At 37.6% G+C, this 278,984-nt stretch overlaps 2 protein-coding genes across 2 annotated transcripts; both read right to left on the bottom strand.

Annotated features, from left to right (window-relative positions):
* Nucleotides 1-44,659: 44,659 nt before the first annotated feature.
* LOC150094535 (natural resistance-associated macrophage protein 2-like) lies at nt 44,660-214,415 on the bottom strand. Its single transcript, XM_090412089.1, has 15 exons — nt 214,338-214,415; nt 209,903-209,953; nt 207,802-207,911; nt 201,927-202,049; nt 198,718-198,944; nt 193,511-193,649; nt 193,128-193,283; nt 185,467-185,625; nt 166,911-166,958; nt 152,338-152,376; nt 134,845-134,964; nt 113,553-113,776; nt 91,095-91,254; nt 51,947-51,997; nt 44,660-44,776 (listed from the first exon to the last, which is right to left on the bottom strand). The coding sequence occupies exons 2-15, from the start codon at nt 209,946-209,948 to the stop codon at nt 44,660-44,662; spliced, it is 1,719 nt and encodes a 572-aa protein (XP_090268215.1). The 5' UTR covers nt 209,949-209,953; nt 214,338-214,415.
* Nucleotides 214,416-254,185: 39,770 nt separating this feature from the next.
* LOC150094534 (neuronal acetylcholine receptor subunit alpha-10-like) lies at nt 254,186-275,570 on the bottom strand. The gene is made up of 8 exons (XM_090412088.1): nt 275,524-275,570; nt 275,208-275,329; nt 271,588-271,733; nt 265,622-265,666; nt 264,133-264,242; nt 263,387-263,925; nt 258,211-258,407; nt 254,186-254,536 (listed from the first exon to the last, which is right to left on the bottom strand). Exons 1-8 carry the CDS (start codon nt 275,568-275,570, stop codon nt 254,186-254,188), a joined length of 1,557 nt encoding a protein of 518 aa, XP_090268214.1.
* Between the last annotated feature and the right edge of the window lie 3,414 nt (nt 275,571-278,984).

Here is a 278,984-nt window from a genome sequence, read left to right as displayed (position 1 = left end):
CAGGCAAACCGGACCCGTGAACATACGGGCCACTGTCATAAAAATACGGCAAGGAAGGCAACGGGAAACCACCTTGCGTCACTATCTCCCTAGTAATCAGCTGCAACCCTTTCAAAGAGAGAAAGCCAAAGGATCAGATCAGTCTTAGAACCTCCTTTATGCAAAGGAATTATTTTGCTTCCTTGAAACTCTACTAGAGCTGAGACTAAAATTAAACAGGCTAGTCAAAGGTTCTGCCAGTTTTCTTGCACATGATCGCAAAACCCTAGATGATATCCCATCTAATTCCCCAGCAGTATTTGCATTGAGATTCTGCAAGATCGTAAGGGCCTCCAATTCATCTACTTCTGTTCCTGCATTAGTGTCTATCACATAGGTTAAAGCAGTAACCTCACTTGGGTGATATACCCTTGCAAAGTGGTCATCAGTAATTCAACTATTTCATTCGTTTCTGTTTCCTCGTGACCATCATCACTCGTTAAGGTTAATCTTCCATAGTCATTCTTCCTCTTACTTGCCATATAAAGAAAGAACTCTTTAGGATTTCCTTTGGCCTACTTGGCTAGATTCTTCTCATAATCTGATTTTGCCTTTCTTGCAGAGCCTTGTGCTATTTAAGTTTCCATCAACAAACAATGATATCTCTGATCTGTCCTGTTTTACATAAACAGCAAACTGGATATAAATAGTGGCGGCTCAAATAAGCTCTATGGAACATCGCTAGTCAGAAGTTTGTACAAGACGCCATTCTAGGAGAAGAACCCATTTGCTCAAATGTATGTAATATGAGGTATCTCGGTAAATGCCTTGAAAACATCGTATAACTCTCTGTATCATGTGCAGTTATCAGTTTCTGTAATGATTTTGCCTGGTGCGAGGCAATGTGCACATCCCCCAAAAGGTTTGCTATACATTGTTGTATACTGACGCAATTTGAAGTGAAGTTCGATATCTTTTGAATGCAAGGGGCTTAATTGGGAAAAATGTTTCACAAGCAAAGTTTGGTTTAATTACGATTTGATAAGGAATTAAAACAAAAACACGACTGTTCGCATAATTTCTTGTCCAGTAATTCATATATTTGAGCTGTCCAATTTCATTCTGTAACGAAGCACGCACAACAAACTTTCTCAATCCATTTCACTCATTCTCCTTTTTCCAAGCTAAGAGTATAGCTATCAAGCTCTTGATAAGCATATTCTCAATTTCCAGGATAACTCCTTGTCTTCTCTCTCTCTCTCTCTCTCTCTCTCTTTTTCATCTTATTGGAACATTTCTTCAGCATGGAATAAATTTCTTCTAATGGAGTAAAACAGCATTGACTAAAGACTAAAATTAATATTTAATTCTTCCAATATTAAAAAAAATTAGCTAACGCGTTTTGTTCCCTTATAAGGAGCAGACGAGGCCTTTTACATACACCGATAGCCAATCAGAGATAGCTGTCCCATGTCTATCACTAATTATAGGCAACCACCAATGAAGACACCGACAAACAAATGCTGCTAACTCTTATTACCTAATCCTAACAGGGTATATTACTGCCTGAAATAATGTGGATTCTACGGTCGATTTTCATCAGTTTACAGGAAGAAAATGCCGAGTTTCCAGGAGAAAAAAGTCGCTCGCCTGTGCCAGAGATCGACTAACTCGGGAATAGGTCGAAAATAGGCTTAGAAAAACTTCCTCCAGTCGGCGACTAGACTTGAACTGAAGTCTAACTTCGAGCAGCCTACCATAAAGGATGCAAGCGTCATTTCACTGCGTTACACAGTCCTCTTCTTCCAATATAGCAGGATTTTTTCTCCCAGAAACTCGAGTTTTTCATCCCGCATACAGACAAATCGGCCCTTCAGAACATACGCAATTTACAGACAAAAAATACTAGTTGTGGTAGTGGTGGAGGTGGGTGGTAGATGGCGTTGATTGTAGTAGAGGTTCAGTGTAGTGGTTGAGACAGTTGTAGGTGTCCTCCTGCGATGAGTCTTCGGACTCCTTGGAGGTGTCATGAATAATAATAATAATAATAATAATAATAATAATAATATTACCTCAGTTACTGAGACAGCGTCAGGGAGTACAATAAGACTTGCAACACACACAGATATAAATGCAACACGTCCACCTGTTTTACTTGGTTTTGTGTTGCCTTTGTTTGTTTGTGTGTCTGTGATTCATTAAGGAGGACAATATGTACTCCCTGAAAATGCCTCATTGATAGACATAATATTGGAAGAATTAAATATTATGATATTTTTCATTCTTTCTGAGTGTGCTGTATTCTATTAAGCCTCTAACATCAATTTCTTATAGAACTTAAACCTTTACACACGGTCTATGGTCTATAAAATCCTTTATCGTAACTTATATGTTTCTACCATATTTCCCTCCAATCAAATAAACTGCAACTCACTAAAATTCTGTCCATCCTCCTATGGAATGTTGTGTAGAGAGGTAATATGTTTTGAATAGCTGACTATGAATCCTCTCCAAAACTTCGAACAGAACATTTACAAATTTACAATTTGTAAATGTTCTATATATTAGGGTTACCAAGTAATTTTATAAACTTGGTTATTTTACTCCTAATCCCAAGTAAGCAAACAGATAAGTTTGCACCTGAAACATAGTTCAAGTCTAAAGGTGGTGCAACACCAGGGCAACTCATTGTAAAGGTAGGTAAATCTCTGATCACTACTCTTAGTATTTTCCATAATGTAAAGCACATCTCACTAAGAGATGTATACTGCAATACATTATGGGTGGGGTCACCACCCAGACCGGTTTCAACCTTTTTTGAGGTCTCCTCAGTGAGTAGCTAGACCCTAAATACCCAGCCTTATCAACTTTACCTATTCAAGTTACTACAAGGTGTTTTTATTTTGAATTAGAATCTCTGGAGGAGATATAGATGTAAATAAGTCTTTTTACCTGCTGAATAATGTATATTAGGATTACCAAGTAATTTTATAAACTTGGTTATTTTACTCCTAATCCCAAATAAGCAAACATTTAAGTATGCGCCTGAACGTAGTTCAAGTCTAAAGGTGGTGCAACACCAGGGCAATGAGTGTTCAATATAACCCTCGTTATATTTGCATTATTTTTCAGCACATAGTAATGAATGTACCTCTCAGATACATTCATTACTATTATATATATATATGCTAGGGGTTTTCCCCCCCCCCCGACACCTACGGCGCCCAGCCCTCTCCCTGGTTCCGGACTGGTAGGCTGGTTCTCCTTCAATTCTGATGAATCGAATTTTGAAAACTCTAAAGGGAGGGTTCAGCCCGCTGGCGCCTACTGCGCCCCAAAACTCCTCGAGTTCCGGACTGGTAGGCCTGTTCTCCTTGAATTCTGATGACCCAAATTTTGAAGACTCGACACCCAGGGTAGCCTTGAGTTTCAAAATGTCTCAAATAACTTGACAAAAAACGTGACACAAAAAACGTTACAAAAAAGCTTATCATTTTATATTATAGAGTATATAATAGAGAGAGAGAGAGAGAGAGAGAGAGAGAAAGAGAGAACGATCACAGACATATTTAAGCACGAATTCACAATTTCAATTGCAACTGTTAATTAAGCACTTCATAGATTAATTGTATATGTATATAAACGATTATCAGCGTACCATTTTTTGGAGTGGTGGGAGTGTCTTCATTTTAGAATTAAAAGTACTGTATATAAAAATCATGGATTGCAATTTCTAGAAGACGAATAAGTTTCTGCTGAATTATCACCACATATACACTTTTTATCTAAAAACAAGGCGTAGAATCATAAATCAGACCACCCAAGATAAAAAAAAGAAAAGGTCCCTCCAGTCATCCTTCAAGATAAAGACAAATGGACCTCTGTCTCAAGATCCCTAGGAGAACAAAATATCAATTTTTCCTGGGAAAGAAATACTGAAGAGGGTGTAAAGATTCACCCTACCACTGTCACTGATTATCGCTTGATGACGAAAATGCTTGACAACTCTAAATTGCCCTTCCATACATTTGCGCTAGCTAGCGAGAAGAACTTAAAAGTAGTTCTAAGAGGAGTGGCTGAGGGTATCACAACTGATGAGCTCACAGCTGACCTCCTCAATCAAGGATTGACTCCAACCGAAGTGAGTAGAATGTTGAGGTCAGATAAAACACCAATGCCACTGGTGTTGGTCGAAATCTCCAACACACAAAAAAGCATCTATGAAGTTACGGACATTTGTAAACTTAAAATTACAACCGAACCTCTAAGGAAGAAGGCATCGGCAGGGCAGTGCCACAGATGCCAGAAGTTCGAGCATGCCAAAAAACTGTGCAGAGCTGCATATAGAAGCCTAAAATATAGTGAAGGTCACCAAATTAACTCCTGCACCAAACCCAGATCCACACCTGCTTGTTGTGCCAACTGCAGAGGGCCACATCCCTCTAATTACAAGAGTTGCCTTTTCCATCCAAAAAACCGTGGATCAACAAGAACTGACCACGTTCCTACAAGCAATGACACAACACACAACCAAGCAGTTCGCCCTCCAGATCATAATACCTCACATTCGACAACACAGGAAGGCACTCGACCCTCATCCATGTCCAAATCATATGCGGAAGCGGTAAGAACCCAGACTTTTTCATCACAAGAGCAAACAAGCTCTAATCTCACATCAGCTTTAACCTCGTCACTTGCAACAATGCTGCATGAATTCAGCAAAGCAAGCACCCCACCTTCCTCTAGAAAAAGATTCTACCTAGAAACCCAATCCATATTAACAGCTCTCTATAATGCTTAAAAAATTTAAATCAAATTTTCTCATGATAACAGAATTTTTGCAAGAATTTGCAAAAATATACAATCCTTGATCAGTGAATCCCACCTCAGACCATCAAACAATCCAAAACTAAGAGGCTATATTTTATACAGGACAGACAGACTTAACTCTAGTGGAGGCGGAACAGCTATTTTTATCAAAAATTATTTTAGCCACAACGCACTGACTAACCCCCAAACTCTAAACCTTGAGGTGACGGGTGTGGAGGTGCAAACTAATAACGCAGGCAAACTCAAAATATACGCAGCGTACAACCCCTCCCAGTATTCCACTATTGACAGCAGACTTAGACTCCATCCTCGGCTCCAGGATTCCATGATTATAGCAGGAGACCTAAACTCCAAACACACAGCTTGGTTCAGTTCGTCAATCAACTCTAAAGGCCGTACCTTATTCAACTATACGTTACTCAACTCATCAATAGTAGCTGGACCCACTGAGCCCACACACTACAGCCCATCAGGAAGTTCTGATGTATTAGACATAGTTATCCTCAGAAACATCAAATATCAGTACCAGATGGAGACAGTAGAAGAGCTTAACTCAGATCATAATCCCATCCTACTCAGGTTAGGACTTCAAGATCAGCTCTCTCCCCATCATTCTTTCATACCATGGGACAAGCTCTCTAAGGTTTTCTCGGTCCACATCGGTCCGTCCCCTGTCATTCGTAAAAAAGAAGGAATAGATCAAGCTGTAAACAATTTAACTAGGCAAATCAACTCAGCAATAGCATCAGTCACTCAAACCACTGTCTTCCGGCTCCTAACTGGATCCCAGAAGAGACAATGGACCTGATCAGGGCCAAAAATAAGCCAGAAAGCGATATCACAATACTAGAGCCCCGCAGGACAAAGCAACCTTAAACACTTTGAACAGACAGGTGCGAGAAGCCCTCCAGATCCACAGGAACTCTAAATGGGATCAACCCAGAAATCAACCCAGAAGATAACTCCATGTGGAAGTTTATAAAATCTCTTCACACCAAAAGACAACCACTTCCCCCTTTAAAGACCAATCTTGGAATTGCACACACACAGATGAAGAAAAAGTAGAAGCCCTAATTGACAATCTGGAAAATCAATGCAGCCCATCTTACTCAAATTTAAATGTCAATCTTATTCACAAAGTTCATCGTAAAGTTAGAAATGCACTAAGTCAGCCTAGGGATGATTCACAAACCATCACCCCCACATCACCAACAGAAATAATAAATATCATTTCCCATCTGAAGAATAAAAAGCCCCCGGCCATTACCAATAGAATAATAAAGCTACTCCCACGGAAAGCCATAATTCATCTAGTTAATATTACCAATTCCATTTTAAGATTCCAGTACTTTCCCACAGATTGGAAAATCGCGGACATTATGCCTCTGAAAAAGCCTGGCAATAACCCACAACTTCCCCAAAGCTACAGGCCCATCAGTCTTCTTTCCTGTCTTGGCAAAGTAACAGAAAAGGTCATCCTATCAAGACTGCAATCAGCAGTGGACCAACAGAAAATAATCCCAAATGAGCAATTTGGGTTTCGCAAAGCTCACAACACGGTGCAACAAATTCACCGACTAACAGAACATATCACTCATGGTTTTAACTGGCACCTTCACACTGCTGCTGTGTTTTTGGATGTTGCCAAGGCCTTTGATAAGGTCTGGCATCAAGGCCTTATCTTCACACTAATTGAAAACAATGTCCCAATTAAACTAGTGAAACTCATATATTCATATATCAATGAAAGAAACATGCAAGTAAAACTCAAAGTAATTGTTTCTTCAAGGCGCAAAATTCTGGCAGGAGTACCTTAAGGTTCTCTTCTGGCCTCAATACTTTTCACAACTTACATGGTAGATATTCCTCTCAATCCAAGAACAACTACTACAGCACTTTATGCCGACGACACCGCTCTTCTAGCTAGATCACTCAGCCCTCGGCTAGCAATCACTAGACTCCAAGGAAGTATCAATGAGCTAGCAAACTGGTTCACCAACTGGAGGAGTCAAGTGAACCCCCCTCAAAAGCTCAGCCATAATGTTTTCAAGAAGAAAAATCTGCAACAAAGAAGACATCCTGCTGTCTGGTCAAAAGATCCCATGGCAATCAGAGACCAAATATCTTGAGGTATTAATGGATAAGAAACTCCTTTTCAACAAACACATCAATCTCATTTGCTCCAAATCTTCCAAAGTCATAGCTAAGCTCTACCCATTGATCAACCGTAAGAACAAATTGAACCTACATAATAAATTGCTTCTTTACCGGATGGTAATACAGTCATTACCTATGCCTCACCAGCATGGAGTCACACTTCAAGATCAAACATTTCAAAATTACAGAGAATCCAAAATAAATGCCTTAGGATGATCCTGGATGCACCATGGTTCGTCAGAAATTCACAGATTCACCGAGAAACCGGCACTCCATACATCTCCACCCTTCTTCGTGATCTTGCAGAAAAATTCTTTGTGAAGTCAAGTTCACATTCAAACCAACTAATATTACAAGCTGTCAATTACAACGAGACTGATGACTGCAAACACAAAAGACCGAAGGCTATTCTTCTCTCAACCGATCACATCTAACACAACTGCCCTCAGAGGGCGAGCTTAATTGCTCACAAATCTCCCACTCCCAAACAACTCTCATTACAGATAAAGGGGAATATGAAAAGCACTTGTGCTTCACCCATCCTGTCAGTAATGTTATTGGTATTATTGGTAACTTTATTTCCTGTCCATAAAAGTAGAAACCCTCGTTTCTAAAACTGAAGCATGACGATCCATATAATGGCATTTTCAAAGGAAGGTAAACAAAAGCTTATATGTATCATAATGTATTATAATCTGATGATTTTCCAAACTAGCATTTGAAAATTCTGCAGTTACATCTCCAGTAAATGAAAGAAGTTTTGTTCTTTTGTACGGATTCGAAGAATAAAAGACAGCAAATTTAATACTACCATTAAATAATTTCATTACGAAGAAGAATCTGTTATCATAACATCGACTGTTTATTTACCAACACAGCCAAAATCGTAAAACATACAAAAATGCATATAGACTAGAATTACAGATACATAAGTTGCCGATTACTGCTATCATAACTAAAGATGAACACACTAATTAGAAAAATTGCACAATAACAAGAAACGTTTATTTTGTAATGGAAAAAGAAATGTATGAAAAATTAAATCATTTAACACTTTAGTTTTCTTGATTTTTGTCGATTCAAGTATAACATTAAGATTTTCACATTTCCGATCTCAATTTTTTAGTAGAGTGGATTACATTGTTTAATGCGTTTTGTGATTCAGTTAAATTTCTATTTGGATTCTGAATAATTTCACTCGCTACATTGATCCTGCATAAAAGATTATAAGTGAACACAAACATCCACAATCTTTAATTTTCAAAGCTAATGCTTTTGCTTCATATTTTGTATTATTGTCAATTTGAATATTAGCATAAATTTCAACAAAAGGATCTAAAACATCTCCATTTTAATTACAGACAGACATCTTTAAGTGCACGAACGCAACTGTTAATCACTTCGTAGATATATGAATGGGGATGTCAGCGGGACAGCGCTAATACACTCATTCATCTGCCTGCTCATCGCACTGATATCCCCATTTATCTGCTTATTAAACTAACAATGTTCTAATGTTCCTGAGAACTAACATTGTGCATGTTTTTTCTTAAGAACTTACATGTAAAATGCTGTTGTTGACTGGTAATAATACCACAGTCACCTGGTATTGCTGTACCTCTTTTCGCACGAGAGAGAGAGAGAGAGAAGAAAAAAAAAACTGATCTGCTCCCCTCCGATTTTGATACCTTAACTCATGGGTGACCAACAACAGGACCGCGGGCCGCATGCAGCTCGTAACGTGGTTTTGTGCGGCCCGAGGCATGATAAAAACTATATTAAATTATATGTATTATTAATTTAGCTATTGGTTTCGAGCGCAGATTTTCTGATTGATATACTAGTTATATTCATTATTTCTGATGACGGAAAAAATTTATATCCTCAACACGGAATCAAAATAGCTTTAAAAGATTGCTCAATTTATAAAATCTACTGCTTTTCTGTACGAGTTGTAGTAGTGGGAGTGGTAGATTTCTATGCGCTCCAGAGTAACGCATCATTGAAAGTCACTTGCTCTGCTCTGGTTACAGAAATATGTAATTACATTTAATTTAACAACTTATATTTAAATATCAGTCAAGTATTTTATATTGTTTTTCCAGTAGCAAAATGATTTAACAAATTATATATATATATATATATATTTGTGTGTGTGTGTGTGTGTGTGTGTGTGTGTGTGTGTGTGTGTGTTAAAGAGATACCAAGCTATTTTAAATATAAACCTGGTTTTAATCCATTTTCCAAGTAAGCAAAGAGACAAGTAAGTCAAGTTTGAAAGTCTGGGTGACTTAGATATGCGCAAACTTGACTTACTTGTCTGTTTGCTTACTTGGGAAATGGATTAAAACCAGGTTTATATTTAGAATAGCTTGGTATCTTTAATGTATATTATACCCAAGATAAAAAAACTTTCCATATATATATATGTGTGTGTGTGTGTTAAAGATACCAAGCTATTTTAAACCTGGTTTTAATCCTCGGATTAAAACCAGGTTTATTAAAATAGTTGGTATCTTTAACATATATTATACCCAAGGTGAAAAACTCTCTCTCTCTCTCTCTCTCTCTCTCTCTATATATATATATATATATATATATATATATATATATATAAAGACAGCGTGACAGCTGACAGTTCAGGGTTATTAAAAATGGAGCGCTACACGAAAGAACAACGCATTTTCATTGTTTAGCAATATTTTAAAAATAATGAAGGTTTGGCAGCTACAGTTCGCAATTTTCGTACAAAATACGGTTGTAATAGTGATTTAACTTCATCAACTGTGAAAAGATTAATTAAAAAATTCAAGGAAACTGGATCAATTAGTGATCTTATACACTCTGGCAGTCCTTCAACAAGTCGTTCAACAGAAAACATCGAAGCAGTTCGTGAAAGTGTTGCTCAGAGTCCAGGAACATCAATTCGGCACTGTGGTCTTGAATTGGGCATTTCGATAAGCTCTCTACAGCGTATTCTCACGAAAGATTTGCATCTTTATGCTTACAAAGTTTAATTGACTCAAGAACTGAAGCCTACTGACCACACACAGCGAAGAGAGTTCGTTGAATGGATTATGGAACAACAACAACTAGTGGAAGCTTATTTTTCGAACAAAATCATCTTCAGTGATGAGGCTCATTTTCATCTTGATGGCTTCGTTAATCGACAAAATTGTCGCATTTGGGGTTTTCAGAAAATCCACGAGTGATCGTTGAGAAACAAATGCATCCATAACGTGTCACTCATTGGTACGGATTTTTGGCTGGAGGCATCATCGGTCGATTCTTCTTCGAAAATGCGGCTGGTAAGGCAATAACAGTTAATGGTGCTCGCTATCGCGACGTGATAATCCAGTTTTTTGTGCCTAAATTGCAAGATATGGACGTGGACGACATGTGGTTTCAACAAGACGGTGCCACATGCTATGCAGCCCGAGAAACAATTCAATTTCTGCATGAGTCATTTCCTGGTCGTGTAATTTCCCGTTTTGGTGATCAGAATTGACCGCCCAGATCATGTGACTTAACAACGTTGGATTGGACTTTTTTCTTTTGGGTTTTTTGAAATCTAAGGTTTATGCCAACAAGCCCACGACCACCCACGCCTTGAAGGAGGAAATTGAGCGCTGTATCAACGAAATTCAGCCACATTTATTCAAAACGGTCATGGAAAATTTCGCAAAAGAATGCGTATGTGCCAGCAAAGCCGTGGAGGATATTTACCCGATATGCTATTATTATTAATATTTCAACGGTGTCTCCATGGAGTCAAAAGACTCATCGCGGGAGACCCGACATTGACACACTAACCATTATTTACACAATACCTGTCATACCTCTCCTTAAATTCATTCACAGTTGAAGCATTCACAACCAGTTCTGGCAAAGCATTCCACCCATTCACAACCCTCCAAGTAAAAAATCTAGTCCTAACACCCTTGTTAACCACACTCTTACACGATCTCCAGGGATGGCCCCTCATTCTCTCACATCCTGCATTGGTCTTAAGAATATCATCAGCATCAATACTGTAAAATCCCTTTAACAATTTAAATACCTCTATCATATCTCCTCTCCTACATCTATCAGATAGTTTTTGGAGCCCACAGATCATCAATCTATCCTCATAGGGAACATCCCACAGACCTGCAACAATCTTTGTAACCCGCCTCTGAATCCTCTCAACCACTTCCGCATCACCAAGAAATCCTGGCGACCAGATCTGTGCACAATAGTCCAAATGCGGCCTTATTAATGCCTTATAGAGTGGAATAATAACTTCCCTATCCCTGCTTGTTAGTGTGTTCCTCAACAACCATGTAATTTGATGTGATGTTTTGGCAATCTTAGCAATATGCCCTTTAAACTTAAGTTCTCTGTCCACAATAACTCCCAAGTCTCTTGTCTCATCAACTTCCTGCAGTTCAGTTCCGTTAATATAGTAAACAGCATGCGATGCCATCCTCCCGAAGTGCATCGCCTTACACTTAGCCATGTTGAACTGACAGCCATTTACCTCAGTCCATAGCGTCAGCCTATTTAAGTCATCCTGTAAAATATCCACATCATTTGAATTGATTATCGCTCTTCCCAATTTTGCACCATCAGCAAACAAATGGATATTTCCATTCAAGGTATTTCCAATATTATTGATGTACAAATTAAACAATAGAGGACTAAGAACTGAGTCCTGAGGTACACCACTAGTCACTTGCCTTTTCCTGGACTCAGCTCCTCCGTAAACCACTATTTGATATCTGTCCGCCAGCCATCCTTTAATCCAAATCACCATCATCGGATCCAAACCCATTTGCTCTAATTTATGTAACAGAGTTCCATGTGGAATCCTGTCAAAAGCCTTTGCAAAGTCAAGCAGTATCACTGAGTAAGGATTTCCTTTATCCAACTCTACTGTTACTTTATTATAGAACGTAAGCAAATTACTTAGGCAAGACCTACCTTTCACAAAACCATGTTGCCCCTTATAAAGTATCATATTGCTGTCCACCCAGTCCTGAATTCTAATTTTAACTAATTTCTCCAAAATCTTAACCACCACTCCAGATATATTGATTGGTCTATAATTTGTAACATCAGTCTTAGAGCCTCCCTTGTGCAATGGAACTATTTTCCCCTCTTTCCACTCTATTGGCACTTTACCAGAACTGAGGCTTAAATTAAACATCCTGGTTAGAGGAGTTGCTAATTCTCTTGCACATTCTCGTAACACATGGGCCGATATGCCATCTAACCCAATGGCAGTGTTAGCATTAAGGTTCTTTAATATATTATGCACCTCAATTTCATCTATCTCTATACTCTCATTAGTCAATGGCACATCTGACACTGCACTATCACTACGAAGATGGTACACTTTTGCGAAATGATCACTAAGCAACTCAACTATTTGATTAGCTTCAGTAATTTCCTTACCATCAACACTTTTTAAAGTAATCGTTCCATCGATATTCTTCCTTTTACTAGCCACATAGCGAAAGAACTCTTTAGGGTTTCTTTTGGATTCATCAGCTAGCTTCCTCTCATAATTAGTTTTGGCTTTCCTTACTATACAGGTTACTCTCTTTGCCTGTACCTTATATTGCTCATTGGAACGCTCATCACCTTTTTCTTTATGTCTTCCACAACCTTTTCTTTATCTGCAACTCTTGTTTAATAGTATTAGTCATCCATTTTACTCCTACTTGATTTCTCCTTTTGACTCTGGGAATACAGTCTGATACAACTTTCTTCAAATACTCCTTGAGAATCTCCCACGCACCATCAACATCTCTCCCCTTTAATTTCTCATGCCATAATACAGCTGAAAGCTGACTTCTCAGCTTGCCATAATCACCAGCCTTGTAATTCCACATATACCCATTCTTAATAGAATATTCAGTACGTCTTTCAATCTCCCAGGTCAAGACCACATGATCGCTTTCCCCAAGTGGAGACATTGTAACTAAATTATTATTAATATGTTCTCCGATGTTATGACCAGATCTAACACTCTAGAATTTCTTGTCCCTTCCATCACATGCTGTCTCAGGTAATTATCTCTTAACAATTGTATAAACTCCATTTCCTTTGTTCCTTGTGACCATTCCTTCCCCCAATCTATGTCCCCAAAGTTAAAATCCCCATAATAATTACTTGACCTTTACTAATTGTGCTAATTTGCCAATACATGCTATCTACATTCTCCCTTATTCCCCTTGGATTATAGCAACAACCAATTACATATTTCGCCTTGTTAATCTCTATCTCACACCAAACAGCCTCTAATGAACTGCCCTCTACATACCTGTCACAGTGAGGTACTTCTATCTTTTTTGGCTTTAATGTTTCGTCTATCATTAATAAAACCCCTCCCTCCATTCTGTCATCTCTGTCCTGCCTGAAAATACTGTACCCTTTACATTCAATCCCAATAACTATATCATTCTTAGTTAACCAAGTTTCGCTAATTCCTATAATTTTTGGCCATGTTGTACTAAGTAATGACAAAAATTCTTCACACTTATTCCATGCATAACCGTATGCTGTATACTTTATGAATCAATAAGAAATTACAATTTTTAATTAAAAACCTGTGCTTTCTATCAAAATTACTTCTTGCGTGAATTTTGGGACACCCTGTGTGTGTGTGTGTGTGTGTGTGTGTGTGTGTGTGTGTGTGTGTGTATATATATATATACACACACACAGAACGATCCCTGGCATATTTAATGTATGAATTCACAATTTCAAATGCAATTGTTAATTAAGCACTTCGTAGATTAAAATGTGATATTAACACTATCTCATGTGCAGCGCTCTGTAAATGCTGCTCTATAATCGTCCGAAAACGTTGACCCAAAGCGCCATGGCCATCTTCACCCACGTGGTTGCTAGCTGTAGGGAGTTAGTTGCTGTTCGTGCGCATTCGTTTATGTAAAGAAATCTAACTTTGTCCTCTCTTAATTAGTTGCCCACGACATCCAGCAATTGTACCGACGTTGTCTGCGTATGGCGGATACGATGTTCGGCTGCATTTTCCCTCCAGCGACGGTACCGTAACAGTAGCAAAAAATATGGAGTAATGATGTGTAGTGTTTGTGTGGCGATAGCAAACACGAAACGAATACCCAACTGATTTTTACTTCATTTCTGGTATGGTGGTTTTATTTATATCCTCTAGAGTGCTGCTTGTGTTTGTTAAGTGTTTTATTGATGGTATCGACGACTATACAACCGACAACATCGCATCGTGCATAATATATATTTAGTTCCGTCGCACATGCCCTTCTAGCACCGGTAATATTACGAAAGATACGGAGCTTCACTAACAGGTTTCATATGTGGTGACATCCAGCAAAAATGCTTCTTATTTGTGTTATAGCTGTTTTCTTTATATCCTACGTAAGTTCAGTTCCTCTGGTAAGGGAATGTCCATTTCAAAATCGGCGGGCGCAATTATTCCATTAGCGAGACGCTAGCCTTCTCTACGAATGATTCTGCTTTTGGATTTTGATGTGAACGGACGTATTTTTTTAGACTGAGCCTGATTACATTGCATACAAGGTTTCTCAGTAATCTCACATTGCACTGGCGCAGTTTGATTCCTATTGTCTCCCCCTCTGCATGAAACGTGCAAAAGGTCAAATGGCCAGCAGGCCCCACCCGCAATGAGGACCAGTGGTGGATTTAAGGTTTTATAGGGAGGTAGGTTTCCGAAGTGTGGCCAAGGGTGATACTGATACTCCTTTCCCCAATTAGTAGGTCGCAGCAAGACTAAATTTGCTAGTAGACCAACTCAGTCTATGGGAATTTTGCTGGCAGGCTTCAAACCCTGCGGGATTATATACTACTAGTAGTCCATCCAGGTCTACAGGATACTTTGCTGGCATGCCCCTAGCCCTGCGGGATTATTCGTACTGCTGTCACAATTTCTGCTGGCAGCAAATCACCACTTTGATATGGAAAACATCAAAGAGCAGATCCAGATCCTTAATAAGGAGCAGTCCCTAGAGGTACTGAAACTCATAATAGGCAAGCTCGAATCTGACTGGCCGGGTTTTATAAAACGGTACATTCACTCTAATGATCAGGATGAAGAGGAGAATGAGATTTCACAAGATGAACTAATTGCTGCTCTGTCACCAAAATCCCCCTGTCAAAACAACTCTCAGGGAGAGTATTCTAACAAAAGAAGAACTGCAGAGGACCAGATGGATGAAGACTCACCAACACCAGATGTCCCAAGGAACACCAAAAAGGTTCCACCTATTATACTAAGGGACAAGGACAAATGGACCACTGTCACATCAGTCATTAGGGAACATAAAATCTCATATCCCTGGGCTAAAAATCAAGATGAAGGAGTCAAAATCCAGCCAGCCTTAGTCACTGACTACAGTGACTACACTGACAATTAACAAAACTGATGGATAACAAAAGTCTTCCTTATCACACTTTTGCTTTACCCAGTGAAAAGAATCTCAAAGTAGTACTTCGCGGGGTAACCGAAGGTGTCACCTGTGAAGAAATCACTGCTGACTTCATGAGTCGGGGCCTAACACCAGTAAAAGTGAGCAGAATGCTCAGGTCAGATAAACGGCCGATGCCACTGGTACTCATAGAAATTGACAAGGCACAGAAAGAGATATATGAACTGACTGCGATCTGTGGCCTCAGAATTTCTACTGAGCCACTAAGGAAAAAGTCGTCAGCTGGGCAGTGCCATAGGTTCGGCCATACCCAAAAACTTTGCAAGGTAAATCACAGGTGTTCAAAATGTGGTGAGGGCCACCAGACCATCATGTGTGCCAAGCCAAGATCCACACCAGCTAAATGCACCAACTGTGGAGGACCTCACCCTGCCAACTACAAGGGATGCATTACACACCCAAATAATTGAGGGTTAGCAAAAACTACCCTTCCAACACATTTCAGAGATGCTCAAGACAGCTGTGAAGATTGCACCCCAGTCCAAATTATCTCCATCTTGACAACTCAGGAAAGGAAACAAATGCCCAAAAGTTATGCAGAAGCAGCATGAACAAAGACTGCTCCACCCCATGATCAAATTAGCTCAAATCTAACATCAGTATTAACTGTCTCACTAGCTACCATGTTACAAGAATTCAGCAGACCAAATCCTTCGCCATCCTCCACGAAAATATTCCTACAAGGTACCCACTCAATTCTGACAGCTCTCAATAAGAAAAAGAAAGACAATCCATCCCAACTCTCTCATGATCACTGCATGGAACGCCAATGGACTTAGTAACAAAATCCTAGAACTGCAAGAGTTCACCCACAGACACAATCCTGACATAATACTAGTAAATGAAACACATCTCAGACCAGCTAATAACTCCAACAAACAACTCCACAAACCAAGAACCTAGAGATAACAGACATTGAAGTTCATACCAACAATGCTGGCAATATCAAAATCTATGCTGTATATAATCCACCCAGCATTCCATTACTGGTATCTGACTTGGACACCATTCTCGGCTTCACAGAATCTATCATCATGGCCGGTGACTTTAATGCAAACATACAGCCTGGCATAGCTCCACAATCAACAACAAAGGTCGAACTCCCAACCGTTACTCAGCACAAAATTCTATTGTTGTAGCTGGACCCACAGAGCCCACCCATCACAGCTCAGCTGGAAGCTCAGATGTACTTGACATAGTCATCCTCAAAAACATCAGATACCAATATCAGCTGGAAACATTAAATGAACTTTCATCTGATCATAACCCTATTCTGCTTCAACTTGGTACACAAGAACAATTCTCCCCTCCCCACTCTGTCATTTCTTGGGACAAACTCTCCAGAATTCTCCCTGATCACATTGGCCCAGTCCCTGCTATTCACACTAAAGAGGAGATAGAATTTGCTGCAAACAACCTTACCAGTTCAAATCAAAAAAGCAATAAAGTCAGTTACCCAAACTACAGTCTTTCACCCTAGTGGTCGGATCCCCGAGGAAATCATGGATTTAATCAGACTGAAAAACAAAACCAGAAAGAGGTACCGTAACACAAGAGCCCTGTAAGATCAAACAAATTTGAAATAAATTAAACAGACAAGTCCGAGAAGCCCTCCAAAAACATCGAAACCAAGAATGGGAATCTAAGCTAACTAAATTAAACCCAGACGACAACTCCGTTTGGAAGTTCCTGAGAACCCTCTGCACTAAAAGGCAACTTTTACCCCCAATTCAGACCAAGAAGGGAATAGCCCATACTGACAAGGAAAAGGCAGAGGCTCTGGCAGACAGCTTGGAAACTCAATGCAATCCCTCTTATGAAAATTTGAACATCAATCTCATTACAAGATTCATCACTGAGTCAGGCTGGCGGTAACACAACAAAAGGATGACCTAGAACCAGTCACACCAACTTCTCCAACAGAAGTTATAAATATCATAACCCACCTGAACAATAATAAAGCTCCATGTTCAGATGGAATCACAAACAAAATAATCAAACTACTCCCCAGAAAAGCCATTGTACATCTAGTCAACATAATTAATGCCATCCTCAGACTCAAGTATTTTCCCTTAACATGGAAGTAGCGGATGTCACGCCAATCAAAAAGATTGGAAAAAAACACCCAGCTCCCTGAAAGCTACAGACCTATCAGCCTTCTGTTCAGCCTTGGAAAGATCGCAGAAAAAGTAATCCTTACAAGGCTTCAATCAGAATCGGCTAAACTAGGTATAATTCCGAATGAGCAATTTGGATTTAGAAAAAACCACACCACCGTTCAGCAGATCCACAGACTGATCGAATTCATCTCCGAAGGCTTGAACCGGAACCTTCGCACAGCTGCGGTCTCCTTAGATGCTGTGAAGACTTTTGATAAGGTGTGGCACCAGGGTCTTCTCTACAAGCTCATCACATTCAATATGCCTACTAATCTAGTTAAAATAATTCACTCATACCTGAAAGACAGATACATGCAAGTCAAAATAAATGAAACTGTGTCAACCAGACACAAGATCCTGGCAGGAGTGCTGCAGGGCTCACTCCTGGCCCCCTTGCTGTTTTCTATCTATATAGCTGATATCCCTCAAAACCCAAGCTCAACAATCACTGCATTATATGCAGATGATACTGCATTATTAGCAAGATCTCTCAGCCTCAAACTAGCTATCAAAAGACCCCAAAACAGTATTCGCACACTAGAGAAATGGTTGATGGACTGAAGGATCCAAGCAAACCCACAGAAGAGTTCAGCCATACTGTTCACTAGAAAGAAGCCCCAAATCAAGGAAGGTATACACTTACTAGGAGTTAAGATCCCACGGCAGAATACAGTCAAATATCTCGGCGTAATTCTCGACAAAAAAAATACAATTCACCAGCCATAAAAAACATAAGTTCAAAGACATCCCAAGTAATAGCACAGTTCTACCCCATGATCAACAGAAAAAGTAAACTGGATACTAAGAACAAACTACTCATATACAAGATGGTGATACGTCCAGTCATAACTTATGCATCTCCTACTTGGAGTCATACTTCGGAAACAAATATTCAAAAGCTGCAGAGAATACAAAACAAATGTCTAAGAATCAGTTTAGATGCCCCATGGTTTATCAGAAACTCCCAGATTCACAGAGAAGTCAACATTCCCTACATCAAATCCCTCCTTCACAACCTAGCTGAAAAGTTGTTCATCAAGACAATTAATCATCCGAACCCACTGATCAAGCAAGCTTCAGACTACAATGAAGCAGATTTCTGCAAATACAAAAGACCCAAGTCAATTCTATGCTCTGCTAAACACAGCTAATCTCACTGGCCTTTCAGGGCAAGCTCAATAATTTCTCCATCAAAGAACTTTCCTTTTCAGACAAAGGGGAATATGCAAAGCATTTATGCTTCACCCATCAAGTCAGTACCGTTATGCGTATCCTCCTCTACAGATCGGTGCGTCACTGTGATGTCTGCCTGCTGTAACATCCACTTCATCCCCCTTCCGGTGACGTCACTTCCGCTTGCGAACGAGGATGAGTCGCCTGCTAACACATCACGACATGCACAGCGGTCTCCCATAGACTTCAATGTTAAAAAACAGACCGTTGAAAAGGAAAGAGTGCCTTCTAAAAAATGGATTAATTCAAAAACTAAGGATTATCCATATTTCCAGTTGGTTGCACTGTGACATTCCACAGGTAAGGGATTGTGTGTCATGCAATTTTAAAATTTTCAAAGGAGAAATTTCTCCAAGTCATACCCCCCATTCAAGGCACAGTTCATGTTTGGAAAGGTGAGAAAGTCTGTGGAGTCAAATTCGGTAAATAGGGGGAATGATCACACCGATCAACTTCGAAGCCAGAAACTGTTTCACAAGCAATGCACAGTGCACGGGCACGTTGTCGTGTTTTGGAATCCAACACAATTGGTTGTCTTATTCCACAACAACCAATTGTTGTTGCAGAACAGTTCTTCCCTGACATGTCGAATACGTATGCATAAACATTGCTTTACTCCTGAATAATACTGACCGCTCATTGTAGTGCCTTCAGGAACAAATTTGTTGTAGATAATTGAAGCAGTGTCGCAAAAAACAGTGACCATTGTCGTGACATGATTTTTGCAACCCGACTTTCTTCTTCCAGGAGACCGTTCCAGGCCATTTCATTTCCAGATCAAACTGAAAACACCAACTTTCATCACTGGTGACAATTCTTTTCAACACAACTTAATCAGCTGCATGGATGAAATTCTGACATGCAACCCAGTGCTCTGTCTGTTCGTGTGTCAATGTGTACACAAACCTCGAACATATCTTTCTCTTGTGCAAATCTCTTTCTAAGATTTATCTGGCCATTTCCCTGCCGAGACCAAGCTGTACAGCGAGTAGCCTAGTAATTATTCGCCTGTCATGGGCAACAATTTCCCTAACTTTCACCACAGTTTCATTTGTCCTTGCAGATAACTGGTCATCCACAGTGTGGTTCATCCTTTCAGGGACTCCATCTCTTCTTTAAACATTGAAAACCAGTGGATCATCTGTGCAGGGCTTAGGTCATCACTGTAAACGCATTTTAGGTCTTGGTACACTTCCGGAGCAGTTTTTCCTAATTTACAGTAAAATTTTATCACAGCTCTTTGCTCCATCATGCAACTTTTGACACACTCCGATTTCAACAGTTGCCACAAGAAAACTGTTGCGTCCGTCACCCAACTCGAAAGTTTCAACTGCGATTACAATACACTCCAGTGGTCAAAACTATAAACATGTTTGTTATTTTTATTCAAAGGGCTTTCTTTTAAATTTCTTTTAAACAGTGGTCCTGGAACAGAACCCTGTGGTACTCCACTTGTCACCTTCCTTTTTTGAGACACTGTACCTTCACACACAACTCGCCGGCTCCTATTAGTCAACTGGCCTTGTAACCAGGCTACTAAATGACTATCTATCCCCATCCTGCCTTTGCTCTTGCTGGATAGTGGGCATCCATGTGTGGCTTTGTGGTGGGTGGGGAGCTCTGGCACCAAACTAAAAGCTGCTTGAGCATGAATCCTTCATCCTCAAATGTTTCAGGGACCCTAACAAAGTCCCAATCAAGTACTGATACCATATATACAGCATATGGAAACAGAAACAAAAGATATCGGATACTAACATAAATGCATCAACCTTTTTAATCATTCATGCAACAAGTGAAAAACGAATTGGGAAAATGTCACCCTTCTTTATTCAAAAAGGTTTAGAAGGACTGGCAGGACCTCCCAAAACTGTTAAGAAATTGTGTTCTGGTGATATCTTCGTGGAAACACTGTCAGCAACATTCCAAGAAGCTACTGAGAGCAACAACAATGGGCGGAATACAAATCGCAGTAACACCTCATAGAACACTCAATTCCAGTAGAGGAGTGATGTCAGAATGGGATCTCCTTGATGTTCCTGATGAGGAGATATGTTCAGAGCTTAAAGATCAAGGAGTGATGGGTATGAGGTGCATCCTGATATGTAGGAATGGTCACCTTGGTTCAACTAAGAACATCATCCTTACTTTTAATACACCTAGGCCTCCAACATCTGTAAAAGCAGGGTATCTCAGCTGTCCTGTTAGAACATACATCCCTAACCTGCTGAGATGCTTTAAATTTCAGAGATATGGACATGTCCAAACTGCCTGTCGTGGTTCTACTACCTGTGCTTGATGTGGTAGTAAAGAACATGATAACAAATCTTGCTGTGCAAAAAAAGCTAAATGTGTCAACTGTCAGGGAGATCATCCAGCTTACTCTCTTGCATGTCAGAAATGGAAAGATGAAAAAGAGATATGAAAAATTAAAACAGAACAAACATATCAGGATGCAAAAAAAAAGCTGGCCACCATTACACCTGATCTGAGATCCTCTTATGCTGAAAAAGTAACAATTAAAAAAGTGCCAACAGCAACTCAAACGTATGTCTGTTCCACCATATGATAATTTCACCATACCTGAACTTTATGATCGCAAGTGCTTCTCTGTTGAGAGCATTAATCACAAGACCCATGGCCTTACTCCAGAGAAAACTTCAAAAATGGTCCCAGTCGATAAAAACTCACCTATCAAAAAAATTATGGCAGAGCTATCACTCAAAGATAAGCCACCAGACACTCACACAGAAAAAATGGATATCTTGGTACCTACTGAAAGTAAACTAAACCTACCAACCGACCCTAACACATTTGATGTTTTGTACACTCTACCAGAGGAAGAGATGGCAACTGGCCGTCCATACTTCCCTAAAACAATGGATAAATATAAATCTGACAAAGGTAAGTCCTCACCCTCCCGAAAACCAGACAAGTCAATAAAATCAAAGACAATAGGAAAATTTTTACAATGGAACTGTTGTGGGATTTGCCAGAATACTGATGATATCAAGATGTCGTTGCAGAAACACAAACCTTTCTGTTTCTGTTTACGACCCTATGAGGACCGTACCTTTAGGAATTTCGCTGTCGTACGTAAGGACAGAACTGGAGGTGGTCCTGCTCATGGAGAAGTAGCTATCCTAGTGGGTAGTCATATTCCTTTCCACCATGTCCAGCTTAATACTACTCTGGAAGCAGTAGTAATTCGGCTCTCTGTGGGATTTCTTGTTACAGTATGTTCAATTTATTTACCACCGAGTGTCGAGTTAAATGAAATTGATCTTGACAATCTTATCTTGCAACTGCCTGAACCCATACTTTTGATGGGTGACCTTAATGGTCACAATACTCTGTGGGGTACTGCCAACACTAACAGACGAGGTCGAATCATTGAAAGAGTCCTTGATAATAATAACCTCTCCCTTTTAAATAATAAAGTTAATACTTTCTTTCGTATGCCTACCCGTTCATATTCTGCAATTGATCTTACAATCTGTTCCCTTTCCACTGCTCACGTGCGATGTTGAAGAGAACATATACGGAAGCGATCACTTCCCTGTTCTATGCACAATGTCCACCCACATGAATACTTATAGGGAAAATTGACCAAGCTGATTGGAATAGTTTTTCTCATCTTGCAAAATTTAATGCTGATACTATCAGTCAAATGCCTATCAATGAAGCGGTAAAGCATATAACAGAGTGCATTGTCCAGGCAGCAGCAGCCTCCATCCCGAAAACATCATCTCGGTTTCCATTCTATCCAAAGCCTTGGTGGAACCCAGAATGTCAGACAGACAAAAAAGTTCAACACAAAGCATGGGGCATATTTCGTAGATAACCCACCACATCAAACTTAATAGCTTTCAAGCATGCTCGAGGCCAAAGCACATTATGCGAGACGTCAGAGTCAAAAACAATCATGGATCCAATTTACTACACCAATTAATCAAATGTTGTATGGGATAAAATCCAGAAAATGAAAGGCAGATATAGTACACATTGTTTGTCTAACTTAGACCATAATGGAAGTGTTATTGCTGATCTCAAAGCTATTGCAGACACTTTGGGAGAAAACTTTTGCTAGAATCTCAGCAGCAGCTTCATATTCCCCTGAACTTTTAATACTGAAAGAGTAGCAAGAGAAACAAAGGATTAATTTTTCTACCAACATTCTTCAGCCATATAATCAGCCATTTGTTAAGGAGGAATTAAAAAGAGCTCTCCTACAATCTCACCCTAATGCAGTAGGGCCTGATGATATCCATTATGAAATGATAAAACATCTACCATCATCTTCTATGAATCTTCTTCTCTTATTATACAATAGAATACGTGCAGTGGAAGAGTTTCCAAATTCTTGGCATAAGTCAATTGTCATTGCTATCCCAAAACCAGGAAAAGATCCAACACAAGCAAATAATTATCGACCCATTGCTCTGACCAGCTGTCTTTGTAAGATACTAGAGAAAATGGTTAATGTCAGACTTCTCTGGTATTTAGAAAGCAACAGTCTTCTCTCCAGTACACAGTGTGGTTTCCATAGACATTGTTCAACTTTAGACCACTTGGTTCGTTTAGGAACTTGTATAAGAGATGCATTTCTGAAGCGAGAGCATCTCGTTTCAGTTTTCTTTGACATGGAAAAAAGCTTATGACACAGCCTGGAGATATGGCATATTAAAAGACTTCTATAACATAGGTCTCAAAGAACACCTCCATGTTTTTATTAAAAACTTTCTGTCCAGGTGAACTTTCCAAGGCAGAATAAGAAGTATGTTATAATAAATTTAGTTTAATCCTTTATCGAAGTGTGTGCAAACAAAGTTTGCACCTGAAAGTATCTTCAGGACTGGGGTAAAGTGGTACAACACCAGGAAACTCCTTGCAAAGATGGAGCAAGCTACCAACACTCCTCAGTATCTCCCATAATGCAAAACACATCTCCTTGCAGATATGTATAATGTTATGCATTAAAGGAAGGGCCACTACCCAGACTAGTTTCGACCTTTATTGAGGTCTCTTCAGTGGGAACCAGGCCCAAGTGGAGATACCAAGGCAGAAGCATTAGCAAGGTCATCTCCTCCTATAGGAGCTGCCAAACAGTGTGCCACCTTTTTATTAAATTACTCTGGATTTCGAGAAAGATGTTGAAAGTTTATTTTTCACTTGGTCAGACTATAATAAATTTAGTTTAATCCTTTATCCAAGTGTGTGTGCAAACAAAGTTTGCACCTGAAAACTCAGTATTTCCCATGGGAGATACTGAGATAGGAGTGTTGGCAGCTTGCTCCACCTTTGCAAGGAGTTGCCCGGTGTACCACTTTACCCCAGTCCTGAAGATACTTTCAGGCACAAACTTTGTTTGCACACACACTTGGATAAAGGATTAAACTAAATTTATTATAGTCTGACCAAGTGAAAAATAAACTTTCAACAAGAAGTATGTTATCTCGACCATATCATCAAGAACAGGGTGTTCCCCAAGGCTCTGTCTTAGGTGTGAACCCTTTTTGCTATTAAAATTAACTCAATCATTGAACAGCATCCTCCCACTGTGGACAACACTCTATATGTTGATGACTTCACAATTTACTGTCACTCACGTAACATGAAGGTAATTGAAAGACAACTTCAGCAAGCAATTGATCATGTCTCTTTGTGGGCTCTTAATAATGGGTTTAGGTTTTCAACAGAACAAAAGTGTCTGTGTACACTTCTGTCGAAAACACACTCATCACCCAGATCCTGAATTAAGAATGGGACATACTGTTATTCCAGTAACTACAGAAACCAAGTTATTGGGACTTCTTTGACAGAAAACTTACATTTCTAGCACACATTCGTCAACTAAGAGAAAAGTGCAAAAAAAACTTTGCACCTTCTTCGCACTCTATCCTCTACTGAATGGGGTGCTGATCGAGCTTCATTGCTCCATCTTTATCTTGCACTTATATGTTCAACGCTGGATTATGGGTCCCAAGTCTATGGTTCTGCAAGACAGAGCAGCCTACGATGGTTGAATTCCATCCATCATCAGGGTATATGGATAGCTACTGGTGCCTTTCACACATCACCTATTCAAAGTCTTTATGTTGAAGCAAATGAACCGGCTCTATCACTTCAACGGAAACAGTTATCTCTTAATTATGCCCTAAAAATAAAATCTCTCCCAGATTCATGGACTAGTATCTTCTCTCTGCATTGGAAAGCTCAATATCACACATGTCAAACTGCTATACATCCATTTGGTATGCGTGTTAAAGAAACTGTGCAAGCTGTTGGTATAAATGTTGACAACATTAGCTACACTAAACTCAACAGCATCCCTCCATGGCAGGTTTGCACACCATCCTGCAACCTCTCACTTTGTCAGCTACAGAAATCTTATACTCCATCATCCATCTACCTGCAATTGTTTAACGCACACGCTGATTACTTACCCATATATACTGATGGTTCAAGAACTAATACCTCTGTTGGCTGTGCTACTGTGTTTCCTGACATTATCTCAAATCAGATCCCACCAGACTGCAGTAATTATAGCAGAGTTACATGCCATTTAGCTTGCATTTGTGCATATAAAAGAAAACTGCTACCAAAAGTGTATAATTTACACAGACTCATTGAGCTCTTTACAGGCTATCTCCTATCTTCTCTCCTCTCCTATGTATAATCCACATTCAGTACTTTATGAGGTGCTACACCTGTTTCACAAAATGAAAATCCTTAATTTTGATGTTTAGTTCTGCTGGATTCCCAGCCACACGAGAATCATGGGAAATAAGGCTGCAGATGCAGCTGCTAAATCAGCTCATATCTTCTCCACATACTGTTTGACATATACAGACAGCATATAAGATCAAAGCTAATTGGTCAGTGGGAGTCAACATGGCAGGAAACATTGACAAACAAATTATATGACATTAAACCTGAAATTAAGGCATTCTAGTCAACGTACAAAGAGAAGGGAGGCGGTTGTTCTTGCTAGGCTTTGCATAGGTCACAGTCACCTTATGCATTCTTATTTACTGAGAGCTGATGACCCTCCCATATGTGAAAAATGCAATGCACATCTATTTATCATATTCTGGTAGTGGCAATACATTACACAAGAGAGAATGAAATTTTCACCTATCTAACCAAGCCATATACTCTCAGGGAAAGCTAGCAGACTCAGGCAGATTGCATGATGTTTTTAATTTTTTAGAAAGAATTAATTTGTACAGATATTTGACTGTAAATTTGTTTATATGCAACTACTGTATTGCTTAACTTAATTTTTATACATACATATTATTCATTAGTTTAAATTTTGACCAATTATGTATTACTGTAGGCCTTGATCTTGTATATTTGTGTCACCCTGTTGTATGTTAATACACAACATACAGTATATAATATTTGTTAATATGTAAATACCACAATGTTAAACTTAATTTTTATGCATATATGCTGTATAATAATTCCTTTCTAACTCTTTATGTATTAGTATAACATTTGTTGTAATCTTACTATATGTAGATACTGCTTTCCTTGACTTGTTTTGTATATGCATATACAAATAAATAGATAACCTGTACTGTTATCTATTTATGTACTGCTGAAACCTCTGCAGTAATTATGTTTATATGTAGATACTGCATTGTTTAACTTAAATTTTGTATATGTGTTACCGCTAAAGTGCAGAAATCAGTTATTCTGCAGATTAACTAGGGTGATCCGTTAACGTGCCGAAAATTGTTTCATTTCTCAAATTACCTAGATAATCTGCACATTACCTACTAGGCACTCGTTAAAGTGAAAATAAGATCTTTGCTGGAACAACAGCAATTAAAAAAACTATAATACAAAGAATCAAACAGTTTAAAATATTATTACAATTAAGGAAATGAATTTGCAAAACATATGATAAAATTATGTTTACTTATTAGTGCAATCTAAAGATTGGTGACACTTTGAATTACACATAGCAATTGGTTTTTGCGACAAGCACACCTATTTGTGGTACATTTAGATTTACAGTCACATTTTCTGAAACCCTACCCAGTACCAAGGGATTGTTTTATTGCTGTTTGACGTAAAGATATTTCTACAGCAGGGACATCTTCTTTCGACGACAAGACACTGGTGAAACCAAACTAAAAGTGGAGGGAGAGGGGGGAAGGAGTAGGGAAAGGAAATGAGAGATACAAACTTTTGAACTTTAATGATACGGAAGCCATTAATGTGCATATTACCTAGGTAAAATGTGGAAAACTCTCGATTCTGTACGTTTACGGAGCAAATCAGTTAATCTGCAGATCATCTAGGTAATGTGCACATTAACGGCTTTCGAGCTTTAGCGGTAACAGACGAGAAGGTTAGGATAGCATTAAATTATTATCTCAAAACATTTGTTTTCTCCTTTAAATATCAACATGAGTGATAATTAACATAAAAGTATCTGTACCAGATTACTGTACTTCTCCTTTGTCTAGCAAACCTGACAATATGTAGGTAAACTGAAAACATGACCATACTATAACAAGTCCATGCTAACTTTCAGAGAATCCTGCTGTGAGAATATAATAGAAAAAGGGAGTGATGATGATAGCAGGGAATTTGTGTGCCTTGCAATCATCAACAAAGAGAGCTGCAAGAGAGAAATAGTAGCAGTAGTTTTGAGACAGTATGAGGTAAAGGCTGATGAAAAGAGATATTTATCTGGATGTTGCTACAACCAGTGAATGTGAGGATAGTGATAAAGTTTAAGACTGACCAGTAATTTGAAGAGTTTAGTACTTCCTTTGTGAAATGAAGCAATTTTATCCTCCTTCTGTTCTCAAAAGAATGGAAAGAGGATAAAAATACTGCCATTTTACCACCATTCCCAAAATACAAGTATCTTGGGAATGGTGGTAAAAGAACTGGAAAAGTTGGTCAAAAAGAGAATTAGAGAATGTGTGGATAAGGAAATGATACTTTATGAGGGGCAGCATGGCTTTCTGAAGGGTCAGTTATGCCTTAGTAATCTAATAACTTTTTATAATAGAGTGAAAACTGAGTTGGATAAAGGGAATGACTACATAATAATACTGCTGAATTTTGCAAATGTGTTTGACAGGATACCACATAGAACTCTTAAGCAAATTGCAACAAATGGGTGATGGATGTGAAACTGGTAATATGGATAAAAGGGTGGCCAATAAAAGATACCAAAAAGTAGTATATGGAGGAGCAGAATTCAGGAGAAAAGTGACTAGTGGTATGCCACAGGGCTCTGTGTTTGGACCACTGCTGTTTAATTTGTACATAGATGATATAAGAAATAATTTGAAGGGAGATAATCAGTTGCTTGCTGAAGATGCAAAGTTGGGTAGAGTAATAGTAGTTAATCAAGGTGATATAGAGAGCTTGCAGGATGATTAAATAGACTGACAGTATGGGAAAAATATAATATAATAAAATATTTTTAATATAATTAAAAAGTAAAGTTATGCATTTTGGGATACAAAGATTACAAGCGGTGTATCACACTGAGGGAACTGCACTCCTGGAAATTGATGAAGCCAGAGATTTTTTTTGGGGGGGGATTAGTAGTAGTACATAGAGAGCTGAAATTTAGAGGGCATATTGCTAAAGTAGCCAGGTAGCTCACAGGATGACATGATTATTGAAGAATACACTAACAAGCAGAGATAAGGGAGTTATCATTCCACTTGATAAAGCCTTGATACAACCACATCTGGATTACTGTGCTCAGGTCTGGTCACTTGAGTTTCTCAGGGTGGAGTGGATACAGAGGTGAATGACCAAGATGGTGCGTTGTCTGTGGAACGCTCCTTATGAGGATTGACTGAGGGTTTGTGGATTGCAAAAGTTGGTTGATAAGCAAAAAAGGGGAAGGAGAGAAGACTAAGAGGTCATTCCTGGTTAGAGTTAAGTTAGGTTAGGTTAGAGTGTGGTTAGCAAGGGTGTGATGACTGAATGGAATGAGTTCCCTGAGTCAGCTGTGAGTGCTTTGTTAATGTTTTCAAGAAGAGGTATGATAGATTTTGTGTTGATAGTTTGGGTCTCCCACGATGAGTCATAGGACTCCATTGAGGTATCCTTGCAATAACACGTGATATGTCATTGGATCCTATCACATTATCAACACTTTACTTAACTCCCTCATAGACTCCTTCCTTCACCACCATTCCCCACTGTAACTCAGCTTTGCAGCATATTACACACATTAGGATGAAATATTTTAATGAGTTGTTCATTAAATACTTAAGCGACTCACTGTATTCGCTGCAGTCAACACCTTAGATTGCTCTTCATACTCCATTATGTGGGGTCTGAAAAGCAATCTAGGATTACTTTTCTAGACTGAAATCTCATTCACTCCTCCAGATTGAAGAGAAATATAGAAAGTGAATGAGTTTAAGGTGTGTTTTGACAGTGTCTCACATACAGCAGACCTACCAGGATGAGTCTCAGGACTTCATGGAGGTCCTGAATAATATCATTTTCAACTATAACAAAACATCTCATTAGACATAATATAAATATCTTAATTCATATGATGATGCCTCCCACCTTATGCTGCTTCCATAATACTCTCTTCCAGACTGTTTAATCTTGCCATTCTTTCACTTTATGTAACCATCTAACCTTTGGAATAGAGTGTTATCAGACATAGCTGCTGCTGCTGCTGTTGATTAGTTTTTGACCATGGCCCAAAATATCACTGATCTCCTTTGCACTTAACTCCTCATTCCATCCTACTGCTCCACACTCTTGTGCAGGGTGCATAATTCGCCTGCTTTGTAGTTTCACACATTGCCTTTCCTCAGAGAAGCTCTCGTGTCAGAAACAAGTGAATGCTGACAGAGAGAGAGATAGATAAGTGGCATGATTAAGGGAGAAAAGACAAGTGTCATGTGGAAATGGAATACAGTAATGACTGGATATATGAAGGTCAAGCAAGAGTAGAGAAAGAGGTACTAAGAGGAGATGTACCATATGAAAAATGAGTTACAAAGTGAAAGGAGAAATTAGGAGGCTGGAAAGGTTAACTGATGTGAAGCAAACAAGAGTAGGAGGGAGAGAGAGGAAAAATAGGAGAATACAGGGAATGTGAGATAGTGATGAGTAGTGTGAAATAACGTATGTGGAGAAAAGGAGGAAAAAATTATAGCAGACAGATAATGTTGCTAGATGGAGATGTGACTCGGGTGACCAATACAGATGACATAGTTGAGTTACTTAATGATTACTTTATTAGAGTGTTCCATCCTGGTACATCAGGCTATATTCCTAGAAGGATAATTGAGTGGCAAAACATTAGCAGTGAATGAAGAACGTATTTATTCTGAATGCCGAGTAAGCTAAATGATAATAAGGCATGTGGGAATGCATGGAATTTCACCAAGTATTTTAAGGGAATGTGCTGTGGAACTGACTGTGCCCTTAACTTGGCTGTTTAATGAAAGTCTTGCAATGTAACAGGTTTTTGAAGAGTGAAAGGAGGGTAAGCTGGTACCATTGCATAAAGGTTTTGGTGGTAAAATGGAGGTTGTAAACTATAGGCCTGTTTGTATTTCTTCTGTAGGTGCTAAGATACTGCAGAAATTGGTAAGAATTCATATACAGAATCAGGAAGATGAGGATAATAGTATTTATGCAGACTAGCATGATTTGTTAAAGGGTGTTGTAGTTTTAGTAATCTGGTTACCTTTACAATAGAGTAACAGTAGCAGTGGATGAGGTTAAGGTATGCCATGTCTTTTTTTTTTTTTGTGGTTTTTCAAAAGATATTTGACAGGGTGCTACATTACAAGTTGCTTTTTAAGTTATTATTATTACGGGCAACTCCAAGGAGTCCTTAGACTCATCGAGAGAGGCCCTAACATTATGCCAAGAACAACTATTCAACATTCACACAGTATCTATCATACTTCGCTTTGAACTCATTCACAGTCATGGCACCCACAACAGACTCTGGCAGCTTATTCCACTCAATCACCACTCTCCAAGTAAAAAACCTAGCTCTAACACCCTTGCTAACCACACTCTTGCCCAGTTTCCATGGATGACACCTAGTCCTCCCACCACCAGTCCTGTTCTCAAAAATATCTTCTGAATTAATCTTGTAGAAACCCTTCAGTAATTTGAATGTCTCAATCATATCATCCCTCTTCCTCCTATCAACCAATTTCTGCAACCCGCAAATCTTCAACCTGTTCTCATAAGGTTCATTCCATAGACCTGCTATCATCTTAGTCACTTGTCTCCGGATCCTCTCCACCTCCTCCCCATCAAGAAGAAACCATGGTGCCCAAATCTGGGCACAATAGTCTAGATAGGGGTTCTTATCAAGGCTCGATACAGAGGAACAATAACTTTCTTGTCTCTGCTTGTCAAAGTATTCTTCAGTAACCAAGTGATTTGATTAGCTGATTTAGCCACTTTTGCAATGTGTCCACTAAACTTCAACTCCCTATCCACCAACACTCCCAAATCCCTGGCCTCATCAATCTCCTGGAGTACAGTTCCACCAATGTGGTATACTACTACTAGTCTTTTCATCCCAAAATGCATAACCTTACATTTTGCCACATTAAATTGACATCCATTCTCCTTAGTCAAGTCCTCCAAACAATCCAAATCATCCTGCAAAATTTTGATATCCTGTGCATTCACTATTGCTCTACCCAACTTTGCATCATCAGCAAACAAATGAACAGTTCCTTTCAAATCCTTTCCTATATCGTTAATGAACAAATTAAACAGTAATGGTCCAAGAACAGAACCCTGCAGCACACCACTAGTCACAGGGTATCTTTTGGACTCTACTCCTGAACAAACTACTCTCTGATATCTCTCTTATCAACCATCCTCCAATCCATTTCACTAACCCTATATCTATCCCCATATGTTGCAGTTTACTGATTAGAATTCCATGTGGTATCCTGTCAAAGGCCTTAGCAAGGTCCAGCAGAATCACTGTAAACCCATTACCCTTATCCAGTTCAGTTGTCACTGTGTTATAAAACAAGAACAAGTTACTGAGGCATGATCTACCCTTCACAAAACCATTCTGTCCACCATACAGTATCCCATTTTCATCTATCCATTCCTGTATTTTCCTCTCGACTACTTTCTCCAAGACCTTGACAACGACTCCTGATATGCTGATCAGGTCGGTAATTTACAACAGCAGTCTTGGAACTTGCTTTATGCAGTGGAACTATTTCCTCCTCTTTCCATCCCCTCGGGACTAACCCAGACCCGAGACTCTAATTAAACAAAACGGTCAAGGGCACTGACAATTCTTTAGCCGCTTCACGTACGACACGAGCTGATATACCATCCAATCCCACAGATGTATTGACATCGAGGTTTTGTAATAGACTATTCACCTCCACTTCATTCACCACAATTCCTGTATAAGCTGTTGGTTCCTTCATTCCTGCAATATCACCACTGGATGATATACTCTTTCAAGGTGCTCACTCAGTAATTCCACTGTATCAACTGATTTGGTTACCTCCCTACCATCGGTATTCTTTAAAATCATTCTGCCGTATACATTTTTTCTTTTACTTGCAACATATTGAAAAAACTGTTTGGGATTCTCTTTAGCCTACATGGCTAATTTTCTTTTATAATCCGCTTTTGCTTTTTTACCACACTCGTTACTCTTCTGGCCTGCGCTTTATACCGTTCATGTACTTGCAGTCACCTTTGCCCTTAAATTCCCTCCACAGTTGTTTCTTTATTTGCAGCTCAAGTTTAATGGTGTCATTCATTCATTTAACCCCCACTTGATTTACTATTCAGATTCTAGGTATACAGTCAGCTGTCTACTACAAACACTCCTTAACCACCTTCCATGCACTATCAACATCCAGCCCTTTCAGTTTTACATGCCATGGCACTGAACCAAGATTCTCCTAAGCTTGTCATACTTACCGGCCTGGTAATTCCACATGAACCCTGTCTTAATTGAAAATTCCACACATTTAGCCACCTCCCAAGTCAAGACTCCATGATCACTCTCACCAATTGGTGGCAATGTGGTCATATGCATTACAGCCAAATTCTCGAATGCAATTACTAGATCACTGTCTGATCCCTAGTATTTTCCATTATATGCTGTCGCAGATAGTTATCCCTTAATAACTGCATAAAATCCAATTCTTCCTCCCATGTGTCCTCTCCTCCTTCCAATCAATGTTACCATAGTTGAAATCCCCCATAATAATTACCATCCTTCCACTCATTGCTTCTATTTGCTTGTGCATACTATCTCCAGCATCTATTCCATCACCTGGTCTATAGCAGCACCCAACTGCATATTTTGTTCTGCTAGTCACAATTTCACACCAAATAGCCTCAAATGTGCTCTTTTCTCTATCCTGCAGTTCTACTTCTATTCTCCTTGGCTGCAGTTCATCAGCTGTCATCAATAACACTCCTCCTCCCATTTTATTCTCTGTCCCTCCTGAACACACTACATCTCTCACATTCTATCCCATTAGCTATATCATCTTCTGTCATCCATGTTTCACTAATGCCAATAACCTGTGGCCTGGAAGAGCCAACCAAGTCCAAAAATTCTTCCTTCTCATTCTTAATACTCCTGGCATTAGTATACATGAAATGCAGAAGCCCATTAGTCCCACCCCTATCCTGATGCCTTATACTAACTATCCCATTCTGATTTATTGTCCTTTGTACTTGCTCGGGCATATTATACACATTCATAACCTCAGCTGCCTCCTTAAAGTCGGCATATCCATCCCCCCCCCCTTAATAAGTCTAGTTTCCCTGATTCTGCACATCGACTTTCACTTCGTTCAACAACACTTTTCCAGTCTCCGCACACCAAATCCATTCAGATGCAAACAATCCATCTTACGTAAATCCTTTCGCCCATCAAACTCGCTTCACACGTCCACAAACTCCACACCACTCCTCCTGCATAACCTGCGCATAGTCACTTGCAATTATGGACTTCCTTCTCAACTCTTCTCTGTCATACCGTGGCAACAGACTCACTATCTAAGTTGCAACGTATGGATTTGGATATCAGGTTAGTGGATTAGATTGGTGAATGGGTTTCTGATATATATCAGAAATTGATATCTATCAGATAGATATATATATACGTACACACAGAGTCCGTCAAAAAAATGTATACACACTAACAGATGTCATCTAATGACTTTCTTCGAAATTGGATCGAATTACAGTAGCAATGTGTAGTATGATGTTCTCTCAAAAGATGACATTACATGAATATTAGCATCTACACATAACCAGTAGGAGTCAAACAAAATGGCCAAGACACGATTGTTTCGTGTCTTGGTGGAACACAAGACCATTTTAAAGTGATATTTAAATTTGAGAACAGAGAATATTGTTGAAGTTCAATGACAATGGAGGCATGAGTTTGCAACACAACCTCCAACATGCCTGACAACTGCATGCATTCGTGATAAGTTCGAGTACTGTGTGTGTGATATGCAGAAGGGAAGATCTGGGAGGCCTTGCACAGCAAGAAGTTTTGCTTCCTCGGCTATGGTGTTGAAACAGTTTACATGCTCACAACAGAAGTCTACCACACAATATACATGTGAGACAGGAGTTAGCAGTGCAAGCATATGGCACATTCTTAAACAGGTAAATGGAAAGTTTACATCCCAAGATTATTACATGCAATGAACAAAGATGATCCTGATCAAAGAATGCAGTATTGTGAGTGGTTCAACACATGGTAGATGAAGAGTTAGGAAGATAGTTTGGTCTGATGAAGCACAATTTAAGCTTAATGGAACAGTTAATCAGCATAATTGTGTACTGGCTACAGAAAATCCAGGCGTTCACGTGGACAAGGCAGTCAATTTACCGGGACTCAATGTCTGGTGTGGATTGTCACCTAGGGGTTTAATAGTACCATTCTTCTTTGAAGGTACTGTTACTGGTCAAGTGTACCATAAAGTGCACGAATGGCAGTTTTCATGCACTTTATGGAATGATCAATTTCTCTTCCAACAAGATGGTGCACCGCCACACTACCACCGAGACATAAGAACTTACCCCGAGAGTTTGCAGGGACAATGGATAAGATGAAGAGGTGCAGTTGAGCCCCCCCCCCCCTCCATTCTCCTGATTTAACACCCTTGGACTTCTACCTATAGGGGACTCACTGGTAGAAGTCCAAGGATGTAGTTATTGTAGAAAACAAGCTATACTGGTGGCCCTTCACAAAGAAATTGAAACGGCATGTACAGCAATCCCACCGGACACTTTGGCTGATGTTGCTCAAGCAGTAGTTCGCCATAATAATAAATGTTTGGATGCTAATAGTAACCACTTTGAGCACCTCATGTAATTGTAGAAGTCAAAGGTAACTTGCATTCATCCCTTGGTGTCTGTATAAATTTAGTATTACAATTTTTATACAGGTTTTTCTTTTGCTGAAGTGTGTATAAATTTTTTTGATGGACTCTGTAGATATGGTGGAGCAGAGTCAGGAAGGCTACAAGTGGAATTTCACAGGCTTCAGTATGGGACCATTACTGTTCGTTCTTTATATCAATATTGGAAATGCTGTGAAGATTGGGAGGGTCATTAGTAATATTATTAGTATCTTGAAGTGAATGCAATTGTGCCAGCCTAGTTGACCAAGTGGTTAGTGTATTTGTTCTCCAGCCAAGAGACTATGAGTTTGAATACCAAAATGTTTGTGATTGTCCTACTAACTCGGTGCAGAAAGGGCATCTGCGACCTTACTGCTTCTTTTTTATTATTATTATTATTATTATGATTATGATTCAGGCCTCCATGGAGTCATAAGACTTATTGTGGAAGGTCCATTCTAAAAAAACAAAGTCTATCATACCACTCCTTGAACTCAGCGACTGTTTGTGCTCTTACCACTCTATTAGGTTCGACGGTTCAACCACCCTCCATGCAAAGAAACTACTCCTTGCCCTCTTGCTCACAACTTCCTTTCGTAACTTCCAGGGATGGCCCCTTGTCGTTGCTCCTTCCCTCTGTTACACCAAGCAAAATAATTCCCTAGTGTCAACCCTGTAACTACTTCTCAACAGTTTAAGTTTCAATCATATTACCTCTCTTCCTTCTTCTATCCATCAAACTCTGTAGTCCACATTCCCTCAACCTGTCTTCATAACTACCATTCTACACTCCTGATACCATTTTTGTTATCTGCCTCTGCACTCTTTCCACAGTTGATTTATCTTATTCAAATCCTGTGGACCAAATCTGAAAATAGTCCAAGTGTGGTCTGATCAGGACTTTATAGAATGGAATGACAACTCTTATCTCTGTAGGTCAGTGTCCTTCTCAGTATTGCAGGAATTCTCTGGATTACCTTCATCACCTTTGCAATATATTCCCTGAATTTCAGATTTCTATCACTCATCACCTCCAGATCCCTTGCCTCCCCTACCTCCTCCAACACAGTTCCTCTGACAGAGTATGCAGCCTCCCATCAATGTATCCCTAACTTCAAGACTTTACATTTAACTGCATTAAACTAATGTCCCCATTCATTTGTCCATCTGTCCAATTTATTCGAATGCTTTTGCAGGGCTACAAAACAGCACTATTACTAATAACCCTTCCCAGCTTCACATCATCTGCAAACTGAATATTCCTCTAAATCCACTTCATATCAATGACAATGTCATTGATATAAAGGTTAAACAACAGAGGTGACAGTACTGAGCCCCATGGGACTACACTTCTAACCTTCTGCCTCCTTGATATTGCCCCTCATACACAACTCTCTGACACCTATCAGATAGCTAATCTTGAATCCAATTCAATTGGATTCAGAATATGCCTTCCCTCATCAACTGCTCTTATCACTTTATTATAAAAAGCAATCATATTGCTAAAGCAAGGGCAACCCTTAACAAATCCATGTTGACTCTCACCGATAACATTACCCTCACTCCCCAAAGCTGTATATGATCCTGCACTAATTTCTCCAAGATTGTAACAACTACTGATGATACACAAACTGGTCTATAATTCAAGATGCCTCCAGTCTGCTACCACCCTGATGCAATGAGGGTATTTTACCCTCCTTCCACTCCTTGGGTACCTTTCCCTTGGCCAGACTTTCATTGAAAAGCCATTTTAATGAAACTGTCAGTTCTTTAGAATATTCTCTCAAAACCCATGTCGAAATTCCATCCAGTTCCACTGCTTTATTGACATCCAGAGTACTCAGTATTTGAAACACGCTCTCCTCTTGCACTTCAAACCAAACCTTGCCTGCCTTCTCCCTCTAGTATTAAAACTTATTTCTCCAGGATGAAATACCCCAATAAAGTGTTCATTGAACAACTCCACTATGTCCTTTGCATGAGTCACTCTATTCCCATTTTTATCCAACAATGTCATTCTTCCAATCATTTGTCCTCCTACTGGCCACATGGCTATAAAATACTTAGGATTCACTTTGCATTCATCATTTCCATTTGCTTGATTCTTCTTTCATGCTTCTCAACTCATTCCACCTCCTCTTTTAATGCATTTATCTCTTTATGTGCTACCTACTCTCAACTCACCATTCATCCTCCCAACTAAGACTGTCTTCAAAAACTTCACAATGATTCAAACTTTCCACAACAGAGGTGATACTGCTCTTATCTCTCTTTCTAGGTCGGTATTCTCCCTCCTCTGACAAAGCTGCCGAGGTCTGTTATACTAATCTCCAACTCAAAGTTCTTCCCATTTCCCGCTTATATGCACTTTACGATTACTCACCTGCCACATATCCAACTGCTGGGATGCATACATGCCAAAAGCACCACATACCACAAACTCCTGTAGTATGCAATGCAAAATGTTTTTCTGGCAGAAAGCCTCACTCCCAAAACCTGGTAAGATATGGGAATGATCATATGGCATCCATGGACGTTAAGTGTGAATTTTTTTGGAGGGGGGTAGGAATGATAAGTTCAGTGGACACATTGCAAAGGTTCTGAAAATATCGCAGAGAATTGCTGCAATATTGAGGAGAATAGTGACCACGAGAGATAAAAGGATTGTGCTCCCATTGTATAAAGTTTTGATCACACCATATCTGGATTTGTAAGTTGAAATCTGGTCACAGGGATAACAAAAATGATATTAAGTCTGTACAATGTTGATTATGAAGATAGACTGAGGGCATACAGATTGCAGAATTTGGTTGATAGAAGACAAAGGGAAGATCTGATTAAAACATTTAAGCTGGTTAAGGGTTATTATCATATTGACACTGATACAATTTTTCATATGGTAAATTGAGAAGAAACAAGGACAAGGAGTCATACTAAATGAAGTGATGAGTAAAAGAGTAAGTAGTAAGTGTTTTTACATGAAGAGTGGTAGGAGCATTGAATACACCGCCTGAGAGAGTAGTAAAAGTGCAAACAGTCGAATTTAAAGAGTGGTATCACAGACATTGTACTGACTAGAGTTGACCTCCCACAATGAGTCATGCGACTTCATGAAGGTCAAGAAAATAATAAGAAATCAATATTATGTTGTGGATATTATATGTTGTATAATGAAATCAGTAAAAACAAATAAAAATAATAAAAATTGGATAAAGAGGAAGTATTTCTTTTTCATAAATGTATATTTATTTACAACAAGAATTACATATAAAATTATATATACACAATATTTACAGATTTTTCAACAAAATATAGCTGAGACATGAAGTTTGCATGGTTCCCTCCTGTGCATCATATTTTAAGTTATCTGCCAATGATTCTGCTCTTGCAAAAGTAATCAGTAAAAAAAAAAAAAAAAAAAAAAAAAAAATGGAAACTCACATTTCATTTTCTAAGAATAAACCATATATAACTTGCTCAGCTCTAATGATCTATGCTACGCAAGGATATCTGTTCTGTTAAAAGGATCTTGAATCTTTGACATCAATAATGATGTACTCTATTATAAATTAGCATGATATAAAATTTTAACCAAAATAATTATTCTATATTAGAAAACGTTTTTTTTAAATATAAAGTTTTTTTTGTTTAATGAATATTGAGTGAGCGTGACAATGATGTGATTACCTGGGTGGTCACCAGGTAATCACCCCACCAGCAATGTGGGGACCTCTGTGAGAAAAGGGTACACATTGAACAACAAGGGTGGTGATTATGAAGAGCTCAGGAGACAGCTTGCATGTGTAGCATGGAATGACGAGTTAGCTAGAAAAGAGATCACTGCAACCTGGGGGATATTCAAGAACTATCTAGTAGCCAATGTATTCCAAGGGTGAGAAGGGATTAAATAAGGTAGGTGTGAAATGGATGAATGAAGAGATTAAACATGCGATACAGAAAAAAGGACATTATGGAGGCAGCATAAGAGAAGTGATAATAACCAATTCCATGAGGATTACAAAGATTAGACAAGGCAGGCGACTTAGTAAGGGTAGCAAAAGTGAGATATGAGCAGCAGTTAGCTAATGAAGCCAAAAAGAATCCTAGGAAGTTCTTTTGATATGTAGCCAGCAAAAAAAAAATGATTATGGAAGGATGACGTTGAGTGAAGAAAATGGTATAAGGATAGCTGTTGCGGAAGATATAGTGGAGATACTTAATGAGCAGTTCATAAAGGTCTTTCATTCTTGTGAATGTGACTTCATGAAGAGATTCAGGGCAATTGATGATGGGGAGGAGACACTGAATGTAAGTGAGCAAGAGGTGTATGGGGAGTTGAGCAAACTTCATGTTAATAAGGCTGTGAGACTTGATAATATATCACCATGTATTCTGAAGGAATGTGCCAGGAATTTACATCTGCCTTGAAATATTTTTTTAATATGCAGTGGGTCAAGTTCCTAAGAAACAAAAAGCAAACAATATTACGTAAAATTCTAGTAAAATTGCCAATGATAACATAAAATACTACTAATCTTTTCAGGAACTCTCGACAAGCCGACGATCATATCAGTGCGACACCTACCGATGGTTGAGAGTTAGAAAATTAGAAAGATTGAATGATAGAGAGAGAGAGAAAATGATAAACTATAGGAAACAGAACTGCTTTGTGCAGGGAGGTCTTGCATTCCTATACAAAGGACTGATGATACCTCAATAAAGGTCAAAACTGGTCTGGGGAAATGGCCATTACCATATTACATAGCATTACACACACATACCTGAAAAGATGTGTGTTTTGTATTATGGGATACTAAGGCAATTAATGCGAAGTCACTAACCACTATATTATTGAGAGAATGAATGAAACTGGAAATGGCGTGATGCAGGAATCGAAAGTGGAAAAAAATCAAAAGAATGAATGATAGCGAAAGTTGGATGCATACTAGACCGAAAGTATGGAAGCACAGAAGGATCAATGAGAGTGAAAGTGAGAAGAGGGGGTCGAGAGTTAGAAAATTAGAAAGATTGAATGATAGAGAGAATGTGATGCGAGAATCGGAAGTTGAATTGGATTTGATGAGGAAAGAGATGAAATAAATGCGAAATGAAATTAAGAAAATTTGAGTAAAAATTATTAAAACAAATCATGATGGCACGAAAGAGTTAACGAAAGATGAGCGTGTGGCGTTGTATGGCGACTTCATTATCAAAGGTGTGCTGGATGATAGGATGCATAAGGTATGTTTTCCAGACAGTAAAATGAGTAGAGTGATTGAGGTATTGGATATGAGGAGGGAGCAAGCAAAGGAGTTAATGGTTTTGATTGGTACAAATGATTTGACAGAGGACAAAGAGAGCGTCAGAATGGATATCAGGAGACTGCTTAAAAGGATAAAAGAGAATAGTGTGACAAGAAGGGTGGTCAGCGTGTTGCCTAGGTATGACTATGGTGAGATGAGGCAGAGAGCAAGAATTATGAATTATATGCTGGCTGAAATGTGTGAGGAGACGGGAGTGCAGTTTGTTAATGTGTGGAATGAGTTTGAGGGATGAAGTGAGCTGTATGGGAGTGATGTGCTGCATTTGAGTGGTTATGGTGTGAGTCGCTTGGAGAGACTGCTGCTGGAAGGTAGAAAAGTGAGTAGAGTGAGTGAGAATGAATCAGATCAAGCAGGAAGTGATGTGGAAGAGCAGGAGAGTATGACAGGAGAGATTGAAGAGGTAAATATGAATGGGGAAGTGAGTGGTATGAGTATAGAAAATGAGAGAATGGGTGTGCAAGAGGAGCAGGGAAACGGGGAGGCTCAGGGTGGACAGGGGTACACATCGTGAGAAAGGTGGATGCTCCAAGAGGAGGTGAGAGCATGTGTACAGAGGAAAGAAATGGGATGACCTGGGATCAAAAGGAAACAGTTGGTATTGAAAAGGGTTTTAAAATGAATAAGCAGAAAGGTAAATGGCCCCAGTCGAGCATGGAGAGATCACATTGAGTGGGTGGTATCAGTGGAACTAGCTGTAGATCCGGAAATGAGCTGTTGTGTTTGTATACAAATGCTAGAAGTATAAGAAACAAGGCAGATGAAATGGTTGCATTAATTGTGTCTGTTCACCAAAAGATTGTCGGAATAAGTGAGACATGGTTGGAAGAGGACGACATCCTGACAGGAATAGAGATGGAAGGGTATGATGTGTTTCGTGAGGATAGAAGAGGTAAAAAGGGAGGGTGATGGAAGCACAGATAAGGGGGCAGATAAACATCCAAGCATAGCATATGGTGGAGCAGAATACAGGAGAAGGTAAATAATATGTGATGTTCCACTGCTTAATTTGTATAAAGATATCTGGAGATAATATGAAGAAGAATAGACAGTTGTTTGCCAATGATGCTAAGCTGAGAAGGACAATAGTAAATACAGGTAATGCAGAGATCCTGTTTTACAGAAGATGAAGAATTTAAGCAGTGTAAGATTGTATGCTAAGTTTGTTAGGCAGTTGGTTGGAAGAGATCACAAGCTGTAATTACACTGATGGAACTAACTGCAGTGTAATTATGAGGCTAAGAATTTGAGAGTGAAGAAAAAACTGAAGTTCAGAGAGAAAAACAAAAGTTTTCTTTATGTCAAGAAAGAAAAGTTTTCTTTATGTCAAGAAAGAAAACTTTATTTCTTTATCCTCCTGTTCTACCTCTGTCTCCCTCCATTTAATGAAAATTTTCTTCCTTATTAACTTAGAACTTGACTTATTTTTGTCAACAATCATGCTACCAAAACAAGATTAGGATTTTTAGTGTGGTAGTTAATGTTTTTTAATATTAACTTCACACACAAGATCTCAAGACCTGTAACATGAATGACAGTGCTGTATGGACAAGTGGTTAGAGAAAATAAAGGAATCTGTTAATGTTTTTGTTAAAGAGTGGCGGGATCTATTTATTGGAGAAAACAGCATGGCAAAAATTGTTCCAATGGACAGAGGTACATGAAATGAAAGAAGATGAATTTATTTGGTGAGTTTGGAGCTAAACTACATCTGGATGTTGACAAAGGTGCATGTGTTTGTATGTGATTAAAGGAAAGTGGAGGAATGGTGATGGCCAGTTGCAAAGACAGAACATCTATGGAAAAGCAATTAGAGGGAGTCAGTGAGAGAGGAGTTCATTATTATTATTTTATCATGATCAGATCACCATGGAGTCAAAAGACTCGTTGTGGAAGGTCCCATGAAGAGTCTTTTGATGAGTTATGTGCTCATCACAGCTGTGCCTTAAATGCATTTACCATCTCTGCTCTCACATACTGAGTAATGGATTTCCATCACCCACAAATCTGCAAGGAAAAAATCTCCTCTTCACCCTTTTGCACATTCTCATTATTATTATTAGTATTCGTGACATCTCCAAGGAGTCCGAAGACTCATCGCAGGAGGACACCCACAGCTTCCAAGAATGATGGAAACTTTACCTGCTCCACCTCCTCTTAAATAAGCCACCACATGCATGCTTTGCAATCCACCCACTTTTTCTCACATTTTAAAACCTTTGCACCTTGCAACTGCCAAACCACTACACACATGAACTTGCCAAGTTTATTCAAATCCTCCTGTAAAGTCGCAACATCTACACTACTCCTCAATTTCTTCCCAATTTTACATCATCTGCAAACTTTTAAACCTTCCCAATATCATTAACGAAGTGAACCGCTCTCTTCTGCTTATCCTCTTTATTCCCCTTAAGAATATAAGCAAATGCTTATATTCTTAAGGGGCACCCCTGTATAGAAACAATGGCTTTTCTTGTGATTTATATGAAGATAAAACTAAAACATAAATGACATGCATTTAGACATAACTTAAAATTATAATATAAATGATGCATTTTCAGACATACCTTGGGGAAGATCTTTGTGTTCTTATCATGTTAACTTTACAGTTTTTGGAACATAATTCATAAACTAAGCTCATAAAGAAATCATAAATTATGAGAGGAATTGAACTTGTAAAAGAGTAGTATTTTACAAGAGAATTTAAAACCAAACTGCAGCATAAATTAGATTAAAAAACATGGAAAATTTTTTATCAGAAGAAAATACAGTAAATATTAAACATATATGGAAATTTTTTAAAAAAAAAACAAGGATACTGTAGTGACATAATGGGACGTTCATGAAAAATGAATAAACAGGCAAGTTCTATTATGTCACCACAGTATGTATTCCTCTGTTTTTTTATTTTTTGGTTCTTTGTTTTATATAATCTTTACTGTATTTCCTTCTGGTATAAATTTTCCATGTTTTTTAATCTAATTTATGCTACAGTTTAGTTTTAAATTCTCTTGTAATTTATTATTCTTTTACAAGTTCAGATCCACTTGTAATTTATTATTGCTTTATTATTATTATTACAATGGGGACACTCAAAATTAACCAGAATCTGAACTTGGTGCGCATGCATTTTCTAGTTACAGATGCTGCTGCTAGACATCATGAGTGTGCAGGTTGCTGTAACAGTCTGGCAAGTGGTGTCATCCTGTGTGAACCGTTTTGTTGTTCTGGCTGCTTTTTTTGCTAGTGCTAACAAGCAAGTTTGGATATTTTGTGATTGCTGACCACAAGGAATAGAGTGCATGTGAAATTTTGTTTTGTTTTGGATAAAACTGGAGCTGAAACTATTGTTATGCTTCGGCAAGCATTTAAGGATAATGTTTTAGGTAAAATGCAGTTTTACAAGTTTTAAAATTCTCTGGCACAAGTTTGTGCCAGAGAATTTTAACAGGAGATTTGCAAATGAAACTTGTCCACTAAATTTGTGCCTCGTTTGCTTACAAAGGATAAAAAATAAAATAAATAAATAAATAACATGTGAATGTTTCCTGTGATTTGAGGGAGCAAGTTCTTAATGACCAGAATTTTCTTTCAAAAGTTATGACCAGAGATGATTCTCTGGTCATAACATTCTCATGATCAACTATCAAGACAATGTTGATTTGTTTTTTTTGATGTGAATGGAATTGTAGAATTTGTTCCTCCTGGACAGACAGTAAACAAACAAACATTTATCTCAATGTTTTGAAAAGACTCATCAACTGAACCAGTCATATGAAGAAAAGACAGCATGTTTATCAAAACACAAATTAATGTTAAGATCTGGGATCCAAATCTTAAACAGGGATTTATGTTAAATAATTTAAAATGAAATTTTTCATTATAATAAAATTAAATTCTACAGACTATTTTGCTACTGAATATATTTAAATATAGTTTATATTTTCTATGATAAAGGTCCACAAGTGCAATTGCCTTTGAAAAGATAATATTTTGAAAGAATTTCAAAATTCATCTCTTGATGTAATTCCTAAGGAGATAAATTCTGCCACAAGCGATTTTAAATTTGTCTAATATGAATAAAAAATTCAGCTCCTAATCCTGAAATGTTCACCATCTTCTCTAATATGTTGAATATTCTCTGAGTTTGGATAAAAGTCATCAGCTGGTGCAACCTGTGGTAATGTCAGATATTTACCAATAACCTAAAAAATTCAAAGAGATTTATGACATTAGACATTACTGACAATAACCTGAATAACTATAAAAAATGTTACAGCAGACAAAAATTTACTGTCATGCCCCAATTAATACCAAGTATTACCATATAGGCGTGCTTAAGCAAACTTCAGGCTTCTCATGAAATTATATTCATATATGTTGCATTCAAGTTTGTACAAGGGATGACTTCACTATAAAGTTTTCGAAGTATGTGTTATATACAAATTCTTAAGGGACAATTATCTTAAGCTGTATGTAATATAGAGCATACAAAGATCAGGAATCTTATATCTGATCATAACAGGGGATGTTATTGTGAATGGTATGTCAAAACTTCCTCCATTGGTGAAATTGATAATGAGTAGCAATAATGTGGAACTACAATGCCAGTGATTATAAAAAGCTTAGAAGACAACTCAAAGCTATAGCATGGAATAAGGAGTTAGGTGGAAAGGAGATCCACGATGCTTGGCGGTGATCACGAGCTCTTTAACAGCAATGATATCCGAATGCATTCCACCAATGTATTCCTCCTCTTCTCTCATTCCCAAAACTCCTGGGAATGAGAGAAGAGGAGAGAACAGAAACAGTAAGAGAGAGGGAATGAGAGAGAGGTTTGGGAATGATAGAAGAGGAGAGAATAGAAGCAGTAGGAGAAAGGGAACGAGAGAGAGGTTTGGGAATGAGAGAAGAGGAGAGAATAGAAACAGTAGGAAAAAGGGAATGAGAGAGAGATGTAAGGGGAATGCTAGAAGAGGAAAGAATAGGAGCAGTAGAAGAGAGGGAATGAGAGAGAGGTATGGGAATGACAGAGAAAAGGAGAATGAAACAGTGAGAGAGAGAGAGAGGAAATGAGAAGCATGCAAGGGAGTACTCAAACCAAGGATAGAGATGCAGAACAGCAGGTAAGTAGGTGAACACAGAGAGAAAGGGTTAGAGGAGAGAGAGATGTAGGCGAGCAATCAAGGAACAGAGTGGTAAGAGTTGAGATGTATGGAGACTCGATCTGTGGCGTGCAATGTAGAATGCCAGGTATGTTTGCCTGGAGGGACAATAGAAAATGTGGCTATGGCAATTAAGAGGGGTGAAAGGATGGACGAAATGATTGTGATGGTGGGCAAGAATGACTTGAGAGGCAATGTAAATCAGGTGGCGAGAGATCTGAGATTCTTGCTTGAGGTTGTGCAAAAGAAAACGCAGAGAGGAAAGATTGTGTGTGTGTGTTGCCCAGGTATGATAGTGACTAGCTGAGCAGAAGAACAATAATATCGAATATCATAATAGCCGGAATGTGTCAGAAGAGAGGATTGGAATATGTGGATGCTTGGAGGGCATTTGAGGACAGAAGAGAACTGTATGCGAGAGATTGCTTGCATTTGAATGAGGAAGGATGAAGGCATCTGGAGAGACTGATGTTTTCTGAACGAATCAGTGTGTCAATGCAGGGAAACTAGAATTCCCAGGGTGGATGTTAGCAGGGGTGGACTCTTGTGGGAATGGGTGCTTGGGGGAAGGAGGAAATGACATCAGGTAACACAAGTCCAGTGGAGTCAACAGGGGACAATGATAAGTATAGAACCAGTGACATTTTTATGCTTTATACTAATGCAAAGAGTATCCAAAATAAAAGAGATAAATTGTTGGTGCTGATAGCATCAGCCTGGCCAAAGATTATTGGGATCTCTGAGACGTGGTTGACGGAGGATGATATAATAACAGGAATTGAAGTAGCAGGGTACAGCATTTTTCGGCAGGATAGGAAAGTAAAATGTGGTGGTAGAGCGAGTACTGCTTATGATAAAGGATGACTTATGTCCTCTAAAAGTGGAGGCTTTGGAAGGCAGTGACACTAATGCTTTTGAAAGCATATGATGTGAGACAGAAGTGGCCAAGATAGGATATTCAGTGGGGTGTTGCTATAAACCAGGGAGCACAGAGAGTGGGGAGAAGGAGATGTTCAGGCAGTTCAGCTTGTTGTAAAGTGCAAAGAGAATGATTGTTATGGGAGATTTTAACTCCAGCAGTATAAGCTGGGAAGAGGAAAATGCATGTAGTAATAAGGGAATGGAATTTCTAGAATTCTTGAAGGACAAATGATTTAGGCAACAATTAATAGAGGGAACAAGAGGCTCAAGAGTTTTGGATTTGGTGATAGCATCAGAAGAGCTGATAATAAGTGAGATGACTTCTCTCCTACCAGTTGGAGAGAGTGACCATGTGGTTCTGACTTGGAAGATGAATAGACATTCAGGTGTATCAAAGAAAAGAGAACGTATGTGGAATTATAAGGCAGGTGATTGATTATAATAGTCTTAGGTATCAACTTGGGGAAGTTCCATGGAGGGCAGAATTGGGAGGCCAGGATTTCATTAGTGCTTGGGAAGTTGTGAAAGGATATTTGTTAGCAGCAATAGTAAGCTGTATTCCACGAGTGAAGAGGACACGATTTGGTGTAAAGTGGATGACAAACAATATCAAACAAAAACTGCAGTTGAAAAAGAGATTTTCAAAGAGATATAAGGAGAGAGGTGGAGGGCAGATACACGAAAAATATAAGATGTAGGCCAGGATAGTAACCAGTATGGTGAGGAAGGCAAACCTGGAATATGAGAAGAGATTGGCACTAAGATCCAAAGAAAATCCTAGGGAATTTAGTTATGTGGCCAGTAGGAGGAGAAATGATTGTGGAAGAATCATATTATGGGATAAAAATAGGAATAGAGTGACTGATGCAGAGGATATAGTGAAGTTGTTCAATGAACACCTTATTGGAGTATTTCATCCTGGAGAAGAAGGTTTAATACTAAAGGGATAGGGAAGGTTCAGGATTTAGAGGTGCAGGAGGAGAGTGTGTTCCAAATACCGAGTTCTCTGGATACAGTAAAGCTGTGGGACTGGATGGTATTTCAGCATGGGTTTTGAGAGAACGTGATAAAGAACTGACAGCTCCGTTGACCAGGCTTTTCAATGAAAGTCTGGCTGTTGGAAAGGTACCCAAGGAATGGGAGGAAGGAAGATAAGATAGTGCCATTGCATAAGGGTGGCAGCAGAACTGGTAGTGTCTAATTATCAGCATGTTTGTGTGTCATCAGTAGTTGTTAAGGTCTTGGAGAAATTAGCGAAGGACTATATACAGCATTGGGCAGATGAGAGTAATGTTATCTGTGAGAATCAACATGGATTTGTTAAAGGGCGCTCTTGCTTTAGTAATATGAATGCCTTTTATAATAAAGTGACAAGAGCCGTTTATGAGGAAAAGGCATATACTGCTGTTTTTTTGGATTTTGCAAAGTCATTTGACAGGGCGCTTCACGATAAGCTGATATTTAAGTTGCAGTACATGGGTTTAAATGTCGGTTAGTCCAATGGCTTCAGGACTGGCTATCTGATAATTATCAGAGTGGTGTATGGTGGGGCAATGTCAAGGAAGCAGAGGGTTGCAAGTGGGGTTCCACAGGGCTTAGTAATGGAATCTGTATTGTTCAACCTTTATATCAATGACATTGTCAATGGATTGACAATGAGGATATTCAGTTGTTTGCAGATGATGTGAAGCAGTTGGGAAGGGTTATCAGTAATAGTGCAGATGTGGCAGCCTTACAAGAGGATTTGAATAAATTAGACAGATTGGCAAATGAATGGGGTGTATCGGTTTAATGCAGCAAAATATATAGTCGTGAAGTTTGGGATTCATCGATGGGAGGATGCATACTTGATTGAAGGAGCTATACTGGAGGAAATAGGTAGAAAAGAGATCTGGGGATGATGACTGATAGAAAACTATTATTCAGGGAACATATTGAAAAGGTGGTGAAGGTAACCCAGAGGATTGCTGCAATACTGAAAAGGACGCTGACCTGCAGAGAGAGAGAAGAGTTATCATTCCATTGTATGAGACCTTGACCAACCACATTTAGACTATTGTTCTCAAATTTGATCCCCAGGATTTGAAGGGAATAAAATGAATGAGCTGTGGAAAGGGTAAAGAGGCAGATAACAAAGATGGTTTCAGGACTGCACAATCTTAATTATGAGAATCGGCTGAGGCAATGTGGACTGCAGAGTTTGGTGGATAGAAGAAGGAGACGTGATATGAACGAGACGTTTAAACTGTTGAGAGGCATTTACAGGGTAGACAGTGGGGAGTTGTTCTGCTTGGTGGAAAGCCAGGAAGGAGCGATAACAAGGGACCATCCCTGGAAGTTGCAAAATGAAGCTATGAGCAAGAGGCTGAGGAGTGGTTTCTTTGGGTGGAGGGTGGTTGAACAATGCAATGCATTGCCTGAGAGAGTGGTTAGAGAAAGAAGAGTCAATGAGTGGTATGATAAACTACTTTGTATTCCTATGAACGACCTCCCACGATGAGTCTTTTGACCTCCATGGAGGCCTGAATAATAATAATAGTAATATTCTTCTGTGCTTTCTTAGTTACAAAAATTTGTTTAGAAAGTTTTTTGTTTTATTAAATAAAAATGGTGTTTTGTCCAGTGCACGTTTACTACTCACAGCTGGCAAAATCTACTCGCTACAGGCGAGTGGGCAGGAACATCTGTAAAGCCCAGATCATATATAATCCAGAAATTGTCTAAAACTATTATGACAGGCGACTCCAGGGAGTCCTTAGATTCATTGAGGGAGGCCCTAAACATCATGTCACACAACTATATGACATTCTCACAGTGTCTATCATACCTTGCCTTGAACTCACTCACCATCATAGCACCCACAACAGACTCTGGCAGCTTATTCCACTCATTTACCACTCTAAAAGTAAAGAACCCAGCTCTAACACCCCTGCTAACCACACTCTTGCCCAGCTTCCATAGGTGTCGCCTAGTTCTCCCACCACCAGTCCCGATCTCAAAAATATCCTCTGAATTTATCCTGTAGAAACCCTTTAGTAATTTTGAATGTCTCTATCATATCTCCCCTTTTCTGCCTATCAACTAATTTCTCCAACCCACAAATCTTCAACCTGTCCTCATATGGTTCATTCCATAGACCCGCTATCATCTTAGTCAATCTCCTCTGGATCCTCTCCACCTCCTCCCCATCAAGAAGGAACTGAGGTGACCAAATCTGATAACAAGGGGCCATCCCTGGAAGTTGCAAAATGAAGCTATGAGCAAGAGGCTGAGGAGTGGTTTCTTTGGGTGGAGGGTGGCCTTATCAAGGCTCGGTACAGAGGTACAATAACTTGCTTGTCTCTGCTCGTCAAGGTATTTTTCAACAACCAAGTGAGTTGATGAGCTGATTTAGCTACTTTTGCAATGTGCCCCCTAAACTTCATCTCCCTATCCACCAACACTCCCAAGTCCCTGGCCTCATCAATCTCCTGGAGTACAGTTCCACCAATGTGGTATACTGCTGCTAATCTTTTCACCCCAAAATGCATAACCTTACATTTTGTCACATTAAATTGACATCCATTCTCCTTAGCGCAGAACTCCAATCTATCCAAATCATCCTGCAAGATTTTCACATCTTCTGCATTTACTATCGCCCTACCCAACTTGGCATCAACAGCGAACAAATGAACTGTTCCACTTAGATCCTTCCCTATATCGTTAATGAACAAATTAAACAGCAGTGGTCCAAGAACAGAACCCTGCGGCACACCACTAGTCACAGGCCGTCTTTTGGACTCTACTCCTGAATAAACTACTCTTTGATATCTCTCCATCAACCACCCACCCACCTATCCATCTCACCAACCCTATATCCATTCCCATATGTTGTAGTTTACGGATTAGAATTCCATGTGGTATCCTGTCAAACGCCTTTGCCAGGTCCAGCAGTATCACTGTAAACCCATTACCCTTATCCAGTTCAGCCATCACCTTGTTATAAAACTTGAGCAAGTTACTGAGGCATGATCTACCCTTCACAAAGCCATGCTGTCCCGTGTACAGTATCTCATTTTCATCAATCCATTTCTGTATTTTTCCCTTGACTACTTACTCCAAGACCTTGACGACTCCTGATATGCTGATTGGTCGGTAATTTGCAACCGTAGTCTTCGATCCTCCTTTATGCAGTGAAACTATTTTCCCCTCTTTCCACACCTTCGGGACTAAACCACACCTGAGACTCAGATTAAACAACATTGTCAAGGGCATTGATAATTCCTTAGCCACTTCACGCAAGACCCGTGCCGGTATATACCATCCAATCCCACAGATGTATTCACATTAAGGTTCTGTAATAGACTATTCACCTGACTTTATTCATCACAATTCCCGTATAAACTAATAGTTCCTAAAATTATACTTATAATTAAACTATAATTCATCTTTAATGTATATGTTACCACTAAAGTGCAGAAATCAGTTATTCTGCAGATTAACTAGGGTGATCCATTAACATGCCGAAAATTGTTTCATTTCTCAAATTACCTAGGTAACCTGCAAATTACGTAGATAATCTGCACATTACCTACTAGGCACTCGTTAAAGTGATAATAAGATCTTTGCTGGAACAACAGCAATTAAAAAACTATAATACAAAGAATCAAACGGTTTAAAATATTATTACAATTAAGGAAATGAATTTGCAAAACATATGATAAAATTATGTTTACTTATTAGTGCAATCTAAAGATTGGTGACACTCTGAATTACATAGCAATTGGTTTTTGACAAGCACACCTATTTGTGGTACATTTAGATTTACAGTCACATTTTCTGAACCCCTTCCCAGTACCAAGGGATTGTTTTATTGCTGTTTGACATAAAGATATTTCTACAGCAGGGACATCTTCTTTCGATGACAAGACACTGGCAAAACCAAACTAAAAGTGGAGGGAGAGGGGAGAAGGAGTAGGGAAAGGAAACGAGAGATACAAACTTTTGAACTTTAACGATACAGAAGCCATTAATGTGCACATTACCTAGGAAAACTCTTGATTCCACACGTTAATGGAGCAAATCAGTTAATCTGCAGATTAGCTAGGTAATGTGCATTAACGGCTTTCGAGCTTTAGCGGTAACATATATAACCTGCAATTTCTTCAGACCTTTATTGTATCACTTTAAAAAAAATAAAATATATATATATTATGACAATAAAACTTACTTTCAACAAGCTCCCACTAATAACAAATCACTACTGAAAATGTAACTCATTAATCGAGAAAATTCAAAAGAAATACTTACTGGTACATCCTGAAGACTAGCCCATCCTAGAACAACCATGAAATTAAATGTCTGAAATAACAAAGCAAAAATAATTACCTTCATATACATTAAGAAAATAATATACCATGTGATATACAAAGTTTAAAGGCAATAATTTCTCTACTTTTAAATAGGATGTATTATTTATTTTTTGACAGTGAACCAGAAATTACCACTATATCTTCTTTTTAAAGCCTCTTTCTATCCACTGTCCATAGCTAAAGTCCACCGTCTTATGTAAAATTTTTGTAGATCATCCCTCCATCTCTTGGTGTTCTTTTTTTTCTCTTGGTATCCACTCTGTGCTTTTTAACTTCTTATTTTTATTTATTTATTTTTACCTTCATCTGTTAATATGACCTGCCCATCTCCATTTATATGCTTTGAAATACTTCACAATAACCCTCTCCAGTCATCTAATTCTCTATTTCTCCTCTTCCTTTTTGTTATGTGGAGCAGTGCTTCTCTCTCTCAAAGACTATGGGCCAATTGTAATTCATCTCCCCCCCCCCATTGCCATTTCTTACTTCCATAGGTAAACACCATGATAATGCATGTATTAAATATGCTTCCTTTTATAAACATACAGGTAAGTCTAACAGATAAAATTTATGCAGACAAAATACTTTTTTCTTCCCTAGTGTGATTCTATTTATTTCTTTATCTTGTTTTTTCTCTAAAGCTAACTAACTGTCCAAGATGAAAAAAAAGTCATCCACAATTTCAATAGGATGATTTGATGATTTTAGTTAAATTTAATCTGAATGCCATAAATTTTGTTTTAGTTATGTTAATCTTCAAACTTTTTTTTTCTTGCTTTCTTTGTCAAAGTCATTTGGCATTTTTTCAGATTATTTTTTGTTAACAGAACTACATCATCTGCAAAGCATAAATAATTTAGATTTCTTCCACTGATGTTAATTCCATAGTTTCAACATGATACATTCCAAAAGACTTCTATAGCAGAAAACAATTTGGGTGATACTGAATCTCCTTGCCTCACTCCTCTCTCAATGCTGAATTCCTTTCCCTGATGTTTTAATTTTATACTGGCTATTGAGTTCTGATTATATGTAGTGGCCATTACACACTCATGAGCCAAAACATTATGATCACCTGCACAGTGGCATGTTGGGTCTCATTTGGCTAAGATAACTGCTTGTATCCATCTTTGCATCGACTCCACTAGACCATGGAAGGTATCCTAAGGTATTCTGGACCAACCAGACAGAATAATGTCCCAGAGGTCAGCAACCAAGCAAGGCACTAGCTTTGACCAGTGAAGATCAGGAGGATTAGGCAGCCCAGGAGAGCACATGGTATGTTTGGATGTGCTCTTCAAACAATGTTTGCACAATACGAACCTTATGACATGGAGTGTGTCTAGCTAGAGAAGTCTATATTCACAGGCCACATCACCATGTAGGCAATATCTGGTCCAAAGCAATTCCCAAATAAGAACTGACAGTCAAGATGTGATCAATGGGGGATGAGAGGACCTGGTGATGCTCGTCAGAACAAATTCCCATACCAGGATACTACAATCACTGGCTTGTTTCAAGCTAATTATGCAGTCTGACTGGCCAGAAACACGGTGGATGGCCAACGGTTTGGCTCATAAATGTATCAACGAACCACTATGTACTTTTTATCAAATATCATGAAATTATGGCATATAGAAAACAAAGCAAAATGATGTCAGGAAGCAAAAAAGTACAGTTCACACAAACTAAGTTCAAAATACTGTGTGTGGCCAGCAGCAAACCACATTCACTGGGGGGTTTTAGTGGTTAATCTGAGTTTGAATCTTCTGAATTACAAGTTATTTTAATACTTAATTATAAAAAGGAATTTTATCTGGACCTCTCTTAATATTGACCTCTCCATGCAAAAAAAAAAAAAAAAAATGTTTCAACAGGAATTATAACATGTTGAGAGAGGAATTCCTGTCAATTTTGCTCTCAGTACTGATATTCTGTTCTCTTTTATCCGACAAGCTAGACAAATAGTGAATGAAGAACAGTGCATGCAAGTTTTTCTTTTTAAATTTCACTATTGTATTATCAGAAAATTATAAATTATTTCAGATAAATTTTCTACATTATAAATGAAAACTATAATTTTTCATAAAAACATATCAACTACATCAATGTGAAATAGCAAAAATAAGATAAAACTTGTATTCTCATATGCAGTGGAAGGAGAGTACTCTATTTGAAAAAAATAAATAAATAAAAAGTCCAAGTAAAAAGTGGAAAATAAGAAAGCTACACCTGCAAAGATAAAGCTTTTTGATTGGCTTTCATTACCACTAAAAGTCTTTCTCACCTTACTTTTTTAGCAATAGACCTCATTGGGGTCAAAAAACATTGTGAGAGGTCCCACTATCACACGAAGTTCAAATAGCAATCATATCTTAAATTATTATTATTATTATTACCCCAAGACCTCAGGGAGTCAAAGATTCATCTGGAAGGTCCTTTTATCTCACACACACACACACACACACACACACACACACACACACACACACACACACACACACACACACACACACACACACACACACACACACAGCTCATCATACCATGTCTTAAACACACTCAAACTCCTTGCAGACACCACACTCTCAGGCAAGGCATTCCAATTATTTACAACTCTGCATGAAAAAAAAATGCTTCTCACTCCCCTACTCACACCCTCTTTATACACAGATTTGGTCGACAGGTTTTCATGGTGATGAGGATATGTTGGAAAGGGTCCAGAGAAGATTTGAAGAGATGGTCAGTGGTCTTTGGAATGTGTAGTACAAGGAATAGGGGGAGTGATATGATTGAAACATATAAGCTAGTCAGGGGTTGTTATCAGGTTGAATGACATTTTCATAGAATGGGAAAGCGAGGGGGTAGAACAAGAGGCCATTCTTGGAAACTGTGTAAGGGTGTGAACAGAGGAGTGAGGAGGTTCTTTGCATGAAGAGTTGGTAAGTGGAATGCATTGCCTGATTGTGTTGTGAATGTCGATACACTGAATCAGTTTAAAGCGGTTCGGTGATCATTATGTGCAATAGTGTGTACCTCCCACGATGAGTCTCTGACTCCATGGAGGTCAGATAATAATAATAATAATACAGTTTCCAGGAATGACCTCTGGTTCTTCCCCGATCTCCCACTATTTTCTGTAGAACTTCTCCAGCATTAATCCTATAACAACACCTTACTAACTTGTAGGTCTCTATCATATCTCCCCTCTTCCTCCTGTCCACCAGACTCTGCAAATTGCATCTTCTCAATCTTTCCTCATACTCGGCATTCCAGAGGTTATAAATTACCTTAGTTTCTCTCCTCTGGAATGGTGACCAAATCTGGACACAATAGTCCATGTGTGGCTTAATCAAAGCCTTATACAATGGAACAAGAATTTCCCTACTTCTACAAGTAAGTGTCCTCCGCATCATTCCCAGAAGTCTTTGTGTTGTCTTCATAATTTTGGCTATGTGTACCCTAAATTTCATATCCTTATCCACTATCACCCCCAGATCTCTTATTTCCTCCATCTCCAACAATATATCCTCACCAAGCATAAATTCTGCATCCCATCTTTGTTTTCCAAATTTTAAAACCTTACATTTTGCAACATTGAACTCACATCCTCATTTCTGTGCCCAATCACACAATTTATTCAAGTCTTCTTGTAAGGCCACAACATCTTCTCTACTCTTCATGGTTCGTCCCAACTTTGCATCATCTGCAAACAACTGAATAACTCCATCCAAATCTTCACCTATATCATTAATATACAAGTTAAATGGCCCTAAAATAGACCCCTGAGGCACTCACCTATTGACTTTCCTTTTCCTATATCCAACCCCATTAATTTATTTTGACTATTAATTTATCATGAGGTAATCTATCAAAAGCCTTTGCAAAATCCAAGTATGTTACTGTGTATCCTTCTCCTCTGTCCAGTGGAGCACTCAGGATTTAATCTTGGAGGGATCTGAGTTGAGTAGATGATTTTAGAGTACACAATATGCATTGCATACGATCTATGACTGAGCATCTGCAACTATCGCTAATTCATAAATAGTAGAGAAATAGAAAACATGACACAACATAAATTAAAAAACTGAATTTTAATTAGTAAAAGATTTTTGGAAATTTTTCTAGTTTTTTTTTTCCTTTTTCTTTGGGGTGGTGCCAGGGCCTTTTGCCCCCCTCTGGGTGCTCCACTGCTTTTGTCCAAGGAAGCAGTCACATTATTGTAATAAGTAGATTATTAAATCATGACATCCCTTTAGCAAATCCATGCTGTCCATCAAAGATAATACCATTGTTGTCAATCCAATTCTGGATCCTAGTTCTCACAAGCTTCTCCAACAACTTAACCACAACATCTAACACACAGATAGGCCTATAGTTTGATGCTTGAGTTCGATCACCTCCTTTATGAAGTGGCACAATCTTGCCCTCCTTCCACTCCTTTGGAACTTGACCGAGTGCAAGACTCGTATTAAAAAAATATGTCAAGGCAGGTGTCAACTCCCTGGCACATTCCTTCAGAATATGTGTGATGTATTATCAAGTCCCACAGCCTTATTAACATCTAAATCCTTTCTTTTAAGCTTACACAGTGATCCGAATGCATTTTTGAAAATTATGGAGACAACTACCATGTTTGAATAAAAACTTTAATATAACTAAAATCTACATTCGACGTTTCGACCTTTATGTCAAGGTCATCTTCTGGAGCATACAACTATACGCAGAAAACAAGCTACACTACAATCAAACTGGTTTGTTAAAGACACTGACCAACCGCTATAACAATTGTTGGCCTGACCATATTAAACTAAAGTTTTTATTCAAACACAGTAGTTGTCTCCATAATTTTCAAAAATGCATTATTAACATCTAATTTGTTCAATTCCCCACACACCTCTTGCTCACTTACAGTCAATCTCTCCTCCCCATCATCAACTGCTCTCAATTTCTCCATGAAGTCACATTCACAAGACTGAAAGACCTTTATGAACTGTTCATTAAGTATCTCCACTACACATTCTGCAATAGCTGTCTTTATACCATTTTCCCCCAATCAATGTCATCCTTCCATAATCATTCTTTCTTTTGTTGGCTACATATCAAAAGAACTCCTTAGGATTCTTTTTGGCCTCATTAGCTAACTGCTGTTCATACCTCACTTTAGCTACCCCACCAACCAAGTTGGAGTTCTCATATGCTGTGCAAGGAGAGTACTCTATTGCTTAAGATATGATTTGAATTTTGGGTGATAGTGGGACCTCTCACAATGTCTTTTGAACCAATTAGGCCATTTTAGCACTCTTCATACTTTAAGGTTTGGTTTATTTTGGATTTACAGAAGCAACTCAGGCTAGGCCAGTGTCATTATTTCTGTCAACTGCATGTATTCTAATGGCAAGGCAGCCTGCTTTGTGGGATGAAAAACCTGAGTTTCTGAGAGGAAAACCCTGCAAACTCCATATGAGAATGGCTAACTTACTTCAGTTAAAAAACAGTTATCAGGACTTTTCAATGAGGACTTGATGAGGGTTAATATGTTGATAACCGAAAGTGTTGTAGCGAGAATGCCTTGAGGAGGATGATTGCTCTTCTGATAGAAAAGGATGGTGTAAAAGAGGAGGAAAATATGTTGAAGAAAAAGAGTTTTGAAAAAAGACAATGAGTGATCTGAGAAACTTAACAATCGACAGTAAGAAAGATGAAAGTGATGCACCTGTAATTTAAGTGAAAAAAAACAAAGCACAGTTAAAGGTAAAGTGGCAAGTGGAGTTGAATGTGAACAAGTGTGTGTATGGATGGCAACAAAACAGAGAGTGAATGAGAGTGAAAATGTGATGCAAGATTTGAAAGTTGAGTTGGTTAAGATGAGACAAGAGATGAAATGGATGCAGAATGAAGTTAAGAGAATTTGAGATACCTATGGAAGAGTGAAAATGATGAAAACAAATAATATTGGTATAAAAGAGGTAACAAAAGACCCGCAAGTGGTGTTGTATGGAGATTCAATTATTACAGGTGTGATCGATGAGAGGATGCACAAGGTTTGTTTTCTTGGAGGTAGAATGAGTATAATGACTGAGTCATTGGATATGAGAAGTAAGCAAGCAAAAGAATTGGTAGTTGTAATAGGGTACAAATGACTTGACTAGGAACAAAGAACACATAAGATTGGATATCAGGAGGTTGTTGAGATGGATAAAAGATAACAGTGTGATAGGAAAGGTAGTAAGTGCATTGTCCAGGTATGACAGTGGTGAGATGAGGTGGAGAACAAGGATTATGAATGATATGTTAGCAGAAATATGCGAGGAGAAAAAAGTGCAGTTTGTTAATGTGTGGAATGAGTTTGAAGGATGAAGTGAACTGTATAAGAGTGATGGATTGCATTTGAATGGGTTTGGTGTGAATCACTTGGAGAGACTGCTGCTGAAAGGTAGAGAAGTGAGTGCAGAGAATAAATCTGATCAAGTGGGAAGCGATGTGGAAGAATGGGAGAGTAACACAGGAGAGATCGAGGAGGCGGTTATGAACGAGAGAACAGGTGTGCAAGACAGAATTTGAAGTTGGATATGAAGAAGGTTCTAAGATGAATAAGGAGAAAAAGAAATGACTCAAGTTAAGCATGGAGAAGTCACATCAAATAAGTGGTATCAGTGGAACTAGCTTCTATGTTTGTATACAAATACTAGAAGTGTAAGAAACAAGCCAAATGAAATGATTACATTAATTGATTTGTTCACCCAAGAATTGTTGGAATAAGTGAGACATGGTTGGTTGAGGATGACATTCTGACAGGAAGAGATGGAAGAGTATGATGTGTTTAGTGAAGACAGAAAGAGTAAAAAGAGAAGGGGGGGTGCTATCGATGATAGAGAAACAGTTATGTCCATACAAGGTACAGATGCAACGGGGATATAGTGCCAGTGATTTTGAGGTAGTATGGTGTGAGACAGAAGTGAACAATATGAGATACTTAGTCATGTTGTTATAGACCTGGTAATGTAGATGGTAGTAACCATGAAATGTATAATCAAATTATCCAAGCAAATAACAAAAAGGTGATCATTATGGGCAATTTTAATTATAGCAATATAGACTGGGATGATGAGATAGCAACTGGAAGTAAAGAAAATGTTTTTTGAAAAGTTTTTTGGGTTTTTCAGACAGTATGTTCTCTGTTACAACTACCTCAGGCAGTATGTAACAGAGAACATACGAGGATTGAGGGTCTTGAATTTGATTATTTCATCAGAAGATGTAATTATAAATGAGGTGTCAAATCAACCTTCAGTTGATGAGAGTGATCATGAAGTGATTACCTGGGTGGGTGCCAGCAGTGTGAGGAAGGAGTATATATGGAACTACAAGACTGGTGATTATGAAGAGCTCAGGAGACAGCTTGCAGGTGTAGCATGGAATGAGGAGTTAGCTGGAAAAGAGATCAGTGCAGCTTGGAGACTATTCAAGAACTATCTAGTAGAAGATGTCTAAATGTATTCCAAGGATCAGAAGGTAGGTGTGAAATGGATGAATGAAGAGATTAAACAGGTGATACAGAGAAAAAAGGCATTATGGAAGTAGTATAAAAAAAGTGGTAATAACCAATTGCATGCAGATTATAAAGACCAGGCAAGGAGAGTGAACTGGTTGATAAGGGTTGCAAAAGCGAAGTGTGAGTAGCAGTTAGCTAATGAAGACAAAAAGAATCCTAGGGAGTTATTTCTTCATACAGCCAGCAAAAAAAAAAAAAAAAAAAAAAATGATTATGGAAGGATGACATTGGAAAAAAATGGTATAAGAACAACTGCTGCAGAAGATATAGTGGAGCTGCTTAATGAGCAGTTCATAAAGATCTTTTATTCTTGTGAATGGGACATCATGGAGAGTTTGAGAGCAGTTGATTATAAGGAGGAAAGGCTGACTTTAAGTGAGCAAGCGGCATATGGAGAATTCAGTCAACTTGATGTTGAAAAGGCTGTGGGACTTGATAATATATCACCACGTATTTTGAAGGAATGTGCCAGGGAGTTGGCATCTGCCTTGATATATTATTTTAATGAGCTTTGTGCTGGGTTGAGTTCCAAAGGAATGGAAGGAGGACAAGGTAGTGCTGCTTCATAAGAGAGGTGATAGAACTCAAGCACTAAATTATAGGTACATCTATGTGTGTCATATGTTGTGTTTAAAGTGTTGGAGATGCTGGTGAGAACTAGGATCCAGAATTGGGTTGACAATAATGTTATTATCTTTGATGGACAGCATGGATTTGCTAAAAGGGAAGTCACGTTTCAGTAATCTACGTACTTATTACAATAAGGCAGAATCGGAGCCTAGCTATCTGATAAGTATCAGCAAGTTGTGTATGGGGGGGGGGGACAATATACAGGAAGTCACTAGTGGTATGCCTCATGGACTGTTTTAGGGACTTTGCTGTTTAACCTGTATGTTAATGATATTGGTAAAGATTTGGATGGGAATATTTAGCTGTTTGCAGATGATGCAAAGTTGGAACAAATTATGAAGATTAGAGAAGATGTTGTGGCCTTACAAGAAGACTTGAATAAATTGTGTGATTGGGCACAGAAATGAGGATGCGAGTTCAATGTTGCAAAATGTAAGGTTTTAAAATTTGGAAAACAAAGATGGGATGCAGAATTTATGCTTGGTGAGGATATATTGTTGGAGATGGAGGAAATAAGAGATCTGGGGGTGATAGTGGATAAGGATCTGAAATTTAGGGGACACATTGCCAAAACTGTGAGGCCAATATAAAAATTCTGGGAATGATGCAGAGAACACTTACTTGAAGTAAGCAGATTCTTGTTCTATTGTATAACGCTCTGATTAGGTCATGGACTACTGTGCACAGATTTGGTTACCTGGTTTTCAAAAGTACGAAGAGATGTTGGAAAGGGTCCAGAGGTGAATGATCTCTATGAGGAAAAGTTGAGAAGATGCAAGTTGTTCCCAAAAAAGGACCAACTCTTCCTTTTACATTGCGCCAAATGCCTTCTCTAATGCCTCAAAAAATTTCCCCATTTCTTTCTTGGTAGAACCTTCTGTGGGACCATAAGCACAAATGTCTTGTTGTCCAGTTCCCCATTCGGATATTTGCTCACATTACTCCACTTGATATATTATTATATGACAACTCCAGGGAGTCCAAAGACTCATCGAGCGAGGGCTATTCTACAGGTCTATCTCCACCACTCAATCCACCAAAACTGCAACCACACCAACGCCATCTACCGTCCACCACTACCAGATCCACATTTATACTTTTGGAGGCCTGAGGTGCAACATCATTATGGGGCCTCAAAAATAAGCATTTTTTTAGTTTATTAAAAATAAAAGTCAACATTTCTATAACTCATTTTAATAACAGAATACAACATTGGTATACATATATTTGCATTTTAAAAAAAAGTATAAAAATAAATCAGTTCAAATTTAAATTAAAAAAATTAATAACTAAAAGTTTTTTTTCTTAAACATAAAGAGCCAATAGGCTTCATTTCGGCGATGTAACATTATTTTAAATTAAGGGGATATTAAATCCCACATTTTTCAAAACCGAATAAGAAACTCAAAGATCTCTCAAAGTTTACTATATTCGACATGAAACTCTTTGATTCCGATCTTTGAGTTTCTTATTCGGTTTTGAAACAATGTGGGTTTTTTTTTTCTGGCTTTGGTTTTAGGAAATATATCTATAATGTCATCATAATTAATCGATTTCATTATAACTGATTCAATGCATAATAACGACAGGTCACTTGTTTTCTTTTGGTGCAAGTTGCTTCTTAAATATTTTTTTATTCGTTTCAACACTGAAAATGAGCGTTCAGCACTTGCATTTGAAATAGGCATCGTCAAAAATATTTTTAAAATTGTTTCTACATTCGAAAAAGTAGACCTTAACCCATCGTTTATAAATTTGTACTTATTTTTAATTGAAGAATTTTCTTCCTTTGTTATTAATTAAAAATTGCTTAACTTCATTAGTAAATTTTTCTGGATCAATAGCAGTCCCATAAGTTTATAAAATTTTATTAATACTAGTCTTGATCTATATCTTTCTTCAAACAAATGTCAAAACATATCTAATATGTCGAAACAGCTTTTTGTTCTTTCATTAGTTTCCAAAATTAGCTTATCACAAATGACATTAAAAGCGTTCACAGCGAAATTTTCTTTCCCACATGATATAATCTCATTGTTAAATTATGAAACTTGGTCAGTCATTTTTTTTTTCCTTTTTTTAACTCTTTCCTTTTCATCTTTAAATTTTGTCTCATCTGTTAATAAATTCACTTCTTCATTTACATCAGCAAACCTATTTCTTATATCTAAAATAAAACCAACTAAAGACTAATAAATTATTAGCTAAAAATAAATCCATATTGGGATTGTGTAGAGATTTCCTAGTAGTATTTATTTGTTGTAAAATTTTGTCGCACACAACTGATAAAATTGCTGTTTCTGGTTTGTCAAAATGTTCAACCAATGATGAGCTCTCTAATTTAGAAATAGGTTTTTCATGGGGAGAAATGGATAGTTCAAGTTATGCCTCTTTAATTTGATTATGTCCATGTTTCAAATCCAATATAATGTCAGCTGTTGCGGACCACCTAGTTTCATTTAGTCTTTTAACTGTTAAAGATTTTTTTTTCTAAATGTTTAAGGAGTATACCCCATCTTCTTGTTGAAGATGAAAAGTAATTATATATATTTTGAATAAAACAAAAATATTGCACTGCTTCCGGACAACATTCCACGGCATAGTTACCAATTAAATTTAAGGAATGACTAGAGCACGGTATATAATGTGCAGAGGGACTATGTTTTTTCAGCCTAGTTTGTAAACCTGTACAGATACCTTTCATATTGGCAGCGTTATCATAGCTTTGCCCTCTGCACATTTTTATATCCAAAGTTAATTCTTATTTTTTAAGACTACCTCTCCTAAATATAAGGAATTATGTTGTGTAATACCGATGAACCTGATAAATGTTTCTCTAATGTCAGAAGTTGCGGCAACATACCTAAATATCATAGCTAGTTGGTCATTATGGGCAATGTCTGATGTTGAATCGAGTATTATTGCAAAATAAGCAGCTTCCTCAATTTCTGATATTAATATTTCTCTTGTTTTGTTTAGCTATTAACGCGATGAATTCATCACAAGTGTGGTAAGAAAGATAATTTGATCTGCCAGAAACACAGTTGGCGTACATTTTCATGTGATGTTTTAAAAAATCATCAAATTCACTTAAACAATGTAAACACGATAAATAATTTCCTCAAGAATCTGAAAAATATCATTTGTATTTCCATCTAAATGCTAGCCCTAGTTTACTCAGTAACTTAATGGTAACTATTATCCTTTTTAAAAACTCTCTCCAATAATTTATCTTCAGATTGTATTTGTTTGATCAATTCAGAATCAATTTGACTATTCACAGAACTTGATTTTCTTTTGCGATATGTGCACATCGCTTGTAATGCTCAGTAGAATGCTCGTGATTACATAAGGTTCGTGTTATATTTCCCCAGTCATTAAACCCTTCATCAAGCTAATATTTGACTTAGAAAGCAATTTACAAACAAAGCAGTAAATTGCTTTGCTAGTTTCCGAAAAAAAAAATTAGCCACTCTTGTTTCTCCCATCCGCCTTTTTACAGTAAAAATGTGATTCATTTACATTTCTGACATATATTCTATTGTGTTCTATGTATTCTTTTTTAAATTTTCGATTTTACCAACATTCTGAGGCATATTTATTAAAATATGCTCAATAAACTGTTCATTAATAGTACGTGGTGGCCGCACTGCTATATCGGTAGGATAAGAGATAGCTTGCTTGCTTGCTGGTAAGTTCAGACTCTGATTGAAAATTTTCTTCAGAATCCTCTTGATTTGTTTCATTTACTTCTTTCTCTCCTTCTATGTTTTCTACATCATTTTAATGTTCTTCATTTTCACTTTCATTTCCTCCTGATAATGATAATGATACAAATTTTGTTTTCATTCTGAGAAGTGTGAAGTACAACTTCGGTTCTACGAAATTGTTGATATTCAGAACGCAAGAAAGAAAAAATTGTCCCCTTTTGACTATTTAGCTATTTTTCATTTCCTATGAGACATTTTCTTTTACTAGCTCGGGATCCAAACTTTCTTGGCATCATTATGTGTATTAATCTATCAAAAGCGGAATAAATATTTATTAAATCCAAAATAAATAAGTAAATAAAATAAACAATTACATTAAAAGCTAAAAAATACAAAAATAGATACAGTAGTATCTTGGTTTTGTTAAAATAAACGAGTTACAGTAAAATAAGAATAATAAATTAATTGAAAAATATATTCTTACCGACTGCGACAACTACTTTAACCATATAATTAGATATATACACTTGTATACAGTATACTGCTTTACAAATACTTGCCAAATAGCTGTAACTAAACTATCAGTTTAATTAGTTATTTGGAATTTTCTTTACTGTTTTAAGCTATTTGACCCTTTTTGGTGCACAATTTATTTATTGTGTCTCTTCCCAAAAATAAAAACGAATTTCACATGTATACAATAAATAATATTAAAAAAACTCGGCAGTAAGGAATGATGGTGGATTCAGCAGCAGTCGCAAGTGGCGTAACGCCAATTCCTCTGCCATTTAAGAACTCAATTATTAGCAATATTATAAGGGACTTTGTGGCATGCAGTACTTGCGGCATGTATGTGTCTCGGGAATTACATATGTGGCTTGTTAAAGAGAGTGGAGAGCGTATGTGCGCAAAATGCAGGCAGCTGGAGGAAATAAGTACATTAGATATATCGATATCCGACTTTGTTGCTCCAGGAACGGGGAACGAATGTAGGAAGACAGGTAATGTGATAGGAGAGAAAGAGAAAATAATAGTTGATAGTGTGGAAGGTGTGAGTGACTGTGAAAGTTTAGGAGATGGTTTTGTTTGGGAGAGTGAATTTAGATTAAGAGTGACTGACCTGCAGAGGGAGATAGATGAGTTGAAAGAAGAGGTGGAATGTCTTGTGAATGAGAGCGGAAGTATGAAAGATAAGATTAGGAGAATGGAAGAGATAAATGCAAGGCGACTCAGAGTAGGAGAGAGAGAGAGAATTTAGGGAGTATGAGTGAGAGGTATGGGGATGCTAGAAGAGGAGAGAATGGAAACAGTAGAAGAGAGGGAATGAGAGAGAGGTATGGAAGTGCTAGAAGAGGAGAGAATGGAAACGGTAGGAGAGATGGAATGAGAGGGAGGTATGGGAATGCTAGAAGACGAGAGGATGGAAACAGTAGTAGGAGAGACAGAATGAGAGAGGGATATGGAAGTGCTAGAAGTGGAGAAAATGGAAACAGTAGGAGAGAGGGAATGAGAAAGATGTATGGGAGTGCTAGAAGAGGAGAGAATGGAAACAGTAGAAGAGAGAGGTATGGGAATGAAAGAAGAGGAGAGAATGGAAACAATAGGAGCGAGGGAATGGTAAGAGGTATAATGTATGGCGACTCAATGATCTGTGGTGTTCAAGATAGGATGCGTGAGGAGTGTTTGCCAGGAGGAACAATAGAAAGGGTGGCTATGGCAATTAAGAGAGGTGAAAGGGTGGATGAGATGATTGTGATGGTAGGAACAAATGACTTGAGTGGTAATGTAAGTCTGGCAGCGAGAGATATGAGATTTTTGCTTGAGACTGTACGGAAGAAGCAGTTTCCAGGAGGCAGAGGGTTACAAGTGGGGTCCCACAGGGACCAGTACTAGGACCTATATTGTTTAACCTATATATATCAATGACATAGCCAGTGGATTGCAGGGGGATATTCAGTTGTTTGCGGATGATGCAAAGCTGGGAAGGATTATTAGTAATAGTGCAGATGTGGTAGCCCTGCAAGAGGATTTAAATAAGCTAGATAGATGTAGATGGGCAAATGAATGGGGATATCAGTTTAATGCAGCAAAATGTAAGGTCTTGAGGTTTGGGAAACATCGATGGGATGCTGCATACTCTGTGGGAGGAGTTATACTGGAGGAAGTAGGGGAGACAAGAGAACTGGGGTTGATGATTGATAGAAACCTGAAGTTTAGGAGACATATTGCAAAGGTGGTGAAGGTAACACAGAGGATTGCTGCTATTATGAGAAGGACACTGACCTGCAGAGATAAGAATGTTATCATTCTGTTGTATAAGTCTCTGATCAGACCACACTTGGACTATTGTTTTCAGATTTGGTCCCCAGGATTTGAAGGGGATAAATTAACCGTGGAAAGGATACAAAGACGGATGACAAAGATGGTTTCAGGACTGTACAAGGATAGTTATGAGGACCGGCTGAGAGAATGTGGACTGCAGAGTTTGGTGGATAGAAGAAGGAGAGGTGATATGATTGAGACTTTTAAACTGTTGAGAGGTGGTTACAGGGTTGACACTGGGGAGTTCTTTCGCTTGGTTGAACAGCAGAAAGGAGTGATGACAAGAGGCCATCCCTGGAAGTTACGAAAGGAAACTGTGAACAAGAGGGTAAGGAGTGGTTTCTTTGTGTGGAGGGTGGTTGAGCCGTGGAATGCATTGCCTGATGGAGTGGTGGGAGCGAGAACGGTCAGTGAGTTTAAAGAGTGGTATGATGGACTTTGTGTTTCTCAGGGGGGGACCTCCCCTCGATGAGTCTTGACAGACTTTATCTCTTAGGAGGGACCTCCCTCAATGAGTCTTTTGACTCCTTGGAGGCCTGAATAATAATAATAATTATTAAACCAGCAACGTTGTAAGTCATTTTATATAAATAAATGACCAACTTATATCGATGGATTATAAATAATTATGCAACTTCTACGATACTTTATATTTAATATTACATTTTCGAAATAGTTTAAAATCTTAACGTGATTCTAAATACAGGTAACCCTCGTATAACGCTGTACTTATACAATGCGGTTTCGATATAACGTGGTCTATAAATTGTAGTAACCCTTGTTCAACGTGGTTTCGATAAAAACACGGTCTACAAATTATAGTAACTCTATCTTTTTATATATTTTTCACACCATGACTTAAAAATCAAATTTTGTCTTCGTTAAATTTGCGTTTAATAAACTTATACGTATCGCACATAAGTTATAAGTAGTGAATTTATATTAGAGGAAATACCCTTTACATTAATTGATTACCATATAAAGTGTTTATTGTTGAAAATTGTCTTCGTTTTCGGTCAGGAAAGCATATTAAAACTCATAATTGTGTTAATCTCAAGCTGAACATTTATTTTCTGGTGAATTACATACAATATATAATGCTTTTTTATGTAAAAATTTTATTTTTATAGCAATGGTCACTTAGAAGGCTTTTGCGATATGGTTGAAAACGAAATTAGTGAATTAAATGATGGGGAAATTGATTTAAATGTGGAGGAACTGGTGCAATTAATAGATGACGTCGAACCACATGGCGGGGAAAGTTATGCCAAAGATTCTGATTGTAATGAATTCATTAAAGAATTCAGTTTAAAGAAATTAGCAGAAGAATTGGACTTGGCAAGAAAGTTAGAAAGTTATTTTACAGATAATGATCCCTCAATGTAGAGCTCTGGAAAATTCACGAGACAATTGGATATTCATTGAGTTCATTGAGCTCCATATTATGAACTTAATAAAAAATTTGCAGCATAGTGGTAAGCAAGGTCTTATTACTGTGTTATGTCTTGTACTGCTCCTTTATTTATTATTCACTTATCTTATTTATTTTCAGCTCTTCCATTGCCGACAAATTTATACTCTTTAAGTCGACTGCTCCAGCCGGCAACTGAAGTCTGAGACACAATTTTAAGCTACGGAAAAGCAATATAGGATACGTGAATAATAAAATAATAAATAAAGGGGCAGTATAAGACATAACAATGGCGTGGTCAACAGGATGTGCTTAAAAATTTAATGTGCACAATAAGTTGGTCTCAATCTCAGAAACAGAACTAATTTAAGAATTGAAAGTATAGTAGTGAAATTTTGAGTTAAGAATAAAGTGTTAATCTAAGAGGGTAAGTATGTCCCTACCTAATATAACCGAGATGAGCGACACAGACTTTTTTAAAACCATGAACCCTAAACAAATATGTCCCAGATTCTCAGGGGAAGGTAATGATGATGTAGAATCTTTCTTCAGCTATATGGAAAGACTAAAAAGGATAGCAAATTGGAGTGATCTGCAACTCTTAACCTTAATACATAGTGGACTAGAGAGGAAAGCAAAGAAAGCGTTGCACTCCCACCAAACACTAAACAGAGCATTAACATTCAAAGACTTTAAGAATGCTTTAATATCAAAATTTAACAAAAGGCGAGGAATTGAGCAAACAATTAATAAATTTTTCAAATGCCTACAAAAAAAGGGGGAAAGGGTAACCATCTTCTTCAACAGATTAACCAAACTTGTCCACGATATAAAAACCTCCACACACAACAAAGAACACATTGAATGGCTCACCTTACAACAATTCAGAACAGGTATCTTGCCTGAATTGCAAGAGAGCATATACAAAAAGGGAATAAATAGCCTTGAAGAGTGCTACACAGCCGCCAATGAGAGAGAAGAAATAATAGCAACCATTGCCCAATCCTCTAAATACAGAGAAATGATAACAGTGGCAAGGAAGAAGCTTTTGAAAGTCAAAACACTAAGAATCATGAGACCATACACTACCAAATGCAGAGCATCAACACAACCGAGGCAAGCCTTGAGGGGAACCTCACCCTTGTCCAGGGTAACATAGAGAGAACACAATGTGAATTCCTCCTTGACACAGGGGCACACATATCTGTCATCCCACACAACCTCTACAAAAAGCTTGACATGTCCCATAACAAAACACTGATTCCCCTCCAAAAAACTCACAAATAATGGGAATAGCAAAAGTCAAGCTGCAATCCTCCACTAAATTGAGAGCAAAGTTATCTATCCCCTGCTTCCCTATTGATGTTACCCATGATGTAATAATCCTCCCAGAGATACCCGATGACACCAGTAATCAAGTCATTTTGGGACTGGACTTCCTAAAAATAAACCAGTTCGCATGCAACTTTGGGACCCAGTCAATATCTCTTTGTGGAAAGATCCACCACCCCAAAACCAACCCATGCAAAACGTCACACGAAAATAAGTCACTTGAGACAAATTTGATATCTGCTAGGGAATCTGAAGAGAAGCAGATCACTTGGAAGGAGAGGTTGATGAGCAGATCCATAAGTAATCATAGCTCTAATCAAAATATAGAAGAGATAAAACAATTTTTTGACACAGCATACAAATTGCACCCCGGGGTCTTCACTGAAGGAATAAGCACCCTTACCTGTACTAATGCCGTAGAGCACACTGTACAGATAACCTCGACCTCACCCGTACACAAAAAACAATATCCAACTCCCCTCAAACACACAAACAAATTAGAAAAGCTCATGGAAGAATATGAGAAGGCAGGTGTGATTGAAAAGTCAGTATCCCGTTGGAACAGCCCATTCATACTGGTCAAGAAAGCAAACGGTGACCTGAGATTTGTTCTTGATCTAAGATAAGTGAACAAAGTCACAAAACCCATTGATTTCCCAGTGTGTACTATAGAAGAGCTGCTGTTTGGCCTGGAAGGGGCAAGGGTCTTCTCAAAATTTGACCTGAATTCTAGGTACTACCAGATCCCCCTCAGGAAGGAAGACAGACAATATTTCACCTTCACCACGAGTGGCAAAAGTACCAACTTTGTCGACCTCCCCAAGGGGCCCGAAACTCGGCCATGAGCTTCCAGTGCCTCATGAATGGTGTACTGGTGGGACTTTTGGCAAAGGCGTTTTATGCTTCCAGGATGACCTGCTGGTATATTCCACCACCATGAAAGAGCATAAACGTACTAGCTAGATTGGACAAGGCCAGGTTATCGTTAAAATGCTTGAAATGCGAATTTTTCCTCGACAAGGTGGAATACCTCGGACACATGATAACCGGGGACGGGATAGCACTCTCATATAACAATGTGAATGCCATTCTGGATGTAAAAACCCCCACCACAATCAGGCAGGTTAGGCGGTATATGGGGATGGTAAACTTTAACCGAAAATTCATTCCCCAATGCTCCGAGATAATGAGGCCCATAGTAAATCTGACCAGGAAGGGAACCAAGTTTGCCTGGAAGATAGAACAGCAGGAAGCATTCCATGCATTGAACAAGGCACTGACTACTGCCCCTGTTCTCATTCACCCAAAACTAGGGGAACCTTCTATCTTGTGGCCGATGCATCCAAAGACACTATCGGTGCTGTGCTCGAACAAAAGGAACAGGATTCATTCAAACCTGTTGCGTTCATTAGCAGGAAACCATCCCCTTCAGAAAAAAATTACTCTGTCATTGGGAGGGAAGCTTTGGCCATCGTATACAGCCTCAGGAAGTTCCGTCACCTATTGTTAGGGCAAGACATTATCCTCGGATCCGACCACAAATCTCTGTCCTTCATGTCATCCATGAAAGATAAAAATCGGAGAATCGTGTGCTGGGCTTTGGAGATGCAGGAATTTAGAATGGAGGTCAGCTGCATACCCAGAAAGGCTAATGTAGTAGCCGATTACCTATCCCGGTCACTGACACCCCAGCCTGAGGAGAGTCATGACCACATCAATGGAACCACCCAACGGGTCTCGGTCATCCAGGAATCACAGAGAAGGGAAGCATCCGAGAAACGATGTCAGACCCGGGAAAAATTTGACATCATTCAGGCACAGAAGGCCGACCTGGTATGGAGACCTGTTTATAAGAAATTATTAAGTGAAAGAGGCAGGTACCAGGAAAAAGGAACTAGTGACAATATACTCATTGATAGTGACGGTCTCCTAATATCTAGACAAGGCATCACTGGGAGATGGAGAGGGAAGATAGTTGTGCCCGAAGCCATGATTCCTTGGGTACTGCACACATTCCATGAGACTAAATTAGCTGGGCACCAAGGAATACATAGAACTTTAAGGAGGGTGATGGACAGATACCTCTGGAAGGGAATGAGACGCAATGTGGAGGCATACGTCCTTTCTTGCAATCTCTGTCAGAGGAAATCCCCAATCACTGGTAAGACCCTATTCAGCCATTCCTGCTCCCCTCGCACCCTTTCCAGGCCGTGGCCATGGATATTGTGGGACCACTCCCCCACCACGTCAAAGGGGAACAGGTACATCCTAGTCGTCATAGACATGTTTTCCAGGTTCCCTGAGGCCGTGGCCATGAAGGATCAGACGGCCAAAACCGTAGCAAACATGCTGTTTGAAATGATTTTCTCAAGGTACAGAACACCTGAGACCCTACTATCTGATCAGGGCACCAACTTCACAGCTGAGGTGATCCTACAGCTGTGCAACTCATTAGGGATAAAAAAGATTTTTACCACACCATATCACCCCCAAGTGAATGGCATGTGTAAAAGGATGAACCGCACTCTGAAGCTCACCTTAGCAAAACCAGCAGAAGAACAGATATCTGAGTGGGGTGTTCGGTTACCTCACACCCTCTTCAATTGTAGAACTGCCCTTCACTCAGCCACCAGGGAAGTGCCTGCTGTAATACTGTACGGATTTGAGCCCCTCTTCCCAAATGACTTCAGAAGCTCCAGGGCAGAAACAGGCTTTCCTGACATAGACGAATACTTAAACAACCTCATAAGAGACAACGAGTTAGTGTATGATTCAGTAGCAGAAACCAGTGAAAGCAGCTCTCTCTGCGCAAGACTGTATGCGAACAAGCTCAGGAAAGCCAAGGACTTGAAGGAGGGAAGCTTGGTTCTAATGGATCAAAGTTTCAAAGGAAAGGGAAAAGGGGGAAAGTTCGGTAAGAGTGCAATTGGAGCATTTGAAATAATTGAGAAAATAACGCCTGTAACTTTTAGAGTCAAAGAAACCAGCCCTCGTGGTAAGATCACCATTGTGCATTCTGATTGTCTCAAGTTATACAAAACTAGGCCAGCAAGACTAGTCTGCTTTGGTGATTCCTTAGAGAGAGGCTTAGGAAATGCGAGAAGCAGGAAAGGCCAGAACAGACATAGACCCAGAGAAGGCTCCCATCCAAACTCATCCCACAACAAACCGCAATCAGAGGAAAACAGAAGCCACAAGGTAAGGGAGGAGGAATACCCTCAAGACGACTATCCCCCCCTTCTTTTTTAGACACAGGGAAGTCCCAGGCAATACCTACGAAAATGACATCAATCAGGGAGATCATGTTAGGTTAACTGAGCCCCGGGAACGCGGGAAAATACAAAACCCGGCACACAGATACATGTTAAGGAGCAGGCAAGGTGGACAACCCTTTCCCAGAGAAAGAAGGGGATGTTGTTAACAAAATTTTTCTGTAACTTCATTAAAGAAAAATTTTAGATAAAGGGGGGGGGGCTTTGTTGTGTCGGAAAAAGTGCCAACTCACTTTTTATGAGTCATCCTATTTCTGACCCAACATAAGGTAACGTTAAAAGCCATGGATATGGACATGCTTATGCCTCCAGAAGAAAATATGCATCTTGGTAACTCAGCTAAACATTTTTTTGTAGTTATTTAGCGAATTTTGACTAACCCATAATTTAAATAGATAATGTTTGTGGATTAATTAACAGAGGAAGATTATGTATAAATGCTGAAAGATGTATATAAGATGATATATGTATTGAGCCATGTCAAAAACACTTCAGAGCTGCGGTGACCAATCGGCCGCCGTTATGTGCATGATGTAGTCACCACCACGTTAGCTATATAGGTTTCGGTGCAGAATTTAATTGCTCCCTTATTTCTGTTCCTGGTTCCTGATCGAAGTGCTGGATAGCTGTGAAGCTTGCTGCCGTGCCCAGCAACATTTCCCGTTGCTGTACGTGCCACATCGACCATAGCCACAACTGAGGAATGCGGCCAGAGTTCCAGAAAAGGTCCGTTGGTTAGCCATGCCAATGTATAAATCAGCGAAGAGGTGAATCTCCTTCGAAAAGAATAGAAGTATGTCGCAGACACGTAAGACATATACGGTGAGGAAACCCAGAGGTCTAGTTAAGGAAGTCCCAATAGCTACCAGAAAAGCAATATAGGGATCGAGTGGTTTGCAGTCGTGGTCCCCCTTTCTTAATTGCTAATGGATTCCCCTACTAATTATGCATGGTCCGAAATTTAACAATCAATTCTCAGAACAATGACAGACTCATGAGGTTCAAATTAAAGAAATACATTTATTTTAGACAAATACATATATATATATACACACTTTAGTTAGAAATTTCAATTCTAAAGAGCCTGAACTCCCCTACCCCCTTTTTAAGTTAATGTATCCAAAAGGTTTACCCTAAAATTTTATACTATCAATCCCATACTCTTCTTTGTATAACTACGTTCAGGCTCAGTTAATTCTTACAGTGTACTCAGTTCCCATATATTGGAATAACACATACACATAGATACAGGGTGTTCGGGATAAATTTGACAGTTTCGTAAGGAAAAAGAAAATCTTCTTTGTATCTATTAAATTTAATGAATTGACAAAAAAACATTACAGGCAGAGTTAATTACAATACTATCAACAAGATTTACTCAAAATAACCACCATTAGCATCGATCACAGCTTCAATTCTGCTTCGGAACCTCGAACAAGCTGATGCTACAGTCTCCCTGGGAAGGGCCGCAAAAACTGTTTTAATTTTATCCATTAACTGGGCTTTTGTATTACTGGAAGTGCGATTGGTGTCTTTTTCAACTGCGCCCCATACAAAATAATTGATGGGGTTAAGGTCTGGGGAGTTTGGAGGCCAAACATTTGGACTGGTGAAGTCGTAGAAATTTTCAGACAACCATTTTTGACTTTTCCCAGAGGTGTGGCAAGGGGCCGAATCCTGCTGCCATACATACGGCCTACCATTGGCTACCCTTGTTATCCAGGGCTTGACTACAGTTAGCAACTCCACGAACAAAGCCCGAATTCCAATGCCAGGGTTCTTCAACACCTGTTCCTGCAGATTTGCGAGGAATTCTGCTGTACGAACGCAATCAGATCGTCTGCTAGGGATCTTTCTTCTTGCTACATCCTCGTAGTCACCATTGCAAGTCTCTAGTTCATGCCTGATTGTTTTTACTGTATTCAGGGAGCATTGGGCAGCAGTCGTAATATCCTTATTTTGATGGCGGGCACGAATCATCATGATACAAGTTATTCTCTTCCATGATTCAGGTGGGTTCCAGCTATCCATCCTTTCTGACATCTTGTATATGAATGAAGAAGGGTCCAAACTTTTAAATGAAGAGAAGTGTGTGTTAATACATGTAACTTACGGAAAAATATAATTAATTATAAATATGTCAAATTTATCCCGAACACCCTGTACATTCTACAGTCCTAGTGTGAAGCATATCAGATGTACTCCGTCTTGCAAAATTCTTATGTTCTGGCTTTATACCACGATAAAGCCAGAACATAAGAGAGAATATTGTCTCATGTGAATTTTGCAAGATGGAGTAGGTCTGATATGCTTCACACTAGGACTGTAGAATGTATCTATGTGTATGTGTTATTCCAATATATGGGAACTGAGTACTCTGTAAGAATTAACTGAGCCTGAACAAAGAAGAGTAGGAGATTAATAGTATAAAATTTTAGGGTAAACCTTTTGGATACATTAACTTAAAAAAGGGTGGGGGGAAGAGTTCAGGCTCTTTAGAATTGAAATTTCTAACTAAAGTGTGTATGTATATATATATATATATATATATATATACATATATTTGTCTAAAATAAATGTATTTCTTCAATTTGAACCTCATGAGTCTATCATTGTTCTGAGAATTGAGTTACCACTTGTTAAATTTCGGGCCATGCATAATTAGTAGGGGAATCCATTAGCAATTAAGAAAGGGGGACCATGACTGCAAACCACTCGAGCCCTATATTGCTTTTCTGGTAGCTATTGGGACTTCCTTAACTAGACTTCCAGGTTTCCTCACCGTATATGTCTTATGGCGTCTGCGACATACTTCTATTCTTTTCGAAGGAGATTCACCTCTTCACTGATTTATATGTTGGCATGGCTAACCAACGGTCCTTTTCTGGAACTCTGGCCGCATTCCTCAGTTGTGGCTTTGGTCGACACGGCAGGTACAGCAACGGGAAATGTTGCTGGGCACGGCGGCAAGCTTCACAGCTATCCAGTACTTCGATCAGAAACCAAGAACAGAAATAAGAGAGTGATTAAATTCTGTGCCAAAACCTATATAGCTAATGTAAGCGCCCTCTCTGGGTGACTACATCATGCACATAGCGGCGGCCAATTGGTCACCGCAGCTCCGAACTGTTTTTGACATGGCTCAATACATATATCATCTTATATACATCTTTCAGTAATTATACATAATCTTCCTCTGTTAATTAATCCACAAACATTATCTATTTAAATTATGGGTTAGTCAAAATTCACTTAATATCTACAAAAAAATGTTTAGACACAGTTCTGCATTACCAAGATGCATATTTTCTTCTGGAGGCATAAGTATGTCCATATCCATGGCTTTTAACATTACCTTATGTTGGGTCATAAGGTAACGTTAAAAGTTAACTCCCTGGTGGACACAGGAAGTTAAAGAGGAAGTGAAGGAAAAGAAGAAAGCATATCAAAAGTTCCTGGCAAATAAGTCAGCTTTTACTCTTACAGAATACAGAGACAAATGTAAGAAAGCTAAACAGCGTGTAAAACCAGCTAAACAAAAGTCATGGGAGGACTTTGGCAAGAATATAGAAAATAAATATCAAAAAGGTGGCAAAATATTCTGGAGGTTGTTGAAGAAACTTAGGAATGGAGGAAAGAGTGCTATAAAAGGAGTTAGAGATGATAAAGGTGATATGAAAATAGGAGAAAAAGATATCCTTGAAGTATGGAGTAATTACTTTGAAAAACTGCTAAATGAAACAAGCAGTGATGACAGCACAGTGATAAAAAACACTGACCAGGCATGCAGTCAGGAATACATATTAATACTTGAAGTAGAAAAAGCCATCAAAGGCTTGAAATGTGGAAAGGCAGCAGGAGTAGATGATATTCGACCAGAAATGCTGAAGTATGGTGGTATAAAAGTCTTACAGTGACTGCACTGTATAGTTCAGAATGCCTGGACAGGGGGATGAATTCCTGATGATTGGAGTAGAGCTCTCATAGTACCCATATATAAAAAGGGAAATAAAACTGAATGTGAGAATTACAGAGGTATTTCGCTACTGAGTGTTCCTGGCAAGATCTATGCAAGTATTCTTGAGAAACGGTTGAGAAGAATTGTGGAAGAAAAGCTTGGTGAAGAACAAGCTGGATTCAGGCCAAATAGAGGCTGTCAGGATCAGATTTTCACTTTCCGACAAATAGTCAAGAAAGCATGGGAATATAACAAAGATCTGTATTTAAGTTTTGTCGATTTGGAAAAGGCATATGACAAGGTGCCAAGAGAGAAGCTATTCAATACGCTGCAGTTATATGGTGTCAATGGGGCATTATATCAAGCAATACTTAGTCTTTATTTGAGCTGTAAGTCAGCAGTTAGAATTGAAGGAAGTACAGGAAGATGGTTTAATGTGAAATCTGGTGTGTGAGACAAGGATGTACATTATCCCCTCTGTTATTCATTATCTATATGGATCACATTATGAAGGAAAGTGGTATTAAACATGATATCAAAATTGGAGATGTTAATGTCAGCTCTTTGCTTTATGCAGATGATGTTATACTTTTAAATAAATCTGCTACAAGTTTTCAAGAGTCTCTGAATAAATTGAATAACTGTTGTAATAGATATGGTATGAAGGTGAGCATTAAAAAGACAAAGACACTGAAAATAGGTAGAATTAATAGACAACAGAATCAGCAAAGCTGGTATGGTGGGAAGTCAATTGAATAAATTCATATGGAATAAGAAAGAAATTAGTCGGAACACTAAATTAGCTGTATACAAGACAGTGTTCAAACCAGTTTTAACTTATGGATCTGAGAGCTGGGGGTCAGAAGTAAAACACTTGACTAGAGACTGCAGATATAAGAGTCCTGAGAAAGATTATAGGCATGAACAGATGGCATCAATGGCAATATCATATTAAAAATGATGATATTAGGAAAGAACTTGAGATTGTCAGCATCCAGGAATGTGTTAGCAGAGTTATCTCAGGTGGTATGGTCACTTAAATAGAATGGGAGAGGAAAGATTAGCAAAACAAGTGTTCTCTGCCAGGTTGGCAGGAAAATGACCCAGAGGAAGACCAAGATATAGGTGGATTGATACGGTACAAAAGTGCCTTAGATGATAGAAATATAAGATCTGATAATGTTGGAGTCTTGACAAGTAACAGACTGATTTGGAGGAAAATTGTAGATAGGAAGTTAGTAATGATGTAATTTTTTCATGTAGTACTGTCATATCCTGTACACCCCTTGAGGGTACATGGCAAGAATTTGATGATGATGATTATGTTGGGTCGGAAATAGGATGACTCATAAAAAGTGAGTTGGCACTTTTTCCGACACAACAACTGACTTCTTAATAACTAAACCAGCTGAATTATGCGATGAGAATTATACAAATGATGTCCAAGCAACTGATGATGACGTCCAGCCACTCGTAAATAAAGAACATCTAAGAAACGTTCGTTTTGAAGACTGTAATGACGATTAAAATAGGCACTCTATTTTATTTTTCCTAAAACATTTATGCATTATGTGCAATGAAGTTGACATACAATTTGTATTTTTATAAGTTTATACTATGTATTTTGTTTCATAGTTTATGTTTTCTTAACTGATATGAATTACCTGACTTAAATAAAAATTTTTTTTGTTGGATATGTCATTGTTGTTTATATAATTAAAAAAAAAATGATTTCTGAACATAACCCTACTTTTTCTATGTGATCTAAGTCTCACATAACGCGATTTATATAACACGGCATTTCTGTGAAACCTAACATCTGCGTTACGCGATGGTTACCTGTATATATATTATTTACACTTTTAAATATTATTATTATTAATAATATTATTCAGGTCTCCATGGAGTCAAAAGACTCATCGTGGGACGTCCTTCCTAAGAAACACAAAATCTATCAAGACTCATCGAGGGGAGGACCCCTCCCCCCAAGAAACACAAAGTCTATCATACCACTCATTGACCGTTCTTGCTCTCACCACTCTATGAGGCAATGCATTTCATTGTTCAACCACCCTCCATGCAAAGAAACCACTCCTCACCCTCTTGCTCACAGTTTCCTTTCGTAACTTCCAGGGATGGCCTCTTGTCATCACTCCTTCCGGCTGTTCAACCAAGCGAAAGAACTCCCCAGTGTCAACCCTGTAACCACCTCTCAACAGTTTAAAAGTCTCAATCACATCACCTCTCCTTCTATCCACCAAACTCTGCAGTCCACATTCCCTCAGCCGATCCTCATAACTAAGGACAAAAAAATGGGAATGGGACATTTAGAATAATGCATGAAGATAAGGGGTGGAACAAAGAGATCACTGAATTTCATGTATACTAATGACAGGAGAATTAGGAACAAGAAGGAAGAATTTTTGTCCTTGATTGGCTCTTCCTGGCCACAAGTTATTGGCATTAGTGAAACATGGCTCACGGAAGATGATATAGTTAGTGAGATAGAATGAGTAGGTTATAGTGTGTTTAGGAGGGGACAGAGAGAATAAAAGGGGGGGGTGTTATTGATGATAGCTGATGAACTGCAGCCAAGGAGAATTGAAGTTCTATCGCAGGATAGTGAAAAGAGCTCATTTGAGGCTATTTGGTATAAGAATGAGACTGGCAGAATAAAATATACAGTTGAGTGCTGCTATAGACCAGGTGATGGAATAGATGGTGGAGATAGTATGCATAAACAAATTGATGAAATGAGTGGAAGGAGGGTAATTATTATGGGGGATTTCAACTATGGTAACTGAGTGGAAGGAGGAGAGGACACATGTGAGGAAGGAAATAGATTTTATTCAATTATTAAGGGATAACTATCTGAGATAGAATGTAATTAAAAATACTAGGGGTGTGAGAGTGCTTGACCTGATAATAGCATCTCAGAATTTGAATGTAATGAATATAACCATATTGCCATCTATTGGTGAGAGAGTGATCATAAGGTCTTGACCTGGGATGTGGCTAAATATGTAGAATTTTCAATTAAGAGAGGGTATATGTGGAATTTACCGTGCTGGCAAGTATGACAAGCTTTGGAGATTGCTTGGATCAGTGCCTTGGCATGTACAACTTCAAGGGCTGGACGTCGATAGAGCATGGGAATTGGTCAAGGAGCATTTACAGGAAGTTATGGCTGATTGTATACCTAGGGTCCGAATAGTAAAACAAGTAGGGGTTAAATGGATGAATAACACCATTAAGCTTGAGCTGCAAAAAAAGAAACAACTGTGGAGGGAATTTAAAGAAAGGGGTGACTGGCAGGCAACGAACGGTATAAAGGGCAGGCCAGAAGGGTAACAAGTGTGGTAAAAAAAGCAAAAGCGGATTTTGAAAGGAAACTAGCTATGCAAGCTAAAGAGAATCCAAAGCAGTACTTTCAATATGCTGCAAGCAAGAAAAAAAACTGTACACGGCAAAATGATTTTAAGGAATGATGAGGGTAAGGAGGTCACTGAATCAGTCAATATAGTGGAGTTACTGAGCACGCACTTTGCAAAAGTATATCATCCAGGTGGAGACATTGAAAAAATGAAGGAACCATTAGTTTATACGGGAATTGTGATGAATGAAGTGTAGGTGAATAGTCCATTACAGAACCTTAATGTGAATACATCTGTAGGATTGGATGGTATACTGGCACGGGTCTTGTGTGAAGCGGCTAAAGAATTATCAGTGCCCTTGACCATGTTGTTTAATCTGAGTCTCGGGTGTGGTTTAGTCCCGAAGGTGTGGAAAGAGGGGGAAATAGTTCAACTGCAGAAAGGAGGTTCCAAGACTGCTGTTGTAAATTACTGACCGATTAGCATATCAGGAATCACTGTCAAGGTCTTGGAGAAAGTAGTCAAGGGAAAAATACAGGAATGGATTGATGAAAATGAGATACTGTACAGGAGACAGCATGGTTTTGTGAAGGGTAGATCATGCCTCAGTAACTTGCTCAAGTTTTATAACAAGGTGACGGCTGAACTGGATAAGGGTAATGGGTTTACAGTGATACTGCTGGACCTTGCAAAGGCGTTTGGCAGGATACCACAGGAATTCTAATCCGTAAACTACAACATATGGGAATGGATATAGGGTTGGTGAGATGGATAGGTGGGTGGTTGATGGAGAGATATCAAAGAGTAGTTTATTCAGGAGTGGAGTCCAAAAGACGGCCTATGACTAGTGGTGTGCCGCAGGGTTCTGTTCCAGGACCACTGCTATTTAATCTGTACATTAATGATATAGGGAAGGGTCTAAGTGGGACAGTTCATTTGTTTGCTGATGATGCAAAGTTGGGTAGGGCGATAGTGAATGCAGAAGATGTCAAAATCTTGGAGGATGACTTGGATAGATTGGAGTTCTGGGATAAGGAGAATGAATGTCAATTTAATGTGACAAAATGAAATGTAAGGTTATGCATTTTGGGGTGAAAAGATTAGCAGCAGTATACCACATTGGTGAAACTGTACTTCAGGAGATTGATGAGGCCAGGGACTTGGGAGTGTTGGTGGATAGGGAGATGAAGTTTAGGGGGCACATTGCAAAAGTAGCTAAATCAGCTCATCAACTCACTTGGTTATTGAAAAATACCTTGACGAGCAGAAACAAGCAAGTTATTGTACCTCTGTACCGAGCCTTGATAAGACCTCATCTCGACTACTGTGCCCAGATTTGGTCACCTAGGTTTCTTCTTGATGGGGAGGAGGTTGAAGAGGATCCAGAGGCAGAAACTAGGTGATAGGCAGAAAAGGGGATATATGATTAAAACATTCAAATTGCTAAAGAGATTCTATGGGATTAATTCAGAGAATATTTTTGAGATCAGGATGGTGGTGGGAGAACTAGGGGACACCTATGGAAGCTGGGCAAGAGTGTAGTTAGCAGGGGTGTTAGAGCTGGGTTCTTTACTTTTAGAGTGGTAAATGATTGGAATAAGCTACCAGAGTTTATTGTGGGTGCTATGACGGTGAGCAAGTTCTAGGCAGGGTATGATAGATACTGTGAGAATGTCGTATAGTTGTGTGGACGTAATGTTTAGGGCCTCCCTCGATGAGTCCAAGGTCTCCCTGGAGTCGCCGAAATAATAATAATAACAACAACTATCATTGTACAGTCCTGAAACCATTCTTTGTTATCCGGCTTTGTACCCTTTCCACAGTTAATTTATCCCCTTCAAATCCTGGGGAACAAATCTGAGAACAGTAGTCCAAGTGTGGTCTGATCAAGGTCTTATACAACAGAATGATAAATCTTTTATCTCTGCAGGTCAGTGTCATTCTCATTATTGCAGCAATCCTCTGTGCTACCATCACCAGCTTTGCAATATATCCCCTAAATTTCAGGTTTCTATCAGTCATGAATTCCAGATCTCTTTTATCACTACTTCCTCCAGTATAAATCCTCTTGCAGGCTGCTGCTATTACTAATAATCCTTCTCAGCTTTGCATCATCTGCAAACAACTGAACATCCCCCTGCAATCCACTGATAATGTCATTGATACAAAGGTTCATACCCAGCACTGAGTCCTGTGGGTCCCCACTTGTAACCCTCTGCTTCCTTGAAACTACCCCACCATACACAACTCTCTGATACCTATTGGACAGCCAATCCTGAATCCAGTTTACCAATCTGACATCCAGACCTATGTGCTGCAACTTAAATATTAGTTTATCATGTGGCACCCCGTCAAATGCCTTCACTAAGTCTAAGAAAATGGCAGTATATACCTTTCCCCCATCTAATGCTCTTGTAACTTTATCATAAAAGGCTAGCATATTGCTAAAACAATAGCGCCCCTTCACAAATCCATGTTGATTCTCACAGATAACATTACCCTCATCTGCCCAATGCTGTATACGGTCATTCACTAATTTCTCCAAGATCTTACTAACTACTGATGACACACAAACTGGTCTATAATTAGACACTTCCAGTCTGCTACCGCTCTTATGCAATGGTACTATCTTACCTTCCTTCCATTCCATGGGCACCTTTCCAGTAGCCAGACTTTCATTGAAAAGCTAGGTCAAAGGCACTGTCAGTTCCCTAGCACATTCTAGTCCCACAGCTTTACTGACATCCAGAATACTCAGTATTTGAAACACACTCTCTTCCTGTATCTCTAAACCTTGAACCTGCCCTATCTTTCTAGCATTAAAACTGACTCCTCGGATGAAATACTCCAACAAAGTGCTCATTGAATAATTCTACCAAGACCTCTGCATCAGTCACTCTATTCCCATTTTTATCCCACAATATCATTCTTCCACAGTCATTTCTCCTGCTACTGGCCACATATCTAAAAAATTCCCTAGGATTTTCTTTGGATCTTAGGGCTAATCTCCTCTCATATTCCAGTTTTGTCTTCCTTACCATACTAGTCACTCTTCTAGCCTGTGTCTTATACCCTTCATGCATCTTCTCTTCTCCTGTCTCTTTATATCTCTTCCATAGCCTCTTTTTCGCATGCAATTCCTGTTTAATATTGTTTGTCATCCACTTTATTCCAAATTGTGTCCTCTTCTTCACTCGTAGTATACAACTTACCATCGCTGCTAACAAATATTCTTTCATAATTTCCCACGCACTAATGATATCCCAGCCTTCTAATTCCTCCCTCCATGAAACTTCCCCAAGTTGACATCTTAGACTATAATAATCACCTGTCTTATAATTCCACATACGTTTCCATCTCTTTGAGACTCTTGCATGTCTATTCATTTTCCAAGTCAAAACCATATGGTCACTCTCTCCCCAACTGGTGGGAGAGATGTCATCTCAGTTATTACCAACTCTTTTGATGCTATAACCAAATCCCAAACTCTTGAACCTCTTGTTCCCTCTATTACATGTTGCCTAAGACATTTATCCTTCAAGAATTCTAGAAATTCCATTCCCTTATTGCTACATGCATCTTCCTCTCCCCAGTTTATACTACTGTAGTTAAAATCTCCCATAACAATCATTCTTCTTGCACTTGCCAAACTCAACTGTCTAAACATTTCCTGGTCCCCACTCTCTGTACTCCTGGGTCTGTAGCAATACCCCACTAAATATCCTGTCTTGCCCACCTCTACCTCACTCCATATGCTTTCAAAATCATTAGTGTCACTGCCTTCCAAAATCTCCACTCTTAGAGGACATAGGTTGTCACTTATCATAAGCAGTACTCCACCACCACGCTTTCCATTCCTATCCTGCCAAAAAATGCAGTACCCAGCAACTTCTATTCGTGTTATTATATTCTCTTCTGTCAACCACGTTTCAGTGATCCCAATAATATTTGGCCAGGCTGATGCTATCTGTGCCACCAATTCCTCTCCCTTATTCCGGATACTCCTGGCATTAGTATATAGCATATAAATGCCGTTGTTTCTATACCCAGCATTATCCCCTCTAGACTTCACCGAGCTCAGTGTTACCTGATGTCGTCCCCCTTCTCCAAAGTACCCATTCCCACAAGAGGCCACCCCTACTACCATCCTCCCTGAGACACACTGAATTTTTCAGAACAGCAATCTCTCCAGATGCCTACGTCCTTCCTCATTTAAATGTAAGGGGTCTCTTGCATACAATTCCTCTCTGTCCTCAAACACACTCCAAGCATCCACATATTCCAGTCCACTCTTATCACACATTCTAGCTATTATGTCATTCAATATTACCGCTCAGTTCGTCATTATCATACCTAGGCAACACACATACACACAATCTTTCCTCTCTGTGTCTTCTTTTGTACCACCTCAAGCAAGAATCTCATATCTCTCGCTGCCCTATTTACACCAACACTCAAGTCATTTGTTCCCACCCTCACAATCATCTCATCCACCCTTTCACCTCTCTTAACTGCCAAAGCCACCCTTTCTATCATTCCTCCTGGCAAACACTCCTCACACATCCTATCTTGAACACCACGGATCATTGAGTCCCCATACATTATACCTCTTACCATTCCCTCTCTCCTCTTCTTTCATTCCCATACCTCTCTCTCATTCCCTCTCTCCTACTGTTTTCATTTTCTCCTCTTCTAGCACTGCCATACCTCTCTCTCATTCCATCTCTCCTACTGTTTCCATTCTCTCCTCTTCTAGCATTCCCATACCACTCTCTCATTCCCTCTCTCCTACTGTTTCCATTTTCTCCTCTTCTAGCACTCCCATACCTCTCTCTCATTCCGTCTCTCCTACTGTTTCCATTCTCTCCTCTTCTAGCATTCCCATACCTCTCTCTCTCTCTCTCCTGTTTCCATATCCAATTCCATTCTCTCCTCTTTTATCATTCACAAATTTCTCTCCTCTCCTATCATTCCCAAAACTCTCTCCCCTACTCCGACTTGCCTTGCATTTATCTCTTCCATTCTTCTAATCTCGTCTTTCATATTTATCATACTTCTCCCAAGACATTCCACCTGCTCTTTCAGCTCCTCTATCTCCCTCTGCAGGTCAGTCACTCTAAATCGAAATTCACTCTCCCAAACAAAACCATCTAAACTTTCACAGTCACTCACGCCTTCTACACTATCAACTGTTATTTTCTCATTCACATATTTTTCTTCATTCTCTCCTAATCTTTCCTATTCTCTCTCCTATTCCATGTAATTGAGTCATAATTAATTTAAAGAAAGAGTAATTAAAATCTTTCTGTGAAAGATTTCAATTGCAATGTTGATTGTTGATTTTGAGAACATTGATTTTGTTTGACAAGCTTAGTTGACAAACATCATAGTTTCTACAAAAATTCTGAATACCGAAAAAATATTAAAAAGGTACGGTAATAATTGAGTATAGCAATAAAATTTTTTTTAAAAAAAAAAAAAAAAAGAATTTAAATGCAATCAAATTAAGCTTGCTAATCAAGGTAAAAATCAGAACTTCATTAAATGTAAAGTTCAGATATTCTCACTAAAAATAATACAACTATGCAGTAACATGCATAGTATGCCTCCCTGGTTGACAGAATGTTAACATAACTGCTTTCCAACCACCCAACTTTAGGTGAAAGGTGAATTTTATCACCTAGTGCGAGACCACTTTACTTACTGGAGGCCTGGGATTCACATAAAAAGCATATAATATATCTATATATAGGATTAATTCAGTTCCAAATTTATCGCACAATTATTAAGATTTATTCAACTCCAGCTTTGATTTTTTAAGTTGCAGTAATAAGCATAATAATTCCAGCTTTAGTTAAAACATAGAGGCAATAAATAGTACCGATAACTTACTATGCTCGCTAACATCCACTTTTTTACTTGACATTTTACCCTAAAATAACTAGAATCTTGATGCACAAAAAAACGAACCGAAAAATCAATTTAATTTATAAATAATAATAAACTTGAAAATCAAATTCTCTGTTTATGTGATATAGAAACTGCTCTTACCCAACTAATTAATACAAATAGCAGCAGCACACAAAAAACCTCTGTTGTCTCAGGAATGTGTTTCAAAATGATCGCAAGTTCAATACTCAGCAATCTGTTCTTTACTAACAGGATTCTGGAAAATCACAGGGCGAAATATTCTTAAGAACATTATGGATTAAACTGACCATATATTTAATCTCTGGATTAAACTGCTAAGTCACTCAGTGGTTGGTCAACACAAGTCAAACATTTACTAAGAGAAAATTTCCAGAGAAGGAGATTGGAATTTAGTAATATTGATAAGAACAATAATCTAAAACTCCACGTAGTCCAGAAGCAAAAACCATCTGCGTCAAAATGAAACTAGTTTAATTAAGTAAAAACATAAAAATACAACCAATTTATTAAATATATCTTTATAGAGTTCACAATTAAAAGGACTCTAATAATAAGGTTTAGATGGAATATCAGCTTGGGTGTTGCGTAATTGTGCAAATAAATTGTCAACCCCCTCTTACTTGGATATTTAACTTAAGTTTGAACTCTGGTATGGTCCCTAGGGAGTGGAAGTTAGGCAAAGTGGTTCCTTTGCATAAGGGTAGCTCTAACACTGTGGTAGTTAATTACAGACCAATCACCATCTCATGAGTAGTGGTAAAAGTATTGGAAAAGTTGATTAAAAACAAAATTCAAGAATGGGTGGATCAGGATATGATACTCTATAGAGGCTAACATGGTTTTGTTAAAGGTAGATCCTGCCTTAGCAATCTATTAACTTTTCATAATAGAATGACATCTAGGTTGCACAAAGGAACTGGTACACAGTGGTACATCTGGATTTTGCTAAGGCTTTTGACAGGATACCCCATGGAACACTGTTATGCAAATTGGAGCAGATGGGAATGGATACTAAATTGGTGATATGGATAGGAGAATGGCTCAGGGAGAGATACCAGAAGGTGGTGTATGGAGGAGCCAAGTCCAGGATGAGGCAGGTGACCAGTGGTGTGCCTCAAGGCTCTGTGCTTGGGCCATTGTTGTTTAATTTGTATATAAATGATATAGGAAATGGCTTAAAGGGAGATATTCAGTGTCAAGTCATGCATTTTGGGATTAAAAGATTATCAACTGTGTACTACATTGATGGAAAAATACTCTAAGAGATTGATGAGGCTAGGGACTTAGGGGTGTTGGTAGATAGGGAGATGAAGTTCAGGGGACACATTGCTAAGGTGTCCAAGATTGCACATAGGATTACTTGGTTGTTGAGGAACACACTGACATCCAGAGATAAAGTGGTTTTTATTCCCCTTTATAAAGCATTGATACTTCAACATTTGGATTACTGTGCTCACGTCTGGTCACCTGGATTCCTTGGAGATGAGGAGGCTGTGGAGAGAGTTCAGAGAAGAGTGACCAAGTTGGTGAGTGATGTAAAAAATTCTCCCTACATTGATAGATTAAGAGCTTGTGGATTGCAGAGGTTGGTTGATAGGCAGAGAAGAGGGGATATGATATAAACATTTAAATTACTGCAATGTTTATAGGATTGATGCAAGGGAAATGTTTCAGCTGTGTGATAGTGATGGAAGAACAAGAGGTCATCCCTGGAAATTAAAGAAAAGTGTGGTTAACAAGGGTGTCAAGAACAAGGTTTGTTGCCTGGAGGGTGGTGAATGAGTGGAATTCATTGCCTGACTTAGTTGTGAGCTCTTCGTCTGTAAATGAATTTAAGAAAAGATATGACAGATATTGTTTTGCTAGTTTGGGTCTCCTGCAATGAGTCTACTGACTCCATGGAGATACCCGTAATAATAATAATAGTAGATTTCTACACGTGTCTCATCTTGTTTTGATATTATCAAAATTATCAAGTTATTCTGAAGCATTATGAATTTTGCTATTTTATTATTATGCTGCTAATATTTCTTCAAATGCGGCACTTTTTACAACAAAACTGGCTAAGTTATGTTGAAAGTTATATATGTTCGCAAATATACTCAAAATCCCTTTGACCTAATAAAAAGGTAGAATGAATTCATCAACATTCTATCTGTTAAAATGCAATTACCCCCCCCTCCCTGCCGTTAATGGATTATTGTCTTTATGTGTACTGCATTACTTGGAATTTCCTTTACTGTCCTAAGAAATTTGACACTTTTTTGCTGCACAATTTATTTATTGTCTCTCTAATCAAAATGTTTGCATTTGGAAATATTATGTCGAATATTTATATTTTTTAAATAACATTTATTGAAATAAATATGACATTTTGCTTTCTTTCTTTCATTGCAAATTAAAATTATATGAGTCACATATTTCAATATTAGGAACGATTTTTTTTCAATGAACACCAAATGATGTCAAACTGTCTTTGTCTTTTGTTTAAAACTGCAACAGTACAATTACGTTGGAAAAAAAAGAAAGTGCACATATGTTATCTAGCAGTATTTTATTTTGTGTGTGTGTGTGTGGTGATAATTTTGGGAGGGAGGGGGTTAGCCATTCAAGGGGAATTAATTCTGGTATGAAAATTTTGGAAATAAAATTTCATTTCGTTTTGAAAGATAAACTGTAGGGTAAATATCGTACGTCAAAACTGCGGCATAATATCGAAATTAGATGAAAATATGTACATAAGAGTTGACTTCATAACTGCCATTTATTTCGATTTGTAGTGAGTGATTAGGTGGAAACCAAGAAAGTTGAAATGCAAAAACCTACAGATTACGTTATAAAAATTATGCATTACATGATATGATTCAAGATTTATGTATGATTCTCTATAAAGCAAAAGTGCGAACCTTCATGCAATCTGTGAACTAACCTTCGAACTAAGATTATGAATAAAAAAGAAAACTTAATATGAAACAGATGGAGGCTGTATTCATTTTTAGATTCGGATTTTCATGAATTTATAAAATAATTGTTTGACAAAAATAATTATCTTCAATCAAGTTCTGGGAGAATTTTAAGATGTATTGGCGATTAAAATAATTAGCAAAAAAATTGATAGTGACATTGATCTTCCAAAGTGATACAATATGAAGTGAAGAAAGTATGAAAGGATTTCTTATTTTGTGCTGGCATTAAAAACTATAATTATATAATTACAAACAAGCAGAAAAAAAATGAATATAATTCGTAGGTATTTAGTCTGATATAACTTCGATTCTGGTTATCGAGCCAATGGCAAGCAACTGCGTTTCTTGCTGTAGGCAACTGAACGTAGCTACTACATACGTCGGGTAATCTAGTTAAGTGTTCTTTTCAATGCAAAGGATTATTGTCCCTCCCTTCTAATGGACATAATGGTCAAACTGCACTTCTTATCCATATTCTTTCAACAGATGGACAGAATATTATCCAGGTTTGCTGGATGTGTATATACGTCCGGCAAAGAAATGGTACGCTTGCATACATGGATTATATGGAATACAGGAGTTCCTGTTTGTTTCATATTCTAAGGAAAGAACAATGTATTTCAAATGGAAGTGGGAGGCCTCACAAAATTTTCAGCGGCCTCTAGTTTTTATTGTATGAATTTAATATTTAAAAATAAGTATTTTATTTTGCAACTATAACTATGCTGTTTTTTTTATTGTTCTTTGTGAGGAGTAAGGTTTTAAAATCTGGCCCCCATAGAGAGTGAGGCCCCCAGCTTGTGCCTCATGGTAAATGTGGTCCTGACCACTACCACCACTAGTATATTACAGACAATCACAAACATCCATGCCCATTTCAGGATTTAAACCCACAGCCTTTCGGCTGGAGAGCAGATAAACTAATCAATCATCCAACCAGGCTGACGTATATGGTCTGCCATTTAAGATTATCCTGATATTTAATGTTTAATGCTGTAGCTACTCCCTATTTTTCCTGATTGTCATTGCCAGAATATAACATTTTGTATGTGTCTCTTAGTAAAATCTCACCTATTTTTGTCTTTATTTCAGTCATACCTATTATGTCGAACTGGTATTTATCCAATTCTTCTGCTAGTTCCATTTGTTTTCTGTTGATGCTTCTTATACTGATAGTACCAATCTTGAAGTGTTTAAGCCAATAAGAAGACAATTTGGTTAGCTAAATTCCAAATTGCCAGCCCATCCTCATTCATTCACTATCCAGGTAGATACCTAACAAGGTGCACCAAGAGAAAGTGACGATTATAGATTAGGTCAGGAGGCCCTGGTCAGTTCTTCCCATTCCTTAAAAGGCTACGTACAGGTGTCCTCTCAGTTATACAGCTTTGACCCTTATGCACTCCTACAAAAAATATTAGGAATAATAATTTTGAAAAATTACTAAAATAGGAATTTTCTCAAAAAAAAAGAAAAAAAAAGTAGGAGATGTGTAGATCCCAGTTGCTTCTTCTGCATGAACTTCAAATTTGGTTTTGTCAAGCAATAAACAAATCAGTACCATATTTTCTTATGATTTGGAAGAAATAATAAACATACCACTGACAAGCAGCAACAGCAGCATATTCCAAATAGTCTTTTCATTATCGCAATGAGATAATTAATTTTGAAGAGTTACAGGTAACTTTAGCACTCATAGGAACAAAAAATAATAATCTGTCATAGCAGAAAATTTCTAATTTCTATAGTAAATTTCTGTTTAGAATGGCATTGTTGTTATGGGACAAGAGTTTTTTTTTTTTTTTTGTGAATGAGTTCATTATATGATATTTCTTATTCAGAGTTCATTGTACGTGTTATGCATTCAAAGACCAACACCTTGCTTTAAAAATGCCATGTTTGGGTTCTAGAGGAAAAAGTTTCTGAGGTATATAAAACAGTCTACCTGCAGTATTAATAATATTGTACCATAAGTTAAGATTCTTTTTTTTGGGGGGGGGGGGCATTTGCATAAAAACTCTTTTTAAAAATTTTCAGAGCAAAGAGGCTAGAGAACAAGGCATTCTGAGTAAAGCTATAATAACAAGGGAGTAAAGAGCCAATTCTTTGTATGGTACAACAGTAGAATGAACTGCAGGACTGATGGAGTACATCTGAGATAAATGAAGTTAAGAGACATTATTCAAACTCACAGAAGGAACGTTTTTTTGTATTTATTTATATAAAGATGGAAACTTTACTCTAGAGACAAAACATGGAACAGTTCCCATCTAATAATAATAACTGATATCTATAGAAAGAGCATGTGGAATGTATTAGAGTGCTTATTTGTAGCCCATTGCATTTAAAACACTTAACTTTAATCCTTTTTTTTTTTTTTTTTTTTTTTTTTAATTTGGAGCTTTTTGTCAAATAAAATTTTGAAGTCCACAAACAAAAAATAAATTAGTAGTCATTATAATCCATGTACAAGAAAACAATGTTATTAAATCACCATTAAACATCCTTATATAAGCTTTGCATTAACAAAAGAAAAAAAAACAAACTTTTTTTTTATTTTGTTTATGCAAAGCTTATATAATGCAAAGTGTCAATAAATATTAAAAAATATTATTAAGGACTTACCAAATAAGTAACAAATAAAGAATAGAAGATGAAAAAGAGACTCAGAGCAAGATATACAGCCCAGTGTTGAGGAAGTGAATGCTCAGTGAAGTTCTGGACAAAGTATAAATTTAAGCCAATGATGCTGATCGACAAAACTACCGCAAATATATTTCCTGCTCTGGAATAAACAAAATCAATTAAATTTTATTTTATATGAACTTTAATTTTAAAAAATATTATTTTTTCATGATTCTCCTATATTTACTAATCAATATAGAATAGAATGCTTACTGTGTTTAGCAGCATCTCTAAGTTTTGAATGACATTCTAACACCTCTAAATGTGACATCATTGTATATATACCAAATGTTGATATTCCAAGGAATTGGACATCATTCACACACTGCTACTCTTAGAAGATTCTTCCTTAAGCTCATGCACTAAATTAACCCATAACAATATTTTAACTCTTATTAAATTAATAATTTCTACAAATTTTTCTTTTTAATAATGACATGTATATTCCAACATTTGAATTCCCAATGGGCCAAAATATCAGTAGCGAGTTAGCTGAACTATTTTTGGTGCTTATGGAATCTAGCATATTAAACCTTTCCCTATCTCCTGTCATTGTTTTTTATGGTTGATATGCGGACAATGTCTTATATATCTTTTCTAGAAAACTCACTCAATTATTTCAGCAACAAACTTAAATCAGAATATAAATCTATACAGTTAACTTTACTTTCATCAGATCCAATGATCACATGATAAGCTGATATTTAGTTGTAGAACATAGGTTTAGATGTTCAGGTTATTCAACTGGATTCAGGATTGGCTCTGATATGTATCAGAGAAGATAAAAAAGTATGGCGGGGCAATATCAAAGGCAAGAGGTTACAAGTTGGGTCCCACGGGGTTCAGTACTGTCACCTGTATTGTTTAACCTTTATATCAATGACAATGTCAGTGGATTGCAGGGAATATTCAGTTGTTTGCAGATGATGAAGCTAGGAAGGATCATTAGTAATAGTGCAGATGTGTCAGCCCTGCAAGAGGATTTGAATAAACTGGAGAGATGGACAAATGAATGGGGGAGGCTTCGATTTAATGCAGCAAAATGTAAGGTTTTGAAGTTTGGGATACATCAATAGGAAGCAGCTGTACTGGAGGAAGTAGGGCAATTAAGAGATCCGGGGGTGATGATTGATAGAAACCTGAAATTCAGAGAACATATTACAAAGGTGGTGAAGGTGGTAACTCAGGGGACTGCTGCAATATTGAGAAGGATGCTGACCTGCAGAGATAAAAGAGTTGTATTCCATCACTATGCATCGCTCCTTAACACGTGAAAGATTCATTTATCATTAGAGCTGCAGATGCACAGTGACATCTAGTGAGAAATGGTTATACAGCACGCCCTGCATTTGCAATGCATCAACTGTATATACACATTTTCTGAATTCTCCTTTCAGCTATTTTGACATCATCAGCTTCAGAAATCTTACTGTCATCAGGGCCAGCACTACCATTTCGGCAAACTATGCAACCGCATAGGGCACAAGCCATGAAGGGGGTGCAAAACTTCAAGCTATGCTTTATTCATACTAAAATATCAAAATTAAATAGTGATATATGATTTAATTATCGATTATTTTTCCTTATCCCTCACACATAACACTATTTTACTATTTAATTCTTGGTTCTTGTTTGTTCCTTACCTAAATGATTTGAACTTACCGCTATTTAAAATTCAGTTAAATAGATAAATAAATTTAAAATGTTAACATTTTAAAATATTAAACTTCAGTATTTTATAACTTTTTTTCTGTAAATGAATTATAACAGAGAATTTTCAAATTAATTAAAAATGAATATAAAAAAAGCCCTATTTTAACCTGAAAGACAATTTTATTTTGTTTAATGCCAATTAGAAACATTTTAATTTATAAAATAAGGGGCACACTTGTGAAATAAGGGGTGCACTTGTAAACTCTGCCTAGGGTGCAAAATAACTTGGCACCGACAGTGACTGTCATCACTATTTTGAAGAACAGTGGGAGTATATACAGTTACACTGTTCTCAGTGTAACTGCATATACTTAGGAAACAATAATTATCAACACAATAATTGTAAGGATGACAAACGATATCAAACAGGAACTTTGCTACACAAAGAATATAAGACACATGCCAGGAGAGTGACCAGAATGGTGAGGAAGGCAAAACTGGAATACGAGAAGAGATTGGCACTAAGACCCAAAGAAAATCCTAGGGAATTTTTTAGCTATGTGGCCAGTAGGCAAAGAAACGATTGTGGAAGAATGACATTGTGGGATAAAAATGGGAATAGAGTGACTGATGCAGAGGACATAGTGGAGTTGTTCAATGAGCACTTTATTGGATTATTTCATCCTGGAGGAGGTTTTAACACTAGAGGAATATTGCAGGTTCAGGGTTTAGAGGTGCAAGAGGAAAGTGTGTTCCAAATACTGAGTACTCTGGATACTAGTAAAGCTTTTGGACTGGATGGTATTTCACCATGGGTTTTGAGAGAATGTGCTAAAGAAATGACAGCTCCATTGACCTGGCTTTTCAATAAAAGTCTGGCTGTGGGAAAGGTACCCAGGGAATGAAAGGAAGGTAAGATAGTTCCACTGCATAAGGGGAGTAGTAGACTGGAAGCATCTAATTATAGGCCAGTTTGTGTGTCATCAATGCTCTTGCTTTAGTAATATGATTGTCTTTTATAATAAAGTGACAAGAGCAGTTGATGAGGGAAAGGCATATACTGACATTTTTTTGGATTTTGCAAAGGTATTTGATAGGGTACCACATGATAAGCTGATATTTAAGTTGCAGCACATGGGTTTAAATGTTGGGTTACAAATGGATTCAGGATTGGCTCACTGATAGGTATCAGAGAGTTGTGTATGGTGGGGCAATATCAAGGAAGCAGAAGGTTACAAACAGGGTTCCACAGGGATCTTACTGATCCCTGTGGAACTTATTGTTCAACCTTTATATCAATGATATTGTCAATGGATTGCAAGGGGAAATTCAGTTGTTTGCGGATGATGTGAAGCTTGGAAGGGTTATCAGTAACAGTGCAGATGTAGCAGCCCTGCAAAAGGATTTGAATAAACTAGACAGATGGGCAAATGAATGGGGGTAATTGTCTATTCAATGCAGCAAAATGTAAAGTCTCGAGATTTGGAATCCACTGATGGGAGGATGCATACTCGATTGGAGGAGATGTACTGGAGGAGGTAGGGGAGACGAGATCTGGGGGTGGTGATTGATAGAAAACTAAAATTCAGGAAGCATATTGCAAAAGGTGGTGAGGGTAACTCAGAGGATTGCTGCAATAGTGAGAAGAATGCTGACCTATGGAGATAAAAGAGTTATCATTCCATTGCATAAGGCCCTGATCGGGTCACACTTAGGCTATTGTTCTCAAATTTAGTCCCCCGGATTTGAAGGGGATAAATTAACTGTGGAAAGGGTACAGGTACACAGGTGAATAACAAAGATAGTTTCAGGACTATACAATATGAGTTATATGGATCAACTGAGGGAATACGGACTGCAGAGTTTGGTAGATAAAAGGAGAGGTGATATGATCGAGACTTTTAAACTGTTGAGAGGCAGTCACACGGTAGACATTGGAGAGTTCTTTCACTTGGCGGAACAGCGAGAAGGAGCAATGACAAGGGGCCATCCCTGGAAGTTATGAAAAGAGGCTGTGTACAAGAGGGTGAGAAGTGGTTTCTTTGCATGGAGGGTGGTTGAACCTTGGAATGCATTGTCTGAGAGAACGGTTAGAACAGGAATGGTCAATGGGTTCAAGGAGTGGTATGATAAACTGTGTTTCCTAAAAACGACCTCCCATGATGAGTCTTTTGACTCCATGGAGGCCTGGATAATAATAATAATTATATAAAGCCCTGATCAGAGAACTAATGCTCTCAAATTTGGTCCCCAGGATTAGAAGGGATAAATTAACTATGGAAAGATACAGATACAGATAACAAAGATGGTTTTGAGGACTATATATAATGTTAGTTATGAGGATCAACTGAGGGAATGTGGATTGCAGAGTTTGGTAGATAGAAGGAGAGGTGATATGATTGATACTTTTAAACTGTTTAGAGGTAGTTACAGGGTTGATACTGGGAGGTTCTTTTGCTTGGTGGAACATAGGAAAGGAGCGAGGGCAAGGGCCATCCCTGGAAGTTATGAAAGGAAGCTGTGAGTAAGAGGGTGAGGAGTGGTTTCTTTGCATGGAGGGTGGTTGAACCATGGAATGTATTGCCTGATAAAGTGGTGAGAGCACAAATGGTCAGTGAGTTCAAAGAGTGGTATGATTGACTGTTTCCTAGGAAGGACCTCCCACGATGAAGCTTTTGATTCCATGAAAGCCTGAATCATAATAATATAGAAACAAAAATATTCCATAAACCATTCCACACACACAATCAGGAATTACTTTAGCTGGGAAGGGATATAAGTAATAGTGCAGATCTGGTAGTAAGAGGATTTGAATAAGCTAGACAGATGGGCAAATGAATGGGGGGTGTTGGTTTAATGCAGCTAAATGTAAGGTCTTGAGGTTTGGGACACATCAATGGGATGCTGCATACTCTATTGGAGGAGCTATACTGGAGGAAGTAGGGGGAAGGCAAGAGATCTGGGGTTGATGAGTGACAGAAACCTGAAATTCAGGGGACATTGCAAAGGTGGTGAAGGTAACACAGAGGACTGCTGCAATAATGAGAAGAATGTATCATTCCGTTGTATAAGACCCTGATCAGACCACACTTCGACTATTGTTCTCAGATTTGGTCCCCAGGATTTGAAGGGGATAAATTAACTGTGGAAAGGGTACAAAGGCAGATAACAAAGACGGTTTCAGGACTGTACAATGTTAGCCAGCAAAGGTTGGTCGATTGGTAGAAACTTGCTTAATTTTTTGCTGAGCCATTAGTAGCAGAGGCTCTACCAATCGACCAATGGAAAGAGTTCAATTGTTCGATGCTGTTGGCACACTCTCCCTCGATGAGTCCTTGGACTCCCAGGAGGTGTCACATAATAATAATAATAATAGTTATGAGGATTGGCTGAGGGAATGTGGACTGCAGAGTTTGGTGAATAGAAGTAGGAGAGGTGATATGATTGAGACTTTTAAACTGTTGAGAGATGGTTACAGGATTGACACTGGGGAGTTCTTTCATTTGGTTGAACAGTGGGATGGAGCAATGACAAGAGCCCATCCCTGGAGGTTGCGAAAGGCGGCTGTGAGCAAGAGGGTGAGGAGTGGTTTCTTTGCATTGAGGGTGGTTTAACTGTGGAATGCATTGCCTGAGAGAGCGGTTAGAACAAGAATGGTCAATGGGTTCAAGGAGTGGTATGATAAACTTTGTGTTTCCTAGGAGGGACCTCCCATGATGAGTCTTGATAGACTTGTTTCCTAGGAAGGATCTCCCGCGATGAGTCTTTTGACTCCTTGGAGGCTTAAATAATAATAATAATAATAATAATAAATACTTGCACTTCAATTCTTACCATTATACTCCATAAAAAACTGTCCTTGCACAGTTCATCAACACATAAATTCTCGCCCAACAATAGATATCTTAATAAGAAAATTAAAAAATTAACACAAATTTTCAAAAACCAAGGATATCCAACAACTGATAAATTATTATTATTATTATTATTCATGTCTCCATGGAGTCAAAAGACTCGTCGTGGGAGGTCCTTCCTAAGAAACACAAAGTCTATCATACCACTCCTTAAACTCATTGAGCGTTCTCGCTCTCACCACACCATCAGGCAATGCATTCCATGGTTCAACCCCCCCCCTCCATGCAAAGAAACCACTCTGCACCCTCTTGCTCTCACAGTTTCCTTTCGTAACTTCCAGGGATGGCCTCTTGTCATCACTCCTTCCCACTGTTCAACCAAGCAAAAGAACTCCCCAGTTCTTTTGCTTGGTTGAGTAACAGTATAAACGTATAAACAGTATAAAAAGTCTAAATCATGACTAACAGTATAAAAATCTCAATCATATCTCTCCTCCTTCTATCCAGCAAACTCTGCAGTCCACATTCCCTCAGTCGATCCTCATAACTATCATTGTACAGTCCTGAAACCATCTTTGTTATCTGCCTTTGTACCCTTTCCACAGTTAATTTATCCCCTTCAAATCCTGGGGACCAAATCTGAGAATAATAGTCCAAGTGTGGTCTGATCAGGGTCATATACAACAGAATGATAACTGTTTTATCTCCGCAGATCAGCGTCCTTCTCATTATTGCTGCAATTCTCTGTGTTACCTTCACCACCTTTGTAACATGTCCCCTAAATTTCAGGTTTCTATCAATCATCAACCCTAGAAATAAATTTAGTTTAATCCTTCATCCAAGTGCAAGCAAACAAAGCTTGCGCCTAAAGCCCCTCTAGGACTGAGAAATATGCAAACTTAACAGCCAGAATTTTGTTAACCACTCCACCCATCAAAGAAAATTTTCCTTTACATGAAATAGCTAAATTACTCTGTATTCAGAATATACATAAAGCTTTTAATTATATTTTTAAACATATGGACTACAAATTAGTTTTCGCTACTAGTTGCAAACTGGCTACTACCCTTTATACATATATAGAAACATTTGAACACAATGTGGTATATAGATTCTCTTGCCAACTGGATTGTGATGTTATACAAGCTCTACCATTAATCTCTATGGTTATGCCTGCAACAACACTTTCAAGATTGTAATATTCTTATTCCTGATCACCTAAACAGTAATAAAAATAAAAACAAGAATAAAAGCCAAAATACAAAAATAAAACGCTATTAATGTTAAACAGATATTGCAATCCATGTTCGAATAAACCTCCCACCTTTCTCCACCTCAGACTGAGAAAAACACCATCCTAGACTTTCAAAACAACAAAGCTAAAGATTGCACAAACCATAGTCATAAAAACTAATAACTAGTAACATCCTTTGCCCCTTATGTTATTTCAGAAAATTAGATGCTTCACAGTAGCCTATTTTAGTGAAATCCTCCACCATCAAAATTCATACATATATTGAAACATTTGAACACATTTCAACACAAAGAGATTCTATTTGAACACAAATAGATTCTCTTGCCAACTGGATTGTGATGTTATACAAGCTCTACTTTATTCACTTTATTTCCTCAGGAGAACACTCTTCATAATTCTAAATACAAAACCATGTTGAAATGGCTCAACATGGTTTTGTCCTAATTATGAGATGTCATTCTTATTTATTCATTTTTTTCTGGTATTTTAAATTATTTCTTTGCATGTTGTTAACTTTTACATTTTTTATAGTATCATGTTTTTTCTTTTCTAACAAAATGGTCATTCAGTTTCTTTGTAAGTCTTTAAGATATTTTATCTATGTATGGTCTCAGTTAAATTATCAGGTTTCTGAAAATAAAGTGTTGCACTTCATCCTAAATATAATTTCAAGGTATATTTTTCATGCTATATTATGTATTGTTGATTTAATGCAAATTTGTGCATTTTAATAATCATTTTAATCACTAAATCACAGGTCTAAGCAAGAGTTCAAAACTCAGACATACTCCTAAACATGACATGCATACCATTTTATATTGATGAGCATTAATATTTATTTAAAACATTTTACCATATTTTAGTCCAGAAGACATTTAGATAAAACATGCAGCATATTTCAGGTATTCTGAAGAACTTATTAAATTAAAAATAAATAAATAAATAAAACACTATGTACATAATAGAAAGCATTAACCGTCTGCACTTCTTATTTATTTCAGTGATAAGATCAGCAGATAAAAAGTAACCAGTGCAATTAGTGAGTCTAGTTACACAGTAATGTTAAAATATTTTAGAGTGCAACCAGAGTACCATTCACCCACAGCAAATGAATATGAATACAAAAAACAGATTATTAGTTGATGCTTTAACATTTGAAGTAAGTGATTCAAGTGAAACTAACTATTTAAATTATGTATTCATTTGTTGATATAACAAAGTGCAAGGGTTAAAGTAATATTTTTAGATATCTATTGAAAGACTTTATAAATAAAATACAAAAGATAATGTCACAAAAACATTGCAAAAAATTTATATATAAGTGAATGATTATCTTTCAGAATATCTATGGGATCATGACATTCATAATACCAATTCTTCTACAGAAAGTACAAAATCAATTATACAATTTTTTAAACTCATAATGACTATACTCTCACTATCTTCACAGGCATCGCATTTTCTACAACTCCTGAAAAGCTTCAATGTTTCAGTCATATCACTTCTTCATCTTATGTCTACCAATTTCTGTATATTATGTATATATGTTGCAAAGTGTAAGGTTTTGAGATTTGGTAAGCAACAACGGGATGTCAAGTATACACTTGGTGGGGAAACTTTAACGGAAGTAGAAGAGATGATAGATCTAGGAGTAAGTGCAGACAAGAACCTAAAATTCAGGGGCCACATTGCAAGCACAAGTTGTGAAGATGTCACATCAGATGGCAACGATGCAGAGGACCCTGACATGCAGAAATAGAGAGGTTATGATACCATTGTATAAGACCTTGGTTAGGCTTCATATGGATTATTGTGCACAGATTTGGTCTCCTGGTTTTCATGGTGATGAGGATAAGTTGGAAAGGATCCAGAGAAGATTTACAAAAGTGGTCAATGGTCTTTGGAATGTGGAATATGAGGACAGATTAAGAGAATGTAAGTTGCAGAGACTTGTGAATAGGAAGAAGTGGGGGGATATGATTGAGACATATGTTAGTCAGGGGTTGTGATCGGGTTGACATGGAAGAGATTACTCATAGAATGGGAGTAGAACAAGAGGCCATTGCTGGAAACTGTATATAAGGAGGGTGTGAACAGAGGAGTGAGGAGAGGCTCTTGTATGGAGAGTGGGTGGTGAGTGGAATGTATTGCTTGAGTGCATTGTGGGTGTAAACAATCGAATCAGTTTAAGGCACGGTTAGATGAGCATTGTGTGCAATAGTGTGTAATTCCCATGATGAGTCTTTCACTCCATGGAGGTCAAATGTTGATAATAATAATTATTATTATTATATACAGCAATCTATACTCCACATGACTGTATGAATTAATCCCAGACACCTGTCCAACATCCAAAACCAGCAACCAACACCCATAGATGACACATCCTCTTATGACTTTAGGCCTCTAGTCTAACACTTATTGGTTTTCATGTTTTTGTGTGTGGTATTACAATTCTTATAATGTATCCCAGAAGATGTCCCTATAACAGAAATGAAATACTGTAACTATTAAACTTGAATTCAATTAGGAGGGTGGTCTGAAAAGTTCTCAGCTGTGATCATAGATGGCAATACCAGATTTTTGTTTTCTAAGTTGGTACATCTGTCGTAAACATCCATGTGAAATTGCAAGTCATTTTATCAAGTAGTTTGTTTTATACAGCTGTCTGAAACAAAAGTGTTGTCTGTATCCCTTGAAATGGGTAAAATTGAGTATCATGCAGTTATAAAATTCTTTGTAAAAGAATTGCACGATATGTGCAATTGCTCAAGTGTACAATACGTATTGGATGACCGGCAGGTCAAAATGTGTGAATTTGCTGAGACTATAGGCATTTCAAAAGAATGTGTAGGATATATTTTGCATGAAGAATTGCAAACGAAAAAGCTTTGCGCAAGATGGGTACCCCGCTTGCTCACAGCAGATCAAAAATGCACTCACATGAAAATCTCTGAACAGTGCTTGGAGCATTTTAACAAGAATAAAACTGATTTTGTGCATCAATTTATTACTATGGATGAGACCTGGATTCACCATTACACACCAGAATCCAAACAGCAGTCAAAATAGTGGACAGAAGCCAGCTGTTCAGTGCCAAAGAAGACAAAGTCAGTTCCATCAGCAGGAAATGTTATGGCATTGGTGTTGTGAGATGCTAAAGGCGTTTTCTTTATTAATTATCTTGAAAAGGGTAAAACAATAACCGGGGAATATTATTCTGATCTTTTAACCAAACTAGACAAAAAAAATTCGTGAGTAAAGACCTGGTTTGCAGAATTAAAAAATCATCTTTAATCACAACAATTTACCTGCCCACAAAGGTGTTTTGGCAATGGGAAAATTAAGGGATCTGCACTATGAGTTGTTGGAACATCCACCCTATTCCCCAGATTTGGCTCCCTCTGGCTTCTATCTCCTCCCAAAACAAACTCTTCCTTGCTGGTCAGCGTTTTTCTTCGAATCAAGAGGTGATTGCAGCTGTAGAGGAGTATTTTGCAGATCTTACTAAGAACCACTATAGGGACAGGATAATTATTTATTATTATTATTATTATTATTAAACAAGACCTCATGGAGTCAAAGACTCATCTAGGAGGTCCTTTTATCTCACACACATCTCATCATACCGGGTCTTAAACACATTCAAACTCCCTGCAGACACCACACTCTCAGGCAAGGCATTCCAATCATTCACAACTCTGCACGAAAAAAACCTGCTTCTCACTCCCCTACTCACACCCTCTTTATACAGTTTCCAGGGATGACCTCTGGTTCTCCCCTGTTCTCCCACTATTCTCTGTAGAACTTCTCCACCATTGATCCTATAACAACCCCTTACCAACTTGTAGGTCTCTAGCATATCTCCACTCTTCCTTCTCTCCACTAGACTCGGCAAATTACATCTTTTCAATCTTTCCTCATACTCGACATTCCAGAGGTCAGAAACTACCTTAGTCAGTCGCCTTTGGACCCTTTCCAACATCTCTTCATCCTTCTGAAAACCAGGCGACCAAATCTGGGCACAATAGTCCATCTGTGGCCTAATCAAAGCCTTATACAATGGAACAAGAATCTCCCTACTTCTACACGTCAGTGTCCTCCTCATCATTCCCAGAAGTCTTTGTGTTGTCTTCACAATTTTGGCGATGTGTCCCCTAAATTTTAGATCCTTATCCACTATCACTCCCAGATCTCTTAATTCCTCTATTTCCAACAATATATTCTCACCAAGCATAAATTCTGCATCCCATCTTTGTTTTCCAAATTTTAAAACCTTACATTTTGCAACATTGAACTCACATCCCCATTTGCTTGCCCAATCACTCAATTTATTCAAGTCTTCTTGCAAGGCCACAACATCTTCACTACTCTTTATGGTTCGTCCCAACTTTGCATCATCTGCAAACAACTGAATATCTCCATCCAAATCTTCGCCAATATCATTAATATACAAGTTAAATAGTAATGGCCCTAAAACAGATCCCTGAGGCACTCCACTAGTGACTTTCCTTTTCCTGGATATTGCACCCCCATACACAACTTGTTGATACCTATCAGATAGCCAGTCTCCAATCCAATGCACTAATCTAATATCCAACCCCACCTGCTCTAGTTTGACTGTCAACTTATCATGAGGTACTCTAACAAAAGCTTTTGCGAAATCCAAGTATATTACTGTGTATCCTTCTCCTCTGTCCAAGGAAGTAGTCACTTTATTGTAATAAGTAAGTAGATTACTAAAACACGACCTCCCTTTAGCAAATCCATGCTGTCCATCAAAGATTATACCATTGTGGTCAACCCAACTCTGGATCCTAGTTCTCAAAAGCTTCTCCAACAACTTAACCACAACACCTGACACACAGATAGGCCTATAGTTTGATGCTTGAGTTCGATCACCTCCTTTATGAAGTGGCACAATCTTGCCCTCCTTCCACTCTTTAGGGACTTGACCAAGTGCAAGACTCTTATTAAAAAAATATGTCAAGGTAGGTGTCAACTCTCTGGCACATTCCTTCAGAATACGAGGTGATATATTATCAATTCCCACAGCCTTATTTACATCTAGTTTACTCAACTCCCCAAACACCTCTTGCTCACTTACAGTCAGTCTCTCCTCCCCATCATCAAGTGCTCTTAATCTCTCCATGAAGTCACATTCACAAGAATGAAAGATCTTTATGAACTGCTCATTAAGTATCTCCACCACACATTCTGCAACAGCTGTCTTTATACCATTTCCTTCAATCAATGTCATCCTTCCATAATCATTCTTTCTTTTGCTGGCTACATATCGAAAGAACTCCCTAGGATTCTTTTTAGCTTCATTAGCTAACTGCTGTTCATACCTCTCTTTAGCTACTCTCACCAACCAAGTCACCCTCCTTGCCTGGTCTTTGTAGACCTCATGAAATTGGTTACTTCCACTTCTCTTATGCTGCCTCCACAATGCCCTTTTTCTCTGTATTGCATGCTTAATCTCTTTATTCATCCATCTCACACCTACCTTATTTAACCTTCTCACCCGTGGTATACATTTAGACATTGCATCCACTAAATATTTTTTGAAAATCCCCCAAGCTGCATTGATCTCTTTTCCAGCTAATTCCTCATTCCATGCTACACCTGCAAGCTGTCTCCTGAGCTCTTCATAATCATCCCCCCTTGTAGTTCCACATATACCCTTTTTTCACAGGGGTCCTTGCACTGCTGGCAACCACCCAAGTAATCACCTCATGGTCACTTTCACCAATTGGTGGATGATTTGATACCTCATTGATAATTACATCCTCCGATGAGATGACCAAATCCAAGACCCTTAATCCTCTTGTGCCCTCTGTTACATACTGTCTGAGGTAGTTATCCCTCAAAAACTCAAGAAACTCATTTTCTTTAATTCCAGTTGCTATCTCTTCATTCCAGTCTATATTGCCATAATTAAAATCACCCATAATGATCACCCTTTTCTTATTTGCTTGGCTTATTTGACTATACATTTCACTATCACCACCATCCACATTACCAGGTCTATAACAACATCCCACCAAGTACTTGATTCTATTCACCTCTATCTCACACCATACTGCCTCAAAACCACAGGCCCCATTTCCCTCTTGCATCTCTACCTTGTATGGACATAACTCTTTCTCTATCATCAATAGCACTCCCCCTCCCTTTTTACCCCTTCTATCCTCACGAAACACATCATACCTTTCCATCTCTATTCCTGTCAGGATGTCATCCTCATTTAACCATGTCTCACTTATTCCGACAATCTCTGGGTGCACAGACGCAATTAGTGCAACCATTTCATCTGCCTTGTTTCTTATACTTCTAGCATTGGTATACAAACACAACAACTCATTTCTGGATCTACAGCTAGTTCCACTAATACCACTCACTCGATGTGATCTCTCCATGCTGGACTGGGGCCATTTCCCTTTCTGCTTCTTCATTTTAGAACCCTTTGCAATTCCATCTGTTTCCTTTTGATCCCTGATCATCCCATTACTTTCCTGCCTACACATGCTCTCACCTCCTCTTGGAGCATCCACCTTTCTCACGCTGTGTATCCCTGTCCACCCTGAGCCTCCCCATTTCCCTGCTCCTCTTGCACATCCATTCTCTCATTTTCTATACTCATACCACTCACTTCCCCATTCATTTCCACTCCTTCAATCTCTCCTGTCTTACTCTCCTGCTCTTCCACATCACTCCCCTCTCGATCTGATTCATTCTCTCTATTCACTTCTCCACTTTCCAGCAGCAGTCTCTCCAAGCGACTCACACCATAACCACTCAAATGCAGTCCATCGTTCCCATACAGCACACTTCGTCCCTCAAACTCATTCCACACATTAACAAACTGTACTCCCATCTCCTCACACATTTCAGCCAGAATATCATTCATAATCCTTGCTCTCCGCCTCATTTCACCACAATCATACCTAGGCAACACACTGACCACCCTTCCTGTCTTGCGATTTCTGCATCACGCCATTTCTACTTTCATTCGTTCTCTCAATTTCGTTTCTTTCCGCCTCACTTTCGTCCCTTTTAACATCCGTTACGGTTGTCAAATCGCTCTTTTTCTTTTTTCCTGATTTTTTAACATTTTTATCTTTCCAAGCACCTTTATCTTTCCAAGCAGTCTCCTGACATTCATTTTGACATGCTCTTCGTTCTCTCTCAAATCATTTGTACCAATTAATACAATTAACTCTTTTGCTCGTTCCCGCCTCATATTCAATGCCTCAATCACTCTACTCATTTTACCGCCTGGAAAACATACCTTGTGCATTTTATCCTCTAGCACACCTTTAATAATGGAGTCGCCATACAACGCCACTCGCTCATCTTTTGTTAACTCTTTCATGCCATCATGATTTATTTTAATAGTTTTGACCTGAATTCTCTTAATTTCATTCCGCATCCATTTCATTTCTTGCTTCATCCAATCCAATTCACCTTCCGAACCTCGCGACACATTCACTCTATCATTAAATCTTTCTAACTTTCTAACTCTCGACCCCCTCTTCTCACTTTCCCTCTCATTCATCCTTCTTTGTTTCCGTACTTTCGGTCCAACATACGTCCAACTTTCACTATCATTCTTCTCACTTTCAATCTCACATATCTTTCTTTGTTTCCGTACTTTCGGACTAACATGCGTCCAACTTTCGCTATCATTCTTCTCACTTTTACTGTCATTCATCTTTCTTTGGTTCAGTACTTTCGTTCCAACATGCGTCCAACTTTCGCCATCAGTCATTCTTTTTTCGCTATCATTCATTCTTTCGATTTTTTTTACTTGCGATTTCTGCATCATGCCATTTCTACTTTCATTCGTTCTCTCAATTTCGTTTCTTTCCGCCTCACTTTCATCCCTTTTAACATCCGTTACGGTTGTCAAATCGCTCTTTTTCTTTTTTCCTGATTTTTTAACATTTTTTCGCCTGTCTTTCTCACCATCCTTCTCTTTCAAACGTGCACTCGCGACACAATCGGTACTAGCACTTTCTGTCATCGACTTCATATTCGCATTCATCAATTCCTCATTCAGGTCACATTTCGCACACACCCTTCTTCCATCCGCACTAAACATCCACAAATCATTTATGTAATCGAAGGAATACATATAACAGACCTCACATTTAACGAACCGACTGAAATCCAAATTAAAATCATGGAATGACAATGCCGCCACCATTTTTTTTTTTTTTTTTTTTTTTTTAATGGTGCTGGAGCATCACTGGAATAAATGTATTAGTCTTAAGGGAGATTATGTCAAAGAATAAAAATAATTTTGAAATTATGAATTCGTTTTTTCATTGTTAGGCCAAGAACTTTTCAGACAACTCTCTTATTTCCATGTGCTGTATTCATTCTATTAAAGCTAATTACAAGGCCCATGAAAAATTATTATTAGTAGTATTAATATTAGAACCTCCAAGAAGTCAATCAACTCATGTTTCTGCACTCACCACACTCAGGCAATGCATTCCATTTATCAACCACTCTCCATGCAAAGAACCTGTTCCTCACTCCCTAGATCTTCCAGGGATGACCTCTTGTTCTATTCTTATTTCCCTCTATTTCAAGAAAAATATCCTCCACATGAATCATGTAATAGCCCTCACTAACATCTCAATCATATACATCTCTTAATATTCATAAGGTTCTGTAAAATTACATTCCTCAATCTGTCTTCATATCTAGAATTCCATTGATCTGACAATGATTTAAGTAATTTTTCCTGGACCCTTCTAAGATATTTTCATCCACTTGAAAACCAGAAGACCAGATATGTGCACAATAGCCCATATGTTGCCTTATCAACCTTACACATAGAAACCATAACCTTTTTCTTTCCACATGTCAAAGTTTTCCTCATCATTGCCATAATCTTATGACATTCTTACAATTTTAGCAATGTGACTCCTAAATTTCAAGCATCTGTCCACGATTGCTAATCTCTCATCTCTTCCACCTGCTTCAAAATTTCCCCATTAATTGTATACTCTGCATCTGAACCTTGTCGACCAAATTTCAAGACCTTACACTTTGTAACATGAACTAGTAGCTGTTCTCACATAGTCTATTGTGATCTTTCTGCAAGGCCCTATCTACTTTGATCCTACACGTCTTCCCAATTTTAAATCAATAGTAAAGAACTGCATATCTCCAGATAAGCTTGTCTCAATATCATTAACATGCAAGTAAAACAAAAATAGACCCATGTAATGCTCCACTAGTAACTTTCCTCATTTGGGATACAACTCTCCCAATACATAACATTCTAATACCTATCTGACACTCAATCAGCTATCCAATTTACAAGTCTCTTATTCAGTCATATCTGTTTCAATTCAGTTACCAGCAATATGGCAATCTGTCAAAAGCTTTGAAAAGTCCAAGTATACCACCATGTATGCATTGCTCTTATCCAGTGAGGTCTTCACCCCACTGGATAAGAGTATTTAAGCAGATTGCTAAAGAGGAACTCTTTAACAGATCCATGCTGACCAACACAGAGAATACTGCTATTATCAACCCAAATCTGAATCTCCTATTTCTCGCAACCTCTTGAACACATTAACCATAGCTCCCAGACACGGCCTAAAATTTGCAGTGTTATTCCCCCCCAAGTATATCCCCCCACCCCCTTTGTGAAGTAGAATGATTTTGATCCACTTTCCACTCCCATTAAGAAATTACTCTGTATCAAGAGTGCCATTAATTCCTTCCCTGGAGCATTCCTTGAAGATAAGTGATGATCTGTTGTCAAGTCCTACTTCTTTATTAACATGAAGTTTACTTAACCCCCCCCCCCCAACATACCTCCTGATCACTCACTATTAATCCTTTCACACCATACCTTCTACGATCAAAGTTTCTAACAATGTCACACTTATGAGGATGCAATACTCTGATAAAATGCTCACTAAATACCTCAACTATATCCTCTGCAGGTTGCCAATCTACCAATGTCATCCACTAACATCATCCACCCACAGTTTTTTCTTTCTTTCTTCTATCTGATATTATTAAAAGAACTAAGTATGATTTTTCTTTGCTTGATTGGCTAATTAATATTCATACTGCACTTTTGCAAAAATTTTGGGAGAGAAACCTGGAGAAGATGTTTTGAGCCAAATAGTAGGTTGTTAAGATATTTTCACTTTAAGACAAACAGTTGAGAAATCGTGGAAATATAACAAGGATTTGTATTTAAGTTTTGTATATCTGGAAAAGGCATATGACAAAGTGCCAAGGGAAAAGTACTATAATTATAAAGTGTAAATGGGACATTATGTTGAGCTGTACATAGTCCATATCCAAATTGTAAGTTAGCAGTTAGAGTTGAAAGAAGTATAGGAAGATGGTTTGATTTGAAATCAGGTGTGGGAAAACGGATCACACTATCTTCACTGTTATTCATCATCTATATATATCACATTATGATGGAAAGTGGCATTAGACCTGATATCAAAACTGGAATATTAATTTCATTTCTTTACTTTATGCAGATGAAATTATTAAAAAAAAATTAGACCTCCTTGGAATAAGACTCATTGCAGGAGATACACACTATCACACACGAAGCTCATCAAAGTTTGCCTTGACCTGATTCAATTAGTCTGCATTAACAACACACTCAGACAATGCATTCCATTCACCAACCACTTTCCATGAAAAGAATCTGCTCCTCACTACTCTTTGCTCACACCTTCCTTATACCATTTCCAGGGATGGCCTCTTATTCTACCTCTTGCTCTGATGTTAACCTAGTAACAACCCTGAACTTATGTCTCAATCATATCTCCTCTCCTCCTCCTATTCACAAGGCAAATTACATTCCTTCAATCTATCTTAATATCCCACATTCCAAGACCAATTACCACCTTTGTGAATCTTCTCTGAACACTTTCTAGCATATCCTTGTCAGCTTGAAAACCAGATAATCAAATCTGAGCACAATAATCCAAACTAGGCTTGACTGAAGCCTTATACAATGGAACCATAACCTCTTTATTTCTGCATGTGAAGGTACTCTGAATCATTGCTATTATCAGATGTCATGATTTCAAAACTTGTGCAATGTGGTTCTTGAACTTCAGGTCCTTTTCCACCACCATTTCCAAATCTGTCTTCTTCTCTACCTCCTTCAGAGTCTCCCCATCAAGTGTATACTTTGCATCCCATCTTTGCTTATCAAATTTCAGAACCCCATACTTTGCAATACTGAACTGACAATTCCACTTACTTGCCAATTCACAGAATCAATTCAAGTGCTCCTGTAAGGCAACAACACCTGCTTAACTCCACATTGTTTTCCAATTTTGCATCATCTGTAAACAGTTGCATATCACCAGTTAAATCCATCCCCATATCATTAATAGACAAACTGAACAACAATAACTCCAGTACAGACCTCTGCTGCAAATCCCAAGTGCCTTTCCTCTTTTGGGATACTGCAACTCCATCTACAACTTTCTGATACCTATTTGACAGCCAGTCACTGATCCAAGTCTGTTACCCAATCCCATCCATTTGAATTTATTGAACAGTTTGTGTGATAGCCTATCAAAAGCTTTTGCAAAATCTGTATACACAGCTACTTGTCCAATATGTTCAACACTTGTTATAGTTGGTAAAATGCGATCTCCCTTTACAAACTCATGCTGACAATTATAGAGAATATTGGTGCTATCAACCCATTTCTTATCCTAGTGCTCACTGATCTCTCCGATACCTTGACCACAATTCCAGATATACAGACTGGCCTGTAATTTGTAACCACTTTTATACAGTGAACAATTTTACCTTCTCTCCACTCCCTTGGGACCTATGTTGTTATACGACTTTCATTAAATAGGTATGCAAATGTTACTGCCTACTTCCTGGAATATTCCCTTAAGATATGTTGTGATATGTATCAAATCCTATTGCCTTATTAACATCAAGCTTATTTAATTCCTCATATACCTCCTACTCATTCACAATTAATCTATCTTAATTAAATATTTTCAACTCTATGTGTTGATTATTCAGAATGTATAACATACAGTTCTCTTAATAAACATTATATGGGAGACTTCAACTATGGGGATATAGAATGGAAGGAGAAAAGGGAGCACATGGAAAGGTTAAAATGGAATTTATACAGTTACTAAGAAATAATTATTAGAAACAGCATGCATGGAGGGGTCAGGAATTTGAGAGTGTTGGATGTGGTATTAGCGTCAGAACATATATCTGCAACTACAGTGAAAATTCTACCTCCAATCAGAGAAAGTGACCATGCAGTTCTGCAAGTGACCATGGGAGGTTGTTTCACATGTGGAATTCTCAGTCAAGAAAGGATTTATGTGAAACTTCAAAGATGATGATTATGACAAACTTAGGTGGTGGCTTAGAGCAATGCCATGAAATAAACCAGGTAGAGAATAGATGGAAAATAGCTAATAGATGCAAAAAAAAAAAAGCAACCTTATAGAGAGAATATAAACAATGCAAAGTGCAGGCAAGAAGAGTGACTAGAATGGTAAGGAAGGTTAAATCAGATCATAAGAGAAAATAAACAGGCCAAAGTAAATCCAAAAGAGTTTTCTGCTACTATATAATAAGTACCAGAAAGAATGATGAAGGAAGGATAACTTTACTCAGTGTCAATGGTAAAAAAAGTGACAAAAGCAGTATAAATATGAAGTATACTGCTTTTATATATATATATATATATATATATATATATATATATAAAAGTGAAAACAAGGGTGTTAAGTTTATCGAAATATCAGTACCAGGAGATAGTCGGATTGATGACAAAGAAAATGAAAAAATTACCAAGTATCACGATTTGCAAGTCGAAGTTGAACAAATCTGGCAAAAGAAAATGAAAGTTGTTCCCATAATAATAGTTGCTTTAGGCACCATCCCTAAAACATTGAAAAAACATCTAGAAGCACTTGAGTTAGATGGATTAAAAATTGGGCAGCTGTAAAAGGCCGCTTTGTTCGACACAGCATTCATTTTCAGAAAGTATTTCCACGACTCATAGGCCCTTGAGTAGGGCTCGAATTAGTGGAATATAATCAGCCTTTTACTTAAGACTGAGGAAGCAAATCAAACTTTGATGAATATTATATATAAGCAGTATACATCAGGAGGTGAGCTACTAAGCGATCGCTTTACAAGGGTGTATCATCTAAACATGTGATGATAGAGCTTGATGTAAGAACTGAGGTGCTCAACATGCAGAAAAATATCAATGTGAAAACAGAAATGGGAATTGATGTTATATAAGTGCATGTACCACAAGAATGTGCAAGAGAACTGGCAACACCGCTGATGGAGTTGTTTAAGTCTCAGTTCTGGAAAGTTTCCAAGGGTATGTGACTCCAAGACAGAAGTAGCAAATTACAGACCAATTAGTATCTCAAGAGTGGTGGTTAAAGTATTGGAAACAATCATTAAAGGTAAAATAAGAATATGGAATGTGGAATAAGAATATGATACTTAATGGGGCAGCATGGTTTTATAAAAAAAAATAGGTCCTGCTTCAGTAATTTATTTGCAGAGAGTGGCTTTTGGATAAAGGAAATTGTTACATCATGATACTGCTGGACTTTGCAAAATACTGAATGGAAAACTATTACATGAGTTGTAGCAAACTGGAATGGATATAAGGCTGGTGGCATGGATAGGAGAGTGGCTGACAGAGAGACATCAGAGGTTAGTTGAAGGTGGAATGGAATCAAGGCAAACAAAGTTCAGGTTTGCTGATAATGCAAAACTTAGGATGACAACAGTTAATAAACAGATGTAGAAATATCTTACAAGATAATTTAAATAAATTGGCAGTATGAACAAAGGACAATGGTCATCAGTAAGGTAATGGAGGAAAAGATTACGTACTTTGTATCATGTTGATGGTACCAGACTGCAGGAAATTGATAAGGCCAGTAATCTGGAGGGTGACGGACAGATTTGAATTTCAGAGGACATATGGCAACAGCTCAAAGAATTACTCTGATGTTGAAGAACACGCTGATAAGTAATGATAAGAAGGTTATTATATCTCTTTAAAACGCTATAATTTGGCCACATCTTGACTACTGTTGCAGAGATCTGGTTACCTGGATTTCTTGGGGATCAGGAGGAGGTAGAGATAATTCAGAGACGAGTGACCAAGCTGGTGACAGGTCCATGGAATGCTTCCTATGAGGGTGGATGAAAGCTATATGGACTGCAATGTTTAGTTAACAGTGAGAAAAAGAGATGTGATGGAAGCTCCTGATGTGCACCTCATCAGGGATTTGATGATGTAAAGAAGAATTACAATAGAAACAGTAACAGTTACCAAGGAGAGTTTTATAAAATATGAATGCATAACAGTAGAGGAAGAGTCTCCGTAGCTCAGCCGATATAGACTGATCTTTATCGACTCAGGTCTTTCCGACCCTTTGGTCGGAAAGACTTGAGTTCGATTCCTGTCAGTGACATGAGTAAGTAACCTTTATGAAAGATGAGTTAGCCAGTCTCATACTGAGGTAGGGGGTTTTTTCACCTGGAAACTCTGATTTTTCATCCCCCAGAACAGGCAAACTGGCCCTATGAACATCCCCTAAAGGCTACAGTCAAAGATTACGTATTACTGACTGCAGTCTTTAGGGGATGCAGAAGAGGAGTGATGAACTGGCTGCATTAATTCATCGTAAGTTTCCTCATTGGGGGGAGACTCAACCCGTCCTAGGACGGATGAGAAGGATAGGATGGAGGACAGTAGAGGAAAGAATGGCAAAACCCTCTGGAAGTTACATAACAGCATGTTTAGCAAGAATCTGAAATCTTTATTTAGAGAGTGAGAAATGAGTGGAGTAAGTTACCAGAGGTAGTTGCAAGTGTAATGTCAGTGAATGTACTTAAAGAGAGATAAGATAGGTGGTGTTTTAATATGGTTAGTATCTTTTTTTCAAGTAATTCACTACAAGTAGTTTATATCAACTTTGAATAATTAGCCAAGTCTACGAGTCAAAATTTTTATTCAAAAAAGTGATCGTTTCTCTGACAAGTTTCACTGTCTGTATGACTGACAGCATCTTCAGGAAGATGCTTAATACAAAATACTCAAATGTTTCCAAAAGCCATTATTTCTCTAGATTGAAAAATACTGGGTTGATAGTTTCAATCACATGTATCATTAGGCAAATTGTGCAGTCTATACACTGTTGTGTAATCTCTGTATGTAACTGATGGCATAAGAGATGTTACAAACACTAATTAATGACATCCAGATGTCATGAAGTATAAATCTTTGGTTTTATTTAGTGTGAGCAAATGACCCCAGAAGACTCCATGAACAATCTGACGAAAGTGTTCTAAGTAGAAGAAGCTTGCCAATCTACTGTGTGATTAGTATTGACTCCAATGATAAGCAACTAACAAAGATCACTAGATAACAATGTGTTTGACAATATATATATATATATATATATATATATATATATATATATATATATATATATATATATATATCCCAGTACATACTTCACAGTATCAATTAGGTACCATTAAAATATCATAACAAATTTTCTATATATATACAAAATAACAAAACTGATGTTTATTTACTTCTTACTCCGGAACTCTCCCATAACACCAGCTGCTGCAGTAAATGTTATTGTCGGAATGAGAGCAAATGGAAGCTGCAAACTCATGAGAGCATTCAACAAATCATTCATACCAGTTAATGCTGTTGCATTCTTATAAACAGCTATGAATAAGGTTGGACAAATGGCAATTGAACGAGTAAGAAGAACTCTCTTCCACCTAGCCCACTTAAGTTTCAGAAAACCCTAAAAAAGAAAACAAGACATGTATGCAGAATAAAATGCAGGTATATTAAATGAAAAAATAAATGCGGTAATTATTATTATTATTATTATTATTCAGGCCTCCAAGGAGTCAAAAGACTCATCGAGGGAGGTCCTTTCTAAGACATAAAGTCTGTCAAGACTCATCGAGGGGAGGTCCCCCCCTGAGAAACACAAAGTTTATCATACCACTCCTTAAACCCACTGACCGTTCTCGCTCCCACCACTCCATCAGGCAATGCATTCCACGGCTCAACCACCCTCCACACAAAGAAACCACTCCTTACCCTCTTGCTCACAGTTTCCTTTCGTAACTTCCAGGGATGGCCTCTTGTCATCACTCCTTCCCGCTGATCAACCAAGCGAAAGAACTCCCCAGTGTCAACCCTGTAACCACCTCTCAACAGTTTAAAAGTCTCAATCATATCACCTTTCCTTCTATCCGCCGAACTCTGCAGTCCACATTCTCTCAGCCGATCCTCATAACTATCCTTGTACAGTCCTGAAACCATCTTTGTCATCCCTCTTTGTATCCTTTCCACAGTTAATTTATCCCCTTCAAATCCTGGGGACCAAATCTGAGAACAATAGTCCAAGTGTGGTCTGATCAGAGACTTATACAACGGAATGATAACCCTCTTATCTCTGCAGGTCAGTGTCCTTCTCATAATAGCAGCAATCCTCTGTGTTACTTTCACCACCTTTGCAATATGTCCCCTAAACTTCAGGTTTCTATCAATCATCAACCCCAGATCTCTTGTCTCCCCTACTTCCTCCAGTATAACTCCTCCCATAGAGTATGCAGCATCCCATCGATGTTTCCCAAACCTCAAGACCTTACATTTTGCTGCATTAAACTGACACCCCCATTCATTTGCCCATCTATGTAGCTTATTTAAATCCTCTTGCAGGGCTACCACATCTGCACTATTACTAATAATCCTTCCAAGCTTCGCATCATCTGCAAACAACTGAATATCCCCCTGCAATCCACTGGCTATGTCATTGATATAAAGGTTAAACAATATAGGTCCTAGTACTGAGCCCTGTGGGACCCCACTTGTAACCCTCTGCCTCCTGGAAACTGCTCCACCATACACAACTCTCTGATACCTATCAGACAGCCAATCCTGAATCCAGTTGACCAATCTGACATCCAGACCCATGTGCTGCAACTTAAATATCAGCTTATCATGTGGCACCCTGTCAAATGCCTTCGCCAAGTCTAAGAAAATTGCAGTATATGCCTTTCCCTCATCTAATGCTCTTGTAACTTTATTATAAAAGGCTAGCATATTGCTAAAACAAGAGCGTCCTTTCACAAATCCATGTTGATTCTCACAGATAACATTACCCTCATCTGCCCAATGCTGTACACGGTCCCTCACTACTTTCTCCAAGATCTTAACTACTGATGACACACAGACTGGCCTATAATTAGACACTTCCAGTCTGTTACCACCCTTATGCAATGGCACTATCTTACCTTCCTTCCATTCCCTGGGCACCTTTGCCAAAGCCAGACTTTCATTGAAAAGCCACGTTAAAGGTACTGTCAATTCCCTAGCACATTCTCTCAAAACTCGTGGCGAAATACCATCCAGTCCCACAGCTTTACTGACATCCAGAGTACTCAGTATCTGAAACACACTCTCCTCCTGTACCTCCAGACCTCGTACCAGTCCTATCCCTCTAGCATTAAAACTGACTCCTCTAGGATGAAATACTCCAATAAAGTGTTCATTGAACAATTCCACTATGTCCTCTGCATCAGTCACTCTATTCCCATTTTTATCCCACAATATCATTCTTCCACAGTCATTTCTCCTCCTACTGGCCACATAGCTAAAAAATTCCCTAGGATTTTCTTTGGATCTTAGGGCCAATCTCCTCTCATATTCCAGTTTCGCTTTCCTTACCACACAAGTTACTCTTCTGGCCTGTGTCTTATATTCCTCATGCATCTCTTCACCTGTCTCCTTATATCTCTTCCATAGCCTCTTTTTCGCATGCAATTCCTGTTTAATATTGTTTGTCATCCACTTTACTCCAAATTGCGCCCTCTTCTTCACTCGTGGTATACAACTTACCATTGCTAATAACAAATATTCTTTCACAATTTCCCACGCACTGGTGATATCCCTGCCTTCCAATTCCTCCCTCCATGAAACTTCCCGAAGTTGACGTCTAAGACTATTATAATCACCTGCCTTATAATTCCACATAAGTTCCCGTCTCTTTGATACTCCTGCATGTCTATTCATTTTCCAAGTCAAAACCATATGGTCACTCTCTCCAACTGGTGGGAGAGACGTCAACTCAGTTATTATCAACTCTTCTGATGCTATAACCAAATCCAAAATTTTTGAACCTCTTGTTCCCTCTGTTACATGTTGCCTAAGACATTTGTCCCTCAAGAATTCTAGAAATTCCATTCCCCTATTGTTACATGCATCTTCCTCTCTCCAATTTATACTACTGAAGTTAAAATCTCCCATAACAATCATTCTTCTTGCACTTGCCAAACTGAGCTGTCTAAACATCTCCTGGTCCCCATCCTCTGTGCTCCTGGGTCTGTAGCAACACCCCACCAAATATCCTGTCCTGCCTACCTCCACCTCACACCATACGCTCTCAAAATCATTTGTCTCACTACCTTCCAAATTCTCCACTCTTAGAGGACATAGGTCATTACTTATCATAAGCAGCACCCCACCACCACGCTTTCCCCTCCTATCCTGGCGAAAAATGCTATACCCAGCGACTTCTATTTCTGTTTTTATATCCCCTTCTGTCAACCACGTCTCAGTGATCGCAATAATTTTTGGCCAGGCTGATGCTATCTGCGCCACCAATTCCTCTCCCTTATTCCGGATACTCCTGGCATTAGTATACAGCATATAAATGCCATTGTTTCTATACCCAGCATTATCCCTTCTAGACTCCACTGGGCTCAGTCTTACCTGACATTGTCTCCCTTCTCCCAAGTATCCATTCCCACAAGAGGCCACCCCTGCTATCATCCTCCCTGGGACACACTGACTCGTTCAGAACAGCAATCTCTCCAGATGCCTACATCCTTCCTCATTCAAATGTAAACGGTCTCTTGCAAACAACTCCTCTCTTTCCTCAAACGCACTCCAAGCATCCACATATACCAGTCCTCTCTTGTCACACATTCTCGCTATTATGCCATTCAATATCACCGCTCTTCTGCTCAGCTCATCATTATCATACCTAGGCAACACGCACACTATTTTTCCTCTCTCTGTCTTCTTCCGTACAGTCTCAAGCAAAAATCTCATATCTCTCGCTGCCCGACTTACATTACCACTCAAGTCATTCGTTCCTACCATCACAATCATCTCATCCAGCCTTTCACTTCTCTTAATTGCCATAGCCACCCTTTCTATTGTTCCTCCTGGCAAACACTCCTCACGCATCCTATCCTGAACACCACGGATCATTGAGTCACCATACATTATACCTCTTACCATTCCATCGCTCCTATTGTTTCCATTCTCTCCTCTTCTTTCATTCCCATACCTCTCTCTTCTACTGTTTCCATTCTCTCCTCTTCTAGCACTCCCATACATCTCTCTCATTCCCTCTCTCCTACTGTTTCCATTTTCTCCACTTCTAGCACTTCCATATCCCTCTCTCATTCTGTCTCTCCTACTACTGTTTCCATCCGCTCGTCTTCTAGCATTCCCATACCTCTCTCTCATTCCATCTCTCCTACCGTTTCCATTCTCTCCTCTTCTAGCACTTCCATATCTCTCTCTCATTCCGTCTCTCCTACTGTTTCCATCCTCTCGTCTGCTAGCATTCCCATACCTCTCTCTCATTCCCTCTCTTCTACTGTTTCCAATCTCTCCTCTTCTAGCACCCCCATACCTCTCACTTATACTCCTTAAATTCTCTCTCTCTCCTACTCTGATTCGCCTTGCATTCATCTCTTCCATTCTCCTAATCTTATCTTTCATACTTCTGCTCTCATTCACTAGACATTCCACCTCCGCTTTCAACTCATCTATCTCCCTCTGCAGGTCAGTCACTCTTAATCTAAATTCACTCTCCCAAACAAAACCATCTCCTAAACTTCCACAGTCACTCACACCTTCCACACTATCAACCATTATTTTCTCATTCTCTCCTATCATACTACTTGTCTTCCTACATTCATTCTCCGTTCCTGGAGCAACAAAGTCGGATATCGATATATCTAATGTACTTATTTCCTCCAACTGCCTGCATTTTGCGCACATACGCTCTCCACTCTCTTTAACAAACCACATATGTAATTCCTTAGAAGCATACATGCCGCAAGTACTGCATGCCACAAAGTCCCTTATGATATTGTTAATAATTGAGTTCTTAAATGGCAGAGGACTTGGCGTTATGCCACTTGCGACTGCTGCTGAATCCACCATCATTCCTTACTGCCGAGTAGCGTAATCCTTAATAATTATTCAATTAATAAATAAGAGGGGGAAAAAAGTACAAACATCAGAACATTTAAGTACTAATATAATTAAATAAAATGAAATATAACTAAATACAGTAACTTAGCTTCGTTTTGTCTTCCGCCGTTACGCGTTCGATTCTGACGGTACCAACATATATTATATCGCGACAGCAACTAACTTCCGAAAAACAACCACTGAAGTACACTCGTATTCAGAGAAACAATTCAGCACTCAAAAACGTAGAAAAACGGGGAAAAAAACGGACTATTCACCGATTAAAAATCACTTTCTTCTGCACAGCTCAAATTCACCGCCACGTGCTACAGCGACGCTAGCGCCTGCCATAAAAAGAAATGCTTGCCATGCCTTCCCTTATAATTGCCTGTATTCCTGCAATCCTACCCCCACCTAATTAAACACTAGATTAAATCTAAAATGGGAGCAAAGAAAAATTATTAATTTTTCTTTGCTCCTATTCTCACTAAATGTTATAGTGAGAATAACAGCAAATAGAAGAAAGTCAGTCATGAGGTCATTCAAAAGATCATTCATGTCATTTAATGCAGCTTCATTCCAGCCAGAGTGTACAAGAATGGCAAGAGCATGAATAATTAAGATATTCATATGGTAGATATGTTGCTGGTTGAATAAGATCTTCTGTAATGAGCTGTTGACTCAATAAAGGTTTGTTAATAAAATTTGACACAAGATGAAAAGGTACATGCAAATTAAATATTTGTATAACTAGAGCAAATGTTTCACTGAGTGAGTTAACTTTCTTATACATCTAAATTTGACTCCTATAATCAACCCACCACTGTAATAATTAATAACAAACCACCATGGAGTAACCAGACTCATTGCACTGAACCTTTAAACTCATTTATATCCTAACATTCACAACATACTCTGGCAATACATTTAATTCCTTCTCCTTCTGTAAAAAACCTTCACACCTTTGCACAATTTCCAAGAATATCCTCTTGCTCTCTCCCATTCTCATCATCTATTGCATATACTCCATTCTATATTAATCCTGCAAAATCTCACCAAATTAAACACCTCTATCCTTATTATCATCAAATACCTCTAGGAAGGAAAGCCATAGATCATCCACACCAGCTGTCATACTTTCTTAGAAACTAAGACACACTAGAGGAACTCACACTCACAACAGACAAATGATTCCATTCATTCACTACTCTGTGAAAGAAAAATCTAGCTCTCACCCTTTAACTACACACAAACTCAACTTCCATGGATGTCTCCTCAGGCTCTCTCTCTCTCCACGTTCCATATAATGAAAAATTCCAATCAGTATTCCTATAACACCCTTTCAGAAATTTATCAACTGATATCATCTTTGTAAAACTTTTTTGCATCCTCTCTATAGCTTTTTCATACCCTCATAACCTAGAAATGTACACAGTAATCCAAGCAAGGTTATTTCAAGGCCTCATAATAATGCAAAATGACTTGCTTATCCTTACATGTTAATGTTTGTTTCAGCATCTCAATTATCCTGAGTTGGGTTCACAAATAAACTGACTGTTTAACTTGAACTTCTTTCCACAAAACTCCAAGATTCCTAACTGCATAATTTTCTCCATGAATAATCTCACATTTTGCATAATAATGCAAAATGACTTGCTTATCCTTACATGTTAATGTTTGAGGGATAACTACCTCAGACAGTATGTAACAGAGGGCACAAGAGGATTAAGGGTCTTGGATTTGGTCATCTCATCGGAGGATGTAATTATCAATGAGGTATCAAATCATCCACCAATCGGTGAAAGTGACCATGAGGTGATTACTTGGGTGGTTGCCAGCAGTGCAAGGACCCCAGTGAAAAAAGGGTATATGTGGAACTACAAGGGGGGTGATTATGAAGAGCTCAGGAGACAGCTTGCAGGTGTAGCATGGAATGAGGAATTAGCTGGAAAAGAGATCAATGCAGCTTGGAGGATTTTCAAAAAATATTTAGTGGATGCAATGTCTAAATGTATACCACGGGTGAGAAGGTTAAATAAGTTAGGTGTGAGATGGATGAATAAAGAGATTAAGCATGCAATACAGAGAAAAAGGGCATTATGGAGGCAGCATAAGAGAAGTGAAAATAACCAATTTCATGAGGTCTACAAAGACCAGGCAAAGGAGGGTGACTTGGTTGGTGAGAGTAGCTAAAGAGAGGTATGAACAGCAGTTAGCTAATGAAGCCAAAAAGAATCCTAGGGAGTTCTTTCGATATGTAGCCAGCAAAAGAAAGAATGATTATGGAAGGATGACATTGATTGGAGGAAATGGTATAAAGACAGCTGTTGCAGAATGTGTGGGGGAGATACTTAATGAACAGTTCATAAAGATCTTTCAATCTTGTGAATGTGACTTCATGGAGAGATTAAGAGCAGTTGATGATGGGGAGGAGAGACTGACTGTAAGTGAGGAAGAGGTGTCTGGGGAATTGAGTAAACTAGATGTAAATAAGGCTGTGGGACTTGATGATATATCACCGCGTATTCTGAAGGAATGTGCCAGAGAGTTGACACCTGCCTTGACATATTTTTTTAATACGAGTCTTGCACTTGGTCAAGTCCCTAAAGAGTGGAAGGGGGGCAAGATTGTGCCACTTCATAAAGGAGGTGATCGAACTCAAGCATCAAACTATAGGCCTATCTGTGTGTCAGGTGTTGTGGTTAAGTTGTTGGAGAAGCTTGTGAGAACTAGGATCCAGAGTTGGGTTGACAACAATGGTATAATCTTTGATGGACAGCATGGATTTGCTAAAGGGAGGTCGTGTTTTAGTAATCTACTTACTTATTACAATAAAGTGACTGCTTCCTTGGACAGAGGAGAAGGATACACAGTAATATATTTGGATTTTGCAAAAGCTTTTGATAGAACACCTCATGATAAGTTGACAGTCAAACTAGAGCAGATGGGGTTGGATATTAGATTAGTGCATTGGATTGGAGACTGGCTATCTGATAGGCATCAACAAGTTGTGTACGGGGGTGCAATATCCAGGAAAAGGAAAGTCACTAGTGGAGTGCCTCAGGGATCTGTTTTAGGGCCATTACTATTTAACTTGTATATTAATGATATTGGCAAAGATTTGGATGGAGATATTCAGTTGTTTGCAGATGATGCAAAGTTGGGACGAACCATAAAGAGTAGTGAAGATGTTGTGGTCTTGCAAGAAGACTTGAATAAATTGAGTGATTGGGCAAGCAAATGGGGATGTGAGTTCAATGTTGCAAAATGTAAGGTTTTAAAATTTGGAAAACAAAGATGGGATGCAGAATTTATGCTTGGTAAGAATATATTGTTGGAAGTAGAGGAAATAAGAGATCTGGGAGTGATAGTGGATAAGGATCTAAAATTTAGGGGACACATCGCCAAAATTGTGAAGACAACACAAAGGTTTCTGGGAATGAGGCAGAGGACACTGACGTGTAGAAGTAGGGAGATTCTTGTTCCATTGTATAAGGCTTTGATTAGGCCACACATGGACTATTGTGCCCAGATTTGGTCACCGGGTTTTCAGAAGGATGAAGAGATGTTGGAAAGGGTCCAAAGGCGACTGACTAAGGTAGTTTCTGACCTCTGGAATGTCGAGTATGAGGAAAGATTGAGAAGATGTAATTTGCAGAGTCTGGTGGACAGGAGGAAGAGGGGAGATATGATAGAGACCTACAAGTTGGTAAGGGGTTGTTATAGGATCAATGGTGGAGAAGTTCTACAGAGAATAGTGGGAGATCAGGGGAGAACCAGAGGTCATGCCTGGAAACTGTATAAAGAGGGTGTGAGTAGGGGAGTGAGAGGCAGGTTTTTTTCGTGCAGAGTTGTGAATGATTGGAATGCCTTGCCTGAGAGTGTGGTGTCTGCAAGGAGTTTGAATGTGTTTAAGACCCGGTATGATGAGATGTGTATGAGATAAAAGGACCTCCTAGATGAGTCTTTGACTCCATGAGGTCTTGTTTAATAATAATAATAATAATAATAATCTCACCAATATAATATGCCAGTGGAAATCTTATCATGCCCAAGTACAACAGTTTTACTAACATTTGTCAATATCCAGCCTATTCAAGTCATTCTGCAAGTGCTGCAGATCAGTAGAATCCCTGATTGCCCTGTCATTCTTTGCATCATCAACAAACAACTGAACTTCTTCCATCAGGTCCTTCCAAATACCATTTATGTAAAGACTGAATAACAATAGTCTAAGGGCTGATCAACTCAGTACACCACTGCTCATGTTAAATCTAGCAGATTTAACCTGACACACTCCACATATACCACTTTCTGATGCCTGTCTATCAACCATCTACTTATTGAAGTCAAGAATTTATATTCTGAACCCATACTCACCAGTTTATGCAAGCCTTTCATTTGGTATCCTCAAGAGCAGGAGATGTTTAGGCAGGTGAGCTTGACAAGAGCAAAAAGAATGATTGTTATGGAGGATTTTAACTACAGTAAAAACTGGGAAGAGGAAACTACATGTAGTAAGTAGGGGAATGGAATTTCTGAAATTATTGAGGGACAACTGTCTTAGGCAGCATGTAGTAGAAAGAACACGAGGTTTAAGAGAAAGATTTGGTCATAGCATCAGAAGATCTGATTATAACTGAATTGGCATCTCTGCCTCTGGTTGTAGAGAGTGACCATGTAGCTTTGATTTGGAAGATGAACAGACATGCAGGAGTATCAAAGAGAAAGGAATGTATGTGGAATTATAAGGCAGGTGATTATAATAATCTTAGAAATCAGCTTGGGGAAGTTCCATGGATGAAGTAATTGGAAGGGCAAGATATCAGTGCTTGGGAACTGATGAAGGAATATTTATTAGCAGCAATCGCAAGTTGTATACTGTAAGTGAGAAAAGAACACAATCTGGTGTAAAGTGAATGACAAACAATATCAAATGGGAACTGCAGGTAAAAAAAAAAAGAGGTCACGAACAACTCGTTCCAGGAGAGTGACTAGTATGGTAAGGGTGGCAAAACTGCAACATGAGATTGGCCCTGAGATCCAAAGAAAATTCTAAGGAATTCTTTTGTTATGTGACCAATAGGATGAGGAAAAATTGTGGAAGAATGACAGTGTTGGATAAAAGGAATAGAGTGACTGATGCAAGGGACATAGTAGAGTTGTTCAATGAATGCTTTATTGGGGTATTTCATTCTGGAGAATAGGTTTTAATACTAGAGGAATGAGAGAAGGTTCAAGGTTTAGAAGTGCAAGAAGAATGTTTCAATATTGAGTACTTTGGATTTCAATAAAGCAATTGGACTGGATGGGATTGTGCCATGGGTTTTGAGAGAATGTGCTAGAGAAATGACAGCTTCATTTACCTGGCTTTTTAATGAGTCTGCCAGAGAAAAGGCTGCCAAGGAGTGGAAGGAGGGGTAAGATAGTGACATTAAGTAAGGGTGGTAATAGAATGGAAGTGTCAAACTATAGACCAGTTTGTATTTCATCAGTAGTTTTTAAGATGTTGGAGAAATTAATGATGGATCATTTACAAATCCATGCTGAGCATATTAGCATGGATTTGTTAAGGAAAGATCTCATTTTAGTAATCTGATTGCCTTTTATAATGAAGTGACAAGAGCAGTTGATGAGGGAAAGGCATATTCTGGCATTTTATTCTGCCAACTTATTAGGTTGCAGTATATGGGTTTGGATATCAGGTTAGTGAATTGGATGTCTGATAGGCATAAGAGTTGCCTATAAGAAAGGGGTATCAAGGAAGGTTACAAATGTAGTCCCAAATGGCTAAGTACTGGGACCTGTATTGTTCAATTTTTATATCAATGACATTGTCAATGCATTGCCGATGATGTGAAGATGAGAAGGGTTATTAGCAATAGTGTAGATGTCGTAGCCCTTCAAGAGGATTTGAATAAACTGGACAGATAGGGAAATGAATTGGATAAGTTTTAATTTCCCTAAACGTGAAGTCTTGAAGTTTATGATATATCAATGGGAGTATGCATACTCTGTTGAAGGAACTGTACTTGAGGAAGAGGGGGGGATGCAAGCAAGGGATCTTGGGGTGATGATTGACTCATCACCTGAAATTCAAGGAGCATATTGCAAAAGGTGGGGAAAGTAACCCAGAGGATTGCTGCAATACTGAGAAGGATGCTGACCAGCAGAGATAAAGGAGTTATCATTCCACTATATAAAGACCTGATCAGACCACACCTGGACTATTATGATCAAATATGGTCTCAAAGATTTGAAGGGGATAAAAATTAACCTTGGAAAGAGTGCAGAGGCAGATAACAAAGATGATATCAGGATTGTAATTGTTAAATGTTATGAGGATAGACTGAGAGAATGTGGACCACAAAGTTTGGTAGATTGAAGGTAAAATGATATGACTGAGACATTTAAAATGTTGAGAGGTAGTTATGGGGTTGACAATGGAAAGTTCCTTCATCTGATGAAACAGGGGGAAAATAGCGAGCATAATGGACCATTCCTGGAAGTTATGGAAGGAAGTCTTGAGCAAGAGGATGAGTAGTAGTTGAAACTGGAATGCAATGCTTGATATAATGGTGAGAGCAATGAGAGCACTATATCAAGTGGTGAGAGCACCAGATTTCTAATCATAATAATAATCATCATATCAAACGGCTTGGTAAAATCTAACAGTATTATTGTGTATCCATTCCCTTTATCTAATGTTATTAAACATGAGCAAATTGCTCAGGCATGCCTCTCTTTATTAAACTCCTGCTGTTCTACATATGGAAATGGATTGACATATAAGTTATTCTTTATTAAATTAAATTGAATCTTTATTGAATTAAAGATACCAAGAAGTTATATTCTTGATTTCATCCTTTATCCAAGTGTAAGCAAACAAAGTTTGCACGTGAAGTCCTTTCACGACTGGGATACTTGTATATAGAGGCTAATGACTTCACATCAACTGCTTTAGTATCCTGTAATGCAATGCACATTCCTTACATATGTATAATGTTATGCATTATAGGAGTGGCCACTACCCAGATATTTCAACATCTATTTCTAATCCAGAGTATTTTAGTAATAAGGTGTGACACCTTTTCACTACTTATATATGAAAATATGAGTTCTGCATTGCTTCAACCTTAGTATCACTTCTGGGTCTGGTTCCCAACTCAATAAAGGTCAAAACCAGTATGGATAGTAGCCCACCATAATGCATAGCATTATACATGTCTGATGATTCATGGTGGGGGTTCGGTGTGGTGGTTGAGACGGTTGTGGGTGTCCTCCCGTGATGAGTCTTCGGACTCCTTGGAGGTGTCACAAATAATAAATAATAATAATAAGGATATGTGCATTGCATTATATGATACTAAGACAATTGATATGAAATCATTAACCTCTATACACAAGTAGCCCAGTTAATATTCCATCTGTCTCTATTGCCAAATTCTTATCCAGGCTATGCAACAGCTCTAGAACCTCTTTCTCATGCCTGTATCTCTTCATCCAATGCTGTGCACTATAATGAATATATCAGGTTGACAGATCTTAGCAAAGTAAATACTCATTATCTGAACAATGGTATCTGCTTCTGACACGAGTATACTGCCTGCATTTAGTAAATTTATTCTTCCAGATTCATTTCTTATTTTACTTATAGCATAACAACAAATTTCATTTCTTTTCATACTCTAACTTTGCTGGCATGCTCTTTATATATTTTGTAACTCCTCATCTTTATTCTCATGATATTCCTTCCACATCACCTTTTTATAGATTTCTTGCTTAATAAGGTTGCACATCCATTTCACTCACACCCTATTTACTCTTTGAATTCTAAAGATGCATTCAGATATTGCATTATTTAATGCATCTTTTTCAAAGCTTCTTATGCACTGCTGATAGATCCCTCCCATTCAGTAACTGATCAGTTTTATAGTTTAGCATGTAACCTTTCCTAAGTGGATCATACACGTACTGTGCTACTTCTCAGGTCAGCATGGAATGATCACTGTCACCAAATGATGTCAAAACAGTTGCTTCCTTAACTGAGACTTTTTTATCTAACACTCTTGGGCCTTGAGCTGCTTCATTCACATGCTGCTTGAGAAAGTTGTCTCGCAGCAGCTCAGTAAATGTTCTTTCATTCTTATCATGAGTTTTCTCTGCCATCTAATTAATGTTCAGACAATTTAAGTCACCCACAATGATTACTTGTTTAGTGTCAATCAGGGTAATTTGAGGTTGCATTTCATCATCCCCAGCATGTAGCAACACCTTACCAAATATTTCATTCTATTAAATTCTGCACCAGTTAGTTTCAAACTCACTGTTACATAGACATTTATACTATTATTGCTTTCATGAGTTTCTACCTTAATGAAACTCAGATCATCTGATATCATTAGTAATATCCCCTTTATCTTTTCTGTATTTAAAAATACTATAACCTTTATTATTATTATTATTTTTATTATTATTAAACAAGACCTCATGGAGTCAAAGACTCATCTAGGAGGTCCTTTTATCTCACATACATCTCATCATACCGCGTCTTAAACACATTCAAACTCCTTGCAGACACCACACTCTCAGGCAAGGCATTCCAATCACTCACAACTCTGCACGAAAAAACCTGCCTCTCACTCCCCTACTCACACCCTCTTTATACAGTTTCCAGGGATGACCTCTGGTTCTCCCTTAATCTCCCACTATTCTCTGTAGAACTTCTCCACCATTGATCCTATAACAACCCCTTACAAACTTGTAGGTCTCTATCATATCTCCCCTCTTCCTTCTCTCCACTAGACTCTGCAAATTACATCTTTTCGATCTTTCCTCATACTCGGCATTCCAGAGGTCAGAAACTACCTTAGTCAGTCGCCTTTGGACCCTTTCCAACATCTCTTCATCCTTCTGAAAACCAGGTGACCAAATCTGGGCACAATAGTCCATGTGTGGCCTAATCAAAGCCTTATACAATGGAACAAGAATCACCCTACTTCTACATGTCAGTGTCCTCCGCATCATTCCCAGAAGTCTTTGTGTTATCTTCACAATTTTGGCGATGTGTCCCCTAAATTTTAGATCCTTATCCACTATCACCCCCAGATCTCTTATTTCCTCTACCCCCAACAATATATTCTCACCAAGCATAAATTCTGCATCCCATCTTGGTTTTCCAAATTTTAAAACCTTGCATTTTGCAACATTGAACTCGCATCCCCATTTCCGTGCCCAATCACTCAATTTATTCAAGTCTTCTTGTAAGGCCACAACATCTTCACTACTCTTTATGGTTCATCCCAACTTTGCATCATCTGCAAACAACTGAATATCTCTATCCAAATCTTTGCCAATATCATTAATATACAAGTTAAACAGTAATGGTCCTAAAACAGACCCACGAGGCACTCCACTAGCGACTTTCCTTTCCCTGGATATCGCACCGCCCCATACACAACTTGTTGATACCTATCAGATAGCCAGTCTCCAGTCCAATGCACTAATCTAATATCCAACCCCATCTGCTCTAGTTTGACTGTCAACTTATCATGAGGTGTTCTATCAAAAGCTTTTGCGAAATCCAAGTATATTACTGTGTATCCTTCTCCTCTGTCCAAGGAAGCAGTCACTTTATTGTAATAAGTAAGTAGATTACTAAAACACGACCTCCCTTTAGCAAATCCATGCTGTCCATCAAAGATTATACCATTGTTGTCAACCCAACTCTGGATCCTAGTTCTCACAAGCTTCTCCAACAACTTAACCACAACACCTGACACACAGATAGGCCTATAGTTTGATGCTTGAGTTCGATCACCTCCTTTATGAAGTGGCACAATCTTGCCCCCCTTCCACTCTTTAGGGACTTGACCAAGTGCAAGACTCGTATTAAAAAAATATGTCAAGGCAGGTGTCAACTCTCTGGCACATTCCTTCAGAATACGCGGTGATATATTATCAAGTCCCACAGCCTTATTTACATCTAGTTTACTCAACTCCCCCAAACACCTCTTGCTCACTTACAGTCAGTCTCTCCTCCCCATCATCAACTACTCTTAATCTCTCCATGAAGTCACATTCACAAGATTGAAAGATCTTTATGAACTGCTCATTAAGTATCTCCACCACACATTCTCCAACAGCTGTCTTTATACCATTTCCTCTAATCAATGTCATCCTGACATAATCATTCTTTCTTTTGCTGGCTACATATCGAAAGAACTCCCTAAAATTCTTTTTAGCTTCATTAGCTAACTGCTGTTCATACCTCTCTTTAGCTACTCTCACCAACCAAGTCACCCTCCTTGCCTGGTCTTTGTAGACCTCATGAAATTGGTTACTTCCACTTCTCTTATGCTGCCTCCGCAATGCCCTTTTTCTCTGTATTGCATGCTTAATCTCTTTATTCATCCATCTCACACCTACCTTATTTAACCTTCTCACCCATGGTATACATTTAGACATTGCATCTACTAAATATTTTTTGAAAATCCCCCAAGCTGCATTGATCTCTTTTCCAGCTAACTCCTCATTCCATGCTACACCTGCAAGCTGTCTCCTGAGCTCTTCATAATCACCCCCCTTGTAGTTCCACATATACCCTTTTTTCACAGGGGTCCTTGTACTGCTGGCAACCAGCCAAGTAATCACCTCAAGGTCACTTTTACCAATTGGTGGATGATTTGATACCTCATTGATAATTACATCCTCCGATGAGATGACCAAATCCAAGACCCTTAATCCTCTTGTGCCCTCTGTTACATACTGTCTGAGGTAGTTATCCCTCAAAAACTCAAGAAACTCATTTTCTTTACTTCCAGTTGCTTCTTCATTCCAGTCTATATTACCATAATTAAAATCACCCATAATGATCACCCTTTTCTTATTTGCTTGGCTTATTTTACTATACATTTCACTATCACCACCATCCACATTACCAGGTCTATAACAACATCCCACCAAGTATTTGATTCTATTCACCTCTATCTCACACCATACTGCCTCAAAACCACTGGCCCCATTTCCCTCTTGCATCTCTACCTTGTATGGACATAATTCTTTCTCTATCATCAATAGCACTTCCCCTCCCTTTTTACCCCTTCTATCCTCACGAAACACATCATACCTTTCCATCTCTATTCCTGTCAGGATGTCATCCTCATCTAACCATGTCTCACTTATTCCGACAATCTCTGGGTGCACAGATGCAATTTGTGCAACCATTTCATCCGCCTTGTTTCTTATACTTCTAGCAATGGTATACAAACACAACAACTCATTTCTGGATCTACAGCTAGTTCCACTGATACCACCCACTCAATGTGATCTCTCCATGCTCGACTGGGGCCATTTACCTTTCTGCTTATTCATTTTAAAACCCTTTTCAATACCAACTGTTTCCTTTTGATTCCAGGTCATCCCATTTCTTTCCTGCCTACACATGCTCTCACCTCCTCTTGGAGCATCCACCTTTCTCACGATGTGTACCCCTGTCCACCCTGAGCCTCCCCATTTCCCTGCTCCTCTTGCACACCCATTCTCTCATTTTCTATACTCATACCACTCACTTCCCCATTCATTTCCACTTCTTCAATCTCTCCTGTCTTACTCTCCTGCTCTTCCACAGCACTCCACTCTCGATCTGATTCATTCTCTCTATTCACTTCTCCACTTTCCAGCAGCAGTCTCTCCAAGCGACTCACACCATAACCACTCAAATGCAGTCCATCGCTCCCATACAGCTCACTTCGTCCCTCAAACTCATTCCACACATTAACAAACTGTACTCCCATCTCCTCACACATTTCAGCCAGAATATCATTCATAATCCTTGCTCTCTGCCTCATTTCACCACAATCATACCTAGGCAACACACTGACTACCCTTCGTGTCACACTATTCTCCTTTATCTTTCCAAGCAGTCTCCTGACATTCATTTTGACATACTCTTTGTTCTCTCTCAAATCATTTGTATCAATTAATACAATTAACTCTTTTGCTCGTTCCCGCCTCATATTCAATGCCTCAATCACTCTACTCATTTTACCGCCTGGAAAACATACCTTGTGCATTTTATCCTCTAGCACACCTTTAATAACGGAGTCACCATACAACGCCACTCACTCATCTTTTGTTAACTCTTTCATGCCATCATGATTTATTTTAATAGTTTTGACCTGAATTCTCTTAATTTCATTCCGCATCCATTTCATTTCTTGCTTCATCCAATCCAATTCACCTTCCGAACCTCGCGACACATTCTCTCTATCATTAAATCTTTCTAACTTTCTAACTCTCGAGCCCCCTCTTCTCACTTTCCCTCTCATTCATCCTTCTTTGTTTCCGTACTTTCGGTCCAACATACGTTTAACTTTCACTATCATTCTTCTCACTTTCACTCTCACATATCTTTCTTTGTTTCCGTACTTTCGGACTAACATGCGTCCAACTTTCGCTATCATTCTTCTCACTTTTACTGTCATTCATCTTTCTTTGGTTCAGTACTTTCGTTCCAACCTGCGTCCAACTTTCGCCATCATTCATTCTTTTTTCGCTATCATTCATTCTTTCGATTTTTTTTACTTGCGATTTCTGCATCACGCCATTTCTACTTTCATTCATTCTCTCAATTTCATTTCTTTCCGCCTCACTTTTGTCCCTTTTAACATCCGTTACGGTTGTCAAATCGCTCTTTTTCTTTTTTCCTGATTTTTTAACATTTTTTCGCCTGTCTTTCTCACCGTCCTTCTCTTTCAAACGTGCACTTGCGACACAATCGGTACTAGCACTTTCTGTCATCAACTTCATATTTGCATTCATCAATTCCTCGTTCAGGTCACATTTCGCACACACCCTTCTTCCATCCGCACTAAACATCCACAAATCATTTATGTAATCGAAGGAATACATATAACAGACTTAACGAAACGACTGAAATCCAAATTAAAATCATGGAATGACAATGCCACCGCCATTTTTTTTTTTTCTTCTCTGCAGGTTACTAGGTCTAATATTAACGACTTCGTATTTAGTTTAAGCAAGAAAAAAACCCCACACTAATAATATCAGTAGCGTACAATGTTTACAGTGGCTCTTACTTAAACAATTACGCATATATACTTAATTATTCCTAGTAAAACTTATCTGAAGCAGGAGCTCTTCAAAACACGTCCATAGCGCTTGACCCACTAGCGCCCTCTCTTTACCCTCAATTCCAGTTATTACAACTGATTCTGAGAGCTCAAGTTTCATGAACTTAGGCTACATCATATTCGTCAAAGCAACAAAGTCCATCCCTTTATTCCTGATGTTTTTAACATTTGCATATAGACATAAGTTATTTCCTGGCTCTTTCACATACATCTGCAGTCTCCCCCCCGCCGGCCAAAACTCATATACAAAGTTCAAGCCCAATGCATACTGATCTATTCTTTCAGATTCATATCCCTAATCATGCTCAATGATATATCATTATTGTGTTTGCACACCTCAATTGCACTTACACAATCATCATTCTTCCCATGACCTAGTTTCCATGCTTTTCTGTATTAGCCTTTTGTACCATCAAACTGATTTCACATCTGAAAGTCATACCCATTTCTTCTACACAGCTTTTGAGTCAAATCATTTCTATCTTAGCCATTCTTCCTAACTTAGTGCTGTCATAACTTGGTAACAATTATTTTCACTCTTGTTTTTCTTCTTTCTGACTTTTTATAGTAACATTTCATGATGTTTTTTTATCATTACTTAAATCATTTATTCCTACAAATATTATCATCTATTATTTCTCATTTTTATTTTTTGACTGGATTCATCACATCATTTGTTTTCGCTAATGGAAAGCTTGAAGTAGTGACTCCATCATCAAGCAAAAATTTAATAAACAAATCTTTTTCTTCTTCCTATGGCTCTACAGCTCAACCCATGCCTTGACTTCCTAGATTTGCTGACTCCCACCCTGTCAAAACCATAATTCCCCAGTTTGCAGATTGAAATATGATATTATCTTGACTAATGATATCTATTCATCTTTTTTTCAGTTTTTGTTTTGGTCTTTTAACAAGGATTTTACTATTTATAGTCTGCATAAGGATATCTTCCATACAAAAAAAAAATCTTGCCCACTGCAACTTTTTGCACTTGAAACTAGATATTGTAGGTTCTCTATAGAGTTAATATAGTTCATGGTTGTACCTCATCTTCCAAACATTTATCATTCACTAGACCAAATATTTTTCTAAGAATTTCCTTTCAAAAGCTGAAATGAAATTCTCTACCCTAGCTGTAAATATCCAGGTTTCACATTCATAGATATGAAAGCACATCCATACTTGAGAGAATGACTTTTTATGTCACTCACAAGCTTTTTGCAGTTGGCAATTTGAACAAATTGAATTGCCTCGTCTCTGATGAGTACTAACTAATTTGAAACAGCTGTCAGGCCAGTGAAACCTTTTATCGAAAGCATTAATAAAAGGACAGCTATATAGATGTCTGGGCAGTATGCTCATGTCTTCTAATCCATGACATGGGAGTTAAGACAAATTCCATGCCATGGATTGTATCGTAAGCTCTCTCTGGTCAATTTTCAGAAACTTAAAGTTTCTATTTTTTTTTCTTCAGCTAGTAAAAAGGATGGATCATTGCCAAAAATGAAGCTTTCTGCAATTTTTTTTTTTTTTTTTAAATTAGTAAATTTCCCAGTTTAATGAATAGGCAGAAAAGTAGTAATATCATGAACAGTTTAATGTTCCTGTAAGATAGCTGATTTTTTTTATTTTGTTTGCTGAATGTTTTCTTAGATCAATTAGAGTATTTTTGTTATTATTATTATTATTATTATTCAGGCCTCCAAGGAGTCAAAAGACTCATCGAGGGAGGTCCCTCCTAAGCAAAGTCTGTCAAGACTCATCGAGGGGAGGTCCCGCCCTGAGAAACACAAAGTCCATCATACCACTCTTTAAACTCACTGACCGTTCTCGCTCCCACCACTCCATCAGGCAATGCATTCCACAGCTCAACCACCCTCCACACAAAGAAACCACTCCTCACCCTCTTGCTCACAGTTTCCTTTCGTAACTTCCAGGGATGGCCTCTTGTCATCACTCCTTCCCACTGTTCAACCAAGCGAAAGAACACCCCAGTGTCAACCCTGTAACCACCTCTCAACAGTTTAAAAGTCTCAATCATATCACCTCTCCTTCTATCCACCAAACTCTGCAGTCCACATTCCCTCAGCCGATCCTCATAACCAAAATTGTACAGTCCTGAAACCATCTTTGTCATCTGTCTTTGTACTCTTTCCACAGTTAATTTATCCCCTTCAAATCTAAGAAAATTGCAGTATACGCCTTTCCCTCATCTAATGTTCTTGTAACTTTATTATAAAAGGCTAGCATATTGCTAAAACAAGAGCACCCTTTCACAAATCTATGTTGACTCTCACAGATAACATTACCCTCATCTGTCCAATGTTGTATACGGTCCCTCAGTACTTTCTCCAAGAACTTAACTACTGATGACACACAAACTGGCCTATAATTAGACACTTCCAGTCTGTTACCACCATTATGCAATGCCACTATCTTACCTTCCTTCCATTCCCTGGGTACCTTTCCCACAGCCAGACTTTCATTGAAAAGCCAGGTTAAAGGCACTGTTAGTTCCCTAGCACATTCTCTCAAAACTCGTTGCAAAATATCATCCAGTCCCAAAGCTTTACTGACATCCAGAGTACTCAGTATCTGAAACACACTCTCCTCCTGTACCTCTAAACCTGCCCTATCCCTCTGGCATTAAAATCGACTTCTCTAGGATGAAATACTCCAATAAAGTGTTCATTGAACAATTCCACTATGTCCTCTGCATCAGTCACTCGATTCGATTTTTGTCCCACAATATCATTCTTCCACAGTCATTTCTCCTCCTACTGGCCACATAGCTAAAAAATTCCCTAGGATTTTCTTTGGATCTTAGGGCCAATCTCCTCTCATATTCCAGTTTCTCTTTCCTTACCACACTAGTCACTCTTCTGGCCTGTGTCTTATATTCTTCATGTATCTTCTCTTCACCTGTCTCCTTATATCTCTTCCATAGCCTCTTTTTCACATGTAATTCCTGTTTAATATTGTTTGTCATCCAAATGCTATGTTGCTAGTGAAAAAAAGAAAGAATGGATGTGAAAGAATAACTCTCGTCATGGATGATAAGAGTGTTAAGCTGAACTGGCTGTATAATTTGAGTCTCAGCAGTAGATAAGATTCCACAGAAGTGATAAAAGGATAAACATTATGTGCAATAGTGTGTACCTACCACAATGAGTCTCTGACTCCAGGGAGGTCAGATGTTAATAATAATAATTCCTTTACTTAAGAGTGATGCAAAAATTGATGGCTAACTATAGACCAATAAGTATCTCTTGAGTGAAGATTTAATATCAAACCACCTTTAACTCCTTCAATTCTAACTCCTGACATATAATAATTAAAATGAAGGAAGATGTAGGTGTATAAAAAGAAGATAGACTATAACTGTTGCAAAGTATAATTTAAAATGTAAAAAATTAAGCGCTATAAAACTAACCTCCATTACAAACTGACCAGCATAAGTGCCTGTCATTGTTGAACTCTGACCTGCAGCATAAAGTCCTATAGCCCATATATAGAGAGGAGCCCATCCAAATCTACAGCCAAGAAAAATACCCTATAAATAAACAGTAACTATTTATAAAAAACGCATATAGAATAACTTAAAAATCCAAATGATTTTTGCAACTTATAATCACACACACAATAAATTTTTATAAAATAAAACTTGGATGCAGATTCTCAAGACACCAGCAAATTTTAAATAATATTATCCAAAGACCTCCATGGCATCAAAAACACTCATGGAAGATCATCACTATCAAACATAATACTCAGACTATACTTTTATCCTCTTCAGTGTTTATGCATTTATTACATGTGTTAAAACATGTATATGATAAATGAATAGATTAAAATATGAGAGAGTTTAGCTAGTGCAAGGAGAATAAGAGTAGGTGTGAGAAAAGGATGTGAGAGAACAAGGGTAAAAAGATGAGAGGAAAGAGCAACAGTGAGAGACAGAGTAAGGAAAGAATGGAAGCAGAAAGTATCAGGAATGCTAGCGAGAGAAGAATACGTGAAGAAGTGAGGAGTGTCATGTGGGGAGATTTGATGATTTGGGTTGTGCAGAGTAGAGTGCTTGATGGGAGAAACAACAGTGTGTGACAATGACGATGTGAGGTGAATACATAAAAGATGTTAGTGAAGGTTGATAAAAATGACCTCAAAAAGGTAATAAATTGTGTATCAAGGGATTTGAAATTTATGTTAAGGATTGTACAGCAGAAATGTGAGAGAAATTTAGTAAATGTCTTGTCCCAGTACGATTATGCAGAGTGGAAGAGATGAGTAGTGATAATTAACGCGGTAGTAGTAACAAAAATGTGTAGAAAGAGGTCTGAAATACATTAATGTTTGGATTTGAGGATTTGGATAGACCATTGTTTCATGGGCAAGTAAGTGTGTTAGGGCATGGAAAACTAGAATTGTAAGGAAGGAATGTAACAGTAATGGTGTCATGTGAGGACATGGCTCAATAAATAAGAGCATGTATACTATATTGTAAAGCCAAGTGAAGTCTGCAAAGAGTAATAATTGATATGTGAATACTGACAATGTACTGGTTTTTCTGTACACAAATGCCACAGCATTAGGACTAAAGGGACTACATTTGTGGCACTGATCGATTCAATCTCTCAGAAGAGTTACTTAAATATAAAGAGCTAATAAGCTTCATTTCGGCGATATAAACATTATTTAAATTAAGGGGATATTAAATCCCACATTGTTTTAAAACCAAATAAGAAACTCAAAGATTGGAATCAGAGTTTCTTGCCAAATATAGTAAACTATAAAGTATCGGTGACCACTAGCGTGAGCTAATGCAAGTGACCCTAGAACGTAGTACAATACCGGACAACTCGCAGCAAAAGTGGTGAAGTTCTGATCGCTATTCTTAGGTATTTCCCATAATGTAAAAACACATTTCCTAGGAAATGTATGCTGTTATTACATTATGGTGGAAGATCACCACCCAGACCGGTTTCAGCCTTTTTTGAGGCTTCATCAGTGAGTAGCTAGACCAATTAATACCAAAGTGTATAGTGAAAAGAACTTATATACTCTGCTATATGAGTTTCCAAACAGGTGCAACCATTAAGTTACTTAAATATAAAGAGCTAATAACCTTCATTTTGACAATATAAACATTATTTAAATTAAGGGGATATTAAATCCCACATTGTTTTAAAACCGAACAAGAAACTCAAAGATTGGAATCAGAGAGTTTCTTGCCGAATATAGTGAAACTGGTCTGGGTAGTGACCTTCCACCATAATGTAATAACAGCATACATTTCCTAGGAAATGTGTTTTTACATTATGGGAAATACCTAAAAATAGCAATCAGAACTTCACCACCTTTGCTACGAGTTGTCTGGTATTGTACTACGGTCACTTGCATTAGCTCACGCTAGTGGTCACCGATACTTTATAGTTTACTATATTCGGCAAGAAACTCTCTGATTCCAATCTTTGAGTTTCTTATTCGGTTTTAAAACAATGTGGGATTTAATATCCCCTTAATTTAAATAATGTTTATATCGCCGAAATGAAGTTTATTAGCTCTTTATATTTAAGTAACTTAATGGTTGCACCTGTTTGGAAACTCGTATAGCAGAGTATATAAGTTCTTTTCGCTATACACTTTGGTATTAATTGGTCTAGCTACTCACTGATGAAGCCTCAAAAATGGCTGAAACCGGTCTGGGTGGTCACCTTCCACCATAATGTAATAACAGCATACATTTCCTAGGAAATGTGTTTTTACATTATGGGAAATACCTAAGAATAGCGATCACAACTTCACCACCTTTGCTACGAGTTGTCCGGTATTGTACCACGTACTAGGGTCACTTGCATTAGCTCACGCTAGTGGTCACCGATACTTTATAGTTTACTATATTCAGCAAGAAACTCTGATTCCAATCTTTGAGTTTCTTATTTGGTTTTAAAACAATGTGGGATTTAATATCCCCTTAATTTAAATAATCTCAGAAGAGTGTTGGTATCAGTAAAACCTGGTTGACTGAGGATTCCTTGACAAGGGATAGAAATTGAAGGATATATATATGGCACATTCTGGCAGGATAGGGAAGATAAATATGAAAGTGGAGTGTTACTCATGACAAGAGATGAACTATACCCTCTCAGTGTAGAGAATGAGATGGAAAATGGCAATAATGGATTAAGAGTATATGATGTGAGATAGAAGTAAATAGGACAAGATATTTAGTGGGATGCTTATATTTCATTATAAGCATCCCACTAAATCATTATAGAAAACATCAACAATGGCAAGTATAAATTGGAAAGACAGAAATTGTAAGAAATTGGAAAGACAGCATTCATTACTAAAGAAACTGAATTTTTGAATTGCTTCGTCACAGCAGCATGTAGTGAAAGGAACATGAGGATCAAGGATTTTGGATTTGGTCATAGCATCAAAGGTTATGATTGTGACTGAGATGTCATACTTGCCTCCAATTGGAAAAAGAGTTCTAATTTTGAGGATGAATAAGCATATAGAAGTATCATGGTGGATGGAATTGATGGAAAATTATAAGGCAGGCAACTATAACAGACTTTGAAAACGATGGATGAAAGAATTTGAAGAAAGAGGTCAGTAGGTACATAGTAGATTATTAAGAAGAAACTGTTGACAGCTATTTGGAGTAAAATGAATAACTAGGAAAATCAAACAGGAATTGCTTATGAAAGGAATATAAAGTAGTTGGGAACAGTTGTATAAGGAATCTAAAAACTCAGGCCAGAAAGTGACTAGCACAGTTAGCAGAAAAAATGAGAATACAAGAAGACACAAGTGCTGAAATAAGTGGAATAAGATGAGTCCTTCATAAAAGTCATTTCCTCATAGAATGTCTTTATAAAGAAATGTGTAAAACTTTACTTCATTATCCTAACTTAATGGTTTTGAAAGCATATGGTGTGAGGTAGAAGTCGCCAAGACTGGATATTTAGTGGGGTGTTGCTATAAACCAGGGAGCACAGAGGGTGGGGAGCATGAGATATTTAGGCAGTTGAGCTTGGCAAGTGCAAGAATGATCGTTATGGGAGATTTTAACTCCAGCAGTATAAGCTGGGAAGAGGAAAATGCATGTAGTAATAAGGGGATGGAATTTCTAGAATTCTTCAGAGAAAAATGTCTTAGGCAACATGTAATAGAGGGAACAAGAGGTTCAAGAGTTTTGGATTTGGTCATAGCATCAGAAGAGCTGATAATAAGTGAGATGACATCTCTCCCAACAGTTGGAGAGAGTGACCAAGTGGTTTTGACTTGGAAGATGAATAGATATGTAGATGTATCAAAGAAAAGGGAACATATGTGGAATTATAAAGCCGGTGATTATAATAGTCTTAGGTATCAACTAGGGGCAATTCCATGGAGGGCAGAACTGGAAGGCCAGGATATCATTAGTGCTTGGAAAACTGTGAAAGGACATTTATTAGCAGCAATAGTAAGTTGTATTCCATGAGTGAAGAAGCAGACACAATTTGGTGTAAAGTGGATGACAAACAATATCAAATAGGAACTGTAGTTGAAAAAGAGATTATGGAAGAGATATAAGGAGAGATGGAGGGTAGATACACGAAGAATATAAGATGCAGGCCAGGAGAATGACCAGTATAGTGAGTAAGAAAAAACTGGAATATGAGAAGAAATTGGCATTAAGATCCAATGAAAATCCTAGGGAATTTTTTTAGCTATGTAGGCAGTAAGAGGAAAAATGATTGTGGAAGAATGACATTGCAGGATAAAAATGGGAATAAAGTGACTAATGCAGAGGACATAGTGAAGTTGTTCAATGAGCACTTTATTGGAGTATTTCATCCTGGAGAAGGTTTTAATACTAGTAGGCTAGGGAAGGTTCAGGGTTTAGAGGTACAAGAGGAGAGTGTGTTCCAAATACTGAGTACTCTGGATACCAGTAAAGCTGTGGCACTGGATAGTATTTCGCCACGGGCTTTGAGAGAATGTGCTAAAGAACTGACAGCTTCGTTGACCTGGCTCTTCAATAAAAGTCTAGCTGTGGGAAAAGTACCCAAGGAATGGAAGGAAGGCAAGATAGTGCCGCTGCACAAGGGTGATAGCAGACTGGAGGTGTCTAATTATAGGCCAGTTTGTGTGTCATCACTAGTTGTTAAGATCTTGGAGAAATAAATGAGGGACTATATACAGCATTGGGCAGATGAGAGTAATGTTATTTGTGAGAATCAACATGGATTTGTTAAGGGGCACTCTTGCTTTAGTAATATGATTGCCTTTTATAATAAAGTGACAAGAGCAGTTGATGAGGGAAAGGCATATACTGACATTTTTTCAGATTTTGCAAAAGCCGTTTGACAGGGTGCCACATGATAAACTGATATTTAAGTTGCAGTACATGGGTTTAAATCAGTCAGTCAAATGAATTCAGATAGGTATCAGAGAGTTGTGTATGGTGGAGCAATATCAAGGAGGCAGAAGATTGCAAGTAGTGTTCCACAGGGCTCAGTACTGGGACCTGTATTGTTCAACCTTTATATCAAACGACATTGTCAATCGATTGCAAAGGGATATTCAGTTGTTTGCAGATGATGTGAAGCTGGGAAGGGATATCAATAACAGTGCAGATGTAACAGCCCTGCAAGAGGATTTGAATAAACTAGACAGAGGGGCAAATGAATGGGGGCTGGTTTAATGCAGCAAAATGTAAAGTCTTGAAGTTTGGGAACCATGGATGGGATAATGCATACTCAATTGGAGGAGCTATGCTGGAGGAAGTGGGGAAGACAAGAGATCTGGAGGGTGAAGATTGATAGAAAACTGAAATTCAGGGAGCACATTGCAAAGGTGGTGAAGGTAACACAGAGGATTGCTGCATACTGAGAATGATGCTGACCTGCAAAAATAAGAGAGTTATGATTCCATTGTATAAGACCCTAATCAGTCCACACTTAGACTATTGTTCTCAGGTTTGGTCCCCAGGATTTGAAGGAGATAAATTAACTGTGGAAAGGGTACAGGTACACAGGCGAATAACAAAGATGGTTTCAGGACTGTACAATGTCGGTTACGAGGATCGACTGAGGGAATGTGGACTCCAGAGTTTGGTGGATAGAAGGAGAGGTGATACGATCAAGACTTTAAACTGTTGAGAAGCAGTTACTGGGTAGACATTGGGGAGTTCTTTCGCTTGGTCAAACAGTGGGAAGGAGTGATGACAAGGGGCCATCCCTGAAAGTTATGAAAGGAGGCTGTGAGCAAGAGGGTGAGGAGTGGTTTCTTTGCATGGAGGGTGGTTGAACCATGGAATGCATTGCCTGAGAGAGTGGTTAGAACAGGAACAGTCAATGGGTTCAAGGAGTGGTATGATAAACTTTGCATTTCCTAAAAACGACCTCCCACGATGAGTCTTTTGACTCCATGGAGGCCTGGATAATAATAATACAACAAATGTGATGGTCTATATCAGGCATGGTACCCTTGGCATGCGTGTCAAACAGGGCATGCCAATGACATTTTTCTGGAACACAACCCAGGGCTCATCTTAAAAACTAATTAAATACATATTCAGTGTCTTCGCTGAGTTGTATATTTTAACTTAATAGGATACAATTGTATTAAATAGAGCGATACCAAATAAAAACTGAATAAATAAACAAACGCTATCAACTCTTTTAGTAATAATAAGTAATAAGAAAATGAAACAATCATCCTATTTCCAAGCCATCTATCTCCGCAATATACCGATGTACAAGTTTTGTCCTGTTCAGTTGTTGCATTGTTCACCAGGCAGTCAGACGTGGCCTGACTCTTTTACCATCAATTCATATATTTTTTTCATGTTTCGTAAAGAATTAATTGGTTTTCTGAAGTGTGTATATATGTGGATTTGGATTTAATTAAATCATAAGTCATTTAAAATATGGACTGGAAGTATTTATGGTCAATTAATATGTTTAATTTATTAGATATAAATGCACATTTTCTTTACATTGCCATAAACATAAGTTATTGTTAAAGCTAAGTGAAATCTATTATCAATATTCAGGATTGTGAAGTGTTATCTACACATGATTAGATGTAATGTGTACCCTCTCTTCATTTGCATGTGTGTGTGTGTATGTAGGTAGGCTTGTAAAATAAAAATTGTACTAATTTTTGGTTTACTTAAACTTAGTAGGTGCATGCAGAGAGTGATTATGATGAAATTTTCTGAATCCAGATTATAATTTTTGTTAGTGTCCACATTTTTACACCCCATGATCTGATTTTCATTAAAATTGGAAGCTGTATTAAGAAAGCAATTATTTTTTCTATGTACCTTGTGGTTGTACAACTTTGGTCATTCAGTTGTAATTTACTTTTTTACTTTTGCCCTTCACTTTATTCCCTTCTTAACTTCCTTTCTTTCTTCCTCCTTTTTTCTATTCATATTTATGCTTATATATAAATATACTCTTATCATATATTATTATTTGCTTCCTGCCCTTTACAGATTGTTCAGAATGTCACAACCACCAGCAAAGAAACACAGAGACATTGAAATGAAGAGGATATTAGAAATTTAAAAGAATATTGGACTGAAAATTTTGGTGATTAAGAAAGATAATAAAGCATTACCCTACAAAGTCCTACAAACAACTGATTTGGAATCAGTTGTTTGTGGGACTTCTGATAAAAGTGAGCAAGAACAAAGAGAATTAATTTCTTGTGATCTGAGCAAGACAAAAAAAAACATTCAATACTTTGATGAAATTTATTTCAGGTAGGCCTAGTTTCAACTTAGTTGCTCCTAGGTTTGAGGTTTCAAAAGTTATTATTATTCAGGACTCCATGGAGTCAAGAGACTCAATCATGGGAGGAAACAAAGTCTATCATACCACTCCTTGACCATTCCTGCTCTTGCCACTCTATCAGGCAATGCATTCCAAGGTTCAACCACCTTCTATGCAAAGAAACCACTCATCACCCTCTTGCTCACAGCTGCCTTTCGCAACCTCCAGGGATGGCCCCTTGTCATTGCTCCATCCCGCTGTTCCATCAAGCAAAAGAACTCCCCAGTGTCCACCCTGTAACTGCCTCTCAACAGTTTAAAAGTCTCGATCACCTCTCTTTCTTCTATTCACCAAACTCTGCAGTCCACATCCCTTCAGCCAATCCTCATAACTAAGTTTGTACAGTCCTGAAACCATCTTTGTTATCTGCCTCTGTACCCTTTCCACAGTTAATTTATCCCCTTCAAATACTGGGGGCCAAATTTCAGAACAATAGTCTAAGTGTGGACTGATCAGGGTCTTATAAAGTGGAATAGTAACTCTTATCTCTCCATCCTTCTCATTATTGCATCAATCCTCTGGGTCACCTTCACCACCTTTGCAATATATTCCCTGAATTTTTCAGTTTTCTAACAATCATCACCCCAGGATCTCTTGTCTCCCCTACTTCCTCCAGTACAGCTTTTCGATGGGAGTATGCAGCCTCCTATCTATATATCCCAAACTTCAAGACCTTACATTTTGCAGCATTAATTCGACACCCCCATTCATTTGCCCATCTGTCTAGTTTATTCAAATCCTCTAGCAGGGCTGCCACATCTGCACTATTACTGAGAACCCTTCCCAGCTTCACATCATCTGCAAACAACTGAATATCCCCTTGCAATCCATTGACAATGTCATTTATATAAAGGTTGACTGTGGAATCCCAATTGTAAAGTTCTGCTTCCTTGATATTGTCCCACCATACACACTTCTCTAATACCTATCAGACCACCAATCCTGAATCCAGTTGGCTAACCCATGTGCTGCAACTTAAATATCAGCTTATCATGAGGCACCCTGTCAAATGTACCCTGTCTTTGCAAAATCCAAAAAAATGGCAGTATATGCCTTTCCCTGATCAACTGCTGTTGTTACTTTATTATAAAAAAAAAATCATATTACTAAAGCAAGAGTGCCCCCTAACAAATCCATGTTGATTCTCACAGATAACATTATCCTCATCTGCCCAATGCTGTATATAGTTCCTCACTAATTTCTCCAAGACCTTAACAACTAGTGATGACACACAAACATGCTGATAATTAGACACTACCAGTTCCGCTACCACCCTTATGCAATGGCACTATCTTATCTTCCTTCCTTCCATTCCTTGGGTACCTTTCCAACAGCCAGACTTTCATTGAAAAGCCTGGTCAACGGAGCTGTCAGTTCTTTATCACATTCTCTCAAAACCTGTTGTGAAATACCATCCAGTCCCACAGCTTTACTGACGTCCAGAGTACTCAGTTTTCTCTTATCAATCAACTTCTCAATTCACACACCTTAATCTATCCTCATAGGGAATATTCCACAGGCCCACTAACCATCTTGGTCACCCACCTCTGAATCCTCTCCACTACTTCCTCATCCCCAAGAAACTCCGATGACCAGACTTGAGCCCAGTAATCCAGATGTGGGCATATCAAGGCCTTATAAAGAGGAATTACAACTTTCTTACCTGTACTTGTTAATGCGTTCTTCACTAGCCAAGTAATCTTATGGACTACCTTAGCAATATATCCTCTAAACTTTAATTCTCTGTCTACCACCACCCTTAAATCTCTAGCTTCATCTATTTATTATTATTTGTGACACCTCCAAGGAGTCTGAAGACTCATCGTAGATTTCCTGGATTTTATTGCCCAACATGGAAAACCACTCAGTGGTGGGGAGTGTATTAAAGAAGAATGGCTAGAATGTGCTCCTTTCCTTTTTTGACAATCTTTCAGGAAATGTAAACATTTTTCAGTGCATTAAAGATTTGTCTATGAGTAGAAAAACAGTTAAGGATACTTAAGTTGGAAAGGAATATAGAAGAACAATTAGCAAAGAATTTGGCTTTGTGTAAGTTCTTTTCCATTGTGTTGATGAGAGAACAGACATTACATTATCAGCCACACTAGCAATATTTGCTCGATTTCGTAGAGATGATGAAATATGCGAAGAGATTATTAACCTTGTAACCCTATCTGAGTGTACCTCTAATGTTGAAATATGTAAAGAGGTTATGAATGAATTATCTATTCGGCAAACTGATATTTCAAAAGTGGTATCCGTAACAACAGATGTTAGACCCAGCATGATTAGTAAGGAAGCAGGATTTATAAATCTGTTTGCAAAACACGTTGGCCATACTGATAGGTTTTTATTGCATCATACATGGGGAGACATTATGTGCAAAAGGTGGCCTAAAGGAATTTCAAGAAGTGATGCAAATAGTAACCAAGGTTGTTAATTACATGTCTGCATGTGCTTTGAATAAAAGACAAATTTCAGAATCCACTGAATGAGGTGGATTCGGTGTACAAAGGACTAATAATGTACGACAAATTTCGTTAGCTTAGTAGAGGTTTTGTTCTGAAATGATTTGTTGAATGCCTGGATGAGAATAAATCTTTTTTTTGACTAATCAATAAATGTCTTATAAAGAAATGTGCACATTGTGTGGGTTGGTAAACTGATGTTTTATGCAGATTTTTGAACATTTAAATCACTTGAACCTTAAACTACAGGGCTCTTGTAAGACTCTTGATGTTATGTGATGACATAAAGGCATTTGAAATGAAACCAGGGGTTTTTAAGAGGGATGCAGACAATAATAGATTTAGATATTTTCCAAACCTAAAGAAATACATCATGATCTCCAAAAGGATGATAGAAGAGACTGCCAATGTCTTCAAAAGCTATTTTTAAATGTCATTATGTCAACTGTTGAACAGTTCTCTCTCTAAGATTTGAGAATTAAAAGAAAATTCATTATTTTCTTCTAATTAGTGCAGAATTAGAGATTTAGCTAATTAGAGAATTAGTACAAAATTCATTAGATTTCCAGACACTATAAAACTGGATGAATTAAACTTGCAGATGTTTTTGTGAATAAATATGGATGATTTTGAAATGTGGTTGATTGATTTTCAAAGTAGCTCAATTTGGAGGCAGAAATTTATTGACCTCAGAGTTGACTTGGAAAATATTGAAAAGGAGCGATTAGAGATGGGAGGAACAGCGAGAAGTGCAGAAAATGAGGTACTAAGGACTTGGAATAGTATTCCAGAAACCCTTGCAACAGTATTACTATCCATTTTTGCATTTACATATTCTTGTGAATCATTGTTCTCAGTGATGAAATTCAACAAACTGATATTTCAAAAGTGGTATCCATCACAACAGATGGTACACCCAGCATGATCGGTAAGGAAGCAGGATTTGCAAATCTGTTTGCAAAACATGTTGGCCTTGTTAAGTCTCGTAACAGGAGTAGCCTTACAAATGAAAGTAGTAGTGCATGCATATCTCTAAAGGTTACAAAATATAAACCCGATATAAATTATCTGTCATCAGTGATGCAGCAGCAGAAGTCTCATTGATGGTAAATAAATAAAATGCCCACTATTGATAAATAGTAAAGATTAACTTCTGTTTAATATATTATATAGGTAAAATAACATTTTATTTTATCTATAATTTTTATGTCTTACTTAAGGGATTAAGAATTAATAAAAGAATATCTTTAATTTAATTTTATTTTTATTGTACTTTAGTTAGGTAAATCGATTATAAGACTGTACACTGTAATATATTTGAAAAACTTGAAAATGTATGTCTGATTGATCTTTATAAAAAAAATTTTTTTTAAATTCAGAATTATTGTTTACTCTCTTGCTGATGTTAAAAATTGCATCTTTAAATTGAGTGGCTGTATATGGCTATAATTACACTAAAAGGCAAATAAAAAATATCCATACTATCAACAGGGTAGAAGGATTTCAATATTCTTTGATTTCATTGCCCTAGTGTGAGTTTTGATTATTGAAAAGGTTCTCACAATACTTAAAAGACACCAAATAATAACATGTACCCCAAAATTTCGGTTGGCAAGTGAGAAAATTTTGCATCAAAGATTTGATGATTTTGACACACACTTAAAAAGGTTGCCCACCCCCTGGTTGATGTCTTTCTCCTTTGTGGAAGTTAGTACTTGTTAAATCTACTAATCTTCTCTAACTTTTTAATATATATGTCATAATATATGCACTATTATATATATAATATATGTAATAACATAACACGCACACACTTTTTTTTTAAGGAAATTGACTGTTTTAGTCATCTTACATTAGTGCTACGGTAATGCTTTTTAAAATTGTCTGTTATTGTTCAATTTCCTTTCTGTAATCCTGTACTGAAGATGCCTGACACTTAGGTAAAAATTATTTTACAATAAATATGTTGTTTATGTGAGTTTCCCTCTGTTTTCATATTTATTATCATTATGCCAACTCACATTCCATTACTGAAATGGATCATATTGACTGCTTAACAGAAATGAATCGCATCACAAAAATCATAGAAAATAAATTAAATGAACACTTATGCAATGTCTGTCTATCATAGAGCACCCACCACTAGGGGAAGATAAAACTGTAATTTTTTTATTGTGCACAAAGGCAACAATAAAAAAATAAAATAAAAAAGTAAAAGTGGAATGATTAGACAAAGCCTAAAGTTCGAGGAAGAATGCTTGCTATGGATACTAGAAGGTAGCCATAGTTGTAGGAAATGTAATTTTAAGGTCTCCTACTTTGCATCTTATGAAATTTCATTTCACTTGATTGTTATAAACGACTTACTTACTCTCATTAACTGCAAACCCTATGTAGAATGTGCTATCATCATGTGCTGATGATAGCACATTCCACTCATCCTACTCATATGACTAAGCCTTGCAGTGTTCAAACATCTGATGCTTCAAGATCTGTGATAAGTGCTCTAAACTAATTTCCACAGTATCCTTGATTGGGATGAAAATAACCTCGTCAATTTCAATGTTTCCAAAACAGTTTTTTTTTTTTTTTTTGCAAGAACCTTGGATATTCTCTACTTCCTTTTTGATAATGCTCAACTCAAACAGCTGAGTTGACTTTCTAATCATTAATAGAACTTCTAATCTTTTCATCCCCAAAATGCATTTAATGAAAGATGAGCAAGTGGCGTTGTATGGCGACTCCATTATTAAAGGTGTGCTAGAGGATAGACAAGGTATGTTTTCCAGGCGGTAAAATGAATAGAGTGACTGAGGCATTGGATATGAGGCAGGAGCAAGCAAAAGAGCTAATATTATTAATTGGTACAAAAGATTTGAGAGAGGACAAACATAGTGAGTCAGAATGGATATCAGGAGGCTGCTTGGAAGGATAAAAGAGAATAGTGTGAAAGGAAGGGTAGTCAGTGTTGCCTAGGTATGACTGTGGTGAAATAAGGCAGAGAGCAAGGATTATGAATGATATGCTGGCTGAAATGTGTGAGGAGATGAGTGTACAGTTTGTTAATGTGTGGAATGAATATGACGAATGAAGTGAGCTGTATGGGAGCGATGGACTGCATTTGAGTGGTTATGGTGTGAGCCACTTGGAGAGACTGTTGCTGGAAGGTAGAGAAGTGAATAGAGAGAATGAATCAAATCGAGAGGGGGGAGTGATGTGGAAGAGCAGGAGAGTAAGACAGGAGAGACTGAAGAGGTAAATATGAATGGGGAAGAAGTGAGTGGTATGAGTATAGAAAATGAGAGAATGGGTGTGCAAGAGGAGCAGGGAAACAGGGAGGATCAGAGTGGACAGGGGTACACATCGTGAGAAAGGTGGATGCTCCAAGAGGAGGTGAGAGCATGTGTAGGCAGGAAAGGAATGGGATCAAGAGGAAACAGTTGAAATTGAAAAGGGTTCTAAAATGAAGAAGCAAAATGGGAAATGGCCCCAGTCGAGCATGGAGAGATCACATCGAGTAAGTGGTATCAGTGGAACTAGCTGTAAATCCAGAAATGAGCTGTTGTGTTTGTATACAAATGCTAAAAGTATAAGAAACAAGGCAGATGAAATGGTTGCACTAATTGCATCTGTTCACCCAAAGATTGTCGGAATAAGTGAGACATGGTTGGAAGAGAATGATATCCTGACAGGAATAGAGATGGAAGAGTATGATGTGTTTCGTGAGGATAGAAGGGGTAAAAAGGGAGGGGGAGTGCTATTGATGATAGAGAAAGAGTTATGTCCATACAAAGTAGAGATGCAAAACGGAAATAGTGCCAGAGGTTTTGAGGCAGTATGGTGTGAGATAGAGGTGAATAGAATCAAATATGTGGTGGGATGTTGTTATAGACCAGGTAACGTGGATGGTGGTGATAGTGAAATGCATAGTCAAATTAGCCAAGCAAATAAGAAAAGGGTGATCATTATGGGTGATTTTAATTATGGCAATATAGAAAGGAATGATGAGATAGCAACTGGAAGTAAAGAAAATGCGTTTCTTGAGTTTTTGAGGGATAACTACCTCAGACAGTATGTAACAGAGGGCACAAGAGGATTAAGGGTCTTGGATTTGGTCATCTCATCAGAGGATGTAATTATAAATGAGGTGTCAAATCATCCACCAATTGGTGAGAGTGACCATGAGGTGATTCTCTGGGTAATTGCCAGCAGTGCAAGGACCTCTGTGAGAAAAGGGTATATGTGGAACTGCAAGGTAGGTGATTTTGAAGCGCTCAGGAGACAGCTTGCAGGTGTAGCATGGAATGAGGAGTTGGCTGGAAAAGAGAGCAATGCAACTTGGGGGATTTTCAAAAACTATCTAGTACATGCAATGTCTAAATGTATTCCAAGGGTGAGAATGTTAAATAACATAGGTGTGAGATGGATGAATAAAGAGAGATTAAGCATGCAATACAGAGAAAAAGGGCATTATGGAGGCAGCATAAGAGAAGTGAAAATAACCAATTTCATGAGGTCTACAAAGACCAGGCAAAGGAGGGTGACTTGGTTGGTGAGAGTAGCTAAAGAGAGGTATGAACAGCAGTTAGCTAATGAAGCCAAAAAGAATCCTAGGGAGTTCTTTCGATATGTAGCCAGCAAAAGAAAGAATAATTATGAAAGGATGACATTGATTGGAGAAAATTGTATAAAGACAGCTGTTGGAGAATGTGTGGTGGAGATACTTAATGATCAGTTCATAAAGATCTTTCAATCTTGTGAATGTGACTTCATGCAGAGATTGAGAGCAGTTGATGATGGGAAGGAGAGAGAGACTGTAAGTGAGCAAGGGGTGTTTGGGGAGTTGAGTAAACTAGATGTAAATAAGGCTGTGGGACTTGATAATATATCACTGCATATTCTGAAGGACTGTGCCAGAGAGTTGACACCTGCTTTGACATATTTTTTTAATACGAGTCTTACACTTGGTCAAGTTCCTAAGGCGTGGAAGGAGGGCAAGATTGTGCCACTTCATAAAGGAGGTGATCGAACTCAAGCATCAAACTATAGGCCTATCTGTGTGTCAGGTGTTGTGGTTAAGTTGTTGGAGAAGCTTGTGAGAACTAGGACCCAGAGTTGGGTTGACAACAATGGTATTGTCTTTAATGGACAGTATGGATTTGCTAAAGGGAGGTCATGTTTTATAATCTACCTACTTATTACAATAAAGTGACTGCTTCCTTGGACAGAGGAGAAGGATACACAGTAAAATACTTGGATTTCGCAAAGGCTTTTGATAGAACACCTCATGATAAGTTGACAGTCAAACTAGAGCAGATGGGGTTGGATATTAGATTAGTGCATTGGACTGGAGACTGGCTATCTGATAGGTATCAACAAGTTGTGTATGGGGCGGTGCGATATCCAGGGAAAGGAAAGTCGCTAGTGGAGTGCCTCGTGGGTCTGTTTTAGGACCATTACTGTTTAACTTGTATATTAATGATATTGGCAAAGATTTGGATAGAGATATTCAGTTGTTTGCAGATGATGCAAGTTGGGATGAACCATAAAGAGTAGTGAAGATGTTGTGGCCTTACAAGACGACTTGAATAAATTGAGTGATTGGGCACGGAAATGGGGATGCGAGTTCAATGTTGCAAAATGCAAGGTTTTAAAATTTGGAAAACCAAGATGGGATGCAGAATTTATTGTTGGGGGTAGAGGAAATAAGAGATCTGGGGGTGATAGTGGATAAGGATCTAAAATTTAGGGGACACATCGCCAAAATTGTGAAGACAACACAAAGGTTTCTGGGAATGAGGCAGAGGACACTGACGTGTAGAAGTAGGGAGATTCTTGTTCCATTGTATAAGGCTTTGATTAGGCCACACATGGACTATTGTGCCCAGATTTGGTCACCGGGTTTTCAGAAGGATGAAGAGATGTTGGAAAGGGTCCAAAGGCGACTGACTAAGGTAGTTTCTGACCTCTGGAATGTCGAGTATGAGGAAAGATTGAGAAGATGTAATTTGCAGAGTCTGGTGGACAGGAGGAAGAGGGGAGATATGATAGAGACCTACAAGTTGGTAAGGGGTTGTTATAGGATCAATGGTGGAGAAGTTCTACGGAGAATAGTGGGAGATCAGAGGAGAACCAGAGGTCATCCCTGAAAACTGTATAAAGAGGGTGTGAGTAGGGGAGTGAGAGGCAGGTTTTTTCATGCAGAGTTGTGAATGATTGGAATGCCTTGCCTGAGAGTGTGGTGTATGCAAGGAGTTTGAGTGTGTTTAAGACACGATATGATGAGATGTGTGTGTGTGATAAAAAGACCTCCCAGATGAGTCTTTGACTCCATGAGGTCTTGGATTAATAATAATAATAATAAACTTACACTTTGCCACATTAAACTGACATCTATTCTTCTTTGTCCAGTCTGCCAATCTATCCAAATAATTCTGCAAAATTTTGATATCATCTGTATTAACTATTACTCTACCCAACTTTGCATTATCAGCAAATAACTGAACAATTCCTCTCAGATCCTTTCCTATAATTGTTACTGAACAAATTAAACACTAGTAGTCCTAGAACAGAACCCTGCTACATGCCACTAGTCACAGATCTTCTGGACTCTACTCCTGAATAAACTACTCTTTGATATCTCTCCATCAACCACTCTCCTATCCATCTTACCCACTCCATATCCATCCCCATGTGCTGCAGTGTACTGATTAGAATTCCATGTGGTATCCCGTCAAAGTCCTTTGCAAAGTCCAGCAGTATCACTGTTAACCCATTACTTTTATCCAACTCAGCTGTCATATTATAAAACGTGAGCAAGTTACTGAAGCATGACCTAACCTTCACAAAACCATGCTGTCCCCATACAGTAAGTTGGTCAGGAGTTACTCTATAAATGTGAAGGAGATTTTTCATGGAGTAGAGGAAGGCAAGGGTGGAACCAGAGATCATCCTTGGAAGCAGTATAAGAAGGACGAGCAGAGGAATGAGAACCAGGTTCTTTGTATGGAGGGTGATTGCTGAGTGAAATGCACTACATGAAAGTGTGGTAAATGCAGAAACTGCAAATGGGTTTGAGGTGTGGTTACATGATCTTTTTGTATGAGAGATTATGGACCTCTTGTGATGAGTTCATCGACTCCATGGAGGTCAGATGCTAACAATAATAATAATGTTACCTCTTCATCTTCTATCTATCAAGGTTAATTTATCCCCATAAAATAATGGTGACCAAATCTGAACACAATAACCCAGATGTGATGTGATCAGGGCTTTACACAATGACATCATTCTTCTATACCTATTGATCAACATCCTCAGTATTGCAGAAGTTCTCTGGATTATCATCACTATCTTTGTGATATGTTCCCTAAACTTTCTATCAGTCATCAACCCAAGATCCTTTTGCCTGTTCTGCTTCCTCTAATATAGGTTCGAACAGAGTATGCAGCCTTCCATCATTAGATCCCAAATTTCAAGACCTTACACTTAGGCATATTAAATACAATTTCATCTCAATGAACCTGAAATACAATATTTTAATATAAAGTTTGTGATAGTGATGAGTCTGCTGACTACTTGGAGAGTGCAATAATAATAAATAACTAGACAGTCACTTACACCCTGGTAGAGATCTGTATCCACATATTCTGTATTATTCTGGAAAAAAGAAAAAAAAAGTTACTTAACAAAATTAAAACTTTTTCACTTGGCTGTGCTACCAATTACATATTTGGTTTAATCCTTTATCCAAGTGTAAGCAAACAAAGTTTGTGCCCGAAATATTTTCAGGACTAGGGCAACTCGTAATAAAGGTGGTATAAGTTCTGATCACTTGACTTGCCTTAGTATTCCATAATGCAAAGCACATACAGGTGGACCACCTCTGGGTCTAGCTCCCACTGATGAGACCCCAATAAAGGTCGAAATTTGGAAATTATGGAAAGGATCACTACCGTCTGGGTAGTGATCCTTTCCATAATGCATAGCATTATACATACCCAAAAGGATATGTGCTTTGCATTATGGGATACCAAGGCAAGTGATCAGAACTTATACCACATTTACCACGAGTTGCCCCAGCCCTGAAAATATTTCAGGTGCAAACTTTGTTTGCTTACACTGGGATAAAGGATTAAACCAAATATGTAATTGATAACAAAATTAAAGTTCAAAATTAGGAAATAGATTCATTTTATGAAATTTACATTCAAGAGGCTTAAAGAATACTATGACAGTCCAATCTAAATAAATTAAAATTTTTTAAACCAAAATAGGTCTTATTTGCTAGAGTTAACTTTCTTTTTTAAGGTTCTGCTTAGATTATGACAAAATGGGTGCAGAAAGAAATGAATAACAGTAGTCAGATGGAAATAGACTGATTATTTCAACAACACCAGCAAGGTATGTAATGAAGGAAGGTAGAATCTCAGAAGATGAAGATAACCATAAGCATGCTAGAGTTCTGTTTTTGGGCACCTACTGCTCAACTTATTTCTAATGAGTTAGATAATGAGTTATCATAGAGTATTATATTCCTATCCTCACATTTCTGAATTCTGTCTTCAACCAACTTTTCCAATACCTTAACCACAACTCCCAAGATACTAATTCACCTATAATTTGCTACCTCTGTCTTGGAACCTCCTTTATGTAGCAGGACTCTCTTACCTGCTTTCCTTTTTAATGTGACCATCAATGCTGAGACTTAAAACAGTTTGGTTACAGACCCTGCCATTTCTCCATAGCATGCGAGGTGATCTATCTATCTTTTTATGTGGCTTCCACCCACAAAAGGTTTTTCGTAAATCTGTGGTACATTTATATCATGGTGGATGAAGGATTTTTTTTTACTGTTATTATTAATTTTATATATTTTTGCATTTTTATTTATTTTTTGTATAGTCCAAAAATCTGGTTCTAGAGACCAAACGTGGAACTTCTCAAGCTGATTCGGGCCTCCAATAAGCAGGCAGTGGTCTCACACTGGGCGATGGAATTCATCTCTCACCTAAAGACAATTACAAACATTCATGTCCACAGTGGGAATTGAACCCCACAGTCTGTTGGAGAGCATATATGTTAACCATTCAGTGTGAATATGGCTGTATTCACATTGAGATTTCTTAATATCTTCAGCACCTCCATTTCCTGTACTTCTGTTACAGTCACAGCACTATCTCCAATTGGATGACACAATACATGTTCACAATGTGATTATTCAGAAATGCAACTATTTTTCTAACTCATCTTCCCTTTGTGTTAGGCTCAAGTGGCCTATTCAATCACAGCCAAGTAACTTGGCTTCTTAGAAACTACTATGAAGTAGTCAATCCTATCTGCAGTGTCCACTATGGCCATAAACTGCACGTGTTCTTCAGCTTATCTTCAGTTGTAATGTGAAACCTGAGCTCCATACAGACAGGTATGGCACTATCTTATGAAACCAATATAAAGCTACAGGTTATAATGCACTTTTGTCTGTAAACTGAGTATTCTCCTGGCCAGTTTGCTAGATGCAGGATGAAAAACCCAATCTTCAGCTGAAAAGTTGTGATGAGGTTCTTTGCTTCCTAGATGGGACTTGAATGGATGTGCAATGAAGTTAACAGAATTCAAGATATGTATGGAAGAGGGAAAATTATGAAAATGAATAATATTGGTATAAAAGAGGTAATGAAAAACCCATGACTACTGTTGTATGGTGATTCAATTATTAAAGGTGTGGTGGACGAGAGGACGTACAAAGTTTGTTTTCCTGGAGGTAGAATGAGTACAGTGATTGAGGCACTGGATATGAGAAGTAAGAAAGCAAAAGAGTTGGTAGTTGTAATAGGTACAAATGACTTGACTGGAAACAAAGAACACATCAGATTGGATATCAGGAGGTTGTTGAGATGGATAAAAGAGAATAGTTTGATAGGAAAGGTAGTAAGCGTATTGCCCAGGTATGATGAGGTGGAGAGCAAGGATTATGAACGATGTTAGCGAAAACGTGTAAGGGGAAAGGAGTGAAGTTTGTTAATGTGTGGAATGAGTTTGAAGGCCAAAGTGAACTATATAGGAGCAGTGGACTGCATTTGAGTGATTTTGGTGTGAGTCACTTGGAGAGAGAGACTGCTGCTCTCAGGTAGAGAAGTGAATGCAGAGAATGAATCTGAACAAGTGGGAAGTGATGTGGAAGAACAGGAGAGATTGAAGAGGTGGTTGTGAATGAAGAAGTGAGTTACATGAGTATAGAGAATGAGAGAACAGGTGTGCAAGAGAGATAGAGAGAGAGAGGGAAATGAGAAGTCTCAGGGTGGACATATGGTACGAGAAAGGAAGATGCTCCAAGAGGATGTGAATGCATGTGCAGACAAAAAAGGGAAGCGGATGACCTGGGATCAAGAGAAAAACTGTTGTATTTGAAGAAGGTTATAAGATGAATAAGGAGAAAAAGAAATGGCTCAAATTAAGCAGAAAGAGGACACAACAAATAAGTGGTATCAGTGGAACTAGCTATAGATCCAGGAATGGGCTGCTACGTTTGTATACAAATGCTAGTAGTGTAAAAACAAGGCAAATGAAATGATTGCATTAATTGAATGTGTTCACCCAAGAATTGTTGGAATAAATGAGATATGTTTGGATGAGGATGACATCCTGACAGGTATGGAGATGGGATGGTATGATGTGTTTTGTGAAGATAGAAAAGATAAAAAGGGAAGGGGAGTGATATTGATGATAGAAAAAGAGTTATGTCCATATGAAGTAGAGATGCAAGATGGAAATAGTGCCAGTGGTTTTGAGACAGTATGATGTGATACAAAGATGAATAGAATGAAATAGTTGGATGTTGTTATAGACCTGGTAATGTAGATGGTAGTGACCATGAAATGTATTCATATAATCAAATTACCCAAGCAATAAGAAAAGGGTGATCATTATGGGCAATTTTAATTATGGTAATAAAGAATAGGATGATGAGGTAACAACTGGAAGTAAAGAAAATCATTCAGGGACAACTACCTCAGACAGTATGTAACAGAGGACACATGAGGAGTGAGGTTCTTGGATTTGATCATCTCATCAGAGGAGGTAATTATAAATCAGGTGTCAAATCGCACTCTAGTTGGTGAGAGTGACCATGAAGTGATTACTTGGGTAGTGGTGGTTGCCAGAAGTGTGAGGACCTCCGTGAGGAAAGGGTCTATGTAGAACTACAAGGCTGGTGATTATGAGAAGCTCAGAACACATGGAATGATGAGTTAGCTAGAAAGGAGATCAATGCAGCTTGGGGGGGGAGATATTCAAGAACTATTTAGTAGAAGCAATATCTAAATGCATTCCAAGTGTCACAAGGTTAAATGAGATAGGTGTGAAATGGATGAATAAAAAGATTAAGCATGTGATAGAGAGAAAAAATACATTATGGAGGCAGTATAAGGAGTAATAAGGGGCTGGTTTTATCAATAGGCAATTGCCTAGGGGTGCTAAGCTTCGGGGCACCAGATTTTGCTACATAGTTTGGGGAAAAAATATATAGAGATAATGAATAGGGGTGCCTAAATTTTCTTTGCCTAGGGGCATCACATACTCTCAGACTGGCTCCGAGTAATAATAATCAATTCCATAAGGATTACAAAGAACAGGAAGGCGGGTGACTTGGTTGCTAAGAGTAGCAAAAGGCTAAGTATGAGCAGCAGTTAGCTAATGAAGACAAAAAAGAATCCTAGGGATATATAGCCAGCAAAAAAAAAAAAAAGATTATGGAAGGATTACATTGATTGGAGAAAATGGTATAAGAGCAACTGCTGTGGAAGATATAGTCGAGATACTTAATGAGCAGTTCATAAAGGTCTTTCATTCTTGTGAATGTGTCATGGAAAGTTTGAGAGCAGCTGATGAGGAGGAGAGATTCACCATAAGTAAACAAGAGGTATATGGGGAAGTGAGCAAACATGATGTTAACAAGGCTGTAGGATTTGATAATATATCACCACTTATTTTGAAGAAATGTGCCAGGGAGTTGGCATTTGCCTTGACATATTTTTTTTAATATCAGTATTGCACTGGGTTGAGTTCCAAAGGAGTGGAAGGAGGGCAAGATTGTGCCGCTTCATAAGGGAAGTGATAGAACTCGAGCATCAATTATAGGCTTATCTGTGTGTCAGATGTTGTTGTTAAGGTGTTGGAGAAGCTGGCGAGAACTAGGATCCAGAACTGGGATGACAACAATAGTATTATCTTTGATGGATAGCACATGGATTTGCTAAAGGGAGGTCATGTTAAAGTAATCTACTTGCTTATTACAATAAGGTGATGGCTTCATTAGACAGAGGAGAGGGATACATAGTAGTATACTTACATTTCACAAAGACTTTCGATAGATTACCTCATGATAATTTGATAGTCAAGCCAGAGCAGATGGAGTTGGATATCAGATTAGTGCACTGGATCGGAAACTGGCTATCTGATAGGTACCAGCAAGTTGTGTATGGGAAGCAATATCCTGGAAGAGGAGAGTCACTAGTAGTGTGCCTTAGAGATCTGTTTTAGGACCATTGCTGTTTAACTTGTATATTAATGATATTGGCAAATTTGGAAGGGGGGTATTCAGTGGTTTGCAAATGATGCAAAGTTGGGATGAACTATGAAGCATAGAGAAGATGTTGTAGCCTTACAAGAAGACGTGAATAGATTGAGTGAATAGTATGGAATGGGGATGCCAGTTCAATGTTGCAAAATGTAAGGTTTTAAAATTTGGTAAACAAAGATGGGATGTAGAACTGAAGCTTGGTGAGGATATATTGTTGGAGGTGAAGAAAATAAGAGATCTTGGGGTGATAGTGGATAAGAATCTGAAATTTAGGAAACACATTGCCAAAATTATGAGAACAACACAAAAGAATTTTGGGAATGATGCAGAGGACACTAACTTGTGTGGAGATGTGTAAGGAGATTCCTGTTCCATTATATAAGGCTCTGATTAAGCCATACATAGACTACTTTTCTTTTAGTGTTGCACAGTGATCAGCATTCATTTTAGAGATTATGGACTTTATAACTGTGTTATAAATGTTATAAATAACTATTTTAATTTCCTGACATTCAACCTTCATATGAAGGTCATCATCTGGAGTATATACAAATATAGGACAAGCTGAGTTACATTTCACACAGTAAGCTAAAGAAACAATGATTTGATCACCGGTTATTCTACTGGCATGACCTCTAGTGAACAACAACAAAAAAAAAAAAAAAACACAGATAAAATTACAAATTAATTAATTATTTAGAAACTACATCAAAACTAAATTCTATTTAAGATAACATGAGAGAAACATTCTTTCTTATACACAGTTTTCTTACAGTAACAATGATGTCCTATTTTTAACATTAAAATTGTTATATTAGATTTAGGATTCTGGATTATCTATAGTCCTGCTTATAATTAACTCTTAGTGAGAAAGGTTCTGTAGATAGAATATGTGCCTTCCATATGCTTGGGATTTTTACACCATCATTATTGTTCAGATTGGGATGATTGATAAGAATCTCACAGGCTTCCTTAAATTTGTGTTCATACCATTTTTGGTATGATGTAAACAACTGGTGCTTTTCCAGTCAATTCTATGTAAAGTGTTCAGGGCATGATCAGAAAGGCCAGCTTCACGATAGTTATTATATTTAATGTGTCGTTTATGTTCCTTTTGTCTGATAGGAATCGTGGGTCCTGTTTCCCCTATATATGGTAGATTACAGGTGCAATAAATACTGTATACTCCTTCCAGGGTGGGCCAGAGGACTTTGGATGAGTTGAGTAAGCCTTTTAATTTTGCAGGAGGTTTAAAGGTAGCCTTGAGGTTGTATTTCTGTAGTATTCTGTTTATTTTATCTGATGTCCCTTTAATATAAGGAATGGTTATAATTTTCTTGTAGTCTGGTTTATCTTTCTTTTTTATTGAAGTCTTGTAGAGAATTTTGTTAATAGTGTTTGGGCTGTAACCATTTTTTAGAAAAGTATTGCTGATAACTTTAAATTCATCTTTCAGCGCTTGTTCATCGGAGCAGATCTTCCAAGCCCTGTTTTTTTAGAGTATTAATGAGACCTAGTTTTTGTGTTGGGTGGTGGTAGGAGTTTATGTGTATATATTGGCCAGTGTGTGTTGGTTTCTGGTAAACAGTGAAGGAAAGACTGCCAGAAGGAAGATGTGTGACAAGTGTATCTAGAAACAGAAATGCGTTCTGTTTTTCAATCTCAATTGTGAACTGTATGCGTTTATGTTGTTTGTTTGGGTGGCTAAGGAAAGTGTCTGGTTAGTGTCTGGCAGCCTTGTCCTTATATACAAATATACAAGGACAAGCTGAATTACATTTCACACAGTAAGCTAAAGAAACAATGATTTGATCACCAGTTATTCTACTGGCATGACCTCTAGTGAACAACAAAAAAAATACAGATAAAATTACAAATGAATTAATTCTTTAGAAACTACATCAAAGCTAAATTCTGTTTAAGGTAACATGAGAGAAACATTCTTTCTTATAGATAGTTTTCTTACAGTAACAATGATGTCCTATTTCGAAAGTCACGAAAGTCTGGTTTAGATACGTTGACGATGTTTTCGAGATCTGGCCCCTTGGCCGCCTGTAAGAAAACTATCTATAAGAAAGAATGTTTCTCTCTTGTTATCTTAAATAGAATTTAGCTTTGATGTAGTTTCTAAATAATTAATTTGTAATTTTATCTGTATTTTTTTTTTTTTTTTTTTTTTTTTGTTCACTAAAGGTCATTCCAGTAGAATAACCGGGGATCAAATCATTGTTTCTTTAGCTTACCTGTGAAATGTAACTCAGCTTGTCCTTGTATATTTGTATATACTCCAGATGATGACCTTAATATGAAGGTTGAAGCATCATGAAATTAAAATAGTCATTTATAGCACGGTTGTAAAGTTCATAATTTCTAAAAAAAAAAAATAAATAATAAAATGCATACATGGACTACTGTGCACAGATTTGGTCACCCGGATTTCAAAAGGACGAAGAGATGTTGGAAAGAGTCCAGAGGCGACTGACTAATGTAGTTATTGATCTCTAGAATGTGGAATAAGAGGAAAAGTTGAGAAGATGCAATTTACAGAGTAATAGGAGGAGGAGGAATGAATGCTAGAGACCTACAAGTTAGTAAGGGGTTTATATAGGATCAATGTTGAAGAGGTTTTACAGAAAATGGTGAGTGATCAAGAAAAAACCAGCAGTCATCCCTGAAATATATATAAGGAGGGTGTGAGCAGAGGCGTGAGAAGCAGATTATGGATGATGAATGTCTTGCCTGAGAGGGTGGTGTCTACAGAGAATTTGAGTGTGTTTAAGGTGCGGTACAATGAGTTGTGTGTATGACAAAAGACCTCTTAGACCTTAGGGTAATAATAAATTATGATTTGGTCACCCAGGTTTCTTGGGGGATCAGAAGGTCTTAGAGAGGCTTCTGAGAGGAGTTACCAAGCTGTAGATAGACCGATTAGTTGAATGCTCGCTAAGAGGATTGGCTGAAGATGTGTGGGTTGCAAAGTTTAGTTGATAGGAGGAAAAGAGGGGAACATGATAGATACTTGTAAGATATTAAAGAATTTTTATAAAATTGGCACAAAGGAAAATTTTCAATACATGACTAATAGAGAGAGAACTATAGGTCATCTGTTGAAGGTCTAAGAGTGTGGTTAATAAGGCTGTGCAGACTAGATTTTTGCATGGAGAGTTGCGAATGAGTGGAATAGATTGCCAGAATTAGTTGCGAGTGTCCTGACAATAAATGAGTTCAAGGCGAGTTTTGATAATAAAAGTTAGTGTGGGACTCTCAATTGTAATTGGGTCTACAGACTCCAAATAGATAATAATTATTATTATTAATAATTATAGTATTATTTAAAATTAAGTGGATATTGAATACCACATTTTTGAATATTTTACGTAATTTTGAATATTTTACTTCGCCGAAGTGAAGCCTCATTTCAGTAATAATAATTATTATTATTATAAATTAAAAGATGAATGTACTAAACATTATTTCATTAAATTCAGTTAAGGAGTCCTGCTATCAATATTAGAAACCACTATGCAATGATAACAATTCAAATGACACAGATCTATTGCCATATTGGAAATTTTTTAGCTATGTGGCCAGTAGGAGGAGAAATGATTGTGGAAGAATGACGTTGTGGGATAAAAACGGGAATAGAGTGACTGATGCAGGGAACATAGTGGAATTGTTCAATGAACACTTTATTGGTGCATTTCATCCTGGAGTAAATTTTAATACTAGAGGAATAGAGCAGGTTTAAAGGTGCAGGAGGAGAGCATGTTTCAAATACTGAATATTCTGGATGTCAGTAAAGCGGTGGGACTGGATGGTATTTCACGAGTTTTGAGAGAATGTGCTAAAGAACTGACAGCTCTTTTGACTTGGCTTTTCAATGAAAGTCTGGCTTCGGCAAAGGTGCCCAGGCAGGAATGGAAGGAAGGTAAGATAGTGCCATTGCATAAGGGTGGAAGCAGACTGGAAGTGTCTAATTATAGGCCAGTTTGTGTGTCATCAGTAGTTGTTAAGATCTTGGAGAAATTAGTTAGGGACTGTACACAACATTAGGCAAATGAGGGTAATATTATCTGTGAAAGTCAACATGGATTTGTGAAGGGGTGCTCTTGTTTTAGTAATATGCTAGCCTTTTATAATAAAGTTACAAGAGCAGTAGATGAGGGAAAGGCATATACTGCCATTTTCTTGGATTTAGCAAAAGGCATTTGACAGGGTTCCACATGATAAGCTGATATTTAAGTTGGAACACATGGGTCTGAATGACAGGTTGGTCAACTGGATTCAGGATTGGCTGGGCTGTCCGATAGGTATCAGAGTTGTGTATGGTGGAGCAGTTTCAAGGAAGCAGAGAGTTACAAGTGGGGTCCAAGTACTGGGACCTATATTGTTTAACCTTTATATTAATGACACTGTCAGTGGATTACTTAACTTATACTTAATCCTCTTCACTCCACCTGGGAGCATAGGTCTTCCACCACCATTTTCTGCCGGACTCTGTTTTTTGCTTCTGCTTTTATTTGGTTCCAGGTTTTATTAATATTTGTTATTTTTTTCAGTATTGTTCTTTTCCATATTTCTCTTGGCCTTCCTCGTCTTCTTTTACCCTGTGGGTTCCAATCTAGAGCCTGTTTTTTAATATTATTTTATCCTCTTTCCTCAACACATGCCCCAACCATCTCCATTTCCTTTCACATATCTGTTATAACATGGGTTTCTGGTTTGTTCTCTGCCATAGTTCTTCGTTTGATATTTGTTTTGGCCAAAATATTCCCCTATCATTCTTAAACACTTGTTTAGGAAGACCTGGGCACTGTTAACTATCTTTTTGTTTAACATCTAAGTTTCTGATCCATACATTAGTATTGCCTTTACATTTGAGTTAAATATTTTCATTTTAGTTTTTATAGACAAATTCTTGTTTTTCCAAATATTTCTAAGTTGGTTGAAAGTTGAAAAAGCCAGCTGTTTCCTTCTATTTATATCTTCAGTAGTTCCTCCTTTTATTGATACTATTGAACCAAGGTATATGAATTGTTCTACTTCTTTAAGCAGTATTTCTTCTATTCTTATTTCTTTATTTTGCTTTGCATTTATTTTCATCAACATTGTTTTATTATTATTTATCCTAAGACCAACTTTTTTGGCTGTTTCTACAAGTGTTGTTGTTTTTTGTTCTATATGTTGGTGCTTCTGTGAAAGTAAGCAGATATCATCTGCAAAATCTAGATCGTGGAGTTGGTTTTGAAGTAACCATTGTAATCCTGTATTTCCATGAGATACTCTTCTCATCATCCAGTCTACAACAATTAAAAACATAGTAGGGGAGAATATACAACCTTGCCTTACTCCTGTTTTAAATAGTTCTAAGAGGGTATTTCCATGTATTACTTTAATTTCGAAATCTTCATGCATTTTTTTAATTATTCTTATTATTTTTTCTGGGAGTCCATAATTTCTAAATAATTTTCATAGGGAAGATCTGTTTATACTGTCGAAAGCTTGTTCAAAATCAATAAAATTTAAATATAATCTTGACTGCCATTCCAATGATTGTTCTATGATAATTCGTAAAGTAGCAATGTGGTCAGTGCATGATCTATTGGCTCTAAATCCTGCTTGTTCTGGTCTTAGTTGTTTTTCTATATCTATTTTGATTCTTTCTAGTATTATCCTTGCTAGTATTTTACTTATAACACTCAGCAGTGTTATACCTCTCCAATTTTTGCATTCAGATAGGTTCCCTTTTTTGGGTAATTTAACCAGTAATCCAGTATTCCATTCCTTGGGCCACTCTTCTTTCTGCCATATCTCATTTAGTAAGGGATATAATATTTCTGCTATAAGGTTTGGATTTGCTTTTAGTATATCACCTGGTATGTTGTCTGCTCCCAGTGCTTTACCTGTTTTGATCTGAGTTATTGCTTTTGTAATTTCTATTTTTGTTATTTCATTCAAATTTATATCTAATGATGCATTTTGTTCATTTAATTCTAGGCTCTGGTCACCATCAGTCATTTCTTGAAATTTCTCTGAGAAGAATTCCACCCATCTATTTATCTATTCTTTTTCATTTAATAATAGTTTCCCTTCTTTATTGTATATAGGAACTATCCATTTGTTTCTTTTTCCACTTAATTTCCTTGTAATATCCCAGCGAAGCTGGGAAGGATTATTAGTAATAGTGCAGATGTGGTAGCCCTGCAAGAGGATTTAAATAAGCTAGATAGATGGGCAAATGAATGGGGGTGTCAGTTTAATGCTGCAAAATGCAACGTCTTGAGGTTTGGGAAACATCGATGGGATGCTGCATACTCTATGGGAGGAGTTATACTGGAGGAAGTAGGGGAGACAAGAGATCTGGGGTTGATGATTGATAGAAACCTGAAGTTTAGGGGACATATTGCAAAGGTAGTGATGGTAACACAGAGGATTGCTGCTATTATGAGAAGGACACTGACCTGCAGAGATAAGAGGGTTATCATTCCGTTGTATAAGTCTCTGATCAGACCACACTTGGACTATTGTTCTCAGATTTGGTCCCCAGGATTTGAAGGGGATAAATTAACTGTGGAAAGGATACAAAGACGGATGACAAAGATGGTTTCAGGACTGTACAAGGATAGTTATGAGGATCGGCTGAGAGAATGTGGACTGCAGAGTTCGGCGGATAGAAGAAGGAGAGGTGATATGATTGAGACTTTTAAACTGTTGAGAGGTGGTTACAGGGTTGACACTGGGGAGTTCTTTCGCTTGGTTGATCAGCGGGAAGGAGTGATGACAAGAGGCCATCCCTGGAAGTTACGAAAGGAAACTGTGAGCAAGAGGGTAAGGAGTGGTTTCTTTGTGTGGAGGGTGGTTGAGCCGTGGAATGCATTGCCTGATGGAGTGGTGGGAGCGAGAACGGTCAGTGACTTTAAAGAGTGGTATGATAAACTTTGTGTTTCTCAGGGGGGGGGGATCTCCCCTCGATGAGTCTTGACAGACTTTATGTCTTAGGAAGGACCTCCCTCGATGAGTCTTTTGACTCCTTGGAGGCCTGAATAATAATAATAATAATAATATCATACAACTTTCTAGTATCATTTATATATGCCGCATCCTCTGCCTCTTGTGCTAGATTCTCTAGTATTTTCTTTTATCATTTCTTGCACTTCTTTTTATTTCCTTGTTAATTGTTCTATATCTTTCTGCTTGTTTTTGTTCAGCATTTTTGCCAATCTGTAACAGTTTCTCTTTTATTCTCTCTCTCTCTCTCTCTCCTCTATTTTTAATTTGGTGTTTTCAGATATCCATTCCTTGTCTGTATTAGTTCGAAATCCCAATAGCTTTTCTGATGTGCTTATTAGTATGTCTGTAATCTTAGTCCATTTTCCCTCTATGTTATCTCCTCCTTTTTCGAGTTTACCCCATTTATCCTGGAGAGTTGTTATAAATTTATTTCTAATCTCTTTGTTTTTGAGTTTTTCAATTCTTCCTATTGTGCACTGTTTCTTTATTTGTAAATATTTTTACTTTCATGGTAGCTGTTAGGAGAAAGTGATCTGAATATGCCTCAGCTCCTCTTTTAACTCTAACATCCAGGAGTGATTTCCTCCAATTCCTTGACATAAGTACATAGTCTATTATTATTACATCACACCTCCATAAGACTCACTGAGGTAGGGTATCTACTCTACAACTCCTTGTCTTACTAATCCACCAAACTTCAACATCTACCACCAACACCATCTACCACCACTAGTACTTTCACAAACATCCATGCCCAAGGCAGGATTTGAACATGCAGCCTTTTGGCTGGAGAGCAGATACGCTAACCACTCGGCCAACCAGGCCGGAATTTGGTTCTTTGTCTTTCTATCTGGTGCTATCCATGTCCACTTGTGTATTTTTTTATGTTGGAAGAGACTCCCTCCTATTACAAGCTGATTGAACATACAAAAGTCTATAAGTAACTCGCCAGTTTCATTTATTTCTCCTTCTGCATACTTTCCCATAACAGTTTCTTTATTAGTATTATCATTTCCAACCTTAGCAATAAAGTCTCCAATTATAAGTTGCATATCTTTTTTATTTGTTGTTTCTATAGTTCTCTGTAGCACGTTATAAAAATTATCCTTTTCTTCCTAGATCACATCATTTGTTGGTGCATATATAGCAGTTATTGTGATGTTCTACTTGCCGGCTTCAAATCTAGCGTTTAGTATTTTTTTCGGATATTGGGTTCCACTCCATTAGTGCACCATGAGCTTTCTTTGTCATCATTAGTGCAACTCGCTTTGTGTAGTCATTCATATTTTGGTTCCCAGAGTAAATTAAGTAGTGACCAGAGTTTAATTCGATTTTTCCAGTTCCTATCCATCTCGTTTCACTTAATCCCATTATTTCTAGTCTGTATTTTTCTAGAACTCTCGAGACTTGGTATGTCTTCCCAGTTTCGAACATGTTTCTAACATTCCAACATCCTAGTCTAAGCTTCTCTTTTGGTAAGGTGTCTGTCATTTTCTTTTGCACCTCTACTTCCCCAGATGGGCTTTCACAGAGCTGCCTCATGTTCATGGTAGTTTGCATTCTATTTTCTTCATCTGGTATCACATTTTGGAAAATTTCAGTTTGCATAGCAAAGAATTTTTTCTGAGACTGGGTTGCTAGCCCTGCACTCAACCCTCCACATTTATCTGGGCTTGGGACTGGCATGTCAAGTTATCACTAAGCATGGCTGGGTTTGTCTGTGGATTGCAGGGGGATGTTCAGTTGTTTGCAGATGATGTGAAGCTGGGAAGGGTTATAAGTAATACTACAGATGTGGTAGTCCTGCAGAAGGATTTGAATAAGCTAGACAGATGAGCAAATGAATAGGGGTATCAGTTTAATGCAGCAAAATGTAAGGTCTTGAGGTTTGGGACATGCTGATAGGACACTGCATACTCTATTTGAGAAGCTATACTGGAGGAAGTAGGAAAGACAGGAGATCTTGGGTTGATGATTGAGAGAAACCTGAAATTCAGGGGACATATTGCAAAGGTGGTGAAGGTAATACAGAGGATTGCTGCAATAATGAGAAGGACTCTGACCTGCAGAGATAAAAGAGTTATCGTTCCATTGTATAAGACCCTGATCAGACCATACTTAGACTATTGTTCTCAGATTTGGTCCTCAGGATTTGAAGGGGATAAATTAACTGTGGAAAAGGGTACAAAGGTGGATAACAAAGACAGTTTCAGGACTGTACAATGTTAGTTATGAGGATCGGCTGAGGGAATATGGACTGCAGAGTTTGGTGGATAGAAGGAGAGGTGATATGATGGAGACTTTTAAACTGTTGAGTGGTGGTTACAGGGTTTACATTGGGGAGTTCTTTCATTTGGTTGAACAACAGGAAGGAGTGATGACAAGGGACCATCCTTGGAAGTTATAGAAGGAAACTGTGAGCAAGAGGGTGAGGAGTGGTTTCTTTGCATGGAGGGTGTGGTTGAACCATGGAATGAGAACGATCAATGAGTTTAAGGAGTGGTATGATAGACTTTGTGTTTCCTAGGAAGGACCTCCCACGACGAGTCTTTTGACTCCTTAGAGGCCTAAATAATAATAATAATAATATTTCATTACTTACTGGAAATATAGCTCCTTCTGGAATTCCACTCTGCTTGCACATTTCTCGCTAAATATAATGGGGGAAAAATGCAATGTAAGTAATAGAATATAATGCAAGAAACAGAAAAACTTGTTACAAATCTAACATGTATGATTATATTATGAGAGTGTTCCCTTAATCACCACAACTCAAGGATGAGTTAATGAATATAATTAAGAATCAGAGGAGCTCTTCATATTAGTACTAAAGTATTACCAAATGAATGTCAGAAATGGCTAGAAATGTCTTTACTGCTTATTTTCAAATAAAAACTGAAAATGAGCATTAAATATGGGTGTTACCAGAAGTTAATAATGATATACAAAGAAAACAAATCATACTGGATTTGGATTACCTGGAAGTAATGGATCCTGGATAAGGAAAAAAAGGTAGCCATATAATAAGCTTTTTATATATTTATTCCATAATCCATACAGTAAGAGAACAAATAAGATTTTAGCCAACAACACTTGTTTTCATTTGGTTACAAATGACTACAGACAAAGATTTGTGCAATGTCAAACTTTATTTTATAATTTTTTTTTTTTTTCACTAATTCACATCATTATTTGCTGTCCTCAAATAAAACTTTATTTTTCTTTTGGTATGCTAAGATGCTTTTTTTTTTTTAATTACTTGTAATAAACAAACAATATGGATTCTTATTGTTGTTCTTATATCTTGAGGATACAGATTGTGTAAAATGTTGATAACTTCTACCGGGATGTTGGTGAATAAAGATACCACATCCAGGCTAACAAGAATATCTGTTTTAAAAATAGAGATGTTATTCAATTTAGCAATGAAGTGCTTTGAATTCCTTATGTAAGTATCAGTTTCGAATATGATCCTTTAGGAGACAGGCAAGGTTTTAGACAATAGGTAGGTTGGAGAATTTCTTCCATCCACTATGGGGCATAGAGGGACTCCACTTTGAACTTTAGGAGAACATATAATCACGGTGTCACTCGGTGCAACGACTTCAATCTCCGTTGTAGAGCTGTAGACCAACTGTTCATATTTATAATAAATTATTTGTGACCTCGTGATTTTTCCATGTAGGGTCTGAATCTAAACCTCCAGATTGTGTAAAATATTTTACACATTCTATCCTCAAGATACTGCTAACCTCTTCAGTCATTGCCTCAAATCTAACTTCTTTAAATGAAACGGCACTATATACGAACAATTAACTGGCTTGAGTATGGGCAGTCCCCCTATCTCCTCCATGCACAGATCTATTCATGGAGAAACTAGAAAATGACATCCTTTCCCAATTAGACCCTAAGCCATTAGTATGGTGGAGGTATGTTGATGACGGTTTTATAATTTGGAGAAACACCAAAACAGCGCTTTTTGACTTTCTAATAAAGATAAATTCCTTCCATCAGAAAATCAAATTCACCTTGGAACTTGAGAAGGATAGACAACTACCATTTTTAGATACCCTAATTAAAAAACAAGCAGATGGGCATATCAAGCTTAAAATGTACCATAAACTAACCCATACTGGACGTTATCTTCATTTCTCATCTACTTACCATATTTCTCAAAAACTTAGCATCCCAGACATGCTCAAAAATAGAGCCACCAGCATCATATAAGAAAAAGACCTCGAGGATGAATTAATTCATATATTGCAGACCCTGGCAAACAACTGCTATCCATTGATTTAATTAAAAAGATACCTCATAGCAACCCCATACAACAACAATCTGCCAAGACTCAACATAAATCCTCAATTGCCATCCCTTATGCAGGAACAGTGTCAAAAAAGATTGTAACACTCTTCAAACCTTTTGAAATTAGAGCAACTTTCATGCCAATCTGAAACATATTAAGGTCACCAAAAGACAGCAATGCCTTCTTTCAAATACGCTGGAGTGTACAACATCCCTTGTGCTTGTGCTTTAAGCTACATATTTCAAGACTTTTTGATGTCTGACCTAAGAAAAAGGAACACATCCGGGATGTTAAAAACAACAGATTAGATAGTTCTGGAATAACCCTCCACTTTGTCAACACAAACTGCACCATTGAATGGGACAAAAGTTCCATGCCTTATCTAGAAGATTTCTGGTGCAGCAGTTTCAATGAAACCACAATGGTTCTCCATTCTGAAAGATCAGCCTAAACAGAAATCAAGGAATGATCCTGCCTGACATATGGAAAACCCTAATAAGATCACTAAGCTTGCTAGAATTTAATTTCGCTGCAAACTATAAAGCATGCACACACAATAATAATTAATGAAACACACACTTCATGCGTATGATGTTATGCGTCTTTTTAATTTATGTTATATTTTATATGTTTGTTCAATGTACTAGCGACTTTGAGTTGTCTTTACCGTCTTGTATGCCCTGAAGAAGACAAACAGCCCAGTTGGTGAATCTTTTTGGCATAATTTATCATTAAATTCATTGGTCCATAAAAAAAAACAGTGTAATTTATTCTAAAATTAAGTTAGTGGCCAAAAAATATACTCACAATGAACAAGGTGTTATATTCAGGCAATAACAAGCAGGGAAAGAAAGGAGTAATTATAGTATTTAGCACTAAATATGAGGATAATTTTCTTAAATGACAGGCAACATCAAATGAAGTGCAAGAATTTGAGGCATTAGAGAAGGCAGCTGACATGAAAGGAAAAGTTAGTCTTTCTTGGAGATCTAAACAGCAGAGCAGGAAATGATTACCAGACATAGAAATATTCTGGGAAAATTTGGAGAAAAGTGCAAAGCTAATAATAATGGTATATAACTGCTAGATGTCTGTTCAGTACATGGACTAGTCATTGCTAACATCATGTCCCAATATAAAAATGTACACAAAGTCACATGGAGATAAGACTTAGTTCTAGCATCTTATTAACTATGTTACTTTGATAGTGACATTTCACCACTGGAGCACAAGAGTATATGGAGGATTTGAAATTATGGAAGTCATCAAATTTAGTTTTGAGCATGATAAAATTGAATTTCATACTGAAAAGAAGAATGATTCATTTTAAAACTTTCTTACAAAGTTCAGCAGGTTTCAGTTTATTGTAGACTAAAATGCACAAACATTTGTATGGAGACTCGTTAGTACGAGGTGTGTTAGTAGAGGATTTGACAAAATCGTACCAACCTGGTGCGACCATAAAGGACGTAACTGCGTCTATTAGAGAGCAAAAGGAAAGGGTGAAAGAAATGATTGTGGCAGGTACGAATGATTTGAAAGGAGATAAAATGGAAATGATAGAAGACCTGAATGAATTGTTTGAGGTAGCAAAAGAAAAGAGTGAGAGAGTTAGAATGATTAGTCTTTTGCCACGGTATGACAGTGAAATGTTTAAAAGGAGGGCTATAATTGCAAATGACTTTATGCGTGGGTTATGTATGACGAGTGGTGTGGAATTTGTGGATGTGTGGAGTGAGTTTGATGGGCGAAAGGATCTATATAAGATGGATGGCTTGCATTTGAATGGTTACGGTGTAAGAAGACTTGAGAAAGTGTTGCTGAATGTAGTGGATGTGCAAATTCAGGGAAACTAGATTTGTTAAGGGGGGGGAGTAGAGATACAGTCCTTATGGAGGCAGTTGAATGTAAGAATGAATATAATATGCCAGAGCAAATAAGGACAACAAATCTGAGTGGGATAGTTAATATAAGGCATCAAGGTAGGGTTGGGGCTAATGGGGGTCTTAAATTCATGTACACTAATACTAGGAGTATTAGGAACAAGAAGGAAGAGTTTTTGGCCATGGTTGGCACTTCCAGACCACAGGTTATAGGTATTAGTGAAACATGGCTGACTGTAGATGATATAACTAGTGGGATTGAATGTGATGGGTATAGTGTGTTCAGGAATGACAGAGAGAATAAAATGGGGGGAGGAGTATTGTTGATGATAGCTGATGAGCTCCAGCCAAGGAGAATAGAAGTTGAATTGCAGGATAGAGAAAAGAGCACATTTGAGGCCATTTGGTGTGAGATTGTGGCTAGCAGAACTAAATATACAATTGGGTGCTGCTATAGACCAGGTGATGGAAAAGATGGTGGTGACAGTATGCACAAGCAAATAGAAGAAATGGGTGGAAGGAGGGTGATTATTATGGGAGATTTCAACTATGGTCGCATTGATTGGAGTGAGGAGAGGACACACGGGAGGAAGGAACTGGATTTTATGCGGTTATTAAGGGATAACTATCTGCGACAGCATGTAATGGAAAATACTAGGGGTCAGAGAGTGCTTGACCTAGTAATTACATCTGAGGATTTGGCTGTAACAAATATGACCACATTGCCACCAATCGGTGAGAGTGATCATAGGGTCTTAACTTGGGAGGTGGCTAAAGGTGTAGAATTTTCAATTAAGACAGGGTACATGTGGAATTATCAGGCTGGAAAGTATGACAAGCTTAGGAGTTTGATTGGTTCAGTGCCATGGCATGTACAACTGCAAGGACTAAAAGTTGATAGTGCATGGGAGGTAGTTAAGAAGTGCTTGCATGAAGCAATGGCTGACTGTATACCTAGAGTCCGAATAATAAATCAAGTAGGGGTTAAATGGATGAATAACACCATTAAGCTTGAGTTGCAAAAAAAGAAACAACTATGGAGGGAATTTAAGGAGAAGGGTGACCGGCAGGCACATGAACGGTATAAAGCACAGGCCAGAAGGGTGACGAGTGTGGTAAGAAAAGCAAAAAAGGATTACGAAAGAACATTGGCCATGCAGGCTAAAGAGAATCCTAAACAGTTTTTTAAATATGTAGCAAGTAAAAGGAAAAATGTACATGGCAGATTGATTTTAAAGAATGCCAATGGTAGGGAGGTAACTGAATCAGTTGAGATAGTTGAGTTACTGAGTGAGCACTTTGCAAAAGTATATCATCCAGGTGGTGACATTGCAGAAACGAATAAACCAGTAGATTATACGGGAATTGTGGTTAATGAAGTGGAGGTGAGTAGTCTATTGCATAACCTCAATGTCAATACATCTGTGGGATTGGATGGTATACCAGCTCGTGTTGTACGAGAAGCAGCTAAAGAATTGTCAGTACCCTTGACCATTTTGTTTAATTTGAGTCTCGGGTCTGGGTTAGTCCCGAGCGGGTGGAAAGAGGGGAAAATAGTTCCACTGCATAAAGGTGGTTCCAAGACTGCTGTAGTAAATTACCGACCGATTAGCATATCAGGAATCATTGTCAAGGTCTTAGAGAAAACAGTCAAGAGGAAAATACAAGATTGGATAGAAGAAAATGGGATACTGTATCGGGGACAGCATGGTTTTGTGAAGGGTAGGTCATGCCTCAGTAACTTGCTCACGTATTATAACACAGTGACGGCTGAACTGGATAAGGGTAATGGGTTTACGGTGATTCTACTGGACCTTGCCAAGGCCTTTGACAGGATTCCACATGGAATTCTAATCAGTAAATTGCAGCATATGGGAATGGACATAGGGGTGGTGAGATGGATAGGAGGGTGGTTGACGGAGAGATATCAGAGAGTGGTTTACTCGGGAGTAGAGTCCACAAGACGGCCTGTGACTAGTGGTGTGCCACAAGGATCTGTTCTTGGACCACTGCTGTTTAATTTGTTCATAAATGATATAGGAAATGATCTGAAAGGAACAGTTCATTTGTTTGCGGATGATGCGAAGTTGGGTAGGGCAATAGTGAATGCAGATGACGTCAAAATTTTGCAGGATGATTTGGATAGATTGGAGGTCTGGGCTAAGGAGAATGGATGTCAGTTTAATGTGGCAAAATGTAAGGTTATGCATTTTGGGGTGAAAAGATTGGCGGCAGTTTACTGCATTGGTGGAACCGTGCTCCAGGAAATTGATGAGGCACGAGATTTAGGAGTGTTGGTAGATAAGGAATTGAAATTTAGGGGACACATTGCAAAAGTGACCAAAACAGCTCATCAAATCACTTGGTTGCTGAAGAATACGATGACAAGCAGAGACAAGCAGGTTATTGTTCCTCTGTATCGAGCCTTGATAAGACCCCATCTAGACTACTGTGCTCAGATTTGGTCACCTAGGTTTCTTCTTGATGGGGAGGAGGTGGAGAGGATCCAGAGGCGAGTGACCAAGATGATAGCAGGTCTGTGGAATGAACCGTATGAGAACAGGTTGAGGATTTGTGGGTTGCAAAAATTGGTTGATAGGCGGAGGAGGGGAGATATGATTGAGACATTCAAATTATTGAAGGGTTTCTATAAAATTAATTCAGAAGATATTTTTGAGAACAGGGCTGGTTTTGGGAGGACTAGGGGACATCCATGGAAACTGGGCAAAAGTGTGGTTAGTAAAGGTGTTAGAGCTGGGTTCTTTACTTTTAGAGTAGTGAATGAGTGGAATGCGCTCTCTGAGTCTGTGGTGGATGCTGTGACAGTGAATGAGTTTAAGGCGAGGTATGATAGATACTGTATGAATGTCAAATAGTTGTGATGAATATGATTTGGGGCCTCCCTCGATGAGTCCAATGACTCCCTGGAGTTGCCCGTAATAATAGTAATTATTCAAGAAAAAGAAACTTTGGAAATTTGGTGGAAAACCCTGATGAAAACATTGATTCTGTTAGAAAGGCATGCCATAAGGTTGTCTGCAAGGATATAAAAAAATCACAACCCCATGGCAGACTAAGTAAGTCAAAGAGGCAGTGAAGGAAAAGAAGGAAGTGCATCAAAAATTCATGGCCAGTAAATCAGCCTGTGCTCTTTGAGAATACATAAAAGAATGTAAGAAAGCACAGCACTCTGTCAAACTAGATAAACAAAAGTAGTCATAGGAAGTCTTTGGTAAGAACATAGAAAATAAATATCAGTAAGGTGGCAAAATATTCTGGATACTATCAAAAAAGCTTAGAAATGGAGGAAAGAGTGCTGTAAAAGGAGTCAAACAATCAAGATGACATGAAAACTGAAGATATACTATATGTCTGCAGTATTTACTTCGAAAGATTGCCAAATGAAACAAGTGACAGTATGGTGGTAGAAAACAAATAAGCAGGAATACATAAATACTTATTATTATTATCCTAAGACCCCATGGAGTCAAAGACTTATCTAGGAGGTCCTTTTGTCACACACACAGCCCATCATACTGCATCTTAAAACACACTCAGATTCTCTGCAGACACCACCCTCAAGCAAGGAATTCCAATCATTCACAACTCTGCATGCAAAAAACCTACTACTCGCTTCCCTGCTCACACCTTCCTTATACAGCGTCCAGGGATGACCTCTGGTTCTCCCCTGATCTCCCACAGTTTTCTTTAAGATCTCTCCAACATTGATCCTATAACAGACTCCTGGGGTCTGTTAGAGGATAGTCTATCCACTAGACTCTGTAAATTGCATCTTCTCAACCTTTCCTTATATTCAACATTTCAGAGATCAGAAACTATCTTAGTCACATCTGAACATCTCTTCATCCTTTTGAAAACTAGGTGACCTAATCTGTGCACATGTATAGCATAATCAGAGCCTTATACAATGGAACAAGAATCTCCTTATTTCTACAAGTCAGTGTCCTCTGCATGATACCCAGAATTCTTTCTGTTGTGCTCACAATTTTGGCAATGTGTCTCCTAAATTTCAGATCCTTATCTACTATATGATAGTGGATAAAGATCTGAAACCTACATCTCCAACAATATATTCTCACCAAGCATAAATTCTACATCCCATCTTTGTTTCCCAAATTTTAAAACCATACATTTTACAACATTGAACTTCCATCCCCATTCACTCAGTCTATTCAAGTCTTCTTGAAAGGTCACAGCATCTTCTCTACTCTTCATAGTTCATCCCAACTTTGCATCATCTGCAAATAACTGAATATCACCATCCAGATCTTTGCAAATATCATTAACATACAGGATAAACAACAATGGCCCTAAAACAGACCACTGAGGCACACCACTAGAGACTTTCCCTCTTCCAGGATATTGCTCCCCCATACACATCTTGCTGGTACCTATCAGATAGCCAGTCTCTGATCCAATACACTAATCTATCAAAAGGCTTTGCAAATTCTAAGTATACCACTATGCATCCCTCTCCTATGTCAAAGGAAGCCATCACCTTATTGCAATAGGTAAGTAGATTACTAAAACATGACCTCCCTTTAGCAAATCCATGCTGTCCATCAAAGATAACACCATTGTTGTCAACCCAATTCTGGATCCTAATTCTCACAAGCTTCTCCAACAACTTAACCACAACACCTGACACACAGAAATCCACATCAAATTACAAGCCTATCACCTCCGATATGAAGTGACACTTGCCCTCCTCCCACTCCTTTAGAACTCAACCCAGTGCAAGACTCATTAAAAAAATATGTCAAGGCAGATGCAAACTCCTTTGCAGATTCTTTCAGAATACATGGTGATATATTATCAAGTCCAACAGCCTTATTAACATTAAGTTTGCTCACTTCCCCATATACCTCTTGCTCATTTACAGTCAGGCTCTCCTCCCCATCATGTCACAGTCACAATAATGAAAGACCTTTATGAATTGCTCATTAGGTATCTCCACTATATTTTTTGCAGCAATTGTCCTTGTACCATTTTCTCCAGTCAATGTCATCATTCTTCCATAACCACTTTTTTTTCTTTTTGCTGGCTACATATTGAAGAACTCCCTAGGATTCTTTTTGGCTCCATTAGCTAACTGCTGATCATACTTCACTTGTGCTACCTTTACCAACCAGGTCACCTGCCTTGACTGGTCTTTGCAATCCTCATGGAATTGGTTATTACCACTTCTCTTATGCTACCTCCATAATGCCTCCTTCTTCTGTACTGCTTATCTTTTTTCATTCATCCATTTCACACCTATTTCATTTAACCTTCTGACACTTGGAATACATTTAGACATTGCTTCTACTAGATAGTTCTTGAATATCCCTCAAGCTGCTCTTTTCCAGCTAACTCCTCATTCCATGCTACTCCTGCAAGATGTCTCTGAGCTCCTCATAATCCAACCTTATAGTTCTAAATATACCATTTTCTCACAGAGTTCCTCACACTGCTGGCAACCACCCAGGTAATCACTTCATGGTCACTCTCATCAATTGGAGAATGATTTGACACTTCATTTATAATTACATCTTCTGATGAGATGATCAAATCCAAGACCCTTAATCCTTGTGTGCCCTCTGTTACATACTGCCTGATTGTCCCTCAAAAACTCAAAGAAACTCATTTTCTTTACATCCGGTTGCTATCTCATCATCCCAGGTAATATTGCCATAATTAAATTGCCCATAATGATCACCCTTTTCTTATTTTCTTGGCTAATTTGATTACACATTTCATAGTCACTACCATCCACATTACCAAGTCTATAACAACATCCAACTAAGTATTTCATTCTATTCATCTCTGTGTCACACCATACTGCCTAAAAACCAGTGGAAGTATTTCCATCTTGCATCTCTACTTCATATGGACATAACTCTTTTTCTATCATCAATAGCACTCCTTCCAGCTTTTTACTTTTCTATTCTCATGAAACACATCATACCCTTCCTTCTCTATTCCTGTCAGAATGTCATCCTCATTCAACCATGTGTCACTTATTCCAACAATTTTTGGGTAAAGAAACTCAATAATGCAACCATTTCATTTGCCTTGTTTCTTACTCTTCTACGATTTGTATATGAACACAGTTATTCCTAGTTTTACTGATACCACTTATTTGATGCGACTTCTCAATGCTTAGGCACGATCCATTTCTTTTTCTCATTATTCATCTTAGAATCTTCTTCAAATACAACTGTTTTCCATTGATCTCAGGTCATCCCCATCCCTTTTTATCTACAAATGAATTCACATCCTCTTGTGGAGCATCTGCCTTTGTGCATCCTCTCATCCAGCACACCTTTAATAATTGAATCACCATACAACAGCAGTCATGGGTTTTTCATTACCTCTTTTATACCAATAATATTGGTATAAAAGAAGTAAAAGAGGTAGAGTTTTCATCATTTTCACTCTTCAATACATCTCAAATTGTCATTCCACATCCATTTCCTTTCTAGTCTCATTTTAACCAACTCAACTTTTGAATCTTGTATTACATTTTATCTCTCATTTATTCTTTCAAATTTTTGAACCTACAAATTTTGCATCACATTTTAGTTCTCATTCCTTCTCTCAATCGATTGAGAGTTTCTCACAATCGATTGTTAAGTTTTTCTCAGATCACTTGTTCTTTTTTAAAACTTTACTTAAAGTAGAAAGAGCCATCAAAAAGTGTGGGAAGATAGCTAGAGTAGAAGATATTCAGAGATACTCTTAAATGGAGGTATAAAAATTTTACAGGGTATTGTGCATAATTGTGTGTGTGTGATAGAGGACGAGGATAATGAGTGGAATATAAACAAAAAAAATAAAAGTGGGGAGTGTGGAAAATTTGAATCATTGTGAAGTTTTTGGAGATGGCCTTAGTTGGGAGGATGAATGGCAAGCAAGAGTGGGTAGCTTGCATACAGAGATAGATGTTCTGAAAGAGGCGGTGGAATGTCTTGGCAAATGAGTTGAGAAGCATGAAAGAAGAGATAAAGCGAATGAAAGAGTTGATTGCAAAGTGAATCAGAGTAGGGATGATAGAGAGTTATGAAAATGAGAGAAGAGAAGAGAACAGAAACACTAGAAGAGAGGGAATGAGAAAAATGTGAAGGAATGCTTGAACCAGGGATGGAGAGACACCAGGACAGCAGGTAAGTAGAGGGACAAAGAAAGAAAGTGTTAGAGGAGGGAGGGAGGGAGAGGGGGGGGATACAAGGAAAGAACAGATTGATAAGAGGTGCGATATATGGAGACTCAATGATCCGTTTTGTGCAAGATGGAATGCCTGAGGAGTGTATGCCTGGAGGAACAATACAAAGTGTGGCTCTGGCAATTAAGCAGGATGAAAGGGTGGATGAGATGATTGTGAGCATGAATGACTTGAGAGGCAGTGTGAATCAGGTGGCAAAAGATGTGAGGTTCATGATTGAGGTTGTATGGAAAAAGACTCAGGGAGAGAAGATAGTATGTGTGTTGCCCAGGTATGATAATGAAGAGCTGAAGAGAAGAGCATTAATAATGAATAATATGATAGCCAGAATGTGTCAAAAGAGAGGCATTGAATACGTGGATGCTTGGAGGGTATTTAAGGACAGAAAGGAACTGCATGGGAGAAATGGCTTGTATTTGAATGAGGAAGGGCATATGCATCTGGAGAGAATGCTGTTCTCTGAACTGAATTAATGCATCAATGCAGGGAAACTAGAATTATCAGGGGGTGGCCTCTTCTGGGAATAGTTGCATGGGAGAAGGGAGGAATACATCAGGTAATGGTGAATCCAGTGGAATCTGGAGGGGATAATGATATGTATAAAAACAGTAAAAAATTTTTTCTTTATACTAATACTAGGAGTATCTGGAATAAAGGAGATGATGAATTGGTTGTGCTGATAGCCTGTCCAAAGATTATTGGATCTCTGAGGTGTGGTTAACGGAAGATGATACGTATTGTATACTAACAGGAATAGAAGTAGGCAAGGTACAGCATTTTTCAACAAAATAGGAAGGGAAAACTTGGTGGAGTGCTTATAATAAGTGATGACTTATGTCCTCTCAGGGTTGAGAATTTTGAGGACAATGGCACTAATGGCTTAAAAAGCATATGGTGTGAGGTAGAGGTGGACAACACAGAATATTTAGTGGGGTGTTGCTTCAAATGAGGGAGAACAGAGGGTGAGGAGAAGGAGATGTTTAGGCAGTTGAGCTTACCAAGTGCAAGAAGAATGATTGTTATGAGAAATTTTATCTACAGCAGTATAAATTGGAAAGAAAACTGCATAAGGGAATGGAATTTCTAGAATTCTTGATGGACACCTGTCTTAGGCAACATGTAGAAAGAAAATGAGGTTCAAGAGTTTTTGGATTTGCTCTATAGCATCAGAAGAGCTGATTATAAGTGAGATGACATTTCTCCCCCCCCCCCCAGCTGGAGAGAGTGACCATGTGGTTTTGACTTGGAAGATGAATAGACGTGCAGTATCAAAGAGAAAGGAATGTATGTGGAATTATAAGGCAAGTAATTATAATAGTCTTAGATATCAACTTGGGGCAGTTCCATGGAGTGGAGGGAGAAATTGGAAGGACAAGATTCATTATTGCTTGGGAAATTGTGAAGGAATATTTATTAGCAGCAATACCAAGCTGTATAACATGAGTGAAGAAGAGAAAACAATTTGGTGTAAAGTGGATGACAAACAGTATCAAACAGGAACTGCAGGTGAAAAAGAGGTTATGGAAGAGATATAAGGAGAGAGATGGAGTGCAGATGAATGAAGAATATTCATCTGCACTCAGGCCAGTAGAGCGACTAGTATGGTAAGGAAGGCAAAGCTGGAATATGAGAAGAGACTGGCCTTGAGATCCAAAGAAAACCCTAAGGAATTTTTTTGTTATGTGGCCGGCAGAAAGAGAAATATAAGGGTGGCAGCAGACTGGAAGTGTCAAATTATTGACCAGTTTGTGTTTCATCAGCAGTTATTAAGATCTTGGAGAAATTAGTGAGGGACCATATAGCATTGGGCAGATAAGGGTAATGTTATCTGTGAGCCCACATGGATTTTTTTAAAGGGCACTCTTGCTTTAGTAATATGATTGCCTTTTATAATAAAGTGACAAGAGCAGTTAATGAGGGAAAGGCATATTCTGCCATTTTTTGGGGATTTTACAAAGGCATTTGACACCATCAAACCACATGATAAGCTGATATTTAAGTTGCAGCACAATGGTTTAGATGTCAGGTTAGTGAATTAGATTCAGGGTTGGCAATCTGATAGGTATCACAGAGTTGTGTATGGGGTTAATATCAAGGAGGCAGAAGGCTACAAGTGGGGTCCCATGGGGACCAGTACTAGGACCTTTTATATTGTTTAACTTTATATCAATGACACTGTCAGTGGATTGCAAGGGGATATTCAGTTGTTTGCAGATGATGTGAAGCTTGGAAGAGTTATTAATAATAGTACAGATGTGGTAGCACTGCAGGAGGATTTGAATAAACTGACAGATGGGTAAATGAATGGGAGTATCAGTTTAATGCAGAAAAAGGTAAAGTCTTGAAGTTTGGGATACATGGATGGGATGCTGCATATCTGTTGGAGGAAACTGTACTAGAAGTAGGAGGGAAGGCAAGGGATCTGGGGATGATGACTGATAGAAACCTGAAATTCAGAGAACATATTGCAAAGATGGTGAAGGTAATCCAGAGGATTGCTATAATACTGAGAAGGATGAGGACCTGCAGAGATAAAAGAGTTGTCATTATGATTATTATGCGACACCTCCAGGGAGTCCAAAGACCAATCGAGGGAGAGTGTGTGCCAACAGCATCAAACGATTGAACTCCTTCCAACTACTAACCACATTCAAGCTTGCTTAACTTTTTGAGTGAGTCATTAGTAGCAGAGCTCTACCAATCAACCAACCTTGTCATTCCATTGTATAAAGCCCTGATCAGACCACACTTGGACTATTGTTCTCAAATTTGGTCCCCAGGATTTGAAGAAGATAAATTAACTGTGAAAAGGGTGCAGAGGTAGATAACGAAGATGATTTCAGGACTATACAATATTGCTTATGAGGATTGGCTAAGGGAATGTGGACTGCAGAGTTTGGTAGATATGATTGAGACTTTTAAACTGTTGAGAGGTAGTTACAGGGTTGATACTGGGGAACTCACTTGGTGGAACGGGGGAAGGAAGCCATTCCTGAAAGTTACGAAAGGAAGATGTGAACAAGAAAGTGAGTAGTGGTTTCTTTGCACATAGGGCAGCTGAACAGTGGAATGCATTGCCTAATATAGTGGTGAGAGCACTAACAGTCTTTGAGTTCATGGAGTTGTATGATAGAGTGTTTTCTAGGATGGTCCTCCCAAAATGTGTCTTTTGACTCCATGGAGGTCTCATAATAATAATAATTATAATAATAATAATTCCAAAGGCTTGCTCTGTGTTAAATGACTATGAAACATAGCCATTTGAAAAATAGCCCAAAATTCTACAAATGAAAAGATGTAAATTAACTTAAGTGATTCCATTATTAATTAGTTATAATGAATTCTTCCACTACTGTCTCAATTTTTGATTAACTTAAAAGAGGATGGGATTAGAATGGTTAGTAAAACAAGTGTTATCTGCCTGAATTGTAGGAAAAACATGCAGAGGAAGACCAAGATCTAGGAAGACTGATATAGTAAAAAGTCCTTTAGTAGAAAGAGAGAGAGAGAGAGAAATAAGATCTGATAACATGCAAGTCTTGACAGATGACAGATTGGAAGAAATTTGTCAATATGACATTAATAATGTTTTAACTTTATTATATACTAGGGGGCTATGCCCCCCCCCTCCCCCGGCACCTACGGCACCCAATCCCCTGTGTTCCGGACTGGTAGGCCAGTTCTCCTTGAATTCTGATGACTCGAATTTTGAAGACTCGACACTCGGGGTAGCCCCCTGAGTTTCAAAACGTGGCATACAAAAGTGACATAAAAAGGCTTATCATTTTATTTATTTATATATATATATATATATATATATATATATATATATATATATATATATATGGTAGATTACTCTCATAATGTCTTGTATGCTCCTTGAGGGATTATGCCAGAAATTTGATGATTTATCTCTCAATCAATCTCTTCAATTCTTAAGTTAAATTATTTTGATAACAATATCCTGGATCCAAATCTATGTTAAATGAAAAGAAAAAGTTAAAAACCCACTCTAGTATAACACTGACAAAGGCATGAATCTAATCCCCTTCCTCTTATTTCTAACATTGGTCTCAGCACACAAAAGGTTATAAAGTATGCAGATTTTAGAATCATGAATGGACTAAGGTTATATAATCCAAAAACTCTGCACTAGAGACCAAACGCGTAACTTTATTCAAATAAACAGGGTGGTGATGATCTCGCACTAGGGAAAGTAATTTACTTACCACCTGATGACATTCACAAACAACTATGCAAACAGCAGAATTTAGATCCACAGCCTACTGAAGAGAACACCATCCACTTTTCCAACCAGACTAGCAAGGACTAATCATTTATTGGAAAGACAAATTTAACTCAGAAGTGCTGGAAATATAGTCAAGTGCAGCCATACAGATGGCAGTGATCAATGAATTGACATGAAATTATATTTGTTTTCATTAAGAGAGGCACTTGTAATGGCATTATAGTAATGTCATAATTTTGTTATGTATTACTCTCATAATACCTGTACACTTCCTGTGGGGATATGTCAGGAATTTGATGATTTATCTTGGAAGTTTATTTTTCACTTGGTTAGACTATAATAAATTTAGTTTAATCCTTTATCCAAGTGTAAGCAAACCAAGTTTGCACCTGAAAATATCTTCAGGACTGGTCTTGTAGTGCTAGTGTTGCACTACCTTACCCCAGTCCTGAAGATATTTTCAGGTGCAAACTTGGTTTGCTTACACTTGGATAAAGGATTAAACTAAATTTATTATAGTCTAACCAAGTGAAAAATAAACTTCCAACATCTTTCTCTAAATCCAGAGTAATTCAATAATAAGGTGGTACATCTGTTGGCAACTCCTATAGGTAAATATGACCTCTCCTATTGCTTCTGCCTTAGTATCTCCACGTTTGGGTCTGCCTCCCACTGACGAGACCTCAATAAAGGTTGAAACTGGTCTGGGTAGTGGCCCTTTCCTTAATGCATAGCAGTATACATGTCTGCAAGGAGATATGCTTTGCATTATGAGAGATACTGAGACCAGGAGTGATGAGAGCTTGGTCCACCTTTGCTCGGAGTTGCCTGGTGTTGCACTGCCTTACCCAGTCCTGAAGATATTTTCAGGTGCAAACTTTGTTTGCTTACACTTGGATAAAGGATTAAACTAAATTTATTATGATGATTTCTCTCTTTTCGGGAATGCAGCAAATCAGATTATTTTGGTTTATGGTTGAAGCAACTAATGCAACAAGGTCAGTGAATTATGTCTGTCAACTGCATGTGTTGTGTGTTTTTCTAGCTAGTTTGTTACAAACATGAGTTTAGAAGCCAATATAAGGCAAACTAAGTAATTAATTTATCAGCCATGAATGTTATCAAGCCAACCTTACATATCATATTTCATGCTGGTCTTACTTAGACACCCATTGAGTTCTGAAAGGCTTCTCAATGTTCTAAACTACATAGATAAATAATAATCTATGCCAGGGATTCTCAACCTATGGTATGCTTACCACTGGTGGTACATCTAATATCTCAAATTAAATATAGTGATACACCACTGGAAAAGGTTGAGAACCCCTGATCTATTCTATTCTTGAGAGACACTTGTGACATTAAATTAGGAATTATAAACACCTTAACACAAGAATATTTTAATGTTTGCCAAATATTTCAGTATGAAACTAACAGCCTATCATCAGTGGTTTGATAGGAACAGCTTTTACAAGGTGGAATACAAACAATTCATCATTCAAAAATAGAATGAGCCGTGTGTGATATTACATTGCTAAGCATTAAAGAGAGGTAAATTTCATCAGAGTGATGAATAAATTATAGGTATTAATTCACAATTTCATATAACAATCTTAATTTATAAATTCAATTAAACATAACATTAGATTAATATAAGAATTAAAGGTTTCAAATAAATAAAAAATAAAAACTTTTAGTGTGTTATCCGGATTAAACTTTCCCATATTTTTGACAAGGATATAGTCATTTCGATTCAAGTTAGGGCGTTGAAGTAAGGCCTCAGCACTCTCTTTGAATAGGTGTCCGAATTTATAGTGACATCTGCGTAGAAGGAGAGTCTTGGACCAGAGAATGTTGTGGCTTGTCTCTATCCTGTGCTGTGCCAATCCAGACATTGGATTTGTTATGACAAATGTATGATTGATGTTCTTGTATTCTTTTTTCTATAGAGTGTCCTGTTTGCCCAATGTACGACAGATTGCAGTTACAAGGAACTTGATATACACCAGGCAGAGACATAGTTGAGCGTTTATCTTTAGAAGAGGGGAAATAGGTGAATATTTCCGCACCAAGGTTTCTTCCTGATGGTGAGGAGGTGGAGAGGATCCAGAAACTAGTGACCAAGATGATAGCAGGTCTATGGAATGAACCTTATGAGAACAGGTTGAAGATTTGTGGGTTGCAGAAATTGGTTGATAGACGGAAAATGGGTGATATGATTGAGACATTCAAATTACTAAAGGGTTTCTATAAGATTAATTCAGAAGATATTTTTGAGAATAGGACTGGTGGTGGGAGGACTAGGGGCCATCCATGGAAGCTGGGCAAGAGTGTGGTTAGCAAAGGTGTTAGGGCTAGGTTTTTTACTTGGAGAGTGGTGAATGAGCGGTATAAGCTGCCAGTCTGTTGTGGGTGTGATGACTGTAAATGAGTTCAAGGCAAAGTATGATAGATACTGTGTGAATGTTGAATAATTGTTCTTGACATGATGTTAGGGCCTCTCTCGATGAGTCTAAGGACTCCTTGGAGTTGCCCACACTACTACTACTAATAATAATATTTTGTTAATAGGGATGGCTGTTAAATAATATTTCTTCAGAATTCTTGAAATTTGTTCCGAAATCCCAGAAATATATGGAATTGGAACTCGACGATTGATTCTTTTGTGTAGATTGGATTGTAGGAATCGAACAGACATTGAGTAGTTTTTTTTTTTTTTTTTGAGAAGCCATTTCATTTCATGTGATGTTTGATAGTTGAAAGTTCTTTCTGTAATCCATGGGGAGTTGAACAATTAGTTCTAGCTTGTCGAATTAAACATTTTATGATTCCTGTTTTTTGATACGGATGATGTTTGAGAATGTAACGTCCAGTAAAAGTGGGTTTCCTGTAAACTGTTGGTGTCAGAATACCTGAAGGTGAGCGGAGGATGTCTAAAAAGGATAACTTGTCTTTTTCAATCTCCATGGTAAACTTAATACGAGGATGTAAGGATGCTATTTAGAATATTTAATAAAATGTATTATAAAGGTTATAAATTAAAACTATTTTTTTCAAATTCTTCCACTTACAGTTTAATATAATTAATAATTTTTAAATGTTTAATTATTTTTAACATTTTATTTAAAATTATTTAAAGAATCATACAAAAGAAAAGTGATATCTGACTTCTGCACAAACTGTTCCAGTACTTCCCAGAAACAATATTTCAAAATGAAACCAAAACTAAGTTAAAGTCGATTGGTTGAGCCTCTGCTACTAATGGCTCGACAAAAAGTTAAGCAAGTTTGAACGCGGTTAGTAGTTGGAAGGGTTTCTCGTTCTATGCTGTTGCCACACTCTCCCTCGATGTGTCTTTGGACTCCTTGGAGGTGTCACATAATAATAATATTTGAATTCGTACGACTACACACACGATAATAATTATAGGATGTCAAATAAATTACACCAATGCAAAACTATTTCCTCAATAGAATACCAGATGGCACTACTTACCACTTCGACGTTCGTTTTATGATAAAGTCCCTCGGCAAACACTGCTAACACAAATATATTGATAAAAAGAGATATAAGTAGAGCAATGGCACATTCGATGAAATAATACATATTAGCCTCACGAACGGCTTCGTTATTTCTTCGGTTTACTTTTCTTGTCTGTAAGATAAAATGAAAAATGTAGTATAATGATTATATATTTTCACCTAAATTAAAAGTAAAAAGGAGGTCGGTGAAAGGTGCCTTGTACCCCAGGACTCAAATTTAGGAGACGATCAGATTCCAAAGTAAATTTAGTCATTGTTATAACATTAAGAACAGTACCAGTAAATAATGTTTTCCTGGCTGGGTGCTTAGAAATGGTACAGCAAATGACTATTGTTGAGGTTGATCCAAAGTGAAGGACTTGGTCTAGTAGCGTATCTCAAAATGCAAAATTCAAAATAAAACTAAATGGTAAGCCAGGTCACTTCAGAATTTAAGTGATATGCGATGGATCCAGAAGAGCATTAGAATCCTTCTCTCTTAAGGAATCAGAGCGAATCTCTCTCATTATATTACACACACACAGTATAGTTTTATAAAACTTTTTGCGCGCAAAGAACGGGTATCAGCGCCTATTGTTTTTTTAAAAAATGGCTGTTCGTGTCGAATTTATTATTTTTATGTTTGTCTACGAAGCTTTTTTTGCTAGTTTTTTTTTTTTAAGTGCCATTTATGAACAGATGGCTCTGTATATATCGGAGAAAAATATCAACAATCGACCTGCATTACAAGAAAGCTCCATGGATAGCCAGTCGCATTCAGTCTAGAAAGCATTGAAAGCACATAGAATAGGCCAAAAAAATCTTGGCATGTCTAATGGATGTGCTGAAAAATAATACTTGTCTGCTCATAGTTGAGAGAACCGTAGCTGGCAGAGTGTCAAGAAGAGTCAATTCTGTTGAAGAGGAGAAAGGAATAAGGGATGTACGAATTCATCACTAACACGCTAAATCACGTGATTTCTTGTCTGTCGTTGTACTAGCTTGATTTTTGTCCCCGCCTTTTTTTTTTATTTCATTGATTTTTTTCGTATTTATTTGTATGTTGGATACAGTACCGTCAACACGTTCTGGTGTTAAACCTTTCAGTATCACTTGAAAAAGAATATTGCATTATGTGCTAACATTCTACAAAAAAAAAAAAATGACAGGAAAAATGAGGTTGTTGTATAATTGATAACGTTCCATATCACTACATCCAATAAAATATTTTTTTTAAATAGAAAACAAGTCATTATGGATTGATGTCTGCAAATAACATCCCCCCCCCCAGATACACAAAAAATTGAATTGCTCAACTTGGTCAAAAGAAACTCGCCCAAAACTTTAAATTCGGCACGATGCTCATAGAGCATGGATTCCTAGCATGGAGATTACTATCACATGATTGTGATATTAAATGCTATTGAGTATGTTTGGGAGGAAGTGAACAATTTCATTCGTCATAGCAGCGTAACTGGGGATATTGATATGTCAAACATTTTTAAGGTTTCCGAATAGGCCTGAGAAGGTAAGGAGACTGAGTGGGCAGTTCATTCTCAACCAGTAGCCAATCAGAGATAGCTGGCCCATGTCTATCACTAATTATATTCAGCTACTGATGAAAATGCCGGCAAACAAGTGCTGCTATCTCTTGGTACCTAACTCTAACAGGATATGTTACTGTCTGAAATAATGTGGGTTCTACGGTCGATTTTCTGGAGTTTACGGGATGAAAATACTCGAGTTTCCGAGAAGAAAAACGGGAAGACTTTCCGGGAAGTCGATCTCTGGCACTTGTCTGTACCAAAGGTCGACTAACTCGGGAATTGGTCGAAGAAAGGCTTAGAAAAAGTTCCTCCAGTCGGCGACTAGACTTGAACTTAAGTCCAACTTCGAACGACCAAGAGCAGAGGACTCAAGCGCCATTTCCACTGAGCTACACAGTTCAAAACTGGGTGAAATATTGCTCTCATGTCGCCTCATTATAAAATATGTACGAGTATTGGGACAGAGTGAACAACACACAGGCTACAGTCATAGGATATAGTACGGCAAGGAAGGCAATGGGAAACCACCTTGCTCATAATCATTTCCCTAGATGGTGGCGTAAATATAGCTACCCCAGACAGCCGCGAGTCTAAATACTATCAACCAACTGGAACAGAGACGGAATTATCGAAGAATTATGCGAAAATTTGGTCATTAATGTAAATGAAAGTAATTCGGACAGGTGACCATGAAGATTAAAAGGATTGGGTGAAGGTATTTTTTCAAAATTTTATGTATGGTTTTGTTAAAGAGTCACAACAAGTCATAAATAATTAATCGGTTTAGGGCACATAAAGTGTTCTTCCTAATAATATATTTATTGTCTGAAATATGAGCATTCTATAGTCGATTTTCTTAAGTTTACGGGACGAAAAATCCGTGTTTCCAAAAGAAAGAACCGTCTTTCCCGTACCAGAGATCGACTCACTGGAACAGACCGAATAAATGGTTAGAAAAAAGTTCCTCTAGTCGGCGACTAGATCGAACGGGAAACGTCTTTTTTTTGGGGAGCCTACAGCTGCGGATGAACCGCCACTTCCACAGAGATAAAGAAGCCTTTGCTAAAAGTTTTCGAACAGATAATTGGTCATGATTAAAAAAAAAAAAAAAATTGATCATTGAACTTTTCAACTTTGAAGCAGAGTCGATATTCCGATGATGAAGGTAGTTCGACGTCAATTATTAAAAATTTATCCCAATTAATGAGTTGACTATTGCTCGATGAACACATTAGTTTCTCATAGTAGTCAAGAGGAAACTGCTTATCATTGCTCTTTGAGGACACAAAGGAAATCCCCACTGATATCTCCCGTATTTTCTGCGAAGCAAAAAAACACGGAATTAACAGAAACATACCGGAATTTCTTACAGAAAAAGGTCATGGAAAATTGTTGCACCAAAAGGTAGCGTTAGAATAAATCACCACTTACAACGACACAGTGCAAGATTTTTTTTTTTTTTTTTTCATGATTCATAAATACTCATTCTACAAATCTGATCAGGCATGATTTGTCCTACTGAAAAAATACTGTAGTTAAAATAATAATATTTATAATTTATTTAAATTTAGTTATAAAATTGATCATTTAATTTATAAATTTAAAATTTATAAAATCTATAATAATAATAGTAAAACTTATGTCGATAACTTTTGACACTGAACAAGAAACAGAAGGATTTATTGTAGCAACTGAAGAACAGGCATTACAAACTAATGCAATGAAAGCAAAAATTTAGAACATCAATAACAACAGCAAATGCTGATTATGCGATCAGAAAGATGAGGTAGAACCAGTGGTGTAGCTAGAGCTTTTGTCGCCGGGGGCGATCCCTGATTTTGCCGCCCTTCTCAATACATACCAAAAATACTACAAAAGGTCAAAATGACATATATGAAAATAAATTAAAACACTATGTTTATTTTTGAAGTAAAACTTTAATTTCAGCATAATAAAATGTTATTTTTCTCGTTTTCCGTTAGCAAAATCGTCGATGACATTGGCGAAGTCTATTTCATAGTAATAGACGTAATTCTTAATCATTTTATTTAGAAAAAACTCCTCTCCCAACTAGCAACACTTACAGCAATTGCGAGGAAAATTCGCAGTAGTATTACAATATTTGGAACTGAGTTCTCGAGACCGTATTTTAGAATTAATTGCAAAAGTTCAAAAAGGTTCAAAGTGCCGCTCGAGGCATACCTCCCCCTCCACACCCCCCTAACTACACCACTGGGTAGAACATCTAATCAGTGACGGCAGCAAGATAGCTCAAACTGATTATAAATACCGGCATGATCCAGTGGACAAAATAATTCATTGGCATGTATGCAAAAAATATGGCTTTCCTACTTCTGATAACTGGTGGCAGCATAAAATAGAGACAGTATTGGAAAACGAAACAGCAAAAATTCTCTGGGACTTTAGAATACAAACTGATCGGCATTTGGAACAAAATAGACCTGAATCACAATTATCGAACATCGACAGGTCTAGATTATCGATATTGCAGTACCCAGTGATAACAACATTAACGATAAAGAACTGGAAAGAAAAAAACATTACTAAATATCGAGATCTGGCAATCGAAGTTGGCCGACTGTGGCTTAAACACACCGAAGTCATCCTAATAGTTCTCGGTGCACTTGGTGCAATTTCAAAGAAACTACCCAACTATTTACAAGAATTAAACATCAACGAAGTGACCATATATATGATCTACAAAAAACAGCATTACTTGGAACAGTCCATATTTTACGGCGCTACATGACAGACTATTCTTAGATTCTTGGGCAGAATCTGAATTGCTCTGTATCACAAGTCAAATTGTTGTTTAAATTATATCTTGTTTTGACTGTGTATTAATTATTTGAATAAAATAATAAATCTTTTGTGTCGGAAGCTTTAGACACTTTTAGTACTTGGAAAAATAATATTAACTTTTTAAATGATTGTTTGCTTATTTTATGGAAGAATGTCAAAGTCCGAATCTTCTCTGTGTTTGTCAGTTTTTACAAATCATTTAAAAAGTTAATATATTATTATTGGAATAGGATTGGAACTCGCTTCCTGTTTGTTAGATAGCAGACATGCTACCAACTTTGAAGAGCAGACCAGCGCCACGTATAGACTAGAATGAAACCAAAAATTAAGGCTTCCTTGTAGTTTAAGTAGAGCTATTATATAAGTTTACACTTTTATTAATACACTTTATAAATACTAAAGACGAATTTAATTACCTTTCTGAGTTCAAAGTTAAGAATGTTACTAAAGGCATCTCTTTTGGAATAAGAGTCTGCCAGGAATAAACACTTTTCATTACTTACGGTTCAAGCATATTTATTTGGGATGATTACCAGTAACCACTGCAATGAATATTTGTACATAATGCAGAGAAATATGTTCATGAACATAATGTTGATTAACATTTTCCAAATATAAATCTGGAAATGTTACTGCTCAGTCAGTTGATAAGATAGGAACTTTATCTTTCTTAACATATCTCTATCCCTTTATTTTACACACATACACACACAACAGTGGTAAGCAAGGAAATTTTTAATTACCGGCTTTATAATAAATAAAAATGATTAAAAAATTGCCCAATTAATGCTGGAAAATGGCACCAGGCGGCCATTGTATGTTTCAGGAAAAAAAAAAAAAAATTTTAATGTGCCTTCACCGCTGTAGTTAATTAACATTTATTTATTTTTATTACGACACACACACACTAAATTTAATCTCTCGTATTTTAAAACTTCCAGAGGTTAAGAAGCACTCTAAAGTAAATTGCAGTGATGGATGTACATAAGACACTCGAAAATTGAATCTGATCGTGTTAATCGTTGGGTATTTAAGAAACCTACAGACGTCATTAGACTTTATTCCTGATGTCTAACCCTATGGTCGTGAGGCCTGGACTTTATTGAAAGAAGATGAGAGGAGACTCCTGTCTTTCGAAATGAAAACTTACAGAAGACTTTTGAGAATTCCCTATACTGCTCATGAAACCAATGAAAATGTCCGAAAACTGATTGATTCAATAAATGGGAGAAAAAGGGAAAATATTCTGACAGTCATCAGAAGAAGACAGATGAAATGGTTCGGACACGTGGAGAGGGCTAATGGCATTACAAAGCAAGCACTGGAAGAAATCATTCCTGGATCTAGGGTGAGGGGCCGACCTTGATTAAAATGGACTGATAACATAAAAAAAATGGACAAATTCCTCCCTTTCTCAACTGACATCAAGAACAAGAGACCGAGACGACTGGAGGAGGCTAGCAAAGAGTATCACCTACCAGTCATGAATGACCCAACGGTTCATTTCAGACTACGGGAGAAGAAGAACCTTATATACGGAGAATTCGCACAGAAAAAAAAAAGGCACCTGTTGTAATATGCTTCGACGAAGAAGCAAATAACTAATTATTCAGTTGTGCATGCGTTTGGAATATGAACAATGAAGGTTTAGCGAAGTCGGTTGCCATTAGCAACATCATGAATAATCCTTGACGGTTTATTTCAACAGCGAGAATATGTCACTGATATTTCTTAGAATCATATTTTCTTTATAGAGATTTAAAATCGCCCAACCTTTATGCATTCTTATAATGCATTATCTTTAATGAAAGATGTATTTCTTTCCTTAATAATTACGTACTTCAATGTCATCTCCACGGAAACAAATTCCCAGTATTTTATTTTATTACAAGTGCATCAATGAACATAAAAATATTATTTAACTTAAATTAGAAACTTAAAAAGTTTCTAATCATGGTGGTATTTCTTCAACTGTTCTCAAGATTTTTGATCCAGAGTTGATCTTGTTCGTTCTTTTTTCCCCCCTATTCCACTATCTATACTGTAACTAAGAAAAGAAAAATGTTTACTGCTTTCTAAGTTAATGGAACCAACCATTAACTTCTACACTACTTTGGAAACTCTCACCTAGTTGCACATCACGTGATGGCGGATGGAGCATTATCCTCAAACTTTGCAACTGATGCTGGGATTCAACAAGGCTCTACTTTTGCCTAATGTTGTCCCAGTATATATCGACTTTCTGAGGGAATATCCAATGAGTTTTTATGATGATTGCCACGTAAGAAAGAGTTCAATGTACTAATTCTTGCCCTATACAAATTAAGAAATATTCCAGTATATCAAATTTTACAAACCTAAATTCTGATCTCCAATCATTCTTATTCTAGCAGAAGATATCCTTCACTCCTGCTCTTGACAACACGAATTCTCTAAACAGCACGAAATTTCTCTTGGGATAACTCTAGCCTCTAATCTTTCTTGGAAAACATATTACAAATAAATTAAAATTGTTCTTTCTTTCGAGGCATTAAATTTAGCCATTAAATTTCTACAAATCCCTAATCTGTACAACCAATAAATACTGTTTTCACATTTGGAACAATGCCCTAAGCGCTCCCGTAAAATACTTCACTCGGTACGAAAGACATCAATTAGGTTGATAAGTGGTTATCGCCACCCATTCACTCCGCTCTCTTTCACACAATTTTTGCTGCTTATATTTTATACAAATATTTCCAACCATTTATATTATGCAAATATAAATGGTCACTGTCCATTAAAAACATCGTCCATTTCACTTTTGTTTCAATATGTTAAAAAACACATGCAATGTATTCACAACACTCCATCATTAGTTGAACTATAAATGCACACTTTTCTTCTTCATTCAATCCTTCTACAGGCTTTTGTAAGAGTCTCCCATTACGTTAAATTTCGGGTCTTCAGATGATAGATTTAAAAATATTGCTCTTCTTTTTTCACCTTTCTGCATATCCGCGATACTAATGTAATGTAGGTTGAACAATCTTTAGTATGGTGGAAGAAAGACTGAATAATATGAAAATCTTGTTCTAAAGATCTAATATGGAACTCTTCAAGGCCTCCAATAAGTGGGGGTGAAGATAATCTGCCACCTACACTTTCACAAGCATTCAGATCCACGCTTGGATGCGAACTTGAAGACTTTTGATCGAAAATTGGAAACGTTATCCACTAGGCTAAGCATCAATCATAAACACACATAGAAAAAAAAAAAACTTACCTTAACCAGGGCCGAGTGAAGATACAGGTTATGAGGCTGAATTATGGCTCCTATCATACCCACAGCTTGAAGAAGAGCTCGAGAAGTGCAATTGGAACACCACGTCACTACTAGACCTTTCACTATCGCGAGTTGTGATGGCTTTACAACCACATACTAGAAATACAATAAGAAAAAGTATTCTGATTGCACTTTTCTATTTTTCATTCATTTAAACCGTATTAAAACATTTATGGTTGCAATATTAAAAACTTTAATAAAAAAAACGTCTATTTGCATATCTTTCAAGTATTAAAACATATAAAGCGAGTAATTTAAATTTAACTGAAAGAATTTAAGTATTTACCAGTATGAACAATCATCAATGTGGGGGGGGACCTCACCTCGTAACCAAACGTGAGTGCCATGATGGTGATAAGGAAACCAAAAAATGCCTCCAGTTTTCTGAGCCCATATTTGTCGAGGAAGAGGAACACAAGAGTGTCGGCTACTGTGATCAGCACACCAGCGTATAGAGGAATCCTGAAGATAATGACATTACATATTAGTTAATTTCTAATTCATCTTCTTCTCTGAGTGCATTATTGCAGCAAGAGGTTTATACAGAACAATAAGACGCCGTTTTATGTGAAATATCTGGAAAGTTTAAAACTAAAAATCTATTTATATATATTTTGGTAAAATATTCTTTGATTTGCCTGTCATAAGTAACTCCCGAAAATGTTCTTAATTAAACTGATCCATTAAGTAAAAATAAATTATATAAAATATATATTCATCAACGAGCTTGTGTCGCTCGGTGGAGGTTTGAAACCGCAGCGCTAGGCCACCCGAAGAAAGACCAAAGTTAAATTCTAGTCACCGACTAGAACTTTTTCTACCCCTTTCTTCAACCCATTCGAGTTAATCGATCTGTGGAAAGGGCATGCGGGTTATTCTCCTGGAAACTCGGGAGAAATAAATTCAATAAAATCAACCATGGAAACTACACTATTTCAAGCAATAAAAATATGTTAGGAGATTACGATTATGACCACGAGATTACGGCACCTGTCCTTTCATCAGATGCCGTTTATAATTAGTGTAATCTTGGGCCTGCTATCTCTGATCTGGATATCGGTGGCGATTGAAATGTCTCCTCAATCTCCAAAAGTTATGATTAAAAACGGCCTTGCCTACTCCCTATAAAGGATTAAAAGGCTTTAACGGATTTTTAATTTAGTAATACTTTTATTTTAAATCGATCGATTAGCTGTTCAAACTATTAAAAGTTCATGATAGTTTGAACAGTTAATCGATCGATTTAAAATACGAACACGAACTTTTTTTTTAATGAGAATCCGATCCAAGAAAGGTTTTAACCTATCGTACATTTAGTAACACTGGAATAGGGGTTGAATAATCTAGAAACCCTGTGCACAAACAAACATTTTATTTTTGTTATTATTATTTTGATGGCCAAGTCAGACCTTCAATAAGCAGGATGGTGGGTCTCACACTGAGCCATGAAAATCGTTTACCACCTAAATATTTTCACAGTAAACTCATACAACAATGGAATTCAAGCCTGCAGCCTGTTGGTTGAAAAGCGGAGATAATGTCAACTAATCAACCAGACCTGCTAACTCTCTTCGCTTTGCTATTTGGTCTTTCGACCAGCTCCACTGAACTCAGGCTATTCGTTATGTAGATCCGTGTTTGCTTTGAACTTCTTAGAAAGGCCTCTTCCTTTTTTAGGCTATTTTCATACTGCGTCCAATTAAGAATGTTTTCTATCCCATAGTGCAATGTTTTTATGACACTTCCAAGAAAGACTGCAAACTTCATAACATTAGTTTTACGAGTAGGTTAAGGATTAGATAATCTGAAAACACAGTTCTATACTCCGAACAGTTTTTTCTCCAAGCCATTTTAGGCCTCGAATCAGCAGTCAGCAAATCAACTATGAACATTCAAATGAAATTTGATGGTTGTTTTTCTGTGTACTGCCATTGTGAATACGTTAAGAACATCAAATATTATTACTATTATTACGGGCAACTCCAGGGAGTCATTGGACTCATCGAGGGAGGCCCCAAATCATATTCATCACAACTATTTGACATTCATACAGTATCTATCATACCTCGCCTTAAACTCATTCACTGTCACAGCATCCACCACAGACTCAGGGAGCGCATTCCACTCATTCACTACTCTAAAAGTAAAGAACCCAGCTCTAACACCTTTACTAACCACACTTTTGCCCAGTTTCCATGGATGTCCCCTAGTCCTCCCAAAACCAGCCCTGTTCTCAAAAATATCTTCTGAATTAATTTTATAGAAACCCTTCAATAATTTGAATGTCTCAATCATATCTCCCCTCCTCCGCCTATCAACCAATTTTTGCAACCCACAAATCCTCAACCTGTTCTCATACGGTTCATTCCACAGACCTGCTATCATCTTGGTCACTCGCCTCTGGATCCTCTCCACCTCCTCCCCATCAAGAAGAAACCTAGGTGACCAAATCTGAGCACAGTAGTCTAGATGGGGTCTTATCAAGGCTCGATACAGAGGAACAATAACCTGCTTGTCTCTGCTTGTCATCGTATTCTTCAGCAACCAAGTGATTTGATGAGCTGTTTTGGTCACTTTTGCAATGTGTCCCCTAAATTTCAATTCCTTATCTACCAACACTCCTAAATCTCGTGCCTCATCAATTTCCTGGAGCACGGTTCCACCAATGCAGTAAACTGCCGCCAATCTTTTCACCCCAAAATGCATAACCTTACATTTTGCCACATTAAACTGACATCCATTCTCCTTAGCCCAGACCTCCAATCTATCCAAATCATCCTACAAAATTTTGACGTCATCTGCATTCACTATTGCCCTACCCAACTTCGCATCATCCGCAAACAAATGAACTGTTCCTCTCAGATCATTTCCTATATCATTTATGAACAAATTAAACAGCAGTGGTCCAAGAACAGATCCTTGTGGCACACCACTAGTCACAGGCCGTCTTGTGGACTCTACTCCCGAGTAAACCACTCTCTGATATCTCTCCGTCAACCACCCTCCTATCCATCTCACCACCCCTATGTCCATTCCCATATGCTGCAATTTACTGATTAGAATTCCATGTGGAATCCTGTCAAAGGCCTTGGCAAGGTCCAGTAGAATCACCGTAAACCCATTACCCTTATCCAGTTCAGCCGTCACTGTGTTATAATACGTGAGCAAGTTACTGAGGCATGACCTACCCTTCACAAAACCATGCTGTCCCCGATACAGTATCCCATTTTCTTCTATCCAATCTTGTATTTTCCTCTTGACTGTTTTCTCTAAGACCTTGACAATGATTCCTGATATGCTAATCGGTCGGTAATTTACTACAGCAGTCTTGGAACCACCTTTATGCAGTGGAACTATTTTCCCCTCTTTCCACCCGCTCGGGACTAACCCAGACCCGAGACTCAAATTAAACAAAATGGTCAAGGGTACTGACAATTCTTTAGCTGCTTCTCGTACAACACGAGCTGGTATACCATCCAATCCCACAGATGTATTGACATTGAGGTTATGCAATAGACTACTCACCTCCACTTCATTAACCACAATTCCCGTATAATCTACTGGTTTATTCGTTTCTGCAATGTCACCACCTGGATGATATACTTTTGCAAAGTGCTCACTCAGTAACTCAACTATCTCAACTGATTCAGTTACCTCCCTACCATCGGCATTCTTTAAAATCAATCTGCCATGTACATTTTTCCTTTTACTTGCTACATATCTAAAAAACTGTTTAGGATTCTCTTTAGCCTGCATGGCCAATGTTCTTTCGTAATCTTTTTTGCTTTTCTTACCACACTCGTCACCCTTCTGGCCTGTGCTTTATACCGTTCATGTGCCTGCCGGTCACCCTTCTCCTTAAAATATTGAAGATAGAAAGCGTACAAAGCACCAATTTGTCGTTGAAGTTACGAAAACAGACGATATTATAAATCCGTCATTATTTCGCAACCAAATGGTATTGGCTTTAAGTAGTGAAATGCGAATCAACTCGGATCCATAGGGTTGTATTTTCTTGCGCTCTGTGGTCAAGTTTGAAATTAAATCTCAAAATCAATTATTTGCCTGAAAACAGCTGATTAATGGGAGAGATGACGAAAGATCGAGAGCATTGTAAATTTCAATAGATATGCTACAACTGATCAAATGACTGACCGATTTATAAACAGATCCTGCAAGGGGGAGTATCTAAATGTACCATGTACTGATGCTGTCCCGACCGGATATACTTGCAAACGAATATAGGAGGTACCATGCTCGGAGAACAAGAACATGCGGTTATAATTAAGGAACTTTAGCATTGGACATCATAGGACCGACGAATAGCCACAAGGAATGTTTAACTTGATATATCATGTAGAAGTAGTGACCAGGTTATGGCGATAATAACACGAAGTAACCGATCAGTCTTGTATAGTCACATAAGTAATGCAAGTAATGGAGTTATGGGTTGGGAGTGTTTTCCCGATATTCTTAAAGGTCCCATAATATCAGTACATAACGGGCTGATTGGTGCGTCTTTGCTTACTAATCGCATCCATTCACTATGCATGTAATCAATACTCACAATAGAATAACGTGTATTGTTACCGAGCACATGTCATTCAGAAATGGTTATATGAATATTAACATGACAGCAACTTCAGCTCAATGGATCGATCCCCTCAATCAGGGGATGTCCATTCTATCAAGCATCTTTTGAATATGATTGAAATATATTCAAAGACATGGATCTATCAGCAGTAGATTTAATGGGACTGCAAGAATTCATCATGTCTGCCTCGAATAGAATACCCGTACATTGTAACGGCCTCTTGAAAACAATATCCCAATGTAACAAGTCCTTCCAGGTAGGAAGTCTAAAGGCAAGTCCAATAAACTAGCCAGTCAGTATGTACGTCGACAAGCATTAATTCACTGGGATTTTTGGAAATTCGACTTAAAAACACGAACTTCTGACACGTAGAAGAGGATATATGTAAAACAGCAGAAACAATCTCGTGATAATAATAAGTAAATATTTGTTTGATTACTCATGCTTACTAGACAGTAAGCACTAACTCACAGTCGGACTCTTGATCTAATCTCCTAAACGCTTTAGATAAATCCCCAAAACAACCTTTATCGAGGGATGAATAAATGTTCAGCGCCATAAAATATAATCCACTCGAGTGATTACATGCTTCGTTTTTTAACTGAAATTCCTCTCATCTCTTGTCGCTAAACTGAACAAAAATCCCACCACATTATCATTTAGCACCCCTATCTCTTAATATAGTAAATATTGGCATTTATTTGTCTTACCCGGTTATCAATAGGTGGATGCGTAAACGGACCTGAGTTCAGTAACTGACAGCTATTTGTTACCATCTGCTGTTTCTAGATTGTTCGTTGATTGGTGCTCAACGCCCTTGATTTTGTTTCCTGCAGATTTTATTTCATGTTTGTAAAAGAACTGCTTCACAGTCAGCTCACAATCAAACACAGACTACCAGTATTATATTAAACTGATACCAATAGTTATACTTACTTTCCACTTGAAAGTAAAGAGAAAGCTATTGCTGTTCCTATCACCTCTTGCATATCGGATCCGATGATGGCGATCTCTATCATAATCCAGAGTAGTAGACGAGGGGCTTTGGGATAATGCAGATAGCAGAGCTCGGCCAGATTATAGCCGGTCACTACTCCCATCCTAGCAGACAATCGTTGAACTAACAGACCCAAGATCGTAGCCCACATTACGACCCACAGCAGCTGAAATATTCACAAAAATAAAATTCGAGATATTAATAATATGTATTAAAATAACTATTTAGCATAGCCTGTTCGTCATTAAAATGAGACTCATAAAATTATTGGCAATTGCAAAAAAGCTTACTTTTATATATTTATAGGAGACCATTCGGTGATAGTAAAGAGCGGTAAAAGGTCAATATTTCGAGAATTCTCTCTAGTGTTTCAAAAGTTGACACTGGTGTTACAAGAAACCTATTAGCATTCAGAAGACTCCATCAGGGAAGAACTCTTGTGATGACGCTTAGAGATACTCCCAACTGATCATTCGATATTGGAACAGTCCTGCGTAATCTTCCTCCATTTTTTGTGGGTAGGAGCGCCATTATCTTTGTCATCATCTGCTTGAGACAAACACCTGAAGCATGTTGTCCTGATACGTTCTTTGGTAACTCTTGGAAGTACAAAAAAGGGTTAAAAAAAATCCAATAATGTAAATAAGCATCATCACGAAGGACAGTCCCGGATATGTTTAGTAGCATAGTACGGTTGATTTTTCGGAACTCCAAATCTTCACTTTTTTACCAATTCACATTCTTAGAGACGTGAAACGTTTTGTCTCATTCAAACAAAAAAATGAAACTATATATATGTCTGTCATCGCCCTCTAGTGATAGAAGCATGTTTTCACAAATGCTACGCGGAAGAGTTCATTCCTCTTTCTCCTGTAGAGAAGAATTTGACGCTCATTTGTGCGAGGGATTTTCATTTCTGTAGCGGAAGCGCCTCCTATCGACTTAGGGGGGGGGGGGGGAAGGATTCGAGAAATGCTATTTTACACTTACTGTTAACTTCACATATGTGTGGATAACGTAACTTCTTTTTCGATCAAAAATATTACTCAGTTTTTATTTGTTTTTAATTAGTAGAATCTCTAAACACCTCCCCGCCTATGTCAGTAAGCATTAGACGGCAAGGAGAAGAAACCTATTAATATTCTTCTTGAAAAATGTACCTATTGAAGAAAGCTGATCTAGAAGATAAAGATAAAAGGAAGCATGAAGAACAAAAGTAAGTTCAGTGGATTTGAAGTTGGATATGTATATTGGGTGGAAGCTGCTGTCCATGTTTAAACAGCCCCATTGGAAAGGATTTGTGGTCCTCTGTATGAATAAGGCCCACGCGGTTAGCCTAACGGCTGTGCGCTTCGCAACCATATGCCTCGGGAAAGAGTGTCCTAGTTTCGATTCCCGTCGGTGACGTGAGGAGCTTAAGGATCTTCCTCAGCCATAGCCAAGTTAGCCGGTCTTGGGCGTGGACAGAAGGGTTTTCTCCCAGTTTATTTGGGGGTTTTCATCCCGCAAGCAGGCAAACCGGTCCCCGTGAACACACACGGATTACAGTCATGAATATTGCCCTTAGGGGATGCAGCAGAGGAGTGGCGAACCGGCTGCATTAATACGCCAGTAATCCTTCATTAGGAGGGGACTCAACCCGTCCTAGGACGGACAAGAGGGATAGGATAGGTATGAATGAGACAATAAAACTAGCAAAAGAATTAATAATCCTGTAGAGACTAGAATTATTAAATGAGCTGGTAAATCCACCTGAATCTATTTTTTTTCTTTTATCGAAAAGTCATGTACAGCCGTTTATTACTTAAATAGTTAATCTCCCTTCATCTAAATAACGTGCAACTACAGCACAATAAACAAAAAAATTAACTACTCTTTGCTACCATTCGAATACGCAAATTCTAATTTTAGATTCTAATTTTTTTCATAGGCGAAAATGTATAAGAGGGTATATGAAATATATAAATCCATATTATAAAATAATAAAACATGAAGTGCACAGTTTTAAATTTTAGAAAAGTTTTAAATATTCTAAAATTAATCCAACACCTTTTAGAAACTAAAAAGTTACCCAAAAGTGATTTTTTTAAATATCGTTGATGGAATTACCATTATCAACATCGATTTATTTATCTGAATGTAGGAATTTTTTTTATACATTTACATTTCGGTAATTAATTGAAGATAATGTGTCTTATCCATCTTGGATGCAAGATGGCTGAATATAGAATGTAATCTTTAAAATCTTGAAGCGAAAGAAAGTTGTTACACCATCTCTCACTTAAATCTCAGATAAATATATCAGAAATCGTGGAATTTTTTCTTCCTAATTCAAAATAAGATGACTTATTATGTTGTTCGCTAAATCACATTATAATACATGGAATTACATTTATTTCCCGGCATTTGAGATAAAAAAATAAATTTTTACTCTCGTGGTACAATGTTTAAGCTTTGATATTCTAACATGGCATCCCACAGATTCAGTTCTCATCTATCATCCAAATTGGTACTGCTTTTATATAAATTATGTATTAATCCTCTCAGTATCTGATCTAAAATCGTTTTGCTTTTGTTTAGTAGTATTTTTTTTATTAAGAATTCTAATGAAGTGCAACATGTAAAAATGTGCTTTCACAGTACTTTTTCGAAGCTAACCAAGCTCACCGTTTAAAGAAGCATTTGAAGCAAAGACTGCTGTTTTCCATACAATAGGGGAAAAAAAAGGAACTTCAAAATATCATGAGTTATTTAAGGAACTGAAAACCATGCCGTTTTCTGCATTGGGTTTATTCATAACTAAACTGATAACTCGTCTCACTAATCGAAATACTGATTGTTTATGCTTTTAAAAAACTATTTTTAAATTTTGATTTTAAAATAGTTTTTAAAACTATTTTAAAATCAAAAGAAGATACAAAAGTTTAAAAAAAAATTAAGATAAATTGTATTGCTAAATATTTTAAGATAAAATTAAAATAATTTTAATGTACTTTTATAATTTTAAAATGCATTGAATTATAATTAATTGATACAACAGCATTTTTGCTGATTTATCATGGTGTAAATTTAATATTTGTAGACATATAATCTTCGCAGGCTTAGTTTATTCAGCATTAACCCTAAACAATCCAGTTCAACACATTACCTTAAAAGAAGCAATGGTTCCAGTTTGCATATCAGCTTCTATGTTGCCAGGATCTAGATACGCGATACTCATCAAAAATCCGGGTCCTGTAAATGCCCAAAGCTTCTTGAAGCTGAAAGTTCTCTGAAAAAAAAAATATAAGTAAAGATAAAGAATTGTCGAACGCATTTATATAAAACAATATCATCAATTTGATGTTATCAGTATTTCATTTAAACTCAGATACCTCCACACTTAACGTTGATAGCTGGGTTCTTTGATAAGAAGTTAGAATTGGATGGTTGTTTTCTACTTAATGGCCAGTTTAACAGTTTCAACAGCTCGAGATGGAATGAAATTCAAACAGCAAATGCGTAAAAGTGACTGAGAGCTATTTAAATGCAAATATAGATTGTGGCTCCAAATGCTCCTGCCTATACGTAAAAATTTAACTAGTGATTCGAATAACATTGGCGATATTTGAGTGCTTAGAATAGTGCCTTGACATCATAGACATGCACAAATATCAAATTAATTTTGAAAAAATTAATTTGAAAAAAAAATTAAAAATTTAAATAAAATACATTCAATCAAAAGTGGATTCGGGTGTACTTTACATCTAAACTGTGAAGTACACCTGAATACGAATTTCGCTCAGTTGTGTAGCGATGAAAGACATTAATGTACAAAAATACTATTTGGGAAAGCTCATAACCACTGAACTTCGTCTTATTTTGTACATCCGAAATCACTTGTTCAATCTCTTCTCTGCTACGTCATGTTATTGTAACATTACTTTATCAACGAGAATTTTAGATTATCCGGCTTGGAATTATTTAAGTTCTTACCAAATGTGCGAGGTCAGTCATTTATCTAAGCCTTTCCAGTGAGTTCTATATGATTAAAAAATCATGCACAGACAGAAACATGCTTCAGAATTAGCCACGTGCAGCAGCTTAAATCGGATACAAATTTAAGCATTTTCATTGCATAATGAATCACTTCATATCTATTTAGTAGAGCTTTGGTCATCGGTTTCCTCTCCTCTCCCACCTACATACATCTATCTAGGAGCATCATTAAGACAAAGGCCAAAAATTTCACTCGCTTCTTAGATATGAAATAAAATTCTTCAAGTTCTTAACTGCGAACAAAACTCACCAGCCCCCTAAGTTTCTCTATACATATAATTAAAACAGCTGCTTGTTTCCGAAGATGTGACGTTGTGCTTGCATGTGTTCCAGGAAACGTCAGTTTCTGTTTTGATTGCCGTCATGAGCTGCTCTTAGTTCACTCTGTTTGTTGAAACAGCCTCACCAACCCCCCAAATATTCTTGGTTCCGGTTTATCACATTCCACAAACAGGTGGATAATGCTTTCAACCTGGGGGGGGGACATTATAAGAGTAACAGAATCAGTTTGAAAGCATAGAGTATAGTGCTCTTGTGAATCCCCCACTACCACCACCAATTCAAAAATAAGAGAATGAACTAGGAGATAAGCTTAGCATGTCAGCTCAACGAAATTCTACTTATGTGAGGAGGGGAGGGAGGGAGATTCCTAATTTCCGACAATATTGAAAAATAAGTTCAAAATATGAATTTTTCCTGGTTGGAAGAAAATTCAACTATAAATTTAGGTTGTAGATGAAACACTGCCACCCTGTTTATTGGAAACTTGCAGGGTCATTGCCATATTTAGCCTTCGGAGCAAAGTCTCCAATTTTTGCTTTCTAACGTACAGTGCGGTAGCCCTTCAAAAGACCTTTCCACAACGTAGACATCCATATTCGAGTGTACAGTAGAATCAAGATTACCAAGCAGCTAAAGAATAATCAGGATCACTTACTCTGCCAGATCAGGCTTGGCAGAAGTTCGAATATGGTGATAAGGACGGGGGGGGGGGCACTGTCAAGGCAATTCATGGACTGGAGACTGCGTTCCCTCTGTATGGGCATCTGCGGAGCATTAAAAAATTCTCCCACAGGATAAAAATCTGACATTTATTTTTGATCTGGCTCAAAATTTTCTCACCACTTGTCTGCCTTTATGACTCTTGCATTCTAATAACCACGCCAATATCTTTGATTATTTCTAAGCTCGATTTTCTGAAGTCCAAATAGCGAGGACATCTTTATTGAGGACCTTCAATGTTCAAACTCAAACCGGCTTCCCTTATCCAATTCCGGTGATCAAGTATTAAGAGATGCTGAGATATTTGCTGTTAGCAGAGATCTAAAAATAGTTTTAGTTCAGTCTTTCCATCAGAATCGCGCATCATGTTCACAATATCTGGAATTAAAAAAAAAAAAAAAAAAAAGCTAGTTCTCCTGTCAAATAATAGATTTCGCTTCCCCTTCAGAGTAAAATCCGACCAAATCTATTGCATCCTTCATTTTTTTTCTTTTTAACATTACGGGTTTTTCTCATGCGATATTATTAGTGCATGGGTCGATTACTGATTTCGTTCTCGTGATCCAGACATCAGTTCCCATAACGGAAGTAATTGTAATTGGAACAGTCTTCGTCCAAGTTCCGCCCAGAAATCCGGTAACTGGTTTATGAGTCAAACAGGATGAAGACTTATTCCTACTAGAATTACGTCTGCCAAGCCAAGAAAAGAAGAAGAAGAAAAAAAAAAAAAAAAAAAAAAAAATTGCGTGTTACAAGGAATCTTGAGACGAAAACTCAAGTTTGCCTATTCACCTTATGACCAATATGAAATTTTTAATTTCATATTGGTCGTAAGGTGAATAGGCAAACTTGAGTGGAGAATAAATCCTGGTCAGAAGTAAAATAGTCAATAATACGTTTATTTATCCATTTTAAAATGGATAAATACTTTCAATTTGATATCAAATTTAAAATAAAATTTTTCAAGTTGTAGGCATACTTAAATAGAACTTGAATATTTTAGTAGCAAAAAGAAACACGTTATCTACATATATTTTATAAGCATACATATTAACTGTGTGGATGCAAGTGAAGTCTGACACAGCGCCACCTATCACGAGACAAATAAAGAATAAAAACAAATATGAGATTCGTGAGAAGAAAATAAAATGCAAATTGTACATTATTAAAAACACAAAAAAATTAGGATATATTGAAATAATAATAACAAACTAATCGAAAATCAACAGAACTTGATAGGACATGTAAATCGAATAACAAATACCTAATATCTTACACAAATATGCAATTAGAGAATTTAATGAAAGACTGGAATAGATGAACCGACTTCGTATCAGTGACTGGTGTTATGATAATAGTATATTATTGCTTTTCAAAAATTAAAAACGCACCTATAATTATTTTTCGCGTGTAGCTGAACTCCATTTGGGGAGTAAGACTTGTTCACTCATTTTCCCACCTAAAATATACCTTGACTGCTACACTAAGCCGATCTTTCTTTCACAGAGGTTAATTTTCAATGAATCAAAACAAATACTGATACAAAGCAGATTGATTCCTAAGTTAAGATCAAGAAACACACTTGGTGAAATGAAGATTATCCCAAAAATAGTGTGTACATATCGTCATTGATGGCAACTGCGCATGTTGACGATCCCCAAAATCTCGTTTGGAATTTTACATTTACTGCCGGCAGCTTCCTACACATTGCTATGCCAACGTGATATTAATGTAACCATCACAGGTATTTTCTTTACTATAACTTATGAACGATGTCTTCCCGTACGAGACGATCGGTGACATTCTTGTTTATTCATAGTCATCGGTTTCGTATATTTTAATTCATGCGATTATTACCAGGATTACCGGTAAAGTTGCATTAGGATTTAAATGGAAAACTATATGCTTATCCTATTGAATGCATTTATTAAATACAAATATTTATATACAAAATGTATTAATAGGAGAGTGTACTGAAATGTTTTGATATTTTCCACGAAGTATTATACACTTGTTACAACGCTGCTGCTTCATTTGCGATACTCGGAGGGGAAAAAAAAAAGCCTTTTCCCTTGTTGCACAAACCAGTCATTTTTGTTCTAGGTGTTCATCAGAACTTTTCATCCCCCCCGTATACTAAAAGCTTATTAGAACACAGTACATGCTTCTAATATAACACTGCTACACATTACATTACTGTGCAGGCGCTAATGTTTTCCATCGCGGAATTATATATATAAGTACAAGTTTTATACCCAGAATATAAGACGATGAAACTTCAAATATCGTCTCATACGCCGGCATGTACAGTAACTTGAATGTCGTTTCATAAATCGTTAATTTTTGCGTTTCTCTGTACGCCCTCTGTCCAAAAAGGAACCGAACTTTTCGAAAATAGAAGAAACTAGTGGCGCCATCTATTGTATCTTTGTGTTGTCGAAAGCGGCAACTTCATTAGTGTCGCGTAGACTGTTTATGGCACTTTTTTCATTAGAAGCCGAGTTATAGTGTCAAGAGTGACAGTGTGTTTTGACGAACGGTCGGTCGTCACGATATTCATGCCGTACGCCACGAATTCTCGCTATCAATCGCTTCAAAACTTCGAGATAAAACTCACCATTGACCGTTTGACCAGGCGGAACGAATTCGTTGTGGATAATGCCCTTGGACTCGTAGAAACAAATCAGCATTATCTTTACTTTTAACTTCTCCAAGCGACTATTTTTCGGATGCCTCTCTTCTGGTGGTCTCTGTTGCGGGCTCATACTCAAAACACCCCGTTTCGTCACCAGTAACGATCGTTTCAAGGAAGTTTGAGTCCTTATGAGGAGTTTTAATCAGGTCCTTGCAGTGTTCAATTCGATACATTTTTTGGTCGTCGGTCAACTTGTGGGGAACAAATCGCGAATTCAATTTACGAAGACCCAAACTCTCGGTCAAAATATTGTGCACAGTTGATTTTGGAATTCCCAGTTCATCTTCAATGAATCTCACGAACGATTTCGGGTTTTCTTTGATGAAATCCCGCACTTTTTCGACTTCGCTCAATCCAGTTTTTGGACGGCCCGGATTTTCGTCGTCCTCAAGCGTCTCACGACCACTTTGAAATCGCTTAAACCACTCGTCAACTTGAGTACGGGATAAGCATTCATCACCGTATGCTTTGCGAAGCATTTGATGCGTTTCGGTAAAAACTTTTACCAAGTTTAACACAAAAGTCAACCGCAGCTCTGTTTGAAACTCATTTTCCGACCATTCGTCAAAACACACTGTCACTCTTGGCACTATAACTCGGCTTCTAATGAAACAAATGTCATAAACAGTTGACACAACATTAATGAAGGTTGCCGCTTTCGAGAACAAAAAGATACAACAGGTGGCGCCATTAGTTTCTTCTATTTTCGAAAACATCGGTTTCTTTTTGGACAGAGGGTCAGAGGGTGTATTGTAGGGAAATGTTTAAGTGATGTATACAGCGGTGATGGGTTGAAAAAAAAATTGATTAACTATAAAAGATAAGCTAGTACATAAATGCATTAACTGGAGGATGAGAAGGTAAAAAAAAAGCAAAAATAATGGGAAAACAAGGACAAGTGATTAGAAAGAAATATTCATTCTGTAATATGGTATGACACATGCGTGGGTGGACAGGAATGGCAAAATATTTCATAACTAATGCAAAGGAGAGGCCTCACCCCAAATATGTGATTGTAAAGTATCGTGTGAGAGACAATATTCGAAAGTTCGTTAACATATCTACTTTATAGATGGCGGATAAATTTATAAAAAGTAGTTCGAGTTAGCAACACAATACTCTGGATGTAAATGGAAAGACGAAATTTATCTACCAGCACTGGGGGGGGGGGGGATTGCATTTATTTATCGTTCATATTCTACTGGACACAAACAATTACAAAAATGACTTTTACAATGGACTATTTTTACCGTCAGAAGGATGGCATTTTAAAAATGTGCATACTTACACTTTCGGCACTAGGAATTTGTACCCTTTCTTGGAAGTAGATGTCATCTTGGGGTGACTGTAATAACGGAGTGCGTTCATTAGCTGAGTTATTGATCGCATTGGTTACACCTAGAAGGGTGAAAAATAAACGAATCACTTTTTATTAGGCGCAGTTAAGCCTTTTATCAAGTTGATGAATTACCACATTCTTTTTCGCTTTCCCAAATTACAGTTTATCTCCCATTTTAAAGTTGGGTTATGAGAAAAGGAAAAAGTTAATTAGGAAATAATCGTTTGCTCTGCAAATTTTTATCGAGTCGTACAAAGCGGTCCGCATATTTACGCGTGATTAATAATCTCACTTAAAATTTAAGCAACACCCCTGTTTCTTCGAGATTATTTTTGCTTTTGTACTTTTCTCGTCTGATTGTGTTGTACGACCGAGATTATCTTCGATGTCGAGACCTTACGAAATATGCAAAGCAAACGAAAGAAAAAAGCTTCGCTGTCGTCTCTTTTAAAGCTAAGCCGATAATTTTAAAGAATTTTAAAGTATAAATGCTAGAACTTAATTGAGGATAGCCAATAAGACACTGGCATCCAAAATAAAGAAGCAAGAATCGATTGATGTAAACTCACTCGAGAAGTACAAGCTACTTCCCAAGAAGATGAACATTTACTGAAGACTGATAATTGGAAAAGATTCCCGAAGAAATAAATAAGACGTCATACTAGTGATGTTTGAACATATAAAAGATATGTTAGCAATCTTTGTAGGAACACAAGAACGGTTTTGAAAAGTAATGTTCTGTTTAGTTCATAAATTTAATATTTGTAGCAATTCCTATGTAGAACAGTAACCAATTGCTTAATGTACAATTCGTAGCAATTCCACATTTCCAGGCTAAACATATCTCAATTAACGTGAGATTGACGACAAAGACAGCACTGGTTATAAATTAGGTGAATTGCTTTGCTAGGATTGTGACGTGTTTGTGTGTGTATATATATATATATATATATATATATATATATATATATATATATATATATATATATAGAGAGAGAGAGAGAGAGAGAGAGAGAGAGAAATATACATACACACACTGTGCGACCACAGGTGTGAGACCCCCTTGACAGTTCTGCGCATGTCAGAAGGCGAATCCATTCTGATAATAGGGTAATCAATGCGTTTCGTGGGATGAATGTTTATTATTATACGTTGGAAAATTAGCTTTCCTTTTATGAAAGCTCTTAGTTTTTAAAATGGTAACTATTTTGCTTGTACAACAGTTGAAAACTTTTACGTATAAAGCACGTGATTCGCGTGTAGGTAACGAATTCGTACACCTCCTTATTCCTTTCTCCCCTACAACATTAACTGACTTCTTGGCACATTGCCAGCCGAGGGTCTTGGATCTGTGATCGGACAGTATACACACCATTCTTGGGTATACCGAGAATGGCACGATGATACAGGAAACATCGAGTCATTGTAAGGTAAGTTGTCAGAAATAGATGATCAATTCCAGAGATGGAGAAAGGTTAGACAGAATCAAAAGTTTAATAGATATGCTGCAGTCAAATGAGTACACTGCACAATAAAAAAAAAACTAGAGTGCATTTAAAAGTATCGCGAATTTGGCAGTATTCCATAGATGTAAAGGAATATTTACGGATGATATTACAATACGGATATTGGAATAAATGAATTCCATAAGGATGATATTGCAATATCATCCGTATGGCATTCATGTCTCTTCCTAATCTACAATACCCTTAGGGTGGTTCTGGAACCTGGTCAAGACTGCTCCTGATATGCAATGTAGTTCAACACTACTTAAGGTGGCCGTCTTTAAAAGTGGAAACAGTGTGTGTAATCTAAGAATGTACTTTAAGGACAGCATCATACGAGGTAATAAGAGTGTTTTTAGGGTCTGCAGACACCCAATGACTATACTCCTGATATATATATCGTTGCTCTGCACTATAAAAACGAAAATAAAGTTCTAAGAACTTAATCATCTGCATCAAAAGCGAACAAAAAAATTAACCTGTGTGCATACACGGTATTGATTAAGTACCGTACTCTACATAAATACAAAAGAAAATTTTCTTACACTTATTTTCTGCACGTGTGGCTGATGTGTTCATCGCATTGGCCATAATACCTGAAAGGGAACGAATTAAATAATTATAGCAAATAATTATAATGGAAAAATATTGTTACACGATCAAGTAAATTATTTGCAATCTAACAACAGCTTTTCTACGCCAATATTAGAATTTTCACTCTTAATGTCTCCTAACTTTAAATCGAAACACATTCAAGTTACTAAATGATCTTGTAGAATGTGTTTCTGTAACACCCCTGCTGAATTCACATCTTTCATAGTTTAGGATCCGGAGTTCCACCTAAAATATTTTTCGATTGTGATAGTTGGGTCGAGAAATTAAAAACTCAAGCCATTGACACTTTTGCCTGAAACATGCAGTCGAAGTAAATGAAAAAGGTATTTGTTGGTGCTACTTTCTACAGCGCGTGTTGTAATCTGTATTTTAGCTTTCTTATTATTTCTTGTTTAAATTATGATGAGTATACTCTTCCACACATCCTCAAGGAAGTTTGCAGCGCATTAGGATAACCTGATGTGAAGTCATCTGCTGTAGAGTAAGGTTCTTATCGAAACAGTCTACGACAGCGTTCAAAGAAAGAGTTCAACATTTACTCTATTCTTTATAGGACGTAGAGGAAAGAGTAAATGTTGAAAATATTGAATATTCAACAGCTGTTAACTATTTCTTATCGAAACCAAAAAAAGGGAAACAACACAAATTCACCATAACCACCACATATGTGAAGAGACGATGTATACAACAACAGTTTGATGTCATTTACAGTTTGAATCCTATCAGTATTATAATTCACAAGAAAGAAAAAAAAAACTAATTTTACGGATAGTAAATGGGGAGATCCCTTCCTTGGCAAAGCCAACAAGTTGGTTATGGTCTTCTGCGATGAGTCTTGGGAATCATAACATTGCGTAATTGAAAGTGATTGTAAATCTATCCGTGGGTGATTCAGAACTCGCAATCTTTTCGCTCACCTCCCATCGTCTATGAGAACATCAAAAGAAGTACATCGATCACATATGGTGTGCTGATCGATCAAACTTTTTACGATAAACTGAAAGTACAGGGGACGTTCCTTTCTAATATTAAATACCCCACTATTAATATGAACATTAGGACTACATTATTAATTATAAATAAAATAACTGATTTATGATTTATCCATCCAATTATTAAGTGAATAAATGAATTGGCTTTCGGAGAGAATTCACATATTTAGGATTATTGTGAAGTTAGCGGAATGAGAATTACTGACATACACTATGTTATAAAATTTATTGGGAACATCAGCTATCACACGTTTAACGTTCGGCCCACCCTTAATGGCGAAAACAGTTGACTTTCCGCTATTTGTTGATAAAGGGACTCCATTTTAGCCATTCCTCGCCAAATGGCTGCAGTAATCAAGTTCGGCGTTGATCTTGCATCCAATGTCGAGGTATACTCGCTAGTGGAGTTCTCACAGAATCGTCAAAGCATAATAAAGAATTTTTAAATCAGATCACAATCCGTCAGTCCATCACACAGTTTTCAATGATCTGCTCTCCACTTAGATATTGTGTGCTGGACAGGTTGATTCGGAACATCCTTTAAAGTAATGTTTGGTTTTAAGTAGCAGTTTTTTCATGTGGTTTTTGGATGGTAGATGAATTTCTTCGCACGGTGTGAGACCCATCCCAAAACAATATGGAACACAGGTATTTAATAAACGGCAAAGAACGCTATAAAAAGATAATGTCGGTTTGTTGGAAAAATGAACAACAGTCCCCTTCTAAATCCCCCCCTCCCCAAAAATTTCAAGAAATATGTGGAGGTGTTTGAGGGTAGCAGCACAACACTCATTTCCACAAATTCCTTGTGACTTCAGATTACGCAAGAAAGGATCAGCTTGGGGCTAACATGAACACAAATTGAAGGTGAGTTAGTTCTCATACAACTGCGAGGTTTTGTTTCCACCCCGCCCTGGAAATAAAGTAGAGAAAGCGGAGAACGGAGATAGTCCCAAGAACTGGAATAAACGAATAAGGGAAGTAATTAACATCCTATCTTTATTTCTATTGTTCTAAAAGTCGGATATGTTGTAATCAGTGGCGCACCCAGGATTTAATCTTGGGGGAGGGGGGGCAAGTTGAGTAGAGGTTTTGCGAATACACACTACGCATCGCATACGACCTATAACTGAGCATCTGCAGTGATCGCTAATTCATAAGCAGCACACAACATAAATAAAAAAAATGAATTTTAATTAGGAAAAGATTTTTGGAAATTTTTCTAGTGTTTTTTCCTTTTCTTTGGGGGATGCCCGGGCCTCTTGGCTCCCCCCTCTGGGTGCGCCACTGGTTGTAATCACCAAATCCATGCCCTCACCACACACCCCAATATATTCATAAAGAACAATTCAGTTTTGCGTAGTTTATGCAATGAAGACCTTTCTGGGGAGGAGGCTACAACTGTCTCTATATTTATTGTATTGTCTAACCATATAATTGAACAATAAGGTGGAAGTTTTTTTGTTTCGAAATACTGGGAGGATGTATTAACCCTTAAAGGGGGGAAAAAGACGGTATATCCCCTCCTAGGTTCTCACTGCGCATTTTAAAATGAAAGTCAAACAGAAAACATAACAAAAACAAAAACGTGAAGCCAAAAAAGAGAGGAAGTATCGCTTCAGGCAATGTCCTCATCAGTAAACGATTTCAAAATATATCTTAATGATTAAGAATAATTTACATTTGTCATTATGTAATAACAATACTTAGGGGGAAACCTTGAAGTTGGCTACCGGATATTTTCGTTGAATGAACAGGTACCCGTTACATTAATTTTGTCCATCCGCGCACGCGCGCGCGCACACAATTATTACGTTTTTGATTCATTTCAGATCGATTATGGCTAAGTTAGAAAAGCGCCAGTTTATGCGTGAAGTACTTTTTTTGTTTGTTTGTTACATGAACTATTCAAATAAAACGTCTGGATTCGTGTGATAATGAATATGTCACTCTCGAAGAATGCAATCATCTGGCAGTAGCCATTCCCTTATATGTGAGTTTCTTTTTGAATTATGGTCGAAGAACCTCTGGACACGAGAGTATTGTCTGTTAAGTGCGTGTATTTTTCGGGCCACTTAAGTGTTTGCTCTGCGACATGAGATGCCGGCATTTTTGGAAAGCAAAAACTTGCACACCTCGATGAGATCAGCTAACTCAAACCTCTTATAAAGGTTTTTCGCATTGTTGACGGGATTATCCAGTTTTTCCCCCAAGGTATCTGGATACCGACTGAACTACGAAGACTTCCTGTTATATGCAAAGAGCAATACACGTACCATAATTTTTTTTTTAGATATCCAAAAAAAATAGTTGGAGCACGTGATGTTAAGTATCTCACATCAGGAGAAAAATGTACCGCGAAGATAGTTGATTAATTCTCTCGAATGTATAGCTGATCTCAAAATAAACACCAAAATGTATCGGAAGTCTCTTCCATTTCTCAAAAAAATGTTAGTTCAAATTACACTGCTAGAGACAGCCATTAGAAGTGGTAACATGACTTAACATTAGTTTTCACTCTTTTTAAGAAATATATTTTCTATGTCATGTTTATTCTTTTATTTACAAATAATGACGAAAAAAACTTAAGGTTCTCGTGTCCGATTTATTACTACAAAACAGACAAACCGCTGTTAACAGATTATATATATATATATATATATAATTGATATCTTAATAGAAAGATATATTAATTGCCTCTGTAGCGCAATTGGAAGAACGATGCTACGTTCACTCATGCACGTTTCATGTTTCAAGGAATAATAGGAAGTATGCAAACTTCCTTGTACGGTGTACATCAAACAGCTGTATGATTAGCTAAGTCTGTAAAAAATGCGGACTTAGTGAATCATAAAAAAAAAGTATTTAATTTTAATTCAAACTCTGAAAACAAATACAACGAAGTATTCCTTTCAGAGTTGACAGTTAACACTATTATTACACAAATCTGTTTTGAAATAAGATTGGATTCAGTTTTTCATTACATAAAATTCTGTTATTATGATAAACATTTACACTTCCACATTAGACACATTTATGAATATATTTTCCGGAAAAAATGAACTTAAAAAAAAATTTCTTTTGAATAAATTAATAACAAAAAATTATCGTCTTCTTCGAGGTGCATAACATGCCCACCGTTATGCTGTTATTGAAAGTAGAGCTTATAATTTTTAGTTAGCTGCAAAATTAAACGACATCATGAGAAAATAGCAAAAAAAAAAAAAAGTTTTATTTAAAAATCGGAGACACAGAATTATAATCAGAATCCACCTTAAAACTTATATTAATAATGAGGGGCTAATGTATTTGAATCTGAAAATGAATGATGATTTTCTGTATAATTTAATTAGTGAAAGAATACGAAACTTACCTTTTAAAGTTGATTTTGAAAACCGCAAAATATCAAATATAATGCACTCTTTGTTGATTTACTTTCTCGTAACACAAGACGTCTTTATGTAACCGACGAATGTTATATTAATGAAATAATTGTAATGTTGCCATCTAGTGGCCTATAAAAACATTATTTTGCAATAAGGTTTTTCCTTATTACATGTTTATGATTGGATGCTTTTACACACGTAGTAAGCAGTTCTGGGAAACGGAAATCGAGTGTCATCGTATTGGTTCCAGAGATAAAATTTATTCCTTTGTATTATCTTGATTATTATTATCAGAAAGTTCGTTGTTTTATTAAGATTAATCAAAAACAAAAAGTGTAAACTTTTTGTTTTTGATTATTTATTATTATTATAAATAATCAAAAACTTTTATTATTATTATTAGTAGTAGTAAATTTATTTTAACATGAATGAGAATTTATTTCAGAAACTAAATTGGAAGAGAAATGCATGTAGAATTTATACAAAACACGTTCATTGCTTTTATTTAAAAATAAAACGCATTTTTCTTGGGAATTTCTAGTGTTTTCTGCAGCCATACATCCTGTTAATGTCAACCTACGCTAACAGTCTACACAGGAAATTTATGGGCATCTAATTACATATGTTCAAGAAACTGTATTGAATGAATTACTTTTATTTAGAAAGCGCATCGCTTATAAGCTAACGCCAACGCGATTCGAATTTGTCAGATGCAAGAAACAGTTTCGAAGTCTTTGTTAACAGAAGTTGCGTTTCGGTCTCGGACGGAGGATATGCTAAAATGTAGTAAATATTTAATAATGATCGCAACATCTTTAATTGATAACGTATATTATTTTTCTAGCTTCTGAATCGCTGAGGATTGTTATCAGTCCGAAAGGAGTTCAGTTCAAGCTGAATTAAGAATTACCGATTCTCACGTAGCAGGTTGCCGGCCTGGTTGGCCGAGTGGTTAGTGTATCCGCTCTCCAGCCAAAAGGCCGTGGGTTCGAATCCCGCCGTGGGCATGGATGTTTGCGAGTGTCTGTGAAAACTAGTGGTGGTGGTTGGCAGTAGATGGCGCTGATGTGGATGACGAAGGTGGTTGCGGTTAGTGGAGCGGTGGATACGGAGAGCTGTGGAGTAGGTGCTCTCCCTCGATGAGTCTTTGGACTCCCTGGAGATGTTATGTAATAATAATCCCAGAAACAGATAGCTTAGAAAATTTAGAATTCAATAGAAGCAAATTGACTTGACCGTAATTACTGAACTTATTTTCTTTTGAGGTACTAGTTAAGGATGATAACTTCAAGTTAAGGAAATTTAGGACAGAAAAATAACTATCAGCATTACGGTATAATAAGACAAAGTATTCCATGATATTTAGACCAATCTAGCAGAAAATATAAAACAAATACCTTTCTTCCATTTCTTTCTCACAGAGAATAAACAAGACAGCATGTTGATGTTTTCATTTAGCAATGGACCCAAAATATATTGGGACTTCCATTGGAGTTGAAGTTTCTGGAACAGAAAACTCCGTAGACATTGGAATGCAAATAAATAATTTTCTAGCTAAAATTTTGGTTAAGCTAGCGACATTTCGCTAGCTAACCACCTTACCGGCCATTATGGATCAAATACTCATCCTCATACGCTTCGTATCCATCATATATTTCAATGTAATATCAATGGTATTACAATTTTAATATGCACTTCGCATCCACGATATGCATGACGTCTATAGACGTCTTGACCTGTAGCGTGGTTGAGGAAGTTATAAAAACAACTAAAAAGAGCTGAAACTAGTTCTGAAGCAGCTAGATTTGGAGCTAGGTGCTAGATTAAAATTTTTGGAGCTACGGAAGAAAAAAAAAAGAGCTAGATCTAGCTCCAAAAGAGCTAAATTGGCAACACTGATAACAAGCAACAATAAGAGTAAATGTCTGCTAGCTTTTTTACCGTCTACTGTAAACATTTTAGGAGTAAAGTTTTTTTTTTTCAGAAAGTGTAGATTATTATCAAGAACAAATGGCAATTGTTATTTCTGTATTTTCATTCTATTCGTTGTTTGAAAGAAAGGGGTCACGTGTCTTGGCTGAAAACATTCCTTAATCTCAACCTGGAAGTAGATTTCTATTTTTTTAGAAAGATATTGTTCATTCGTGAAAGTGTGCGTGCAGAACTGCGAAATCTTTGATGGAAAAATGCTTGTGTAATTTTTTTTTGCCCACGAGTTGTACAACAAGATTACTGAGAACCACTAAAATTTACTCAGCTGCTAAGGTGAGAGTTGCATACATAACGTACGTCAATGTTCATGGATAGGCCGTTTTTTCTGTGAACAGTTTAACAAATATTATTTTATCTCGTAGAAAGGGTATCTCTATTGGACAGCGGAAGTCGATGTGGAATCAAAGTCCGTTTTATTAAGTATTCAAAGTGGAGTGAGAGGATAGAAGGGAGCGAAGAGCGAGCCCTTATTTACATCCTTTATTAACAGGATGAAATTAATGCTTGTGTGGCCAATATATATTTTCCCTTAATTGAGACTATTTAAGGCTTTTGAAATTGAATTTATTAAGACTTGAAGAAGCAGCATAAATGATAACATAATACACGAGTGTTGCTGTTACAGCAATACAAGTGATAATGATAGTTAGAAAAAAGTAAAAACTGAATAAGAATTCTGCAATAGGAATCCCATCATGGGATTCCATCAGATATCATAGGAACTGATGGGATCAGCACGTGTGCTAATAGAGTGTTTAGCTGAACTGGCCATCCCTTTTACTAGACTATAATTTGAGTCTCCGAACAGGGAAGATTCCGCAGGAGTGGAAAGAATGTATGGTAATCCCATTGCACAAGGGTGGTGCAAAGACTGACGTATCCAACTATCGACCATCAGGAATGGTGGTGAAGATTCTGGAAAAATTTGGTTAGTGCTCGCATTCAAAATTGGGTTGAAAGTGAATCTCTACTTTGCAATGAGCAACATGGGTTTACTAAGGGAAGGTCATGTTTTAGCAACTTGCTCACATTCTATAATAACGTTGCCATTGAAATAGACAGGGGGAATGGATACACCAAGATTCTTTTGGATTTGGCCAGTTGCATAAATTGGAGAATATAGCATTGGATTGTGGACTATTGGTATGAATAAAATGATGGCTGACTGAGAGAGATCAAAAACTCGTATTCGGAAGTAACTAGTAGTGTACTACAAGGATCGGTCCTTGGTCCACTGTTATTCAATCTGTAAATTCACGGCTTTGTGAAGGATTTGATACATGATATACAGCTATTTGCTGATGATGCAAAGATGGGAAGGATAATCAGAAATGCTGCTGATAAGCAATACTTTCAGATTGATTTGAATGGGCCGGAATTGTGGGCATGGGAAAATGGATGTCAGTAAATGTAAACTCATGCATTTTGGTAGATTAGATATCCAATGTCGTATTATATTGGTGGGATTATGCTAGAAGAAACTGATCAGGCTGGGGATCTTGGAGTATTAGTAGATAGGAAGTTGACGTTCAGGGGCCATGTAGCAAAGATTGCAACAACTCAATTACAATGCTGAAACGAACTTTGACAGGTAAAAATAAGAAAGTCATTTTGCTTCTTTACTAGGCCTTGATGACACCTCACTTGGACTATTGTGCGCAACTCTTGTCTCCTGGTTTCCGTTGTTATTCTGATATATTGGAGTGCAAAGGAGTGTGGTAAAAATTATATCAGGATTATGGAATACTGATTATGAAAAAAAATTGAGAATTTGTAGATTTCAGACATTAGCAAACTGGAGAAAGAGGGGTGATATGGTTGAGACTTAGAAACTTCTGAAAGGATGGACGGTGGGGGAAGGAGAAGAGGGCATCTATGAAAGTTATAATGAATGCTGTCAAGATGGGGTGAGTACCAGATCTTTCTCTCACTAGAGTAGTGTGTGATTGAAATTGATTTCCTTTGGATATTGTGTGTGTGTGTGTGTGTGTGCGCGCGCGCGCGCAAGTAGCGTGAATGAATTCAAGAACAGTTATGATAGCTGGTGCGAATAGTATGGCCGACGTCGATGAGTTCCTATATATATATATATATATATATATATATATATATAACCACTGGTTACTAGAAAATTGAAATTTAGGCGTACAGCCACTACAAAATGAAATGACTGCACCTGTGAGGTGTCACGTTACGTATAGTATAGACTTAGTCATAATCTGTTAAAATTATACATAACATAAATATATATATAACACTTATATTGAAAACTTATGTTATACAGGTATTATTTCTGGGAAAACTCCAATGTTACTCATTTTAAAAACTATTATTTTTACAGCTATTTTGCCTGCTTTTGTTTAGGAGTGCCCTGTTTTAAGCTAGCATTATCAGAGGCAATTTAACACGACACAATCAGTGAAGAAACTATAATTAAGGCTATAAATTTATTACTTATTTGCATTCCAGTGTCTGTGTAGTTTTCTGTTCCAGCAACTTCGACAGGAATAATAGCAACAGCTACGGAAATTTAAACATGGAAATATTGGGCTCCCGTTATTTAAAGGGAAAAAAATGGATGGATGGATGGATGGATGGCACGTGGAATTTCGCAAGGCAGTTCACAAATTTCTAAAGATAAACTCATTCCATGTCTCAGATGCTCAACTCCATACATTTCTTTATGATAAGCCACAAACACGCTGTGGAAATCCGTCGTTACTTTCATAGTCTGTCGGGACCAACTTAAGCCTAATGTACTACAATGAGGATCGCTTTTAGTGGGATATGCTCACCAAAAACGTGATAAGAAATATTGTACATCAATTACGAATAAGAAATTTAATTAATGTTTTCTCTTTGAAATTCAAACCGTCCAGTTGTTGAAATTATGTCGAATTTCACACCAGGTGGCAGAACTGAGTTATACGACAAAGATAGTAATGGCAATGCTTTGAATACTTTTTTTTAACATTTTCAAGTATTTCGAAATTGCTGAAAGATAATATTGTACTGGAAGTGAAGCAAATATTTACTTTATTATTCTTTACAAAAAAAGATAAAAGAACCAAATATGAAAGACAAAGTAAGCATATCAGGATGTGATTCTCCTCTTGTAGCATTTGATAGAGAAACTTGTACCTTGATGAGCGACACCAGAAGAATATATCTACTAATTATAACAATAATTAACCTTAAAATATTTCTGAAAAAAAAAAAAAGTTTTTCTAGCACTCAAAAAAAAAAAAAAAAGTGGGGGGGGGGATGTATTTCTCATTATAATCCCGTTTAAGCAGGAGCTATGAAACATGCAAAAACTGTCCAGGAGTTGAACTAACACCTGCCCAATTTTATTGTTGTCCAGCAATTGCTGATGCTCTACAGAAAATTGAAAATAACCCTAGAGAAAAGCTCTACTCCACCAAAGTTCAACAGATTGGCAAAGCAGTTCTACAGATCCACGGTCATATCTAGAAGCTCTTCAATGGATTCGACAACAACAATCCCGTTGAATACATAAAATAATTTACTTGCAAAATTTCATGGGTTCTGGATGAAGGAAAGTGTCCGAATATCGCTTTTTTTTTATCAACTTCTTAAAATCGGGTTTTTTAAGCGAGTTCTCAAAATTTACAAACATCTGTTTCATTTTGTCCGTCCGTACGCTTTATTCTTAAACTTAGAGATGGATTATATTCAGTGTCTAGATTCCTTACAAAAAATGGCATCTTTATTTTCGTTTCAACTGGATTTTTGCATGAATAAAAAGCGTTTTCATAAACTATAAAGCCACAACTGTGTTCTGGCGGGAAGATTTTTTTTTTTATTGGATAACAGTTTCTATGCATGGATGGAATTCAGTCAACTCTAATCATCTTTGTTAAATATTTCTACAGTTTTCATTTCAAATTTGGGAAGTACTCAGTGGAATATAATAAATTTAGTTTAATCCTTTATCTAAGTGTAAGCAAATAAAGTTTGCGGTTGAAGTATCTTCAGGACTGAGGCAACTCGTAGAAAGGTGGACCAAGCTCTCATCACAGTATCTATATTAAACTAATTGAACTATATTAAACTAAATTTATTATAGTCTAACCAAGTGAAAAATAAACTTCCAACTACTCACTGGAATAATGAGGCAAAACAAGCTTGTGTACACTACAGTAGATATCCCAAGGCTTCTCCATTCTGTTAGTAGGCCTAGCGAACAGAATGTTCCTTCAACCAATAGGCAGTTGATTCAAATTCCATGAGGGATATGGACGTTTGTAAAAGACTGAGGAAGTTGATGATTTTCATCGCCCAGTGTGAGACCACAACCTAGTTTATTGGATATCTGAAGGGGCTTGAAAAAGTTCTTTGATTGGGCTTTACAATAAGGAAGCCACCATGTTTCTAACATAAACAATGGAAATTCCTATTGCATATACCCGATCAGCTAAAACTGATGCTACGACAGTCATTAGTTCTAGTGTTTCAACCGTAATATGACTCCAAGCTGGCTACAAGGACATCCCCTTGTTGAACGATTCCCTCCCCGTGAGAGATCTTTGATTTCAGGGTGCAAACTCCTGTCTGGAGAACTGAAAACACTTCATATTTATGTCATCCGCCGCCATGTGTTTTTCGGGGCAAACTACCGTTACTTGTTTTGCAGTGAAATTTGTTTGTGCCGGCGTTCTTCATATACAGCCTTTACTTCTCCATCATATACATGGAGAAGTAAAAAAAAAAAATAATAATAATAATTAAATTGAATGCGTCTAAAAAATAAGGTGATAAAACGCTAATAAAAATAACGGACGAGGTTCAAAGTCATTGCCAAAGTGATACATTACTTCCCTCTTACCAAATTATCATTGAATTTTTCACAGAATCTTCCTGTTTTAGATAGCAAATGTAACATCAGATTTTAAAAGCAATTTCTTTTACCTTTTTTGCTTAAGCTATTAGTCAAACCTTAATTGTCAGTGACGAATTTTGATGTGAATAGCTGTCCGATAGCTTTTATCGCAAGTGTCGTCATACATATGACAGTAAGCATATACAAGAACCGAGTGTGGACCCGGAACTGGCCTGGAGACAACTATCGATTCACTGAAAGATAAACAAACGATCCAAAATTTGTTATTTATGGTGTTTTAAGGAAAGCATTTCCGTTGATTTATAAATGTTATAGAAGGTAAAAACAATGTCAATAAATCCTATTTCTTACGAAAAGAACTGCATTTAAAATACTTAAAATGTTTGTCTGTTGCATTCCGTATTGAAACAGTCAGATCCTATATCAACCCCACACTACGTCGGCCATTTGAAGGAAAGTGAATTCTGAATAGCCATAACATGACATCGCGTACATATACATTGTCTGTCCCTTTCTGTTTTTTTTTTTAATCAACTGTAGACTTCATATGTACTTTAGTTGTCTTAACAGCTTATCTTTTGAATAAATAATGACCATCTTATTTCGTTTGCGATAACTGAAGACGTAGGGCATTCCATACAATGACATAAGTCATCTATGATGCCACGAACATTTCTATAGACTTCTCACCTGCGAGTTAAGGTGAGAAGTCTATAGAAATGTTCACACACGAATATAGCTTTTTACCCTCCATTAAAGCTTTCGAACCAGCCAGAGAACATACATAATTGACAGCCATTATACTTGCCTCATAATTCTTGGTTGCTTTGATAGGATTAAAGGCAACATGTGCAGTTAATAATACAGACATCCATACAGTGGTTACTTAAAATATTTTAGCTTTTCTATAGCCACTTACAGTTCCAGTTAATATTTCAAATGTGATAAAGAACAATCTCTTATAGTGTCGATATTCATAGATCGATTGATTTACTGTTATGGTTTTTAAAATTGCAAGCGATTATTCTTAGTGATAAAATAGAAATGTCTATTGGATAATAAACTCTAATCAAGTCTCATAATAAATCATTTCTTGGCACGGCATTCAAAACACTTCAGATTCCCTAAAGCGTACGAAACATGAGAATTGGAAGACTGTCATGCCATCCATCATCCTCTACAAAGCCTATTAGGATGTTTTGCAAAAAAAAGTAACAAGAATCTATTTTTTAAATCCTTTTATACAGTACACTGTAGAGATTACAGGCTAGAAAAAGCTGCATTCATTCATCAGCGCTTCCCATCAAGCCTTTTGTACCTAAATCGGATAAAACAGAACTCAGTAGTAGGGGAGGAGAGGAGGTGATCACTTCTAACCAAATAAGGGTAGGGTAAATGGTGGGGGATGTGACGGAGGAAACGTGATGTCACTGCCAGATGTTCCCCCCCAGGGAAATTCCAAACTCATGACGTCACGATTCCTTATAGTGAGGTCACTATGAACCAAATAGGGGTAGGGTAAATGGTGGGGGATGTGACGGAGGACACGTGACGTCATTCGTCGGACACTATGAACCAGATCAAGATAAGGATTAGTGCCGTAATTGGTCGGACACTTTAAACCAAATAGGGGTAGGGTAAATGGGGGGAAGTGACGTCAGCGTCATGGATGCGTGTTGTTATCAGATTTAGATAAGTAATGTAATTTGTTAGGTCTAAATAAGTGACGTCATTGAGTTGAAGTGAAAAGGAAGTTATTGTAGTGGGGAGGTGTGACTTCCTGTGTGTCATGGGCGACAGATTTGTGCGAGTGCCTTGTTTTCAGTTTGTTTGGAATTTTCATGAGGGGGTGGGAGCATCCATCATTTACGCCATGTTGTGTCTTTGGTTCGCGTATGGAATTGTGGGTGTGGTTAGAGATAAGATCGAGTATGGAATTCTGGGGATTTCCCTGGGGGGACACATCTGTCTGTCACATCACGTTGTGTGTTTTGGTTCGCGTACGGAACCAAAACGTTACTTGCTCAAACAGCGTTTTTGATGTAAGAGCAAGTGACTAGTTCTGTCACTCACATGTCCGAAATTGTTGGAAGGGGAAAAAAAAATTAAAAAAAAAAATATATATATATATGTATGTATATATAGCATTAGGTGGTGGAAGGCGATAGAGTAGTCGAGAGGGTAACGGTAGTCTTCCCGACAATGACCCCCTCCCCTCCAGATGTCCCAATGATCCCCCTCACCTCTTCTCCTCCATAAGATTGCTGCTCAGTCAAGGGAGATGAGTGACCTCTCCGTTTGCAGATATCTGTTAGTGATGTCACTCAAACTGATAACCTCTGGTTATCAGTTTGAGTGACAAATTGAGGTTATCAAAGTGAGGTTATCTGGTTATCAGTTTGATAACTGATAACCAGAGGTTATCAGTCTGAGTGACATCTGGCAGTGACGTCACGTCCCCCACCATTTACCCTACCCCTATTTGGTTAGAAGTGCCTCCCCTACTACTGAACTCACAGAAGTAAGTATAATTTTTGTCAGTAAAAGCAACTTAAGAGGTGACGTCTGAGAGTTTGTATAGGTTGATCCGCTTCGATTTTTATAACGCAAGTTTTAAATTTATTTTTAATAATAAATAACTCAGTAAAATACAATTTCTATAAATCAACAGCTATTTTCCCGGTGTGAACTGTGACGTACTTTATATATATTCTCAATAAAATTATATTCTCTGAAGTAATTCTGCTTACCCTAGAAGCTTTATTTACAAAGATCTAGAAAAGTAGAAAAGAGCAGAAAAAGTATTTCTAGTTGAAGACGTTTCAACTAGGAAACGGACCCTTTTTAAACACCAAGCATTTCCCACAAACATCACTAAAATTTAAGCTCACCAACACTATCAGTCTTATGTTACAACTGTTATGTTTTTATATTATCGTATGCTGTGTGTGCATCACGTGAGTATCGTGTGTAGGCAGATGGTATGAAGCCATAGTCACCCATCTTAACCATTGTTATCTTCCACACCATCACAGATGTTGCCATCTGAACCGTAAAGGGGCTGAACTACAAGTGACAGATGCACGCTCAGGGTTTTTGAAGCCCTTTTTTAAAACTAGTGAGAATGAGAGCAGCAAGTGCATGCCTACCTTTATTTATACATCTCAAGAATATTATAATTTATGATATATTTATTTAAATTTATATCATTTCTTGCAGTCAGCCATATTTTACTGTAAGCTGTGTGTCATAGAAGCGAACAGAACTTTCAGTATCAAGAGATGCACAGCCGATGTTTTAAAGATTTGGCGTTATGAGAAGGGAGATTTGCATAAATACATTGAGAATACTGGAAGAAGTGATTTCTATGTTAGGTCGTGTCAGTCAAGTCAAATTTATCCATGTTGGAGAGTTTGCAACTTATTCTAGTGATTGGCATGTCCAGGAGATAATTTCATGGAGCGACTTGATTGATTAGATCTTCATATGAACTGATGAACAGCATTCTGAATTGTTTTTTCTTTCGTTTTTATCCATCAATTGCTTTTGTTTAACTGATCTACAATAAGCGCAAATGCGTGCAATGCCACGTGGTAATAAAACCAGTTAAAAGCAGTGTAATGTAGGCAATAAATTCAACATTTGAAATAGATGCAAGTATCGCATATTATAAATTCCAGTTTATGAAATTAATACTAAAGAGACCCTTTCAGATGTTTCTCCGAAATCTTTTGTGGCTACAAATTAAGTTTAGACGAACGAAAGTAGATTTTTTTTTTCCCCATTATTACCTTGGATGTCTGGACATAAACTAATCTTTCTCGGGACCTACGGACTGAGAATAAACTTTGAAAAAAAAAAAAAAAAAAAAAAAAAGTTTCATTCGGCTCAAGTCTTTTGACTTAAACTCGATAGAATATGGTTTAGATTACCGGGGGAAAAAAACACCAATTTTTAAGTCAGATGCCAGGTGAATCAGTAAATTTTATTTATAATTCTAAATCTTGGGTTGTGTCCAACAGCTAAATTCACTAAGAATGTATATATGCTAATTCGATTTGCTGGGAGTAAAAACTTAATTTCCGATCCTCCATACTATCTCTAACCTTGCCTTACAGTTGAAAATCACTTCTAAATAATTTTCGTATTCTAGATAGGATTCGAATCCAGATTTCTCTAACTAAAAGGGCAGTTGCCAGTATGTAAATATTTCGCTAAAACTGTCTGTTGTACTGCGCATTCTCTAAACAGCAACAAAAGAGTAAACATCAACGATGTCGTTCGTTGAGGTTTACTCTTTACTCATAAAATGTGTCATCGAACCACGTTCATGACACATTTTATGGTGTCATGAACGTGGTTCAAGGCGTACAGGTGATAACGGCGAAAACGTTTTGTCAATAGTCACACTTCGGAAGTTGGGAATTCCTCTCTGCAAATGAAGAACTGGTGGATAATGACTGAAGCATTTACAACCAGGAAGTCTCCTGCGTTGAAAGACTGGGGTCTGACGAGAAGCACACCCCTTAATACTATTGGCAAGGCTTCCCATGCTAACGCTGGAGGCTCTCACGGACTTTATCGGGAGTCAGCTGATAACGCGAAGAAAAGAAAGTAGATCGCAGGGACAGGTTGGGGGGAGGGGGTACAGGGCGAGGCCCAGCCTTCTGCGTGGGTCGTTCCGGCAATGCACTTTGTTCTCTCTTACAAACATCCTTGTCATTAACACCTTTTGTGATTCGATATTTGTTCGAAGTTTTGTGTGACGGCACGTGCTCGACGACTTTTCGAGTGACAAATTGACGAGATGAGAATGATAAATTGCTTCTCTTTTGTGCCGAAAGGAGAGTACACGCGAAGACGCCGGCAAAAAAAAAAAAAAAAAAAAAAAAAAACATCTGACATCGAAGTCGCCTCGAGCCTTTTGTTTCCGGGGATAAGGATTACGGGAAAACGATTTTTCCAAGAGATCTTTAACGGAAAGAAAACATCCCCTGCTGAAGAAGAAGGTGTCAATAAGAAAGCCATTAAGGGATAATTTGAGAGCATTTCACAAATTAGAATCCAGAGGACGAATTCGTCTGATAGATTGACTGGAAATGAGAATCCGTCTTGTAGACAGACTCTTCTTACTGCGACCCTCCTCCTCTATAAATCAATCATACATCGCTTGAAATGGTCAATAATACTTAAATTTCCCCCTTTTTCTCCTTCCGCGATGACATGTTAACATAACATTCATCTTCATCATTCTTTCAATTACCGATTTTTTTAATGCTTCGAAATGATTTACATTCGAATATATTTGCTGTTAACATCAACTTTATTCAATTAATATAGACGTTGCTAAATTATAAGACTAGAGGTGACATTCGAAATCAACAGGAGGCTCAAAGCCGTTCCGACTGCCAAACATAGACCACATCTTTCTTGGCCACTCAAAGAGCGAATAACTTCACTGGTGGTGTCGTAGGTTAAAAGCTGTGATGGGTTTTGAATACATCCGCCTTATCCCAGTTTAAGATGGTGCATTTCTAAGGCCTGCAGAAACAGTGTTTGCATCCATAACGCTAGACCATCAGAAGAAAGACTACGGTAAGTTCGATGGTGGTCGCCATCAAAGTTACAATGGGCTTGGTCCTTTTTTTTTCTTTCTCCCAACCGGTAGTACCAATTAGTCGTAATTACTTGCATATACGTCTTCTAAAAGTTAGTTACAGCCAAATATATATATATAAACTGTTTTGAATTCATTAAAAACGTTTTGTGAAAAGACTTCGAAATTTAACTATGCAGTCATAGGTTTCAGTACATCTAGTTAAATAAACATCACCTATTTACTGATATTTAAGTATTCCTATAGCTGGTATACACGAGCGGAACCTTTTGCTTCCATTGAAATAGATGCAGTGAAGTCATATGTGCTATATGCAAGTAGAACCTGTTGTTATGGAAACATGAAATCTTAATGACGTCATATAATAAATTTGTAACAATTTATTGATTTCTGGTATGTTTATTAGCAAACCGGGTTGCTACAGGACATTACACTTGCTTGCTGTTATTTTGATTGAGATGAAAAGAAGGCGAAAAAATTAAGATAATTTAATTAAGAGTTTTGAAGGGAATGGAAAGTCGTTATTAGTACCTTGTACCTCCCTTTCAAGTTTGCGGTTGATTAGCGTGCCTGTTTTTCTGCAGCAGCGTGTGAACCTCTACAGTTGACGCATCGATTCGGCTGTCACTTAAAAATGCCAAACCCACTTATTTTTAATCAAATCACGAGCTCAAGTCTCACGTGCGTGCTTCTGAATTTGTCAGTTTCAATTTGATTGTCATTATTTTCGTAAAAAAAAAAAAGATCCGTTTTCTCTAGTTCATTGTTCGCATATTGCGGGGTTTTTGTGTTAACAATAGGAAAGAAGAGTTTGCATAGAGAGGACTCGTGCTGATATGTATTAATTGGCTTTGTGGAAACTTTGCGTTCAGAATAATTCAATTTCTAAAAGGCATTAGCTTTGAATTTTTTTTTTACGACTACTTAGAGAAATCTAAGGAGTGTGTCAACATACAAGACACATCAATTTGCAAAGAATTAGATGACAGTATTTAATGACTTTGCATGGTTTATGTGTGCAGAACATAATTCGTGTTTGCACTTTAACGAAGGAGGAATCGATATTATTACGTACTTGGAATGCTATCACGTTCTTATATTGTACTACTGTACGAAGCTACCATCTGACACAGGAAAGTCTATTTATAAACTTTCCCGATATCCTCCTTTCCCCTAACAAATATGTTTATGTATTTACTCATGTAGACTGTAATCCCGAGAATTTTTTAAAATTAAAATATTGAGAATATTTAAATTGTAATTTATTTAAAGATTGAGAATATTTTTAAATTTAAGTTGTTGGTTACGTAATATCTTATAAACAATTATTTTGTGGATACAAGCTTTATATAACGTAAAGCAAATGTCAATAAAAGGATAGCAAATAGAAAGTAATTATTTATAATTATCAAAAAAAGAAAAAGGTGTGATATTTTCTTATCAGAAATTAAATAAATTTCTTAAAAAAATTAAAATATTTGACTTTATTGTAATATTTATATTTGCTATATATTAGATTTTATATGTTAATTTTAAATTACGTTTTTAAAAAAATCGCTATTTTAGTTATTTGAAACCGCATAACCATTTTACAGATTTATACTATGAATACCGATATTGAGATATACTTTGTTTAATGTCTACAAAAAATTAACTTTGTTGATTACGCCATGAATCATGCAATAAAACATTTGTGTAAATATAGAAAATCTGAAAATATCAACTTTGATCTTTTCAATATCACCGTTTTTGGAACTTCGAATAAAACCACAGATCGCGCGTTTGTGACAAAGGGTGCAGTCCAAATTTATCGAGTCCAGTCGCTAGAGCATCAATATCGCGACATTTTCTGTCCTAAAGCAGCAGCAAGGAAAAACTACTTTTTTTTTTTTTAGATGATATATGACATTTCTCAGTTAAGACGTCTTAACTGGGAAATGTTTAACGAAAGTGAAACTAATGCAAAATGGGTGACACTTATAGACATTTAACGTAACTTATTATCGAAGGTTATGGCCTAACGCAAATTTCACAATAAGTCTGAAGTGTCACAGAATGAATAAGTAATTTTGTTTTCAAATAAACACAAATAAAGAATAGTGGCAGATAAAATCAGTTATTAAATGGTTAGCAAATACAGGATGGTTCAAAATTCCACGTACAAACTTTGAGGGGAGGTAGAAAACATCAAAATCAACCCTATTCATCTAGGAAAGCATGACCGGAAACGCCACCCGAAAGTGATAGGTGGCGCTGTTCGCCAGCGCTCCAGGTGAGCAATTGGGGATTCTTCATTCAAGGTTTCGACGTCGTACGAAGCACATGCGTCGTTTTACGAACGCTGAGATGGCAGACATGCACCTCGTTTACCATATTAGGTATCCAACTACTATTGAACTGTTCAGTTAGGCCTAATCAAGTTTTTTTACACTACTTACTGCCTTGTGTTATTTCTGTATCTATGTGTCCCTGTTAGTACTTTCTGGTGATGCTTTCCTATGTGAATAGGGTTGATTTTGATGTTCTCTACCTCCCCTCAAAGTTTGTACGTGGAATTAACGACAATTAACTTAATTGTTAATTAAATATTGTAAAGCACAATTTGAATTATAACCAGCTATGAATGCTAAGATAAATCCGAAAAACGTAGCAAATACATAAAGACAGGTAAAAGTATTACCACATAATACCCATGCACAGTTACAGATTTGACTTTTTTCAGCCGTGTTAGGAAAATAAAAGTACATTCTAGAATTGAGAGAACGAGAAAAATAGTACGGTGTAAGAAAATGAATTGATGGTTATATTCTGACGAAGACGATTTGCGAACTTCATGAGTCATCATCGCCATCGAATGGAAGCCTCAAGAGCCATCTTAGAATCATGTCTCGAAGTATCCTTGAAGAAAAGTAATACTAAGAATTTCTCTGGGAATTCACGCCAGCTGTAATAAAAATCTTTTCACTACTTCTAGAATTAGCTTGCTCGCGCTTTTTACAAGCATCCGTAGAAAGATATAAAACATCTTTTGCTGTCTCCCTACACACATTTTCTCTGCGAATAAAAGAAACTGCATTCAGCATGCATGTCGGTAATCATCAAGTGAATAGGTCGATGGCCCGAGAAGTGCCACCTCGTGCTCAAAATGAGTCAACATCCGCCTAACTTAACTGATGTTTGTGTGTGTGTTGCGCATTAGTGGCGATTTTATATTTTGGGGCGGGACAAGGGATGCTACGCTTACCTTTGACATGCACTGAATTGGAACATCCTTGGCGAGCAGTAAACGCGATTTATGTGCGTATTACGGAGGGTGGAAAGAGCTACCGGAAAGTATAAAAGCCGTCAGGATCTAAGAAAGTCTGCTAAGAATGATAATAATTTTGGAGACACTAAAAGGGCGAGACAAAATGTCAAGTCATATGTCTTCTGCTGATATATTTTAGTGCTTTCTTTATCCTTGTATATCTGTAATCTGGATGAACACTTCAACTAAGAAAAGTGTTCATCCCCCCCCCCCCTTTCTTTTTGATATTGATGGATTCTTTGCGCAACACACCACTCGTAATGACTATATGGGAGATTTAAGTAAAAACTAAAGCCATCGACATAAACAGAATCCCCAACAGAGATTACATTCGACAAAAATAAATAAATAATTGAACAAATTCTCAAAGAAAATTACTCGGTGATGTCAAAATAAATAAGTGATTGTGAGTATAATAAGAAATGTCTCTCAATATCAACTTCTCCAGTTAACTGAATATGACAGTTGCATCCTTTCGAAGTGCTGTGAAAATTATCAAGAAAAAAGAAGGGGGCGCGACAAATTTACTTTCAGTTTGAAATTGGCTCTTCTGCGTCGGTGTAGAAGTAAAAAAAAGGCTGCATGTTCTTCCACTTTCTATCCAGTACCTAAAATGAAATGTGCGTTTAAAAATGAATCCAAATCGAGTTGAGTTGGTTGGAATTCTTGGGGAAGCAACAAAAGCTACAAATTCACGTGCACTAAAAAAAATCACTGTTTTATGTCTGCTATTTGCCCTGCTTTTTTTTTTTTAAACTTGTCTTTAACTGGAAAGCCCTTCAAAGGATTCTTTGACTCCTAGGGTTCGAAGCTGTCTTTCTAATTAAACATCATTCTTACTAATAGCTCCAATGGCTCCAATAAGACTGTACGGATATTGAATGGCAAAAATATTAGACATCTCAATGAACTCCACAAGCAACACCCACGTAACATGGGCAGGTTCTGGCTATAAATAGGCTGCAGAGTGTTTCTGGAAGACAAACCGTTAAAGTATGTGATAATGATTGCATGGAACGACGAGAGAGAGATATCTGAAAGCCTTGTGCATCGGATACTCCCGAATGGGAATGAACATCGTTGTCGAGTGCATCCATTCATATATAAATAATAATAAATAAATTCCCTATCAAAGTAACATGGCTACCCTACCAACCACTAGATTGGAGAATGGAAAACATACTGCACATGAAATGCCTTCCACGACTGAATATGAAGATGGCCCATGGTCAGTGCGTGGGAGGCCATCTTAAATGAAGTCTCCCAAATTTCTGACTCCAAAAATCGTCTCTCAGATTTGGGGTGGCTTAGGCATATGGAGTACAGTAGGTTTCTTCCATCTAATCCGCAGTGAGGGTGCGTCTAATGTTTTCTGTTTGTCGTCACTTGACATATCGATGGTGTCGAGTGTATTTTTAATATTCCTAAATGCGGGTGTGATGTTAAAACATCTCGTCCGTCCAAAACAAGTTCGGTTGTTTAACACAGTGCTGATGAATCAGAAGATTGAGTCACGAGAATGGATAAGGTTTGAGTGTTTAAAAGTAATGTCAAATAATGTCATATCATTATCCAGCTCATCAGTACATTATCCTTAAAACTGTAGAGTCAGTGTAATTTCTCCCATTGACAGTTCTTTGTCATGAAAGTCAAGTACCTACGTCGTCACACTATTTAGCTACGTCATAAATCCCATAAACATGAAATACTACACGTCTTATCTCATGAAATATCACAGCAAAACTACATCCTATTCCCAGTAGCCGAGATTTATCTGAAAAGATGGCCATAATGCTAAATTAAACAAATTTTCAACGTCATATTAAAATCATCTATTAAATTAGCAACCCCTTCATGTTCTTCTAACGACAGTTGCATTCTTGAACATATTCAGGAATGTATAAACTGCAGACAGACAGGAAGAACTATTGACATTCTTACGTTCTGCGATTTACTTGCCGGAAAAGAGAATTACATTCGATACTTTTATTACAATAAGTCAGGACTGGCGGATCATGCTTTGGACATCCTAAGACTTATTTTAAGACCACTTTAGTTCAGTAACTACAGTACCCTCAGTTCCTTTTCCCATTACAATCTGTTTGTTACACATTCGTGCTCCAATAACTCGTTTCGAATCCACAAAATTATCAGAACGTATCTAGTAATATTTATTTCAAAAATTATATAAATATTACTAATTATATGAAGAGCCAAAGGCTTCAATTCGGCGACGTGAAATTATTTAAGTTAAGGGAATATTACATCCCATATTGTTTCATAGCCGAATAAGAAACTCAAAGTAGGGTAGTGACCTTCTCTCATAATGTAGAACAGTAATACGGCTCCTAGGAGTTGGGTTTCACATTATGAGTAAATTCCAAGAACAGTGATCGGAGCTTGCTCCACCCTTACTATGAGTTGCCTCAGTTTTACACTATCCTGGTATTTGCTTACGCTTGGACTCGCCGAACTTTATATAGTTCCTTTATTCGGCTATGAAACAATATGGGATATAATATCCCTTAACTTAAATATAAATATTTAAATTAAGGGGATATTTAATCCCACATTGCTTCAAAGCTGAGTAAGAAACTCTAAAGACAGAAATCAACGAGTTTCATGCCGAATATAGCAAGCTATAAAAGTTCGCCGAGTCCAAGCATAAGCAAATACTGGGTAGTATAATACCGGGAAACTCGTAGTAAAGGTGGATAAAGCTAGGATCACTATTCTTAGTATTAGCCCTAATGTAAAACACATCCCCTAGGAGATGTATGCTGTTTTGCATTAAGGGAGATGGGTCACTACTCAGACCGGTTTCAACGTTTATTGAGGTCTCATCAGTGAGTAGGTAGACCAAATCTTGGTATTATTTGGTCTACCTACTCAATGATGAGACCTCAATAAACGTTGAAACCGGTCTGAGTAGTGACCCATCTCCCTTTAATGTAAAACAGCATATATCTCCTAAGGGATGTGTTTTACATTAGGGCTAATACTAAGAATAGTGATCCTATCTTTATCCACCTTTACTAAGAGTTTCCCGGTATTGTACTACCCAGTATTTGCTTACGCTTGGACTCGGCGAACTTTTATAGCTTGCTATATTCGGCATGAAACTCGTTGATTTCTATCTTAGAGTTTCTTACTCGGCTTTGAAGAAATGTGGGATTAAATATCCCCTTAATTTAAATAATTTTTACATCGCCGAAGTGAAGCCTTTTGGCTCTTTATTACATTATATAAATATTATTTCAAAAATATTTCTTGTAATAGTTATTTCAAAACCGCGAGTGAATACCTAAACAGTTAACATGACTGATAATATCCAAGCCTTTCTAAACGCCATTAACTTTGTGTGAGACTGTTTCTATAAAGACATCTAAGTGCTACCACCAAAGAGCCAATGGAAATACGAGTACTGCGGTATTGTTCAATTAAGGTCGTTGTGCACAATTAATGATGGAACCTTACCAAATGAAATACAGTATCGTAAATTATGCTGGGATGACCGAGTGATAGAACTATAAAGCTCAATAATTATCTTTGTTGGTGACTTCATGTCGAAAAAACTATTTCAACATTACTGATACTGGATTTCTTTTGTTGTCATCTGATAATTTCAGATTCTGATAAAAATTTTGTGGGATTCCAGTAACCTAGGATTTAACCCTTGAGCTGTTTACAACAAGCTCCTTTGGAGGTGCTTGTGGTCATATCTCAGTAGTACAGAGATTTGCTTTAAGTACACATCCAAAAACGATTACAGATAAATTAGGGCTTATTTTTGAATGATTGGATCCAGTCTACTATCTACATACATGACATCGGCGAATAACGATGCATTAACAAGATAATTAACCTCAAATCCAGAGTTATTTAAAAAAATAAAGCAGTTTTTAAGGGAGAAAGAAAAACTGCTTATAAAGACACATTAATCTAAAAGCACGAGAATTTAAGATTTGTTTAAATGTAACATATTGGAAACTTCGAAATATTATATTATATGCTGCTTGACACAATAAATCAGCTTCAGTATTACCATAAAAGTCCATTTATGTGGTTTCCATTACTTTCACAGTGCAAATACACGTGGCTGTTGTAAAACAGTCGAAATGTTCACTTTGATCCTTTCAACTCCTATTTTATCTCAAGTAAACGAAAAATATTTTGTGCAGACTGCAAATATATTTTCTTTTTTTGAAGTCATACTGTCTCCTTACGTTGACAGTTTCGACAAGTTTCAAATGTCTTACTCACTGACAACTGATATTCTTTAAGTCTGCCAAACGTCTTGAAATACATCGAAAGAAATTCTTAAAATCTCGAAGTCGAAGTACTTTTGGAAACAAAGAAATGCATTATGTTGACATAAGTATTGGAATAATCACGTGATGTTTCGATTTTTATATGGCAATCATAAGAAATGTAAATCTAAACCATGCTAGCCAGTTTGATAATCAAAAAATTTTGCTTTAGAGATTCAACCAGCCGTGGAACTTTAAGACACATTCTTAACGCAAGCACTAATGTTGAAAATAATTGGTTCTTGAAAAAATGTGCCATCTTGAAAAAAAAAAGTATTTTTTCAAGATGGCACTCGTAGCTCAACTGGGATCCTTCAATGCATTTAGTATGTTCATCATTAGGACAGTATGACGACCAACTGCGAACTCTGAGTGGCACCAGTTGACCAGTCTGTTTGAGTTTGACGGTGTCTTCATTTTCCAACCAAGATGAAGAGTTGTTTGTGAACGTCATTACGTGGGAAATAAATTTCATTACCCTAGGTGAGGGACCATCACTCTGCTCATTAGAAGTCTAAAGTGGCTTGAAAAACTTCCACGTTAGATGTCTGAAGCGAGGTTTCTGGATTAGCCAACCTCACTCCAACTCACAGTAATAATTCCATTCAGTGTTTAAGATCTTCGGTATTAGGATCACAGAGGGAGCGATAATTTGAAAGAATAACAATGTTTAATCAAGTCTGTACCATTTCGGCAACGATACGTATTTTATTATAATCTATTTTGAGTTTTCTTTCTTAGAGTGGGATCCAACAGGACTACGTCAAGCAGAGTGACGGATATTGAGATAACTCATGGCATCGGTAGAGCAAGATTAGATTAATCAAATTCTTTTTTGCTTCTTTTACATTCGCTCTTTAGCACGTTTTGTAGAGCAAGTAAAGCTCATCCGGGCTAACAAATAATAGTCGGCCTAGTTTGCCGAGTGCTTAGCATATCCGCCCTCCACCTAGGCTACAGATTCAAATCTGCCGTGGATGCGACTGTCTTTTAGGTGGGGGAGATGGATTAGGTAAAAATACCTAAAATTAATGAAAAACAGAAAAATCTTTAGTCCATCCACGATACCAGTGTATTATAGTTTTATATAATTGTGCAATTAGTATTGTCCGTGGGAGGCGAGTTGTTTATCATTAGGCAGCGTGAGATCGTTCTTATTCCACATGAGTTCAATTTAACACTGATTGTAGCTACATCTAGTACATGGATTCGAATTACTGCATTTAGTGGTACAATTTTTTTCTTGCATTTTCAATATTGTTTATCACTATACATAGTCCCCCAATGGACAGAACTGATCCTAGAGGTAGCGCGCAAAACTAGGACAACTCGTGCAAAGATGAAGGGAGAGTGGCATGAACTTCGCCGTATTCTAAAATTAGTTGATCTTGTTGTCTGTCTTTTCTCTTCAAAGATTCATCTCTTCTTATTCGTTTGTCTGACAAGAGATTTTTTTAAATAAAATTGATTTTAGGAAGGCCGTGAAGCGCATGTGCAGCTTTCTCCAAGAGTCGTTGGGAATGACAGAACCTCACTCCTCCCAAGACACCTCTGCGTTCGTGCTGAGTCGAGATATAAAACGTATTTCCTAAGGGCCGGCGTCAGAAAGTTATTAAAAGCAAGCATAAACAACTCTGCAGCAGCTGCAACCAAGGACGGTTACAGGCCGTGGCGGCGCTAGGGTCTTTGCCGCTCACATGCAATTTCTATCTAAGCGCCCCTGTAACGATCCGGGCGTGTGTGTGTGTGCCCCGGCGGCGGCACGAGCATGCTCTGAATGCCTGCTTCCGCCGGTTCTGGTTGCAGGAATCAAACTAACCATAATAATTGGCATTAATGCCTTTAGGGGAGAAGCAAGATGCTTTTCATATTCCCCGCTATCCGTTAGGGCTACAATGAGGGAAAAATTTTTATGAGCAGTTTGCTCGCCCTGAATGGGCATGGAGATTAGGTATCACTACAGGAAGTTAAAGTGGCTTTTGAACTTTTATGTTTGAATATATCCGTTGCCTCGTAGGCTACACTTGCTCAACTAGATCGTTGGGGTGCATGGACTTTTTTTTAGGAAAAACTTTGGGAAAGAGAAGATAAGGAATATTTGTATCTCGTTGATTGTTTCCGACGAACTATGGAGCGTTTAGAATCATTCGCAAGCACTTGTTTTGTACACGTTCCAGTTTGAGAATGTTAGTATTGGATGTATGGCTCCAGGCTGGAGAAGCGTAAGTGACTATGGGACGAATCATCAGCTGTTATAAAAGCAGTTTGATTCTGATGTTTAGTTTGCTGTTCCTGTTAATTAGGGGGTAGATCTGGGTGATGACTTTAGATGCCTTTGCACACGTAGTCTTGATGTGCTAATTTTTTGTCAAGCACGACACCAAAGTATTTTGTTTCTGTCTGCCAGGGAATTTTAGTATTGAACAGTAAGACGTCTCCTGCAGGAAATTTTTTTGCTATGGCTTCTGCCTTTTCTATGTTTGTGTGAAAAAGGCCCTGGTCAGAAAGTATAAGGAGAAGGGATCTGCCTTTGTTTCTGATATTCCTCAGTAGTCCCCAGACAGAGTGATCGGTAGGTGAGATAGGAGCTAACTTTTCTTCCCATAATTGATCTCTGTAATCTTTGAGTGCATCTCTCACTGCCCCATTTAGTCTGTTAAGAACTGTTTGTCTTGTGGCCCGCGGGTGTTGTGAAATCTTTTCCTTGCTCTGTTTTTTTCTCTGATCAAGTTCATAATGTCTTCGGGAAGACGACCAGGCTTGGGACAGATTTGTAGGAGGTGGCTGCCATTATAGCGGAGTTAATTTGTTGGGTAAGGTTTGTGACTGCGGTTTCAACATCTTCTTTTGAACTTATTTGAGGAACAGGTCCAATGTAATCACGGAGTACTTTTGACAATTTTTCCCACGAAGTAAACGAGTGAGAGGGAGGAGACAGGTATTCTTGTTTTCCCAACTGTAGCAGAATTGGGTTATGATCAGATGACAACTCGTTCAATGATTTTAGGCTGTACTGAAGTTTACTATTTTGCAGGATAGCTATATCCAGGAGGTCAGCAGTGCCAAACGTACTGAGATGAGTTGGTTCGGAGGGGCCTTCCACAACAGCGTAGTTTGATCCTATGTAGCCGGAAAGGATGCAGCCATTCTTGTTGGTGGTTCTACAATTCCAGGCAGGGTGCTTGGAGTTTATCTCCGGCAATAATGATGGACTCTCTAACACCTAAGATGGCATTTAGATCAGAATGCAGTCGAGTTTTTAAGGGTGGGTTGTAGGCTGAGTAGATTTTCAGTCCCAGCCGAGCTAGTGAATAATTCCAAGGTTAGTAGTTGGAGAGTTATTTACAGAATGGTGTTTGATATAATTTTTTAATGAAGATTGTAGTGCCGCCGCCTCTATAGTTTAGCCTGTCGGTTCTGTATAGGAGATATCCCCTTATTTTAGGGCCGTCCGAGGGTCTTAGATGTGTCTTGCTTATTAGAATAACATCTGGCTGATATCTCTGAGTAAAGTCTTGGAGCTCTGAAGCTATTTGCATTCCATGCAACGATCTGAAGAGGGGCTGGAATTAGTTTGTTTCTATTCATCTATAAGTGCTGTGAGGATGACTTGTGCTTCACCTAGGAATCTTTTAGTGGAGGTTGCTGAAGGGTTTGACAGGCTGAAGTCTTGTAGTATGTTTGCTAGAGAGGCAGTAATAACAGCGGTCACGTTTGTAGGTGCTGTTGGCTGATTCTGTTCTGGTGATGACTTGTTCGAACAGGCGACACCTGCATAACTTCTTGTCTGCCTTTGGTATTCTCTATTCTTGAAAGCTTCTGATTATGGCCGCTTAGCCTCTGGCTGTGTTGCAGGAGCCTTTGGTATTCGTGTACCTAGAGGAGCAAGATTGTTTGGCTGTCTCCGACCATCTGTTCTTCGGGTGTTGAGTACATCCCTTATAATTGGCTGGGTGAGGGCCACTGCAGTTGGCACATTCACCAGGGTGGTTTACAGCTTGGTGTAGGCAGGATAGTTCGCCCCACACTTAAGGGATCTGAACTTTGCTCGGCACAGTTTCTGAGCATGGCCAAATTTCTGGCATCTGTGACACTGTCCTGTTGAAGCCCTTTTCCTAAGAGATTCAGGACTGATCTTAAGTCCACAGATCGATGTCAAGTCAGATGTTTCTGTAGGCCCGATGGATTTCGACCAAGATCAGAGGCATCGAGCTTTGGTCATTCTGTTGACCTTGATGGGTGGTAGATCTTGATAGCAGAGATTAGCAGCGATTTCATTTGTAGATATGTCCTCAAACACCTCTAAGAACTACCTTCAGGTTTTTTCTCAAAGCTAAGGGAGAAGGTGTGATATTGTGCACCGTTTGAGTCTAACACTTTGGTCAATCTTCTGTAGTCCATTACAGTGGTGGACTGAATCTTTATGCCGTCGTCCACATTTTTGGCTGTTTTGTATGATATTGGCAGGTCGGACATGGTAGACCTAATGGACGTCCATCTGCGCTTTATACGGAGAATGATCGGGTACCTTCTCTTTGAGAGCGGCAGAGGAATCCGTGATGGGACCATCTTCATCCATTCCGTTGTCCTTGTGGGGATCTGTGGTTGTTGTCTTGCGCACACGGACCTTTTCAAAGTCTGGGGAGTGGATATCACCAAATCCAGCTTCTCCTTCATCTGGGCAGTGTCTTCGCCCTCTTCAACTTCTCCTGCTAAGGAGTAGAAATTAACTATGCTGGGCCACTCGTGTTCGAATTTTTTTACAATCTTTTTGAGAATGTTGAAAGTCCGTCCTTTGTTGAGCGATTCAATATAAGCGTCATCTTACTCCTCGCTCATGGTGATGACGGCACTACAATAGCTAATAAGCTGTTATTACAATGGTGATTCTAACGACAGTATGTAACTGAAGCAAAAATTAGGCTTAGTAAATCGCTTTCGTTTCAACTACAGTTTTCTGAAGTACATACCTAGAGTAACCAGAACTATACACAGATAACAACACTACCTCAATCATTCTATGGGCGACACAAATTCCAAAAAAAATAATTCGTGATCAACGAACCGTAATCATAATTACTCATTACATTTATTTGCATTTTTCAAACACTCCTCCACCAAAAATTTAAATTTGAGATATATGAAATATTAGCAGGTGCAGAATCAAATATCAAAGTATTGAGTAAAAATTGCTTTAATTTGCAGAATATAATGAGAATATTATAGTTCCATTTATATTTTTATAGAGAAATTATTTAGAAAAACTTAATTCTCGAAAATCTACATGAGCTCATCAGCTGTGGTAAACGTTTTCTACACTTGCTTATAAAACATGGAAGAATCCTTAATATCCAACTTGCAGAATATTACTAATGCCAAATTGAAGCCTCTCACCCCCAATCTTAATACTGACCACTTTTGTTCTATTTACGAAAATCAAAAAATAAAATAAATAAATTCTATGTTATATATTTGGTTATTATGAATAAGGATCGTTCTTTATTTTTGCATTTTCACGTGATTACATCCCTAATTATTATTATGTACCATAACGCCATTGGTAATGAAACAGCCTATTCCACTTCCTACGCTAAATTTTATAAGCAAAAGAATGAGATTCTGAATGACTGAGAGATCTTTAAGGCTCGCGGCTTTTATAGAGCCGTAGGCTGTCTGATCATCGCATTCACTAAGGTTCCTCTCCTTTTTTTATATATATATTTCGCTTTGACGGCAGCATCCGCAAGGATGTCTCGATGCCCTCAATTCTTTTTTCTAATGTATGCCTGCATGCGTCGGTAGAAATTGGATGCGATGATGGCAGACTGATACGAGAGAGTCCGAATTGTTCGCGCCTTGCTGATCTCCGTTAGCATCTGCTACAAATTACCCTTTTCGGGAGACAAACAAGTAGCAGTAAAGGAGACTTGCCACAGCCTTCACCCAGGGATGGAATATGACATAGAATTCGGGGCCTCTGTTGAAATATCGACGATTTTTTTCGTGTCTGAAAACAGGAAGATTGCGCTAATATGTTACTGCGCAATTTACGTTACATTTTCGTCTTGTTTTTCCTTTCATGTGTGCAGCCATTCTGGAATATCTCGTGCTTCGATCCGTTTCAAATAGTAACTCGTTAAGAACTATAATTCTGCTTTCAATTGCAGACAATTTAGATTCACTTGTTAAAAGAAATGACAAATCTTTTAAAGTCCATCTTCAGGCAGAACAAAACTCATTTTCTGAAGAATGTAAAAATGTATAGAATTCATTTACAAGGATTTTCTATAATTTCTTTTGATGATTATGTATTTTTTCATCATCAAATTCCTGACATGTACCCTCAAGGGGTGTACAGGATATGATAGTACTGCATGAAAAATTTACATCATTACTCACTTCCTATCAACAATTTCCCTCCAAATCAGTCTGTTACCTGTCAAGACTCCACTATTATCAGATCTTATATCTCTTTCTTCTAAGGCACTCCTTAATGTATCGATCCACCTATATATTGGTCTTCCTCTGGGTCTTTTTCCTGTCGATCTGACAGAGAACACTTGCTTTGCTAATCTTTCCTCTCCCACCATACCACCTGAGATTAGCTCTGCTATTGTACATCCACACTTCGTAGAGCCGACCTTGGCTTTGTGCCAAGAATAGTCAATTCACGTTGAAGGGGAGAAAGAAATAAAGAATGTACGAATTGGTCAACAACACGCGAAATCACGTGCTTTATACGTAAATTTTTCAACTGTTGTGCAAGCAAAATAGTTACTATTTTAAGAACTTGAATTTTCATAAAAGAAAGCTAATTCCTCCGTATAATAATAAACACTCATCCCACGAAACGCATTGATTACCCTAATATCGGAATGGATTCTCCTTTTGACATGCACAGAAATGTCTCGCATCTAACACATTCCCGGATGCTAATAATGTCAAGTTCTTTCCTAATGTATTTTTTCTTATCATAACAACGGAAGTTGATAATATTCATTAAATAGCCAGAATAGACTTATCTTTCTGATTTTTTTTTTTTTTTTTTTTTTTTACAGTTGTAACAGACTCCTCTTAGTTAAGGATGAGTAGAGGACCAGCTTGTACATAACACACATTAGGATACCTGAAATTACAGGGAATTCTAATATTATTAAAAATAATTTGCTATATAAATCTGACACAAGAGATTCCATAAGTTATAGACCACTGCCGTGTTTATGTATTAGAGAATCGTTTACAAGCATAAATTAAGAGTATAGTTAATTTACCGCAATTTACATGGTTAACATCTCTGAATGTGAAGATTACTGGAACATGGCGATTTGCATTCTGGGTAAATGGAATGATTTAACGTCAAGATGCAGATACTTATCAAGAACACTTGAACATCAACTCACCACAGGTCCGTTTCTATCAGGGCCATATTATTCCACATATACGATCAGAACGATGACCAGGAATGAATGAAATCTGTCTAATGTTACACTGAAGATGCTGTTGCCATGGAAACGATCAGAAATATCATCGCTTTATTGTCGAGTTTGGTGGCATCGCTTGTGATGGCCGCTCTGTAATGAGACCTACGGTCTATTTTCGTGCGAGTCAGCATAGTAAAAGTTTTTGACGTTTTTATTACAGCAAATCACAGACAAACTCAGTAACAGTGCAGCGCATCCCTGTTGGCTATGGGAAATCAATAAGCTTCATTCTGCTACCATAGAAAACAGTTAGAAAGTAGAAGAATAAAAAAATAAATGGAAAATCGACATAATCTTGGAATTATCAAAATAAAAAAAAAATCTTCGGGATATTGAAAAAAAAAAAAAACACAAAAATTAAAGTGGAAAAACTTTAAAAAAGAACGACATATGAATGAGAAGGAATATATTAGGGGAGTAAAAGAAAGAAAAAAAACTCACGTGAAAAGAATTCCGATGACTTTGCTAACCGGATTTCAGTCATGATATTTTTTTTAACTTCTGTTTCATTCCATTAGTATTTCTTGGAAAGACTATAAACTAAATCGACATTCCCATTAAGTCAGGAATTATTTCTGTGGATTGTTTGGGAACGAAGCAATTTCTGAGAAGTCCTCCGAAGAGTTTTGAAAATTTGGGAATTTGTCATCTGAACATCCTGGACTTTTAATCTGGAGAGAAAGAAGCCAAGACAATGGGATATTTGTTCATATGAAACTTGGAATTGGCCAAACATGCTATTAACACTCTCGGGACCACGCACTGTTGCCAAGGGGGGGGTTTCCCTTCTAGAGACAAATACGCATGGACATTAAAAGCGAATTCGAATAGCAGTTAAATGAAAAGAATGACGACTTATCCTCGTGAAACTGTGGATTCGTTCCCCAAAGATTTCCAAACTAGGCACAAGTAACCTATAGATTAAACAGGGTTATCCACCTCGATCCTAAAAAAAAAAAAAAAAAAAAAGCTGGTGGGTCAACACTCATGTAATTTAAATTTTTTTTTTATTTGGTTTCGTTTGCTTGTTGTAAAGGCTTTATCATAGCTAATAGGGACCATTTTGTCCAAATGCGACCATATATCTAAAGTACTAGAGATATTGTCATAAATCTGATAACATCTTAAATCTATTTGGCTTAAAAGAAATCCAGTATGCTGTATCCGTTCACGTAGAAGTGCCAAAGATGTTTTAAACTTTTCCATTCAAGACGAGCGAAACATTTATTTTAAAACATCTTTGGCACTTCTACGTGAACGGATACAGCATACTGGATTTCTTTTAAGCCAAATAGATTTAAGATGTTATCAGATTTATGACAATATCTCTAGTACTTTAGATATATGGTCGCATTTGGAGAGAATGGTCCCTATTAGCTATGATAAAGCCTTTACAACACTCATGTAATTTGTTTTATACTCAGGCTATAATTAAGTATCGATCTCTGTATGGTCCTTACAGACAGAGGTAATCCTTTCTTCGTTGCCATGCATTTATGCAACTCTGCAAAAGCTTTGTAATTTAGTGCGATTTCCCTACTAGAAACTGAAATGGTTTTCAACCACTAAACGCTAAAGCAACTGAAGCTATAAGCGACTCTGTTAAGTCTTAATTGTGCGCTCTTGACCAGTTTTCGGCTTGAGAATGGTGAGATTCCAGGAGGAAACGAGAAGCATTCTTAGTAATAATATTTTGGGTTTACAGATCAAGTGTTGATCAATTTTATTAATTTAACCAACTAGTTTCGCCAAACTTGTTGGCGTCTTCAGGGCACTTACATATAGACTGAAACAATCTCACAATTATGTGTAACTATAAAACTGACAAGAATAACTGTAAAAAAAAATGACTAGAATAATTACAAATAAAATAGTATCGAACGTGCGTGAAACACGTATCGCGTGTACAAGATTAGCTAGCTGTTGCTGAGGAACTTTCTGTAGTTTGTATTAAAGTTCATTTCTTTTGTTTTTAAAGATTTGATTAGGGTTTTCCATATATCTGGGAGTATTAGGCCTTGATTTCTGTTAAGGCTGACAGTAGAACGGGCGACTGTGGCTGCTTCTTTGAAAATTCTTGAATGGTAATCTTCCTCTAAGTAAGGGGAACAACTTTTGTCCCACTCGATTACATGGTTAGTTGTAGAGAAATGAGACGATAAGCCAGAAATGTCCTGTCTGTTGTTTTTGACATAGCCAATGTGCTCTTTTTGCCTGATTTCAAGGCTTCTCGAAGTCTGTCCGATGTAACTCGAGCCACACGAGCATGGAATATAATAAACTCCAGCATATTTATAGAAAGGGTGGTTGTCTTTTGGAGATCCTAGTAGTTTACGAATAGATTCTGTTGATTTAAATTTTACTCTTATTTTGCGTTTTACTATACTATTTTATTTGTAATTATTCTAGTCAGTTTTTTACAGTTATTCTTGTCAGTTTTATAGTTACACATAATTGTGAGATTGTTTCAACCTATATGTAAGTGCCCTGAAGACGCCAACAGTTAAAGTGTGGCGAAACTAGTTGGTTAAGTTAATAAAATTGATCAACACTTGATCTGTAAACCAAAAATATTATTACTAATTCTCAGGATCAAGAAAATAAACCTTCATTATGAGAAGCATTCTTGTTACATTTTTAAATTATGCAACCGATTATTTTTCAGAGGGAGTGGGGGACGCAGGTGTTCAACCTATCATATGTGTACGTAAGTACAGTCATTCCTCAACTTAAGTCCATACGAGTTACGTCCTTTCGAAGATACGTCCGTGATCCCATAAGGGAATAAATAAAGCATGCACAGTAGCAACAGCGTTTTTAGCGGCAACCTCCGTCGGCAGTCGGCACGTGCCTTCAACAGTTCCGCTGTTGATTTTGTGTTCGAGAAATGCTTTATTTTTGTATTTATCGTAGAAGCTGTGAAAGGATCTGCTTCCATTAAATCGACGAGAGTGACGAAGCAAAGACAAGTTCCTATCAGTGATATGGAAAAGCTACTTGCATCATGCATAGATGGACCTGAACCAAAAGTGCATACCCGCTTAGCACGGTGACCATAACCGCTAAGACACTAATTCTCTTCAACATGTTGAAGGAGGAAGCAGAATCCGATTATGACTACGAATTCAGCGCTTCTTCCGGTTGGTTCACGAGATTCACGCAGCATTTTGCGCTGCATAATATGAAAATTATTGGAATCTGCAAGTGCTTAGAAGGTTGCCAAGGAGTTTGTGGAAAAATTGGATAAAATTATTACGGAGCAAAATTATTTGCCCCAGCAAATATTTAGTATGGATGAGACGTCCTTGATTCAGAAAAAAAAAATGCCCGAGCGGACATTCATCCACAAAAAGCTGAAATCTATACCTAATTTTAAAGCTCTAAATGCCCGTATTACGCTTCTGTTATGGGTAATGTGGCTGATATAAACTGAAACCATTTGTGATATGGCACAGTGAAAATCCACGAATCTTCAAAAACATTAGCAAGCATACTCTCAGTTCATTATCGGAGCAATAACAAGTCGTGGATGACTCAAAAATTGTTCGAGTATACCTTAATAAACTTTATGCGAGCGAAATAAATAGCTATTGTGTGAAAGTAAATGTAGAATTTAAAATTTTATTAATTCTAGTTAATGCTCCAGGTCATCCTTCTTATATGCCTTATAGCGGCGATCTTCACCAAGTTCAAGGTCATGTTTCTCCCTCCGAACACTACCTCATTGATCCGCCCCATGGATCAGGGCGTTCTTGCGGTGTTTAAGGCTTATTATCTAAGGAGAACTTTTTCACGAGCCATTTCTGCTACCGAAGGAAACGACCAGACTCATGTAATTCTGGAAAACATTCAATATTTATCATGCTATTAAAAATATTGCTGTGGCTTGGGGACGAAGTGACCTCTCAATGTATGAGTGGCATATGGAAAAAGACATTAAAAACGTTTGTACACGATTTTGGAAATTTGTAATAGTGAGTAAACAATCTGAATCTCTCAGTGAATGATGACGACATAATTCAACTCATAGAAAGTCTCCACCCCCGAAGAGTTGACCAACGAAGGATTGGTCGAACTGAAGGAACAACTGTTGTAGAAGAGGAAAAAGAAACAAGAAGAGGTAGTTAAACAATTCACAGTGAAGGAGCTTGCAGAAATGTTCTCTGAAGTTAGCGATGTTCTTAAAATGGCTGAAGACATGGATCCTAATGTTGAACTCTACTTATTAAATATAAAGGAAAGTACCTGATACGATTGCCTGCTATAAACAAATTTATGATGAAAATAAGAAGAGAAATAAGCGAAGCACAATTTCATCAAAAAAACAAACGTTACACCAGAAGAGCCTCAGCATGTCCCTTCGCATAGGGAAGGTAATAAGGATGCGATTGTGGAGGAAGATTTGGGCGTTTATTCTCCTGTTTCCTAGTGGCAGTAACGCACAATACAGTTCATAAGGTTTAAAAATTAAAATGACAGTATACTTCTTACGGTGAAGTCCCTAACCCCTATAACTCTGTTGATTTAATGTATCGACTTACGTCGTCCTGCCGGGTGGAACGGAACCCGGACGTAAGTCGAAGGATGACTGTATTTAGATTTCACAATCTTCAGATTTCTAGAGGGGGGGGAGAAGATGGACTATGCACCATCCCAATGAGTGCATTTTCTGGTCTTATTGGGGTCTACTAAATTGGCTACTCATTTTAGGTATGAAATGAGTAAGGTAAGCAGTAGATCTGTTCAAATTAATAAGTGCTAAACATTTCTAAAAATTTTTAAATGATACTGCGATTGAAAAGTTTTATCGAACATATACACCAACAAAGTTTCGCACCTGTCAAAATATTCTCGGCACCTCAGTAGCAGTTGGAAGGATAACATGCACTTGAGGTTGATAAAAATTAGGGTTTGATTCTCATAGCTCAACAAAGCAGGTGACGTCAAAATAAATGGCTTTTAAAGTTCCATCCAGAAGCGGTGATAACTTTTTTTTTTTTAAACACCCGAAACTTAATCCCATAAACCAGCCTGAGAACACACGGTGAATTTCATTCAAAACATTTCGTACCGTGGGAGTTTATGAAAATGTAGTGTTTCTTTTAGGTAAGAATTGAAGTCACGAACTATAAAATACATTCTTGGCAAAGAATCCAACACAGGCGAAATTGAGTTTTGAACCAGGTTCCTCCAAAATGCGGGTTAAACCAAGCATAGTAATAGTGGTATAGAGTCAAGCCAAGGAATTGGGATTGCCACTTACTGAACGACGCTTTTTTTTTTTAAACCTCTCTTCATTCGTTTGTGGGTCGGACCCGTCCATCCTAAATGGTATGCCAAGCAAAATTAGAGCGTGCAGACAGACAGCTCTACAGCAGAGATTGCACATGAAAGTTTAAATGAGAAGTCGGTTAGATTTAAAGATTCCGAAATATCACAATGGTGCATGACGTTTATGACGAGTGGAGTGGTTGCTTACGATCGTGTGATTAAAATAAAAAAAATTAAAAAAAAAAAAAAACCCGAAACGATGGAACTTCGAATGGTACCACGAACTCAATATTAACAGAAAAATCGCGAGATGTTTCAAAAATGTCGTGAAAGCCTGTTACCCTATGGTACATTAACGAATAGAGTGAATGTCAGAGATAATCAGGAAACTGCATTCTGAAGACCAAACATGGAACTTTCTTTTTCAGCCAGTTCAGACCTCCAACCTCACGTCGGGCGATGAAATTCACCTCCCAACTTAAAAACATTCATACAAGCATCCTTTGCGGTTGAGATCCGAACTCGCAACCAGTTGGTTGGCAGATCGCTTTTGGTATGATCCGCAAACTAAGAGAACGAATATGCAACGGAAAACTTGAACGATTGGCGTAGTTTGAAAAAACTTCGAATGGAGAAGTCAAAAAGGATATCAGTGATATGGTTCTTAAATGGGAAAAGAATCGGACAAGGAATTCGTCCTGTCGGGGTTAAAGATCAAAAGTATTATTTCGGGATGTCGAAGGAATAAAAAGACTTCAACACATAAAACTAAACTCATTTTTTTCCCAAATGGATTCTGCACTTCGACAGCGAAGGAGCACATTTTCAGCACAGCAAGCCATAAAATTCATAGGAATGAATTCATTTTAAAAAAAAAATTACTTAGAACACTTGATTTCTCGCTGTTCCAACAATAAAAATATTAACTTGCACATCGCTTCCTTGATTGTAATAATATTCAGACGTTATTAAAATATCACAAAATAATTCCAGATCATGAAGCGCCTTTATATGAGAACAGCAGCTTGACGTGGTCACCGTAAACTCATTATATATATATATATATATATATATATATATATACCAAATAATATGGGAAAGAGACAAGGATGTCCCCTAAGTCCTCCTGTTACTTTAATTAGCATATCAAAAACGGGACTCAAATGAAGACTTAATATCTTTATGACATTATCCCAAACCTCACTGGCATAAAGACTGACACATAACCCACTGATCTAGGTCACTGATCACACAAACTAGGCCATCGTCACACAAAAGAGGAAGTAAAGCAGAGCGAGGTGTGTATGTAGTGGTTGGGGGAGAAAGGCAAATCTACACGATTTCTCTTGTACGCGGTAAAAGCTATTCAAATCAGTGTAAAGCTGGCTTAATTGCGTGACTACTATAAAGATCGATGGAAAAGTAATTAAACTCAAAAAACAAGCAGGGTTTAATCGTTTCATTAATCACAGTCCGATAGCATTCCCAGCAGGGGCCCTTCCGCAGTCGAGTGTTAGATTACCTTTCCAGTGACAAGAAGGCAGAGGTCAAATAAATCAAGTTTGGGTTTTTTTTCGTCTTACACAATTTGTGAGAACAAAGAACAAACCACCAATCAGAAACGGTTCTACCGTTTAGTGATTTGTTATCGTTATGGGTCACTTGAACTTAGAAAGCGGATGATTTTTATTTATGCGTTTATTGGTTGTAATGAATAAATAAAATTAAAAATGGCTTCGTCAAACAATCTACTACTTTTACTATGACTTCGTTCTTATAGCGGCGTAGATAAAAGATGAACCAGTTGAGAGTAGCACACTTTGAAGCCCCACATTTGGGGGCTTATTCGTTACTTTGCAGTTCACTCACGGAGGGCAGGGCGATGTATTTCGAGAATTGCACTTATTTCTACTTCCGTTGACTGCACGATGTGGGCAGTATCACCGAAAAAACCGCCACATCATCAAAAATATCGAACTCAAAATTGGATCAACCCAAGAATTCTAACTCCAGTGCAATGCGAGGTTACACGAGCAGTAGATGTGCTCATGTAAGTGACACACAGGGTGATGTAGCATTTTTCTTCCACGCTTCTTAGAATATAAATGAAAACGTATTTTTTTGGCTAGAATTATTTCAAAAATATGAAGTCGTTTTTATTAGAATCCATGGTCATTGTAATGATATCCATTTACTGTACGTCCTGCAGAATACACCGAAATTTTTAAAAATTATCCCAAGGAAACCGAAAAAATCTGAAAAAATTGTTTGTGGAATTTTAGTAATCCAATTTTCGACGGCAACCTGTCACCGAGCGAAATCGCTATTGATTGTGATGATAGAATAGTGTTCCCCTCATCAGCTTAATAGATCCTAGATAGATTAGGTTATGAGGGAAGAAGTGCCTTCAAATTATGAAGAATCTTCTTAGAATATGGGATTCAAATCAAGCTTAGAGTCTTAAAGAAACTAACTCATTAAATCCAAGTTTAAAGATTTAAAGCATTTCAGAGATGGCAAGGAAAAACGTGTACTTAACTGGATACAATCTGATAACGTCTTACTACTGTTTGTTGGTTTTACGTTCTCTCTTTGTCTGTGATGTTCCCCCTTAAAATTTTCTAGAATTTATGTCCCCGATTCCAATCCTCGTACCACCTTATTTTTGTGTACATGAAGTTTACACACGGAAATTTTCCAATTCATATATAAAATCTAAACATGAAGAGGGAAAAAAAAATCCAGTTCACATTAAATAGAGACCACATCCGGGGAATAAGATTCTCAGCGATTGATGGGAGCATTTTAAGTTACATGAAAAAAAAGCTACATTCGCTTGTTGGGAGGCGTTTTCCGCCTCATACCTCAATGAACACACGTACTCTCTTGTGTAGACGGTTTCACGCGTATGTGGGGGATTATCCTAACATTTTATTTATAATAAATTAAGCATAAATATGCAGCAAAAGTTTATCCCCAGCACATTCTTATATTGGTGCTAGAACAGGAATTTTTTTCGGAAAGCACTATTTTGCAAATTTTGATATCGGCTTGATATAGCCGAGGATTTGTTCATAATATTGCAGATGATCAAAAAAAAAGGCACTTTCTCGTTATCCCCGCACTAAAATTTTGATCAAGAGATTTTTTTTTATTTATTAAAAACGTTTAAATAAACTTCAAATCATTATCTTCTCTTTACCATGATGGGTTCAATGGCCTATCACGATCAAGGTTATTCCGACTGAAATGGATCTTGAAGTTGCCCGTCTTACATTTCTAACTTCATCGTCCTCCCTTTAATTTTGTAGTACTTCTCGCACCACTAAAGGCACATGGCCAAAATTACTCCTCCTTTAGTCCAGCAATATTTAAGTCTCCTTGTCGTTCAATGCGTACAATCCTCTGGAATCCGGTGGCCAATTTCTGATGGCGACCAAGGACGAAATTGTAAGCCAGATGAGTATTCTAAATTAAAACACTTTTCAGGGAATGAGTTTTCTTCTAAATAAACTTGCAGGACCTTTAATATCTTCGAGTGCCTTTCAGCATTCACCGTAGTTGAGTTTAATTTTTTATTGATGAGAGGGATATTTGGTTGCCGAGTATTATTTCATATTCAATAAAGGTATATTTGCAAATAGTTTCTATTCATTTGTTTAAGAATCAGCTAATTAGAAATCGGAAGATTTGCGTATTACTTACCATCGTCGGAGTTATTTTGCCATATCGAAAATCAAACCTTTAGTCAAACCTCTACAACAACACACTGATTCAAAATGTCCTCTTAGACGATGGCATAGTTCTCCAACTACATGGTTCATTATTTCGCTTATGAATTCTGTTCCACCAAACTTCCAGCATCCCTACCGTTTTTCTTCTTATTCTTGGCGGGTCCCTCACGCCTACAAGGAACAACTTGACAATCTCATTCCCCTTTACTTGCAGTAACATGTTAAAAAAAAAGTGCGAAAAGGTTTACGTCATGATTGCCGATGTTCCTCCGACAGATATTCGGCTCGCACTCATTTAGAAATTCACCCGCCATCCTCCCGCCCCTCTTCTATCGGCCAAATACTTCGGACACAGTTCAAACATGACGTGTAGCTCACAGTTCTGATTAAGATTCAATTTGAATGGCCGTGTATCACTTAAGTCGGTACACGCATTAAGATACAAGCACGATTACTAACATTATGCATTTATATGTTTTAAATCAATATCGACATCAAAACTAGTGAATATTGTTTATTCAAATTTGAGAAGGGACATAGTATTTTTAGAGGGCATCGTTGCCTTGTAAGGGAAAAATTTCGTCCAATTACCAACAATGCTTTTGAACACCATGTTGGTTGCTTAGGAGAAGCGCGTTTTTAATTATCACCAAGCTATTTTTTTAATTTTTTTTACAGCAGTTATTTTGCAGTTCCAAATTACCATAATGACATGGAAACTGTCGTGACAAACTGCTTTCATTTGACGGAAGGTGATAATTCGCTATTTGTTTAGGTTCCCTAATGACACGCACACGACTAATGATATCCCGCTGTTAATGTTAATTCTAAATGGTTGGGAATTAAGTCGCCCCCCCCCCCTAGAAACTGCAACCGAGGGGGGTTACTACACATGAAGGTCATTAGAAGAAGTCCATCAAATCTTGGGAAAAAAGAATTAATTCCTCCACAAGAAACGTTTCCAGTTGCTACCGTAGCGTCGTATTACCTCATTCCCCGGTTGGGCGACAGTCGAATTGTGGACGACGTCGTCACTATCTCCGTGATTAATTGAAGCTAAGCCCCTTTGGGAACTCGGTACGCCCGAACTTCCTTCGCCGCTATTAATTGAAGTCCGTACCTCGAGCGGCTTGGCTTGACCCAGCTGTAGACTTCTAAACCGCTTAATCTTGACATGGAGACGCCGTCCGTGTTATTACGGGGGAAGGACAGACGAAAGGGGAGGCCATCGATTATCCAAATTCCTCCTCAGCTCTGCACATAACGTCAAAAAATGTTGTTATAACAGTAACACTTCGGCACCGGCGATCAATCATCTCGGTTTCCCTTCTTTTCAAAAATGGCGACAACACGAGAGAGCGCAGTGTACACTCTCGGAAGCTGCATAATTTCTTAGAAGTGTCAAGCTGCGGAGAGGGGGGATGGCGTTACGACATTAGAGGTTTGGATAATGCACTGATGTTTGTTGTTGGTCTCCTGCATCAATACTTGCATGGAATTCATTTCATTAATTTTTTTGGGGGGGTGGGGGTGGTGGGGAATGTGTTGGAAGAAGTCATTTTCTTCATCTTTTCTTTCTTAGAAACATACCCTAATATACACAAGAACAGTTCTAAACTACCTATATATTCGATTTTTTAAGTACACCGCTGGATGCGACACTGTCACATCCCTCTCAGTGGGATGCTCATAAAGTGGACAACATCGATAGTTGCATACTCTATGGACAACTTTTCTTTCATTGAAATGGCTGAGCTCCGACATGTAATGAGAACATGCTGCAGGATAGAATAAAAGCTCTCTATTGAACAGCTGTGGGTTTGATCCCAACGGGAGGTCCATGCTCCCACCCGGAGGAATCGAAATCTCTCTCCGTGAGAAATTGTGCTAAAGTAAAGCATAGATTTAATCGGCAGAATGTGACCTATAAGTATATACGGTCCGTTTCGTGCTATGGAAGACTTTACGCCAACTTTCGTTAACACCACGTGAGCTTGTTATGTTGTGCTACCACTGGAAAGTGAAAGTAGTTGTCTCACGTGACGCCTGACCTCTAACCAAGCTGGTTTTGGAAGCTTAGTCAAAACACTGGAAGTGTACGCATGAGAGAGAGAGATCATGTTTGTAAACTCAAGGTCAAACGTCATTATTTCGGGGCGTAACAGAAGCTAGACGATAACAAGAACGCCATTACATCTAAAATACTGCTAATACATACTTCAATATACATTATATAATCGTATAAAAGCCCTTTGGTTGGGTTTGAATCCAGTCTAGGACTTGAAGAATATCTATCAGGGTTTTTCAGTTAAAGGTGAGTAATTCAACCTCATATGAAGGTGGAATGTTTTTCCCCCAGAAAATGGGGTTTTTCGTCCCTCAGAACAGACAAACCGATCCGGTGAACACACAGTTCTACGGACTTACTTTCTCTCACAGGCCTGCAGCAGAGGAATGGACTCAACCAGGCTGAGGAGAATTGAACGGATACAATTGTATTCCTCCAATAATTCATTTAGGGGTTTTATTGCAAACATTTGGAATTGACCACATTCTTCAGTCGTTCAAAACGTCTACTTCCACTACTAATGCCCGTATGTGTTCTAATTTAGTGTTCTTGTGTTATGGCAATACGGAGATGGATTCGTCTTCAAACTGGTCGAAGGTCCTTTAAGAAGAAAAAAAAAAACAGAATACCCTAAAACAATCAAGATGCTTCTATTTTATTTTATATTTGTGCAACACTGACGTATTTACTACAAGAAATAGATTCTTAGATACATGGCCCACTTCCTGCATTACTTGAATATACAAACAATTTACCGCGCATTATTATTAGTATTTTTATTTTACAGACAGCTTGAAGCTGCAATGCGTACTCTGTTTTTTACATTCATATTTGGCACTTAATTTTCAACGTATTGCTATAAGAACAGCCCTTCCTTATTCTACGGAGAGAGCGGAAGAACTATGCTACTGTTATTTTTACGTCTTCTAGCAGCATGGCTTCCCAGAGCCACTTTGAGGCACGAGTTTGAGAACAATTAAGAACGCCGTATTTTGTCATCCGCACGGCGTGTTAAAGTCTCTAGAGTGGAAGGGAAGCCGCTGGAGAGTCATTTTTTAACTCTTTCTTGGAATGTGCCTTCTGTTTTCTGCTTGTAACTCTAATAGAAGCGTGTGAATACCGATGGCTCTCGGCTGACACTCCAGGAATCTTCTCTTGCATTCTTTGTCGTCCTGCATTCGAGTTTCCTCATCAGTAGAGGCGTGCGTGAGGTGACATGGAGAGAATGCCTAGCGTTGTTCCGATAGTCAGGATGATGAACAACCAGAGTAGGAACCGATCAATCACCAGGGCGACTTGTTGCCATTCGAGTTTGATGGTGTCCCTCCTTTCTTGTTCGGCCAACCGCATTTCGTTTCTTTCAATCGTTTGGTACACTTTGTTCAAAACTCGGACGAACTGTCTTTCAAACTGTTCCATGGGGGCTGCAATCCCCCTCGGAAGACTGTGAACAAAGTCCTGGCGAATACTTTGAGAAAGACCCCCATTTTCGCACTTTTCGACTTCTGGAAGTGCTTCAGCAGGAGATCGGTGGCACTTGGACTGCAAATAAACAAACAAGACTTTAATTTGACTAACAAGATAACTATTACTGCTAACTTGTTCTGTTAAACATTTTAATAGACTAAAATGAAGTTTTGGTCACCGAAACAAAAATTGCCACCTACTTCTAATGCTAAATTTGTCAACAAATTAACGATCCCAATGCTTGGCCGTCCTCAATTTGGAGTCACTGACCAGAAAGTAAACAGCCAGTAAGATAAAAAAAAAACTGTCTAAATACGATCTTGTATTTAAATCGAGAATACCAGATGCAGATAACTTTCCAAAGCTTTCACCAGGCTGTGTTTAGTTAGCAGTGCCAACATTTCTAAACTTGGACAGCCAACATTTCTAAATTTTCATCTCAATTGTTAGATGGGAACCGCTAATTTATAACACCGCAGCCAAATAAGTATCAGTTATATTATAGACTATTTTCTCTACTACTACAATTTTTGTAAAAATTATGATTCTTGAGAAGTAAAAGATTACCATAATTTGTTGTTTTCATAAGTTTTTTCCTGTACAAGGTAGTGTTGTCTACAATGCTAATTAAATGCCTATGACTGCAGACAAGCGGCAAAAGAACCGGTAAATGTGGAGGAAGGCAATGAGATTGTATTATGACATCGTCTGCAATAATAAGTATTGTGAAATTTGAGAGGATATTTCTTTGAACGGAACATTCTTTGTGCATCAGTTAATGTTTTGCCGCCATGGTCCAATGGTTTTCTCTGAGTTTCATTTCGTCAGAAATGGAGTTTCTTAAGAAACATTTAAAATTTGTGGTATTGGGTACTGCTTGCATCGGGTAGTTAGTTTAATTGTCCACGAATTAGTAGTAGGGAGGAAGAGAGAGAGAGAGAGGAATAAAATTAAAGAGAAAATGAGTAAGAGATTGAATGACAGACACACAGAGAGAGAAATGCATGCGTGTGCGCGTTTTTGCCAACTTGCAGAACAAGCAGGATTCAGGAAAAAAACTACACCCTCTGTCCAAAAAGAAACCGAACTTTTCGAAAATAGAAGAAACTAGTGGCGCTACCTGTCGTATCTTTTTGTTGTCGAAAGCGGTAACCTTCTTTAGTGTTGTTTCAACTGTTTGTGACATTTGCTTCATTAGAAGCCGAGTTATAGTGTGAAAAGCGACAGCGTGTTTTGACGAACAGTCGGTCGTCACGATATTCATGCCGTAAGCGACGAATTCTCGCTATCAATCGCTTCAAAACTTCGAGATAAAACTCACGACTGACCGTTTGGCCAGGCGGAACGAATTCTTTGTGGAATCGTAGAAACAAATCAGCATTGTCTTTACTTTTGACTTTTCCAAGCGATTTTTTTTCGGATGCCTCTCTTCCGGTGGTCTCCACTCAGTACTATGACTCTTTGTTTCGGGCTCATACTCAAAACACCACGTTTCGTCAGCAGTAACGATCGTTTCAGGGAAGTTTGAGTCCTTACGAGCGGTTTTAATGAGGTCCTTGCAGTGTTCAACTCGATACATTTTTTGGTCGTCGGTCAACTTGTGGGGAACAAATCGCGAATTCAATTTACGAAGACCCAAACTCTCGGTCAAAATGTTGTGCACAGTTGATTTTGGAATCCCCAATTCATCTTCAATCAATTTCACGGACGATTTCGGGTTTTCTTTGATGAAATCGCGCACTTTTTGGATGTTAACTTCGCTCAGTCCAGTTTTTGGACGGCTCGGATTTTCGTCGTCCTCAAGCGTCTCACAACCACTTTGAAATCGCTTAAACCACTCGTGAACTTGAGTACGGGATAAGCATTGATCACCTTATGCTTTTGGAAGCATTCGATGCGTTTTGGTAAAACTTTTACCAAGTTTAACACAAAAGTCAATCGCAGCTCTCTGTTTGAAACTCATTTTCCGACCGTTCGTCAAAACACACTGTCACTCTTGGCACTATAACTCGGCTTCTAATGGAACAAATGTCATAAACAGTTGACACAACACTAATGAAGGTTGCCGCTTTTGAAAACAAAAAGATATAACAGGTGGCGCCACTAGTTTTTTCTATTTTCAAAAGTTCGGTTTCTTTTTGGACAGAGAGTGTATACCATTGATCACATACATGTAACAAAACAAATCATTGAAAAGGCAGGTGAATATCAAAAACCCGTAGGTCTGTCTTTTATTACTGATTTTGAAAATGCATTTGATTCAATCTGAATGCTAGCTATTTTAGAAACCCTCAAAAAAAAAAAAAAAAAAAAAAAATCAACGAATTGAAAAAAAAAAAAAAAACATTGATATACTTAGTCATATGTACAAACATTTTCACAGAAATCATTACCAACAAAATACAAAACAAATCAGATTTTTGCTGGCTTCCAGAACAAGCAGATTCCGTAAAAAATCTACAGCAACTGATCATGTTTAAGTACAAAGACAACTCATCGAAAAGGCAGATGAGTACCAAAAACTCTTAGGCCCGGCCTTAATTGATTGTGAAAAGGTATTTTAGAAGCCCTAAAACAAAATCAAGGAATTGAAAAAAAAAAAAAAAAAACTTACATTGATATACTGTACTTAGCCATATATATATATAAAGTAAAAATCAGGAAGAAATATGAAATTTCCTTTAAAAAGAGAATTAGACATGGAGACGCTGCTTTACCGAAATTATTCACGTAAGGCTAAGAAGAAAATTTTAAAAATCTGGAATGGAAAACTAGAAGAATTATAGTAAATGGGAAAGAACTAAATCGCTTACAATTGCTGATGACATTGTTCTTTTAGGAAACTCTACGCAAGAACTTCAACTGATCAATGAATTGAATGTCGAAAATAAAAAGACATGAAATATAAGAAGCAAAGACAAAACAAAAACAATGTATAATAAATACATAACCAACAAGCCAGTACATATGGTACACGGGAAATTGATGTAGTAATAACTTCCTATGTTTACCTACGACAACAGATCACAGTAGATGGAGGCTGTGAAGAAGAAATTATACGTAGAATTCACCCAGAGGAAAATGGAAAGTTCATTGGTTGTATTACCATACAAGATAGAAAACGCAATATTTGGGTCAGAGCTCACAGTAGGGTGAGGGACATTATAACAGCCATTAAAAGATCCAAATGGCAATGGGTACGTCATATTGCAAGAAGTAACAGTCAAAAATTGACATACGTCTAGCGATGGAAAGAGAACTACATGAAGACCAAATAGACGGTGGAAGAATGAGATTGAAGAGATGGCTGCACTCAGTGGCATAGAAAAGCGCAGCATAGGACCGAAAGCAGGACTTTGGGGAAGGCCTTCTTCAGCAGTGGACAGAAAAATGGCTGATTAGATTAAGCATAGAGATAACCATACTGTGGTACATCTGGATGACTTTGACAAGTCGCTTTGTTGGTCTCTTTGATGGAAAATAAATTCTCGTCACACGGACTCATGTTCTTCACTCATTGTTGAAAATAAACTCTGATTGTACAATTAATGATAATTCAGACATTATCAACGTCAATTAAGTAATCAAACAGGCTCTTGTAATTAGGAATTACGAGCATTTGCTTGCTAAGGCTAATTACCAAAAGTGAATACTATATAGTGAAGCCTCGTAAGCCCCGAGACACGAAACAAATATATCAATGAAATAAGAGTTCGTAAATAAAGGACAGTAAGAGGAAAAGTGCTTACCTTTCCTGTATCGATGTATTTGGCATCCGTTGTTTCCAGATGAATAAATAAGATCTTTGCTAATACTCCAAACACTATTTTCTTAACGCACGAAGGTACTTCGGTCCCTCTCATGCCCCTGTGATGGATGTTGAGAGTGACGACCGACAAAGCCGTTGTCAAAGAAACCAGGGAGATGGTCACCCCGTAGTACAGCCCTGGAAAGTAGAGTTGAAGAAATTTCAATCCATTCCTCGTGAATTAAAAAATAAATACAATTAAAAAATAAATAGAATGAAGAAATGTGAACATTTCTTCATTCTATTAAGGGAAACATTCGCACAAGTTTTAAAATGCCGTCCTCCTCTTCTTCCCACCCACGCGCTCCCATTCATCACCCAGTCGCAGGACTACTTCGCGTAAAGTTCTTTCATCTTCGATTTTTCCATTTCGCGGCAACCTTGAACGGAGGTCACAGACGCAGTTAAAACTTGATGACATGTTTTCCTTTGGCGACTTAAAGGAGCGGGTTCGATTTTTTTCCCCCACCACCTCCGTGAGATCTTTATTACCGTAAGGTTAAGACTGGGACCTTACGGCAGCGAAAGCATCATGTCGGTGACAGGATGCGGAAGGCAAATCTTCCTCATTCTCCGTCTCCCCTCTCTCTCTCTCCGCAGTTTTCTTAATGATAGTGTCGGAGGTGACGGAAAAGTCGATAGACCATTCTATTCATCTGGAGCGCCTAATCATGTCAAGGAAACGATTGAGGGTGAAGTTAATGTGGTGAACAATCACTTGGTTCCTCACCGAAGGGTCCCGTGTTGATAACTCGTACGTCACGTGATACAATGACAGAAGTGGATTGACTTTCCGTTGTTTGTCAAAACCGTAGCATCTCGTGGTATACACTTTCGTAAATGAACATTACATTTCTTTGTCTTCCAAAGATGCTATTTTAAACTGTCATTCAAAGGATCTGGAAAAAACCAATTCATCCTATCCTGTAATTACATCGGGTGTTAAGTATACCGGGAAGGCTACTAAAAAGTTCAAAAAAGGCTAAGAAAAACTGGCAAAAGTGGCTTCTGCTTCGTGGTAACTGAGTATTGGTAAGGAGTTATACATAGAGTGAAAATGGGGGAATATTCTGAACTACTGATTTAATGCAATATACAGGGTGTTCCATGAAATGCTTATCTTTAAAACCACATCGTGTATCGCAAATAATCATAGTTTGGTTTTGGTTTATTTAGGTTTATGGCCGAAGCAGCACTGGCTATGAGGCCAGTGTATTATGTACGTTAATGGTGTGTTCTGTATGCCTGTTCGGAGAGACGAAAAATCCTCCACCCCCGCATGAGACTGGCTAACTCACCTTTCTGATAAAAGTTCTTCGCGTCCTGAACGGGAGTCGAACCCAAGTCTGTACAACCAAAGGGTTTCATCTATACCAATTGAGCTAGGGAGGCTCTCTGCAAATAATCTTAATCCTATTTATTAGGGTCAAGGATGGTTTTTATTCCAAGGATTGCAAAGTATAAAGATTTCATATACTCAAGAATTCTCTGGCAAACATCTACCGGCATGTGGTACGTAACATATCTCCTCCTTTGCCGTATTAGTCCCTAGTGGCCCGTTACGTTCGTATTTGGCATAGCGTATTACGATTTGAAACCACGACCGCCTCCAGGATGAGGTGGTTGGCCCTATGCCTCCTGCTGTGTCCTGTCTGTAAATGAGTGTGTTCACAGGGACAGTTTGCCTGTTCTAGGGAACGAAAATCCCCCTACCTCCGTACGAGACCGGCTAACTCATCTTTAGTCGAAAGAGACCAGATAAAGATTCCACATTGACTGATATGATGGATGCATTTTTTCAGTTCGCCGACATTGGATGAAATTTTTAGATGGTCAAGTGACAAATTTTGTTCGTAACAAATTTATACGATCGTGACAGATTTTGAAACGTCTGATTTCTGCTAGCGTTTGATTTGTTTCTACTTAAGAAGCATTGGGATGTAGGCAATCGTAACTGGCCAATTCTTGTATGAAACAGTCTATTATCAACAGAGAAATCAAGGCGTATTATTTTATACATTTTTTTTTTACTTAAAAAATATGTATTTGTTCTTTTATGGACTTTTATAAATTGTCCCGAAGTATAATATGAATAAACAAACAAAAAGTAATTCCAATCGCAAACGGTTGTGGCCCAGTACATTAACTCACGTGACTGTAATAAGGATCAGAGAATCCAGAAACTCGACTCGTTTGATGTTTGCAAGCGCACGGGCAAAAAGGAAACTTTTTGCCCGTGCGCTTGCAAACCACTAACGCCAAAAACGATCTATTTGACCTTTTATCACTTTGTCCTTTGTAGTGTTGGGAACATCGACTTGATCACCATGCGCAGACCATCCCAATAACGAAATCCACTTTTAGCAACAATCAATAACGTCTTGTACTTTTGTTTTCAAACTTTTCTTCTTACCATCACTGGTGAATCTTTTGTTATCACCGATATTTAAAGTTGCCGAGCTATTTTTAAATAAAATTCTATGCTGAAAAGGACTCATTAACGAAACATGAAAAATCGGTGAAAATTACTGATGCCATTTTTAAAATATATTTATTCTCCTCGTCTTCTCTTCTGTCTTTCTAATCGTTTCATAAATCTAAGAGATAAATAGAATTGCTGCGTCGGCTAGGACGTTCACAAATGAAAGTAAGCATTATAGTTGAAGTGCGCATGTCCGATATTCACAGGGACAATAAAACATGTCAAACAGAAGGATTATTAACAACCCAGGGCGAGATGATAAACCATTGTTGGAAGGACCACTCATGGAGCTCACTGCACATTTGTTATTAGCATGTGACAGAAGAACATTAAAAGGTGAGAAACTCTTGCAAATAGCCAAGTTAGGTTATGCTAAAAGCAGAACACGTTCCTCTGTTTGGGAGTTCAATAACGACAAGTCACTAGACATCATCAGTACTGTGCGCGATGGATAAAACTGTCCTGACGCAATGGCTTGTTAGATGAAAGGGGAATTCTCCCACATACAACAAAGTGTTGTGCCCTACGCAAAATTAGGTGGGAAAAGTTGCCGAATAACACACACAATTGATTTTCAGAGAAAACTGCAAAACATACTCCTCTTAATAATACTTGCTGGAAATAATACCTGGAAAACGAAGGTAAAATACTATAGAAAACATGAATTATAAAATTAGGACAATCAGGTTAAAGGTTAGCCGTTTTAAAACAGTTCTAATCCTTGTCATCCTTTCGATTTATTTCCCAAATTTTTGGCAATGTAATACATCGTTGGCTACGTGTATAAAGATGGAAATGGTTCGATGAGTAAATTACAGGAGACCCATGAAAGAGAAAAATTTCGACTAATTTCTATGACCTAGTGAACCTTTGAATTGTAATTAAATCAGATGGAAATTATTAATAATGCCCCACGAGACTACGTCCTGTCTAAAGAGAATTAATTAGTACTAATGTCATATTAATGACAAATATACGCTAATTTATATTTAATAATATGCATGTACTTACAGGTTAGCTACACTACTGTAGTTCAACTATTTCTCAGAACATTTTTAGCGCTAATTAATAGTTTATTAGAAATTTGAGTCGTCTGCTATCGAAACAAGAGTTATATCAGAGGGCGCTCGCATACCAGTGATTATTTACTTTACTTTTTTTTTTTTATTATTATTTATTCAAAGAATTGGCGATGAGAGAAGACTGCAAATGAATAAAAATGAAATGTTTTCTTGTTCCCTAAAGAGGCAGTTAGTGACATCGGAGTGATAAACGAGACCAGCCAAGAAAACGTGTTTGCTAATGACAATAATTATTACTAACAATTAATATTTCATCGTCGCACTAGTTAACTTAATTATCTTTAGCGAACCCAAATCGGAAACACTTAATGATTTATAAAAACTGACTCGCCCGTCATTTGCCGACAACTTTCACGTACATGACCGATCGGTAAACATTGTAAGCACTGGTTCAGCAGTCTTCGATATTCAGATGGCCACAGATATCCCTTCGTACAGATCCTGCACTATTTTTATGTCTTCCAAACGGGTCGTAATTACACTAGCCGACGCAGTCTGGGTTGATTACACCCCAATGACTACGACAAAGGCAACACATTCCCGGACACCCACTAACAAAAGGATAGCTGCTTCTTATCACATAAAAATCCATCGCTTTTATCTCCTAAAGGCAATATTTCGCTTACTATTGGATGGATTTCTGGGTCGCACAGTTTATTTGGAGCTGATCCAACTTTGATATCTCGTTCATGGAATGATCGGTAAACTCACTGTAATCTACCCTCTGAAAAAGGATGCTTACTTGTCGTAAGTTGGGAGAGATAAGATTTTAAAAGTACTCTAATAATGAATATTCTTTGTAAGAGATGAGAATTATTTGGTTCATTCAAGTCACTGTGACCACAGTGTGTGTGTGTGTGTGTGTGTGTGTGTGTGTGTGTGTGTGTGTGTGTGTGTGTGTGTGTGTGTGTGTGTGTGTGTGTGTGTGTGTGTAACCCTTATAAAACCATAAACAAACAAAAAAGATTCATTATTCTGATCTTGACATAATCTATGGTGGCAGATGGACAAAAACAGAACATGCTGATCCCAGACACGAACTCTTTCATGTCGATTGTTTTCTTGATTTGAAAGCAATGACACGACGGCCTTAGAACGAACATATTTGTCTGTTACCAATCTCTTTACTCTTTTGTTTTACATGATGATTGTTGATGAAACTGTCTTAAACATAATGTGTGCATGACGGTTAAGTTTCGCAAACATTAGACTTAATCATTGCAAAAAAGCAGGAACAAAGGAGAATATGAGCTTCTTTCATTGATAATATGGCCTGAATTCCATGATCCTTCCTCATCATATTTCCCAACTATTGTGGATTTTCGTATCACACCTTGTGAATTCACTATTTTGCTTCTTTTCAATCTTACTTCTTGAAGAACTACCATTAACATTAATGTTTTAAAATGTTGCCTATTTTTATTGTTCGTTCTCCCCTAATTCATATTAAAACCATACAAAAGCATACTCGTGAAGTCAAACAGACTTACCCATCTGCCAATAACATGTTTAAATCTTCACTTATTTTGTTCTATGTAAGGAGTATTGCTTACCTATAAGTGGAACGGTGTCCGAAGTTGGCGGCATACTTTCTCCAATCACCATCAGGAAAACTGTCATTGACAGCAGTGTCGTGATGCCTAGAGTTACCTTTTCTCCAGAATCAGAAGGCATGTAGAAGCTAAGAAGAGCTATGCCAGTAATGAGCACACAAGGTAAGATGAGATTGAACACGTAGAAGAGGGGTCGCCTCCTTAAGATGATCGAGTATGTGATGTCCGGGTATGGTTCGAGACAGCAAGAATAGAACACCTCGTTCCTTTCCACCACCATGTTGATCAAGTCCCACTCCCCGTTCTCCACGTAGTTCGACAAATCTCCCTCTTGGGTCTGAATGACAAGATTCACTTGAAAGCCATCGTAAGTCCAAGATGCAAATTTCATAGTGCAGGTTTGTTCGTCAAATGGAAACCAAGACACGTCTATCTTACAGGAACTCTTGAAGATGGCACTGGATAACCAGGTGAGGTTGCCGTCCGATACCACAATAACGTTGGTACTGAGGATGGCGTTGTTGTACTGTGAGTCAGCGCTGCAAACACATAAATCGAAAGAATGTAAAAGTTAGTTACTACAACTTAGTAATATTTAAAGAAAATGCTTACAAAACTTCTAAAAGTTAATAATTTATTGGTGACGTCTATATATGCAGATTTTAAAGTGTAAAGGAGGTCAATTAATGCATTATTTATATATTGTTTTCAATATTTTACAAACGTACTTATAAAATAAAACTTACTTGTTGTAGAGAATGATATCTGGTTTCCACACCTTCTCTGCAGGAATCCGAATAACGTGAACCCCTCCAAAGTGAGTGTGGTTCCATCGCAAGCTGTAATCCATCCACATCTGAAGACGAGAAGAAAGAACCTTATATAAAATGGTGTCTTTGTAAAAATAACATTATACATTGGAGTATTCGAGTACTAGCATCCTGCATGTAATATTTACATGCGGAATGTTTAGTATCAAGCACGTGAATGTTATGTCCCATGATACTAAAGTTAGTGCGCGGTATATTATGAATCAGTTTAACTCAATTCGAGTAAGCCTATTCATTCAATGCGCATCAACGGACAACATCTTTATTTTTGGATTTGTTGATTACATTAGCAGTATAATCGCACGATGACACACACACACACACACACACACACACACACACACACACACACACACACACACACACACACACACACACACACACACACACTTATAACTACATTAGATGGTAGTTGATTTTTATTATCCTTTCACATACCATTACGAACGGTGAACTAATGCCAAAAACATTTTAATTTGTTAAAATTCGAACTTTTCGAATGTCCTTATAGTCCTTATAAGGACTGGCTTAAAGGGGCGAAGCAAGAATGCTTTTCATCTTCCCCGTTATCTGTAGAGGACAATGTGGGGATAAGGTGTTATTGAGCTATTAAAGCTCTGATCATGGCAGGAGGGTAACAGCAATAGCCGAGCCTCAGTTAGAGCTTCATTGGCTACAGCATTGCCATCCATTACCCTCCAAGGGTATTAATCACCGCATCTCGCGGTAGCTTCCCACTGACCCTTTTCGAATGTTCGAACTTTTGCATCATTTATATTGAGATTATCAAGAAACGCAGATGGTAGGAGGCCTGAAATGGCTTGAAAAAGTTCCACGTTTAGTCTCTGGAGCAAGGTTTCCGAAAAAAGTAATAATAATAATAATAAATATACAAAAATAATAAAATTAATAAAAAATATATTAAAATATCTTTAATCCTCCCTCGGTATGAACGTGTGTATCCACTTTAGACATCCCATCATTACCTACTGACAACAGTAAGTAAGTTCTCTTCCTATAAATAAATGCCATAGTGTTGTAGTTCATTTGAATTTACTGACCACACGCATATGGTCTAAAAACTATTACAGGAACAGACAAATGTAACAAGTACAGTAATGAATATCAGATTTATAGATAAAAAACCGACATGCGACCATTTCTGTTCGATTAATCTCCTAGAATCTTATATAGAAATCCCATTAATAATCCCCCCCTCAACACAAAAAAAAATAGAATGATTAAAACTTGCTGATTAACATAAATAAAAATTTTATTATAAGTTCCCGTATTTGTTTTTAATGTTTGATTTCATGATCAAAGTCACTGAAGTAGCTTCAGATGTTAGTTATACAGATAAATCCACTTGAAAAAAGAAACAACATTTTTTTTTTATAAATCTCACCTGGTTCAGCCAACAATTAGTTGTCAAAATCTGGTTTCTTTCATCCTGTAAAAATAAGAACAAATTAATTCAAAATCTTAAACAAAAATTATTTATTATTTATTTTCAATGTGTTATTATGGAATCTTGCCCGAACGAATTTTATTGAAATCTTTGTAATCACGGGGCTTGTTTATACCAAATGAGTTACGGAAGCTCTACAGGACTAGTTTAACAATGAAAATTACGGCAATACAGCATAAGCGTGTGATCAAATAAACATTGCATTTCAATATAGTTATTCCAAGACAAACTCTGGGAACAAAAGGACTAGCAATGGGTTCACTTCTCTGACCAGCTCTAGCAAACCTCTACATGGAAAAATTTGAAAATAATGCTTTACAAAACGGGCACAAAAAAAACAAAAATATGGCTCCGCTATGTGGACGATATCTTCATCATTTGGCCAGGAACAGCACTAGAATTGATTACATTTAAAGACTATCTTAATAACTTACATGCAAACATAAATTTCACTCTAGAACTAGAAAATAAAAACTAAAAAAACTTCCTTTCCTAGACATCCTTATAGAAATAAATGAAAGAAAAAACAGATTATTGTTCTCCATCTATAGAAAACCAACAAACACAGGAAGATTTCTGCACGCTGCTTCACAACATCACCCCAAGCAAAATATATGCTTAATAAAAACCTTAAGGGATAAAGCATCCGCAGTACAGAAGAAAAACGGAAAGAAAAAATACAATACTTAACACAGATCCTACAACTGAATGGTTTCAATACTAAGTAAATTAAGAAAATTCTCCATACAGCACCTACAAGAAACTTAAATAAACAAGATTTCAAGAACGCGGTCACCCTTCCTTATATCAAGAATGTAACAGATAAATTAGCCAAACTTCTCGACAAGAACAACATAAAAGTGACTTTCCTGCCACTTGAAAAAATATCAAGATTTCTTCAGCCTCCGAAACCTCCACATCACCCAATGAAAAAACCAGGGGTTTATAATATTCACTGTTCCTGTGGCATCTGCTACGTGGGCCAGACGGGGAGATCGGGAGAATCTGCATGAGCGAATAAAATGCTTTGGCATTTCACACAACCTCTACCGGTCATGATGTACTCTGGGATAGAACAAACATGCCCTTGATAGATAAGAATTGTTTCACAAGAAAATTCAAAGAAGCAGCAAATAGGATTAAAATTCCTACTCAATGCAACAAAAACCAAGGTTTGATTTTAAATCAAGTGTGGTGATCGTTTATTAAAAACTTACCAATGTCAGACCTCGGACAGACTGAGCGTGAACCACAGAACGCGATAATAAATAGCACTGTCTCCAGCTAACACACATTAACGGTTGTATAGATCTGTTATTCGGTTTTTTGAACGAACTTTTTTGATGTTCACAGTGCCAACAAATGAATTGGTTTTTTTCGTAATTTCTTATAGTTTGTTCTTTAAACTGTTAGTCCTCTTTACCCCTGAAGATGTTAGTCTAACGACTAACGAAACTTGTCGGGTGTTGTTTTTTTAATACTTGTTTAGTTTTAAAAACAGTTTTCTTTAATAAACATGTGGTCATACAACCGGAATAACTATATTGAACTTCTTAACCACAGAAACCTCCGCAGGAATAAAACATTACCATGCTCTTACTGTATAATTGTTTGGGGACATATAACGCAGTTTAAAATGAGTCAATTTTCGATTGTCCATATTTCCGTTGTTTTCTCAAGAACTATCAGGATAACAAACTCACGTTATCTGAAGAATTATGGAGTGGGGGTAGCTATGTATAAACCCGACGAGTATGTGTGTGTGTGCGTGTCAAAAGTTATAACGTATTTATGACATAAAAAGTAGTGAACCTCTGTTGTATCGCCACTGACATATAAGTGTTTTACAAAGGCAAACGTACGTTTTATGTTTCGAAAGTGAAACAAAATGCACACTGGACAACGGTTGGTAAACAAATTAGGTCACAAGGTACTATTAAGTACCTTAATAAAGAGGAAATCCCAGGCAGCTAATCAAAGTGACTGCCAAAGCCAATGGACACACCTAATATTGTTTCTCACACTCCCACCACTCACTCCACACACTGAAGTGATTATTTTATAATAACTCATTATTATTGTATGAAAACTCCATGGAGTTTGGGTTAGTCACTGCTCACTGCAGGAGGTCAGCCCTACAGTACACTAAATTGACCTAGAAAATGAATTTTTGTCATTGATTTACTTGTGTGAATTCTGTGACTAATTCATCCGTTTTGCAGTGGTCGGGGAGGGGGGAATACCGGAGTATCAAAAAACATCTTTATATATTGGGTTTTTCATCCCGTGTACAGACAAATCGGCCTTCAGAACTCGCACAATTTACAGACAAAAAATACTGTTGTTGGTGATGATGGGCGATAGATGGCGTTGATGGTAGTAGTGTCGGAGTTGGAGAATTAAGTAGTAGTGGAGAGGATGAGATGTATTTAGCGAAGTGGAGTAGTGTGCCCTCCCACGATGAGTCCATGGACTCCTTGGAGGCGTCACGTAATAATAATAATAATAATAATAATATATTGAACACTTAAAAGTCATAGTCGCACGTCTTATATGATGCAAGACACCTTGCTTCTCTATTAGAAATGGTGATAACAAAAACTGAAGGTTTTTGTAAGTTGAAATGCATCGGTGCTGGAACTATGGCGTATCTGTTAAATAATATTTCAATGTCTTTCTGTAGGGAGGGAGAGAGAAATCCTCTCTTCATCCATTTCTTTTGTGAAGAGTTGACTGCAAGTGGATCTGTAATATTCCTCCAACATAAACGCAACTCGTTTGCCTTGAATAAAGCACTAATGTCATGGATTATGCACGAAGTAAATGAAGCAGTAGAAAACGGACACTTCAGCCTAGTTTATGTCGCTATAAGTATTCCTGTGATGTGTAAGTTTTCGGAGAAGGTTAAAATATGCATGAAATGAACACCGATTGGGTATCTTCTGCATGAATTTGAAGATTAATTCCATTTATTCACTGATGAAAGGGTATCGCACACGAATGCGACTGTTCGACCATGTCTTCTTTAGCAAAACGAAGGCTGGGCTTCTAACAGGTTGCCGAAACACAGTTGTGGAACATCTGGCGATGACTGGTTTCCCACGTACGAACGAGCGTGGCTAAACTGAGTTGGGTGGAGCTAACTTGTCGGTTCATAGTACATCCACCACAAACTATTATTTTCGTATCTGTATGCAGCGCCAAAAGGGATAAATCGAAAGCAAAATTATACATGAGATTAAAAGGTTGATTCACTTGTCATGTTCGTGTGTTCGCTGAATAAAAGATGAAACCGGGAGCGATAAAAGCACTAGAATACCTAAAACCACATCCTCGCTCTGTTCGTGGAGTTTTACAATTACACCATGAATAGAATTGATTACGAAATCGAGTTATGAATCAACTTGTTAGCATTTGTGTATGTGTATAGTTTTCACTAGAAATTCATTTGTGCATTAGTGGCGCCATCTGCCGACCATTTCTAAATCCCTTCGATGAATACGTAGACAGTCAAAATCCATACATTTAATTTGTTGAAATTTAAGTATCATAAAATAAAGTTTTCATATTTCATAAGAATTTTAAATTTCATTAATTTAAAATATTTTTAATTAAAAATTTTAAATTAATGAAATTTTAAATTTCATTAATTTAAAATTTTGGAAATTCAGAATTTTAAATTTAAAAATTAAAAAACCAGAACTTCGGTTTTTCAACCTGCATATTCTGGATTTTTTTCCAATTCAAAATATAAGTGGAACACACACCACGCACTTCCTAGAAATGCTGGAATTTTTGTTTATTTACTTCGATTCAAAGTTATGTTTCCGCACAGTCTAATGTACGAATTCCGGTTAGAAATACGAAGCCATATGTATTATACAATTGTCTTTTAAATATTTTTTTCAACTTTCACCTAAAAAATCAATTACCGCTGTGTTTTTGTCGCAATTACCGCAGTGTCTCCAGCTAATTTTTTTAAAGGGCCAAATACAATTGTACTTATGATAAGAGTCTTTGATTAATTTTCAACCAACGTCACCTTGGAATGAAGCCAATTATAAATGAACATTTATAAAAATTTCAGAATGTTTCGTTGGGAAAATCTGCCTGGGATCTAAAATATTGTTTGTCCCTCCTCCTCCTCCTACTTCTTCTCTCTCTCTCTCTCTCTCTCACACACACACACACACACAAAATTTACAAAATTACAAAATTCTTTGTAAAAGAGGTTTAATGCCAAAAGAAATTCATTCGAAGTTCATTAAAGTTTATGGGCACTCTTCTCCTTCGTTTTTGACAATTAATAAATGGGCTGCCGAGTTTAAACGTGGCCGTACCAGCCTTGAAGATGATCCACGTGAAGGACGTCCAAAAAGTGTAACAACACCAGAAATCATTGATCAAGTGCACGATTTGGTATTGAATGACCAGCGAGTCAAAGTGCGTGAAATTGTTGAGACTGTAGGCATTTCAAAAAAACGTGTAGGATATATTTTGCATGAAGAATTGCAAATGAAAAAAGCTTTGCGCAAGATGGGTGCGCGCTTGCTAACAGCTGATCAAAAACGCACTCGCATGAAAATCTCTGAACAGTGCTTGGAGCGTTTTAACAAGAATAAAACTGATTTTGTGCGTCGATTTATTACTATGAATGAGACTTGGATTCACCATTGCACACCGAATCCAAACAGCAGTCAAAACAATGGACAGAAGCTGATTGTTCAGCGCCAAAGAAGTCAAAGTCGGTTCTATCAGCAGGAAAGGTCATGGCATCGATGTTTTGGGATGCTAAAGGCATTTTGTTTATTAATTATCTTGAAAAGGATAAAAGAATAACCGGGGAATATTATCCCGATCTTTTAACAGACTAGACGAAAAAATTCGTGAGAAAAGACCCGGTTTACAGAATAAAAAAAAAATTATCTTTCATCAGGACATTGCACCTGCTCACAAAGGTGTTTTGGCAATGGGAAAATTGAGGGATCTGCACTATGAATTGTTGGAACATCCACCTTATTCTCCAGATTTGGGTCCCTCTGACTTCTATCTCTTCCTAAAACTCTTCCTCGCTGGTCAACGTTTTTCTTCGAATCAAGATGTGATTGCAGCTGTAGACGGGTATTTTGAAGATCTCACTGAGAACCACCACAGGGAAGGGATAATGGCGCCAGAGCATCGCTGGAATAAATGTATTAGTCTTAGGAGAGATTATGTTGAAAAATAAAGATGATTTTGAAATTATAGATCCGTTTTTTTTCATTGTTAGGTTGAGAACATTTTAGACCAACCTCGTATCTGAATGAGCAACATTGAAGATGAAAATCCAGCTGTATATAATAAAATACATAAAATGTATGCCAGTTGGCACACTCTTGAGAAATCAATTATGAGTTTTATATGCTACTGTTCCAAGGTTTCTTTTAAATTTTATTTGCAGAGAATTTCATCAACTCCAAGGAAACATGAACTAAAAGATCGTCCGTAAATTATGTTATTAGCTATGAATAAAAGGATTAAGTTAAATAGATATGTGGAGAGTAAGAAAAAAGCAGAAGTAGTTCACATGATTATATAGATAAATGGTATTCCAGCGGATAATTTGTGACCGTTTCAAGCCAGTTTCAAATCTTTCCACCAAGTACTTGCGATTACACGTGGGAAGGAGTCAAGATCGCTAAAGACGCTGGAAATTAATTAAGACTTGACAGAAACCAGACTGTCAAGACGAACAAGAACAACGTAAGAGAAAAAAGGAAGATAAAAGTCTGGTACGTCCTAGTTAGAAGAACAGGGTGGAAGGTGGAGATAACAGTTCGCATTTTTAAAAGAAGATGCGAAAGTAGAAGTCATCTGGTTTGTCTGAAAATCACGTGCAACGCAAGTTTAATTTTGGTACTTACCACGTCAATTATCTGTGTCAAGGCTAATCCGAAGGTCACGTTTAAAGGCTCCGATGCATTTCGGGACGGACGCACAGATTTGTCGTAGTTAGCCAGTAGGTACTTCGTCAGACGGTACTCGCTCTCGTCACCGACAACCAGGGATGCTGCAAAGAAAGCATTCAAATATGATCCAATTCGGTCAAGTATCAGGCGATGATTTTATATTGGAAAACATCCGTGGAACTTTTATTGGGATGAACAAAATCAATTTGCACATCTAGAAATTGTTATATTTCTCAGCCATACTTGGGTACCCTCGTAATGTTGTCTTAATTATTATTTAAAATACATTTTATGTTTTGCAATACACGTACTATTTGTGAACTGTGGTCAAAGTTCTATTAATAATACTGTGACCACTATTAGTCACTGACCAAAGGATTGAACAGTTTAGTTAACGGCTTTGACCCATCGATGAGGACAAATCAGTCTAAGCTTCCTAAAGTAATCTTCTTTTATGTTTTGCAGTTTTATTTACCAACATGCTATATATAAGTTGGTAAATAAAAAGAGAGAGACGCAGGTACTGAAGAATATAAAGAGATTACATACAGAAGTAGAAGAGACAACAAGCAGGACAAAGAAAAGTTCTATACTAATAAATATGAAGTTCTATACTAATAAATATGAAGAGATAGAGTTCCAGATGAGGAGGTACAATGATAAAAAATTGTTTTATTTAGTTAGTGACTTAAAGCGCAAGTTTAAGCCAAAATTGAATGTCATCAAAGACAGGAATGGAGCATTGCTAACAGAAGAGTTGGAAATAAAAAGCAGATGGGAAGAATACTGTGAAGAACTGTACAGCAGAATGGATAAAGAAAACGTGGAGACCTCTCACCAGGAAAATTTTGATTTGGAACCTCCTCCACTTAGGCATGAAATTGAAAGAGCAGTTAAGCAGCTTAACAGCAATAATGCACCAGGTGCAGATGGAATCCCAGCAGAGTTAATTAAGGCCACAGGGGCTGAGGGATAAGAGTGTTTCATCGATTGATTACAAGGATATGGGAGACAGGATCATGGCCTACAGACTGGAAGAAGACAGTTTTCATACCACTACATAAGAAAGGTGATATGAAGGCATGCAAGAATTATAGAACCAGTAGTTTAATATCACATGCAAGCAAGATTTTCTTGAAGATCATGCTAAATAGGATTGGGGCCAAAGTTGAGGCAGAGATGCCCGAAGAACAAGCTGGCATTAAGAAAGGTAAGGGCACCAGAGATCAGATCCTTTGCCTTAGACAGATCATAGAAAAATATAAAGAATTCAGACTCCCTCTAGTAATGTAAACTGTGGGAAGTAATGAAAAGAATGGTTTTCCTCAACACGCTATCAGGTTGATAGCCAACTTGTATAAGGAGCAACAAGCCACGGTAAGAACAGGTGTTGGATTGACTGAGGTTGGAAAAGAAGTTAGGCAAGGATGTCTACTTTCTCTACTTGTTTAGTATATATGCGGAGGACATCATGCGTGAAGCATTGGATAAGCTCAAGACAGGAATTAGGATAGGAGGTAGAGTGATCAGATGAGGTATGCTGATGATACAGTACTCCTTTGTAATGACATGGAAGAACTAGGACTAATTCTTGACAAAGTTAACAAAATCAGTAATAGCAGAGGACCTCAACTCAATCCTAGCAAGACAAAGATTATGAGAATCGTAATCTTTGTCTTGGAGATACAAACACGGAAGCTCTTGAGAAACAAGTTTACCTTAATGGAAAAAGAATTGAGGAAGTCAGCATGTTTGAGTACCTGGGATCCATTATTGTGAAGAATTGCTGTTCAGAAGACGTCAGAAGATGATTAGGAATGGCTAAAACAATAGTCAGCGACCTGTCTAACATCTGGAAGGATGGATCAATCTCCATGGGAACAAAGTTGAGGATTATTGATGCAGTTGTTTTTCCAACAGCGACTTATGGATGTGAGACTCGAAACCTAGAGAAGTCAGATAAGAAACGGATATCTGCTTTGGAGATGTGGTGTTACAGAAGGCTGTATCATATACTGATAGGCATACAAATGAATGGGTGTTATAAAAGATTAGTAGAACTTTAAGGCTCCTTAAGGATATTGACAGAAGAAAGTTAAAATATTTTGGACACATTGAAAGAGGGACTTCTCAGAACTGACAGTAATAGAAGGTAAAGTTCCTGGAAAACGAGGAAGGGGGTAGACAGTCAATGAGATGGATGGATGGTGTGTGTGTGTGTGTGTGTGTGTGTGTGTATGTGTGTGTGTGTGTGTGTGTGTGTGTGGAGTGACTAATCTTCAGAGTTGAGGTCTCGAGAAAAACAAATAGGCGAGGCCTGGTGTGGTACATCACCGAGCATCGGAGTGACCATGCGGCATCTGTGGATGTCCAGAGAACATATAGATAGCTATAAGTTAGTGTGAAAAATGCAAAATAAGAAACGATTTCCAAAATCACGTGGATAAAACAGTTCACGGACCACCTTTTTTTGGAGGTATACATCTTTTCATCGGGGTGATCTGAATTCTACAGAAGTCCTGGTATACGGAGATCAGTGATTGAGGAAGCGGTGATAAATGAGCAATTGGTGAGATGAGTTGAGTTCACTGGAAATCAGGACCGAGTGGTTGCTTTTTCAGTTTTAACAGATCTGAAGGAATGCGGCATTATTATAGATGCAAATATACATGAACAGTGTCCATGGAAAGTAATGGTACCAACTGATTTCTAATCAGTTGGTACCATTACTGAAAATAAAAGCAGGCACTCAGACTTCGTAAAAAAGTTAGATGATGAGTGTTTTTCTTTGTAGTGTGGTTGGGCAGTTTTTGGTTTCATGGTACTGCAGATTTTATTCAGATGGAATCCTTTAGAATTGTGGAATGCCATGTTTGTTGGTACACAGCACTGGAAAAACGGACACGTTTACTAAATTCCTAACAATTTCTGGATTTAAAGACCAAACACGCGACTAATGACCCGTTGTATTCCTTTTTGAGTGACGAACTGTGTTAATGTCTCAAATTGTATTATGAAAGTTCCTTCATTGGAACTGGTCCCTCGACTCTGATGGGCTCCCAATCCATTTTACTATTTGAAATGAATTCTTGTCTTTTCTCTTCGTCATCTCCAGTTCTCTCGTAAGTACTTTCAAAAGTAATTTAATAATAATAATATTGTGCCCACTACAAACAACTCGAGGAGTTTAAATGGAACTCTTTACGAAGTTCGAGGACTTCTGCCAAGTTTATCTGCTGAAGAATTCTGTTCAAAATTAGTATGCAAATGTTGTAACGCTCTTGTCCAACAGCTGTTAAAACGTAAAGGAGAAAAAAGGGGAAGAAGTTATTGTAGAATGAGATCTCTTTGGTTTCAGTAAAATATTTTACCATTCTTATGAGGAAAACCTGACTGGGACTTAAGATATTTCTCAAGACCATTAAAACAATAGTTTCAGTCTGTAGATGCTCTTAACTCATACTTAAAACATTGCTGTCTCAATTACCAATGCTAATTCATCTTACAAAGAATTCGAGTGCATTTATCATAACCGATAAGTCACTGTGACAGCTGACCATGTGCTATTATGTTACATCCTGTGTATGTTGAGCTATTTATAAAGTCAGGACTCCGCTTCTTCTTTTGTTGAATTCTTTCTGCTGATGCACACAACCATTTATCATTGCGAAAGGCTTCATTAGCTCCGGTTGTTCGACTGGAACAATTAATGTAAGCATCAAATTAAGAAGGAACATTTTCTCCAGTTTTTTTTTTTTAAATAGATATTGAGTGCCTTAGAAAGATATCGCCGGTCTTCCATTAACGAAATCTTATATTTGTATTACAAGTTTGTTAAAGCGACTGGCTTAAAAAAATATTGATACATACATACATACATAGAACGCTTACCTTGCAGAAAAAGTTGCATCAGTACTTGCAACAGCTGCATTATGCATCGTCAAAATCGACTTTGACGCCACCGTCTGGATCGAAGCCTCGACGACCTTCCAGCTTGACGTTTTCCGGATCCTGAGGTTGAATTATGGGAACATTACTACAAAGCTTCAGAGAATTTACAATTCGGTTTATAACAGCTAAATTAACACTTACCAAACTATCGCATTATGGTGTGTTAGTTGCTAAGAGAATAACGGTAAATTTCCTTTCTTATTTTATTCATTAAGCTTGTCACAATTGTTTGTAATTGCAATCAAAACAATTTCTGAACCCGATGCTGGTTCCACCAAAAAACAAACTCTGAACTGCACAGCCCGAAATTGTTCCAACTATTTTCTTTTTGGTAACCACAGACCCGTTGACGACATGTTGATGCTGTTGCGCCCAGTTCTTTGGGCACAACAGCATCAACACTGACCGCAATGCTTTATCAATGAAAAAAATACCTTTATATGGACTTTCCGGACTTTTTTATTGAAGGTAGTTAGCAGGTCTCACGCGGGTTTTGCAACGATTTCCTCCCAGACATTTATTGGAGTAAATCCAAAAGGTAAAGCAAGGTATCCCAAATCCTGTCTGCAGTTACGTCAGTGCTGCATATTCCTACTTCCATTCCACAATATCAATGACAGGCAGTTTCTGTTCCTGATGATGAAGAAAAAGATGAGCATCATATTACCATCACAGAAGCCAAAAATCCACAGCTAATTGAACAATGAACTTAATGACTGTGATCTGAATCTGTCAGAACATCAAGCGGAACTTTTGGGATGCATACAAGGATGGAATTCACTGGCTAAAGATCCATATCTGGAAGAGAGAAGCAAAAAACTGTTCTTTTTTGGATATGCGGCATTCCCTTTATGTGTATACTTAAAAATAAATGGATTGAAGGAAGAATTATGAATGAAAAACATGAACCTCAAAAAAGGAATGTATTCAATGATTCTTCTAAATTCAGTTTTGTTGCAGGACTCGATTAAAGAGTGGTGAGTAGTTGGGGTGGAATGATTCCACTGGCGATGAAGGAAACTCCACGGCGGGTTTCTCATGCTGAAGGCACTCAAATAAAACGAACATCTGTGGTAGGCATGTGGTAATTGGAAGATCACACTTTAATTATTCTGCAGTGCATTTTCACTTTGCAATCCAACCACGAGAAGTGAAATGTTGTTAAAGACAGCGACCAGAAAAAGAATCTTCGTTCTTCAGAAACTCAATGCTCCATACATGCCAATTAGTAATCATGTGCTGATATTTCCTCAGTCACTCGACGAGTGGACATAATGAAGAATGCGTTTTGTGAATGCAGTACGTTGTCAGTTTTTGTTCTGAACTGAATCAAAAACTCAAAGAAAGCATTTAGTTTGCAAATCAGATAACAAATTACCAAAAAATCATTAAAATCCCCCTCTTTATTTTTTTTCTGGTATCTTCTTCCCAGAACATTTAGGAGTTGGTGGAGATAAGCAAGGTAAACGAAGATATTCTACCAATTTGCGTTATATTAAAGATATAACGCAAACCATGATGTTAAGTGGCTTTGAACAAAGAGTTTCATATTGATCTGTAGAGCAAGATTTCAGGATATGTAACCGTATCCATGTATAAGTAACCCTCGTATAACGCGGGTGTTAGGTTCCACAGAAATGCCGCGTTATATAAATCGCGTTATGCGAAATAGCAGGGTTATGTTCCGAAATCATTTTTTTAAATTATATAAACAATGACAAATTCAACAAAAATATATTTTTATTTAATTCAAGTAACTCATGCAAGTTAAGAAAACATATAAACATATAAACACAAATACATAGTATACAGATTACAAATTGCAATAAAGCTTCATTGCACATAATGCATCAATGTTTAGGCAAAATGAAATAAAGTGCATATTTCAATCTTTCATAGCACTAGGATTTGAGGATCGGTTAATAAACACTGGTTTTGTCATGTAATCACCTGATGCATTTCTACAAAACAGTAGAGTAATTCTATCTTTGGAAACTTTGAATCCAGGAGCTGATCTTTCATTTTTCGAAATATAGGTGCGTTTTTGCATTTTTTCCCCCGATATGACCCGGATTCATCCGAATTGAAAACCTGGTCTGCACTATGAATGTTTATAAACTCTGAGAACTTTTTGTTTAATAAGATTTCTATCCAAAGGAATTTTCTTTTGAGTGCAATCTTCTATCCAAATCATTAAAGATTTCTTCATTTTTTTTCTATTAGAATATCGCGTACACGAGCAACGAGCTTTGTGATATAATCTTGGATTTTATGTTTATTTTGTTTGATTGTTCTAATTGTTGATTCATTTAAATTCAAAGTCCCTGCAAAAACTCCTGCTTTTTCTCCAATTTTCAGCAGATCCATGATTTTAAATTTCTTCAAGAGAAATGAATTTTATTTTCAATGTTGGTTTTTCCCCTATCGTTGCAGTTTGTGGCCATTACTACAAAAATATTTTTTTTTACATAAAAAATGCATTACATATTAATTATGTATGCAACTCACCAGAAAATAAAGAGCTCACCTTGAGATTAACACACTTATGATTTTTAATGCGCTTTCCTGGCAGAAAACGAAGACAATTTTCAACAATAAAACACTTTATACGGTAAGCAGTTGACGTACATGCGAATTTATATTAGGGATATTCCCTAATATAAATTCGCTACTTATAACTACATGCGCGATACGGGCAGATGCAAATTTGACGAAGATAAAATTTGATTTTCAAGTCGCACGGTGAAAAATATATGAAAAGATAAAGGGTTACTACAATTTGTAGGCCGCGTTATATCGAAACCGCGTTGTATAAGTACCGCGTTATACGAGGGTTACCTGTATTAAGTAGACTTTTTTTTCCAGCCTTTTTGTGGGTGGGATCCATTAAAACAATTAGAGACCCTATGCTAATTAAAAACTCTGTACCCTGGACGATTCCTGGGAAAAATGGAAAAAATATTCTTATAGTTCCAAATTCATTTTTTTAAAGGTTTGTAAATTTCAATCAATTTCTCTCTAGCCTTGTTACTAACGTCTACAACCTGTAAACTAGAAGACTTTCTTCGAAAGATGACCCTCTCCTGCTTGATATCAGTGTGGTCACTTTTCTACACTTGAGTCAGTTGAAAGTAATTGTGTCTAGCAAAGTTCGTTCGACTTAATGGAAGAACCCCATTTGCAGACCTGGATGTCTCACAACATTTTTCATACTCGGCTGCATTAGCATTCTTTGTGTGTGTGTGTGTGTGTGTGTGTGTGTGTGTGTGTGTGTGTGTGTGTTCCATGCTTTTAAATCTGTCCTTTCTCAAACAGTAAGTTACGTTTTGGATTTTTGCTAACCACAAGAAGACCAGCGATATTAGGCCAGAAACATGAAGTTCTCCATTTCAATTTATGGA

Source organism: Typopeltis vanoorti, chromosome 22 (genome assembly GCF_054136105.1).
Source record: "Typopeltis vanoorti isolate ZY-2024b chromosome 22, IOZ_Tvanoo_1.0, whole genome shotgun sequence".
Taxonomy (NCBI): Eukaryota; Metazoa; Arthropoda; class Arachnida; order Uropygi; family Thelyphonidae; genus Typopeltis; species Typopeltis vanoorti.
Note: the sequence above shows the minus strand (reverse complement) of the source record. Positions and strands in the feature narration are given on the sequence as shown.

What these genes read in the sequence shown, in the direction of transcription:
- LOC150094535 (XM_090412089.1), bottom strand. Translation starts at nt 209,948, where the DNA reads ATGGCCAATGCGATGAACACATCAGCCACACGTGCAGAAAATAAGT. An exon ending in GAACCATTGCTTCTTTTAAG is followed by an intron (nt 198,945 to 201,926) that starts GTAATGTGTTGA and finishes TGAATATTTCAG; the next exon opens with CTGCTGTGGGTCGTAATGTG. An exon ending in TTCACTCGGCCCTGGTTAAG is followed by an intron (nt 185,626 to 193,127) that starts GTAAGTTTTTTT and finishes TTTATCTTACAG; the next exon opens with ACAAGAAAAGTAAACCGAAG.
- LOC150094534 (XM_090412088.1), bottom strand. Translation starts at nt 275,570, where the DNA reads ATGCATAATGCAGCTGTTGCAAGTACTGATGCAACTTTTTCTGCAAG. An exon ending in GATGCAACTTTTTCTGCAAG is followed by an intron (nt 275,330 to 275,523) that starts GTAAGCGTTCTA and finishes TAATTGTTCCAG; the next exon opens with TCGAACAACCGGAGCTAATG. An exon ending in CTAATTGTTGGCTGAACCAG is followed by an intron (nt 264,243 to 265,621) that starts GTGAGATTTATA and finishes TCTCGTCTTCAG; the next exon opens with ATGTGGATGGATTACAGCTT.